Source organism: Phoxinus phoxinus (genome assembly GCF_949152265.1).
Source record: "Phoxinus phoxinus genome assembly, chromosome: 1".
Classification (NCBI taxonomy): domain Eukaryota; kingdom Metazoa; phylum Chordata; class Actinopteri; order Cypriniformes; family Leuciscidae; genus Phoxinus; species Phoxinus phoxinus.
The window spans coordinates 18975090-19263447 of record NC_136876.1 but is presented as its reverse complement, the minus strand read 5'-3'; the positions used below and the strand labels follow the sequence as shown (position 1 = coordinate 19263447).

Genomic DNA, 288358 nt, shown 5'->3' with positions numbered 1-288358 from the left:
TGAACTCTGGTCGTCAAAATTCAAAAAATGTTAAATGTCAGAGCTTAGACCACTAGGCTATAGGGGACAAATGGAAAACAACAGTTTGTTGAGTATTTGAACCTCACTGCTAAGAAACATGAGAGGGGGGGGAACGGAATCCGACGGCAAAAAAACAGCTGTCGGAATCCGTTCCCCCACCCTCATTATGAGAGGTTTTGATGAAGTGGCTTAAAAAAAGGCTGATTCAATTTTTGTGTGGATGGAGCTTAACTGCCATCAGTTTAAAGAATATTTTTTGCCTTTTAATCATGATAGGACCTTATGAAAAAAAACAAAAAAACAAAAAAAAAACGATGACCCGGGACTTGAACTCTGGTCGTCAAAATTCAAAAAATGTTAAAAGTCAAAGCTTAGACCACTAGGCTATAGGGTACAAGTGGAAAAAAGCCATTTGTTGAGTATTTGAACCTCACTGCTAAGAAACATGAGAGGGGGGGGGGAACGGAATCCAACGGCAAAAAAACAGCTGTCGGAATCCGTTCCCCCACCCTCATTATGAGAGGTTTTGATGAAGTGGCTTAAAAAAAGGCTGATTCAATTTTTGTGTGGATGGAGCTTAACTGCCATCAGTTTAAAGAATATTTTTTGCCTTTTAATCATGATAGGACAGTATGGAAGAAAAAAAAACAAAAAAAAAACAAAAAACGATGACCCGGGACTTGAACTCTGGTCGTCAAAATTAAAAAAATGTTAAATGTCAGAGCTTAGACCACTAGGCTACAGGGGACAAATGGAAAACAACAGTTTGTTGATTATTTGAACCTCACTGCTAAGAAACATGAGAGGGGGGGGAACGGAATCCGACGGCAAAAAAACAGCTGTCGGAATCCGTTCCCCCACCCTCATTATGAGAGGTTTTGATGAAGTGGCTTAAAAAAAGGCTGATTCAATTTTTGTGTGGATGGAGCTTAACTGCCATCAGTTTAAAGAATATTTTTTGCCTTTTAATCATGATAGGACAGTATGAAAAAAAAAAAAAAAAAAAAAAAACGATGACCCGGGACTTGAACTCTGGTCGTCAAAATTCAAAAAATGTTAAAAGTCAAAGCTTAGACAACTAGGCTATAGGGGACAAGTACTAAATAACAGTTTGTTGAGTATTTGAACCTCACTGCTAAGAAACATGAGAGGGGGGGGGGAACGGAATCCGACGGCAAAAAAACAGCTGTCGGAATCCGTTCCCCCACCCTCATTATGAGAGGTTTTGATGAAGTGGCTTAAAAAAAGGCTGATTCAATTTTTGTGTGGATGGAGCTTAACTGCCATCAGTTTAAAGAATATTTTTTGCCTTTTAATCATGATAGGACAGTATGAAAAAAAAAAAAAAAAAAAAAAAAAACGATGACCCGGGACTTGAACTCTGGTCGTCAAAATTCAAAAAAAATTAAAAGTCAAAGCTTAGACCACTAGGCTATAGGGGACAAGTACAAAACAACAGTTTGTTGAGTATTTGAACCTCACTGCTAAGAAACATGAGAGGGGGGGGAACGGAATCCGACGGCAAAAAACCAGCTGTCGGAATCCGTTCCCCCACCCTCATTATGAGAGGTTTTGATGAAGTGGCTTAAAAAAAGGCTGATTCAATTTTTGTGTGGATGGAGCTTAACTGCCATCAGTTTAAAGAATATTTTTTGCCTTTTAATCATGATAGGACAGTATGGAAGAAAAAAAAACAAAAAAAAAACAAAAAACGATGACCCGGGACTTGAACTCTGGTCGTCAAAATTAAAAAAATGTTAAATGTCAGAGCTTAGACCACTAGGCTACAGGGGACATATGGAAAACAACAGTTTGTTGATTATTTGAACCTCAATGCTAAGAAACATGAGAGGGGGGGGAACGGAATCCGACGGCAAAAAAACAGCTGTCGGAATCCGTTCCCCCACCCTCATTATGAGAGGTTTTGATGAAGTGGCTTAAAAAAAGGCTGATTCAATTTTTGTGTGGATGGAGCTTAAATGCCATCAGTTTAAAGAATATTTTTTGCCTTTTAATCATGATAGGACAGTATGAAAAAAAAAAAAAAAAAAAAAAAAAACGATGACCCGGGACTTGAACTCAGGTCGTCAAAATTCAAAAAATGTTCAAAGTCAAAGCTTAGACAACTAGGCTATAGGGGACAAGTACTAAATAACAGTTTGTTGAGTATTTGAACCTCACTGCTAAGAAACATGAGAGAGGGGGGAACGGAATCCGACGGCAAAAAACCAGCTGTCGGAATCCGTTCCCCCACCCTCATTATGAGAGGTTTTGATGAAGTGGCTTAAAAAAAGGCTGATTCAATTTTTGTGTGGATGGAGCTTAACTGCCATCAGTTTAAAGAATATTTTTTGCCTTTTAATCATGATAGGACAGTATGAAAAAAAAAAAAATAAAAAACGATGACCCGGGACTTGAACTCTGGTCGTCAAAATTCAAAAAATTTTAAAAGTCAAAGCTTAGACCAGTAGGCTATAGGGGACAAGTACAAAACAAAAGTTTGTTGAGTATTTGAACCTCACTGCTAAGAAACATGAGAGAGGGGGGAACGGAATCCGACGGCAAAAAAACAGCTGTCGGAATCCGTTCCCCCACCCTCATTATGAGAGGTTTTGATGAAGTGGCTTAAAAAAAGGCTGATTCAATTTTTGTGTGGATGGAGCTTAACTGCCATCAGTTTAAAGAATATTTTTTGCCTTTTAATCATGATAGGACAGTATGAAAAAAAGAAAAAAGAAAACGATGACCCGGGACTTGAACTCTGGTCGTCAAAATTCAAAAAATGTTAAAAGTCAAAGCATAGACCACTAGGCTATAGGGGACAAGTACGAAACAAAAGTTTGTTGAGTATTTGAACCTCACTGCTAAGAAACATGAGAGGGGGGGGGGAACGGAATCCGACGGCAAAAAAACAGCTGTCGGAATCCGTTCCCCCACCCTCATTATGAGAGGTTTTGATGAAATGGCTTAAAAAAAGGCTGATTCAATTTTTTGTGTGGATGGAGCTTAACTGCCATCAGTTTAAAGAATATTTTTTGCCTTTTAATCATGATAGGACAGTATGAAAAAAAAATGAAAAAAAACGATGACCCGGGACTTGAACTCTGGTCGTCAAAATTCAAAAAATGTTAAAAGTCAAAGCTCAGACCACTAGGCTATAGGGGACAAGTACAAAACATCAGTTTTTTGAGTATTTGAACCTCACTGCTAGGAAACATGAGAGGGGGGGAACGGAATCCGACGGCAAAAAACCAGCTGTCGGAATCCGTTCCCCCACCCTCATTATGAGAGGTTTTGATGAAGTGGCTTAAAAAAAGGCTGATTCAATTTTTGTGTGGATGGAGCTTAACTGCAATCAGTTTAAAGAATATTTTTTGCCTTTTAATCATGATAGGACAGTATGAAAAAAAAAAAAAAAAAAAAAAAAAACGATGACCCGGGACTTGAACTCAGGTCGTCAAAATTCAAAAAATGTTCAAAGTCAAAGCTTAGACAACTAGGCTATAGGGGACAAGTACTAAATAACAGTTTGTTGAGTATTTGAACCTCACTGCTAAGAAACATGAGAGAGGGGGGAACGGAATCCGACGGCAAAAAACCAGCTGTCGGAATCCGTTCCCCCACCCTCATTATGAGAGGTTTTGATGAAGTGGCTTAAAAAAAGGCTGATTCAATTTTTGTGTGGATGGAGCTTAACTGCCATCAGTTTAAAGAATATTTTTTGCCTTTTAATCATGATAGGACAGTATGAAAAAAAAAAAAAAAAAAAACGATGACCCGGGACTTGAACTCTGGTCGTCAAAATTCAAAAAATTTTAAAAGTCAAAGCTTAGACCAGTAGGCTATAGGGGACAAGTACAAAACAAAAGTTTGTTGAGTATTTGAACCTCACTGCTAAGAAACATGAGAGAGGGGGGAACGGAATCCGACGGCAAAAAAACAGCTGTCGGAATCCGTTCCCCCACCCTCATTATGAGAGGTTTTGATGAAGTGGCTTAAAAAAAGGCTGATTCAATTTTTGTGTGGATGGAGCTTAACTGCCATCAGTTTAAAGAATATTTTTTGCCTTTTAATCATGATAGGACAGTATGAAAAAAAGAAAAAAGAAAACGATGACCCGGGACTTGAACTCTGGTCGTCAAAATTCAAAAAATTTTAAAAGTCAAAGCTTAGACCAGTAGGCTATAGGGGACAAGTACAAAACAAAAGTTTGTTGAGTATTTGAACCTCACTGCTAAGAAACATGAGAGAGGGGGGAACGGAATCCGACGGCAAAAAAACAGCTGTCGGAATCCGTTCCCCCACCCTCATTATGAGAGGTTTTGATGAAGTGGCTTAAAAAAAGGCTGATTCAATTTTTGTGTGGATGGAGCTTAACTGCCATCAGTTTAAAGAATATTTTTTGCCTTTTAATCATGATAGGACAGTATGAAAAAAAGAAAAAAGAAAACGATGACCCGGGACTTGAACTCTGGTCGTCAAAATTCAAAAAATGTTAAAAGTCAAAGCATAGACCACTAGGCTATAGGGGACAAGTACGAAACAAAAGTTTGTTGAGTATTTGAACCTCACTGCTAAGAAACATGAGAGGGGGGGGGGAACGGAATCCGACGGCAAAAAAACAGCTGTCGGAATCCGTTCCCCCACCCTCATTATGAGAGGTTTTGATGAAATGGCTTAAAAAAAGGCTGATTCAATTTTTTGTGTGGATGGAGCTTAACTGCCATCAGTTTAAAGAATATTTTTTGCCTTTTAATCATGATAGGACAGTATGAAAAAAAAATGAAAAAAAACGATGACCCGGGACTTGAACTCTGGTCGTCAAAATTCAAAAAATGTTAAAAGTCAAAGCTCAGACCACTAGGCTATAGGGGACAAGTACAAAACATCAGTTTTTTGAGTATTTGAACCTCACTGCTAGGAAACATGAGAGGGGGGGAACGGAATCCGACGGCAAAAAACCAGCTGTCGGAATCCGTTCCCCCACCCTCATTATGAGAGGTTTTGATGAAGTGGCTTAAAAAAAGGCTGATTCAATTTTTGTGTGGATGGAGCTTAACTGCAATCAGTTTAAAGAATATTTTTTGCCTTTTAATCCTGATAGGACAGTATGGAAGAAAAAAAAACTAAAAAAAAAAAAAAAAACGATGACCCGGGACTTGAACTCTGGTCGTCAAAATTCAAAATATGTTAAAAGTCAAAGCTTAGACCACTAGGCTATAGGGGACAAGTAAAAAACAACAGTTTGTTGAGTATTTGAACCTCACTGCTAAGAAACATGAGAGGGGGGGGGGGGAACGGAATCCGACGGCAAAAAAACAGCTGTCGGAATCCGTTCCCCCACCCTCATTATAAGAGGTTTAAATGAAGTGGCTTAAAAAAAGGCTGATTCAATTTTTGTGTGGATGGAGCTTAACTGCCATCAGTTTAAAGAATATTTTTTGCCTTTTAATCATGATAGGACAGTATGAAAAAAAAACAAAAAAAAAACGATGACCCGGGACTTGAACTCTGGTCGTCAAAATTCAAAAAATGTTAAAAGTCAAAGCTTAGACCACTAGGCTATAGGGGACGAGTACAAAACAACAGTTTGTTGAGTATTTGAACCGCACTGCTAAGAAACATGAGAGGGGGGGGAACGGAATCCGACGGCAAAAAACCAGCTGTCGGAATCCGTTCCCCCACCCTCATTATGAGAGGTTTTGATAAAGTGGCTTAAAAAAAGGCTGATTCAATTTTTGTGTGGATGGAGCTTAACTGCCATCAGTTTAAAGAATATTTTTTGCCTTTTTTTTTTTTTATTATTATTTTTATTAGAACAAGGTACATTGAAAATCTTCAGTGACATAAACACTATTAAAGGCTTTGCTTTTTCAAAATTTTCACCCACAGATTCCCATCCCAACATAACAACCCCAGATGCTAGAGAAAAAATAAAATAAAAATAATAATAATATAAAAATAAAAATGTTAAATAAAAATAAAAAATAGAAAAAATATATATATATAAAATAAAATAAAACAAAGTAAATTATAATAAATAAATAGGGGGGGAGGGGGGAGGGGGGAGGGGGGGGGGGGTCCTCAAATTACTTTAAAGAGGGAGGAGTATATTCTTCTCAAAATAGTTTATTACAGGGTCCCATGTTTGGTAAAATGTTCTGGTTGATCCCCTGAGAAAATATTTAATTTTTTCAGTTTTTAGAAACATCATTAAATCACTAAGCCATGATGATATACTAGGTGGATTGTGTGATTTCCACTCTAGGAGAATTCTTCTTCTGGCTATTAATGTGGCAAAAGCCAGGGCATTCTCTTTATTTTTTGCTAATTGGATGCCGTCACCTCTGACTCCAAATAGAGCCATTATTGGGTTAGGGTGGATTCTTAATTTAAAAGCTGAGTTTAAAATCTCAAAGACTGAAAACCAAAATTGTCTCAGCTTAGGACATGACCAAAACATATGGGTTAGATCTCCCTTAGATGCATTACAGCGGTCACACGTTTCATCTATATTTGGGTACAGTTTAGCCAACTTTGTTTTACTGTAATGAATACGGTAGAGGACTTTCATCTGAATCAGATTGAGTCTTGCACAAGATGAAGTCCCATTTACTCGTTCAACAGCTCTATCCCAGGTGTCTTCAGATATGTCGATTCCTAGCTCTCCTATCCATTCTGTTTTGATCTTTTCTATTGATACATTTTGGAAGGACATGATCAGGTTGTATATTTTTGAAATAAATCCCTTAAGTTGTGAAGGGACCCTCAGAACTAAATCTAAACGTGACTCAGAGGGCAATTGTGGAAACATAGAGCAGTGGGCTTGGATAAAGTGACGAACCTGTAGAAATCGAAAAAAATCTGAGTTTTGAAGACTAAATTTTTTAACAAGATCATTGTAACTAGCAAAAATATTATCAATAAAAAAGTCGCTACATTTAACTAGGCCTAGGTGCTGCCATTGTTTGAAAGTAGAGTCTAGCTTGGCAGCCGGGAAAAGATGATTATTACATATGGGGTTTTCCAAGGAAAAATCTGTGAGTTGAAATGCTTGTCTAAACTGATTATATATTTTGAGAGTTGAAATTACAACTGGACTTGAGGAGAATTGCGATGGTGAGAATGGTGACTTCATTGTAATCAGCGCAGCCAGTGATGTAGACTTGCATGATTTAGCTTCCGCTGCACACCAGTCTGTGTGTGGAGACTGGAACCAGTAAACGACTTTTTGTAAATTTGCTGCCCAATAATAATTCAACAAATTCGGGAGAGCCAATCCTCCATCCTTTTTTGGTCTCTCAAGAAGCTCTCTACGTATTCTTGGTTTTTTGCCACCCCAAATAAAGGAAGACAGCAACCTATTAGTAGACTGAAAAAAGGACTTTGGCAAGAAAATTGGAAGACTCTGAAACAAATATAATAATCTGGGTAGCACATTCATTTTAACACAATTGATTTTACCAGCTAGAGACAAATATGTAACATTCCATCGTTGGAAGTCAGATTCAAGTTTTTTAAGTATAGGACTGTAATTTGCTTTAAACAGACCAGTGTATGAACGAGTAATATTAATTCCTAAGTATTTAAATCCTGATTTTGATATGCAAAAGGGCAAGTCTGTATCCATAATCTGATCTGCCATATGGTTTATAGGGAAGCATATACTTTTAGAAAAGTTTAGTTTATAACCTGAAAAGAACCCATAGTCTTTAAATATCTTCACAATCTGAGAGGCACATGACATCGGGTTAGTTATGTATAATAATAAATCGTCAGCATATAAAGAAACTTTATATTCAACATTGTTTCTTTTAATACCACTAATAGACTGTGAGGTTCTGAGTATTGATGATAGTGGCTCTATAGCCAAAATAAATAGCAAAGGGCTAAGGGGACAACCTTGCCGTGTACCTCTAGACAGAGAGAAATATTGTGAGCATATTTTATTTGTGACTACGGCTGCCTTTGGTTGATGATAAAGCAGGCGAATCCAGGAAATGAATTTTGAGCCGAATCCAAATTTGTCTAACACAGCAAATAGATAGTTCCATTCAACTCTATCAAATGCTTTCTCTGCGTCCAGAGAAATAATAACTTCAGGACTACTCTCTGACGCAGAGGAATGCACAACATTAAGAAGTTTTCGAATATTAATGAAGGAGTGACGCCCCTTAATGAAGCCCGTCTGGTCTTGTGAAATAACATCTGGAATTATATGCTCTATTCTAGAAGCCAATACTTTAGATAAAATTTTTACATCCACATTTAATAAGGAAATCGGTCTATAGGAACTACAATCCATGGGGTCTTTATCCGGTTTCAGGAGAACTGTGATATGGGCCTGTGTAAGACTTGATGGCAATGACGACTGTTCGAGAGAATTATTGAACATACTGAGAAGTAAGGGAGACAATTTTGTAGAGAATTTTTTATAGAACTCGACGGGAAATCCGTCTGGTCCCGGGGCTTTACCGCTCTGCATGGCTTTGATTGAATCTTCTATCTCTTGAAGTTGTAAAGGTTTATCCAGATTACTCTTTTGATCTTGTTTAACTGAGGGTAAGTTTACATTAGCCAAGAATGTTGACATAAGCGTGTCATCGTGTGGAAATTCAGAAGTATACAAATCTGAATAGAATTTTTGAAAAGTAGAATTAATTTCTTGAGGGTCCACTGTAATTTCTTGACATGTTTTCCTAATCTTGGGAATAAGCTGGGATGCTGATTTAATTTTTAACTGTTGGGCGAGAAGACGACCTGCCTTTTCTCCATGTTCATAAAACCTAGCACGGGAAAAAAACAGATCCCGCTCTGTTTTTTCTGTCGATAATAAATCATATCTTGTCTTAAGGCTCAGTTTTTCTCTATGTAGTTCTGGTGTTGGAGCCATAGCATATTGGTGATCAATTTTCTGTATAGATTCAATAAGTTTCTCCTGTGTTTGTTTCTTTACTTTATTACGTGAGGCAGAGTAAGATATTATTTCTCCCCTTATTACAACCTTGAATGTCTCCCATAATAATGATGGTGATATAGAATCTGTTTTATTCATTAGTAGAAAGTTGTCAATCGCGCTAGATATGAATTGGCAAAAGGATGCATCTGAAATTAAAGTTGTGTTCAGTCTCCACACAGGCTGCGATGGGTAGTTATAAGAAAAACAAATATCAAGAATGACGGGGGCATGGTCTGATTCAACAATAGCAGAGTATTCTACCTTTTTTATTGAAGGGATAAGCCTTTTATCAGTAAAGAAATAATCTATCCTTGAATAAGTCTGGTGGACATGTGAAAAGCAAGAGAATTCTTTTTTATCAGGAAATAAAAACCTCCATGGATCCACACAGCCAATTTGCGTCATATAACCAGCAAGAGTCTGAGACATTTTTAAAAGGGGTACCGGTTTAGGGTTGGAACGATCCATAGTTGTATCCATCACACAATTCATATCTCCACCAAATATAAGATGGTAGGTGTTTAAATCCGGTAACAAGGAAAATATTTTTTTAACAAAGTTAACATCATCCCAATTGGGTGCGTAAACACTGACCAAGACTACTGGAATATTGAAGAGATGACCTGATACAATAATGTACCGCCCTTGGGGATCTGAAATCGTTCCAGATGCAGTAAACTGTATTCTTTTGTGAATAATGATTGCTGCACCCCTAGCCCTATGGTTGAAACTGGAGTGGTAGACCTGACCGACCCAAGTTTTCCTCAGTCGATTATGATCTTCAGTACGTAGGTGCGTTTCCTGTAGAAAGGCTATTTCTGAATTTAATCTCTTCAAATGCGTAAATATGCGAGTTCTTTTCACTGGTCCGTTTAAACCTCTAACATTCCAACTAACAAAGCGCACAGCTGACCCTCCAGGACTTGTCACTTTAGTGTCTACCATTATTTATCAATAATTGTCTGTGAGCCCAAATATTGTATACCCCCATAAAGATGTATCTTCTGTCTGCGGGTGACCTCCCATGGAAAATGCAAAAGAAAAAGAAAGAAAGAAGAAGAAAAAACAGAAAAAAAAGAAAAAAGAAAAAAGAAAAAAACCCAGCAAATGGTACATTTTGACAAACCCAACCAAACTATAATACATTCTAGATTTGTCTGTTGAACAAAGACAAACCGCAGCTCACAACTATCTCTCAACTCCCGATGATCCAAGTCCATATCCTTTTCCGTTATTTCCCAGAGCTCCCGACATAATGTAACCAACCAAAAAAAAAACGCAAGCATAAAATGTAAAATCAAGCCTACCAATAAGTGTATAAGCGGACCACAGGCACAATTACCAGACACAGTGCCGCATTAACACACACAAATAAATGAATGTAAAAAAAATAAAAAAAAATAATAATAGTATATTATTATTTTCCTCTCTCTATATATACAATAAACAAAAACAACAATAATAATAAAACAAATATATATATATATATATATATATAAAATTATTTAAAAAAAAAAATATATATATATATATATATATATATATAAATAAACCACATTGAATCCGGGCCAAGCAACGGTAAAGTTGTTCATCATCACAACTACTACTGGGTAACCTGTTAATTAGCACAGCTAAATAAAGTGCATTATGTAATAGACCTAAAACAGACCTATCGTTTTAAACCTGATATCAAATGTAAGATCTATGACTTAGGCCTACTAAATGAATTGTGAAAACAGGGCATTGCAATTTTCAACGCAGAGGAGTACGTAAACCACCCTAAAACAAAAAGTGCACTTAGAAATATTGTGATGAGGTGTAAGTTTTCCAGTGTTTTAGGCCTACCTAGTCAATATGTCTCTTATGTAATTCGCAATATTGCTGCCATAATATCAAGGTTTATTCACGTCTGGCAATCCGCTGATCGTAGAACTGTTGAGCTTCATCAGGCGTATTGAAAAGCAGTGTTTCGTCCTCAAAACGAACTCGTAGTCGTGCTGGATGAAGCAACTGGAATCGTACATCCTTCTGATACAGCAGCTGTTTGACGTTTTTAAATGCGGCGCGTTTTCTGACGAGATCGGCGGAGATGTCAGGATAGATCCTCAAAGAAGAGTCCTTATACTTTGCCTCATGTTGTCTGGCCCATCTTAGCGCTTTTTCCTTCTCCTGGAATCTGTGGAAACACACAATCAGTGGGCGAGGATGCCGACCTTCCTGTGGTTTTGGCCCCAAAGATCGATGTGCTCGTTCCAATTCGGGAGGTTTTTCAAAAACTTCGGGACCCATGACTTCCATTAACATCTCGGACACGAACTTGATTGTTGATTGGCCTTTCTCGCTGTTCTCCGGGACGTTTAAGATCCTTAGATTTGCTCTCCGCGACCGATTTTCCAAGTCATCAACTCGATCCAGAAGTGTCGCGTTTTGCTCTTTCAGAGTTTTGATAGTTGTTTCGGCCGCAGCCAGCGCAGCGAAGTTATCGCCCGCGAGTGCCTCTGTGGCACACAAGCGAGACTGGAAACTTGCCAACGTCTCCGTTAAAGCATTCACCGATGCCTGAAGCGGCGCCATCGACTCTTGGATCAGAGCTGAGATGTCCTCTTTTATCGAAGCTCGCTGCTTTGTTAACTCCGTTACTAGCTGGCTCATGGAGACGCCGTCATTATCTGGAGGAGTTTCTTCAGACTTCCCTGCGCTAGCCATGGTGGCTAACTTGCTAGCTAAACTGGTCCTCGTTGTTGGTGGGGCATTTGCTGCCGCTTTGTTCTTATTCATCTTGCTGTATCAGTGCGATTGTTGTAAGCACCACTTCAACACTTATAAAAACGATTTAGACTGCTTAAATTGCGCTATTAAAATGCACTTTATTAGAAAACTGTCGGGAGCTCTGCCGACACGCGTCTGCAACTCACATTGCCAAACCGGAAGTCCATTTTTTGCCTTTTAATCATGATAGGACAGTATGGAAGAAAAAAAAACTAAAAAAAAAAAAAAAACGATGACCCGGGACTTGAACTCTGGTCGTCAAAATTCAAAAAATGTTAAAAGTCAGAGCTTAGACCACTAGGCTATAGGGGACAAATCGAAAACAACAGTTTGTTGATTATTTGAACCTCACTGCTAAGAAACATGAGAGGGGGGGGAACGGAATCCGACGGCAAAAAAACAGCTGTCGGAATCCGTTCCCCCACCCTCATTATGAGAGGTTTTGATGAAGTGGCTTAAAAAAAGGCTGATTCAATTTTTGTGTGGATGGAGCTTAACTGCCATCAGTTTAAAGAATATTTTTTGCCTTTTAATCATGATAGGACAGTATAAAAAAAAAAAAAAAAAAAAAACGATGACCCGGGACTTGAACTCTGGTCGTCAAAATTAAAAAAATGTTAAAAGTCAAAGCTTAGACCACTAGGCTATAGGGGACAAGTACAAAACAACAGTTTGTTGATATTTGAACCTCACTGCTAAGAAACATGAGAGGGGGGGGAATGGAATCCGACGGCAAAAAAACAGCTGTCGGAATCCGTTCCCCCAGCCTCATTATGAGATGTTTTGATGAAGTGGCTTAAAAAAAGGCTGATTCAATTTTTGTGTGGATGGAGCTTAACTGCAATCAGTTTAAAGAATATTTTTTGCCTTTTAATCATGATAGGACAGTATGAAAAAAAACAGAAAAAAAACGATGACCCGGGACTTGAACTCTGGTCGTCAAAATTCAAAAAATGTTAAAAGTCAAAGCTCAGACCACTAGGCTATAGGGGACAAGTACAAAAACAGTTTGTTGAGTATTTGAACCGCACTGCTAAGAAACATGAGAGGGGGGGGGGAACGGAATCCGACGGCAAAAAAACAGCTGTCGGAATCCGTTCCCCCACCCTCATTATGAGAGGTTTTGATGAAGTGGCTTAAAAAAAGGCTGATTCAATTTTTGTGTGGATGGAGCTTAACTGCCATCAGTTTAAAGAATATTTTTTGCCTTTTAATCATGATAGGACAGTATGAAAAAAAAAAAAAAAAAAAAAAAACGATGACCCGGGACTTGAACTCTGGTCGTCAAAATTCAAAAAATGTTAAAAGTCAAAGCTTAGACAACTAGGCTATAGGGGAGAAGTACAAAATAACAGTTTGTTGAGTATTTGAACCTCACTGCTAAGAAACATGAGAGGGGGGGGGGAACGGAATCCGACGGCAAAAAAACAGCTGTCGGAATCCGTTCCCCCACCCTCATTATGAGAGGTTTTGATGAAGTGGCTTAAAAAAAGGCTGATTCAATTTTTGTGTGGATGGAGGTTAACCGCCATCAGTTTAAAGAATATTTTTTGCCTTTTAATCATGATAGGACAGTATGAAAAAAAGAAAAAAAAAAAAAAACGATGACCCGGGACTTGAACTCTGGTCGTCAAAATTCAAAAAATGTTAAAAGTCAAAGCTTAGACCACTAGGCTATAGGGGACAAGTACAAAACAGAAGTTTGTTGAGTATTTTAACCTCACTGCTAAGAAACATGAGAGGGGGGGGAACGGGATCCGACGGCAAAAAAACAGCTGTCGGAATCCGTTCCCCCACCCTCATTATGAGAGGTTTTGATGAAGTGGCTTAAAAAAAGGCTGATTCAATTTTTGTGTGGATGGAGCTTAACTGCCATCAGTTTAAAGAATATTTTTTGCCTTTTAATCATGATAGGACAGTATGAAAAAAAAAAAAAAAAAAAAAAAAACGATGACCCGGGACTTGAACTCTGGTCGTCAAAATTCAAAAAATGTTAAAAGTCAAAGCTTAGACAACTAGGCTATAGGGGACAAGTACAAAATAACAGTTTGTTGAGTATTTGAACCTCACTGCTAAGAAACATGAGAGGGGGGGGGAACGGAATCCGACGGCAAAAAAACAGCTGTTGGAATCCGTTCCCCCACCCTCATTATGAGAGGTTTTGATGAAGTGGCTTAAAAAAAGGCTGATTCAATTTTTGTGTGGATGGAGGTTAACCGCCATCAGTTTAAAGAATATTTTTTGCCTTTTAATCATGATAGGACAGTATAAAAAAAAAAAAAAAAAAAACGATGACCCGGGACTTGAACTCTGGTCGTCAAAATTCAAAAAATGTTAAAAGTCAAAGCTTAGACAACTAGGCTATAGGGGACAAGTACAAAATAACAGTTTGTTGAGTATTTGAACCTCACTGCTAAGAAACATGAGAGGGGGGGGGAACGGAATCCGACGGCAAAAAAACAGCTGTCGGAATCCGTTCCCCCACCCTCATTATGAGAGGTTTTGATGAAGTGGCTTAAAAAAAGGCTGATTCAATTTTTGTGTGGATGGAGGTTAACCGCCATCAGTTTAAAGAATATTTTTTGCCTTTTAATCATGATAGGACAGTATGAAAAAAAAAAAAAAAAAAAAAAACGATGACCCGGGACTTGAACTCTGGTCGTCAAAATTCAAAAAATGTTAAAAGTCAAAGCTTAGACCACTAGGTTATAGGGGACAAGTACAAAACAGAAGTTTGTTGAGTATTTTAACCTCACTGCTAAGAAACATGAGAGGGGGGGGAACGGGATCCGACGGCAAAAAAACAGCTGTCGGAATCCGTTCCCCCACCCTCATTATGAGAGGTTTTGATGAAGTGGCTTAAAAAAAGGCTGATTCAATTTTTGTGTGGATGGAGCTTAACTGCCATCAGTTTAAAGAATATTTTTTGCCTTTTAATCATGATAGGACAGTATGAAAAAAAAAAAAAAAAAAAAAAAACGATGACCCGGGACTTGAACTCTGGTCGTCAAAATTCAAAAAATGTTAAAAGTCAAAGCTTAGACAACTAGGCTATAGGGGACAAGTACAAAATAACAGTTTGTTGAGTATTTGAACCTCACTGCTAAGAAACATGAGAGGGGGGGGGAACGGAATCCGACGGCAAAAAAACAGCTGTTGGAATCCGTTCCCCCACCCTCATTATGAGAGGTTTTGATGAAGTGGCTTAAAAAAAGGCTGATTCAATTTTTGTGTGGATGGAGGTTAACCGCCATCAGTTTAAAGAATATTTTTTGCCTTTTAATCATGATAGGACAGTATAAAAAAAAAAAAAAAAAAAAAAAAAAACGATGACCCGGGACTTGAACTCTGGTCGTCAAAATTCAAAAAATGTTAAAAGTCAAAGCTTAGACAACTAGGCTATAGGGGACAAGTACAAAATAACAGTTTGTTGAGTATTTGAACCTCACTGCTAAGAAACATGAGAGGGGGGGGGAACGGAATCCGACGGCAAAAAAACAGCTGTCGGAATCCGTTCCCCCACCCTCATTATGAGAGGTTTTGATGAAGTGGCTTAAAAAAAGGCTGATTCAATTTTTGTGTGGATGGAGGTTAACCGCCATCAGTTTAAAGAATATTTTTTGCCTTTTAATCATGATAGGACAGTATGAAAAAAAAAAAAAAAAAAAAAAACGATGACCCGGGACTTGAACTCTGGTCGTCAAAATTCAAAAAATGTTAAAAGTCAAAGCTTAGACCACTAGGCTATAGGGGACAAGTACAAAACAGAAGTTTGTTGAGTATTTTAACCTCACTGCTAAGAAACATGAGAGGGGGGGGAACGGGATCCGACGGCAAAAAAACAGCTGTCGGAATCCGTTCCCCCACCCTCATTATGAGAGGTTTTGATGAAGTGGCTTAAAAAAAGGCTGATTCAATTTTTGTGTGGATGGAGCTTAACTGCCATCAGTTTAAAGAATATTTTTTGCCTTTTAATCATGATAGGACAGTATGAAAAAAAAAAAAAAAAAAAAAAAAACGATGACCCGGGACTTGAACTCTGGTTGTCAAAATTCAAAAAATGTTAAAAGTCAAAGCTTAGACAACTAGGCTATAGGGGACAAGTACAAAATAACAGTTTGTTGAGTATTTGAACCTCACTGCTAAGAAACATGAGAGGGGGGGGGAACGGAATCCGACGGCAAAAAAACAGCTGTTGGAATCCGTTCCCCCACCCTCATTATGAGAGGTTTTGATGAAGTGGCTTAAAAAAAGGCTGATTCAATTTTTGTGTGGATGGAGCTTAACTGCCATCAGTTTAAAGAATATGTTTTGCCTTTTAATCATGATAGGACAGTATGAAAAAAAAAAAAAAAAAAAAAACGATGACCCGGGACTTGAACTCTGGTCGTCAAAATTCAAAAAATGTTAAAAGTCAAAGCTTAGACCACTAGGCTATAGGGGACAAATACAAAACAACAGTTTGTTGAGTATTTGAACCTCACTGCTAAGAAACATGAGAGGGGGGGGAACGGAATCCGACGGCAAAAAAACAGCTGTCGGAATCCGTTCCCCCACCCTCATTATGAGAGGTTTTGATGAAGTGGCTTAAAAAAAGGCTGATTCAATTTTTGTGTGGATGTAGCTTAACTGCCATCAGTTTAAAGAATATTTTTTGCCTTTTAATCATGATAGGACAGTATGAAAAAAAAAATGAAAAAAAAACGATGACCCGGGACTTGAACTCTGGTCGTCAAAATTCAAAAAATGTTAAAAGTCAAAGCTCAGACCACTAGGCTATAGGGGACAAGTACAAAAACAGTTTGTTGAGTATTTGAACCTCACTGCTAGGAAACTTGAGAGGGGGGGGGGGGGGGGGGGGGACTGAATCCGACGGCAAAAAACCAGCTGTCGGAATCCGTTCCCCCACCCTCATTATGAGAGGTTTTGATGAAGTGGCTTAAAAAAAGGCTGATTCAATTTTTGTGTGGATGGAGCTTAACTGCCATCAGTTTAAAGAATATTTTTTGCCTTTTAATCATGATAGGACAGTATGAAAAAAAAACAAAAAAAAAACGATGACCCGGGACTTGAACTCTGGTCGTCAAAATTCAAAAAATGTTAAAAGTCAAAGCTTAGACCACTAGGCTATAGGGGACGAGTACAAAACAACAGTTTGTTGAGTATTTGAACCGCACTGCTAAGAAACATGAGAGGGGGGGGAACGGAATCCGACGGCAAAAAAACAGCTGTCGGAATCCGTTCCCCCACCCTCATTATGAGAGGTTTTGATGAAGTGGCTTAAAAAAAGGCTGATTCAATTTTTGTGTGGATGGAGCTTAACTGCCATCAGTTTAAAGAATATTTTTTGCCTTTTAATCATGATAGGACAGTATAAAAAAATTAAAAAAAAAAAAACGATGACCCGGGACTTGAACTCTGGTCGTCAAAATTCAAAAAATGTTAAAAGTCAAAGCTCAGACCACTAGGCTATAGGGGACAAGTACAAAAACAGTTTGTTGAGTATTTGAACCTCACTGCTAAGAAACATGAGAGGGGGGGGGGGGGGGGGGGGGGGGGGGGGGGAACGGAATCCGACGGCAAAAAAACAGCTGTCGGAATCCGTTCCCCCACCCTCATTATGAGAGGTTTTGATGAAGTGGCTTAAAAAAAGGCTGATTCAATTTTTGTGTGGATGGAGGTTAACTGCCATCAGTTTAAAGATTTTTTTTGCCTTTTAATCATGATAGGACAGTATGAAAAAAAAAAAAAAAAAAAAACGATGACCCGGGACTTGAACTCTGGTCGTCAAAATTCAAAAAATGTTAAAAGTCAAAGCTTAGACCACTAGGCTATAGGGGACAAGTACAAAACAACAGTTTGTTGAGTATTTGAACCTCACTGCTAAGAAACATGAGAGGGGGGGGGAACGGAATCCGACGGCAAAAAAACAGCTGTCGGAATCCGTTCCCCCACCCTCATTATGAGAGGTTTTTATGAAGTGGCTTAAAAAAAGGCTGATTCAATTTTTGTGTGGATGGAGCTTAACTGTCATCAGTTTAAATAATATTTTTTGCCTTTTAATCATGATAGGACAGTATGAAAAAAAAGAAAAAAGAAAACGATGACCCGGGACTTGAACTCTGGTCGTCAAAATTCAAAAAATGTTAAAAGTCAAAGCTCAGACCACTAGGCTATAGGGGACAAGTACAAAAACAGTTTGTTGAGTATTTGAACCTCACTGCTAAGAAACATGAGAGGGGGGGGGGGGGGGGGGGAACGGAATCCGACGGCAAAAAAACAACTGTCGGAATCCGTTCCCCCACCCTCATTATGAGAGGTTTTGATGAAGTGGCTTAAAAAAAGGCTGATTCAATTTTTGTGTGGATGGAGGTTAACTGCCATCAGTTTAAAGATTTTTTTTGCCTTTTAATCATGATAGGACAGTATGAAAAAAAAAAAAAAAAAAAAAACGATGACCCGGGACTTGAACTCTGGTCGTCAAATTTCAAAAAATGTTAAAAGTCAAAGCTTAGACCACTAGGCTATAGGGGACAAGTACAAAACAACAGTTTGTTGAGTATTTGAACCTCACTGCTAAGAAACATGAGGGGGGGGGGGGGGGGGGAGAACGGAATCCGACGGCAAAAAAACAGCTGTCGGAATCCGTTCCCCCACCCTCATTATGAGAGGTTTTGATGAAGTGGCTTAAAAAAAGGCTGATTCAATTTTTGTGTGGATGGAGCTTAACTGCCATCAGTTTAAATAATATGTTTTGCCTTTTAATCATGATAGGACAGTATATATAAAAAAAAAAAAAAAAAACGATGACCCGGGACTTGAACTCTGGTCGTCAAAATTCAAAAAATGTTAAAAGTCAAAGCTTAGACCACTAGGCTATAGGGGACAAGTACAAAACAAAAGTTTGTTGAGTATTTGAACCTCACTGCTAAGAAACATGAGAGGGGGGGGAACGGAATCCGACGGCAAAAAAACAGCTGTCGGAATCCGTTCCCCCACCATCATTATGAGAGGTTTTGATGAAGTGGCTTAAAAAAAGGCTGATTCAATTTTTGTGTGGATGGAGCTTAACTGCCATCAGTTTAAAGAATATTTTTTGCCTTTTAATCATGATAGGACAGTATGGAAGAAAAAAAAAAAACAAAAAAAAAAAAACGATGACCCGGGACTTGAACTCTGGTCGTCAAAATTCAAAAAATGTTAAATGTCAGAGCTTAGACCACTAGGCTATAGGGGACAAATGGAAAACAACAGTTTGTTGATTATTTGAACCTCACTGCTAAGAAACATGAGAGGGGGGGGGAACGGAATCCGACGGCAAGAAACCAGCTGTCGGAATCCGTTCCCCCACCCTCATTATGAGAGGTTTTGATGAAGTGGCTTAAAGAAAGGCTGATTCAATTTTTGTGTGGATGGAGCTTAACTGCCATCAGTTTAAAGAATATTTTTTGCCTTTTAATCATGATAGGACAGTATGAAAAAAAAAAAAAAAAAAAAAAAAAACCATGACCCGGGACTTGAACTCTGGTCGTCAAAATTCAAAAAATGTTAAATGTCAGAGCTTAGACCACTAGGCTATAGGGGACAACTGGAAAACAACAGTTTGTCGATTATTTGAACCTCACTGCTAAGAAACATGAGAGGGGGGGGAACGGAATCCGACGGCAAAAAAACAGCTGTCGGATTCCGTTCCCCCACCCTCATTATGAGAGGTTTTGATGAAGTGGCTTAAAAAAAGGCTGATTCAATTTTTGTGTGGATGGAGCTTAACTGCCATCAGTTTAAAGAATATTGTTTTCCTTTTAAACATGATAGGACAGTATGAAAAAAAAAAAAAAAAAAAAAAACGATGACCCGGGACTTGAACTCTGGTCGTCAAAATTCAAAAAATGTTAAAAGTCAAAGCTTAGACCACTAGGCTATCGGGGACAAATACAAAACAACAGTTTGTTGAGTATTTGAACCTCACTGCTAAGAAACATGAGAGGGGGGGGAACGGAATCCGACGGCAAAAAACCAGCTGTCGGAATCCGTTCCCCCACCCTCATTATGAGAGGTTTTGATGAAGTGGCTTAAAAAAAGGCTGATTCAATTTTTGTGTGGATGGAGGTTAACCGCCATCAGTTTAAAGAATATTTTTTGCCTTTTAATCATGATAGGACAGTATGAAAAAAAAAAAAAAAAAAACGATGACCCGGGACTTGAACTCTGGTCGTCAAAATTCAAAAAATGTTAAAAGTCAAAGCTTAGACAACTAGGCTATAGGGGACAAGTACTAAATAACAGTTTGTTGAGTATTTGAACCTCACTGCTAAGAAACATGAGAGGGGGGGGGGAACGGAATCCGACGGCAAAAAAACAGCTGTCGGAATCCGTTCCCCCACCCTCATTATGAGAGGTTTTGATGAAGTGGCTTAAAAAAAGGCTGATTCAATTTTTGTGTGGATGGAGCTTAACTGCCATCAGTTTAAAGAATATTTTTTGCCTTTTAATCATGATAGGACAGTATGAAAAAAAAAAAAAAAAAAAAACGATGACCCGGGACTTGAACTCTGGTCGTCAAAATTCAAAAAATGTTAAAAGTCAAAGCTTAGACCACTAGGCTATAGGGGACAAGTACAGAACAACAGTTTGTTGAGTATTTGAACCTCACTGCTAAGAAACATGAGAGGGGGGGGAACGGAATCCGACGGCAAAAAACCAGCTGTCGGAATCCGTTCCCCCACCCTCATTATGAGAGGTTTTGATGAAGTGGCTTAAAAAAAGGCTGATTCAATTTTTGTGTGGATGGAGCTTAACTGTCATCAGTTTAAATAATATTTTTTGCCTTTTAATCATGATAGGACAGTATGAAAAAAAAACAAAAAAAAAAACGATGACCCGGGACTTGAACTCTGGTCGTCAAAATTCAAAAAATGTTAAAAGTCAAAGCTTAGACCACTAGGCTATAGGGGACAAGAACAAAACAAAAGTTTGTTGAGTATTTGAACCTCACTGCTAAGAAACATGAGAGGGGGGGGAACGGAATCCGACGGCAAAAAAACAGCTGTCGGAATCCGTTCCCCCACCATCATTATGAGAGGTTTTGATGAAGTGGCTTAAAAAAAGGCTGATTCAATTTTTGTGTGGATGGAGCTTAACTGCCATCAGTTTAAAGAATATTTTTTGCCTTTTAATCATGATAGGACAGTATGGAAGAAAAAAAAAAAAACAAAAAAAAAAACGATGACCCGGGACTTGAACTCTGGTCGTCAAAATTCAAAAAATGTTAAATGTCAGAGCTAAGACCACTAGGCTATAGGGGAGAAATCAAAACAACAGTTTGTTGATTATTTGAACCTCACTGCTAAGAAACATGAGAGGGGGGGGAACGGAATCCGACGGCAAGAAACCAGCTGTCGGAATCCGTTCCCCCTCCCTCATTATGAGAGGTTTTGATGAAGTGGCTTAAAGAAAGGCTGATTCAATTTTTGTGTGGATGGAGCTTAACTGCCATCAGTTTAAAGAATATTTTTTGCCTTTTAATCATGATAGGACAGTATGGAAGAAAAAAAAACTAAAAAAAAAAAAAAAACGATGACCCGGGACTTGAACTCTGGTCGTCAAAATTAAAAAAGTGTTAAATGTCAGAGCTTAGACCACTAGGCTACAGGGGACAAATGGAAAACAACAGTTTGTTGATTATTTGAACCTCACTGCTATGAAACATGAGAGGGGGGGGAACGGAATCCGACGGCAAAAAACCAGCTGTCGGAATCCGTTCCCCCACCCTCATTATGAGAGGTTTGGATGAAGTGGCTTAAAAAAAGGCTGATTCAATTTTTGTGTGGATGGAGCTTAACTGCCATCAGTTTAAAGAATATTTTTTGCCTTTTAATCATGATAGGACAGTATGAAAAAAAGAAAAAAGAAAACGATGACCCGGGACTTGAACTCTGGTCGTCAAAATTCAAAAAATGTTAAAAGTCAAAGCTTAGACCACTAGGCTATAGGGGACAAGTACAAAACAACAGTTTGTTGAGTATTTGAACCTCACTGCTAAGAAACATGAGAGGGGGGGGAACGGAATCCGACGGCAAAAAACCAGCTGTCGGAATCCGTTCCCCCACCCTCATTATGAGAGGTTTTGATGAAGTGGCTTAAAAAAAGGCTGATTCAATTTTTGTGTGGATGGAGCTTAACTGCCATCAGTTTAAAGAATATTTTTTGCCTTTTAATCATGATAGGACAGTATGAAAAAAAAACAAAAAAAAAACGATGACCCGGGACTTGAACTCTGGTCGTCAAAATTCAAAAAATGTTAAAAGTCAAAGCTTAGACTACTAGGCTATAGGGGACGAGTACAAAACAACAGTTTGTTGAGTATTTGAACCGCACTGCTAAGAAACATGAGAGGGGGGGGGGAACGGAATCCGACGGCAAAAAAACAGCTGTCGGAATCCGTTCCCCCACCCTCATTATGAGAGGTTTTGATGAAGTGGCTTAAAAAAAGGCTGATTCAATTTTTGTGTGGATGGAGGTTAACTGCCATCAGTTTAAAGATTTTTTTTGCCTTTTAATCATGATAGGACAGTATGAAAAAAAAAAAATGAAAAAAAAACGATGACCCGGGACTTGAACTCTGGTCGTCAAAATTCAAAAAATGTTAAAAGTCAAAGCTTAGACCACTAGGCTATAGGGGACAAGTACAAAACAACAGTTTGTTGAGTATTTGAACCGCACTGCTAAGAAACATGAGAGGGGGGGGGGAACGGAATCCGACGGCAAAAAAACAGCTGTCGGAATCCGTTCCCCCACCCTCATTATGAGAGGTTTTTATGAAGTGGCTTAAAAAAAGGCTGATTCAATTTTTGTGTGGATGGAGCTTAACTGTCATCAGTTTAAATAATATTTTTTGCCTTTTAATCATGATAGGACAGTATGAAAAAAAAACAAAAAAAAAACGATGACCCGGGACTTGAACTCTGGTCGTCAAAATTCAAAAAATGTTAAAAGTCAAAGCTTAGACCAGTAGGCTATAGGGGACAAGTACAAAACAAAAGTTTGTTGAGTATTTGAACCTCACTGCTAAGAAACATGAGAGGGGGGGAAACGGAATCCGACGGCAAAAAAACAGCTGTCGGAATCCGTTCCCCCACCCTCATTATGAGAGGTTTTGATGAAGTGGCTTAAAAAAAGGCTGATTCAATTTTTGTGTGGATGGAGGTTAACTGCCATCAGTTTAAAGAATATTTTTTGCCTTTTAATCATGATAGGACAGTATGAAAAAAAAAAAAAAAAAAAAAAAAAAACGATGACCCGGGACTTGAACTCTGGTCGTCAAAATTCAAAAAATTTTAAAAGTCAAAGCTTAGACCACTAGGCTATAGGGGACAAATGGAAAGCAACAGTTTGTTGATTATTTGAACCTCACTGCTAGGAAACATGAGAGGGGGGGGGAACGGAATCCGACGGCAAAAAAACAGCTGTCGGAATCCGTTCCCCCACCCTCATTATGAGAGGTTTTGATGAAGTGGCTTAAAAAAAGGCTGATTCAATTTTTGTGTGGATGGAGCTTAACTGCCATCAGTTTAAATAATATGTTTTGCCTTTTAATCATGATAGGACAGTATATATAAAAAAAAAAAAAAAAAACGATGACCCGGGACTTGAACTCTGGTCGTCAAAATTCAAAAAATGTTAAAAGTCAAAGCTTAGACCACTAGGCTATAGGGGACAAGTACAAAACAAAAGTTTGTTGAGTATTTGAACCTCACTGCTAAGAAACATGAGAGGGGGGGGAACGGAATCCGACGGCAAAAAACCAGCTGTCGGAATCCGTTCCCCCTCCCTCATTATGAGAGGTTTTGATGAAGTGGCTTAAAAAAAGGCTGATTCAATTTTTGTGTGGATGGAGCTTAACTGCCATCAGTTTAAAGAATATTTTTGCCTTTTAATCATGATAGGACAGTATGAAAAAAAAAAACAAAAAAAAACGATGACCCGGGACTTGAACTCTGGTCGTCAAAATTCAAAAAATTTTAAAAGTCAAAGCTTAGACCAGTTCAACTGCCATCAGTTTAAAGAATATTTTTTGCCTTTTAATCATGATAGGACAGTATGAAAAAAAAATGAAAAAAAACGATGACCCGGGACTTGAACTCTGGTCGTCAAAATTCAAAAAATGTTAAAAGTCAAAGCTTAGACCACTAGGCTATAGGGGACAAGTACAAAAACAGTTTGTTGAGTATTTGAACCTGACTGCTAGGAAACTTGAGAGGGAGGGGGGGGGGGGGGAAACGGAATCCGACGGTAAAAAACCAGCTGTCGGAATCCGTTCCCCCACCCTCATTATGAGAGGTTTTGATGAAGTGGCTTAAAAAAAGGCTGATTCAATTTTTGTGTGGATGGAGCTTAACTGCAATCAGTTTAAAGAATATTTTTTGCCTTTTAATCATGATAGGACAGTATGGAAGAAAAAAAAACTAAAAAAAAAAAAAAAAACGATGACCCGGGACTTGAACTCTGGTCGTCAAAATTCAAAATATGTTAAAAGTCAAAGCTTAGACCACTAGGCTATAGGGGACAAGTAAAAAACAACAGTTTGTTGAGTATTTGAACCTCACTGCTAAGAAACATGAGAGGGGGGGGGGGAACGGAATCCGACGGCAAAAAAACAGCTGTCGGAATCCGTTCCCCCACCCTCATTATGAGAGGTTTTTATGAAGTGGCTTAAAAAAAGGCTGATTCAATTTTTGTGTGGATGGAGCTTAACTGCCATCAGTTTAAAGAATATGTTTTGCCTTTTAATCATGATAGGACAGTATGAAAAAAAAACAAAAAAAAAACGATGACCCGGGACTTGAACTCTGGTCGTCAAAATTCAAAAAATGTTAAAAGTCAAAGCTTAGACCACTAGGCTATAGGGGACGAGTACAAAACAACAGTTTGTTGAGTATTTGAACCGCACTGCTAAGAAACATGAGAGGGGGGGGAACGGAATCCGACGGCAAAAAACCAGCTGTCGGAATCCGTTCCCCCACCCTCATTATGAGAGGTTTTGATGAAGTGGCTTAAAAAAAGGCTGATTCAATTTTTGTGTGGATGGAGCTTAACTGCCATCAGTTTAAAGAATATTTTTTGCCTTTTAATCATGATAGGACAGTATGGAAGAAAAAAAAACTAAAAAAAAAAAAAAAACGATGACCCGGGACTTGAACTCTGGTCGTCAAAATTAAAAAAGTGTTAAATGTCAGAGCTTAGACCACTAGGCTACAGGGGACAAATGGAAAACAACAGTTTGTTGATTATTTGAACCTCACTGCTAAGAAACATGAGAGGGGGGGGAACGGAATCCGACGGCAAAAAACCAGCTGTCGGAATCCGTTCCCCCACTGTCATTATGAGATGTTTGGATGAAGTGGCTTAAAAAAAGGCTGATTCAATTTTTGTGTGGATGGAGCTTAACTGCCATCAGTTTAAAGAATATTTTTTGCCTTTTAATCATGATAGGACAGTATATAAAAAAAAAAAAAAAAAAAACGATGACCCGGGACTTGAACTCTGGTCGTCAAAATTCAAAAAATGTTAAAAGTCAAAGCTTAGACCAGTAGGCTATAGGGGGCAAGTACAAAACAAAAGTTTGTTGAGTATTTGAACCTCACTGCTAAGAAACATGAGAGGGGGGGGGGAACGGAATCCGACGGCAAAAAACCAGCTGTCGGAATCCGTTCCCCCACCCTCATTATGAGAGGTTTTGATGAAGTGGCTTAAAAAAAGGCTGATTAAATTTTTGTGTGGATGGAGCTTAACTGCCATCAGTTTAAAGAATATTTTTTGCCTTTTAATCATGATAGGACAGTATGAAAAAAAGAAAAAAGAAAACGATGACCCGGGACTTGAACTCTGGTCGTCAAAATTCAAAAAATGTTAAAAGTCAAAGCTTAGACCACTAGGCTATAGGGGACAAGTACAAAACAAAAGTTTGTTGAGTATTTGAACCTCACTGCTAAGAAACATGAGAGGGGGGGGAACGGAATCCGACGGCAAAAAAACAGCTGTCGGAATCCGTTCCCCCACCCTCATTATGAGAGGTTTTGATGAAGTGGCTTAAAAAAAGGCTGATTCAATTTTTGTGTGGATGGAGGTTAACTGCCATCAGTTTAAAGAATATTTTTTGCCTTTTAATCATGATAGGACAGTATGAAAAAAAAAAAAAAAAAAACGATGACCCGGGACTTGAACTCTGGTCGTCAAAATTCAAAAAATGTTAAAAGTCAAAGCTCAGACCACTAGGATAGGGGACAAGTACAAAACAACAGTTTTTTGAGTATTTGAACCTCACTGCTAGGAAACTTGAGAGGGGGGGGGGGGGGGGGGTGGGGGACGGAATCCGACGGCAAAAAAACAGCTGTCGGAATCCGTTCCCCCACCCTCATTATGAGAGGTTTTGATGAAGTGGCTTAAAAAAAGGCTGATTCAATTTTTGTGTGGATGGAGCTTAACTGCAATCAGTTTAAAGAATATTTTTTGCCTTTTAATCATGATAGGACAGTATGGAAGAAAAAAAAACTAAAAAAAAAAAAAAAAACGATGACCCGGGACTTGAACTCTGGTCGTCAAAATTCAAAATATGTTAAAAGTCAAAGCTTAGACCACTAGGCTATAGGGGACAAGTAAAAAACAACAGTTTGTTGAGTATTTGAACCTCACTGCTAAGAAACATGAGAGGGGGGGGGGAACGGAATCCGACGGCAAAAAAACAGCTGTCGGAATCCGTTCCCCCACCCTCATTATGAGAGGTTTTTATGAAGTGGCTTAAAAAAAGGCTGATTCAATTTTTGTGTGGATGGAGCTTAACTGCCATCAGTTTAAAGAATATTTTTTGCCTTTTAATCATGATAGGACAGTATATAAAAAAAAAAAAAAAAAAAACGATGACCCGGGACTTGAACTCTGGTCGTCAAAATTCAAAAAATGTTAAAAGTCAAAGCTTAGACCACTAGGCTATAGGGGACAAGTACAAAACAAAAGTTTGTTGAGTATTTGAACCTCACTGCTAAGAAACATGAGAGGGGGGGGAACGGAATCCGACGGCAAAAAAACAGCTGTCGGAATCCGTTCCCCCACCCTCATTATGAGAGGTTTTGATGAAGTGGCTTAAAAAAAGGCTGATTCAATTTTTGTGTGGATGGAGGTTAACTGCCATCAGTTTAAAGAATATTTTTTGCCTTTTAATCATGATAGGACAGTATGAAAAAAAAAAAAAAAAAAACGATGACCCGGGACTTGAACTCTGGTCGTCAAAATTCAAAAAATGTTAAAAGTCAAAGCTCAGACCACTAGGCTATAGGGGACAAGTACAAAACAACAGTTTTTTGAGTATTTGAACCTCACTGCTAGGAAACTTGAGAGGGGGGGGGGGGGGGTGGGGGACGGAATCCGACGGCAAAAAACCAGCTGTCGGAATCCGTTCCCCCACCCTCATTATGAGAGGTTTTGATGAAGTGGCTTAAAAAAAGGCTGATTCAATTTTTGTGTGGATGGAGCTTAACTGCAATCAGTTTAAAGAATATTTTTTGCCTTTTAATCATGATAGGACAGTATGGAAGAAAAAAAAACTAAAAAAAAAAAAAAAAACGATGACCCGGGACTTGAACTCTGGTCGTCAAAATTCAAAATATGTTAAAAGTCAAAGCTTAGACCACTAGGCTATAGGGGACAAGTAAAAAACAACAGTTTGTTGAGTATTTGAACCTCACTGCTAAGAAACATGAGAGGGGGGGGGAACGGAATCCGACGGCAAAAAAACAGCTGTCGGAATCCGTTCCCCCACCCTCATTATGAGAGGTTTTTATGAAGTGGCTTAAAAAAAGGCTGATTCAATTTTTGTGTGGATGGAGCTTAACTGCCATCAGTTTAAAGAATATGTTTTGCCTTTTAATCATGATAGGACAGTATGAAAAAAAAACAAAAAAAAAACGATGACCCGGGACTTGAACTCTGGTCGTCAAAATTCAAAATATGTTAAAAGTCAAAGCTTAGACCACTAGGCTATAGGGGACGAGTACAAAACAACAGTTTGTTGAGTATTTGAACCGCACTGCTAAGAAACATGAGAGGGGGGGGAACGGAATCCGACGGCAAAAAACCAGCTGTCGGAATCCGTTCCCCCACCCTCATTATGAGAGGTTTTGATGAAGTGGCTTAAAAAAAGGCTGATTCAATTTTTGTGTGGATGGAGCTTAACTGCCATCAGTTTAAAGAATATTTTTTGCCTTTTAATCATGATAGGACAGTATGGAAGAAAAAAAAACTAAAAAAAAAAAAAAAACGATGACCCGGGACTTGAACTCTGGTCGTCAAAATTAAAAAAGTGTTAAATGTCAGAGCTTAGACCACTAGGCTACAGGGGACAAATGGAAAACAACAGTTTGTTGATTATTTGAACCTCACTGCTAAGAAACATGAGAGGGGGGGGAACGGAATCCGACGGCAAAAAACCAGCTGTCGGAATCCGTTCCCCCACTGTCATTATGAGATGTTTGGATGAAGTGGCTTAAAAAAAGGCTGATTCAATTTTTGTGTGGATGGAGCTTAACTGCCATCAGTTTAAAGAATATTTTTTGCCTTTTAATCATGATAGGACAGTATATAAAAAAAAAAAAAAAAAAAACGATGACCCGGGACTTGAACTCTGGTCGTCAAAATTCAAAAAATGTTAAAAGTCAAAGCTTAGACCAGTAGGCTATAGGGGGCAAGTACAAAACAAAAGTTTGTTGAGTATTTGAACCTCACTGCTAAGAAACATGAGAGGGGGGGGGGAACGGAATCCGACGGCAAAAAACCAGCTGTCGGAATCCGTTCCCCCACCCTCATTATGAGAGGTTTTGATGAAGTGGCTTAAAAAAAGGCTGATTAAATTTTTGTGTGGATGGAGCTTAACTGCCATCAGTTTAAAGAATATTTTTTGCCTTTTAATCATGATAGGACAGTATGAAAAAAAGAAAAAAGAAAACGATGACCCGGGACTTGAACTCTGGTCGTCAAAATTCAAAAAATGTTAAAAGTCAAAGCTTAGACCACTAGGCTATAGGGGACAAGTACAAAACAAAAGTTTGTTGAGTATTTGAACCTCACTGCTAAGAAACATGAGAGGGGGGGGAACGGAATCCGACGGCAAAAAAACAGCTGTCGGAATCCGTTCCCCCACCCTCATTATGAGAGGTTTTTATGAAGTGGCTTAAAAAAAGGCTGATTCAATTTTTGTGTGGATGGAGCTTAACTGCCATCAGTTTAAAGAATATTTTTTGCCTTTTAATCATGATAGGACAGTATGAAAAAAAAAAAAAAAAAAAAAAACGATGATCCGGGACTTGAACTCTGGTCGTCAAAATTCAAAAAATTTTATAAGTCAAAGCTTAGACCAGTAGGCTATAGGGGACAAGTACAAAATAAAATTTTGTTGAGTATTTGAACCTCACTGCTAAGAAACATGAGAGGGGGGGGAACGGAATCCGACGGCAAAAAACCAGCTGTCGGAATCCGTTCCCCCACCCTCATTATGAGAGGTTTTGATGAAGTGGCTTAAAAAAAGGCTGATTCAATTTTTGTGTGGATGGAGGTTAACTGCCATCAGTTTAAAGAATATTTTTTGCCTTTTAATCATGATAGGACAGTATGAAAAAAAAAAAAAAAAAAACGATGACCCGGGACTTGAACTCTGGTCGTCAAAATTCAAAAAATGTTAAAAGTCAAAGCTCAGACCACTAGGCTATAGGGGACAAGTACAAAACAACAGTTTTTTGAGTATTTGAACCTCACTGCTAGGAAACTTGAGAGGGGAGGGGGGGGGGGGGGGACGGAATCCGACGGCAAAAAACCAGCTGTCGGAATCCGTTCCCCCACTCTCATTATGAGAGGTTTTGATGAAGTGGCTTAAAAAAAGGCTGATTCAATTTTTGTGTGGATGGAGCTTAACTGCAATCAGTTTAAAGAATATTTTTTGCCTTTTAATCATGATAGGACAGTATGGAAGAAAAAAAAACTAAAAAAAAAAAAAAAAACGATGACCCGGGACTTGAACTCTGGTCGTCAAAATTCAAAATATGTTAAAAGTCAAAGCTTAGACCACTAGGCTATAGGGGACAAGTAAAAAACAACAGTTTGTTGAGTATTTGAACCTCACTGCTAAGAAACATGAGAGGGGGGGGAACGGAATCCGACGGCAAAAAAACAGCTGTCGGAATCCGTTCCCCCACCCTCATTATGAGAGGTTTAAATGAAGTGGCTTAAAAAAAGGCTGATTCAATTTTTGTGTGGATGGAGCTTAACTGCCATCAGTTTAAAGAATATTTTTTGCCTTTTAATCATGATAGGACAGTATGAAAAAAAAACAAAAAAAAAAACGATGACCCGGGACTTGAACTCTGGTCGTCAAAATTCAAAAAATGTTAAAAGTCAAAGCTTAGACCACTAGGCTATAGGGGACGAGTACAAAACAACAGTTTGTTGAGTATTTGAACCGCACTGCTAAGAAACATGAGAGGGGGGGGAACGGAATCCAACGGCAAAAAACCAGCTGTCGGAATCCGTTCCCCCACCCTCATTATGAGAGGTTTTGATGAAGTGGCTTAAAAAAAGGCTGATTCAATTTTTGTGTGGATGGAGCTTAACTGCCATCAGTTTAAAGAATATTTTTTGCCTTTTAATCATGATAGGACAGTATGGAAGAAAAAAAAACTAAAAAAAAAAAAAAAACGATGACCCGGGACTTGAACTCTGGTCGTCAAAATTCAAAAAATGTTAAAAGTCAGAGCTTAGACCACTAGGCTATAGGGGACAAATCGAAAACAACAGTTTGTTGATTATTTGAACCTCACTGCTAAGAAACATGAGAGGGGGGGGAACGGAATCCGACGGCAAAAAACCAGCTGTCGGAATCCGTTCCCCCACCCTCATTATGAGAGGTTTTGATGAAGTGGCTTAAAAAAAGGCTGATTCAATTTTTGTGTGGATGGAGCTTAACTGCCATCAGTTTAAAGAATATTTTTTGCCTTTTAATCATGATAGGACAGTATTAAAAAAAAAAAAAAAAAAAAACGATGACCCGGGACTTGAACTCTGGTCGTCAAAATTTAAAAAAATGTTAAAAGTCAAAGCTTAGACCACTAGGCAATAGGGGACAAGTACAAAACAACAGTTTGTTGAGTATTTTAACCTCACTGCTAAGAAACATGAGAGGGGGGGGGAACGGAATCCGACGGCAAAAAACCAGCTGTCGGAATCCGTTCCCCCACCCTCATTATGAGATGTTTTGATGAAGTGGCTTAAAAAAAGGCTGATTCAATTTTTGTGTGGATGGAGCTTAACTGCCATCAGTTTAAAGAATATTTTTTGCCTTTTAATCATGATAGGACAGTATGAAAAAAAAATGAAAAAAAACGATGACCCGGGACTTGAACTCTGGTCGTCAAAATTCAAAAAATGTTAAAAGTCAAAGCTCAGACCACTAGGCTATAGGGGACAAGTACAAAAACAGTTTGTTGAGTATTTGAACCTCACTGCTAAGAAACATGAGAGGGGGGGGGGGGGGAACGGAATCCGACGGCAAAAAAACAGCTGTCGGAATCCGTTCCCCCACCCTCATTATGAGAGGTTTTGATGAAGTGGCTTAAAAAAAGGCTGATTCAATTTTTGTGTGGATGGAGCTTAACTGTCATCAGTTTAAATAATATTTTTTGCCTTTTAATCATGATAGGACAGTATGAAAAAAAAGAAAAAAGAAAACGATGACCCGGGACTTGAACTCTGGTCGTCAAAATTCAAAAAATGTTAAAAGTCAAAGCTTAGACCACTAGGCTATAGGGGACAAGTACAAAACAAAAGTTTGTTGAGTATTTGAACCTCACTGCTAAGAAACATGAGAGGGGGGGGAACGGAATCCGACGGCAAAAAAACAGCTGTCGGAATCCGTTCCCCCACCCTCATTATGAGAGGTTTTGATGAAGTGGCTTAAAAAAAGGCTGATTAAATTTTTGTGTGGATGGAGCTTAACTGCCATCAGTTTAAAGAATATTTTTTGCCTTTTAATCATGATAGGACAGTATGAAAAAAACAAACAAAAAAAAACGATGACCCGGGACTTGAACTCTGGTCGTCAAAATTCAAAAAATTTTGAAAGTCAAAGCTTAGACCAGTTCAACTGCCATCAGTTTAAAGAATATTTTTTGCCTTTTAATCATGATAGGACAGTATGAAAAAAAAATGAAAAAAAACGATGACCCGGGACTTGAACTCTGGTCGTCAAAATTCAAAAAATGTTAAAAGTCAAAGCTCAGACCACTAGGCTATAGGGGACAAGTACAAAAACAGTTTGTTGAGTATTTGAACCTCACTGCTAGGAAACTTGAGAGGGGGGGGGACGGAATCCGACGGCAATAAACCAGCTGTCGGAATCCGTTCCCCCACCCTCATTATGAGAGGTTTTGATGAAGTGGCTTAAAAAAAGGCTGATTCAATTTTTGTGTGGATGGAGCTTAACTGCCATCAGTTTAAAGAATATTTTTTGCCTTTTAATCATGATAGGACAGTATAAAAAAAAAAAAAAAAAAAACGATGACCCGGGACTTGAACTCTGGTCGTCAAAATTCAAAAAATGTTAAAATTGAAAGCTTAGACCACTAGGCTATAGGGGACAAGTACAAAAACAGTTTGTTGAGTATTTGAACCTCACTGCTTAGAAACATGAGAGGGGGGGGGAACGGAATCCGACGGCAAAAAAACAGCTGTCGGAATCCGTTCCCCCACCCTCATTATGAGAGGTTTTGATGAAGTGGCTTAAAAAAAGGCTGATTCAATTTTTGTGTGGATGGAGCTTAACTGCCATCAGTTTAAAGAATATTTTTTGCCTTTTAATCATGATAGGACAGTATAAAAAAAAAAATTTAAAAAAACGATGACCCGGGACTTGAACTCTGGTCGTCAAAATTCAAAAAATGTTAAAATTGAAAGCTTAGACCACTAGGCTATAGGGGACAAGTACAAAAACAGTTTGTTGAGTATTTGAACCTCACTGCTAAGAAACATGAGAGGGGGGGGAACGGAATCCGACGGCAAAAAAACAGCTGTCGGAATCCGTTCCCCCCCCTCATTATGAGAGGTTTTGATGAAGTGGCTTAAAAAAAGGCTGATTCAATTTTTGTGTGGATGGAGCTTAACTGCCATCAGTTTAAAGAATATTTTTGCCTTTTAATCATGATAGGACAGTATGGAAGAAAAAAAAAACAAAAAAAAACGATGACCCGGGACTTGAACTCTGGTCGTCAAAATTCAAAAAATGTTAAATGTCAGAGCTTAGACCACTAGGCTATAGGGGACAAATGGAAAACAACAGTTTGTTGAGTATTTGAACCTCACTGCTAAGAAACATGAGAGGAGGGGGGAACGGAATCCGACGGCAAAAAACCAGCTGTCGGAATCCGTTCCCCCTCCCTCATTATGAGAGGTTTTGATGAAGTGGCTTAAAAAAAGGCTGATTAAATTTTTGTGTGGATGGAGCTTAACTGCCATCAGTTTAAAGAATATTTTTTGCCTTTTAATCATGATAGGACCTTATGAAAAAAAACAAAAAAACAAAAAAAAAACGATGACCCGGGACTTGAACTCTGGTCGTCAAAATTCAAAAAATGTTAAAAGTCAAAGCTTAGACCACTAGGCTATAGGGTACAAGTGGAAAAAAACCATTTGTTGAGTATTTGAACCTCACTGCTAAGAAACATGAGAGGGGGGGGGGACGGAATCCGACGGCAAAAAAACAGCTGTCGGAATCCGTTCCCCCACCCTCATTATGAGAGGTTTTGATGAAGTGGCTTAAAAAAAGGCTGATTCAATTTTTGTGTGGATGGAGCTTAACTGCCATCAGTTTAAAGAATATTTTTGCCTTTGAATCATGATAGGACAGTATAGGATTTAAAAAAAATAGATGAGCCGGGACTTGAACTCGGGTTGTCCAAATCCCAAAAAGGTTAAATGTCAGTGCTTAGACCACTAGGCTATAGGGGATAACTGTTCAGCTACATTTAGTTGAATATTTGAACCTCACTGCTAAGAAACATGGGGGTGGGGGTGACGGAATCCGACGGCAAAAGAACAGCTGTCGGAATCCGTTCCCCCACCCTCATTATGAGAGGTTTTGATGAAGTGGCTTAAAAAAGGCTGATTCCATTTTTTGTCTTGATGGAGCATAACTGCCATCAGTTTAAAGAATATTTTTTGCTTTTTAATCATGATAGGAAAGTTTGGGATTTAAAAAAATCAATGAGCCGGGACTTGAACTCGGGTCGTCCAAATCTTGGACTCCTTTTTCTTAGGTGCCGCTGTCAGTTTGGTCTTTGGGATTAGGTTAAGATGATATTGGTCTGGCCTTTGCTTTGATCTGCATGGGTGTGTTGGGTTTATGGGCTGTGGTGGGGATGGAGGTCTCATTGAAGGAATGATTATTTTCTTTAGAGCAGTTCTTAAAGATGACCGCCTCTAGCACAACTATGATAAATAATTAAACTAAAGTTCCAACTATATTTCCTTCCCAGCAGAGGTCCGGACAATACGGTTTTGGAATATTTATAATAAACAGTCAGAATAGTCATCAAAGATGAGTATATTGGACCCTCAGCGCATGGTTCTTTAGAAATGCCACTGAATTAAATAATTAATAATAATAATTATTACTATTATTATTATTATATTTAAGTCAGTGGCATTTCTAAAGAACCACTGCTCACCTGAAGTTTTAGGAAATAATTTAGGAATAATTAATGAACAAGATTCAGTTATTATTATTATTACTTTTAATATTATTGTTTCCATTATTAGTATATATAAATTTGATTATATAAATTAAGTTGAAATATAAATTAATATTGAATATTAAATAATAATAATAATAATAGTTTGTTTTTATGATTATTTTTGTTATTAAATTACATTTATAATATTATAAAAGTGCATATAATTCAATTATATATATAGGTGATTAGAAGTGGGCAGGGCTGAAGTCCCTGCCCACAGTTCAAGCTGCTATCAGCCTGCTAAAAAGGACACAGGATGTGCTCTCCAAGTCGAATCTGAGACTTCGCAAGATTGCAGCGAACAACAAAGAGGTCATGGACGCCTTTCCATCCAGTGACCACGTGAGTGACCTCAAAGACCTTGACCTCGACGCAGACGCGTTGCAGTGCAGCCTCAGGCTTGACTGGAATCTCAAGACAGACTGTTTCCTTTTTAATGTCTCCAGTAAGACCAAGCCCTACACCCGGCAGGGTGTCTTGACCACAATCAATAGCCTCTACGACCCACTTGGATTCGTTGCGCCCGTCACAGTCCAAGGCAAGGCAATCCTGCGAGAGCTCACAGCGGAAAACGGTGACTGGGACGTGCCCTTACTCCCAGCCATGGAAGATGCCTGGATGTCATGGAAAGCCTCTCTGTCCGAGCTCGCTGAGCTTTCCATCCCAAGGCGCTACACAGAAGCCTCACCGTCAGCAGCGGTAAGAAGAGAGCTGTGTGTGTTCTGTGATGCGTCAGTCAAAGCTATCGGTGCTGTGTGCCTGAAAGTGACAGACAGTAATAGCAACAACCAGATTAGATTTGTAATGGGCAAAGCCAAGCTGGCCTGATCACACAGTGCCAAGAGTTGAACTCTGCGCAGCAATGCTTGCGTAAGGGTTAATGCCCGACGAGGTGTCCATTGTCAGGTTTTAATGGACGACGCGAGGTGTGAACCGGCCGACGCGCAGCGGAGGACGGTTGCCTCCGCCGAAGTCCATTAAAACCTGACAATGGACACCTCGAAGGGCATTAACCCGCTTATACCATGGTCACTTGCCAAATAACACATTTTTAAAACATCAGTTTATATTTTAATTAGTTTTACAATCGAAATCTAAAGTTACAAGTTACAAACAATAACTTGGTTTCCTTGGTTACGCCTGACAGTTTATTTAGGTGTTATCTATCGCAAAAGATTTTGGGGAAAAATTCTCCCATCCTACATTTTTTCCACCACCATGTCCCTTTAGTGCAGGGGTGGGGAACGTTGGTCCTGGAGAGCCACAGCCCTGCAGAGTTTAGTTCCAACCCTAATCAAACACACCTGAACCAGCTAATCAATGTCTATAGGATCATTAAGGCTACAATCAGGTGAGTTTTTTTCAGGGTTGGAGCTAAACTCTGCAGGGCTCTCCAGACCGACGTTCCCCACCCCTGTGGGTCAGTAGACTCCAGTAGTTGTGTGGAGTCAATAGGTACTGTCAAATGAAGTAAAACTGAAGAAAGCAGATATAAAAAAGATTAATGCTAATAAAACACCAAGAGAAAAATTTAAAAATGTTGTAGTGTTTGATCAACATGGAGGGCCTGATTTACATCCGATACATCATACATGTGACTAAAGCATTAGTGAAAGAAATAGGCTAAATCAATCATGCTAGGTTAATTGGAAACGGTATTACTTATATTTGCAGCATCAGAGAAACAACGTGTACAAGTCTTAAACAAAGAAACACTAAATGGGATCAAGATAACGTCATACATACCAGGTACAACAGCAAAAGCAAGAGGAGTGATAACAGGAATACCAATATCGGTTTCTATTGAAGAGATTAAGGCCATGTCCACACGGACACGGGTATTTTTATAACCGGAGTTTTTCCTCCTGCGTTTTTGAAAAAATCTCCGTCTACATGAAAACGCAAAAACACGCTATCAAGCGCCGTCAAGAGCATTCCACACCAGCAGTCGGCGATATAACCCTAACCGTAAAGCCACGTTGGCCAATCAGAAGCCGTCAGCGACGCACAATCTGACGTCAAACACAGCGGATAACGGTGCGCACTTTGACGTCGCAAGGCAAAAACTCCGGTTTTACTGTCTACACGACAACACTGCAACTGGCGTTTCTGAAAATCCTCACCCTGGCAGGGGTTTTCAAAAATGTTCGGTTTCAGTGACCTGATACTGCGTTTCCGTGTGGACGAACGGGCCAACCGCGTAAAAAAAGTCACGGTTATAAAAATACCCGTGTTCGTGTGGACAAGGCCTAAGAGTAGTTTGAAAGGGGGGGGGGAGTTAATGAATGCAAAAAGACTGACTAAAGGAAAAGAGAAAGTTAAGAGTTTGTCAATCCTGCTATATTTTAAAACAGAAATGCCTTCTTAAGTTCAACTGGGATATGTGAGTTATCACAGATAACTCACAGATAAAATTGATTTTGGTTAATTCACACTGCCAGTGATTTTCTTGGATCTGTGAGTGCGTTCACAGATATCCCGGTAAGATCCCGTAAAGACACGTGACGTCGGGATGAGATGTGTAACGTACGCGTCGAAAACATGTACACTAACGCATCGCGTACCGTTCCACAAAGCTGCCGAACGATCTCAGCTTCAGTGCGGATAGTAAGGAGCTCCTGGTGTCTGCTTCGTTCCAGTTTGCAGACATTTTTTCATTCTTTCTTTGTTGATGACGAACACAAACTTTCTTCTAAGAGCAACAGAGTCACGCGATGGCACGTGCGTCATCACTACGACAAACCCCTTACGGCATTGATCCTGGCTTTTGTTCACAGGTCGCGTTCCGGGACTGATCCCGGCAATGTTACTAGGTCCCCAACCTGGGATCGATCCCGGCATCAATCGTTTGTTTGCGTTCACACAGAAGGCACTCTGGCAATTTCCCGGGATCAACGCACTGTGTGAAAGGGGCTAGAGAGGGTCGAAGAAAGCAGCAACGCTTAAGTAGCGTTGTATTCACTGTGTAGCCTGCTCCATCATTCGTCACGCTTATTCATTTGTGGATGTTAATTGTTCGGTAATATCGGTTTATTAAAAAAGAAACATTCTAACATTAGAGGGTTGTGGTGTAAAAGAAGCACTAGAAGGTTGTGGTTTAAAAAGAAACATTCTGACATAAACACTCTGTCAGCTAAACATTAAGTCAGCTACACTGTTTACTTCTGAATATTATATTTTATTCACTCACAAACTGTTTGCTCAAGCGTAGCGTTTTTGTTTTTTTCGGAGTTTCGGAGCCTGCTCCCTGAATCGTTCTGCTTATTCACTTGTGGATGTTATAACCTTGTCCGGATACGTGAGGGGGACAAATGGAAGTTGGCCTTTGTAACTCCTACTGGACACTACAAATACCTGGTTATGCCATATGGACTGGTAAATACCCCCTCTGTATTCCAGGACTTTATGCACGAGGTGCTCTGGGAATTCCTTCATCGTACCGTGATCGTCTATAAATGATATTCTGATCTATTCCCAGAGCCTGGCCGAACATCGCAATCACGTTGCGGAGGTCCTCCAATACCTCAGAAAATATCACCTCTTCCTCAAGGCCGAGAAATGCTCCTTCCATCAACCTACCGTCCAGTTTCTCGGCTATAATATCAGTGAACACGGCATCCAGATAGACGAGGGGAAGGTGAATGCGGTCCCGAACTGGCCCACACCTACCACCATCAAAGAGCTCCAACGTTTCCTTGGATTTTCAAATTTCTATCGCCGGTTCATCCATAACTACATCCAAACATCCTTTTCGAAACTATGGGATTCCTGAGGACATTGTGTCGGATCGAGGCCCCCAGTTCATCTCCCAGGTTTGGAGGGCCTTCTTTAGACTCCTAGGTGTGACCGTCAGTCTCTCCTTTGGACCATCCTCAGACAAATGGGCAAACGGAGAGGAAGATCCAGGAGATTGTGTGCTTTCTGAGAACCTTCTGCTCAGCCATCAGAACGGTTGGAACCAATTCCTAGCCTGGGCCGAGTACGCGCAGAACTCCCTCCGTCAGCCTGCCACTGGACTCACTCCTTTCCAGTGCGTGCTCGGCTACCAGCCTCTCCTTTTCCCGTGGTCTGGAGAACTCTCCGACGTCGACTTTTGGTTCCGAGAGAGTGACAGGGTCTGGGACAAGGCTCATCATCATCTTCAAAGCGCTGTGCACTGCACAGACAAAAGATCCAAGCAGACACTCGGAGAGCGGAACCACCTACCTTCCAGCCAGGGATCTGTCAGGGATCAGCCAGGCTCCACCACCACACAATCACAGAGATCATGGTCACCTGAGTTCTAATCACCCGCACCTGCACGTCATTTGATCATCAGTACAGTCAGCATAAAAGCACTCTCCTTACACAGTTGTCTGGTCTCGTTTGAGAAGGACTCACTCCCGGTTTCTCTTACCTAACCTTTGATGTCAGTATTATTCGTCTACCTTCCAGTGTCTCCTTCGTCTTCCTGGTTCCAGTCATCATCCTTCTACACTTACCTCTCTCCATTATACTGTGTTCCAGCGATCTCTCACTACAGCATCCACTACCTCCATCATCTACAAGAAAACAATAACCTGTCTGTATTTCCCATCGTCACCTAATAGAGACATGAAAAAAAAAAAAACGATGGTTTCATATTTCACTAATTTAAAAAAAAAAAAAAATCGCTGGCAGATCAGGCTGGGTTTACCCAGTCTAGCTCCGAGGCCCACCGGTTGAGAATCACTGCAGTAATCAGTTTCATTTTCGGAAGGTCTGATGATGGGAATATGCGAGTCATCAATGCATCTAACCCATAGATCCAACCAAATTGGAAATCCTAAAGGATCTAATAATGTAACTCCCTAAGAATTAGTGCAGCCTCATCGTCTACAGGATCCTGTATAAAAGGACATGCCATTTTTGTCACTTTGACGTTATCTACATGATGAAAATATGCGCAATGAATGAATGTGCCTGCACTGCAACAAAAAATTAATGCTTTTCTTGCTCAGTATTTTTTTTTGTCTTGTTGTTTCCAGTCAAAATTTTAAAAATTCTTACGTCAAGATGCATTTTCTACATAAGAAAAATGACAAGGTATTTAGTCTCGTTACACAATTTTATTAACATCATTCAAATTCATAGTTTTTACAGTCATGCAGTCATACAGTCATTTAAGCACTTTTTAAGTATCAGGTGCAGTCAGTTAATAGTGAAATAAATTATGAAAGATATTTACACACCAGGAACATGTTTCCCATTATGGGAAGACCACAAAGTAAGTACAATCTTGATGATGGCACAGTTGGTAAAGACAGTACCTCTGTACGGGAGGGAATGAGTTCGAATCCAGATGTTAATTGTGTATCCTACATTCACAAGGTAAGTGAATTGTTGGTATACTAGGGAATTTCTATGAATTGTCAGTATAAAGCAATCAATCATGGTGTGTTGACTATAAGGTGATTATAAGCACAACATAAATATGAATACATTTCCAATGCTCTCAAGGTCAAAGTCCAATGGATAAAGTGCATTTAAATGACACTTGGAGTTAAATCAAATTTCACCTTCAGCACATTCCAGTGATACCTAAAATACAGTAGAAGCCTGAGTTACAGGTACTTTGTCATTACACGTAATTTGAAGTATGTCTTCAGCATACTATTCCTATATATAGTGCAGCTCTATCCCACTCAAAGTGTTATTTCAATCGATTTTCATAGGCTTAAAATGTATTTTAATGTCACTATTAGTAAAAGAATAGTATGGCCTCATAGTTAATTATAAGTAACTTATAATGTAAATGTATAACAAGAAATACATTTTATAAAGTGTCATTTAATTGCAATTGTAATGGCACCAAAATACATTTGAAGTTAACATTGTATTCTGTATATTGCAAAAATTAGGTTAGATATTTAAGTTGTACTTAAGTATGCTTGGAATAAGCAGTAAGGGATAATTCAGCATTCAGTTTTCTCCACCTTAACATCTCAAAACTCCCATTATAATCAACAAATCTCTTATTTACATCATGTTTGCACTGTTAGTTATGATGAAAGTGTGTAGAAATCCAGTTGCAATGACGAGATCACTGCATTCATGCTCTCAACATGATCAGCTACAATGCTCATCACTGCAACCTTTCATGCCACAATCTAAATATAATGCTATAATCAACACTTTTCACGATTAGTTCACCGCTGTGGAAAATAATGTCCTCTTTGAGGACAAATTAATAAATAAATATCTATCTTATTAAAAGAATAATCCATAATAATCAAGTTTTTCACAATCTCCCTGAGAAGAAGGTCCTGTTTTGAGGTCCATCAAATGACAGTATTCAAGAAAGCCCTGCGTTTGAATATCACATAAGAGATGATTAACACCACTGCCACAGCCACAGCCACAGCCACAGCCACGACAGATAAAATAATAGCCCATAATGTGATTATGCCTGTGAGAGAAATGACATGAATGATTTTAGAAACAGAAAAATCCATCAACAGTTTCAGCAAGCATGACTTAAGAGGAGTCACCAAGTTCACTGTATTGAAACGGTTAGGCTACTAGTTTGAAGATAAACCACGATGCAATTTTCGACGTATTACTATTTAATATTTTAATCATCATTAAAATGTATTTGTTTGCCAGGATTTGAAATACTCATGGTAAAATACTGTCCGGTATTAAGCAACAGTCTCATGCAGCATGTAGCGTTGGTTTCTTTTTGTTTGAAACAAATGGTGGAAAGCAGCGAGGTTTTACAACCGAGTGCCGTGCTGCTTTGTTTACAGAAGTTACCGGGGAAACAGCTCTATTTCTGCTGCTCAATAGGCCCTATGCACCGCTGCACTACTTCCTGAACTTAAGCAGGCTCCTTTGTTTCCTGTCTGCCAGGATTGGCCAAACTGGTTAATCCAGGTGTGTCTGACCAACAACAATAATCAGACACACCTGGATTAATCAGTTTGGCCAGTCCTGGCAGACAGGAAACAAAGGAGCCTGCTTAAGTTCAGGAAGTAGTGCAGCTGTGCATAGGGCCTATAAGTCCCTCACCTACTAACAGAGAGTGGAATTTGTGGTAAGGGTTGGTACTACACCTTGTTGGTACTACACTACTGGGGATATTCAATTTAATTAATCAATGAATAATTCTATTAATACTGTGAAGCTGCTTTGATACAATCTGTATTGTGAAAAGCGCTATACAAATATTCTTGACTTGACTTGACTTGACACTTTACTTCCTGGAGGACCCCAGGTATCGAAGTGGCCTGAGGTCTGGTGCTGCCAGGGCAGTTTATAGGATTAAATCCTCACTAGCTTGTTTATACTGTACCAACAAATCTAGAAGTGTCCCTATGTGAAACAATAAAAATCATAGACAACCATTGATCAAACTCATGCTTACCAGTCCAGCTTAATCGTTCTTGGATCCTCTGTGTCTTTGCTGGTGCAGGCTATATCTAAGTTGCTCTTTATATTGCTTATAGAACTGTTATTATAAACTTAAGTATAATACAAAAAGAAAAACTAAACAGTATTTGTCTTTATAAAATAAAAGTTTATTTAAACAAAAGATAAAAATACTGGTTACACAATGATTAATAATTGTAGCAAAATAATCAAAAGGTTACAGGTTAAAATACTTCAGCTAACCCAACCTCAGCAGGGCAGTCCTGTGAGTGATGAATTACAAAGGCTATTTACCTTGTCAGCAGTTCAAGCATAGATGTAAGAAATAACTTGTTCTCATCCGAGTTGTCAAAGTTAAAATAATACAATAGAGCAATTCGAGCAAAAAGAGTTTCAGTTAGAAAACTGAACAGGTAGAGAAACAAATAATCTCCCGGGATGTACACGACAACAAGGTCAAAAATGCAAAACCACTTAGTACAAAAATGCAGTCATATTTATACAGAGCTGGGTCACATTGTTTCTATGCAATCTCTTGGTACTTTTCCAGAGGAAGTAAGGGCGCCTCTGCTGATGCCATTGTGCTCCATACTTGGTCATTCTTCCTTCCCTTCCGTCTTCTCCGCTTTGGGGGTCTCACTCTTAAAACTCATTCTTTCCGCAACTCGTATGAATGTGTGTGTGTGCGCGTGTGTTAGATATTAGTTTTATGTGTTAGAATAATCAATAAAGTCTTGTTTGTATTTTAAATATAAGTAATTATTATATAATTATTATATAATTTATAATTAATAAAGAGACAATCTAGATTGGTGATTTGAGTTCTGTGTGGGATTATGTTTGAACGAATCACCTGGAAGATTAATTTGTGTTTGGTTCGCCCTCAAATTCTACATCAGATAATTTCAATAATTAAGCAAAAGAGAATTTCAATAAAAAAATACATCAGTTATAGAGCCTTGTAATTTAAGCTTTTGCTTTTCTTAAAAAAAAGTAGTTGCTACCAAGTGGTAAAACGGGACTACAGACGTTGTCGCCGGGACATTAAAGAATTACACCAAACAACTTAAACTCCTCTACTCCCTATAGTCTGCTTGTAAAATGTTTTTATTTTATTTTACAAAGACCGAAAGATTTGTTGAAAGCTGGGTGATGGTGACGTTGAAGTCATGTGATCGTGGTGTAGTTTATTTATAGCCTACGTTTAGCTTTTTACTTCTGGTGATTGTTTTGAGGCTTCAAAATTCATAAAAAATTTGTTAATTTGTGAAGATTTTCATGATGAACAAAGCATGTAAGAATCATATTTTGTGGGTCACAGAGCTTTCTTTCGGTAAAGCCAATGGAAAAATCCAGTTATGTTTTTATTGAGGAAACCAGAGTGATGCTAACATCTGGGTAGGAAATCAGTAACGGTAACTTTAAATGAGTGTTTTAACTATTAGTGTTTATTCAGAACTGACCTGTAGATGTGAGGATGAACACTTTGCTGTCTCTTCCCTGAGAGTTTGTGGCGATGCACGTGTATTTTCCTGAACTGAGCGTGGAGGACAGAAGCACTGAGGAGCTGATCGTATCTTTCAGATGTTCTGAGTGCCATGAGTACATAGGAGCCGGGTTTGCCTTCACTGTACAGTTTAGTGTGAGCTCATCATTTATATTGATGGTCTCTGTTGAACTGGAGTGTTTTGGTTTATCTGAGGAGGACAGAGGAACATTTCTCAGCACAACAACACCATGATGAGCAGCTCTTATTAATAGATCAGTAAAATACTGATCAGTAAAATCTTTTTATCTATGTTAATTCACTTCATAATATGAATAATCCTTCACACTAGAAGGCTCTTCAGAAAATATAAACTGAATTAAACTAAATCAAATTACAATACTTAATACTTAAACCTACAGTAGACTTCAACTTTGAGTGTTTTTGATGGGGCAGTTGGAGGAGGTTGAGGTCCTTCTTCTCCCAGTTCCAGCTTTGCTTCACACCAGTACTGAGCTCCATCATCAGCTCTGTCTGGACGGATCAGGAGTTTAGATGTTTTATTCACTGGAGTCTTGATGGTTTCAGTGAAGATGGATTGATCCACCAGAGTCTGTCCTTTGTACCAGTTGACAGTGAGATTCTGAGCAGGAGCAACATTGAGAACGTCACACTGGAGCTCATACTGGTTTCCCTCCGTCAATGGTCCGTTGTGATTCACAGTGCTGATGGACACACTGTCTGGAGTCTCTGTGGAGGAAGATTTACACACTCTGATATCTGCAGTCATGAATGTACAGTAGAAATTTCTGAGAATGAAAATATAACAATATCAATAACAGGGAAACTCACTGTAAATAGTCACTGGGAGAGTCACTATACACTGTTCCTTATAGTTTATTAAGCAGGATGGCGTTATGTCCCATTCTGTCAGTTCTGACACTCTCCATGTGATCAGACTGTCTTTGGTCATGGCCACTGCTCCCTCACTGGCTTCCCATCCCATTCCTGTATGCTGGATAGAAGTGCTGCAGTCGGCTGAGACAGGACCGCCGTACTTCACAACAACTCTCTGTGGGTTGAGCTGAACTGGACATTCATCAGCAGCATGTGAACCTGTTAAACACATTGAATAATTCAGAGTAATGGGATACATAATGGCAGGTATTATTTACTTGACAGACTGAACATTGATAAGCAACTATCACATTGGCCCTCATTTATCAATCTTGCGTCGAAACGGGCGTATATGTTGGCGTAAGATTATGCTTACACTCCTCTCACCGCCTGATTTATGAAGCTGTGCGTACCTTTGAAATTCAGGTGTACACAATACCTGCCTCTTGATAAATGCCGCGGCGGCGGCTGAAAACGATCGTCATTAGATTAACACGCCCCTATATATTCACGTCTCCGCCTCCCCCACGCCCTCATTTTACGCCATGGACACACGGAAGACGGCAAAGAGGAGAAACTTCTCCAGTGGAAATCCAGTTTAAATCGCTGGTTGGTTGAGCAAATTACCTATCACAATGCATTATTTTACAGCACGTGTTTTGAAACTATTAGCGTTGAATTTCGCATGACGTCACATGTAATGGGGTGTACAATAGTGAGTGATGATGATGTGAATAATTGCATGACAATTTGTAATATTCTTCTTAATATTATGATTTTGATTATTAATGACGCTTATTGTTATTTAGAAGAAGAATGTCTTTGTTATTATTGTTATTTGTATTATTATTATTATTATTATTTAAAAGAAGAAGAATGTCATTTTAATTATTTTGTCAGTCTGAATTATTTGTTGGTCATTGAAAGCCTTTCATTACTGAACCCAGTCCGTGCGCACCTGCCGGGCATAACTCACAAAAATAAACACTGAAGTTTATTATTTCTATGTTGTTGTTTTTTTACAGTGGGTCATAATATATCATATCTTTAGTTTGTCAGTGCGTTTTGTGGTGTTAGGAATTGTTTTTCTGCGCATTTCAGCACTAACTAAAAACGTGCGTAGCCTACATGTAGGCCTACACCACCTCCTGAGCTGGCGTAGGATTTGAGCGTTCCGTACGCCAACGTCCATATTGATAAATCGCAAAGTCACCGTGGTTTTGGGTGTACGCTGGAAATGTGGTGTACGCACTTTTGATAAATGAGGCCATTGTGACTGGTTGATAAAATGACTGGTCTGGAGTCTTGGTCAGGATCTGGTATTTTATTGTGTTTATTGACCAACTATGTAGGAAAAGCTATTGTAGAAGACAATCAGTCTATAACTGTTTATGACTGTTTAAAAACAAAGAAGCAAATCAATTCTTATCATCTTGGCATTACAGGCACAGTATGGAAGTTTCGCCACTAGAGGTCGCTTATTCAAAACAATAACAAAGGTGTGGCTTGATGAGCCAAGTTTACGCGTGGAATCATGGGAGTGTCGTCTTCAACTCCACAGCCGATGGAAAGCAATCCAACGGGACTCAGGCAGAAATCGTGTTCATGAGTGAGCTAATGTTTAACGTTACTGTGGTATGAAGCAGGTTACCCACTTGACAAAATAGTGTTGTCTCAATGAGGCATGGTACAAATATGTTACTCGTGGTAAATCAAGAAAACAAGACATTCAAATAATAAGCTATATAAGCATATGTTGAGCTATATAACAATTTGTTTTCTGTCGTTAAAAGGCATCCAAACATGTGCTCATCTGTCTAATAAAGCACATAATTAAAGTGTATCGGAAATCGAGGACAACTCGACGCCATTGACAGGTGACGCAAAGACACGGGCCATTACCTATGGCCATTACACTCGTTAAAATTTCTGATTTCTCTGGATGTAAACATTGTTGGAAACATTTGGGATAATGTATACACAAGTCAACAAAATGTATAACACTGTGCTAGTGGTTTTGGGGTATTTAAATCTTACATATTGTGCTGCCTTTAAACTAAGAAACTTCTTAAACTAAAAATCTTTTTTGACCTGTACTCAGCCCTTATGTATCTAACTTTACCTTTCTCGTTCAGTATAAAGCATGCGTTGTTACAGGAAATATTTTATTTTAAAAGACAATTTTATTTGAAGCATCCAAATAAAATATTAAGAAAAGCCATAAGGACATCATCATTATCAGTTACAGTATCTGAACTCTTCAAGGACAAGTAGGCTATGTCTAATTATTTATCGCTTCATATTATATTTAATAAACCACTTACATTGTCGTGAACTGTGACCGAGAGAGCTCAAGCGCTGCAATGGAAGAAAGCCCATGCAAATAGAAAAAACACCAGCAAATTACGAAAAACATCTTCATCAGTTTGACAACACGTGTTGCTAATACTCACAACACAACCGAATACAGAAACGCGCTGCTAGTCTTTTGGGTAGGCCTATTATTAGCCCAAATAATCTGACGAGATACACAATCAACTGTGAAACGTTATGTAAACTGGCTAACTTTCACAACTGTAGGCTAACTAAACAATGTTCAAGGTTCACGAAAATAAATTCCGTAATGCTTATAAATGGTTAAAAAAAAAAATATGCTATTTGCAGCGCGTTTCTGTATTTGGTAGCATTGTGAGTATTTGCAGCACGTGTTGTCTTATGAAGATGTTAGTTTTCTTAATTTGCTGGTATTTTTTTCTATTTCTTGCAGCGCATTGCTCTTTTGCAGCATGTAAATCTGTCTCTCGGCCACCGTACATGGTTCATGACTATGACATTAAATATCACAGTCTGGTGGTATAATGCCCTTTTCCCAAGATGTAAAATAAGTATCTGATGTCCCTAAAGTGTATGTGAAGTTTAAGCTCAAAATACCCCACAGATATTTTTTTATATCATGTTAAAATGGTCACTTTTTGAGGGTGTCCCTTTAAATGCAAATGAGCTGCTGCTCCCGGCATAGAGGGCGGAGCTTCAAGAGCTCGTGTGTTAGCAGCTCCGATCAGTGGCGTAGGTTGGATTTTGAAATTGGTGGGAACGGGGACATCAATATATAAATATATTTTAAGTTTTGATCGAAATGATTGCTAGAGATATATCAGTGTCACTGGATATTGGTAGGGACACGTCCCTACTAAATTCTACGCCCCTGCCTCACACACATGCACTGAACATTTCAAAAAACGTTTAGCCCTTTATGTTCAAACCGGACAAAGATGGAGAGACTCAAGAAGAAGTGACAACATGCAGAATGCAACAGGACATTTCTGAATGGTTAGTTGATGAATTTATGTTCTAATGAGTTAATGATTAATGATCTTCGCATCTTCACTGTTACGCTAATTTCTATTATCACTGTAAAGCTGCTTTGAATGTAATCCATACTGTTAAAAGCGCTATATAAATGAAGGTGACTTGACTTGATTTATGTAGCTGATGTGGAATTAACTATCTTCTAGTCATTGATTAGCATATTCTGTCATGATAATCTATAAATCGGGTTTATGTACATTTTAGGGTTTGTGATGTTACTAACCCGAGTGGAAGCTCATGTAGTCCCTACCCGTGTTTGTTGTATAGTCCTTAAAATGTGATTTATGTAAAAAAAAAAAAAAACTCCCTTTGCTTTGAACTTTGAGTGTTGTAACTTCTGCAGATGTTGTTTAAGCTCAAACAGCAACATTACACACTAACTAAAGTTAAAAAAGTGACATCTTAATCAACCACCCCTTTAAAAGAGCATAGGACCTTATGTAGCCACGCCCCTTTTCAGCGCTGTGCTCGTTGTCTTTTGTCTTCCGGTTTGTATTTTCACTACGATCTTACCTAATGAATGAACGGCTCGTTTTAAAATCTTCTTTAACATTTGTTAAGACATCTGCTTTAGAAATATACAGAGCGACCGCAAAAACGGTCAAAGAAAAACAAAGACAATTTTCTAAAGATGGCTGCGCCCTCGTTTTCTCTGGTGCATGCATAAGGATACAAATCCAAATTTGCCAGCACTAAAAATACTGTGTACTCAAGCACAGGTCATATAGCCTATCACATTGCTCACTGGTACTGTACATAGCGAGAGTACAGTAATGAATTGGCTTTCAAATTCAAACATGTCAACAATTTGAACACAGAGAAAATATAGGTCGACGACGTTCGGAAACAAGTTAATTTGAAAGGACATAATAAGCGTTCGCTTCATGTATCGGTAGAATAAACAAGGGAGTCAATACAAACCTGTGAGGGTCTCTATCCTTTGGGGAATGGAAAGGCTCAATGGATGTTAAAGGTTCTACATGCAAACATTTCAGAACATTTAAAGAACCTTTATTTTTTAGGAGTGTATGGCGTATTTTTATAGGCCAAACGCGGAAACAAGTAGCATTTTAACACTTCTGGTTTCATTCACTTTTGGTTTCAAAGTCAATGGGTTTTTGAAATGGGTTGTTGGTTAAATGTCTGAAATAAGGTCTGTGTTTATCAAATTATTTCAATAATTAAAGGTGCTGTATGGGGTTTTTCTACTAAAATGAATCCATTTTTTATTACCTGTGTGTGAAGGGGTTGTAATCTCACAATAAAATGATCCACTTGGCGGGTTTTGCTATTACCTCTGATAGCAAGTATTCCTTTTTCTATGTGATGCTCCGGGTCGGATTTGCCGCGAAATCCAGTGACGTGACTGAGACCTGCATGCGCGCTCCCGAGCGTCTCGCCTCTCGCCTCGTCTACTGACTTTGCACTCAACAGCGACGACACTGCAACTTTATGACATGGAGTCTGCTAATACTAGGAAACGACTAGCACAACACAGACTCCAACACAAACTCCACATAATAATAAAACACAAAAGAAAGCATGCGCACGAGCACTCGCTTGTAAACGTATTGGTTGCAATCTGAAACATCACCGCTAGATGCCGCTGAAAACTCCATACAGCACCTTTAAGCAAAAGAGAATTTCAATTAAAAAAAATACATCAGTTATACCGCCTTGTAATTTTTTTAAGCTTTTGCTTTTCTTGAAAAAAAGTAGTTGCTAACAAGTGGTAAAACGGGACTACAGACGTTGTCGCCGGGACATTAAACAATTACACCAAACAACTTAAACTCATCTACTCCCTATAGTCTGCTTGTAAAATGTTTTTATTTTATTTTATAAAGACCGAAAGATTTGTTGAAAGCTGGGTGATGGTGACGTTGAAGTCATGTGATCGTGGTGTAGTTTATTTATAGCCTACGTTTAGCTTTTTACTTCTGATGATTGTTTTGAGGCTTCAAAATTCATAAAAATTGTGTAAATTTGTGAAGATTTTCATGATGAAGATTTTCATCATGTAATAATCATATTTTGTGGGTCACAGAGCTTGCTTTCGGTAAAGCCAATGGAAAAATCCGGTTATGTTTTTATTGAGGAAACCAGAGTGATGCTAACATCTGGGTAGGAAATCAGTAACGGTAACTTTAAATGAGTGTTTTAACTATTAGTGTTTATTCAGAACTGACCTGTAGATGTGAGGATGAACACTTTGCTGTCTCTTCCCTGAGAGTTTGTGGCGATGCACGTGTATTTTCCTGAACTGAGCGTGGAGGACAGAAGCACTGAGGAGCTGATCGTATCTCTCAGATGTTCTGAGTGCCATGAGTACATAGGAGCCGGGCTTGCCTTCACTGTACAGTTTAGTGTGAGCTCATCATTTATATTGATGGTCTCTGTTGAACTGGAGTGTTTTGGTTTATCTGAGGAGGACAGAGGAACATTTCTCAGCACAACAACACCATGATGAGCAGCTCTTATTAATAGATCAGTAAAATACTGATCAGTAAAATCTTTTTATCTATGTTAATTCACTTCATAATATGAATAATCCTTCACACTAGAAGGCCCTTCAGAAAATATAAACTGAATTAAACAATCAAATTACAAGCTTAGCAATACTTAAACCTACAGTAGACTTCAACTTTGAGTGTTTTTGATGGGGCAGTTGGAGGAGGTCGAGGTCCTTCTTCTCCCAGTTCCAGCTTTGCTTCACACCAGTACTGAGCTCCATCATCAGCTCTGTCTGGACGGATCAGGAGTTTAGATGTTTTATTCACTGGAGTCTTGATGGTGTCAGTGAAGATGGATTGATCCACCAGAGTCTGTCCTTTGTACCAGTTGACAGTGAGATTCTGAGCAGGAGCAACATTGAGAACGTCACACTGGAGCTCATACTGGTTTCCCTCTATCATTGGTCCGTTGTGATTCACAGTGCTGATGGACACACTGTCTGGAGTCTCTGTGGAGGAAGATTTACACTCTCTGATATCTGCAGTCATGAATGTACAGTAGATATTTCTGAGAATGAAAATATAACAATATCAATAACAGGGAAACTCACTGTAAATAGTCACTGGGAGAGTCACTATACACTGTTCCTTATAGTTTATTAAGCAGGATGGCGTTATGTCCCATTCTGTCAGTTCTGACACTCTCCATGTGATCAGACTGTCTTTGGTCATGGCCACTGCTCCCTCACTGGCTTCCCATCCCATTCCTGTATGCTGGATAGAAGTGCTGCAGTCGGCTGAGACAGGACCGCCGTACTTCACAACAACTCTCTGTGGGTTGAGCTGAACTGGACATTCATCAGCAGCATGTGAACCTGTTAAACACATTGAATAATTCAGAGTAATGGGATACATAATGGCAGGTATTGTTTACTTGACAGACTGAACATTGATAAGCAACTATCACATTGGCCCTCATTTATCAATCTTGCGTCGAAACGGGCGTATATGTTGGCGTAAGATTATGCTTACACTCCTCTCACCGCCTGATTTATGAAGCTGTGCGTACCTTTGAAATTCAGGTGTACACAATACCTGCCTCTTGATAAATGCCGCGGCGGCGGCTGAAAACGATCGTCATTAGATTAACACGCCCCTATATATTCACGTCTCCGCCTCCCCCACGCCCTCATTTTACGCCATGGACACACGGAAGACGGCAAAGAGGAGAAACTTCTCCAGTGGAAATCCAGTTTAAATCGCTGGTTGGTTGAGCAAATTACCTATCACAATGCATTATTTTACAGCACGTGTTTTGAAACTATTAGCGTTGAATTTCGCATGACGTCACATGTAATGGGGTGTACAATAGTGAGTGATGATGATGTGAATAATTGCATGACAATTTGTAATATTCTTCTTAATATTATGATTTTGATTATTAATGACGCTTATTGTTATTTAGAAGAAGAATGTCTTTGTTATTATTGTTATTTGTATTATTATTATTATTATTATTTAAAAGAAGAAGAATGTCATTTTAATTATTTTGTCAGTCTGAATTATTTGTTGGTCATTGAAAGCCTTTCATTACTGAACCCAGTCCGTGCGCACCTGCCGGGCATAACTCACAAAAATAAACACTGAAGTTTATTATTTCTATGTTGTTGTTTTTTTACAGTGGGTCATAATATATCATATCTTTAGTTTGTCAGTGCGTTTTGTGGTGTTAGGAATTGTTTTTCTGCGCATTTCAGCACTAACTAAAAACGTGCGTAGCCTACATGTAGGCCTACACCACCTCCTGAGCTGGCGTAGGATTTGAGCGTTCCGTACGCCAACGTCCATATTGATAAATCGCAAAGTCACCGTGGTTTTGGGTGTACGCTGGAAATGTGGTGTACGCACTTTTGATAAATGAGGCCATTGTGACTGGTTGATAAAATGACTGGTCTGGAGTCTTGGTCAGGATCTGGTATTTTATTGTGTTTATTGACCAACTATGTAGGAAAAGCTATTGTAGAAGACAATCAGTCTATAACTGTTTATGACTGTTTAAAAACAAAGAAGCAAATCAATTCTTATCATCTTGGCATTACAGGCACAGTATGGAAGTTTCGCCACTAGAGGTCGCTTATTCAAAACAATAACAAAGGTGTGGCTTGATGAGCCAAGTTTACGCGTGGAATCATGGGAGTGTCGTCTTCAACTCCACAGCCGATGGAAAGCAATCCAACGGGACTCAGGCAGAAATCGTGTTCATGAGTGAGCTAATGTTTAACGTTACTGTGGTATGAAGCAGGTTACCCACTTGACAAAATAGTGTTGTCTCAATGAGGCATGGTACAAATATGTTACTCGTGGTAAATCAAGAAAACAAGACATTCAAATAATAAGCTATATAAGCATATGTTGAGCTATATAACAATTTGTTTTCTGTCGTTAAAAGGCATCCAAACATGTGCTCATCTGTCTAATAAAGCACATAATTAAAGTGTATCGGAAATCGAGGACAACTCGACGCCATTGACAGGTGACGCAAAGACACGGGCCATTACCTATGGCCATTACACTCGTTAAAATTTCTGATTTCTCTGGATGTAAACATTGTTGGAAACATTTGGGATAATGTATACACAAGTCAACAAAATGTATAACACTGTGCTAGTGGTTTTGGGGTATTTAAATCTTACATATTGTGCTGCCTTTAAACTAAGAAACTTCTTAAACTAAAAATCTTTTTTGACCTGTACTCAGCCCTTATGTATCTAACTTTACCTTTCTCGTTCAGTATAAAGCATGCGTTGTTACAGGAAATATTTTATTTTAAAAGACAATTTTATTTGAAGCATCCAAATAAAATATTAAGAAAAGCCATAAGGACATCATCATTATCAGTTACAGTATCTGAACTCTTCAAGGACAAGTAGGCTATGTCTAATTATTTATCGCTTCATATTATATTTAATAAACCACTTACATTGTCGTGAACTGTGACCGAGAGAGCTCAAGCGCTGCAATGGAAGAAAGCCCATGCAAATAGAAAAAACACCAGCAAATTACGAAAAACATCTTCATCAGTTTGACAACACGTGTTGCTAATACTCACAACACAACCGAATACAGAAACGCGCTGCTAGTCTTTTGGGTAGGCCTATTATTAGCCCAAATAATCTGACGAGATACACAATCAACTGTGAAACGTTATGTAAACTGGCTAACTTTCACAACTGTAGGCTAACTAAACAATGTTCAAGGTTCACGAAAATAAATTCCGTAATGCTTATAAATGGTTAAAAAAAAAAAAAATGCTATTTGCAGCGCGTTTCTGTATTTGGTAGCATTGTGAGTATTTGCAGCACGTGTTGTCTTATGAAGATGTTAGTTTTCTTAATTTGCTGGTATTTTTTTCTATTTCTTGCAGCGCATTGCTCTTTTGCAGCATGTAAATCTGTCTCTCGGCCACCGTACATGGTTCATGACTATGACATTAAATATCACAGTCTGGTGGTATAATGCCCTTTTCCCAAGATGTAAAATAAGTATCTGATGTCCCTAAAGTGTATGTGAAGTTTAAGCTCAAAATACCCCACAGATATTTTTTTATATCATGTTAAAATGGTCACTTTTTGAGGGTGTCCCTTTAAATGCAAATGAGCTGCTGCTCCCAGCATAGAGGGCGGAGCTTCAAGAGCTCGTGTGTTAGCAGCTCCGATCAGTGGCGTAGGTTGGATTTTGAAATTGGTGGGAACGGGGACATCAATATATAAATATATTTTAAGTTTTGATCGAAATGATTGCTAGAGATATATCAGTGTCACTGGATATTGGTAGGGACACGTCCCTACTAAATTCTACGCCCCTGCCTCACACACATGCACTGAACATTTCAAAAAACGTTTAGCCCTTTATGTTCAAACCGGACAAAGATGGAGAGACTCAAGAAGAAGTGACAACATGCAGAATGCAACAGGACATTTCTGAATGGTTAGTTGATGAATTTATGTTCTAATGAGTTAATGATTAATGATCTTCGCATCTTCACTGTTACGCTAATTTCTATTATCACTGTAAAGCTGCTTTGAATGTAATCCATACTGTTAAAAGCGCTATATAAATGAAGGTGACTTGACTTGATTTATGTAGCTGATGTGGAATTAACTATCTTCTAGTCATTGATTAGCATATTCTGTCATGATAATCTATAAATCGGGTTTATGTACATTTTAGGGTTTGTGATGTTACTAACCCGAGTGGAAGCTCATGTAGTCCCTACCCGTGTTTGTTGTATAGTCCTTAAAATGTGATTTATGTAAAAAAAAAAAAAACTCCCTTTGCTTTGAACTTTGAGTGTTGTAACTTCTGCAGATGTTGTTTAAGCTCAAACAGCAACATTACACACTAACTAAAGTTAAAAAAGTGACATCTTAATCAACCACCCCTTTAAAAGAGCATAGGACCTTATGTAGCCACGCCCCTTTTCAGCGCTGTGCTTGTTGTCTTTTGTCTTCCGGTTTGTATTTTCACTACGATCTTACCTAATGAATGAACGGCTCGTTTTAAAATCTTCTTTAACATTTGTTAAGACATCTGCTTTAGAAATATACAGAGCGACCGCAAAAACGGTCAAAGAAAAACAAAGACAATTTTCTAAAGATGGCTGCGCCCTCGTTTTCTCTGGTGCATGCATAAGGATACAAATCCAAATTTGCCAGCACTAAAAATACTGTGTACTCAAGCACAGGTCATATAGCCTATCACATTGCTCACTGGTACTGTACATAGCGAGAGTACAGTAATGAATTGGCTTTCAAATTCAAACATGTCAACAATTTGAACACAGAGAAAATATAGGTCGACGATGTTCGGAAACAAGTTAATTTGAAAGGACATAATAAGCGTTCGCTTCATGTATCGGTAGAATAAACAAGGGAGTCAATATAAACCTGTGAGGGTCTCTATCCTTTGGGGAATGGAAAGGCTCAATGGATGTTAAAGGTTCTACATGCAAACATTTCAGAACATTTAAAGAACCTTTATTTTTTAGGAGTGTATGGCGTATTTTTATAGGCCAAACGCGGAAACAAGTAGCATTTTAACACTTCTGGTTTCATTCACTTTTGGTTTCAAAGTCAATGGGTTTTTGAAATGGGTTGTTGGTTAAATGTCTGAAATAAGGTCTGTGTTTATCAAATTATTTCAATAATTAAAGGTGCTGTATGGGGTTTTTCTACTAAAATGAATCCATTTTTTATTACCTGTGTGTGAAGGGGTTGTAATCTCACAATAAAATGATCCACTTGGCGGGTTTTGCTATTACCTCTGATAGCAAGTATTCCTTTTTCTATGTGATGCTCCGGGTCGGATTTGCCGCGAAATCCAGTGACATGACTGAGACCTGCATGCGCGCTCCCGAGCGTCTCGCCTCTCGCCTCGTCTACTGACTTTGCACTCAACAGCGACGACACTGCAACTTTATGACATGGAGTCTGCTAATACTAGGAAACGACTAGCACAACACAGACTCCAACACAAACTCCACATAATAATAAAACACAAAAGAAAGCATGCGCACGAGCACTCGCTTGTAAACGTATTGGTTGCAATCTGAAACATCACCGCTAGATGCCGCTGAAAACTCCATACAGCACCTTTAAGCAAAAGAGAATTTCAATTAAAAAAATACATCAGTTATACCGCCTTGTAATTTTTTTAAGCTTTTGCTTTTCTTGAAAAAAAGTAGTTGCTAACAAGTGGTAAAACGGGACTACAGACGTTGTCGCCGGGACATTAAACAATTACACCAAACAACTTAAACTCATCTACTCCCTATAGTCTGCTTGTAAAATGTTTTTATTTTATTTTATAAAGACCGAAAGATTTGTTGAAAGCTGGGTGATGGTGACGTTGAAGTCATGTGATCGTGGTGTAGTTTATTTATAGCCTACGTTTAGCTTTTTACTTCTGATGATTGTTTTGAGGCTTCAAAATTCATAAAAATTGTGTAAATTTGTGAAGATTTTCATGATGAAGATTTTCATCATGTAATAATCATATTTTGTGGGTCACAGAGCTTGCTTTCGGTTAAGCCAATGGAAAAATCCGGTTATGTTTTTATTGAGGAAACCAGAGTGATGCTAACATCTGGGTAGGAAATCAGTAACGGTAACTTTAAATGAGTGTTTTAACTATTAGTGTTTATTCAGAACTGACCTGTAGATGTGAGGATGAACACTTTGCTGTCTCTTCCCTGAGAGTTTGTGGCGATGCACGTGTATTTTCCTGAACTGAGCGTGGAGGACAGAAGCACTGGGGAGCTGATCGTATCTCTCAGATGTTCTGAGTGCCATGAGTACATAGGAGCCGGGCTTGCCTTCACTGTACAGTTTAGTGTGAGCTCATCATTTATATTGATGGTCTCTGTTGAACTGGAGTGTTTTGGTTTATCTGAGGAGGACAGAGGAACATTTCTCAGCACAACAACACCATGATGAGCAGCTCTTATTAATAGATCAGTAAAATACTGATCAGTAAAATCTTTTTATCTATGTTAATTCACTTCATAATATGAATAATCCTTCACACTAGAAGGCCCTTCAGAAAATATTAACTGAATTAAACAATCAAATTACAAGCTTAGCAATACTTAAACCTACAGTAGACTTCAACTTTGAGTGTTTTTGATGGGGCAGTTGGAGGAGGTCGAGGTCCTTCTTCTCCCAGTTCCAGCTTTGCTTCACACCAGTACTGAGCTCCATCATCAGCTCTGTCTGGACGGATCAGGAGTTTAGATGTTTTATTCACTGGAGTCTTGATGGTGTCAGTGAAGATGGATTGATCCACCAGAGTCTGTCCTTTGTACCAGTTGACAGTGAGATTCTGAGCAGGAGCAACATTGAGAACGTCACACTGGAGCTCATACTGGTTTCCCTCCGTCATTGGTCCGTTGTGATTCACAGTGCTGATGGACACACTGTCTGGAGTCTCTGTGGAGGAGGATTTACACACTCTGATATCTGCAGTCATGAATGTACAGTAGAAATTTCTGAGAATGAAAATATAACAATATCAATAACAGGGAAACTCACTGTAAATAGTCACTGGGAGAGTCACTATACACTGTTCCTTATAGTTTATGAAGCAGGATGGCTTTATGTCCCATTCTGTCAGTTCTGACACTCTCCATGTGATCAGACTGTCTTTGCTCATGGCCACTGCTCCCTCAATGGCTTCCCATCCCATTCCTGTATGCTGGATAGAAGTGTTGCAATCGGCTGAGACAGGACCGCCGTACTTCACAACAACTCTCTGTGGGTTGAGCTGAACTGGACATTCATCAGCAGCATGTGAACCTGTTAAACACATTGAAGAATTCAGAGTAATGGGATACACAATGGCAGGTATTATTTACTTGACAGACTGAACATTGATAAGCAACTATCAGATTGTGACTGGTTGATAAAATGACTGGTCTGGAGTCTTGGTCAGGACCTGGTATTTTATTGTGTTTATTGACCAACTATGTAGGAAAAGCTATTGTAGAAGACAATCAGTCTATAACTGTTTATGACTGTTTAAAAACAAAGAAGCAAATCAATTCTTATCATCTTGGCATTAAAGGCACAGTATGGAAGTTTCGCCACTAGAGGTCGCTTATTCAAAACAATAACAAAGTTGTGGCTTGATGAGCCAAGTTTACGCGTGAAATCATGGGAGTGTCGAGGACAACTCAGATATGACGCCATTGACAGGTGACGCAAAGACACGGGCCGTTACACTCGTTAAAATTTCTGATTTATCTGGATGTAAACATTTTTGGAAACATTTGGGATAATGTATATACACAAGTCAACAAAATGTATAACACTGTGCTAGGGTTTTTTGGGTATTTTAATATTGTGCCTTTAAACTAAGCAACTTCTTAAACTAAGAATCTTTTTTTACCTGTACTCAGCCCTTATGTATCTAACTTTACCTTTCTCGTTCAGTATAAAGCATGCGTTGTACAGGAAATATTTTATTTTATTTTAAAAGACAATTTTATTTGAAGCATCCTTATTAATATGAAAAAAAGTCATAAGGACATCATCATTATCAGTTACAGTATCTGAACTCTTCAAGGACAAGTAGACTATGTCTAATTATTTATCGCTTCATATTATATTTAATAAACCGCTTAGATTGTCGTGAACCTACTGTGACCGAGAGAGCTCAAGCGCTGCAATGGAAGGAAACCCATCCAAATAGAAAAAACACCAGCAAATTACGAAAACATCTTCATCAGTTTGACAACACGTGCTGCAAATACTCACAACGCAACCGAATACAGAAACGCGCTGCTAGTCTTTTGGGTATTATTAGCCCAAATAATCTGACGAGATACACAATCAACTGTGAAACGTTATGTAAACTGGCTAACGTTCACAACTGTAGGCTAACTAAACAACGTTCACGAAAATAAATTCTGTAATGCTTACTTTATAAATGGTAAAAAAAAAAAAAACAAGTAAAAAAAAATGCTATTTGCAGCGCGTTTCTGTATTTGGTATTGTGAGTATTTGCAGCACGTGTTGTCTTATGAAGATGTTGGTTTTCTTAATTTGCTGGTATTTTTTTCTATTTCTTCAGTTGCAGATTGAAGCGCATTGCTCTTTTGCAGCGTGTAAAGCTGTCTCTCGGCCACCGTACATGGTTCATGACTATAACATTAAATATCACAGTCCGGTGGTATAATGCCCCTTTCCCAAGATGTAAAATAAGTATCTGATGTCCCTAAAGTGTATGTGAAGTTTAAGCTCAAAATACCCCACAGATATTTTTTTATATCATGTTAAAATGGTCACTTTTTGAGGGTGTTCCTTTAAATGCAAACGAGCTGCTGCTCCCGGCATAGAGGGCGGAGCTTCAAGAGCTCGTGTGTTAGCAGCTCCGGCTCACACACATGCACTGAACATTAAAAAAAAAACGTTTAGCCCTTTATGTTCAAACCCGAGAAAGATGGAGAGACTACATGCATAATGCAACAGGACATTTCTGAATGGTTAGTTGATGAATTTATGTTCTAATGAGTTAATGATTAATGATCTTCGCATCTTCACTGTTACGCTAATTTCTATTATCACTGTAAAGCTGCTTTGAATGTAATCCATACTGTTAAAAGCGCTATATAAATGAAGGTGACTTGACTTGACTTATGTAGCTGATGTGGAATTAACTATCTTCATAGTCATTGATTAGCATATTCTGTCATGATAATCTATATCGTGTTCCCCGGGGCAGGGTTTATGTACATTTTAGGGTTTGTGATGTTACCAGTGTTTGTTGTATAGCCTAGTCCTTAAAATGTGATTTATGTAAAAAAAATATCTCCCTTTGCTTTGAACTTTGAGCGTCGTAACTTTGCAGATGTTGTTTAAGCTCAAACAGCAACATTACACACTAACTAAAGTTAAAAAAGTGACATCACAATCAACCACCCCTTTAAAGGGCATAAAATACTTTATGTGGCCACGCCCCTTTTCAGCGCTGTGCTCGTTGTCTTTTCACTACGATCTTACATAATGAATGAACGGCTCGTTTTAAAATCTTCTTTAACATTTGTTAAGACATCTGCTTTAGAAATATACAGAGCGACCGTAAAAACGGTCAAAGAAAAACAAAGACAATTTTCTAAAGATGGCTGCGCCCTCGTTTTCTCTGGCGCACGCATAAGGATACAAATCCAAATTTGCCAGCACTAAAAATACTGTGTGTACTCACAGGTCATATAGCCTATCACATTGCTCACTGGTACATAAATAGCGAGAGTATGAATTGGCTTTCAAATTCAAACATGTCAACAATTTGAACACAGAGAAAATATAGGTCGACGACGTCCGGAAACAAGTTAATTAAAAAATGACATAAGCTTTCGCTTCATGTATTGGTAAAATAAACAAGAGAGTCAATACAAACCCGTGAGGGTCACAAACAATAAAACTGCAAAGAGATAAACAAGTCCAAAGAAATATTGCAGCATATTTAAAGTGTTCAAGAGAGTGACTGTCCAGTGGTTCCTCAAGCAAAACTCCACAAAACCCCTCCCAGATCACAACTGGATGTTTTCCCACAGAAGACCACGTGGAATGATCCTCAGCTCAGAACAGTGGCTATCGCGAGAGAAGAATCTATTACGCGCTGTTCTCGTGTAGAATCAAGGGCAAATTCCAAACGGAAGTGAGCACCCTTATGCCCTACTCCCTTGGAAGGACAGAGCCCTTGAAAAGAGGACTTTGGAGGCATCCAGTTGTTCACTTTCATTTGAAACACCCCTAGATTACTTTCGCTTCTCAGACTCTTCTTCTTTGGTGTTTTATGGCAGTTGGCATCCATAATGTTGCGTTACTGCCACCTGCTGTTTCAATTAATTGTTTCCTCCTCATGGCATTCAGATTATAGTCCTGTCGGATGTTTTCCCACATGAAGAGTTTTAGCTTGCAAAGCTTCGGGAGATCCCAAAGTCAAGGAAAACCTTACTGTATGTGTGATTTACAGACCTGGAAAACCATGGAAATTAATATCAGCTTAAACAGTTGTGGAAGTTTCTGTCTTTAGCAGTAGGCTACACGACAGAACTGCAGCGCACGCTTAAAATAAACAGAACGGAAACGTCCACTGATGTGGATGCAAATATAGTTTATCTTTAGTTATATTTATAGTTATCGTTCTTGGTGTGGACGGGCCTTAATTGTAAACAACTGTTAAATGACACACAACTGTGACCTCGGGTGAAACATCTCAAGTGAGACCAGCTGCTTCATCTCAGACTCACAGCAGCAGTGTGGAGTCCGTCTGCTATTTCGTGTGTGTGTGTGTGTGTGTGTGTGTGTGTGTGCGCGCGCGCGCGCGCATTTAACAGCAAACAAGGCCAAGGGCCATTCTGAAATGCCACATTGTGAATTTATAAACTGCAAACGTCATCATCACACATTCATTGTGACCCTGGACCACAAAGCCAGTCACATGGGTACATTTTTTGGACACTATTTGGCCGAGGTACAACTATGTGAAGATCTGGAATCTGACTGAGGATGCAAAAAAAATCGAAACTTTAAAGTTGTCCATTTATGTTCGCGATAGTGCTGCATTCACTCACAAACATAAACGTTTTATATAGGCTACCGGTATTTACGGTAGGAAATTTACAAAATATCTTCATGGAACATGATCTTTACTTAATATCCTAATGATGGCATAAACGAAAAAACGATAATTTTGACCCTATAGGCTAATGTATTGTTGGCTATTGGCACAAATATACCCGTGCGACTTGTGACTAGTTTTGTGATCCAGGGTCATATATCTGTTAATATCTGTTTCACTTTCACAATCAGTGGATCCCTGTATCCATTCAGTTACTCGCATAGGAAAGCAATATTTCACTATACTGAATCTGATTAACCAGTAGCTATTTACCCTCTGCGGTCACGTTTACTGAGAGGGAAAAGTTACAGAGTAAGATAATGGAAAGATGACAAATTACAAAGGTCATATGGTGGTGTATATATATAATGGAAGACACTCAATGCACAGCAGAAACATGCATTATAAAATAGAATAAGTATAATATAAATATAATGAAGTGTATGTCAAGAAACAAGGCAAAAGGACTTCTAATCAAGGTGTCAAGATTTTAGCCTGCTGTTAATTGTTTATTTGTTTTGGCTCCAAAACCATTTGATTAATAGATTTTTTTTATTATTATTCATCTGGCACAACTCAAAATATTTATTTAGCACATTTTCTTGCTTCTTAAATGTTTTCACACGTTTCTCTTGTCTGATAGAAAGCAATGTTTATTATGTATCATGAATGTTATATTGTCTGTAACAGCGTCATATCAGATTATTAAGACCTGACAGAGCCTGATTTCAAGCTTATCTTTGTTTTCTTTTAAGTGCTCTCTTCCCTTTCCATAAAATCAGAGCAATAGAGAGAAAACAGGATATTACCAGCAAATGTGCAACCGATTCAAATATGAGTCAAGGTCATCCATGAAGCAGAAGCATAAAACATGCTATTAAACAAATAAAAACAACCCAGTAATTAATACAAGTGAAAATGTATATATAAATGACTTTTAAAACAAAGATGAAGTTTTTGAAGATACTGGTTTGGGCTTAATGAAATCTATATCTCCTGACTGGGATCAAATCCACAGGGAAAGGTTTAACCAGAAATTGATATGAAGGTAGGCTATAGCCTACACAAACATATTTTGTTTAATTATTAAAAAATATCTATGTAAACACATGCTACCATTTAATTAATAAATAACAAATATAACAGAATAAAACTGTATGTTACAGTTCTGTGGGCGATTCCCTTCAGTTGTTTTCATATTAGCATTGAAGCGATGCATTTCCATTCGTGACCAGTGGAGGGCGCAAAGGGTTGGTTTTGCGATTTCTCTGTACTTTATTCTTGAATGGCACACGAAACCCCCTTCCACAACACCCATTAGCAAACTTACTCTATGAAATTATGATATTAATACTATTAATGAAGTATGCTACTTTTAAATGTAACTTAAAGTCTGGGCAGATTTGTAAAAAATACAAAAGAAATACAAACTATTTTTTAATGCAACTGCTATGAATATATATGATTTGCTACTAGGCTACTTGCTAGTCCGACAAAAACGAACTTCATCGAGATTTAAGCACACACACACACACACACATATCCCCTTACACTGCCCCTATCCCTAAACCTACCCATCACAGGAGACATTCTGCATTTTTACATTTTCAAAAATATATAATTTAGTATGTTTATTAACCCATTCCCCTCATGGGGACCGCTGGCTGGTCCCCACAATGGAGGTGATCTCAGGTTTTACTATCCTTGTGGGGACATTCGGTTCCCACAATGTATAATAAACCAAGCCACACACACACACACACACACACACACACACACACACACACACACACACACACACACACACACACACACACACACACACACAGAGAGAGAGACTAAACGGCATTTTGTTGTAGCCTACAGTATGTGATCCTGGGTGGTTTCCGTCACGTGACTCGTTTAGAGAAATGAGGGCATTTAATCACTTGTGAATTAAACACTAAAAACATTTGACTTGCCACAACAGTTATTGTTCAGTTACATGATCAGAATAATATTCCAACTGAAAATCTAATATCAGTGACAGGTTTTTGTGTAAATGCTCTGAAGAGTGGGCAGGGCGAAGACTGCCTAAGTTCGAAAGTGTCTTGCTCATGGTTTCAAGTTTATTCTTGTTTTTAGATAGTAGCTAATCATTGCATCATTATTATACAGTCAATGTTAAGGTAGTATGCAAGGTCTTATTATTATAAACATGTGCAGTCATGAATGTGCAATGGCAGATGTTGAATGGTTTATGATTCATTGTGATTTTTGCTGAGTCACATTTATCTTCTGGGTTTTGTATTTTTGTTTATTTTGGAAATCTATAAAAATGGTGCGCTTGAATTCATCAAGCTCACTCCTATAGGCGTTTTAAACTGCTTAATCCCATGTTTACTTTTTCACAAAATGTCTTCCTGTGTGTTTCTGTTGAGGAAACTCATCAGTCCTGGCGAGCTGCTTAGAGCACTTCCCTGTAGAGCAGTTGCTATAGAAACACTGTGCTGCACGCATTTTTGGCAGTAAAGCCTTTCAGGTCTCTGTTAAACGGGCCTACACAATAGACACCCAAAAAGAGTTCATAAACTGAGTCATAGTTTCAGAGTATTCCCATGACGTGCAGCGCAAGAGCCACGAATAACATTTGAGCAATATACGGATGATGCCATTTTATTGGAAATTGAGGAAATTGTGCTTGTAGCTACAAAAATGACTAACACATAACTAAATCTTTTTCCAGAAAAGGAATTTTTATGAACAAGTTTTGTCTTATGGTCTACCAGCAGCAATCTATTAGCCTACTGTAGTAATTTCAGAAACTTAATCCCAGTTTTTACAAAAGATACACTGTTAAAAACAAAGGTTTTAACAGGGGGTTTTCGCAGAGAGGCCACAGAAGAAAAAGTGTTGGTTACCCAAAGATACCCTTCAGTGAACAGTCCATTTTTAAAAGAACCATTTTTTTTTCTTTATTGTGAAGAATATATCATAGAAACCACACAAAGACAGCTCCCTTTATAAAATAAAAAAGCTGTCATTCATCTCAGTTCATCGTGATCTCAAAAACTTCCGGTATAATCAATGAAGCTACACTGCACAATGAATCTCTTATTACGTTTTGTCATAAAAAGAGGATTCGTGAGCGTGCAGAACTCAGCACTGAACAAAGTTTTGACTATGTTTTGAGCGGTGAGTGGATTCTGACCAACTTAAAAATAAATGAACAATAATATCATTCACAATAATAAACACTTCTGATTGGCCATTGCGTTCAAGAAATCATGTTACAATGTTGCGAGCACAGCGATGTTGCCATAGCAGAAATGAAAGCTTTAGCATAAGTTCTGCCAGGAAGACTTAATTTTCTACGTCACTTATTACCTCACATCTATCCAATCATGTCCTTATACTCGCTGTACAAAAGATCAGTACTTACTTTTACGTGCCACAACGTAAATGTGTTTGCTGGGAAGGTAGTTTAGTGTGTGACGTCAGAAACACCAGTGATTTCAAACCGTGTTTTTGAGACTGTCTTTGGTTCACTGCAGTTTTATGGAGAAAATGCTCAGCAATGGTGTTGACTTTTGTATTTGCACATGGTTTGTCTAAAAGCATATTAAAAACACCAAACAAAGACATTTGATGCAACAAAATACAATAATTTCAACCAGTTTCTGTATTCATAAAAACAAAAAAAAGCACAAAAATAAAAATAACATGAAAAAGTAACGCTACATTCAGAAGAACCAACATAGACGTTTACAACAACATGTGTCCTACAACATTTTTAAACACATTTAGACATGATAAAGTACCGTAGTCAGGATGTTAAACACCCTATTAGTACCTGATAATAGTTAGTTCAGTTAACATCCTTTTCTGTTGCAATCTTTGTGATTGAAGTTGTTGACTACTGACATATTTTTTTTAGTTCATTGATCTTTGCTTCATTCCCAAAAAGTAGATTCATGTTAATGTTTCTATATTATTAGCCAGCAGTTAACTAAGTTCATAAAGTTAACTACCAGTTTTCAGTTAGTTAAGGTTAGGATTACAGTTAGGGTTAGTTGAAATAAATATAGCATATTTAAATAATTTATAACATGCTCTTGATCCCTTATGCACCACAAGATAAAAATGTGCTATCAATCCTTCTGCCGTTTTATAAAAAATACTTAGGAAAAAGGCACGCTGGTCATTTAATAGTAGCCTAACAAGACTATTGAGCCTGATGAAAAATGATGTGAGGCTGTATGAAAAACAAGTTCACTTTAACTATGAATAAAACTGTAAGTGATGTCTTACAATCAGGACTAAAGTCAAATACAGACTAATTAAACATTATTATTAATAGTATTGTTATTATTACATGTGTGGCATGTAATATGACATCCACTACTTCCGCTATAAATATTTGACAGTACCGTACATACTCAGCACCTAATTCACATAGACACTAAAAATGTGATCATAGCAAGGAAATTATGACAATAATTAAAATATGACAATATATGTAAAGACAAAAAGCATTCATATAGTGTTGTACAGTAATGGGGTTTCCACAAAAAGTGGTTATATTTAATAAGTGGTTAGGTCCCACTTTATATTAAGTGGCTTTAAGTACTATGTACTTACATCGAAAAATACGTACAATGTACTTATTGTGTTCATGTTTTATTGTAAAACACTTTTGCTGCTATTGCGCTGTGATACGGGTAAGGTTAGGGACAGGTGTGGTGGTATGGTTAAGTTTAAGGATAGGTTAAGGTATAAGGGAAGGGTCAACAGTGTAATTAAAAATGTAATTACATACATTAATTACAGCTGTAATAACATGCAGGTATTTTAAAAATATAAGTACAATGTAAAAACATGTATGTACACAATAAGTCCATTGTATCAAATTATGAATTTCAATGTAAGTACATAGTACTTAAAGCCACTTAATATAAAGTGGGACCAGTGGTTATATAAAATTATTAAGTCATAATTCTGTCCCATCAGGAACAGAATAATCAGTAAACACACATTTTGTCGACAACTTGTCGATAAAAGAAAAGAAAAAGTGCTGTATCGTAACATTTTACCGGTTTACCGCAACACCCCAAGCCATGCACAATCAAGTCAGTTATTTAAAGATTAATCCATAATAATCAAGTTTTTCACAATCTCCCTGAGGAGAAGGTCCCGTTTTGAGGTCATCTCTTGCAAGTCCATCAAATGACAGAATTCGGGGAAGCACAGCATTTGAATATCACATAAGCGCCGATTAACACCGCTGCCAACACCAAGCCGGTTCCAATGATAGCCCAGAATGTGGTTCTGCCTGTGAGAGAAATGACATGAATGATTTTAGAAACAGAAGGATCCATCAACAGTTTCAGCGTGACTCTGCTGGGATTACAACACACACACACACACACACACACACACACACACACACACACACACACACACACACACACACACACACACACACACACACACACACACACACACACACACACACGGGAGACCATAAGACACTGTTGCCCTATTCCTCATTTTGTGTAGTTTAGTTCCCTGATGAATGACTAAATGCAAACGTGAAGCTTATTCAAGACAGCAAAAAAAAAAAAAAAAAAGATAAAGGATGAACTTTGGGACAAATCAATACTGAGAGTTTAAGATAAACAACTTGCTAAAATGTCACAAACGCATTCTTGTTTCCTTCCTCACAGTAAGGGCCTTCATTTCAAATGTAAAAGATTTTTAATAATATTGTAGTCTATATAACCAATAGAAAGCTGTTTTGTTTTTGTTGACTTTTGTTTTCTAGTTGCTCCTAAATAAAATGCTTAGAAAATTATACTAGCAGAATTGTAACATTCACATAAACCTAGGCTACTCTATATCAGAAGATCACATTGTTATATATAGTGCTGCAGGTACACTCTTAAAGTGCCCGTATTATGCTTTTTCAGATAGTACATTTCATGTAGTGCCTAATATACAGAAGCTGTTTGTGAATGTAAAAGATCTGCAAAGTTTCAAAGGTCAAAGTGCACGACAAATGACGCTATTGTCTACTAAATGAAAGAACTGGGCTGCGTTCAGCCCCGACAAAACGCTGCACAACAGAAACAATGATGCGTTGAACACACTGCTCTGATGACGCAAGAGTTGCAACTATGGCAGCTGGGAAGGCCATTCTTTGTGTTCTTTGTGAAGAATTTTCAGAGCCTGATGAAGTCAGTATAAATATGTGTTTATACTACAAAATATGCCCGATGTTACAGTTACTGCACTTGCCGCACAGAACAAAAGAGAACATCCCAATCGAGTGAAGGGATTTGTGGAAACTGTGGTTCCTAATTGACCGTTCGCAAAAGCCACGCCCCTTAGTTATTGTTACTACGCCCGTCAAACAATTGAGAACCATAGCCATGGCTGGGTTGAGCTCCATACATTAAGTGATTGGTTTTGGAGTAATGCAGCAGACATATCCTCCAGGGCACGACAGAAAGTATAGACAGAATAGCGCACAGGAGCACATGCACAAAACAGTTTTGTAAAATTATATATCAATAATTTTTATTTGATCATATATCATTTTACAAAAAACTGTTTTGCGCATGTGCTCCCGCGCGCGCTATTTCAGTCACAACACTGCAATCAGAGGACGCGCTGAAACCATCAACTCTCGATGCTGTTCTCTTCATTCATAACTCGTAGCCTCCTGAGAAGGATATTTGTGTAAATAGTTGTGCAACTGCGCAAACTTTGTTTTGAAGTTTAATATTTGAGTTCCCGAGGAATTTGTGACTGTGTTCCTGTTCAACCACATCAAAGTTTCGTAATTAGTAAGTCCGTGCTTTTTCTCTTTTTTTTCCTCTTGTTTGCTGACTGATGAGGGGCCGCAGTGCCGTAGTGAAACGGTGTTTGTACATGTAGCCTATTTTTTAATTATAGTTACAAACAATCATAAAATAGGCTACAGCATATAAAAAAAAAGAAAAAAAAGTGAGAAACGGACCTCAGGTCGGGCTTAAAATATAACCGTAATGTTCGGGTCGGGTCAGGTTATTTCAGGTACGGGCCGGGTTCGGAGACCTCACTGCCATAGGTGCATCGTTTCACTATCTTGCTGAAATCGTTTGACGGAGGGCCTTCTCCTTAGTTACAGTTGCTGAGCTAGGATTGGACGAGAACCGTTGAGGGCGGGGTTTTGCGAACGGTCAATTATTGCGATACAACATTTGCCTCGCATTTTAGGATGAAAAGACAAACATGTCTTCTAATATCCTCAGTTGTTGCGTATACCGAGCTGCATCGAACACATTTGTAAATTACTTTCCTTGAACCCATTGTGCGAGTTCACTTTAATACCGAATGCTTTATATACACGTTGCTGCTGATTGGACTGCAGTTCTGACACACCCACCACACAAGAGAAGACGTATCTTAAACCCCGTTGCACATGACGTTCAACCGTAGCAAAACGTTGCGCACCATTTTGAACTTGAACGTGCCCCCTGATTGAGTCTGAAAAATTCGGTCTTCATTGGCTGCCCGCGAACAGCGTCTACTTTGACCCGCTCTCAAACACTGTAGTTGTAGCTGAAATCTGGAAGAGTTTGGTTCGTGTTGTTGACATGTCGAGAAGTCGCTGTTTTCTGCGCTGCCAAAGCAAACACACTTTTCTGCACTTCCAAAGGATGAGGACTCGAATTGATACGGTTAAAGCGACTCCATCGTTATCGTTCGTATCACTGTGTATCAAGTGCTGAGGAAGATACGCAGCTGAAATTCAGATATGCTATGCGGTCGACCAATTACAACAGACTGGGCCGTCTGACCAATCAGAGCCGAGGAAGCTCTCGGAAAGGAGGGGCTTAGAGAGACTGAATACTTTATTGAGTCACTTCAGACACTCTGAGTAAAGAGGTGATGTGTAATGTACATTATGAGAAAAATCAAGTTGTTTTTCAACCTCAAAACAAAAGTAGGAACATTTTTAAATAGCATAATAAAAATTTTCTTTTAGTGTGAAGAACATTTAAAAAATCTGAAGAACCTTTTGACACTATAAAGAATGGAATGGAATGGAAAGGTTCCATGGATGTTAAAGGTTCTTCATGCAAACATAAATAGCCTTTATTTTCAGTAGTATGACATATTTTTTATAGGCCAAACACGAAAAAGAGTTAAATTTTTTTGAACACTTCTGGTTTCATTGACATTGACCTCAAAATCAATGTTTTTTTTAAATGGGTTGTTGGTTAAATGCCTGAAAAAAGGTATGTGTTTATCACAAGCTCGAGATAATAATAATAATAAAAATTCTATATAAAATACATCAGTTATACCCCCTTGTGATTTAAAAACAAGAAAGATTTTTGCTTTTTATTTCTGGTCATTGTATTTTTAGACTTCAAAATTAAAAAAAATTATGTTCATTTGTGAAGATCATCATGATGAATAAAGCATGTAAGAATCTTTTGTTGGTCACAGAGCATTCTTTCTTTAAAGCCAATGGAAAAATCCGGTTACGTTTTTATTGAAGGAACGTGATGCTAACTTCCGAGTTGGCCTACAGAAATACATCATCACTGCAGCTCTTTATTGAACAGTAAGAATGCAGAAATCAGTAACTGTAACTTTAAAATGAGAGGCAGATTAGTGTTTATTCAGAACTGACCTGTAGATGTGAGTATGAACACTTTGCTGTCTCTTCCCTGAGAGTTTGTGGCGATGCACGTGTAGTTTCCAGAACTGAGCGTGGAGGACCGAAGCACTGAGGAGCTGATCGTATCTCTCAGATGTTCTGAGTGCCATGAGTACATAGGAGCCGGGTTTGCCTTCACTGTACAGTTTAGTGTGAGCTCATCATTTATATTGATGGTCTCTGTTGAACTGGAGTGTTTTGGTTTATCTGAGGAGGACAGAGGAACATTTCTCAGCACAACAACACCATGATGAGCAGCTCTTATTAATAGATCAGTAAAATCTTTTTATTTATGTTAATTCACTTCATAATACACTGTAAAATAAAACATAGATTTTATTTATATTTAATTAATAAAAATGAGGCAACAGATTACAAGCAATATTATTAATTAAATTTAACAAATTAGAATTGAGTAATAATTAATCAAATTAATTCATTAAATGTTAACCATTTAAAATGAGTAAAATTTACAAAATATATGTTATTGCCAACATTGAAGACACCTGATGTTAACAAGCAGAATCACTGAAGGAGAAAACCATAATTAAAGTCACCATTATGGAGATTAGTGTGTGTTTTGGTTGGGCTCTTCACCCTTAAATTATTAACTTTAAGTTTTTGTTTGGCTGCTGTACGTGAGTTATAACAGCCAGATGAACAAACAGTGATCTGATGGTGTTGGTTGTGTTTTAACATAATCATTATTTCACAATCATTTGACCTGAATCACTGAACTCAAATGGAGTCCAATTTGTGACTTAAGTTAACTTTATTAACTGTAGAAGTACTGGCCTTGAACACAATAATATTATTAACTTTTACAATGTAATCCAAATAATTTCTAAAAAGTTTCTCTTGTACAAAAACAAAACAAAACAGACATCATGAATCAGCCTGTGAATCTCAACAATGGTGACATTTATAAAGCATGTTGCAGTGCATTCTGGGTTGCACCAATCAAAACTCATTCATGGCTCCCATCATGTATTACTGCATGAATAAATAATGAGCTTATGATCAGAGGTTGTCACCATTGCTGAGATTCATACGCTAAATCTTGATGTCTGTGTGCGCCAAAAAAAAAAAAACATATATTTTTAATTATTATTGATTTGATCATCTGGATTTCATTGAAAAGGCTAATAATATTATGCAGCTAGAATTAATAAAATACATTTAACTCATAAATTGGACTCTACATGAGATCAGTGATTCAAGTCAAATAATTGTAAAATTATGAAACACAACCAACACCATCCAACGTTTCTATTTGTTCATCTGGCTGATATAACTCATGTACAGTAGCCAAACAAGACTTAAAGTTATTAATTTAAGGGTGAAGAGCCCAACTAAAACACACACCGATCTCCATAATGGTTTTAATTATGGTTTTCTCCTTCAGTGATTCTGCTTGTTAACATCAGGTGTCTTCAATGTTGGCAATAACATATATTTTGTCAATTTTAAATGGTTAACATTTAAGGAATTAATTTGATTAATTATTACTCAATTCTAATTTGTTACATTTAATTAATAATATTGCTTGTAATCTGTTGCCTCATTTTTATTAATTAAATATAAATAAAATCTATGTTTTATTTTTTACAGTGTATGAATAATCCTTCACACTAGAAGGCCCTTCAGAAAATATTAACTGAATTAAACAATCAAATTACAAGCTTAGCCATACTTAAACCTACAGTAGACTTCAACATTGAGTTTTTCTGATGGGGCAGTTGGAGGAGGTCGAGGTCCTTCTTCTCCCAGTTCCAGCTCTGCTTCACACCAGTACTGAGCTCCATCATCAGCTCTGTCTGGACGGATCAGGAGTTTAGATGTTTTATTCACTGGAGTCTTGATGGTGTCAGTGAAGATGGATTGATCCACCAGAGTCTGTCCTTTGTACCAGTTGACAGTGAGATTCTGGGCAGGAGCAACATTGAGAACGTCACACTGGAGCTCATACTGGTTTTCCTCCATCATTGGTCCGTTGTGATTCACAGTGCGGATGGACACACTGTCTGGAGTCTCTGTGGAGGAAGATTTACACTCTCTGATATCCGCAGTCATGAATGTAATATTTCTGAGAAGGAAAATCTAACAATATCAATAACAGGGAAACTCACTGTAAATAGTCACTGGGAGAGTCACTGTACACTGGTCCATATTATGGTTTATGAAGCAGTATGGGGTTATGTCCCATTCTGTCAGTTCTGACACTCTCCATGTGACCAGACTGTCTTTGCTCATGGGCACTGCTCCCTCACTGGCTTCCCATCCCATTCCTTTATGCTGGATAGAAGTGTTGCAATCGGCTGAGACAGGACCGCCGTACTTCACAACAACTCTCTGTGGGTTGAGCTGAACTGGACATTCATCAGCAGCATGTGAACCTGTTAAACACATTGAAGAATTCAGAATAATGGGATACCGGTATTATTTACTTGATATACTAACAATGACAGCAAATATCACGTTAAGAAAAAGGACTAAATTCTTGGTCAGGATCTGGTCTTGTAGAAGACCATAAGTCTAACAGTTTATGACTGTTTAAAACAAAGAGGCTCATCAATTCTCATCATACTGGCATCAAACTAATGAACATCACTGACATGCAACAGCAGGGTCATTCCACAAAAGCATGTTCCTCAGTAACATATTTGTAAGCCATTTACAATGACAAGCAGGCAGCCAGCCACCAGTTTTTACTGTGCTGTAAGACATTTGACTTAAAATAGTCAAAGAAAGCATTTTTTATTTGATCTGATTATTCTTTTGCCATTACAGTTTTTCTCAGTCGCTTTGGCACATTTCTCGAATCATGCTCGACATTTGCAAAACAGTAAGTGGATTTATCAAAACAAATCGTACAAATAGCAAAACTCCATGGATTACCTGCAAAAGCCAGTCTCTTGCTCAAACCCTTTAGTTCATCTCTCAAAAGTAAATATCTATCATGTCAGTGCCATCATAATCAAACAGTCAAATTACTTAGTCATGTTGTCAATATAACAGTGTACTCTGGAGGGATGTTCTGATGTAAACTATGGCTAAAGTTTTGATGACAATTATTGTAAATTGTAGGTTACACCTTAGTGTGTGTGGGAGTTTGATTGCAAGAGACTGGACAAGATTCACATTTACGCTTTCACTGTTTGTACTGTTATTTGTTGACAGACCATGCCATTGCGATACAGAAAGAAAAAGACAGCACTGCATAGCACAAAGAAAGAAAAAAAAAGAAAAAAAAAAAGAAATGTGAACATAGGGAAAGTCTCCTTAGGGAAAGTCTTCCTACACCTCCTGACGTTCCTGTCAGTTGGGCCACAAATTCTCATCCACATCGCAACGAATATCTTCTATATTATGACATAGTATCATGACAACTTGTTCAACCATTTTGCATGTGAAGACTTATGCTATGAACTAATGCCTAAATGTTGTGGGGGGTGAGACTATTCAACAGAGAGTCAGAGACCCATTATAATACATTTTGATCAACATGACATAAGCAACTGATAATGTAGGAAACAGCAGAGAATTGTGCATCATCCTTTGCATGGATGTACCAAAGCATTTGCAACTTGTTCAAAGAAATGAGAAACTGCTTTTTTGATGTGCACAAGTGACACAATGATGTGAAGATTGAACAGGTAGTTTTGAGAATGTCAATTCTGATCTAAGAAATGTACCAAAGCGACTGAGAAAAACTGTAATATGCATTTTAGAAGTTGCGCATCTGAGATTAATATTTTGTAAATAAATGGCTAAATCTTGTTTTTTTTGCCACAAACAAAGCACTCGTATCGCTTCATAAAACTGAGGTTAGAGCACTGGAGTCACATGGATTACTGTAATGATGTCTTTACTATCTTTCTGGAGCTTGAAAGTGGTAGTTGAGTAGGCTGTCAATGGAGGGACAGAAAGCTCTCAGATTTACTCAAAAATATTTTCATCTGTGTTGTGAAGATGGACAAAAGTCTTACAGGTTTGGAATGACATGATCGAGGGTGAGTAATTAATGACAGAATTAAAAATTTTGGGTGAACTATTCCTTTAAGTGTCAAACCCATTACCCTCACAACTCACCCTTATTAATATGATAGCCTATACAATTCCATAAATTAATAAAGATATTAAATTCATAATGATATCATTATCTGTTACAATATTTTAACTCTTCAAGGACAAGTGTTTACTTTTTTATCGCTTTTATGTTGCTGCTTGTCCGTACACAAAAAGTGGATTTTTTGTGGAAATATCAGCATTATAAAAAGCTTGCACTGTCATAACTCATGACTGTCTGTATACTTTTAAAGGTCATATCTATACAAATCCAAAGATTACCTGTATATGCTGAAGAGTTTGCCAGCACTAAAAATACTGTGTAGCCTACTCAAGCACAGTCATATCACATTACAAGCGTTCACTGGTAGCCTATAGCATACTGAAAGTGAATGTATAAGGTTCATAGTTGTGCAATAACCTGTAACGTTAGCCTACAAGTGAGCGCTTGTAGCCTATAGCGACTGTGTACAGTAATTAATTAGCTTTCAAACTCAAACATGTCAACCTTTAAACACAGATAAAACACAACGTAGGAAAACGACGCTCGGAAACAAAGTAAAATTCGAAATGATATTTAAACTCGAAGGCAGTTAATGAAAGTTTTCGCTTCATGTATCGGTAGAATGAAAAGGGAAGTCAATACAAACCTGTGAGAGTCACAAACAGTAAACCTGAAAAGAGATAAACAAGTCCAAAGAAATATTGCAGCACCAGCATATTAAAAGTGTTCAAGGAAAACGTCGACCGGATAAAAGCCGCGGTTAAAGGTGAATAGCCTATATAACGTTAACGTCGCCCGACACTGTATATGAGTGACTGTCCAGTGATTCCTCAAGCTAAACTCCACAAACCCCACCCAGATCACAACTGGATATGGTTTTCCACAGAAGTAGGCTACCTATAGAACTGAAACCATTCACGCAGATCACATGAACACACACAGCAATCGTGAGATAATCTCATGCTCGTGTAGATTACTTTCACTTCAAACAGCAGGCTCTCTTATTAAAGTGATACAAACCGTTCTACCGACAGAATACGACATTTTAGTGGTGAGCATTCACTGTTTGGTTGGCACATCACAACGTTATTTGGTCGTAATAAAACATCTCAATGTTGGAACTGTGTTGATTATCGACGCGTCTGGTCGAATTATGTTTGCTCTACATTGAAGTTTAGGAATAATAGGCCTAGCCTAAAGTAGCCTATTACACGTTGGTCACTGGCTACATTTAGTCAATGTATGAGGTAAAAAAAAATGAGGCACTGCATCTGCTCTATTGCCTATTTTACTGTTACAATAATAATACATTTTTTGATTGTTTTAATGTATTTTATATAATTTATATATTGTTATAACTTATACCAGCAAAAACTATAGCCTATGGTGATTGGTTTGTTTTCTTCATCTTACACAGTTCTTATATCTCATCAAATGTCATTTGTGCACAATGAAATAAATCTGTAAATAAAAAGGAGCAAATAATCAGGAACGGCCAAATAGACAGACATCTGAGGTAAAAATCATTATACACAACACCTCTGCATGTGTTACACTAACCCCTTGATAAAATGCACAGTTGTTCAATACAAAATAAGATAAATATGAGTAAAAAGCACAAATATTTTGATTTTAGATTTTTTTAAACAAATTATGTTTACTTAAAATGTTCTCAACCAATACATGTACAGATTCAAATCACATGTCATGTGTCTATAAGGACAGACGGTGTAAATTCCATTAATATAATTTAAACCCCACAAGAATACAGGTGAGATACATTCTACATTTAACACAGTTCAAACAATAATGAAAATTCTGTCATCATTTACTTCGCCCTCATATCATTCCAATGTTTTGTGGAACACAAAAGGTGAAACTTTAAAAGATCTTTACAGTTTTTGTCCATACAATCACAGTTAAAAGGCAGGCTGCAAAAATAAATTGTTCATAAATTTAAACTTTTGTGCCCTGAAAAAACCCAAAAAACATAAACATAACATACAACTTTAGACATGGGGGTGAGGTAATGACGACAGACTTGTCATTTTTTTAGTTAACTATGCTTTTAACATCCTTAAACTGCTTGAGCCATAAAACTGGCACACTTATTTTATGTCCAGCGTTGATGTTGTTGTTTTTTACAGACTATGAGGCCTGAGAGAATTTTCCCACAGGTTCAACATTAGAGAAGAGACCTCATACACAAACTTTCACTTCTTCAGTCAACCACCTCTAAACTGCGGATTTCTCCAGAATAACTGAAACTTGGTGTCAATGGTGTCTTTCTCAATATAGCATTTGACAAAAGATAATCGGATCAATGTGCCTGGGCCATATACAAAAGAAAAGTCTCATTACACAATCTAACAAAAGCTTAAAAGTGTGTTATTCCCTTAAACTTGTGTGGGTTGAACTTTCAAGTTCCCTTAAACTTGGTTAATATTAATTAACCAAGTAGTATCCCTTTGTAGTCGAAGAATATCGTAGAGAATCATTAAGATCCTGTAAAGGTCCAATGCAGCCATCAGGTCCTTTAACTTGAAATTCATTCATCATTTCATTGTCATCACCTCAACATTTGTTCTGTCAGATATTTTCGGCAGATTGCGGGAAACTAAAAAGTTTATTTCGTGATGCAATTAGCAGTTGAAAAACACTGGATATAAGAGAGAAGCGAATGCACTTCTCAATGCTCCATAAAATAAATATAATGAAGCCATGAAGAGCCCTATAGTGACTTCCAGTGTAAAAAACAAAAACCTTGCCCAATATGGACAGTGGGGCTTGGCAGATGCAAGAAACCCAGGGATTCATAACCTAAGCAAGGATATTGGACTGAGAGAGTTTCTTCATAGGTATACTATTGTCTTTGCCATTCTGTGCTATGTCTCCATTTTGTGGACTAAGCTTGGCATCCTTCAGGTTATAACGGCCCATCTTGGCTGTTTTGTAGTAGATAGAGTAGATGAAGATGAAGATGACAGAGATGAACGCCACTGTGATGGCAACGAGTCCTGCTATTAAGGGCAGGTAATCCACTGTTTCAAGAGAAATAAAGCACATCAAAACATCAGTCACAATCCAAGCAAACTAATAACACAGTTGCAAGTTATGTTGTCACAGTTGTCACTTATGAGCAGCCTTTTCATTTTGCTTGTTTGCTTCTGAAATTGAAAATAAAGGTCACAAAATGATGTATAACATTTAAACCATGTTTGTTTATCAACCCTCTAACAGTAAAACTACAAATGAAGCTGTATGAAAGATCTAAACTGAGTTTTTCATAGCAGCCTGTAAGTCTGCGTGGCTTAAAAAACTGTAAACAAACATCTGTGCTGTACTTCATTTATGTTGTATCTTTTTCTCTGCATTTTTACCCATTTCCTAATATTCATTTTATATCAGTATTCGTCTACTTTTTCATTACTTTTCATTATATATTACTGTTCAATTGTATGTTGTCTTCATGAGTTAGAGATAAGGGAATGCATCACATGTCAATGTTGTAAACAGTATATTTCCATTGCCTTTGCTTTGGTATAATAACATGTGTTGAATCAAATTATTTAAATGCATTCTGAGTCACATTATTTAAAATATGTTTAGTTTTTTACAATTTTGTTCACTATGATTTGCTACTATCATTGATTATTTGAACTATTGTGAGCTGAACATCATAAACGTTATTTTTTGTAAAGTGTTTGACCTGATCAAAATTCTAGTTCCCAATATTTCCATATTTAGAAGTAATAGTGCAAGAAAGCAGAAGCAGCTGTTGGAAATGTACAACAAAAAAAACATGCAAACATGCATAGTTACCTTTTAATACCACTTTTACATGTCTTGTGGTGCTGCCAACAGAATTGCTTGCAATGCAGTGCAGATCCTCAGGTGTTGAATATGTTATAGTAAGAGTTTTATTATTAACTATATCAGTTGTGCTGAGATTCCAGCTGATTGTTGGTGTTGGGTTTCCCTCGGCTTCACAAACAATCACCACTGGATAGCCTGGAAACACAGGCACTTTGGAAAGCAGTTTGGTCTCATTGATGATCGGTTTAACTGCAGGAAGGAGCAAAAAACAGGTTTTACATGTTAATAATTAACACCAATATAATACCTGCTAAATAAACTTGAATGTTTGAAAACATGAGAAGTGGACAACATATTATACTTACAATATACAGTAAAGTTCAGGGATTCTGATGTGACTTTAGGAGGAGGTCCTTCTTTTCCCAGTTCCAGTTCTGCTTCACACCAGTACGGAGCTCCATCATCAGCTCTGTCTGGACGGATCTGGAATTTAGATGTTTTTCTGTCTGAAGTATTGTTAGTGAATTTTGTTTCATTCACTAGATGCAGTCTTTTGTACAATCTCACAACAACACTCTTAGCCACAGTGCGAACGTTACACTGGAGCTCATACTCCTTGCCCATTATCATTGGTCCGGTGTGTTTCCCAGTGCCGAGGGAAATATCTGGAAGACACATTAAGCAATAATAATAGAGTAACTAAAATGCATCACAAAATTGCATCCCACATACTTAAAAAAATAAATAAAATTCAGTTATTGAAAAAACAAAAAATACCATTACAGAAATGTGTTTTTAAAAACGTGTCCCTGCTTAGGCTAAGTGCTGTTTATACAAAATGTAGCTACTTTGTATGTAGTTTGTATGTTGCAACTATTGCTCTTTGACCATCAATGACCATCAGCCATGCTTTAAAGCACAGTCACCAGCTTAAGATGTATTTTCCATCACACTGGCCTTTGCTTCCATTCTGTGAAATGGTTAACTTCCTTTTATGTATTGTGAGCAGTGTGGTATTTCCAGTGTGATGTTTCTGGACTTCACGGAGACGTTTCCCGGTGCTCCAGGATCCCTTAACCTTTTCTACCGTACCAAGACTTGTTAAATACTGAAAGACTAACTTAACTTTTATATGCAATTCCCAACGGACTACTTGTATGGTTGGCTGTGGTTACTTAACGTTACGATGATAACAAAACAAACATTGTATTTATCTTGTTTGACAACGTTCTATCGCTATGTAAACAGTGCTACACAAAAGTCTTTTCAGAAGCGACTATTTAATCACCCTTGACGTATTTAAGACAGCTTTATCAAGTTTAACACCGAAAACTGTTCTGATATTTATTTATTTTCCCCTTCAGGGTTGGATAGATACAAGATTCGTTATATAAATGTCCTACCATCCAACGCATACCACAGCGACAGCAGATCCAAAATTAGACACGTGAAGAGTATCCGATCGCTCCGCGCCGTCATTTTAGCAGTGTTTGCGCTGTATCGTCGACACTGTTTTTAACCAGCTAACAGTGTTTCATTGTTCAGGCGATAACACAACACACGGACTCGGACCCCTCATTTATCGCAGGAAACCACTGCCCAGTCTGCCCTCGCATAGCTGCCTGCTTTAGTTAATGTTAACCCTCCCCCACACATCTCTCTAAAGTGCACGTATGCCTATTATTGCAACTTTATTCGTTTGCTTTCGTCGCTTCAAATAGTTTATTTTTTATTTTTTAAAGAGAGCACATTAATCTAGTAGAAAAGGCAGTGTAATGTTTTGAACATTAAATACCACAGTTGAAAAGCCACAACTCTTTCCCTCACCCCATTTCCCTCGATTGTCAACATATCCTCCAGCTCAGAGGAGGGTGGGTATAAAAACAGTTTTGTATGCTGTTTGGTAGGCCTATCTTATGTGTCACAGTCTGAGTCATAATAAGTGATGGTAGGCATTGGTCATGATTCATGAAAGAGCCACAGCATGATGTGGACACATTCGCTGTCTGAATAAGCAAATTTAAATTAGTATGCAGAAAGGAGCATCTCTGAATACTTTACTCATGACATGCTGTGATAGATTCATACATGTGATGCTGAGAGTGTGCAACATTGCATCACAAGATAATCAGGCTGGTCCCATCTAACAAAAACATGTTCTAAGAGCATTTTGCTAAAGTTCATATTAAGTTATGAAAAATCTTGGTAATATGAACAATAAGGGAACATTCCATTTGATCATTTTACAAACATTGAAGGACAATTTAGAATGTTCTTTGAACATTCTGAAAAAACTAGAATGTCCAACTATAATGTTTCAGTAGAAACCCATGAACGATGTATGATGTTTATGTAACGTTTCGAGAACATTATTAAAGACCAGATAAAACAAATATTCTTTCACCGTTACTGTAAGAAGGTTTGTTCATAACTTTGAGATAACCTTGCCAGAATGTTCTGAGAACGTTGGCTGTTATCTGGTGCAGTGGTCACAAGCTTTGTGACTGAAGTGTGTCAGTTAACAGAAACAGATCTGTCGTAGCAGACAACACTCCACGGGTCGAGCCGAATAGGGTTATCAGTTGTGTTCTTGTTCACACATTGTGTGGTTTACAAATAATGAAGCTATAGAATCAAACAAGTGCACAAGGACACTTGCAGTTGTAAAGAGGGCATTTCTATGACAATGTCAACTAAAAACATGCATTTGCATTTGAACGGATGTCAGTACAAAGTCCAAGACCACCGCTTTATCAGCCATGCAAAACATAAATCAAAAATTTGTGCACTCTTGAGGCTTACAAACTGACTGCCAGTTTTGTGCTTTGACCAATGCTATACACATACACACTCGGGACACTCCTGAAAAATGATTCCGCTATTGTGGAATACATCAGCCTGTTTAGAGCCATATAGAAGAAGAGGCTCATCTATGTTCATCATCTTGGCAAGCAACACAAATGCTTCACTGGTGCAGTCCTAGTAAGTTAATAGCAAAGCGACAAGTGCCTTATTCCCCTGCGTTTCTCACTAGGAAGGACTATGGCCATTTTTGCTATAGAGCTACTGCGGTGACATGATGTTTAACACTTGGCATGGTTTTCATATAAAAAAATATTGGTCAGTGAAAACAGAAATAGTTTTATTTTTAAACTTTAAAAAAAAAAAATTTCTAAAACAATACATTATTTACATGATGTCATGTGTAAGTTGTGTTCAATAGGACTGATGATGTGAATTCCTTTGAAGAAAATTGTATTCTACACAAAGAAATAAGATTCTATTTAGAGGGAGGCTTGAGATAATTTACATCAATTGGTCACAAAGAAATCCTACAGGTTAAGCACAAGAGATCTCATCTTTAAGTCATCGGCATCTGTTATATCACAACATAACAACATCTAGAATAGAGTAACAACTTCAGTGTCTTGTATAAAAATGTAATAAATATTGAAATGTTCAATGTGCCTGAAACATACAGTGTAAGCATAGTTCCTTTAAAAAAGCAAACAAGAATCCAATAACAATCCAACCAGGATTCTCCTCAACTGTTTTTATTTGATCAAAATCTTTGGACAACAAGGTGAGGATGTGATTGTCAGTTCGATCTAAGGCTGAAGTGAGCAGATTCAGAACACCGATCCTTGTGACTGTCTGCTCCGACTGATCGGACAGCAGATTGAGTCGTGACCAAAGCAGAGATATTGCTCTGATAGAGTTCCTTCATGGGGACTGTGCTAGAGGCCAGTATGTGCTCAGAGCTTCCTCAAAATATAATGGCCCATCCTGGTTTTTTTGTAGTAGGTGAAGTAGATGTAGATGAAGATCATTGAGATGACCAGCACTACAGCGATAATAATGCCTACTATTATGTGCACGTAATTCTCTGTGTCAAAAGAAACAAATACATGAGTAAATCAACAATTTAGGGAAATAAATCCAAGCAAGCAAAACTGGGGATAGATCTCAAGCCTGCATAATGCCTCCAACATATCGAAAGTCAGCAGCTAATCTAAATAAAAATCCACCCAAGGCAACTATAGTGACACGATCCATAAGCCATGTCACCTAAATTGTGTTCTTATAACACATTCTGACTGCAAGCAGAGCATTACAAGAACAACAAACCAAACAGCTTCTTACAAAAGTGCAAATACTTTGTGAAAGGCCAAAGCATTAACCACAAAAGAAGCCATGCTAAAATCTGAAAGCTGTGCGTAAATTATTTTAAGAAGGATGAATGAAATTTGCATTAATCAAAGGCAAAAGACTAAAAGAATAAATCACATCCATCTGTGTGATTTTTACCAGAGGAACTTCAAATGACCTAGCATAAAATCTACCCAGACAACATCATTTAGACTACTAAATTGTGGGGGTTTTCTCTCAATAATTTGCATATTTAATACAACTAAAACAAATATTATGTTTAATATCAGAAATACAAAAAAAAAAAAAACATAATTTAAAAAAACAACCACAGTTCCTTTCCGTAGGGTATTACTAAAGCAAACTGAAATTGCCAATTAAACTAAGTCACTTAGAATTGAAAATAATACAAAAATACATAGTTACCTTGTCTGGACACTTTTACGTATCTGATGGTGGTGTTAACAGAATTGTTAGCAATGCAGTGCAGATCCTCAGGTGTTGAATCTGTTATAGTAAGAGTTTCACCAAAAACTATATCAGTTGTGCTGAGATTCCAGCTGATTGTTGGTGTTGGGTTTCCCTCTGCTTCACAAACAATCACCACTGGATATCCTCGAAACACAGGTACTATGGAGGGCAGTTTGGTCTCATTGATGATCGGTCCAACTGCAGAAAGGAGCAAAAAACTGTTTAAGAGCGGTGTTTCTCCCACATATACAGTACATGATAAGTGTCTTATGTTAAAGTCCCTGTGAACCGGAAGTCGCAACGGACTTTTCTCCAGTGTTGTGATGTATTTCCAAGTGAAACGGAATATTAAATAGAGGGTGGCGTTTTACTTTAGCGCTCCTCCTCTCCGTCCCTCGCTCATAGAAAGCTGATGGTTGGAGGAGAGTGGTTAAGCCAAAACGTCAAACTGACGTCATCAGAGAAGGAACGCCCTTCCAGAACGGAAGCAAATGTTCAGAATTTGAGTAAAGATTACCACGACAAACTTTTTTTTCTTCTGTGTATTAATTTGCATGGATTAATTGTTCACCACAAGACTGGTAATGTGCGCTGACAAAGGGGTACATTTTGATTTCATGACAACTTTAATCCATATTCATTTTAATCTTGTAGTTTTCAACAACAAAACTATACTCAAATCTAGAAATTTGACAAGAAAAAGTTACATACTGCATCCGATCCCTATCATCACACAACTTGACCGTGTGTCACATCTTAAGTGCTACAACCACTAAAAGCCTGCTTGATTTGGACTTTACAACAGATGTTCTTAAAAGATTAATAATAGAAACTGATGGATCTTACTTACAATATACAGTAATGTTGAGACGATCAGATGTGACTTTAGGAGGAGGTCGAGGTCCTTCTTCTCCCAGTTCCAGCTTTGCTTCACACCAGTACTGAGCTCCATCATCAGCTCTGTCTGGACGGATCAGGAGTTTAGATGTTTTACTGACTGGAGTCTTGATGGTGTCAGTGAAGATGGATTGATTCACCAGAGTCTGTCCTTTGTACCAGTTGACAGTGAGATTCTGAGCAGGAGCAACATTGAGAACGTCACACTGGAGCTCATACTGGTTTCCCTCCGTCATTGGTTCGCTGTGATTCACAGTGCTGATGGACACACTGTCTGGAGTCTCTGTGGAGGATTTACACTCTCTGATATCTGAAGTCATGAATGTATGCTAGATATTTCTGAGAAGGAAAATGTAACAATATCAATAACAGAGAAACTCACTGTAAATAGTCACTGGGAGAGTCACTGTACACTGGTACTCATAGTTTATGAAGCAGTATGGCTTTATGTCCCATTCTGTCAGGTTTGACACTCTCCATGTGACCACCAGACTGTCTTTGCTCAAGGGCACTGCTCCCGCACTGGCTTCCCATCCCATTCCTGTATGCTGGATAGAAGTGCTGCAGTCGACTGACACATTTCCGCCATACTTCACAACAACTCTCTGTGGGTTGACCTGAAGAGGACATTCACCATCAGCAGAATCTGCCCACAGAAAAAGCAAAAAGATTTTTTTTAACATTTCAACATATTTTTTAATTGACTAGACAAACTGCACAAAATAGCTTTTTTTTATCACCTAATAATTAGGTATTTATGCACTGTGCCTTTCGATTTCCTCTTTAATACACTTAACATAAAACTTAAACATAACATAATTTGCTTAGTTAACATAATTTGCTTAGTTAACATAATTTGCATGGTTTATTTTTATACATTTGACTTCAATTGAACCAAACTGATCTTAAAGGTTAATCAATATTTGTTATATATCTCTATTAATTTTTAGCTGGTTTAAATATTTGGTGTCTTTGCGAGTACAGGATAAACAATAAATTATTGTTACAATATTTTTGTTATTTAGTAACCACAGCTGTTTATCATATATTATAAATATTACAGTAGCCCACAGTTCAAAAGATCGGAAACATGATGTTTTTATGTTTTTTAAGAAAATACTCTTACGCTCACCAAGGCTGCATTTATTTGATAAAAAATACAGTAAAAACAGTAATGTTGTGAAATATTATTACAATTTAAAAGGACTGCTCTCTGTTTTAATATAATTTTAAAATGTAATTTATTCTGTTGATGATGGTATCGTTGAACTTTCTGCATCATTACTCCAGGCTTCAGTCAGAGTCACAGAAATCATTCTAATATGCTGATCAAATAAATACAGCCTTAGTGAGCATTACAATTTTTAAATTAAGTCTCAGTAAATTAATAAAATAAATTAAATTGGACTAACATAAAAAAATATTTATTAGGCTACTAATAAAGTTAAGTTAAACATATAGGCTACAGTAAATAAATTTGACCTAAACCAACTAAATTTTGTTGACCCAACTAAACTGATTTTGAATTAACTAAATTAAATTGTGTCTGTTAAAACGTTCTTCAATTAAAGTAAGGGTAATGAATTAAGTTTTTGAGTATTGATCATGCAAAACACAGCTGGCATCGTTCTGAAAGTGATTCCAACGATATCATATCTTTGTTATCGTTATAGCTGTGGTGTGAACTCTGCCATTCTTTAATATTGATAACGATATTTAGAACTAGCTATATCTTTTATCTTAGTTATTATCGTCCTTGGTGTGAACTGGCCTTTTACTCTGTAGGCTACGTTTGTGAAATTTCTTGTTAGCCTAATTCTTACAATATAATTCAGTGTTGATAACTTAGTCTAGTGACAAAAAAAGCCTGCATTTCTGGGGTCAACAGCAGCAACAACAACAACAACAAACAAACAAACAAACAAACAGCGCTCTAGAGAAAACTTTACTGCGCCCTCATCTGGCTTGCAGATGACGACGAGCCGGTACCAAACTCAGAAGAATCAAACTACTTTCCTCGGGGTGTAAAGACCGAATAAGTTGGTCAGTTTAAAAAAACGGCATACGATTAAAATGCAGATCGCCTACGATTTATGTTTTTACTTTTACAAGTCTTTACGGTCCCTATACACACCGGACGCGAATAGCGCGTCCAGTGCGAGTGATTTCAATCAATGCAAAGACGCGTTGCACGCGTTTTACCCGCGTAACGCGTCTTTGCATTGACTTAACATTGAAATCACTCGCGCCTGACGCGCTATTCGCGTCCGGTGTGAACGCACCATAAGACGCAGGCACCATGAAAATACAATGGCAGTCTCTGAGGCATTTGTCAATGAATATTGCAGTATAGCTACAGCACTTTCTTGGGTTGAACCGGTGACATACAACACATTCAAACTAAGTGGCACATTTATTCTCGAAAACAATTACACTTACCTGCAACTAGTGAAAAGTACAGAAAACTAAATCCGATTAGCCACATATAGACAATCCGAATAAATGTGGCGAGACAAAACGACCCTTTCTTCATTTTAAAACAATGTTAAAGTCTAGTCCTGGGCTTTAGAAATGAGATGTCCTCCCCCTGTGGTAGATCTGCGTTAGCCTATTTGACCAGTGGGAGTGACTGCCCACGTGTTTGGTCAGCGGAACAGAACTGCCCCTCCCCTGTGGGTAGAGATGTGAGGAAGATTACTGGAATGCCCCCTGTTAAGGGAATAGCTTTAGCTAAGTAACTAACTTATCTATCTCTCCTTCACTTCCACTTTGAACTACTGCACACACACACACACACACACACACACACACACACACACACACACACACACACACACACACTGACCCTTAGTGACATAATAATGGAATTTACCAAGAGTTCCCATGCAGTCTTTTTTTTGACGGTGGCTAGTCTAGTATAACAAGTTCAGAACTCTATTAAATTAGGATAATATTAGTTAATGTTATCCTGCAAATTAAAATTCCCAAATAAAATAGTTGTAAAAGCTCTCTGGTAAACAAGTGAACACAAAAACACACTGATATGCATTCAGCTTATCTTATGATGTGACAACATGTCCCCACCAAGACCTTAACGTGTGCATACAGAAAATGACTTTAAAGAAGAAGAAAAAAATCCCTGAAAAATAAGTATTGGAGTAAAAAAGCATGATAACTACCCATGGTCTCCCTGTTTATTAGGAATTCGAAAGGACACTGGGTAGAGAGATCAATTTAGTAATGACAATATTGAGCTGGCAATATTGTTCAAGTGTTAATAAATGTTGAGATTTACATAGTAATTTGGCGCATGCAATGTTCTTGAAATCAGTGTTGGCCAGACATACGGTTGCTGGCCACCGGTTTTGATTTCATAAAAAAAAATGAAAGCACACAAGAACTAACACACATGTTTCCATAAATTCTGATTCATTTCAATGGGTATATAAAAAGTAACAGGTGTGACCCACAAGCATCCGGAAAGGAAAGAAACTAGTTTGGATCCTGATAAGAAGTCAGGAAGCACTAAAGAATTTGAGATTGTGCGAGGGTTTGCGGTATCGAGTTCTCCCTGAAGAACAGAGATCCCTGTCTTCTCAGTGGACTGGGGCACTTCACATTTAGGTAAATGCACCGTATCTTTTATCTTTTTTCCATGAACATGTTTATGATAATAATGTCAATATGACATTTCTCTTTAGATTAAAATGTGTCGGTGAAAGAAAAACTCATACTAATGAGACCTCTGTTCTGAAGAACTTGAAGCACAACATTGTTTATTTCTTTGGAGTCAGGGATAGGAGGGCTTTATAGTCTGTGGGGGGGAGAGAATGGAATGTGTTGAAACCGCAGGATAGATAGCAGATATCAAGAGATAATTACCTCTCAGTTTCTAAGCAATAGCACACTATCGCGAGAGAGGTGTAATCCTGAATAAAGGCAACTGTATATTCAGTGGTGTGATTCATATTTAGATACAATATCAATGTAAATAGTTCCAAAACAGAATAAACGTTTCATCTCCTAGCAAAACGCTAGTCACATAAGCTGCTTCCCAATTCAGATGCTGCATCCTAAAGCCTGTATTCAAAGGCCGGTTGTGTCACATCGGTGCGATGAAGGCTGTCCCAATTCGAAGGTTCGTCCTTTGTTCCTCGAGCAATTAAGTATATCCTTCGCAGCCTTGCCTATCCAAAGATCCCTTGCACCGGTGACGACAGTTTTTTACGATAAATTGCTGGATTACTTTAAATGTAAGTATTGGGTTTCAACTTTGTTTTCAGACAGTGGAATATAACCGCGTCATTTGAAGCCTCTGAATTGAGACACAGACATAGTTCCCTAATGAATCAGTGTTTTGAATGAATCGGTTGAATGAATGATTCAATGAATTACTCATAAAGACTTTTGAATTATAATCAATAAACGTGACAAGAATCACTTGTTTATCCAAATATGTGTAACACATTGTTTAACGATGAAGAAAAAACAACTTTACTCATAAAGAACACCTATGTGTATTCTCTTGGAGAGTCACTGAAAAATCCCCGCCATACAGAGTGAAAAAAAACACAGACAAGCAGTGAAAACAGTGAGAATCCAGCACGGATGGATCAAATTTGAGGACTGGAACTAACTGTTGTAAATCGTTAATCTACAGAGCCAAAACGCTGAACTGAGGTAGGTAGGGAATAACTAATATAGACATAACGCCTATACACAACTTTTAAAATCGGAACAGGTTTTAAAACATCAAACGCTTGCTGATTTTTGTAAATTACAGAGAAAAACTGGGCATCACACACTACCAGACCTAAATGTAACTGGTCCCGACCCGCTGAGACAAACATGAAAACAACATGTGTTCTAAAATCGCCTTGAATGATCAAACATGTTTTATATCCTCTATCTGCGTGGAATCATATAATGAAGGTACAAAAATCAGAGACTGCTCAACACACACACGACTGCCCAAAATCTGCAGACTGACTCTGACTTATGCCAACTAGCATCGACTCCAGGCAAAAGAAAAAGTCCTGTAGTGTATTCTAGCCTTGACAAATATGTCCCTTTAAGCCAATTTGAAGGCCATTGGATGAGGCCACAGCAGTGATAAAGCGCACTACTTCTCATGCACAAACAGCCACCATCAGTGTCAGTAATTTAGTTTCCCACAGCCTTATATGCTTACTTGCTCTTGTTTGTTTTTAATTAGTTTATGTAACATTTTAAAGACCTGCATTCATACACTGTAACAAAACTTGACAATAATAAAACTTAACAATAAAATTGATTATCCTTTGTATTTAATGAAAATAACTATTACTTTTCTCTAAGCAATCAAACTCTTACAATTGTATATGGTAAATGGTAAAATGCGTTGGGGGGTGGGGGGTGGGGGTGGGGGGTGGCGGGGAAATCCCTCAGAGACTTACATCATTAAGCCAGTGCAATTTATTTCTTCCAGGGAAAGCCCTATTTCCACAAACTCACTACACATCCCGTGATTATCCCAGCTTGATATTCCTGCCTCCAGACATAATTTATGTAGGCTAGGGTGTAAACAGGAATGTCATGTTTGTAATATTCTATAAAAAGAGCAGCACTTAAAATAAATAATATTATACTGCACAAAGTCTAGTACAGCACATCTATACCTCTAAGATCACAAACTTTTATATTACATTAATGAAATTCATTGAGGAAACAAAGAAACATTCAGAACGGCTGCATGCCGGATTTAACAAAAGGTCTGAGGTGATAGGATGTTTCAATGTTTTTCCATGATGAAGGTCAAAAAGTCCTTGAATTTGAAAAGTAATATAAACAATGTCATCAGCTATCCTTTATTTTTTTAGGGCATGCCTTTGATTTACAGGCATTTGGACATTCTTTCCCATTTTTTTCTTCTTCTGGTAAGCGTTGAAGGGAAGCTTGGCCGAGCTAAGGGGGGGGTTTGCTGAGAGATCACATGATTTCTGGTATGAGCTCAAGCTCTGAAGCAATACTCAACCCCTTCCCCGCAACCTGCCAAAAATCCCCTTTTATAATTGTAAACTTCTCCTTATATGAGGACTCAAATAATTGTCATGATGTTTATTTTTTTCTATTTCACTCTATAAGCCCTTCCCCCAAAAGAAAGGAAAACATTTTCAGCCATCCAACAAAGAATTTACAGCCATGCAGGAATGCGACTTTGAAAGACTGTTTGGAGAGGATCTCATGTTAATTGATTATAGTTTTACAGTACTAACAGAACTGCAGTTCTTTATTTATTCTATGATATTTAGTGGAAACTGTGGTTAACAAATGCAATTTTTTGTATGGGAACGTTTTTATATAGCCTATATAAAAAAAGTTTCAGTTTCGTTTTCATGTTTTATGGTTAAAATCACTTTTTCTCTGTACATTCAAGAACTTTAATCCAGATTTAAAAAAAATATTTATTTAAAAGACAATTATTTTGTCTATAAGTCTTTGCATTATTTAAATCTAGGTTCTGTAGAAGCCAATTCTCTATTTTAAAGAACTCTATTTTAAAGAACAAAAAAAAGTTATAAGGACAGGCTTAAGTCTTAAACAATTGCACAATATAGAGATAAAGTATGTTTAAAAGTAGTTTAATTCATACAATTTAATAAAAAATTAATTAAAGCAAAACTAATGAACTTAAACTAAACCTATAAAATGATCACATGAGGGTATCCCATAAAGGTTCTTGAAGCGCCTGGCAGAAACCTTTAAGGTTCACTATAGGTCTAGAAAATGTTCTTAGAGTGACGCTGATCTAAAAAGTTCACCGTTCATAGTTCTGCTTTCAATATTATAGCCTAGTTGACTATGTCTAAAAGGGGGTTTTATTGTGTTCGGTTGCAACCCAAGCTGGAGCAAAAATGATTAAGACGTTTCAGTTTCACAAAACAGCTCGGCTTTAGAGCATTTCCCATAAGGCACAAGAATACAAGAATTGTTCATGAAAACCTGTGCTACTGGAGGTTCAGAAAAAGGGTGCCATCTAGTGGTTACAGTTATTTTAGTTTTTCTTTCTTACATCTGAAGGAAAATTTCAACACCTAAAAAAGTGCTAAAAAAAATCTTTGTATGTGGAACTAAACTTTTTTGCCATACCTCAGCGATGAGTTAGAGAGACACTATTCAAAAGCCTTTTCTGTCATCTTTAGTGATTCATCAACAAATGTTTTTAGGTTTTACGTGGAAATGCTTTTGATAATCATTCTATAAAACAGACTTATGACTAACTTATTACAGTATACTGAGATTAAGTTCTGAGGTTTTCGCTATGTCCAGTTACAAAGGTAGTATCCATGTAGGCCTACAAAGTTGTATCCATGGAAAGCGTTGTGGATGAGCTCAAAGCTTGCGTTTTTTAAATCCAGAACACATCAAGTGTCATGTAGTTTATCCGTGAAGTGGCTCTCTTTACTTTGGTGTGGTGTGCTAAAGTATTTTGCTTGGTCTTTGATAATAAACTTATGTTTTTCTGCACTATATTGCTGTTCTTATTAGTGATGTTCATGAAATTGAACGAAGAAAAAGATAAATGGTTCCATTGTATTTATTCCCTGCCATGCATCTATTCTCTGATATCACTGTTCATTTTGTTTTTGGAGTGGCAGTGTGAAGTTGTCAGTTGGTCAATGAAATGCTTCTTAAAAATGTAATTTTTTTTTTAATGTTTTTTATATCAGACATGACATCCTAAACATTGTGGCAATTTATTTTGGGATGTTACATTGTATGGTTGTGAGATTAATTATTATTGAATCTGTGAATTAAACTGTTTTCCATTTAAGGACTAAAATAAATGTCTAAAATTCAGTTAGTTGTTGTTTGCCTTTATTTTTTCACTCCTTAAGGAATAAAAAGGAACTTTTTTTGCCACCTAAAGGTACAAAATGGCTTTGTCACTGGGGTGGTACCTTAATGGGTCAAAATTGTACCTTTTTCCAGAGGTACTTTATTGTACCTTTGTCTAAGGTACATTATTGATCCTCAAAGGTACAGTATTGGCCCTTAGAAGGTACAAACATGTAAGGCACAAATTTGCTCCTCTGACTCAAGGTACAATAATGTACCTTTGAGGGTACCACCCCAGTGACAAGCTTTTGTTCCTTAAAGCGTTTTGTACTTTTTTTTCTGAGAGTGCAAAACAGCAATTAGATTCCTTATTATTGAGGAGGACTTTGTCACAGGATGCTAAACATTGAGAAAGCGAGAGAAAGAGAGTGTCTTTAACTTTTGTTTGTTTGTTTTGGGTGGGCTCCACAGTGTGTGTTGCAGATGGACACAGAGTTGCTCAATCCTGTTCCTGAACGGATGAGTTTTACTCACAGTTGCTATTCTGTATGGTCTTTGTACCCAGTTTTGTTTATTCTTAATTTGAGAAGGCCCACCTCAATTCGATTTTAAGACAAATGCTTATTGATATGCCTCCCTACAACTCCCTACAATTCATATATGAAGACTTCAGATGCAAACGCCTCGTGCCATCTGTAATATTCTTCTAAAATGAGCATTTTTATCAAGCTCGTATATTTAAATTCAGTAATTTCACCTTTGATGACAATTAATAGGTAATTTTCATTGCCATTAAAGTGACTGAACATACTGGACATACAAGCTTGATAAAAAAAAGTGCTAAAAAAAATCTTTGTATGTGGAACTAAACTTTTTTGCCATACCATCATCATTTAAGCTATTTTAATGCCTTTTATGTAGGCTAGTTTAGATGTTATTGTCTTACAAAGACTATACCAGTTTAACACAAGTTACTGTTCTTTTCAATCTGTAGTTTTTTTTAGATAAACCCTATGTAAAAATGGAGAAATAGTGTGTCTTATGTGTACTTAAACCAAAAATAAGTTATTTTGCTTTGGATGTGGTTGGCGGCCTATAACAAAACAGTAATAACTATTATGGTTTTTAAAAATATATATTTAATCACATTTCATTTAAAGATAATCCATATCGTTATTCAACAGGTTGTAAACTCGAATAATGACAATAAACGTCTACTTTGTGTTTGCAATTTAGCAAGCCATAGCCATGTAAAAAAGAAAGCTGAGGTTGTTACTATACAATTTTCACAACACAAGATGGCGCCGGTATAAAGCTAACTCCCAAAGCGTTCAGTCACTGATCCGTGGAGCAGATTTGGGTGACTTTTTTTCCACAGAAAAATAAATAAATACTTTCTGTGATTTGGTACATTGGTGGTTGCTAACAGGCGGCTTGCCCAATACTAAAGTGATCCAAACGTCCAACAGTTTCATGTTTCTCCAGGATTTAGGAAACATCAGCAATGACAACCACAAGAACCTCAGACAACCATACTGGTTGTGAAAGTGTGGTTAGGCTCACGAGGACATGATTAAGTATGTCAAACAGACTTGTCCAGGTCTGCACTGTGAGTTTTTCGTGTCTTTAATCTTTATTGGTCTACCTCAACGATGAGTTAGAGGGTTGGTTAGAGAGACACTATTCAAAAGCCTTTTCTGTCATCTCTAGTGATTCATCGACAAATGTTTTCGGGTTTTACGTGGAAATGCTTTATAGTAATTGATAATCATTCTATAAAACAGACTTATGACTAACTTATTACAGTATACTGAGATTAAGTTCTGAGGTTTTCGCTATATCCAGTTACAAAGGTAGTATCCATGTAGGCCTACAAAGTTGTATCCAAAACAGCAATTAGATTTCTTATTATTGAGGAGGACTTTGTCACAGGATGCTAAACATTGAGAAAGCGAGAGAAAGAGAGTGTCTTTAACTTTTGTTTGTTTGTTTTGGGTGGGCTCCACAGTGTGTGTTGCATATCTCACAGAGTTGCTCTATCCTGTTCCTGAACGGATGAGTTTTACTCACAGTTGCTATTCTGTATGGTCTTTGTACCCGGTTTTGTTTAATCTTAATTTGAGAAGGCCCACCTCAATTCGATTTTAAGACAAATGCTTATTGATATGCCTCCCTACAACTCCCTACAATTCAAAGTTATATATGAAGACTTCAGATGCAAACGCCTCGTGCCATCTATAATATTCTTCTAAAATGAGCACTTTTATCAAGCTCGTATATTTAAATTCAGTAATTTCACTTTAATGACAATTAATAGGTAATTTTCATTGCCATTAAAGGGAAATAACTGAACATACAAGCTTGATAAAAAAAGATAATTCTAGAAGAAAATTTCAGATGGCACTTAGAGGCTTTTGCAGCTGAAGTCTTCATATAAAGACTCAGTAATGAAAAGGGCTGGTTTTATCAGAAGGACTAACATGGTAGGCCAACCGACTAAAGGTTTTGCGTCTTTGGTTGTTCCCCAGTGGCCCTTCCAGCCCTGCGCTGAGGCAGAGATTAAAGCCATTGGGCTTGTTTTTCTCAGACTAAATCCCACCCTTTCTTCTTCCTGTGAGAACAGTCTGTCTCAGACAGATCTCGCGCTCTCTCCGAGGGAGAAAGTTAGGTCAAGCGAACCTGCACTTGAGAGCTGCTGTGGATTCTCCCTTGGGGAACATGCAGTACTTATTTCTGGTGATACAGCCCTCGGATTCAGAAGGACCATGGAAACGGGTCCAGGAGAAAAGCCAGAGCAGCATCACCAAAAGATCAACTTGGGGCCCTGCTACAAGAGCTTGCATAAAGTACTCGACTTTGGAATTGGAGGAATTTGAGGCAAATGGACACCATTTGAGCCCTGAAACATGAGAAGATGCTTTGCACAGCTCAGATACCCGTGCCTTGCCTCCCAGCCTCTCATCGCCCTCCCCGCTGCCTTAATAAAACAAACAGGTCACGTGGTCAGGTCACATTCCCATGAGTTTATCTGGCGATTAGAGATCTGGCCTGTTGAAAAGCTAAGCAATTAATAAGGAGTCCCATCCTTTTCACATCACATCTACACCTCTTTTAGTTCACTTTGTGGTGTAAATGGCATGGGAATCGGAATACAAGTTGAACCAGATTGAGAAAAGAATTTCGCTCTCGGTCCCTTTGACCTCCAGCTGTGCTGATCAGGGATCAGCAGCTTGTGATTGCGGTGGGAGACGAGTATGTAAAAAGGGAAAGGTTTTGGGTGTGGAGGGGGGGGGGTGTGGTTGAGAGACTACTGACTCAAACCTTTCCCTCTCAAAGGCCCCCAAGGCGTCGTTAGGACTCCCGCGAGAGGGGCACTTCTACTGTTGGGTACGGCCATTGAAGAGCGCATCTGGAAGGCATTAGTCTATTATTGCCCATGCAGGGCTGAGAGAAAAGCCTATCTCATGGGGAGAGTGTGACTCTCTCCCGTCATTATTCCACTGCAGTGAAATAGTGTGAGGTTAAACATGCATGCATGAGAGGCAGCTAGTGTACGAAACAGATGAAGAGATATGAAAGTCTGTGTATGACTCTTTGTTCAAAGGACTGGCCTTTTCATTTTGGTGCAGGAAGTGGAAAGCGGCATCCTTGGCAAAAGAGCTGTTCCATCTGGACCACAAGCTCGAACAAAATGGCATTGTGAGTGCGACTCACCCCCACCTAAAATGAGCCAGCCTCTGGTGTGGCGTACCAGGTGCTCGGCCTTCATCCTCGGCGACATCAGCCCAGCTGCGACGGGACGCCCCATACAAAAAAAGTCTGTAACTTGGCTTATTTCATTGAACATTGCACAGACAGTACATTCATACGAGGGATTTTTGGCCTTTATCTGGTTTGGATTTGTCAAAAGGCTTATTCTATCATCTCTTTTCCCTCCAAGCGTTCAGCACCATCTGCAACAAAAGCCCAGAGCCTAAGGGGAGACTGCAAAAAAACTTTATTTCAGCATATCCATCAGAAATATGGGTTCTCCCTCCTGTAAAGCATCCCTCAAGGACCCATCTGCGATAGCGGACGCTCACAACTTGATCTAACACTAATGTTTCTCAAGAATTCCCCCATGTGGCACCCCCATAAACGTGCCATAATCTGAAATCACACTGTGTTTGGGCTGAGTTCCCAGACCCTGGACGATACAGTCCTCCTCATCATCACCTCCAGACCCCCCCTGCCGTGCCCAGTTCCGTCACTCCTCCACCGCCCCCCCCTCGTTCATCTGCTTCCAAAGCTTCTCTGACTGCACCAGCCCCCGCTCTTCTCTGGCCTTGGCTGGGCTGTTATTGAGCGGGAGGCATTTCACAGACACTCCCTCAGAGACTAGTGACCTCATCAGCGGGCAGGAAGTCAAGGGGTTCAAGTTCTCCTTGTGAAAGTAATCCCACACTTCCCTGAATATTTCAGCTGGTGGTGGTGGGAGGGAGTAGAGCACTGGGAGATGGATTTGGGGGTGTTAGAAAGCCCCAACTCTGTTGTTTCTCACTTTTGCCACATCGTCAGTGTTGGATGCTAATTCCTTTTTTCTTCACCTCATAAAGAAAATGATTTCAACACTGGGCCCGTAGCATATGGAAACGTGGCAGCAGATGTGGTGAGAGTTAGAGAGGCCTGTAAAAGAGAAGAATGACAAAGGAAGGCCAGAAGACATGGTGTAGTGAAGTTGTATCCTCCACGGACGCGTTTCTGAACAAATCATACTGTGTATTCACGCTGCACTGATGGAGCACGTCTGGTCTAATAATATCCTGATGAGAGAAACAGAACGTCTAGAGCTTCATTCCCTCTTGCTGATGGTGATCAAGACTGTTTGTTTGTGTTTCGTTTGTTTCTGCCAGGGGTCCATGACTCAAAAATGTCATTGGGGGAGCATTACACTCGTTCAGACCTAGCGGCATCAGTTTAAGCTAAAATGCACCAAAGTCTAATGGGTATGAGACATGTCATTAATTTTTGTATGCCGTATAGAATCTCGTACAGCTGCAAATGCAAAAAGAAAATAATGGATAAAGAGAAAAACACACATGCAAACTATTTACCAAAACACATTTATATGCAATGCGTGCATGAATCCTTTTCTTGGCAGATTCATTGGAACTCAATTAGGAAATGATTGAAAACACCCCCAACTTAAACTTTCATTAAACACTCCCTTTAGCTGAATTTCACTTTTAAGCATCCACATTTTTAGTTAAAATCTTTATATTGAAAATTGCATTACAGTGATTAAATGCTGTTCAAAATCCAAGAAAACAGTTTGTAAAAAAAAAAAAAAAGAAGAGTGATGTGAAAATGCTGCATAAAGACATTGCAAATAGGAAAGAAACAAAGGAGTTTCACAAGTTCACACTTACAAATAATCAGACCAGAGTAAAGTAGTATGCATATTTGGCGTGCTGTCCGAGGAGAGGCCTCCGAGCTCGGAGAAACGTGATGATTGGATAGATAATTTGAACGTGTTCCTTCCAAACTTTGTTAATAAAACATTACTTATTGTTCTGAGATGAGTTTCCAGACACTTTAAGTAGAGTATTATAATACTTTCGAGACAAATCAATAAGGCAACTAGTATCCAAAGCCTCAGGTTACACCTCACATTCTGAAAGAAGCAGCTCAGATGAACTCACATCAGAAACTCTTTTCACAGACACCTGCCCTTCATTCGATAATGCACCACAGCCGCGTTAGCAATTACATGCAGGCAGGTTTCTATCAGCCTTTCTGCTGATGCTGCAGAAACCATAGACGCAGATATACACATTCACACTTCACACACCAGAAGGGAAAGTCTGGTGTAGGCCACTCCTACCATGCTTAAAACAAAACAACAAAAAAAACCTGCCAGAAAACACACCAATCTGAGCCTGTCAGGACTAGTCTGTGCTCAGACACATGAGGAAACAATGAAAAGACATAATCTCCCAGTTTTGTTGACATTAAAATATGACTTTATACCTCAAAACCTCAATATGTTTTAGATATTATCCATTGCTTATACACGGTTTGAACTGAACACACACACACCACACCACAACTCACACTCATTATGAGTAAAAAAAAAAAAAAGGAAAGAAAGAGTGGGCTGTTGACCAAAAATCAGTGAAAGCATTCAGATTGAGTGGCATGCATGATTGACAGAAATATTTTTTTTTAGGTGGAAAAAACTGCATAAAAGACTTTCCGTTTATAAGATATAGGGAAAAACCCTCTGTCTGCATAGCGGCGCATCTTATGTGGGGGCTTATTGCATTTTGCAGGACTTTCCATATTAGTTTCTTTTGTCCTGTGATTCAGTCTGTTGCGAAATGGGCCATTCAAATAAAAATCAGTGCAAAAACTGGCTGAACATTCTGAGATAACCCATAAACTCCACAATGAGATCATTCAGCTCGTATCATCCAACAGTGAACAATCTAGAATCATGATGGACTGTGCTGCCTTGTGCCCTGGGCGTCTGGAGAAGGAAATGGGTGAATTGTATTACACATTAGATTGCTGCTCAACTCATTACTCTGCAGCTGCTAAAGAAAGTCCCTATCACAAGGCCTCCTCCACAAACCCACGATCTTACTAGGAAAGTAACAGCAGCACTAGGCCAAGGACAAACACAATAGTGCACATTATGGAAGAGTGATAAAAACTGAAACTGGTTTTTTGTAACACGGGGGCGGGGAATGGAAAAAAGGGGCAGAGGGAGATGAAGGAGACGAGAAAGATGTGGGGGGTAGAAAAGAAAGAAAGTGAGATGGAAAAAGAGACGGCTGAATAAGGAGAAAGTAAGAAAACTGGAACTAGAGCGATGAATCATTAGAGAAGAAAGGAGAGGTGGAGGAAAGAATTGTGTTTGAATGACTGGAGATGGGAAGTCTGATAAGTTTAGGACGACTGACTGACTAAAAGAGATTGACGGCTCTGTGCAGGGACATCATGCACCTTTGTTTTATTCAGGTGGCTTGACTCGTGTGTTGCCATATGTTAGATAAGGTATGACCAAAGAAAAAACATGCAATTGCTTATGCTTAAACATTTGTAGTATGTAGGTAATAAATTGAACAAACATGATCAATTGAATTTAAAGTATTTGTAAAGTAATATAAATTATAATTTGATAGATAGATAGATAGATAGATAGATAGATAGATAGATAGATAGATAGATAGATAGATAGATAGATAGATAGATAGATAGATAGATAGATAGATAGATAGATAGATAGATTTTTCTTTGTCTAGTGGGAAAACCATAGAAGTTTAGAGGAACATGAGAGTAAGTAATGATGACAGTTTTTTTTGTGTGTTTTTTTTGCATTGAGTAAACTAACACTTTAAACTTAAAGCAAATGGCATGTGGAAGCTACAACTTGACTGGACTAATAAATGTAGACTAAAAATCTTTATGCAATACTTGCACAGCTTACAGCAATTATCAATGTACCAAGTTGTGCAAACAGACTTGCTCAGATCTGAGGGTGCATGCCCCCGAATGGCCATAATGCCTTTGTACATACTGTACATGCATTTTGTTTTTGAGGAGTCACAAGGTTGAGTGGCTTTAAAAGGTGGAACATCATGGTGCTCTGCTATGTGGGAAACGAGAGAGGGAATAGTTTCAGGTCTGTTTGGGATAATTGGACTGCATCCCTCAGCTGGAACCCGTGATGACTGTGTGTGCAAAAAGAGGGGAGTTTGCTGGGCCTTGGTGCTGGGGTAAGTCTGGTTCCCATTAGACCAGAGGCCCGGGGGTCGGTTTGTTTGCACAGGCAGAAAATCCCACAGGAGAGAGGGGGCAGGCCACAGCGGCTCCACAACACTGGGCTACGTAACAGAGAATATCAGCTGCAAAGTTTTTCTGTACCACAACCTATCCACCATTTCCCCTGTCCTGGAAAGAAAAGTCAAAATCCCATCAGAACTGTTTATGGGTGTCCACTGTTGTTGGTTATTTGTGTAAGTTCAGCCATGTGTTAGTTATTGAGTGCACATGTGTGACTGATGTGTCGTTCACTGTTGAATCTTGTCCATTACTAATCGCCTTCTCGAAGTTTAATCTGCATGTGAGGACAAGTTATGGTTCACGAGGGCTTGGCTTCTACAATGCGTCAGTTGAAGGTTCTTCTATTATCCCTGTGGAAACACATACACCTTACGTAGGCCTAAATCTGAATCACACAAACACCTTCCATTAAAATCAACCTCAGCCTTCCTGGACGTCCAGACGCAATCTAGTCATCTATCCCTCTTTCATCCTTTGTGTCTGGAGCTGCTGTCATCACCTTTTTTGTCCCATCAGTGAGGCATACCAGAGCTGGTAAAGGGGAGCAGGAGCTCTGCTGATTACAGGCAGTTAAGTGAACACGGCACCATGGCCATGGACCCGACACTAATGGCTAAAAGAATATGGTCTGTTTTTGAAGGGGTTTGACATTGACACCTCTGTGGCAGTATGGCCAGGGCTATAAAAAGCTTTAAAGACCGTAACACTGAAGATACTAGACACACTAGACTTTGAGGGGGCAATTTCAGACAGGGAGCGTGTAAAGGCGTCCAGTTCCCCTCTCAGAAGAGGGGTGGAGGGCTCTCTGCCTCACCCCCAGTTCCTCTGTCACAGGGGGGAGGCTGATTTATAGAGTCGAGAGCTCCACTTCAACTTTTCCTGGAATCTGGAGTCTTTTTGGAGGCGCGTAGGGACGCTCAGAGTATGAGCACACACTGGAGGAAGAGGGAGGCCATATTTCTTTTTGGCCGTTAAATCAATTGATTCCCACATGTGTGAGAGTTTATTGAGGCCTACTGACTGCACAACAGCCTCCTGCCCACTTTTTTCAGTTACATACCCACTGTTTCCTGATGGATCCATATTCCTCACCGACTTAAGCCTAGAAGAGTCAAAGGGATTGTTATTTGAGATTGGAGATCCTAAGTGTAATCTCTGACATGCCTAAGGCAGTGACCCATAGTAGTGCAGAAAGCCAGAAAGGGCGAGGTAAAGGTCTTTGCGGTGAAAGGTTTGCTTGTTTAAAGAGTGACCATTATATTCTCCTGAGATGGAGTCAATTGATTTAAGAACATAAGGAGTCAGCCACCCTTGAGACAGAAAAGCAGGATGAGTTGGATGGTTTTGAAGGACAAAGATACTTGTTTTTGGGATCACTTTGCAGTTGTGTGATAGTGACACTACACTTACAAAATAGTACACCTGGACATTCCTATTAGTTTTTGAACATGGTATCATGGTAATACCATCAAAGAAGCACCATGGTACTTTTTTGTAATGTTAAGACGAAGTACGAACAACTGCTTTGTGTTATGTTCCGTCCTTTGAGTTGCTCAGGCAAAAGAAGGAGAAAATATTATTGTCAGCATCCACGCCAATGCATGACGCAACAAAATAACAATCCCCCATTTTTAATCACCCACAGTCAGTAATCTAAGGCGTTCCTCTGTTTCAACATGGACTCTCAGCCCATTTGCAACAATCTGCTTTCAGTTAGCACCAGCACAGACAACCCTGTCAGGATTCCTATGCGAGATGATTAACAGCAGTCTTCTGCGGGGCTATCAAGTAATGGTGTTCCTCAATTTATGAACCATTCTTCTCAGCAGCTGCAACATGCCAAACTTAAACGTTTAGATAAACTTTGGAATTTACTCAGCATAACTCGTCAGTAGATGGTCACAAAGAAGCTTGTGTTATGACATAAACACAAGACACACTCAGACACATAAACACAGAGATTTAGCCAACAGACAAAGAACGTCAAGACTGAAAAAAAAAAAAAAAAAAACTTGAGAAGACTGGGCTGATAGGTGTTACCCCTTGTTTTTCAATTCACCCTTCCTAAAACCTGCCAGATGTGGTAACTCCCATTAGTCTACAGGGATTAGTGCTCTGCCTCTTTTCCCTGTTCACTTTGAGTCATCAACAATGATCATCATTTAACCCAGTCCTGGATTTGGTGCATAGAGATTCTGTCAAGGTCATTTATTTCACTTTATTGTGAAGCACATCTGTGCATTTTGACAGATTAAAATACTCAGAAGGATATTCTTAGATTTTCTTCAGAATAAAGAAGCTAGTTTATTAGAGTGATAACTATATGGTTGCAGTGTTTTTGCATAAATAGTATTGCATGTCAAGTCAAGTCTTCTTTATAGCACTTTCTACGATACAAATTGTTTCAAAGCAGCTTTACAGTGATACAATAGTGTCAGATAAACAATAGTGTCAATATTCAGCTGAAGTCAGTTCAGTGTTGATTCAGTTCAGTTCAATAACTGTGTAAAAGTATGAATCAATTAAGAAATACATTAAATTCAACTATAAGCAGCTGCACAGAGTGAGTTCATTAAGAGTGTAGATGTAGCAAAATTAGTCAATTATGAAACCAAGTCGAATCAGCTCTGAAGAAAAAAATTGGTGTCATCTTTCAGCTTCATTCAGTTCATATGTTTTGCTCTCATCCAATAGTGTCAGTGCAGTCAAATCAATAACATTATGAATATTAAGTGTCCCCCAACTAAGCAAACCAAAGGAGACAGTGGCATAAACTCTAGGCCTTGCTATGTGGTTGATAAAACGAACTGGGCAGTTTTAACTTGGTTTACCGTTTCAATTATGGTTTGCTATGACATTGATTGCATTGTGGTTGATGACATGTTTCTAGGTTATTGCTACAGTGTTATGAGTGGTTACTTACTTTCCCAGTTCTATGAATTTCCCCCAAAGCAATAGTAATCAAGATGGCCTTAGCAAGCACCACTAACTAAAGTTTGGCATGATTAGCATGCAAATAATCATGACATCTTGGTCATGGACTATAGCAATCAGGACAGATATCTCTAGTTGACACTATGGTCCTTTCAAATATTTAACTGTACAAACAAATGGCTGCACGTTTAACTCATCTGTCATAATCTCCTCAAACATGAGGAATGTTGCCACAATCTAAATGTTAGTGGGGAGAAGGGCTTTGGTGAAAGCTGATGTTGTCCACTCTTCCTTCATGTTGCTCCATATGACAAAACAGAGCAATTGCAAGTTAGCTTTTCAGTTTTATGTGGAACCTTCCAACCAAATGTTCAGATATTAAACTTTCCCCCAAACACTGGCAATAATTTTGACTTCAATAGCTGGTGTTATTGCTCTGTTGATTGAATCTGGCCAATGAGTTCTTTTAGTTTTGATTGGCTGTGGTCTGTGAAGTCATATTCTAGTTATGGTACAGCTGTAACAACATCAGCAAACTTTTCCAGAGCCGTGTCCACTCCCTGCTACACATAATTCAGCGTTCACTCAAAAAGTCTTTTTGAAACAAAGTGCAATCAAAAAACTTTTCACAATCTACAATCGACTATATTTTTAGATACTCTAAAACCCTAAAAGAAGAAGTATGATACCACTGACTGAATGCTGAATAGTAGATAATAAAGATGCCTTTAGGCCTTTTGCCTAATATGTATTTGATGCATTTGCAAAGATGCATTTACAAAGATGCATTTGCCCTTAGGAAATACTTCATGACATTTTTCCCCTTCACAATGACACTTATTGTGTGAAAACAAATACAAGCTGTACACAAACCCAGTATGGTGCAATATAGCTTTCTTCAAGTATCTGCACTAAAGCACCACAGGGAATTTAGTTGGCAGAATTAGTCACATCTCTGTCTGACTGTCTGGACCCTGGAGGTCTTCAGGGTGTAGACAGAGTTGTTGGGAGCTCTGTCAGGATAGTGTGAGATTTGGAGCCCAGACATCACGTTGTCTCCTTTCGGTGCCTTTGTTATTTTATGATACTTACATTAGTCTAAATATTGCAAGACTCAAAGAAGTTGTATTGGTATGCTAAACAGGGGGGTTACACTTGCAAAGTATTAAACATTTTATACACTAGCACATTATTAAAGGAAAAGTTTAACAATCACAATCATGTTCTCACTCTCATGATGTTTCAAACCAGCTTGACATTCTTTCCTCTTTGTAACACGAAAGGAGAAATTCCGAAGAATGTGCTGGTCACTCTTTCTGTAAAATTATAAGGAAGTGGGACTGAAGCTTTCCAGATTAAAAAAAGGACAGAAATAGTAACCCAAATGCTTTTTGGATATTTTGTTTAAGCTGGAAAGCTCCAGTTCCCTTTAGCTGTAGTGTTTCTATAAGTTATCTGATGAAAAGCCCTGTTAATATTTATGTATTTTATTTATTTTTTGCATAGTGTGCAGGTCATCTTCACATTGATCTCTTGTTTTAATATGACTTTTAACTTTACATCCGTTTCTAATGTCAAAACTTATCACACTTTAGATTGTGGTAGATTGTAAATTTGTGCGTTGTTTGAGGTGAAATGCTAAGCAGACAGTGTTGTATTTTTTTGCAACCCAGGCTTATTGAAAAGACGTAAGCCTACCCGTGGTGACATTTCTGTAAAATATTAGGGTACTTTTCCTCTTGGACGTGTTGGGACGCTTTCAGTGTGAAAAGTCCAGTGAGTGGCACTAAAAGCACAATTAGTTTAATTCTAAACAGATGAACGTGAATCTTTTTTTTTTTTTTACAATGGTTGTATGACGTAGCTAGCAGTGTATCCAACGCTATCTCACGACCAATTCGTACAAATTTGTACGAGTGATTAAAAGGTGGCTAATACGTACGAATTTGTACGACCTCACTCGTACGAATTTGTACGATTTGTCTAAACCCACGTGATGGGTAGGTTTAGGGGCGGGGTCAGGGGTAGGTCATTCGTATGAATTCATACGATTTTGGCAAATCGTAAAATATGTACGATTAATCAAAAAACGTACAAATTTGTACGAGTGAGGTCGTATGAATTGGTACGAATTAGCCACCTCGTAAAATTCGTATGAATTGACGTGAGATCGGGTTGGTGTATCGCGGCAGTTCTGAATTTAAATGAGTGATGATGAGTGGCGCTATGTTTATCTCTATCACATTTGAAATAACGTCACATACACTAAACCGTAATCTGCAGTGTTAACAAAAGCAAACATGACATAAAAACGCATTTGCTGAAGCAACCATGGCATTTCATCTTGCTTCTACAAGTCTTTGAGCTCTTTTGTCATGCCTCGCGTTTCACAGGTCTGGCAGCTACCCACAGGTCTGGAGCTACGTAAATAATACAAAAAAAATTATCAGAAAAGGAACACATAATGGATCTGGTTATGTGCGGCAAACGTCTAAATGTAGGCTATTTGTTGGCAAATCATGGTAAAAGTGTTGTGTGGTCATAACATAGTATTTTCATGAGCACGTGAAAATAAGTCTTTATTAATCGATAATCTGCCTGTTAAACGTATTGCACCCTTATATATTGTATTACGGTATTGACTACCTATAGTTTTTATTTGGAGGTATGCGGTTTGTACGTGATGACGCTACGTTTTACGTCATATTTTTTCTAAGTTGAAGATAGAGTGAACTGATGTTATGTTCATGTGAAGGTTGCTAAATAAACAGCACTAAGCAACGTTTCGTTTGTTTTTCCTACACGCGAGTGAAGGTAAATGGCGCACTCGGATGCTCAACAGGTTATGGGCCCAGTCATGGAAACAAACGAGCGTGAGTAAGACAGAGGCGGCGTATTACGCGTTCTATGAAGCTTAAACTGAAGAGACATATAAGAAGAAAAGTCGGCGATCCTACAAAATGGCGAACAGAGCGCTAGGAATCATGACACCTCAATCTTTGTTTGATGGATCCGAAGATAAATTATGATCTTTGGGAAACGAGATTCTTAAGCAATTTACACACTCTAAAGCTAAAAGAGACTATTTTGCATGAGCCCACTGGTGCTAACGAAGAACAGCTAGCCGAAGACAGACGCAAGAATGCTGATTGTTATGCTGAACTTGTAAGACAGATGATAAAAGCCTATCACTGATAAGACATGAAGCTGCTGACGATGGCAGAAAAGCCCTAAGAATACTGAAAGAGCATTAGGCTATTCAGGGAAAAGCAAGCCACGGATAATAAATATGTACACATCGTTAACTCAGCTTCGCATGGCAGACAACGAGAATGTTACACACTACTTGATAAGAGCAGAGAAGCCATAGCAATGATTCTCCACGGATTACCAGATTTTTTCAAGCCGCTAGCCGTCCACATAACACAGAATGAGGATGATGTTACGTTCACAGATTTTAAGAGAAGACTGCGGATTTATGAAGAGGTGGAAAAAATTAAAGGAACTGAATCCACAGATAATGTGATTAAGACACAGACAAGACAAGGAAAAGGTTCTCTCAGGTACCACACTAAAGAAAGAAAAGATGAAGACACAAATGTGACATGTTACAAATGTGTAACAAAGGGACACAAAGCGAGAAAATTTTACAAGAGAGTGTGGTGCAATCATTGTAAAAATAGTACACACGCAGAGTTCCTGTGCAAGAAAAAGGGCGACCAAGATGACGTCAGAAAGGTTAAAGATGAACACGATAATGACCAAGACCATCTCTTCAAAGCTGAACACTCAGAATATGAAAAACCGCAAAACAAAGTAAAGATGAAAGGCATCATGGTAGACGCTGGAGCGACATCTCATATTGTGATCGACATCAGAATGTTCAGAAGTTTCATGAGTTCCACTCATTCAGTGGAAATAGCCGACGGAACGAAGTGCAGCGGAATGGCACAAGAAAGAGGAACGGCAGATGACGCTGGACAACCGCACACTGCACAGCTATGGGACGCGCTATACATGCCTTCGTACCCATGACATTTTCTCGGTAGCAAGAGCAACAAATGGAAAAGCGACAATCATTTTCAAAAGAGGAGACAGCCACTTGATTACCAAAAACGGAAGCAGGTTTGATATTCATGAAAGTGGAAACTTGTACTACTTGCCAACACTAGAAGAGGGCGTTGACCAGTGCAAAGTGTGTCATGATTTACAAACCTGGCATGAAATTTTGGGACATTGTAACCATGAAGATGTACAGAAGCTACAAAGTGTAGTAAGAGGCATGGAGATAAGAGGAAACAAAGTGAGACCGGAACCGCTATGTGAAGTGTGTACAAAAGAAAAATTCACGCAGACCAGAAACCGGGAGCCAGACAGAAAGACAAAGAAACCCCTAGAACTAATTCACACGGATCTGGCCGGCCCCATGCCAACACAGAGCAAAGAAGGACACAGATATTCACAGTCGTTTACAGATGACTATTCAAGTACTATGTTCGTGTACTTCTTGAAAAATAAAGGTGACACACTACAAGCTAAAGAAAAGTTTTTAGCTGACACTGCACCTTTTGGAGAAATCAAGTGCATTCGTTCAGATAACGGCACTGAATTCATGAGTCGAGATTTTTCAAGCGCTGTTGACAAGGAATAAGATTAGGCATGAAACATCTGCACCTTATTCACCACATCAGAATGGCACAGAGGAGAGAGGATGGAGAACACTCTTTGATATGAGCAGATGCTTACTGATAGAGAGTGAGTTACCAGATGAGTTGTGGAACTATGCAATGCAAACATCAGCCTTCGTGAGAAATACGTGTTACAGTAGACGACGTACAAAGAAAACACCATATGAGTTATTCACAGGCAAAAAGCCAGATGTTTCCAAAATGCAGAAATTCGGATCAATATGTTTTGCTTACAAACAAGAGAAAAGCAAACTGGACTCAAGATGCGAACAAGGTGTTTTCATAGGCTACGACAAGAACAGCCCAGCTTATCTAGTATACTATCCTGACACCGAAAAAGTAAAAAAAACATAGGTTGGTGAAGTTCACAAGAAAAGAGAAGCAGTGAAAGAGAAACACAAACATCTGAGACACACACAAGATATGAAAACATGAATCCAAAGATCTTCAGCAGTGAAGTCAATGCTGATGAAAATGTGGTGTATGAACCAGATCATGGTTTTAGAAGTGATATTTCAGAGACTTTGCCCGAACAGGCTGATCCTGATCAGTCAGGTAGAGCTACAGAACCCGTGATAAGAAAGAACCCACCAAGAACCAGGAAGAAGCCAGCTTATCTACAGGATTTTGAAATCGAGGATGCAGAAGACAAACTGCAAACATGCATAGATTTTTGCTACAGAGCAGTATGTGATATACCTCAAACCTACCAGGATGCCATAACATCAACAAAATCCAAGCAATGGAAGGATGCTATGGACAAAGAAATGCGATCATTAGAGGAGAACAAGACCTTCACACTCACTAAATTACCACCAGGAAAACAACCAGTTGGAGGAAGATGGGTTTACGCACTTAAAAGAGACATTGACGGATCTGAAAAATACAAGGCAAGATTCGTGGCAAAAGGTTACAGTCAGAAACAAGGGACTGACTATGATGAAACATTCTCACCCACAGCTGACATGACAAGTGTGAGAGTGGTTATGCAGAAAGCACCACAAGAAAACCTGATCTTACACCAGATGGACGTTGAGACTGCTTACTTGCATGCACCAATAGATCACAAAATATATGGAACAACCAGGGGGTTATGAGCAAAAATCTGAAAAAGATGGAAAGTTAGTATGCAAGCTAAAGAAATCTCTCTATGGCCTTAAGCAATCTGGCAGAAACTGGAATGCTGTGTTACATGTATGTTTGACTGAGAACGGTTTTACACAGAACCCAGCTGACAACTGTGTGTACACAAAAGAAAAGCCAGATGAGAAAGTAATCCTGATAGTATGGGTTGAAAGCGTGAAAAGCGTGATGAAAAGTGTAAAAGGGATACTCACAGAAAGGTTCAAAATGAAAGACATGGGAAGGTTGAAACATTTCCTGGGAATAGATTTTGAACAAGCAGAGGGTCTAGTCAAAATGTCACAGGAAAGATATGTGAGAAGAATACTAGATCGTTTCGACATGCAAAACTGTAAATCTAGGGAAACTCCATGTGAACCAAAGCTTGATTATACAGAAAATGCTGAAAAAACTAAAGAACCAAAGAAGTTCAGGGAGGCAGTAGTACGTTTAATCTACTTGTCCACATGCACAATACCATATTTAAGTTTTGTCATCAGTAAACTATCTCAGTATTTTGCTGAACCAACAGAACAGCACTGGAACACAGTAAAACATGTGTTCAGGTACCTTAAACAGACAGACATAGTACTTCAGGATACTGTGTTAATCTAAGTGAAGAAAGCTCTTTGATCTCATGGAAATCCAGAAAACAACCAACAGTAGCATTATCTACTTGCGAAGCAGAATACATGTCCTTAGCATCAGCCATGCAGGAATGTATCTACTTAGAGCAGTTGCTTAAGGGTATGGACACATACAAATATGCACAGACAAAGGTGTACGAAGACAACCAAGGTACCATTGCACTAGCCAAAAACCCAATCTGTAGGCAAATGTGCAAACACATTGATATCAAATACCATTTCATAAGAGAAATTGTAAATGATGGCAAGGTTATCTTGGAATATTGTCCTACAGAGACAATGGTAGCTGACATAATGACAAAGCCAGCCACCAAGCAGATGTTAAAGAGGTTTACTCGTGACATGTTTGGAACATAAAAGTGTAGAAATTTATGAATACACAAATTTATGTAAAAAAATAAATAAAAAATGTATTTGGTGTTTAATTTTGTTGTTTTAGTAATACAATGGGCTAAGAGTGAGTGGGGGTGTTAAACGTATTGCACCCTTATACATTGTATTATGGTATTGACTACCTATAGTTTTTATTTGGAGGTATGCGGTTTGTACGTGATGACGCTACATTTATGTCATATTTTTTCTAAGTTGAAGATAGAGTGAACTGATGTTATGTTCATGTGAAGGTTGCTAAATAAACAGCACTAAGCAACGTTTCGTTTGTTTTTCCTACACGCGAGTGAAGGTAAATGGCGCACTCGGATGCTCAACACTGCCCCTGTAATCATATTTGTGTGAAAATAAATAAAAGTTTATTGCTTCCGGTGGTCATTTCAGCTGGAAACTGATGTATTTATTGGTATATTTTTTGAGTTTTGTAGGTAGAGGCATGTTTGTTCAATGAGCCTGTGTTGTTGTTTTTTTTTTGTCTGTTCTTAGTTACATTTTCACAATGTAGGTCCTCCAACAGAGATAATTGTGCTGACAAGTAAATAAAATCTTCTCACTTTAATGAGATTACATCAATTTCATTTGAACTTTTTTGTGAGTAATAATCCACTCTTGTGGATCTATTGTATAAAGCACTTTATTTATATAGTGCTTTATACAATACAGATTAATTCAAAGCATCTTTACAGCGATAACAGTAAAATTATGCATTTCGGCTGTTGTTCAGTCAGTTCAGTTTTTAAAATCTTTTTTATTACTAAATGCAATGCAAAGGAGGAGCAAGTAAGAAAAGATTGATATTATTGGTCTTGAGTGAAGCAACACACCATACTCACCATGTAGCCAGCCACAACCTAAGCATAATATCCTCTCATCAGCACAACGTTAACCACAAGCACAACAGAGACTCTTCCAAATCTTAATGTAACAGAGCATGAAACAATAACAAGTCTTTCCCTTTACTCAAAAACTTATAAAATAACACTTAAATTTAACATTTCCCCTCCTGTTTCAATCCAGGGAATTACAAGTCCATCCAGTTTCAGTTGAAGCAACAAGATATTGTGTTTAAAAAAAGAGAATAATTTTACAAATGCACACAGACTGATCAAATGAAATAAAATTCGGACAATGTACACGACCTGTGTTGCTGCAGTGAATTTCTATTTAGTATTAAGCATATATCGTGTTTTGAGTGCATATTCCACAAGATAGCTTGATCAGGCAGTCAGATATTCCAAAAATATACACTTAATTCAGGAACTGACCAATTTGCACAGTATGTCAAGTGTATATTTTCTGTACTGATTTGCCAATTGGGCTATAATTTCTTAACTACAGCCTTCGGTCAAAATGGTGCCATTTACCATCAAGCTTGTTTGACGTAATTGCAGGTGTGTGTGTGTGTGTGTGTGTGTGTGTGTGTGTGTGCGTGTAGAAGTTGGGGGTCGCAGAGTGAAGATGGCTAACATCAACAGACACAGAATAAAGCCTCTGTACTGGGCTGAGTCATATCCCCTGCTATCAGATGACCCCTGACATTGACCTCTGACTTTGAGCTCTGCCCTCAGGGCAGCTTGAGTGAAGGCCAGTGCAATTCAGCAAAAGGTACAATGTAAACTTCTGCTTTTGTAGACAGAATGTTGTATATTTCAAGAGTTGAATGATTAAAACGCATCTCTGTGATCTTCGTGTCTGGCAGTTCTGGATTCCGCTGGTATATGCATGACCTGCTCTATGAAAGCCTGTTTCACCCTCGACTGATCCACCTCACTGCATTTCCTCCTCTCCCGTCTCCTCCTGCACGCGCACAACTTTGTGTCCAGCTGTTCCTTCATTTCCTTTCCCAACCTTCTTTGATTCTTTCCTCCATTACTTCTTTTTCTTTCTCTGACCTTTCTGGAGTTCTGGATCAAATTGCATGGCTGCTTTACAGTTATGCTTCAGTTTGCATGCTGCCGTGCTTCATTAAAACAGCTAAACACAAACAGCTAAACACTGGATGCGTGCGTGGTGCATCTGGGTTCAGTTTGACCAAATTTGCCACTCAAAGAACCTTTAGATTCTCAGAATCGTCATTTTACCTTCTGAGGAAAATGTTTCCCACTGGGAGCATGTTGGATTACCTCTGTTGAGGCTGAAGTGATTCCTAATGGTAATCCATGTAGAGAGGCCACATGAGGCTCTCCATTATAGATCATTTGTTTGCAAGATCAAAGGGGTCAAGAGTGCTCCATATGTTAGGTACATGCTGTGAACATGATCTTGCTTGGAGTGCAATCGCCCTTGGGCACCTTTGCTTATGGATAGCGAGTGTAGTGCAAATCCATATGGACAGACAGTTTCGAGCAGCATCAGTGTTGTTGCTGGTCCCAGCTGGTTTCTGCTTTTTTGTTATGGTTGGTTGGTGACTATATTTAGCAATATCTTGTGTTCTTTCCGACAAACATAGTCCCAACTTTAACATCTTAAGGTTGTGTAAACATGAAGCTGGTTAGCATGTCAGAATGTTGACTAACCACATACCAACATTATATTCCACTCAGAATGGAATTGAGAATGTTTTTTGTAATTCAATTGAGATTGAGGAATTGAACTGAGGAAGTAATATGAACTGGAATTTAAAGAAATGCGTATAACTACAATAACTAGAAGGGAAAGGTTCCCAAGACAAACTTTGATGGCTTAATGTTCAATTCAACTCAAATTCATATATATATATTGCAAAAGATGCTTTAAATTGATAAAAAAAAATACTTGAAAAATGTTAATGATGCTGAAAATTCAGCTTTTCCATCAGAAGAATAAATTCCATTTTAAAATATATTTATTTATTTAAATTGCAATAATATTTCACATTACTGTATTTTTTAAATCTTTTTTTGATTAAATACATGCCTTGATGAGCATAAGAGACTTCTTTCAAAAGCTTTTGAATGGTAGCATATATATATTTTGAACAAAAGATGATGGAAATCAGACATGGCTATGCTTTTACAATATAATGAATAAAAGGTAAAAATCATTTAACTTAATTAAATAATACAGGTGGCTAAAGTAGCTTCATAACACATTTAAAATAAAAAGGCTGGTTTCAACTGCAAATCGTAATGTGGCGTGCTTCATCAGGTGCTTGCAGTGCATTATATTAATTATAATGGGAGCGATTAAGTACAGTAACCCTAACCATTAACTATCCCTATAGGAATGTTGTTCCAGGACCATCAAAGATGATGATCCAGGAACACGTCCTACTTTTAAAAATTACAGTCACTGAAAACTTGGCAGCATGGTGAAGTGAGTTGTTAAAGGAAGTTTTGCTTGATATTTTAGTTAAGAAGCCTGGTGGGGAAACCAGCACCCATGCTGGGGACCAGCATCCAAAACACAACATATGCTGGTGAGCATCTCTGCAGGTCTTTTCACAGGAACTGGACGCAAGTACCTTCTTCTGATCCAGCACAAGTCAGATAACCAATGTGATAGTGAATGTCTGTCAGTGTTAGGTTTCCAAGCCAAAGGGGCCACAGTACTGATGGCTGCCATATGTTACAGGTCAAAACAACAGATTTTGCCTTCAGAGTTTGGGAAGATAAAGTATCAGCAAAAAAGATGGTGTCCCTTTTCCCATCCCATATGTCTTTTGTTGCATTACTTATTCCTCAAACTGGTACAAACCGGCCTTGTTGTACTTTTCACACGTTTTAAATCCCAGATATGATCAACAGCAAGTCCTGACTGGCTGGGGCTTCAAAATCCTTGCTAAATCACATTATAGGACTCGTATTACCATACAAATGACCGGCCCTCTAGGGAAAACATGGTCTTCTCAGCAATGTAGTTAATAAAGAAAAGCGTAAAAATGGACTTGTGGATTAGTATTGTGTTGTGTTAAGGACACTTGAGCACCCCTCTGTAAATAAAGGCCTAATCTCCAGGAAGCCAGAAAACCCACCCCCTATTCCTCTTGACGCCCCCCTGACTGAGCACTTTTGGGCCTTACGGTTGTCTATGTATGCCCTGAGTTACAAACAAGTATGATCACATAATTAAACCCAATGTAAACATTATACAGGCGCACGCATACTCAAACAGCACACAGATTGGAGCATGGGAACCCACTTTTGTGCTCCGCTATAATAATATAGTAAAGTCAACTACATCCCTGTGAGGAAAGATTGAAGTAATGATTGTCATATACAATGGTTTAGATGCAGTCACTGGAATAAGAATGAAAACAGCATGGTGAACTGTTGATAAAGAAGAGGCATCACCTGCTAGAGTTTGTTCATTCTCCCATGGACAAACAATCTGGAAAACGTCATGAATGCAGCTGTGCAAAACCATTAAATGGTGTACGCACCGTTCCACAAAAAACAAAGCTGGCCTTATAAAAAGGAAAATGAGCAGGTGATAAAAGGTATGGGCGAAGGGGGGCGTGAGGGATTTCAACTCTGTTAGACATGTGGCGCGACTGACACTTAAGCCACTAATGGATGATTAGGAGGAAGAAGAGATCAGCCATCTTGACTCCAGGTGCCATTATTTACTTTTTCAGTAACGGCTGAAAGGGAAGAAGTGGAAGAATAGACACCTCGCCATGAGTGTTTCTGTGTAAAAAACAACAACTTAAAATTCAAAATGGTGTCTAGTCTGTTGGTAAGATAAAGCCATGATAGATTTGGTGGCCTTGCAAGGCAAGTGCTAGCTTAAGCATTTCCTTACAAGGATTCACTCCATTTCAGCTAAACAATATAGTAGGATATAATTTATTAGCCTTTTATGATTATTTTGGATAAAGGGATAGTTCACCCAAAAATTTTAATTCAGTCATTAATTACTCCACCTTCATGTCGTTCACCTTCAAACACAGATGGAAATCTTTTTGAGTAAATCTGAGAGCTTTCTGTCCCTCCATTGACAGCCTACTCAACTACCACTTTCAAGCCCCAGAAAGATAGTAAAGACATAAATACAGTAATCCATGTGACTCCAGTGCTCTTACCTCAGTTTTATGAAGCGACGCAAGTGCTTTTTTGTGTGAAAATAAAACATAATTTACCACTTTATTTACAAAATATTAATCTCAAGTGCGCGTTAGCGAGAACTTCACGACGCATGCATGTTGTGTTACCAAGAGAGCGGATGTTGTTACGTGAATGTGAGTCTGAGATTAATATTTTGGAATGAGGGTTTTTGAGGGTGAGTAATTAATGACAGAATTTTAGTTTTGGGGTAAACTATCCCTTTAAGGATGCTATTTATACTTATTTCATTTAAATACTTTTTTAATTGAATTATGCCAGTTTAATGTAAAGAGACAACTATAAGGTTGTAAGACTACATTGCAAATTCTTTTTAGAGTTTTGCACGCTAAATAGACCAAATGTCACCTCTTACACACTCTTACACACTGTGAATACTCTGTATAAAAAAAAAAAGTCTAAACATTGTGGCTTTTTCTGCACTTTTGACATTGCCACAGCAATGCTGACAGCAAAATTCTCTCAAACAAACAATGCTATGCCATGCTGCAAATTGAACAAATCAATAAGCGTGACAGTAGACTCATCATAAGACATCAGACTCACTGGATCACACGACTGCTGACCACATGACAGAGAGAGAATCTACTGATGTTCTAAAAATATAAATGGTCTGTGATGATGACGGAAAGAGGAAGGGTATACGCCAATGGGCAAATGCTGGAGGTGTTCCCGCTCTAATAAGGAGAGGAAATGAAATATGAGCACAGTTCTGTATTTCACGCCTACATTATTTTTCTTTCAAAGGTCTCTGACTAGTATACATACACAGACATACATACATATATACATATATACATACATACATGTGAAATACAGAACTGTTTACAGTGATAACCGTTACATACTGATACCAGATATAGGCCTATGTAAAGGCTAAAGTAAAATCAGCTGATCATTATAATCACACTGCATCAATGCTGATCACTCTGTCTGGGTTTATTTTACAAACATTAATGGCCGGCTGGCTGTACATTATCCACTTCTTACAACGACAATTCATAGTAACATAACTGGACTTGAAATATTGATTTGAGTTTGAATTATTTTATAATGTGGCAAGAGACCGCATATGAGATATAAGATAAGTTATATATAAGCTATTATACAAAAATATTTGACTTCAGATTGTTGCAATTGACCAGTCAGAATCAAGTATTGGGGGCAAATTTGTATATATTAGTATTTTTAACAATCTGCTGTTGTACAATGAAAATAATAAAGCGAATTATTTATTTTTGGAACCAAAAGGTTGTCTTATTACACTTGATATTTTGCTCAGTATAGACCCTTAATATTTTGAATAGATAGATAGATAGATAGATAGATAGATAGATAGATAGATAGATAGATAGATAGATAGATAGATAGATAGATAGATAGATAGATAGATAGATAGATAGATAGATAGATAGATAGATAGATAGATAGATCTAGTTTCAGACTAATATGTGAAAGGTTCCCTTGCAAGGGCATCATCATATTTAGATAGTAAATTCTTATTTCTGATTTGAAATTCTTTACAAAATAATAATATTCTACAATGTAATATTAAGATTCACTGCTTTTGCATCTATTAAATTACATATTAAAATATGAATATGATTAAATATCTGTCGATGCAGAATGACAGAAGATATGAGCTTTTCATATTCAAACTTCAAACAGGAAGCAATGATTTTGCCTACGTTAGAAACGATCTAAATTTAGCAGCATCCTCTCAGAGACCACATGCATCAAGCCCCTGTGAGAAAGACAGTGACACATATGTGGCATTTCACAAAAAATGTTTGATGTCCCTAAATAATGCCTGAAGCATTGAAGGGAAAATAGCAATGAAAATTATTCTGAATAACAAACTTGTTCTCCTTTAGCTAGAGGAACTTATGACCGTTAATGTCTGTCCAATGAAGGGTGAGGCACTTGCAAAAGACGCTGGCATAAACCACATCAAAACGGAACTTCTTGATGGTGGAAACCAGAGTGTGGCAGACCAAAATACAGAGCATGTGTGAGATACATAACGGCTTGGAAATGTAGTTCGCTTTTTGAAGGGAGTTCCTGAGGTGAGTACCAGGAACATTCATAGATCTTCCTGGTGGGGGTGGTCAAAACAGCTGCCAGATGTGGAGGAGTCCCAGGAGCCCTGTCACATTCTCACACACAATGCACGGCTTGTGAAGTCACCACAGGAAGTGAGGTCAGGGTTCCTGACCCCTCCTATGAGCTGACAGAAATGTTTGTCAAAGAATATGGCAGCGAAACCTCTGAATCCATTCAAACGGTTCTTATCATTTGAGTATTTACATCTCAAAACGGTGAAATCAGCTCGCACAATGCTGCTTAAAATGAGACAGGAACAAATTGGAGGTGGATGTGTCGTTATTCAGGATGACTCACTGATTTCCATACATGCTCGAGGAGGGGCTTATCTACTCAACAGGATGAAATTAAGCACATGGTCCTTATTAATGTATTTTATTACTGGGTTCTTGATGCCATCAGAAAGGTTGAATTTAAATGTGTAGTGTTCAATGAAGGAAATCTCTTATGATTCATACCTGCCTTCCTTGTGTGAACACGATACAACATAACCCCAATGACAAACAAGCCTAGACCAAACGGCACACACCTGAGGCGAAACGTGTTCATCAAGACAAAAAAAAAATTATACTGCCGGATATCAACGCATACATCACTGGTGATAGGAAAAGGAGAAGGAAAAAATAAACCGTTGAGCCGAACGCATTCTAGTGAATCAACAAAGGTGGTTAACACATGTATGAGCAGATGTCAAATGAGACGTATAATTTTCCCCTGACCACATGAAGTCTCCATTTTAGGGTGGTATATGTCACTGAAACAAGATGATGTTAATTTTGATTGTAAACTCATCAGCTGAAAGGCAATGAGGATAACAGTAAGAAACTGTGTTATTTCCTGCCCAAAACAGTCTCATGAGGTGCCAAGTGCAAATGCATCTGGTTTTTCAGGCCACATACATAAACATACGCATTCAGAAGTTTGGGAATCCCACAATGATCTACAATTATGGAAGTGAAAAATGACAAAGGACATTCCCTAAAAGATAGCAATCCAATCAATATCAATCCAAAGTTACTTGGTTCTTCACCACCAGATCTCACCATATAATTGAAGCATTCATATTCATTGTTGCCTTTGTTGTAGGCTATAAAACGTCTAATTAAGCCATATTGAAATATAGTGGCAAAATCAATAGGTCTCTGCCAATTAGATACACATGTCAATCTATGTGTGAAAAAGAGGCAAAACAAAGTCAACTCAAGAGTGGAGAGGAAGTGAGGAGGTGGAACCACAAAAAAAAGCCTAAAAAACAAAAAGAAAACATCTGGACCTCATTTCTACCCTGGGGAGAGAGAAACTAAAAATACTACCATAAATGTGACTTTTTTTATCCTGAACATTTTCATCGAGTGGAGATTTTTGCGACCGTCTACAACTATATATGTTTTTGTAATACATTTATTTTCGTTAACAGGTAAATTAGGGGTGTAAAAATCATTATCCGGGCGTCCTAAGCTCTGGCTCTTCCACGCGAAGTTGCTGAGCGCGTGCGTGCTTGTCTGTGTGTGTGTGTGTGTGTATTACGTCGCCGCGCACAGATCGCGAGGCTGTTGTTCTGCCTACAAGCTCGTGGAATTAACGATTTTTTTTTATTAAACGGAAAATACAGCAGTAACGGACACGTCCTAGAGACGTAAACGCAAACTCTGAGTATTTTTCTAGCTTTTTTGACGTTTATCTTAACCATGGCTGTATTAATGATTAGATTATCTGAAGAAATGACTCCGCAAAAGTTTTGACTTTTATTAAATCATCTGGATTGTTGGGGCTCTCCCAAACGGCTCATTGAAGACTCGATCAAGCGTTTAGGAATTACGGAACTTCATGTAAACTTTGTAAATGAAGATTAAAAACATCGGCACGCGCTTCTTCTCTCTGCCAGACATCGCACATGGGGTGAGTTTCACATCACAGCACTATAACTAACGATATCTCACTGTATACATAGGCTAGTCAAATGTTCCTTGCTGTTTCAATAGCTTTATGTCTTCATTCATTTTCGTACCAGTGTGATAGACCTGTATTTTAAGGCAGTTAATGACCACCACTCCTATGCAAATGTTTAAGACAGATGTGTGTGCCCTTCTCAAAATTCACTCTTTAACAGTAAATTGTGATGTGTTTAATTTATCAACACCGACACGTTTCTATCACCATCAGCTCAGTCATTGATCTTTCTCGCATGCACCGATCAGATAATGAAATGTGTGAGATAGTCTTATCAAAGCTTTCGACACATGCATATTCCACTAGTGTCCGTTTTTTGAAGTGTGACATGCACCAGTGTTTTGCATAATTTGCGAGAAAGTAAACCGTAAATGTTTAATCTCAGATGTAATGTGTAACATGCCTGCAGTTAAACATTGACCTGCATCCTCCAGACCTGCTGGACTTCATGTGTATTCCAGCAGCTCTTCATTTGTCAACAGGGACGGGCTCTTGCTGGGCTGAGGGCTCATTGCACGCGAGGAGCTTTTGCGATATTTGTAGCCGTTGCAAAACCCGCCGTGGGGATTCGTCCATCCGTCACCGTAAAGGATGGCATTGTTCTTAAAGGTCGTATTAATAAGACAAAAGACTCTATTATGGCATTATGCTGCTGGACTGAGTTCTCTGAGTCTAGTGTTTGTTTCTTAAAGGGATAGTCCACCCTAAAATGACAATTCTGTCATCATTTACTCTTTTGTCTTGAAACGCAAAAAAATAATTGTTTTAGAGGATTTTTACTCAAAACATAAGATATATTGTTGTCTGATATGATTTTAAAGTGATAGCTCACCCCAAAATGCAGATTTCATAATTCATAATTTACTTACTCATCCTCATGTTGTTGGATGATTTCCTTTCTTCTGTGAAACACAAAAGTGGCACTTTCATTGCATTTTTCCCATGTAATGAAACTGAATGGTAGCTGAGGTTGTCCATCTGCCTTACATTACCCGAAACCTGGTTCTTGAAAAGAGTTTTCATTTAATCTAATATCAGTTTAATTTAGTTAACATTTTAATTTAATAACAAGTTTTCAAGTTTGTTGAAAGTCTTTGTTTGATTTCAACATCATTCATGTTTGCACACATACAACAATAGTTGCAAGACATAGCCTACAAGAATCAGTTTTTTTTTTATGAAGCTTGATAGTAAAAATCAGTGCCTATAGTGTCCTCTTAGAAGATGTATGTGTTTGTTGTTCCATGGAATAACCAAAAAGCATTCAGATTTGGACCAACTTAACCAAATTTTCAATTTTGGGTAGGCTATCCCTTTATGTTTTTTTGTTTTGTTTCGTTTTTTTGGTGTTGACAGTGAACTAAACTAGACAATTGTACAGATGTAGGTCAGCTCTATTGTACAGATTTTTGTCTCCCCTGGAATCCAAGGCTACATTGAAAAGCCATTGCGCTGGTTTCTGAATTTAGGTCATAGTATGAAATGCACCCGTCCCTTAAGTCCAGAATAATCATTCACTAACAACACCTCTCTGAGATACTGACTCAGAATCACAACTGTACATTCTCTCCAGGACAAAAAAAAGGGGATGGGGTTGAGATGTTTTTGTAATCCGCTTTTGTGGTACACATTGCCTCCCTCTACAAGATAAGCTGATATGTGAGAGGAAACGCTGATTATCGCATTGAGAGTTGTCCATCTATCATCCTCAAGTGTGGGTGTGAAATGTGTGCTTGGTCACGTTACTCTTCTAAAAGCTTCAAATGGAATGATTGCATTATCTTGTCTGTTCTGGGACTGCATGCAGAGTGCTTGCAGATGCACATGGGGATTTCTGCATGCTTTTTAAACGGCTTATTAGATGGAAACAGCATTACTAAAGTGGGGAAATGACGAAGAGCTGGAATATCAGGTGTTGGATCTGTTTGGTTGTGGAGATTCTTGTCTAGGGTCTTGTGTTGAGGTGGCAGCTTTTCATCACGCTGCGATCCGATCTGTAGACAGAGCTGATATGGGCAGCATGAAGTCCGCGTTGGCATCATGTGATGCCACGCTTCATTAAACCAGAACAAAACCAGCCACGCTGTCTCAGCTGACCACCACCGGCGTTCTTCACTCACGTTCACACTCTCAGCCCGTGTCTACGTGAGAGAAACTGCAGCTGTGGTCTTAATATATAACCCACTGTGACTCTATCACCAGGTCCACATGGACACTCCAGACTTTTATTGTATTTTCTGTTCTTTTTTTTCCCTGGAACTCTGCGGAATGCATTTAAACCGCATGACAATTCTCTCATCATGTACTGATAGTTACACTGTTAGCTGGCAGCGTAAACTGTTGTCAGATTATTAGCCTATGTGAAGAGCTTTGTTAATGACAGACATTCCAATTCCAAGGAAGTCTCCTGATCTTTCCACAGAGTTCTGCGTGCCTGGATTTAGTGTAGGCATATGACTCACCATGCCACTCAGAATTTTCTCCAAGTATTCACTTTCAAAGTTTCATGATGAAGCAAAGGCTTTGCCTTCAGATATGAGTGGTACTATTCGTTATGATGGCGTCTCACAGGTTGACTGTCTGATTGTTACTTGCTGGCGCTTTCTCCTGAATTCCCCTGACCTTCATTTCAACTCTGTCCCATAAACACATGTTTCAGAATGAGGTTCGTTCCCCATGACTTGGCTCTGCATGCCCACAGGTCGCATATGTGCACGCAGACGTCAATGAGGAGGGATTGTGCATGAGAGGCGAAGTTAAATAAAAAAAAGTGAATAAATAAACGGAAATCTAAGCAAACGGAAAGATAAATAAATGTTGCAGGCGGTGGTGGGAACTGGAAGTGTGGGATTTTTGGGCTTGGTCACATGAGGGGTTACGGGTGGGGCCAGGTCACTGTGTGGGCGGAGCGATTCCTCAAGGACTTTAGCGTTTAGCATTTTGGCAAGAGGCGGAGAGTGCGTGCAGAACGTCCTGAGAAAACCTTCTCTGAGGAAGAATCCCTCAAGTCAGGGAGAGCATTTAAAACAAGTCCACCCAAAAATGAAATCACTCAACTGCTCATGTCGATCTCTCTTTTCCATATCAGGGCTGGATGTTAGTCTGGACTAACATTTAAGAGCAGTAGCACTGGTGCCACTATAGATGGTGGCAGCAGCTCCGGATTTGGTAGTGCTAGTGCTTTATGATTTTTAATCATAAAGGTAATTTAAAATCGTAAATTTCACTTGCTTGAATTTCACTCTCAAAAGGTAGTATGAACCGGACCCTAAAATAAATAATATAAAAACATTCGACATTCTGCCACAATACCATGGTTACAGTTAATGTTACAACATTTAATATATGGTGATATGTTGGTGATTTGTGGACTGAAAAGCCTTCTATAACTTGTTTGTTCATGGCACAATGTTTCTCCTTGTTTCCACGTCAGCAATAACAGAGAATTTTGCGGCTAAATGTAATGCTGTTCACTAGATCTCGCAGCGATGTTGTTAATACTGCGGCGAATTCAAACACTTTCTCACTGGATCTCCCAGTGCTATGTAGTAACCTGTTCTGACCTCGCGGTGCGCTGTCTAATATTGGTCCGAGCTGATAAACTGGTCTGTCCTCAACGAGAAACGCTGTTTCGCTCCGTTTTACTTTCCGTTTTAATTTCATTTGCTGTTTGATGTCTTTCATATGAAACTCTTATCGCAGTCTGGAGCCCTGCCATATAATGGAAGTAAATGAGGACTGGGGAAAAAGCAGCACTATAAAAGTAGTCCAAACGATTTTTGTGCTCTTTTAAGTCGGTGAACTTGAGAATTCGTAAATTCATAAATTAAACATTTGGGATTTGTGAACCGAATAATTGAAAACACTTCAAATAAACGATTAGTTCACAAAACGGTGCATGGTTCATATCAAGATTTTCAGTCAATAACTAGCATAACATTTTATGGCACTTTCTGTCATTTTGGAGCTTGACCGTTTTCATTCACTGAGTGGCTAGGATAATTACCTACAAATTAAACTTTAATGTTCTATGTTATAAACAAAATGCGGTTAAGAAAATCGTCACAATCAATTTTGGGTGTACTCCTTTAAGAACAAAAGACATTTTATACAGGAAGGTATTATGGAAGACGGTCATTTTTGACGAACCAATATGTTTTGTTGTTCAGGTCAGAATTGTTGGCGCTCAGGGATCAATGCATTGTCTGGTCAACCAGTTCAGCATTTTTTCCAATAATGCTAATCAATATCTTTGGTGATATTAATAGAGACTGGGGTTTCCAGTGCTTTAGGGCTTGCACTATTATAAGGCAACATGCCATCTTGCCTCAGCCCAAAAACACTTTTGCTGGGTGTGGCAGCTGGAACAAAATAAACGCCTTCTGTTTCGGAGGCTGCTGCTGAGCAAGTTACAACTCACAGCCGGCAATATTGAGCTTGCAGTATTTGTGCCAAGAACTGGGAGTGTCGCTGTAAAGACTTGCCTTTGCTTGGGCTGCTAACCTTCTCCAATACACACACACAATCACTTTCTTACACACAAAGACTTTCTTACTCTATGTACTGTACAAACAGTAGCATGCATATTTAGTGTTAAGACAATCACAAACACAATCCCATAAATTGATGTTGTATACACCACAGTTACTTAGCCCAATCTGTCTGTCTCACACAGACACATGCAGACAAGGCTCAGGGGAAGCTTTCTAAATATTTACTGAGCAGCGTTTTACTTTGTCCATTTTAGGACAGTTTTGGAGCCATGGAAGAACTTCTAAAGGTCTCGCTTTCTATTCATGTCTAGCATCTGTGCAAAATTACTATTTATGGGTTTATTTTGCAAAAACATCGCCTAACTGATATAAATCTGCCATACACAGAAGATCGGCAAATCTGGCTTAACATTGATGCAGGTGTACACAGATCTTAGCTTCAGAAAAGCAACACAAAGGTGTATATTGGGCAATATAGTCTATTATGTATTATGTATATATGTCTAATATGTTTCCATGGTTCTTAACTTAACTTAAAATGGTTACAGATTAGTTCCTGAAAGTGTTTGCTAATGCAAAAAAAAGAAAAAAAAGAAAAAAATGCAACTCGTTTTGTAATTGTGTGTAGTTAGAATAGCAAAATAAATAGTAATTTTTAGAGGATGAAAAAATCTATGATGTCAAAGGCTGTGTATCCAGTCAAACTTTACTGCATAAAAAAAAAAGATGACCTACGCTAGAATGAATACTGGTTAACTCGCAACGAGGACAAACATGTTTGTGTCAACCACGATGTGTTCTGTGTAGTGAATAACTGGCTGCTGAGAGCATGAGATAATTAAAATGGTTAATTTTGCATATTGATGAGCTTATGCATGTTAATATTAATACATTTTAATGTTTGATTTTAAAGAAATAGTACACCCAAAACATGTCATGATTTATACACCCTCATGGCGTTTCAAACCTGTATAACTTACTTTCTTCTAAGAAACAAAAGAAGATATTTTGAAGGAAAAAAAACAGCAAAAAAAAAAAAAAAAGTAGCAAAATATCTTTTGCGTTTCACACAAGAAACACAGTCGTACAGGTTTGGAAAGACATAAGGGTGAGTAAATGATGATAGAATAATTTTTTTTAGCTTTTTAGTACATTTTTGTATTGTGTAAATTGTAAATTTTGGTACTGTGTTGCTGAATGTAAAACCACCTTTTGTGGGCTAAATGATGTTGCAGCTTTTTAAAGTAAAGAAACCTTGCAACAGCATAATTTCCTCCTGTAAATCTGGCGCTCTCGTGTGCTACGATAATGTTAACCGTTTTTCTGGCCACGGAGAGGTTTGGAGATCGTTTTTGTGTTAGTGAGCCGTAAAACATTTCTGAACGATTTGTGGCTTGAAGTACTCCATAAAGCGCTGGATATGTAGTGATGTGGCCACAGTGCGGTTTTCAAGCGTCTACCGGGCATCAGTACGTCCAACTGCATTTAAGTTTCCAGCAGGTACTGAAAGAGATGATGCCAGACCCGCACATCCTCCCCCTCGTGATAGACAGCGCATTGTTACCCTGACTGCTTTTGTTTGTGCACCTGGAAGAAGCCCACCGAGGAAGCCCTGTTGGAATGAAGAGCCGGATTGCTCGCTAGAGCTCAGCAGATTAAACCGTGGAGGGGGGGCTTTTGTCCATCAAACCTGTTCTTTCAGTTGTGGCATCTGTGATAGGATCAGGCCCATCCTCATGCTAACGCAAAGTCATGAATGTCCATGAGTGGCAGAAAGACATGGATCCTGCCCACATGGGGGCTTTTAGCATGAGAATAGCCTGGCTCTGTGCTCTCTGGTGGGACGTTACTGCTGTTACTTGTTTTTTTGTTTTTTTTTTGCAATCATTTGTTGAAACGGATCTTGCACAACTTAATCTTGTCTTTTTACTGAAACTAAATGAAACCGTTGACATTCTTGCATAACTTGCGGTAAAAGTTTTGACTAAAAGATAGATGCTTTCAGACATTTTCTGCTGGGGAAAAATCTCACTTCTCTTAAAAAGCCAAATAATTCGTTATTGTGTAATCAGTTGGTCTGGTCTGGTCTGGTCTCCCTCGACGATGAGAAGTCTCTTCACGAATGTCTTCTGAAGTGACCCGTGGCGAACGCACGGGTCACTGATAAGACTTATGTGCGGTGATACAAAACAAAACACAAATGAGCAGACATGCCAAAGCCTGGCCCCTGAAACTCAATATGACAGAAAAAAACATGCGTCAGACAATGTTGTATATTAGATTTACGGCTTGCTGTGCCAGTAATACACTTAAAGGCCCACATGATATGATTTCTGACTTCCCCCTGTAACATATCCAGCACTGATTAGCCTGTTGAATTTGATCTGCTTTGGATCGATATCTAAACCACTCCCTATGGGAAATCAAATGACAAAGGGCATTATGCATCAGTTGTTTTTGAGGGCACTAGTGGCAGTCCAGACTCACTTATAGGCGCCCTAAGCAAGAAAAGACATAACTAAAGGTATGTAAAAAAAAAAGAAGCTAACAAATACTTTTTAACTAGTGCTTAATGTAAATGCAAAGTGTTGCAGAGCGTTTTTCGATGCCATGGAAAGACCAGCAAATATGATAATCCCTGCTGCTTAAAATATAAAGACAGCTGTATAATGTATAAAGGCCATTATACTCTGTAAAATAGTAAACATGATATTATAAAGACAACATGCTGTTTGCATGTTTGGTGTTTTTTAGCATGAAGGTTCAGTTTTTGTGGGGGGAATGGACATTGCATGGAAAAGAGGAGCTTTGACATTTTGTTCCACAAAAATGGTGGCAGAATTAAGCTGCAGAAGTTGTGACTGAATGAGTGACTTTTTAACCTATGATAATCGTGCAACTATTTTAGATCATATAATATATGTGTACATTTTATAGTATTATATTTAATATATCATAATTGATATTCATGTTATATAATTCAATAGAAAATCCTAGTTTTTTGAAGTTGCGTTCAAAATCTTGGTTCAAAATCAAAGACGGATATGCTCTTTCGGTTTGAATGATGCTTCTAAGAGCGGAGGATGCATGCCTTTGAGTCTTTGACTATAGTAGGAGGTTATAAGAGGCAGGAGGGGAAGTAAAACTTTCATTTTTACCATGCCAGACACTATGCATGTGTCTGTGAGGAAATCTAGTCTTTGTTGTCCCAAATGATCTAATATGTCAGGAGGGTCTGGTAAAAATGGAAGATCATTGTGCAGTTTTGAGACATAGCCAATTCTTGTGTTGATCGTCATTTAATACAACGAATATTTGAATCCTAACACACCCACAAACACGAATATGGAGTATTTCTTTTTTTTAGCTCTCCCCCATTCTGTTTCTTATCCCATCTGTCATTGTTGGATGAAAGGTACCAGACCATAATACAGCATCGTATCACAAAAGGCAATCAAGACTGGCTTTGTTCGTCCTTGTGGGTGCCTGTTTCCTTTGTGGAGTCTCCCCCTCTTTAATTCACACCAACAACCCCCAAACGCACCCACCCTTACACACATGCGCTATAGCATCACCCCCTCGACTGTCCCATGCACAACTGACACATATGAGGAACGCATGCGGGTCACATTTGCACAATGGTACAGTGTTGTCATGAAGATCTGGCAGTGTTTCGTCTGTCGCGAACATGAGCGCACACACACGGGACACACACATCCCATGATAAAGCAGAAGAATATGAGCATGGGTGGGGTTTGCATTATGGGGGAACAGGAGCAGGGCTCTAGAACAAAGCAAGCGCAATTTCTGTTCTAGGACCTTTCATTACAGGATACTTCCTATGTGGAGACAACAGCAGAAAAGTGTGAGAAAAGCCTTACGTGTGAAACGTGATCTTCTGCGCCGTGGTTTAGATTTAACTCGCAGATTGTCACGTTTATAACGGGGATGTGCTGCAGAGTTAAAAATATCAGTGCTCTTAGTTTGACAGTTCTGTTGTTATTCATTTTATGGTTGACATTTGAAAATTCAGCAAAACATTAGTTATTATTTAGTGGCCTTCCTGTGCCCTGCTGATGTGTGGACTTCTCATCCTTGACGTTGAAGGTCTAGATATGCCTAAACCAGCAGTAGGTTCTTCGGTAGATTAAATAATGAAGTGAGATTGCATTAGCCTAGCTCTTTATCTAATGAGCAGTAGAGACGGCGTGACCATGGCTGTGGTACTAAATTAATCCTTCCTGATGTTTTTAATCACCCTCTTGTGGGCCCTTCCTTTGATCTAAGTAGTAGACATTAAACCGTAGGGGGTTAAGGGGGTGGCAAAGAGTCAGTCAAGAATCTGAATCAGAAGTGAAGAGCCTGTGGCTGACATGAATTGATAAGAGTGAACTAGTAAGTAGCTCAGAGTACAAGGCTACCTCAACACACGTCAACATCCTCACCACACCACCAAAAACTGTATATAGCCTATACAGTTTTGGGTCAATAACACTTATTTTTTTAGAAAAAACTACATTTATTTAGCAAGAATCAAGAGACTGTAGATTGATCAAAAGTTACAGTAAAGACATTTAGCTATGATGTTACAAAATGTTTTAGCTATTTATGTTTAAAAAATGTAAATATTAAACAAGTAAGACATAAGAAATATTTCTTGAGCTGCAAATCATCATATTAGAATGACTTCTGAAGGATCATGTGACATTGAAGACTGGAGTAATGATGCTGAAAATTCAGCTTTGCATCAGCGGAATAAATTACAATTTTAAATATATTAAAATAGAAAACCGTTTTATTAATAATAAATTGTAATACTATTTCACAAAAAAATAAAAATATATACATAGTGCAGCAGCACTACCCCCAATGTCCAGAATGTGAGGCAGAGGGTTTCTCCACTCCGCTGTTTCTTTTTACACAGCTCTTCGTTTCCTGTCGCCTTTTTTCGCCCACATGCTAAGAAACGCATCGGCAAATAAACAGAGATGACAAATGTAGACCATGAGCCATGAGTTCTAATGGGCTTTTGTTTATGTATGCCTCGCAGGGGAGGAAAAGACACTGACAAGTGAAGAGTAGATTTCAGCCACACAATATTGACTAATGTTCTGAGAGGAAATAATGCGGCTAAATGTAAGCTGAGTGGAATAGCAGTTCTCTCTTCTCCCCTCCCCCGTGCAGCCGAGGGCAAACGTATACCCAACTTTCCAATTCCCCCTGCCTGAATTACTATAGCAGAACACAGTCCGTGTGACACCCCGCCACTGCCTGCTAGCCGTGAAAGGGTGCCTGGGCTTTACATAGTCATAACAAAGGCTTACCGTAATTATGGAATTAATTGAGAGTAGTAAAGATAAGTAGATTGATATCAGGTTGTTCTTCATTGAAATGAGGGACTGATTAATTATGTGTACCGTACTATTCATCCAAGTATCACTGTTTCTGTTGCTTTTACTTAGAAAGATTAGCGCACTTCAGTGTAACTATGAAAATGAATGATACCGTGTTAATTATGCAGGTTGTTGAGGAGAGGGGTGTTGAATAGCAGCTATCAGATGATTTTTTTTGCCTAGTGGATGATAAAATGGGCGAAAGAATAATAGACTTAAGCCCAAAGGATACTTTGGTTTTATGTGTATGGTAAATATGCGTAGTGCGCGTGATAAATTTCAACATCGGCATATGTGTTGTGTTTGCACACAGCCCTTTTTTTTTTTTTACTGTACAAACTCAGTAGCCCACACTCATCCCGCACATGCACTTTAAATTTGTTTTATACTAATTAGTTTGTCTAATTAACAAGGTGGCAGCACTGCCTCGGTAAGTTGTTTCTCAGTCGGAAAATAAACGTATGACGAACTACAACAACAGCGAACTATTAGAGACGGCAACAACAATAGATGCAACAATTGTTGGTGCAAAATAGCGGAGATAGGGATAAAACTGTCTTGTGCGCATGTGTTGAGCCCGTTGGTATTCATGTATACTATCAAATGGAGTATACTTGAAAAGGCAATGCAATTGGTTGTGCGCACACACTAAGCATTCACGTCAAAATTTAAGTAAATCGTAAGATATTTTCAATTGGCTTATATGAATGATTATGATTTTTATACAGGTTTTTAATTTTTTTTTACCTTTACAAGCTTAGATATGTTTAGGGGTTGGGTATTGGACTTTATAGTCAGGTTTAGATTCGGGGCATACAATTTCTTACGATTTCACCATCTAGTACGAATTATTATGACATAGAGATGAGATTTTTGACTTGGGGCCAGTTAACTTAAAAAAAAATCTCAGTCAGAACACTCTAGCAAACAAACTAGAAATGTACCTCAGCTACCGCATAGTAACTACCCACATCACCTCAGTATTGTGCATGCACAGAAATATTCACATTTTCTGCAGAATACCAAAAATGCACTTAAATTATCTTCTGTTAGAAAGTGGCCCTTGTCGGCCACGTTGACCATTAATGCTAATGCTAGACGTGACTTCAAGTCTGGCTTGTTTTATTACAATCCCTTTCTATAATCGTTTTCTGTCTTGTCTTTCATTATGCACATCTAAAAATGGTAAAAAAAAAAAAAAGGAGAAATTATTATTCCCTTAGGATGCTATTCCAGCTGTAGAGCTGCTGTGGATGGTGAAATCACAACAGCTCAGTACAATTGCATCAGAACTTGTACAAAAGTGTGCTGGGATTTTTTTTTTTTTTTTTGCATGCTTAAGCAACTTAAGTATGTTCTGTTTTTTTGTTTTTGTTTTTTTGCTATGCTTTTTCATCAAATGTCTGTTGAGTTCCTCTCAGGGTTTTTGTATAGTGAGTAATGTCAGACCATATCAAATCACCATTTCCTAATGACTTTTAAGTGTGTATTGCAGCTGAAGTTATCTGTGTAATCTCGGTGTTGTTTTCCCCCCTAGCATGACACTGTAGCTTCTGCTTCTCGACATAACTGGTAAATATTGATGAACACTGAACAGGGATGAAGTCTTGAGACATAGCCTAATAGCTTTGTGTACATCTATACTGAAGTGTTGTGTCTATATGTTTGCCTGTACAGTTGAGAAATAGATCATCATTTGTTGTGTTATTCTGCTTTGTTTCTGAGATGTTTGAGATCTGCCCTCTAGCTTCTGTATTATCTAAATGCCTGGTGCTCATCCACGTCCTGGAGATAAGAGTGGAAATCATTTCAAGGGAGGCTGTTATCTGCTGCTGAGGACAGATATTTTGTGCTTTAGTGTATTCAGATGAGTCAGAAGAGGAAAATCTCTCCAGATAGAGGATGGACTCCCTAAAACTTTCCCAAAACTTGCTCATGCACAAATCTTTTCATTTTTTGTATTATTCTACTAGGTGGTCAGGGATCTCACTAAATTTCAGGAGGTGGAAAAAAAGTGTCAAAAATATATTTATTTAAAAAAATTACATTGTTCAGTCTGTTTTCTAAAGGCTGGTCAGAAACCAGTTTATTAATTATGATGATTTTACCCTCTTGATGTCTTTTTTAACAGAAATTTGCCTGTTTTCATTTTCACCCTCCTAGAACTATAGATTCTTGCGTACAATGTATCATATCTCTGTAAAAAAAAAAAAAGGCTTTGGAAAGATATTGTGAAAAATGGTATACAATTTATTTTTGTCTCAAAATGCATGCTTTTAACAGTACTGTAAAAGTAATGATAAAATCCAGATACTTGGTTGTTCTAAAATATCTCTCAACTGTAGTAAATATTTTCAAAATAGTATTTGAATACTTTGGTAGTCACAATATAAAATCCAATAAATATATTATTATTATTTTGCAAACAACATAAAAGAAACATGATCACTTTACTTTATGAAAACTTTATGAAAATAATTTTTACTTTGGATGGAAATGTAGCTTATTGCTTATATAAGTTCCTTTAAAAGGGGATCATCATATGCGGAAGTGGTTCAACTGATCACAAAACTCACAGTTCGGATCATATTACAGTTTTTGAGTCATGGATCAGATCATTTTTCAGATCAGTTCAAACATTATTAAAGGCAAGTAAACAGTCAATGAAAAAATAACAAACACATTAATTAAAAGCATAGATGAAAGTAAATCAAAGGTCTAACTGTAGTGTATTCAGGTACAGAAATGTAATATAACACAGTGTTCACTATATACATTAAATATAGATTAATAATGTTGTATGATAATGTACCATTAATGACATAAATGTACCAATAATGTACCATTAATGACATAAACAACTACATGAATTTAAAGGCTGCTGTCACTTTAAGCTAATACATAAATCAAATATGATACACATCCGATGTATTACTCAACTGTTTATGTTCACTTCAACCGACTGCGTTTGAGAGAATACTTTTTGACATCAATTTGTGTGTACATGTATCCTTTCAAGCACAAGGAAATACAAAAGGGGAATCAACTCTGCACTATATATCCGAAGCGCTTCTCTCTGTGTGTGCGCCTGTGTGCACAGATAACAGCGGGGTGAGGACCAAATCCAGTTCTCTTTCGCCTCTTCTTACGCTGGAATGGGTTAAAACTACTTGAAGGCGTCAACTGGCAAGACAAAACATGATGTGCAAATGATATACTTTCACTCTGATGATTGAACTTGGCAAACAATCCGCGAATCACATGCGTGCCGAACCGTGGAGCCTGGATCACAGATCAGCTACGATCTGTTTAACCCCTAATATGTGGCATTAAAAACTTACCACTTCTCTACAAAGACTCTCATGCATTACGTCATTACTAAGATCTACGCTTTGTTTTTCAGGCCAATCTGTTATATCACAGTATGTCTGTCAGCATTGTAGGAGTACTGCCTCGGTTTCCAGAACTCTGACGCTAATAACTTTAAAAATACACTTCATTTCTAGGAATGTTGCCGTTTCCGCACGGCCGATCGATGCATGGCTATGATGGAGATACGCTCTGTGGAACAGTTAGAGGAGGCCCCAGGCTTTGTTACAGAGCGGCAGCATCGGTGCGCTAGGACGGTCGGCGTGCATTGGTGTTTAGGCTTGCTTCAGCTTGCCCACATGCATCTTGACTCGTGAGAATGAGGCTACATGGCAGCGTCTAATGCAGCTTTGCTAGTTGCGGTAGTATTATTGTAGGACAGCATGCGATCTAAAGACATTAAAAGTTTGTGGTTTTCTCTGATTGAAGTGTATATCACCCACAGCCTCCATTCTACCAGCAGACAATGCATTACAAACACATGCATTGCGTGGCTTATAAAGGAATGTTCTTGCACATCAGTAAATGCAAGTCAGGTTACCACATTACATAATTGTTTTACTTGTGCCACAGTTTGTAACACTCAAAAATGCATTGATAGCTGTGCAATTATGACATGCATTTCTGTGCACTACTACAGTTCAAACGTTTAGGGGTCAGTACGAATTTAAAGACATTAATAGTAAAAACAGTTTATAATGTCACAAAAGATGTCCATTTCAAATAAATGCTGCTCTTTTAAACTTTCTATTCATCAAGAATCCTGAAACAAGTGTATTACGGTTCCCACAAAAATATGAACCAGCTCAACCAACATAATTTCAATATTGATGATAATAAGAAATGTTTCTTGTGCAGCAAATCATCATATTAGAATAATTTCTAAAGGATCATGTGATACTGAAGACTGGAGTAATGATGCTGAAAATTCAGCTTTGATGACAGGAATGAATTACATTTAAAAAAATATTACAATAGAAAACTGTTATTTTAAATTATTTTCTCACAATTGTTTTTACTGTATTTTTACGTTTAAAAAAATCGTGCCAACTCCAAACTTTTGAACATTAGTATACCTGTTTTTTTTTTGGTTTTTTTACAGGCAAATAATTATTTTTGGTGGTAATCCGCAGCATGCCAAAGATACTGCCAATAGAGGTTGACTTGAATTTAACCTGTAACATTCCTTTCAGATGAAACTTCTTAAACACTGCACTTGTTTTGTTGTATACACAATTAAATATCCAGTATCGGTTAATATTCAAACATAACCAATATCGGTAATTTAAAAAAAACTTGAATTTCAGCAAATAACCAATATGGTACCAATTATATTGTGCATCGCTAGTTCTAAAAATATCACAGAAATGTTTAACATGCAACAAAAATAACGATTATATGGGAGCAGTGCAGTGATACGGTGAACATGCATGAGTACATTATGGATTATAGCACGCTAGGGATGTGAAGATATTTTTACACCGGTATATAAACTTGTGACAACTGGTATTACTGATATTTTTAATGCATGCTTGAATTTGTGCTCTCGCATGCTCTCTGTATAGCCTAGGCCTATAATTGGGGGGCATCAGGGAGCCGCTATCTATCAACTGGGTATTAAAATAGCTTTTGAATGTACGCTCGCTTTTCTAATTCACAATCACACCTACTCTGACTCTTTGCAATAATGTCAATAATGGTCATGATCTGCATACGCAATGCCGCTCTCAATTTATAATTGTGGCGTCTTGTCCAACTGAACTAAATGTTTTTTATTTCTATAAAAAAAGCAAAACGACAGTGGAGTTGGTGCCACGGTGGGCAAGTAATGTGATTGGTTTATGGCCGAACACCGCGTAACACCGGTTACACACCCTACCGCAGCAAGCCTGCAGCATGCTTGAAATTCTGTGTTAACCAATCAGAATCCTCGACCAGGACTATTTGTTTCATAAACTGGCCTATATACTTTTAAAATACATATTTTTCCAGTCGTGGAAGTATATGTCAGACCTGGGTCACTAGCATGGTTGAATGAGAGTGTGTTGAATAGAGCTTTGTGGTCTTGGGACTCTGTGTTGTATCACCTTCGCTGCATTGACTGGCTTTGAATCATAACTCTTTTGGCTTTGCAAAACAGATGGAATTTTCCTCCCCCATCCGTCTGTAAGTGCTCTGCTTCACCCTTTTACATCTGATTTTATGGAACCAGCTAGCAAATCAATACAATTATGTATGACGTAATTGTACAGCTCTCCAGGCCAAGGTATTATCAGTTTAATGATCATGTGATATGAACTGATTCCATTTTGATATTACTTAGACCTATATTACAGTCCCTCTACAATGCATTCAAACCTGAAAGAACATTTTTGAGTACAGTGTGCGTGATGTTCTGGTAAAGGTTTCCTCCAACTGCTCTTTAACACGTTTGTAGGATTTGCAGTTGAATGTGCTTTGTTTGCATCAACCTGATAACATTTAACATTGTAATAACATTTCCCAAGAATAAGCTCTAGGTAATGGTGCAGTTGTGGTGGAGCTGAAAAAAATGCGGTCATGTGGATGGTGATACTTATCACGATGGGGACAGGATGTAGAATCAGTAGCTTGCCTGAAGCTCTTCAAAAAGCACAACAACAACATAAGCGGAGAAGGAGAACTTTGCTCATCTATTTACTGCAGACCGCAGACAGGCTGACACTCAAGCTGGACTAAAATAGGTGGCATAAAGTAGGGTTGGGCATTAAAAAAAAATATTGTATTCAAATATTTGGACTCTTTGAATATTAATATATTCATATATTGAATATGAATTGAATATTCACATTTTAGTTCATTTAAATGACGTTTAACAAGAAGTTTTTTTCAGTAAGTTTACAAAGTTTCTAAGCTTACGATTAGGCATTATACACAACACGCTTACGTTATATCTTAAGGTATTCTTTTAGTTGAAAACATTAAACAGTGTGTGTGTAAACTAGAAATATAAAGAACAAAAGCATTTAAGCTCAAGCAGCACGAATGGGGAAAAAATGCTAATAAAGTGTTTATATTTTTTCACGTTCATGTTGAGAAAAACACTAATATCCACATGCTCGGGTGAGAACGCGCTGCGCTGACAGACATTGCAGGGACACAAGTAACGTGTGCTATGCGTAGTTTCTAACAGCGCACTTTGTGTTTTCTGTTCTTAAACTTTGTGTTTTCTGTTCTGTTCTTTCTGGTCTCCCTCAACGAACTTAAAGGAAGCGTATGTCTCGCGATCATTTTGCTCTCTGATAAGGTATCATCTCAGCTTATTCTGGTTATTTAACATGTACAAACATGAGAACCAGCCATAATAAGCTGAAGTGAAACATCTGCCTATTAGATGTTTTGTTTTTTCCTACTGTGTGTGGTTGCTGACGGTTTGTGAAAGCTGCAAAGGTGTAAGATCTCTCTGGAGAAAGAGGCAACTGGTGTCTAACTGATGCCTGGTAACAGGTGCGTTGTGGGAAACACGGTTGCATAGACGCGACTGACTAATTGGGGCTTATCAGGTATTGCTGGGAAGCACAAACAACACCTGGGGCCTTTGTAGACTTGTCACGGGGATGTGGGCGGGGTCCTGCCCGAGTCTGGGGTCATCAGTTCAGGTTTCACTGACTGTGTAACGAGAGATGGTAATCATATGGTTGCCTTGTTGTGAACTGTAACAGTGACCTTTATGATGACTCAGTTCTGATCAAATCAACAAAGGTTTCTCGAAGTTATGTCTGTCTGTCACACACATTTGACACAAAACAAGCGGCTTGTTGCGTGCCTCTGCTCATTTCCTGCCGCACGTATCACACCTGTAAGAATCCGAATAAACTTCCTCTGCTCTGTTTTTGCGTCTCTCGCTTCCACTGAACCTTTCCCACATTAACTGTCTAGCTCTCCACTAGTCAGCTATCAAGTCTGAACAGGATGTTAGTCTTCTGACACCACAAACACTTCCTCTGGCCTATAACAGTATAGTTGTGTACAGGAAGACTGCTCTTCTTAGCCAGCTGGACTGAGGAGTCCTGCTACTGGCGATGCATTCACAGTTTTGTCTGTGGGCCCTATATATGAACGTTTTGTTTATCTTTCAGTATGATGAATATGGTTTTCTGTAGAGGAAGAGACAAACGATTTATTTCAGACGGGACGATCTGGCGTCCCTTCCAGTCTGCAGTTGCAGGACAGGGCGGGGATACTTGTAAAGTGGGGCAGGCCGGAGACGACACTGCTGTGCCGACAAACCAGCCCATCGGGTTTCACAAGCTGTCGAATCCCATGATGAAAGTCGGCAAGGTCTCCAAAGTAACACCGAGGACCAGAGTGCATGTGAGCTGGAGCTTGCAGACGACACACTGAAATTACAAACATAAGTTGTCAGTAGCGAAACTACCTTCTTAATCTTGTTCTGAGAGTGAAATTTCAGTGGGTGGAAGTAGAGCTGTTTTGAAACGCGTCCTTTGGTTTCTGAGAAGGCAGCTTACACATTTTGATGGGTAATTTAAGTTTTGGTCGGATGCTGTAAGCTGTTGATTGTGTACTGAAAATAGTTTGAATTGTAGAGCTTGCATTTGGTAGTTGATGCATGGTGTAATTTTGGAGCACAGTGTGCCTTTGGAGAGTATCAAGTGAAACATAACCTGGACAAGGAGACCATTGTTCTTCGCTGCTGCTCAAGGAAATGGCCTTGCTGGATAATATTGGCATTTGGCAGCAGGTTTGTGGCACTGTCTGCGCAGCTGTACCTTATTGTGCGTTTGTAGGTGACTGAGACCCGTTTCCTGGTATGTTTACATAAGTCCGCATCTGTGAGTGAGGGGTTTTGAACTGTGTGCAGCGAACAGAGATGTTGAAGTGAGGTGTGTGCGTCACACAGATGTCTTAGATTCCTGCCTTTGTCTCCAGATGCCATTCCACATGGTTGCATAGTCTCTACAGTGACTCTGGCCTGACGGGGGATTTGCGTCTTTCAGTGTTGAGGCTTTGGCAGCTTTGCTCTGGCTGGGCTGATGATGTGTCTTGAGCAGTGAAGAACAGCTCTGTTTGAGTCCACTTGTGAGTGGTGTAGTCTTTTGTAACCACCTGCCTAGAGATATTCTAGCCAAATATCTTGATTCGTCTACTATATTTAATCACAAAAGTATGAAAGTGTACACCAAAGCACATCCCATTGTATTCAGACTTCACTCTAAGTACTATGGGATGTACTTATTGGGGTCTTTTGTCATTTGTGAGAGTAGGTGGCAGACAGGAAATTAGAGATTCTGGACATGATACAATACCGGGGTTCAACGTATTGAGCATGTGTGCCTAACCACTAGGCCACAGCTCAAAGACACCTTGCGGCTAAATACTTTATCTCCTGGAGATCTCTTGTTTGCGCTTTTGAATTGAAACAAAAGGCCTTTTGCATGTGATCCGACACTTCATTTCTCTCATGTTTTTAATGTAAATGTAATATTTAAATCTGTAGTTTAAAGTCGCAATGAAATAGAAGTTATTTCCCGTATTGTGACGCGCATCAGAGTGAAATGGATTATCAAAAAACAAAAACAATATAGGTCATGCACACAAAAAATCCATAGTTTGTTGATTGGATGGAGGCAGATCTGAATGCGAGCTTGCAATTAATAGCAAGAACGGGACCAGGTTTAAGTGAACAAAATGAGTGAAAATCACAGTCTGGCAGAGAGAAATCTGTTGTTTCACCAGAAGATAGAGTTGGGATGTTAAAAATTAAACCATGAAACATATGTTTAAAAGAATTGTTCACAGTAAGATCGTTAAGATAGTACATTTAGAAAATAGGCAAGTTTAAGTAAAAAAAAAAAAAATCAAATCCATCTAGTTGAACATCAATAGTGGTTGAATAAAGTGCAGGCGTGTAGAACCATTCTGAAAAGTGGGAAAACACATGGATATTATGTTGGATATTACATTTTCCACAACTTCTTGGCTATAAAGTAGTTCCAGTCTTGATCGCATCACAGTTGCACGTAACTTGACACATTATAAAAGGCACTGGACAAGCAAATTGTATGACAAACTATTTAAATTTCAAAATTACGTAATTCTAGCAGCTAGCCAAAAGCTGATTGGGGTTACTGTCCCGCCTAAAATAAATCTAAAATACTGTAATTATGTGTAATAATGTGACTGAATGTCTGAGGCCAGGCCAGACGCAGGTAATCACACTTGTTTGCTCACATTCTGTCTCTGACCTTGTTACTCAAATCTGTGCAATATTTTTTTATGCATTCAGCAGTCCGTCATCAATTACTAAACATTCTAGTATGTCAATCTCAGCATTTCCCCTATGTATATAGTCAGTCATCAGCAGTTGAAAGGGGGTTTTAGATTAGGGGAAAGTTTTATAGCCTTTGTGGCCTTGTGGAAATGACACACTAGTCAGTTGTGTTGGAGATCTAGGTGATTCTTGTAAAATGTGATAGACATTCAGATGACAAGGTGATGGTTTCTGTTATGTTGTTTTACGCATCTCGTGAGGTTACAACACGCAGTCTGAGAGTACTAAGACTAAGCATCCAGTCCTACATACAGTGCAGTTATGTGTAGGTGTAGAAGACTGTCTGTCACATGCACTTTTATCTTAGTTCATGGGGTAAGAACAGATTGTAGCTGAAGGACAGTTCTGGCATGGCGCCTTTACTCAGTAGGGAAATTCCAGAACACTACTTGAGCTATTTTTGGTTTTCAACATGTGTCTGATCAGTGCAGGACCACTGCTTGATCCTTAGATAAAGCCTAGCGCACACTGCGAGGATGAAGCTTGTTAGGGAGCGATTGTAGCTACAGTCCGGAGCAGAGTAACCTTGTGTCTGTAATTGTGTTTATGACAAAAAGGTTTCAACCTGGCATTAAGATGTGTCAAATACATGTGTAAATGGGTTCTTGAATGTTTTATGTATTCTGGGACGTGTTTGTGAGCACACCCAAACAAGCGATTCCAACTTCACTGTGTTGTACCAAACACAAAAATCATAGCTCCCCTCCTTATCTTTTTCATTCACTTCCTTTCCTGCTCACTCGTAGGATGTGTAACATGAGTTTGTGCATTTAGTTGTATATGTGTGCACTGTGCAGCACAGACTGATCCCATAAAAGTGACTTGTGATGAACTTAGAGGGGAGGGTCTTGGCGAAATCTGAACACAAGTTATCACAGGAGATTTGAAACGCATGATAATACCAGGTGGAAACGGTAATGCAGCTAGGACGACCTCTGAAACGGATCACTGAAAACACATCTTAATAACAGGGGGGAACAGGACCTAATGTGGACAGGCTGACCAGATTTCACCTTAAGGTTTAGGTCAGACAAGACTTTGCATAGCATTATGTGAAGCATATCATTAGAGCTGACATTAAAATGGGGTTGAAAGATTTTTACCTACAACAAAATTGCAACAAAAAACAACAACACTCCCCCATTTTCCATTGTTTGGACACACAAGTAATCCCACCACAATGTGTTAATGTTGCCCATAGGGATGCTCATATTGACCGTTTAACCGTTAACCGAAAGTAAAAATTTTGACCGGTTATTAATACTATCAGTTAAACGGTTTAAAAGTAAAAAAAATTATATATATATTTTTAGCTTTTTTTGTTGTTTGTTTGCTGCATGGTTAAAAAAAAATAGTATAGCGTATAATTGTTAACTCACGCCTCACGGGGTGCGTCGACAAGCGCAACCGCACTCGCCTAAAGACATATTTCGCTGAGCAAGCAAAATGAAGCGAGCGAAAAGAAGTAGCCTACTGTGTGGGACTATTTCGACAGAAAGGGCGACAAAGTTACTTGCAAAATATGCTATGCGATATTAAAATAAAGCAGTAGTGCAAGTACAATGCAATAGGCTATCACATCCACAAGCAAATGAAAGGCGCTTTCTGAAGTTGGCCACTCTAGCGATACGTTATCTCTGTATTCCCGGGACATCTGTGCCATCATCGGAGACCCAGACTAACCCCACCTCATGTAGACATGTTACTTAAAAAAAAATAAGAATGGGGGAAAACATTTTTTTTTTCAAAGCTTCAACCTGATTCAGTGTTTTCTTCTTGTCATCTTAATTTGTTAATTATTTAAGTTTAAAAAATATATTTAGTGTAGGCCTATTTTAGTCTTTTAATATATATTATTTCATTCTGTTTTCTCTGTTGTCACTGTCAGAAATGCTGCAGGTGTGTGATCATTTGATGTGAATCCAGGTTCTGTTGTTGATCTGTTCTGCATGCTGCTGTTTGCACGTTAAATAAACCCATGATAATTTTTTTGGTTGTATTTTTAACGGGTCACAGACACTCGTTCATTTTATTTTTATTTAATGCCAATTCAATATTATAATCTTATCAGTTAACGGTTAATAATCGGATAACGAGCGGCGGTTGTCGGTCGGGAAAATTAACCGAAATGAGCATCCCTAGACTCAAACAGATTGTTTGGTGCTTTTAGAGGTGCAGAAATTACAGCTTTTAATGATTTGGTCCGTTTTTTAACATTTGGCCTGTCAGTAATTGTTATTTTTTGTATTTGTTTCCAGGTGACACCTAAGAGCTTCCTGGGCCGCTGAGACGTGACTGCGGGCTGGGCGTCTCGTTTCCTGTGGCCCTGCTGGCCCAGACAAGCTCAGACAACCTGCCCTCTAAATGACTACTGGCCGTCCGGTTGCAGGGCTTTGCCAAGCTGTCACCATGAGCAAATACTCCCAGTACTTCAACAAGACCCTCATACGGGTCCACTATCAGTCTGCCAAGCAGATGAACGAAGCAGATTTTAAAGACCGCATGGAGAGTAAACAAAGCCTGGACACCCTGAAAATTTTATTTGTCATTATCTGCAGTATCATCATCTTGGAAAACCTCCTGGTGCTTATTGCCGTGTTTCGCAACAAGAAGTTCCACTCGGCCATGTTCTTCTTCATCGGAAACCTGGCCTTCTCTGACTTACTGGCTGGCTCTGCTTATATTGCCAACATCTTTCTGTCAGGCCCTAGGACATTTCATTTGGTGCCTGTCCAGTGGTTCATACGAGAGGGGACCGCTTTCATCGCCCTGTCCGCCTCTGTTTTCAGCCTGCTGGCTATCGCTATAGAGCGCTACATTGCCATCACCAAGGTCAAGGTTTATGGCTCCAACAAAACTTGCCGCATGTTCCTTCTGATCGGAGCGTGCTGGGTGATGTCCATCCTCTTGGGAGGTCTTCCCATTATCGGCTGGAACTGTATTAACAACCTGGAGGATTGCTCCGCTGTCCTACCCCTCAACACCCGATACTACGTCCTGTTTGTCGTCACCATCTTTACCATCATCTTGCTGTCCATTGTGATCCTTTACGTTCGCATCTACCTTATTGTGCGCACCAGCCAGCAAGAGGCCACCAATTCTCCAGCTTACGCTCTCCTGAAGACCGTCACGATCGTGCTGGGCGTCTTCATCATTTGTTGGCTGCCTGCCTTCACCATCCTTCTCTTGGACACTTCCTGTACGATCCAGCAATGCCCTATCCTCAATAAAGCTGACATCTTCTTCAGCATTGCCACACTGAATTCTGCGTTGAACCCGTTGATCTACACGTTGCGGAGTAAGGACATGAGGAAGGAGTTCCTCAGGGTTTTGTGCTGCTGGGGGCTGCTCTACTGCGGCAGACCTCCTCACCGCTGCATGGTGCCACTCAAGAGCTCAAGCTCAATGGAGCACTGCACCAACAAACACGAACATCAGTTAACCCCCATCATGCAGGACTGCACTACCTGTGTCTGATTTCGTCTCCACCGTTCCCAGGTGCTTAGAGATAAGGGGAGACTCCATCTTGGAGACAAGGCACAGAAGCGTTCAGAGACCTCATGGATGAAATGAGAATCACAATCAACGTCTTTGGACTCTTGCATTTAGAGCAGATATCACAGGTGTGGTACTGGACTCCCTTGTGTCCTTTGCTGCTTCTATCCTTGCAAAGGTTTCTGACCATCACAGAATAAGACCATCACATATTTGACATTTTCAGGCAAATTAAAGAAAGCCAAATTCAAATGGGAATATGTATTTTAGCTCTTTGACAGAACCCGAAAAAACCAAAATGTAAAACACTGCACTTTGTAGACTTCTAGGCAGTTAGGGATTGTATATTTCTCCTATGCTGACTAACCTACCAGAAGTCAAATACAAGATGTATCCTATCCACAAGTTTGACTGCCACTGTCATGGTTCAGAGATATGAGAGGACATACTGAAATGTAAGGATCGACAATGCACTCCACATGAGCCAATCCACCACGCATGCTTGCAGAACCTTCCCTATGTATTTATCGAATTACTTGATATGATATACATAACACCCTTTGATTACCGACAAGAAAAGTATTCCGCTTCATTGTATTGCATGAAAGTCTAACCTGTGTAAAAACGAATATGTATGGCAAACCTATGTACAATTGTCAATGTTACTTCTATTTGTCCATCTAAACTCACTGTCCCTTTCCGGTTTTTTTTTTTTCATTCCTAATTTTTCCTAAGAGGAAAGCACAATCGGTATATGATTACTGAATTCCTGAAATGAGTTTCTCACAGCAGCCGATGTAAATTCTGGATCTGTTGGCATGACAATGTTGTAGCATCGCTGCGGCAGCGTGTGCTTCGTTTTGTGCCCTCTTGACGAATGGAACTGAATCGAAGAATGAAGTGTTACAAGCGAACGTTTTCGCTGATCGACAGTATTACTGAACTTTATTGTTCACCTGTTGATTATTGAGCTTGCAGCAACAAGAAGGCTCACACACTGTGAAGTATTAACGACATTTAAAGTTAATTGAAATTGATAGGCCGTTGATGGGACAAATTGAGTATGACTTTCTCTATTTTGAAGGCATGTTCATTCTGACATATGGGGAATGTTAGGTGTTACCCTGTCTTTTAAGGGATCACAAGTCTTCTGAAGAAAATTTAAACTTCCTGCAACCATAGGAAGTCCGGTGTTTCCTATGCTTCCTCCTGTTGTTATGAATTGGCCTTAATGTTGTCATACGTTAATGTCATCACACTTTCCCTTACACTCTCATACCCAATCACCGATTGATCCCAACATGTTTTAGTTTCCTCTGTTGATCGGTTTAGTTCAGCAGAGAAAGCACTTTGGCAGCTTTTCCAATGCCGGTCTAATGTATTTTGGTTTTTCTTTCTTTTTTTTAATGCATGAAGAGTTTAAACCTGTGTGAGCATCACTATCACTCCGTTCAATGTAAAATATCGCCTACCCTGTGGAACAATGCTAGTTTTTTTATGATAAATATATTAATGTATGTATGTATGTATGTATCTATGTACAGAATGTATGTAATGTGTATACGTGTAGAATGTCTTGTGTGCAATAGCCTTTTGTTTAGTAGCAAGCTACCTGTGCTAAATCGGTACAATCCAAAACACTAATGTAGGTACATACACATTAGTTCATTCCTTTTTTTTTTTAAATAAAAAAATAAAAATAAAAGTCATTGCTTGATTGTCATTCTCTAATTTATATTTTTGAAGGGTGTTGTTGAAAATTATTATTGCTTCTTGATTGATGTTGGTAACCAGACGGTTGATGATAGCCATTGACTTTCATAGTAGAAAAAAAAATACTATGGAAGTCAATGGCTATCGTCAACTGTCTGGTTACCAACATACTTTAAAACATATTTTGTGTTCAACAGAAGAAAGAAACTTATAGTTAGTTTAGTTTATTTCGGTCAACTTCAAAAGTAAGAAAATAAAAGAAAAACAATTTACAAGCAAACATAGAAATGAAAATTCAATTATGGTGTAAACAATATTTTTAAAAGAAAAAAAGTTGCTTGACCGAAAAGGTCTCGGCTGAAGCTTATGCTTATTGCGCCGATCCTTTTTACATTTCATTTATTTTACACACAACACCAAAGTCATCTTGCATACACAGAGAATGACTAAAAGAAAAAGCTAAATTCATTCAGCTTTGTATAATGTAATCTTCATTTTTTTTCTTAAAGCTAAATATGGATTTACATGTTTTCAGTTCATCATCGAGACCATTCCACAGTTTAACCCCCTGAACAGACAGACATCTCTGACGCTGGTTCTGGTCTGTGGTTTACTGAACATGAGAGTTCCTCTGAGCTCATAAGCAGTAGATTTCATCTGAAACAGATTTTGGACAGTCGGGAAAAAATATTTTGGCTATTTTAAATTCTACGAAGTCATTAAATTAAGGTTATATTTAATACATTTAATAAAATAGGTTAGAGTTTATGAATAGCATGTTTGTTGGGTGATGATCTGTTTTATTTATAATTCGTACTGCGCGTTTTTTGCAGAATTACAATTGGTTTTTATTGTTGTTTTGTATGTATTTCCCCAGATCTCTACGCAATATGCCATGTATGGCATTATTCGAGACTGGTGCTGTATGTTTAGGGCCTTTGAATCAAGAAATTGTTTTATTTTGGACAGGATAGCCAGAGTTTTTGACATTTTTGTTATGTGGGTTATGTGGGATTTCCTACTGAGCTTGTGGTCAATAATGACACCTAAGAATTTAGTTTCACTTACCATTTCTAGTTCAGACATTTCAGTTCTGATCTGGACATTTATATGTATTTTTTTATTACTGAATAAAATAAATTTAGTTTTATTTATATTTATTTAATGACAATATATACAGGTTTGGAACAACATGAGGGTGAGTAAATGATGACACAAGTTTCATTTTTGGCTGAACTGTCCCTTTAAGTGTAACTTCTGAGGCGGTTGTTGCGTGCTTGACAGAAATGATTAATGCCACTACGCAATTTGCTTTGAATTTCAGTCCTACGCAGTATTGGGTTAACAATCTGTACTCAAGAGCTTATCCCACATATTACAGAAATCGAAAGAGACAATAAAAAAAGGGAAACTAAATGTTAGCATGCACGAACATGGTTAAGAGCAGACTCGCTATGACATGAATCTATTTACTAACAACATTGCCCAACTGCTGGCCTTGATTTCTGACAGCCCAATAAGTGCCAGTTCCAAGGTTTTGTGGGAGTGCAGATGTTTAGCCAAAGGGTTTTATAGGAAAAGGGGAGTATGACTAGATCAATGGGAATGGCATTATGGGAAAGGGGTTGCTGGGACGGCATGACCATAAGCTGGGGTACTCTTAGCTAAAAAAAAAATAGAGATTGTGAACCCTGACTGAGTGGGCTTAAAGATGGTCTGGCCTGGTTGTTGTCAAACATCCAGAATTCCTGAGTGGGAACAGCAACCCACCCAGGGAGACAACACAGCTGGGAATATGGCCAAGAGTTAACAGGAAGTGACGTCAGTCATGGTTAAACAGCTGCAAACATATAGAGTTGTTCTCAGTAAATTCTGTGTGTGATTCATGTTCATTCTCTACTCCCACTCCACGCCGCATGCATCCAGATCCAAAGCAAAGCAGTGACTACAACAGTGTCACCTAGTGGTCAGACAGCCAAAGAAACGAGTCTAACTCATATGACATTATACTGGCCTATTGCGCCATCTGTAGGATAAACGAATATTGCATGATTATGTGGGCTGATCAAACTATGAATGATTGTCAGATTGTTGTGGTTGGCAGTGTGGTGACAGGAGTAGGTTACTACTCTCAGACTAATCTAAAATAAAATAATCAAAAACAAAAATACTTTTCAAATAACTAACGTTTCAATTTGTATTTCTTTATTACATATATGTTATGATTATACATATGTTATGAACATGAAAAATATGAATTAGTGAAACTCAGTGCATCTGTGTGATTATTTTTTCTTTTGAATAGTTCAATATGAACATGAATAATACAATAGATTTAAATAAACCTGAACACTGAAAATGCAAATGCAACATGCAGGAAATGCTGCTGCTGTTGAATTTCTTTAACATTAGTTTCATGTTGAGTTTAGGGTGTTTTTATTTCACAGGACTCAGCATGTATTTATGTTTATTTATACGTTTATCTGTTTGTTTGAAGATCCTTTGTTTTCTTTATTAAATATTTTAACATTGTGACAAATGAATGCTACATATATAAACTTGATTGAAATAGATCAATCGAATTGGTCGGCTCGGTTTCAGATTTCTATTCGTCAATGGCAGTTAAATATTTACACTGGAAGAGTTGAGGCGAATTTGCACCCCTGAGCGAGGCAAAACGTGGTACATCCTATATCGGTTGTGTCTTCTGAAGCCGCACAAGGGGTGCACATAAAAATAATCATTGAAGACAACGTACGATTTGATATTCCTTCACTCTTAAAGTATATATTTCATAATACTACAATACTTTTTATATACTCACAAGAACGTACCTGAATCATTTAAAACCAAAATAGAAACGCACAACTTATTTGACACCGTTGACTCCCGTGCTTTGAATTAGAGTGGTAGCGTCCAACTCGCGTTTCCGCGCGAAAAAGCGGCCCGCGCGTATTTCCCAGCTGCTAGCATCAATTCATAAAGCCCGTTGAGCCCCTTTAGCGCGCGCTGCTGTTGACACTGTCAGTTTTAATAACCGCTTTTATCCATCGGTGTTGTTTTAAATCGTGTTTTTAAATAGTATTTTCTTTGATCAAACTCGAACTTGAAATGCCTACCAGGACCTCACTGTCTCTGCCAGAGGATGTCAAGGAACGGTACGGTGCTGTGTTTGTTTAAAGCAACGACTAGGTTTGATAGCTTGCTAGTTCGCGGGCTTTGCTCGCGACTCGTTACACATTGATCACGTCACAAATCGGCCGCTGTATTAATGGCTGTTTGAAGTTTGTAAAACGTGACGGTTTTATTTTTTTACTCTAGTTAGCATTTAGCCGTGTTACTAATGCTGAACATGCCATTAGCTCGCGTTTAGTTTGGTAAAACAGTCGGCGGCTGGTTGTTTTGATGCGATTTGACTTGCAGGTGTCAGTCTGACTGCATTTGGCGCCAAATAAACATGTGTCCGTCCGAGTGAAGCCCTACCCGCCTCCCGTCTTCATCTACTCCATCACTGCTTAAGTCATTAGACCCACCCCTACTGAATTTGGCTGCATTTCGTGTAGTTTACTCAAGGAAGATCATCTGAAGTGTTAGTAAGCAAATAAATGCACGCCGCCTCTGCGTACGCGCGTGATTTGTTTACTTGAGCAATCGCATGCTAGCGTTTGTTGAGAAGAACACATTAGCTGCTAATATTACCATAGAGTTAAGACTAAATATTAAAATCTGATTTATAGTGTTAAATGTATTTCTCGTCATTTTGATCACTCAAAGTGGTTGCAGAGATCAGTGGGGCAATGTTAACGAGATGTTGTTTACCTTCATGTTCCCAGGCTTCAGGTGCTGGATGAAGGTGGTGACAGTTTGTCAGATGAGGTGAGGGGTTTTCATTGCATCCTTCGGAAATGTATTCAATTAAAATGGTTAGATTATTCCTGCTTATCACATGGGGATATATATATGTATATATATATATATATATATAATATGAGAGAGAGAGAGAGAGAATATGATCAAAGAAATTATCTTTTAACTAATGCTGTAAAGTAAACTATGTGGCACCCACTCTTCAACAGTGTAATTATGTACTGATTACGCTCTTAATAAAATATTGGTACTCATTACTTTCTAAATCCCATATCAATCTCAACCAGTTGGACAATACAAGGATAGACATGAAACTGCTCTTTTTAACTATTTCAAATAAATTGAAAAACTGCATACATTATTTGAGCTGACAACTATATTTAAAAGGAGGTTACTTAAAAGAAGTTTGTTAAATTTATTTTTTATCCCAGTCCTACTTAAGTTAATAAAACTTAGCAAAGTCTGCTGAATATTTATGTTGCCTGACTGCACTCTTTCTTTCTTCATTGTCCAGGAGTGTGTAAAGGAAAAGCTCAGGTTACTGCAGGAGTTCCTGCTCGCTGATACTCAGGACCAGCTCAAAATCCTTGAGGACAAGTTAAAGAGCTCTGAGCTTTCCACTGTGAGTTTGCTCTGCCCTTTCAGTTCTCTCATCTAGAGTAGTTAGTTGTGAGCACTTGAGCTCTAACTCGTGTCTTTCTGTATAGGAAGTTTACACATCGGAGGTGAAGGCCATACTGAAGAAAGCTTTGGGAGTTGTCAGGGTGGATGATGGAGTGGAGCAGAATGGACATTCAAACGGCTTCTCTGAAAATGGATCTCACAAAGACGATGGAGAGCAGGAAGGAGCCATGGATACTCGGGAGGAAGGAGATGCTATAAAGTCTCCCAGCGCCCCAAAGGGAAAGGGTGGCCGTCGCAGTAAAGCAGACTCTGAGACCAAGAGTGAGTTGCATGGCTTTACAGTTTTTACAACATTTGTATCTTTGCTGGATGTTTGAATGTTTAGTGTTATTGACACTCTTTCCCCCCAGAATCTCCAGCCAGTAGCAGGGTTACACGCAACTCCGGGAAACAGCCAACTATCCTGTCAATGTTCTCTAGAGTGTACGTTGAAAATTTAATATCTGATTGGTGTCCTTTTGTGCAAGTCTGATTTTAATTTGTGGCTTGTGAAATGCGTTGTGCTTGAACAGTTGATATAAGATAAAAATGTGTTCAGTCACTTCCGTTTATAAATGAAAGGTGTTGTACCCTCATATAGCCCAAAACGCAAGTCTGATGAGTTGAATGGTGAAGCAGCAAATGGTGATGCAGAAGTTAAGACTGAGGAAGACATTACAGAGGAGGTAAAATTGTTTTGCAAGTTAATGCCATTTTATTAAGTCCATGAAAGTAATATTTTAACAGCAGCTTTTCCCTTCGTCAAGGTCCATGAAGAGAAACGCCTTAAAACGGAAGCTGAGAAGTAAGTTCCCTCTTAATGTAAATTTAATAAAACGGTTGTTCTCTATCGGTAATGCACCACATGCCACATGCATTTAATTCTTGTCCCCTCTCTCAGGCCTGACACTGAGAACGCCACTAATGGCAACATCAAGCCTGTGTCCACAGCCAAGGTGACTCATTTCATTCCCCATTTGTGCTGCTACTTGATTTAATGCACCAAATTAATCCCATTAATTTGCATTTTAGACTCCTCCACCGAAATGTCCCGACTGCAGGCAGTTTCTGGATGATTCAGACCTCAAGTTCTTCCAGGGAGATCCTGATAATGCTGTGAGCTTTTTTTTTTTTTTTTTTACATTTAACTTGGAGCTGTTTAATTGCCATGGCAACTGCTGGATCTTATTTTATTGGATGTAAAAAAAAGTAATGTTTCACATCTATATATCAAATTAAAAGTTGATCATTAAATGCAATACTTTAAAATGTGTATTGTAGTTGGATGAACCAGAGATGTTGACCGATGAGCGTCTTTCCCTCTTTGATGCAAATGAGGATGGTTTTGAAAGCTATGAAGATCTGCCTCAGCACAAGATAACTAACTTCAGGTGATAAAGAGGGATGCATCAAGCTGAACATTATTCTTATTTATTTCCCCAATGATTTGACTGATGTGGTAATCCTCATTCACAGTGTGTATGACAAGCATGGGCACCTGTGTCCGTTTGACTCTGGCCTCATTGAGAAAAATGTGGAACTGTACTTCAGTTGTGCTGTTAAGCCGATCTATGATGACAACCCATGCATGGATGGTATGTCCCAAGTTTGTTTACTAGTGCTGTCCCCTAATAGTCGACTAATTGTTTGTCAATGAGAAAAGGCTTAGTCCACCCAAGATTTTAGTCTCAGATAAAAATCCAGTGTCGGAATCACTCAATCCGTGAGGGACAGATTGTTAATGTCGGGTCTTTGTGATAATAGGTGTCGCTCAGGAAATCCAAACATTCACATATCCATCGACCTCAAATAGCTTATTTGAAACATGCGAGTAACTTGGCCGTTCACTCTAACGTTAACCAAGTTAAATGTGCGCTATTAGGCACTTATCCAAGTGTTCATGTGGAAGCTGAAATATTAGCACTTTTTTTTTTTTTTTTTTACAAACAGCAGAAACCACTTAAAATACTGTAATTTTTTGGTCATGCATATAATAGTAATGCATCATTCAAAACTGTAGTTTATTTGTGTAAACTCTCAATCAAGAGAATATTTGCTTTTGTAAAATATAAAACAAACAGGATGTGCTTTCTGTCGTCTGTCTCGGTGAACTGGAGCGAATCGCAAAACTGAAACTCTGTGTATACTTTCCTCAGGGTCGGCCTACTGTGCGCACCATGCGAATTTCATCATCAAAAGAGTATGTGCAATGTGCATTTTTTTGTTGCAGTAATTGGTTAATCCACTGCAGTAAAACTGCATAAACAGAACAGACCGCAAGTTACAGCGACAATGGAGGCCTACATGGATGAGGTTGTGCAAAGAGGTTAAAAGTACCCTCATTTGTGCAACTTTAGCATGAACGAATACCAAGATATTGACATGGGTTGAATCTCGGCAAAATAGTGCTCAACTGCATGCGTCGAACGCCGATGTACGTGTATGAGTCAAAAGAAGCATACTTTGCAAGGCTCTGCATTCGACTGAAAAACGATGTTGTGTTACTGCTGTAAGTGTGTGCTTGAGCGTGGAATAGGCTAGATATCACACATATATATATATATATATATAACAAATTAAAGACTGGTTTAGTATTCCCCCAGTATATATTTAGGTAATATAAATATGTGATTTAGTTAATGACTAGTCTAGAAAATAAAGTTGTGGGCAGCCCTATTCTTTACAATAAGGACATTTAAATCCTTAAGTTAGCTAAATAAAATTGACTTGTGTAGCTTGAGAAATTGATTCCAATTGTTCTCTTCAGGTGGGGTTCCTGCCAAGAAGCTTGGTCCCGTCAATGCTTGGTGGATCACTGGTTTTGATGGTGGAGAGAAGGCTTTAATTGGCTTCACAACAGGTAAATGTTTCATAAAGTAACTGTCAAATTTCACAATGCACGTTTAGATCCAACTGTGCATTTTATTTATTTTTTCCTCCGCAGCCTTTGCTGACTACATCCTAATGGACCCCAGTGAGGAGTACTCGCTCATTTTTGCTCTGATGCAGGAGAAGATCTACATGAGCAAAATTGTGGTTGAATTTCTCCAGAAGAACCAGGACGCCACATATGAGGATCTGCTTAACAAAATTGAGGTAAGCTGATTGAAATGTTGAAGCACAGTATAGGTCTCTTGTCCCACAGAAGCAGTGCTGATGTGTTCATCCATGTCTTTTTAGACTACTGTTCCACCTGCTGGGCTCAACTTTAACCGTTTCACTGAGGACACACTGCTGCGCCATGCCCAGTTTGTGGTGGAGCAGGTGGAGAGCTATGATGAGGCTGGAGACTCAGACGAGCAGCCCATCATCGTCACTCCCTGTATGCGAGACTTGATCAAGCTGGCTGGTGTTACTTTAGGAAAGAGGTGAGTTTATAGAGTGAAGGTCTTTTGAATGTTTCAGTGTGAACATTGAGTAATGTTTGACTGATATAATAGCCAAATGCTTCAGAGAGCAATGTGGCAAGGTTTACACTATTTAAACCTATTAAATTAGCCTGAAACTCAATGCTCTTAGGCTACGTTTACACGTGGCCGGCTATTTTCATAAACGGACATTTCACCCCTCTCCCTTTTCAAAAATAACATCGTGCACACCTGTCAGTTTACACAAACCTGTGTATATGCCTTCAAGAGTATGCCAAACCTGAAGGTGACAGTGTAACAAGAAGCTCAAGCCAACGTTGGCCAATCAGAATCCTGAAAATAGTCGCATACTGTGACGTCGGCTGCCTAAAACTCAGTTTTTCTCAGCTTACGTGCAAATGAAGTTTTCCAAAATCTCCACTCTGGCCTGAGTTGAGAGAATGTAAATGCATGTAAACGAAGGGAAATGTCAGTTTTTCAAAATAAGTGTACGTGTAAACGGGGCCTTAGATCATTATCTAATTTTACATCCTGAAAGAGGTGGATATCTGCATATTAAGTGAAAATGCCCATCATTCACAAAGTTGCAAAGTGCCTGCCTATTGTATTGTCTCCATATACATGTACACAATATTTTAGCAAATTTGTCCAAGCACTGGATCATGTTTAAGTTACTCTAATAGGTGCTGGGGGGTTCAAAGGATTCTTGATTGGGAGGCAGAGATTGGCTTTAGATGCACAAATTATGAAGTACTTCTAGTGTCTGACCCTTTGCTCCTAATGGAGTCAATTAAACTATATTTGCGTCGCTTGCTTTCAGTGACTAAATGCTTAAGTTTTAATTTAATGTTTTGGGTTAACTTTGAAGCTATGGTAGGCTCTGAACATTCGGTGTTGCGATTCACTCGTTATTGTTCCATGATCTCCTGTTTCTAATGATCCTCTAACCTTCCCTAACGCAGCAGGCAGCTGTACTGGTATGTAAAACAATGTTTCTGCAGAGTGTGTGGCTTGGTTTTTATCAATTTTCCCATACGCTCAACTTCAATAGTCTGTTGGTGGCAACCTACTTCCCTAGCTAAAAGGGGTGGGTGACGAGAACAAGAGTATTTTCCATAGCTTTTCCACCCCAACTAGCATGGCTCTGCATAACAGATGTTAATTTGCACTCCCATTGTTTGTTTACAAGTTTCCCATTTGGAGAAACAAAGCCTCTGAAGGAACTGAATGTCCTTGTTCTGTATATATAAAAAAAAGAGCTGTTCTCCACAAGTCATCTTTAAAGTAGGCTTTGAAGTGATGAATGTATCACCGAGTCTTGACAAACTGTCAATCCATTCAGTGTATTGTGACCTCCATACATATTACATGCATGGCTCTTTTTGCTTGGCTGTTAAGTGGCTTCTGTAAAGTTTAATGTGTTTCTTATTGCATTTTGTTTTCCCCCCTCAGGAGAGCAGCCAGAAGACAAGCCGTTCGTCATCCCACCAAGATTGAGAAGGACAACAAGGGCCCGACTAAAGCCACCACCACGAAACTGGTCTACCTAATCTTTGATACCTTTTTCTCTGATGAGATTGACCAGAACAATAAGGATGGGGGAGTGAAGAGACAACGGTGTGGTGTCTGTGAGGTAGGTTCTCCAGAAGTTGTCTTTTATTGCAACCAAATTAAGCCTGCAAATGTCCATGTGACAAGACTGGTATAATTCTGTTTTTTATCTTTCAGGTGTGTCAAGCACCAGATTGTGGCAAGTGTTCAGCCTGCAAAGATATGATCAAGTTTGGCGGCAGTGGCAGAAGTAAACAGGCCTGCCAGAAGAGGAGGTATACTTGTGTAATTCTGCTTGGCAGAAATGCAATATTGTTTCAATGTGATGTGAAATGTCAGAGCTAGTTTTGAATTCTGTCTTTAACATGACTACTGCTTATGATCTTGCCTTGGTCTCTCCTCCTTTCTTTGAGCCATTGCTAATCTTTCTAGATGTGAAAATCGGTTCATTGTGTCTGTTTTGTTCCAGATCTGTTCAGTGCTGATCTAACTCAGTGCTGACTGACTAAAGCATGAGTCTGCTCTTTGTTAGCATGTCGTACAGAGTATGAATAGGATAACCTTTTTAGAAAGCTCTTTATTTTCTGGCAGATTTTCCAGCTCTTGCCTTGGTTTTGTTTACCAGTTTAAAGCTAAATGGGTGTCGTCTTTTTTCCAGATGTCCCAACCTGGCAGTGAAAGAAGCGGAGGATGATGAGAATATAGAAGAGGAGGATGTGTTGCCGATTCTTAAAGAGAAAAAGAAAATGTCTCAGGCCAAGAAAAAGAAACAGACCAAGAATAAGATCAGCTGGGTGGGAGAGCCCATCAAGGTATATGGTTTCACCTTGTATTGAGAACCTGGATGTCCACTTCTAGGTCTCAAAAGTATTGATCTTGTCCTTTCAGACTGAGGGAAAGCGGGAATACTACATGAAAGTGCGTGTTGAGAATGAGGTGGTTGAGGTTGGAGATTGTGTGTCTGTCAGCCCTGATGACCCATCACACCCCATCTACTTGGCAAGGTAACCTTTTATCAATGCAAACTTGTTTTTGCAAGGAGGTTAAACCAAACAGACCTTTATTGGCAACATTTGTATTGCCTCAAAGCGATAAGCCATTGGTTTATTTTTGTTTGTAGGATTGCAGCATTGTGGGAGGACGGTGAGAAGATGTTTCATGCCCACTGGTTCTGCCGTGGCACCGATACTGTGCTTGGAGAGTCATCAGACCCTCTTGAGCTCTTTCTGGTGGATGACTGTGAAGACATGCAGCTGAGTTTTGTCCATGGCAAGGTCAACGTCCTCTACAAGGCTCCATCTGAAAACTGGTTCATGGAGGTACAGATGCCGAAGTCTGAGCTACATTTGTGTTTGGTAACGAACTGGGCAGAAGTTTTAATATTTGCATGCTTTTAGGGTGGCATGGATGATGAAATCAAAGTCATCGAGGATGATGGCGAAAGCTTCTTTTATCAGCTCTGGTATGAAGGGGAATGTGCTCGCTTTGAGACGCCTCCCAATGTCACACCATCGGAGGACTGCAAGTATAAGTACGTACTGTCTTTGAGACCCTTTTCTTTCCTTTGTTTCTTTACCTGCACTTTAATGCATGTTTTATGGCAGGTTCTGTGCCAGCTGCACCAGGATTAAGGAACGAATGGCTCAGGATGCGCCTCATGCCTATGAGCCCCTGGAGGATGAGGAGAGGGACACTAAAGCCTTCTATGGGTTGGCTAGCCTGAAGGGAGAGCAGTACCGAGTAGGAGACAGCGTCTATCTACCCCCTGATGCTTTTAATTTTGTGTACGTTCTTTTTTTTTTTAAATCCTTAACTCCTTTTTACCTCAAAACATCTTATTAAAGGTGTCTTTTCTCTCTTAGGGTTAAGGTTGCAAGCCCAGTGAAGCGTTCTCACAGAAAGGAGGATGTTGATGAGGATCTTTACCCAGAATACTACAGGAAGTCCTCTGATTACATAAAGGGCTCAAACCTGGATGCTCCAGAGCCCTTCCGTGTTGGCCGTATCAAAGAAATCTTTTGCAGCAAGCGCAGCAATGGAAAGCCCGACACATCCGAGATCAAACTGCGCCTCTATAAATTCTACAGGTGACACATTTTCATCGTCTTGCATATTAACCACTGGATCTGCTTTTAAATGTTGTACTTCAGGAAACCGATTTCCTTCCAGTTTCTATTTAAGGTTGTACATTAAACTGAACTGATTTTTATTTTCCTTCCCTTTCCATGATGACTGTTGCTTTCAGGCCTGAAAACACTCATAAAGGACCAAAGGGTGCCTACCACTCGGACATAAACCAGCTGTACTGGAGTGATGAAGAGGTGACCGTGAACATGGCGGATGTGCTGGGCCGCTGCCGTGTGGAGTATGCAGAGGATCTTGTGGAAAGTGTGCAGGACTATTCAAGTAGAGGACCTGATCGCTTTTATTTCCTAGAGGTAAGAATGAGCTTTAAAGGGCAAATTAGCAGTTCTGTGGTGGAGTCATTCTGCTCATGAGTGAGTTTGCAAAATGTTTTAATTCAGCTGCACTGCTTTTTCAGTAAAGCAGATTTGAGAGAAATGGTTAGCCACTTGGTTTTTCTGTTGTTTGAAGGTTTTTGTTTTCTTTAGGCTTATAATGCCAGGAGTAAGAGCTTTGAGGATCCTCCCAATCATGCCCGATCAGCCGTGCAAAAGGGCAAAGGGAAAGGAAAGGGGAAAGGTAAGTGTAAATTCCCATTCACACCAAGGACAAGTAAAACAATAGTTATATCTGTTTTTGTTCTTACAATGAGGTAATTTTTGCTTTTTTTACACGGCACAATTTCAACTTGTGAAATTTCTTGATTTCAACCTTGAATGGAATTCACCAAATAAACAAGAACAAATAAACAAATTACAGGCAGAAGCATAAATGCAATAAAATACAAATGAGATTTGTTTAAGGTTTTCAGGTTGGTCTAACAGTATTCAGGTACAGAATACTATGAAAATTGGATCATTTAAATGCAGATTGATTCTTCTCGCTGGCTTTTGTTCTTTGATCAGCATTCATGACAGACAGCAGCAGGAATATTAGGCTACTGTCACTTTAAGAGCTAATGCATGGATCCAATATACTGATACGCATTTCTCAACTGTTTATCTTCACTTAAGACATCACCGACTGAATTTGAAACATCTTGTCGAGTATTCATATACAGGTCCTTAAAAAATGAGCATATTGTGATAGTTCATTGTCCATAATGTAATGATAAAAATTAAACTTCCATATATTTTAGATTCATTGCACACCAACTGAAATATTTCAGGTCTTTTATTGTTTTAATACTGATGATTTTGGCATACAGCTCATGAAAACCCAAAATTAGCATATTTCATCCGACCAATAAAAGAAAAGGGTTTTTCATAGAAAGTCAACCTTCAAAAAAGTGAAAGTCTTGTATTGCAGCTTGCTTGTACAGACGGTACAATCTGTGATCTGGTAATCTGTGGATTAATTTGCTTATTCAGCCAACAAGCTAATGTTATAAATGTTTGTGGGAATTTCCCTCCTTATAAACGCATAACCTGTGGGAAGGAGTTAAATTCTGTGCTGAAATCCAAGCAGGGTTTTCTTTTTTTTCTCTTTCTCGCTAGCTAATGAATGATTAAAACAGAAAGCCAATCTCAATCCATCCTGCTTTAAATAAATTGAGCATTAAGTGACAGGACATAACTGCAGCATGAGCTTATAATAAACAACGTTGTGTTGACGTGGACACTAATATGGTTTTACAGCTGTCATTCTTGGTGAGAACGGGCCTTAAATTTGGGATGACAATTCATGGAATTCTTGGCCAATATCTAGCCAATGAAACGGGATAACTAGAACAAATTCCATGATGCAATTCTTTAAAAATCCTCCATAAGTTAATGACTGCCTGGATAAATTACAGCCAAATAATTTGTGCATTGTGATTGTTTGCAGGGAAAGGGAAAGGTAAAGCAGCCTCACAGGAATCACCAGATCAGGAGCCGCAAGAGCCGACAGTCCCCAAACTGCGCACACTGGATGTGTTCTCTGGCTGTGGTGGTCTGTCTGAGGGGTTCCATCAAGCAGGTCGGGCTTCTATTCAAAACCCCTTTATGGAGCCATTGTATTATATGTATCTTATATTCAGGGCTTGACATTCATGCTTATTGGGGACAAGTGGATGTTTTTTAGTTTTTTTTGGAAGGGGCAAGTGAAAGCTTTACTTGCTTGGCCAGACAAGTAGCCTGATTAATAAAAATACCAGAAGGCAAGTAGCGATTGATAGTGGATAATATATAATGTATAATTTACTGGCTTAACAAGGTTGCACTGTCTCAGCAACACTCAGCCGTGTTTTCATCACTCAACTGATTTTTCAAAATGCTGAATCTTTCAAAGATTTAATGACCCATTCATAGACAACTGCCTCATATTTTAATAAATCTGATTAAGATGGTCAATTGCCGCCACCTACTGGCAGTTTAGTTTCATGTTAAGTTTCTTTAAAAAAAAACATCTAATAACATTATGCATTTGTAATTAAGTGTAAATTATTTAATTTGATTGGTAACAGCCCTAATAGTGTCTAATTATTCCAGTTGAATTGATCAAATTTAAAATAAAAGCTGAAGCATATATCAAGTGGGGGGGAAGAACTTTTATAAAAGTAAAAACAATGCCTTTGGGGTAAATGGCACGTATGCAGATTTAAATGTCATGCCCTGCTTATGCATTTCTTTTCCCAAACACCAGGAATCTCAGAAACCAATTGGGCCATAGAGATGTGGGATCCTGCCGCTCAGGCCTTCAGGTTGAACAATCCTGGCACCACAGTTTTCACAGAGGACTGTAATGTCCTTTTGAAGCTGGTGATGTCTGGAGAGAAGACCAACTCTCTTGGACAGAAGCTGCCTCAGAAGGGTGACGTGGAGATGCTCTGTGGTGGGCCGCCCTGCCAAGGGTTCAGTGGCATGAACCGCTTCAACTCGCGCACATACTCAAAATTCAAGAACTCTCTGGTTGTCTCTTATCTGAGGTTCGCACAATGAGTCTTACAGTAAAATGAGGCTTTGCATATTTGGAAATGCTTGATATTCACCATTTGTGTGTCCATTCTTTCCTTTCAGTTACTGTGACTATTACAGACCAAAGTTCTTCCTGCTGGAGAATGTGAGGAACTTTGTGTCGTTCAAGCGCTCCATGGTCCTGAAACTCACGCTGCGCTGTCTGGTTCGCATGGGATACCAGTGCACCTTTGGTGTGCTACAGGCAAGTTGTATTTAAATTAGCACTTTTATAATAAATTAACATCTATTTTTAATTCTTCATTATTCTCTTTTCTTCTGCAGGCTGGGCAGTATGGGGTGGCCCAGACCCGGCGCAGGGCGATCATCCTGGCTGCGGCACCGGGTGAAAAGCTGCCCCGTTACCCTGAACCCCTGCATGTGTTTGCCCCACGAGCGTGTTCTCTTAGTGTGGCGGTAGATGAAAAGAAATATTTCAGCAATGTGACTCGGTATGCATTTGTGAACGGTAATGCTGGAGTCACTTTATTAAATTCTGCAGTTTTCTATACTAATTTTACACTTAATTCTTCTCCAGTGGAAATGGGGGCGTTTATCGCACCATCACAGTGCGGGACACCATGTCTGACCTCCCTGAGATCCGCAACGGAGCCGCAGCTCTGGAGATCTCCTACAATGGCGAGCCGCAGTCCTGGTTCCAGAGACACATTCGTGGCTCTCAGTACCAGCCCATCCTCCGGGACCACATCTGTAAGGTCAGTGCCTTTTCAGTGCCGTCGGCATTGACTGAGTCTTTTGACACTTGGAAAATAGTTAAATGACTATCAGTGGCTTTGAATTAAATGTATTGCATGAGTGAAAAGAAAAAATAAGTAACTTGGATCAACTGCAGCTGTAAAGAAATTTCCTGTCTGACATAAAGGAAGTTAAGGATTAGATACCAGAAGAGCTCACTAAGTCTTCTCAATATGTGCTAAATTAGGTTTTGCAAGAGAAGGCACTAGTTCGAACAAGCTGAGCAGGTTAGTAATTCGATTTTGTGCTGTTGTAGGACATGAGCGCCCTGGTCGCGGCCCGCATGCGCCACATTCCTTTAGCTCCTGGTTCTGACTGGAGGGATCTGCCTAATATTGAGGTGCGGCTGCGGGACGGCACCACCACAAAAAAGCTTCGCTACAGCCACCCCGACAAAAAGAATGGCCGCAGTGGCACTGGTGCTTTAAGAGGAGTGTGTTCTTGTGCTGAGGGTCTGTATTTCCATCGGTTGGAGCTTCTTTGTTTCTTCCAATGAATCAAAATCCTGACTTACCAGTTACCGTCTCATTGCACTAGGAAAACCATGTGACCCAGCAGACAGGCAGTTCAACACATTGGTTCCCTGGTGTCTGCCTCACACGGGTAACCGCCACAATCACTGGGCTGGTCTGTACGGCCGTCTGGAATGGGACGGGTTCTTCAGCACTACGGTGACCAATCCTGAGCCTATGGGAAAGCAGGTATTACCTTCATAGGCCATATACTAACCTGTCCTGACATGAAGCATAAAGAGACTGATCTTTCTGACCCTACACTTTTGAACGGTGGTGTGCTTTTTTTAAAATATATTAATAATTTTTATTCAGCAAGGATGCATGCAAATGATCAAAGGTGACGCTAATGTTGGAAAGAATTCGATTTAAAAATATTTGTCTGAATTTTCTATTCAAAGAGTCCCAAAAAACTGCACAACCATTTTCAACATTGATGTTTCTTATCAAATCATATTTGAATGATTTCTGAAGGATCATATGACTAACTGTCTGGAGTAATGATGCAGAAAATTCAGCTTTGCATCAAGAATAAATTCCATTTGAAAATAGAAAACCACTAGTGGAAATATTTCACAATATTACCATTTCGTGGTTGAGTTCACAAGCTGACTTTCTGTTAAATACCAAGTTGTGCCCTGTTGCAGTGGCACTGATGTTAATGAAGGTGTCATTTCCCCAGGGACGCGTCCTGCACCCTGAGCAGCACCGTGTGGTGAGTGTCAGGGAATGTGCACGCTCCCAGGGCTTCCCGGACACCTATCGCTTCTTCGGCAATGTCCTAGACAAACACAGACAGGTATGATGCTTCAGCCTTTCACTTCTCATCTTGTGAAGAGTAAATTAAAAAGTAACACTTCTGTCCTTGTATTTCTCAGGTTGGTAATGCTGTGCCTCCACCCCTCTCCAAAGCCATTGGCCTGGAGATCAAGAGATGTGTGCAGGAGAGAATAAAGGAGAATGCTACAGGTGATATATATATATATATTTTTTTTTTTTCAAGTACTTCTCACTAGAACACATTTTAATCTCTTGTTCAACATTTCTCTCAGAGCCTGTAAAAAAGGAGAAGATGGAGGTTTGAAACTAAAGGCATCTTATCATAAAACAGCAGGCCATTTGCATTGTGTTTGGGAGTGTGTGATGCATCAGCCCATTAAACTCATTCCATTTATTCATAAGCTAGTCTGGAGCCCGGCCACTTCAGTGGCATTTCTATGGACAGTCTGTGCAGTCAGTGCCATTATGTGATGTTTTATCAATTTCTAAATGTGCTTTTAACCGTGTATTTGCAATTATCCACTGAGACAGTGGCATAAATTCTATGTAGTTTTTTTATATGTTGTAATATTTCAAATAAAGCTCTTATTCAATGTCTCATTGTTGTCAAATGGTTTTGTTCTTTCTGGAATCTAATAAATGGGTTATGTCTGATGTTGTAGTTAAGATTTTTTTTTTGGAATTGAAACTGAAGACATTTCCTAGTTCAATGGTCAAAATACCATTGAAACTCACTTATCTATACATTTTAAAACTGGAGTAATACATTTTTGTAACAATTGTATATTCTATTTTTTATGATGCCTGCATTCATATATAAACCAGCTAAAATGCTCAACTTGACAAGATCTCTTAACAAATTTGACAAGTTACAGGGTTACTGACAAACCCACATGTGTATCTTACATGCTGACACATTTGGAGATGCTAAAATACTTATTTGATAAGAACAAAACTCCTACGCCTAGACATAATCAGTAACTATCCAACAGACAAGCAGGTACCATGGTATTACTATTAAAATATACCATATAAAAACTGGAAGTGCCATTGCTGTTTAATATAAATGTTTACATTAATTACATTCAGCTTCAAATGTTTTGTGTGGAGGGGTGGATTTACATTCCTTGTATTATAGTTTTTTACGATCGCTATGACCGTGTTTTCAATACATTTAACAATTTTCCTAAACTCTTAACACACCTAAAACACACAATTGGCAAAACGGTTAATTTCATGCCCAAAATCACACATTGTAAACTAAACTCAAACTATTTTTCAAAATACAATAATACACTAACACAATACACTGTCTAACAAAACATTGCAAACATGTTTCAAAATCAAATAATTATTCAAAACACTAACACATGTTCGCTTCCAACAGGAACATTTAGTCAATCATAACACAGACAAAAAAAAAACATTATGTTATTATGTTGCATTATGTTATGTGTCAGGTCTGCTAATAGACAGTATATTGTATTGATCATAGATTGTGTTTTGCACTGTAGTTTCTTTTGAAGCCTCTCTACATTTTTGTTTTGTTGGGATTAGTAAATGCATGCATTTTGTTTCCTTTGCTGTAGAAATTCAATACAAAAAAATAATGACCATCTCAGAGTAGCTTAATGTACAGTTTATAAATTAAAAAAAAAAAAGACAGAGACAGAATTGCTGCAGTAAATACTTTATTTGCAAAAGGACATTACAGCAAGATATACCTCTCCCTTGTCCTGGTACTCATCTTCCTCTCCCCCCGTGCAGGCATTTCTTTCTTTCTTTCTTTCTTTCTTTCTTTCTCTCTCTCTTTGTGTTGCTCTATATTGTTCCTCTTCCACACAAGATCAGCCCAAAGAGTCCTCTTTTACATTATAACATTTGGTCATGCGATTGAAAGAAACTCAACACCCGAGTGTGCTTCCTAGATGGGAATCAGCTGTAATTTATATATTTGCATAACTTCAATAAGCTGTTTCTCAGTAGCAATGGACTAAAATACAGGGAATATATTTGTGTTTCAATTCACAATATGAACAGCTGTTCACCTTGACTTTAGCCTATAAGTTATGTTTAGAACATGATGTTATCTGTTCTGACATACAGTGTGAAAGCATTTGTAAATTTGGCAGTAAAATTACATTGGTTTGGTATTGGTTGAGCTTGTGTGTAAAAGAAGTTCAAGCATTTTAAATTTGTGTTAACTGTATGCATTTTGTCAAAGCAACAAGAAATGTGTTAATTGTATAGCCTACAAAGACGGATGTTGTGCTAACTGTGTTAAGAGTTTAGGAAACGTGTTAAATGTATTGAAAAAACTGTCATAGCGATTGTAAAAAAACTGTAATTGAAAATGAGTTTCCTTAAAACGGTATATATTCTGGTATTTATGTTAGAGGCCATATCTGTATTTGCTATCTGTTAGTTTCTGCATTCCTTGGTCAGACCCTCAGTTTACTCAATTAGCCCAGCTTCCAGAAAATTAAAATGTACTTTTGTAATTTGCTCATACAAGTACATTAACCACAAGTCATATGTAGTGAGAAAATTGTCAGTATTCATTTTTTTTCTGCTGGTTTTATGATAGCTGTATCTAAGGTCACCAAATATTACATGTATCCACTAACACATATGCGTACTTAGCAGGTGTAATTTTTTTAAAGATTTATAACACTATTGGCCACTTTGTGAAACCATTGCCGTGAATCACTCTGTGTGGATGAAGTTTTCATGTTCTTCTATTCCAGTGAAATCCTGACAAAACAGCCTTGAATGGAAAATATATGGCCTATGTTTTATCCAATAACATGCAATACGCATTCTGCAGGATATATAGTAAATGCATTATCAAATCATGCATTGCAAATTTAAAGTATACATGAAATATGATTAATGCTTGTCAAAACATTAATTATACAATGTACTCAACCTTAGATTTTTTTTTTTTTAATGAACACTGAGTATTTTTGGTACTATCTGCTTGCTAAACTGTGGCCTATGTAGCGTGACATCTTTTTTTGTCTATGCCCTGCTGAAACCCCCCTTTTTTTGGTCTTATCTGGTGTTCAGCTTGTCTTTTAGCTTGTCTCCCAGCTTAGACCAGCAAAAAAAAAAAAGTGTCCAAAACCCCTTTAAAATCAGCCTACGCTGTTTTTTTAAGAAGGTGCGGTTACATTAATATTTCTTGTCTTATCAGTTATGAATTACTTAAAGGTACTTAGAATGTCAAAAAGTAACTGGATATTGCTGTCTGTCTTTTAACATTTATATCGTAAAACATGAATTAAATGTTAAAAACAAATATTAAGCTACTTGCATCTTATCTTCCCTCATACTCCTTTACCGTTAAAACTGACGCGTCGCGCTGGAATGTTCTGGATCTGTGAACGGAAGCCTACCTTCTTTGATTTGATAATTATGGACTGCTGAGGAAGACCACCTCAAAAATCACTTAAAACTTTGTCCTCCTAACGAGAGGGGCAGCATCAAGATACCCAATATGTCTATGGTGGTTTCAGCCTTGTCTTTAGTGATGCCCCCTATAGGATTGAACATTAACAACATTAAACAAAGGCAGATCTGCATTTCCCTCAGATTTCTTCATTAGTTCTCTATTATTTGTAAGAGAATCATTGCAAGAACTCCGAAAACAAGCCGATCAAAGACAAATTAAGGAACATAGCCACAACACATCAGACAACTGGATGTTTTATCATTTGGATTTATTTGAATCATTGCCTAATACAATTGGGAGAACAGCTCTAGACCTCCTGGAATATTTATGGAACTCTCTCAGTTGTTGGAGGGTCTGGAAAGACAAAGCAAAACATGATCAGATCAGAGAAAACATACCTGCTGCTCCATTTAGACTCTAAAGGCCCTGATATGTCGGTAACAAGACAATTGACGGTAGCCACTGACTTCAATAGTCGAAAAATATATATATATACTATGGATGTCAACTGGTTACCGACATTCTTCAAAATGATACTTTTGTGTTCAACAGAAGAAAGAAACACATATAGCTTTGGAACAGCATGAGGGTGAGTAAATGATGACAATTGATCCCTCCCTATCCCTTTAAATGAAGAGTTTCTGGAGGACTCACTTGGCCCATTCCACATTGAGAATGAGATGATCGTATCCAAAGCCCGACACGCCAGCGATGGCTCTGGCTGCGTCCTCGCGGCGGTGGAAGCTGATGAAGGCAAAGCCCTGGAGTGATGGGGAAAGAAGTCTTGAATTTCTCCAGAAGAATAAATCACATGGTGCTTCATGCGTTTCTAACAGTGTGACAGTCATTTTATAAAAACAAGTCGGTTTATTTTTAGGTGAACTATTAAGCTCATGTTCCTGTTTTTTGTTCATTAGTAAATGAATCAACTTGGATCTTTTACTACTCGTCGTGTTTCACATCTCTCACCTTAGACTGGCCCGTGTTCTTGTCCTTGGCCAGATAGATCCTAGAGATGGAGCCGAAAGGCCTGAAAAGCTCCTGCAGATCCGTCTCCCTGGTGTCCTCGGAAAGGTTGGTCACGCGGATCGTAGCATTATCGTCCGCTGCAGAGAAAACACCAACACATTAGCATTAGCCTTCACGACTGAGAACATCACAGCGTTGGAGATCTGAATCTCAAACACACACCTCTGCGGTTAGGCTGCATGGACTCTCCTCTGCGAGTACCACCGTCCCGCAGGCTGGGGGGAACATACTTCCCAGTCTTGCTTTGGACTGGTTGGGCAGGCTCAGGCTCTAGATATCAAAACAAAATTATTTGTATATAAAAAAAAAAAAAAAAAAATGAATAATCGACTCCAAAAATATGCTTAACATACCGGTACCCGCTGCCTTCTCCTTATCTCCCGTGGACAGGCCCAACTGCTCAGCCAGTTCCTTCTGCATTGGACCGAGTGTGTCCTTGTACGGACAGCGAGTGGTCCAGTGATCCCCCTTACAGATACGGCAGGACACGATCTTCTGACCTTTCAGCTTGTTCATTGGGTCCTCATCTTGGTCTTGAGCATTCAAGTCCTGTGAAACAGCGGGGAGAATCACTTCAAGTTGGCATCGGTAAAACAGGGAAGTGAAACACGTCAAAGGACTGAAATATATCAGCTTGCACCAAATCAGAAGTGACTAACAAAACACTTTTCGGTTTCTTAGTATGGATCAGAGTAAAAACTGGGAGTTCATCACGATCATACCTCTTTACTGGAGATGAAGGTCATGAAGACGTCATCACTCACTGTAGTGGTGGCAACATTCGGCCCTGGTTGATCAAATTCAGAGTTGCCAAATTTCTTCCAGTTCTGTTGGGAAAAGACAATCAATCCCTCAAAAAATCTATAACAATATGTTTAATGGAGATATAAATAGGCCTGTCATGATTATTGATTAATTGTCTAAATGTGCAGTTTAAATTTGAATGACATTTTGCCAAAGTATAAAATGAACTGTTGGAAAGTACACAAAAGAAACTATTAGTCTTAGATAAATATGAATTTCATAGCATTTAAGTAAAACATATGAGCCCAGTTTATCATTTTAAAAGGCAAAAAAGTATATATATTCAGCTTATACTAAATTGTAATCACAACTATTTGTTTGCCAATTAATCATCAGCACAAAATGTATGATAATGACAGGCCTAGATATTAATGTGTTAAAGACAAATGAAGACTTACCTTCCTCCTGGCTACTGCTTTGGAGGCTTTCCGTGTCTCAATTTTAAACGTCCTGATAATCTGACCAGAAGAGCAACGTATAAATAATGAAACCTAAATTTTCTGAAACCCATTCACAAGTACTATATAATATAAAACTCTACTGACCTTACACTTCTGGCCATCTTCATCTATCTTGTATTCTGTGTTAGTCTTGATGTTACCTTTGACAGTCTCTTTCGGCGAAGGAAGTGAACCTGTTGAGAAATAGTTTATGTAAACTGATCCCTTAAAGAAGCATTATTATGGTTAGTTCACAAGGCAGGAACAGCATGCATGCACATATATGTCATCTAATACTATTTTTTAATTATAATTCTTGTAGAATTATTTTTACAGTTTTATGACCTCAATTAAATTGACTGCATGGGACATTAGTATGTTTAGTGTTGTCACATATCTAAGTGAACCGTACAAAGCACCAGCTGACTTCTTCAGTGCGCACTTCCTGTGCTTTTCACAATAATCAGAGTGTTTATATATCTGTAAAGCATGTTCTCATATGGCTTCATGTAATGAGTATATTTATTTTAATGAAAAAGTGTGTGTTAAACACGTGTGTGTGATGATAAGCGCAGGCTTCGCTGCGGCCTCGTACCTTCATCTCCCTCCTCCTCCACCTGATCAGCCCAGCTCGGCTTTGAGCTGACGAAAAACACAAGTCATTAGATGCCTAATAAACAGCACTAAGAGTCAGTAAAAACGATATGAAAAACTTACTCGTCGAATTCGAGCGACGGCATCTTTACGGGTAGAGTTGAGCCTCGAGAGGAAGCGTTACCCGGGAAAGTCAGCGGTCGACGAGAGTACGCGCTGCGCTACAGCGACCCCTGTGCGCGCGGAGGACGAGTGCAGGCGTGAGGGGGGGAAGTGAAGAGCGATTGAAGAAAAGAGAAAGTGTGCTAAAATGTGCTGTTTTTTCCCCTTCTCTCTAGGTAAAGATGAGATAAACGAGGTATCCTAATTATATTTAATCTATCTACGTAGAGACATAAGAAAATGCCTTTGCAAAAATATTACCTCAAAAATGTAATAGCAACCACAACTTTTCAGCAACACTTTATATTAGTTAACTCATTAGTTAGCATTAACTAATAATGAACTGCACGCATGCATTTATTAATCTTTTTTTAATGTTAATCTCAGCATTTAATAATACTTTAATAAAATCTTGTTAACATTAGAACATGCACCGTGACGTGAACTAATATTAACTATTAATGAACAGCTTTGTTTTTATTAACTAACATTAACAAATACAGTAACAAAAGCATTGCTCATGGTTAGTTCATGTTAGTTAATACATTACCTAATGTTAACTAATGAACCTCATTGTAAAGTGTTACCAACTTTTCCTCAGAGTTTCAAATGTCTTGCTGAACAGCAGAAGGGAATATTTTCTCTAAAGCTGCTTTAAATCGATATGTAGTGGGAAATTGGCAATACAAAACTTGACTTAAGCCTTCAAAGGCCTGACAATATGCAATAATAATCAGAAAATGTTAATTATTTGAAATGAAACAGTATATTGATCAGACAAACTATTAAAAAAGGGTTTGCGTATGTTATTTTGTTGAGCATCATATTTCATCCATTAGCATACCAATACTAATCTTAGATGATATTTAAATGCCTATTTTTAGGATCAAAGCTTTGTAGCTTTGACAAACATAATGCAATGCAATATGGTTAAGCGATGAACAAATACTTGCTCTTCAAAAGCCTGATGTATCATCTTTAATACCCTCATTTTTAAACAGATAATCAAGTAAACATAATTTGCTTCATTCCAGTAAGTTCATCTTGAAATATTACTAACAATATAACAGTTATTCCTATGTTAACATTATAAAAATCATTGTATACATGTATCACAATCTGAAGGGGGACGTTTTTAGATTTATACTAAAACTATCAGACGATGCAGTAGATTATGTGCAACAGGTTTTTCAGCAAAGTAAATTTGCATATTAAATATGCAGCAGGCTTTTAAGGTTCACTTGAGTTATGTATTAAACAATAAGTTGTGAAGTCCAATAAAAGTAATATTTTAAATTGCAATGTACTGGAATATTATTGGAGCTCAATATACCCCAAATCCAAAAAGAAAAAAGAAAAAAAAGAAGTGCTTTTCTGGGTAATTTAGGGCTAATATTTATGATACTTAAATATATATATATATATATATATATATATATATATATTGACAAATCACCAACATTTTGGATCTAAATACATTTGCTTTAGCACAATTTTTGCTTCATCTGATCCCCATCATTTATGCACACAAATTCTTCAATTCAGTCTTCTCTTAAATATCTTTAATTTGTATTTTTTTCAGCTTCAAACACATATCAAGCATTTTAATTGTCAGTTACAGTCAGAAATGTTCTTATTTGCATACAAAAATAACACAAGGAAAATGTTTCTCATTTGTCTATGTGGTTTGACATTCAAGAACAGAGTAGGCTACAAGCTTTAGCAGAAAATCGTCATCCAGGATGTCACTGCGTGAGGTTTTGGCAAAAGATATACTGAATGTATGACGGTTAGTCATCCGAGCTCCTTCCACAGCAAGCTGTCCGTATGCTGTCAAACACAGCCATGTACAAAAGCGGATGTAAGCACATGTTCAGGGTGGTCAGGCCTTTTGACACTTGATATGAATTATACGCCCAGTGGTTGGCACGTTTCACTGACTTCAGATACTCGTAGTACATCTGCAGAACGTGATAGGGCACAAATGACGTGGCGTAAAGGATGCAGACCAGAGCAACCAACAGAGCTACTTTCCTCTTCTCTAGAGTGGTTATGTTTTTATTTTTCAGAATGGTCCAAATCACACCCAAATAAGACCCAAAGGTAACTACCAAAGGAATCATGCAGCCTACAACCATAAGAAATAGCTTGTACTTAAAGTGAGAATTTTGCAGGTTTTCATCATGGCATGAGACACAAAGAGTGTAGTTTTTTTTCAATTCGATTCCAGCAAATTTGAAGACCGGCGATGAAGCGATGATCACGATGGACCACGTAAGCACGCTTGCGATCTTTGCATGTTTAGGGCTCACGTAGCTCCGGGTGAAGAATGGGTAAACTATGGCGACATATCTGTTGACGCTGATGCACATGATGAAGAAAATGCTGACGTAGAGGTTGCAGTTGAAAAGGAAGCGCTCGATTTTGCATGCAGCATCTCCAAAGGTCCAGTTCTTATTTTTGGCATAGTAAACGATGAGCATAGGCAAGGTCAGGACGTAAAGAACGTCACAGATGGCCAGGTTACAGGAGAACACTACTCCAGTGTGCCAGTTCCTCCTCTCTTTGGTCGCCAGGAGCCACAGGGCAAAAACATTCCCCACCAGAGCCACACACATCTCAATGCCATACATGGGGGGGAGGAGGAGGATTTGAAACTTATATATGTCTGAACTGTTGCTCATTGTCTCTGGTGTTCTCCGACCCCTAAAAAATACAAACAGAGATGGTAGTTAGTGTCACTTAACTCATTTTTAACATCGGAAATGAGTAAATCAAAAACGTACTTAAAGGCACACTATGTAATTTTTCGCCACTAGAGATCATTTATTCAAAAACAAAGGCGTAGCTTGATGACGCCTTGATTTGCGGGTAATGCGCAAATGATGTCATTGATGGGCGACGCACGGACACGGTCCGTGTCCTGGTTAAAACTGCTTATTTCTCTGGATTTAATATATAACACTGTTTTAATGTTTTTTGGATATTTTGTATCCAAAAATCTCACATAGTGTGGCTTTAAGCTGGACAATGACTTTCTTCTAGAGTTGCTGTACAGCCAAAACAATCTTTGTTGCATTAACCTTTGTTGCATATACATAGGTCCATAGAGGACAAAAATGTCCGTGTCAAAAACAAAAACCGTTGAGGTTTAGGTTTATGAAAATGAATATCCAATTGGCTCTATAATACACAGAAGCAGAAAACAGGAATAAAGTGAGTATTTGCTTTAAAGGCCAAACCTGAAAAAAAGGCACAATCTTGTAAAAAAAATTGTTTACTATTTTAAACTAGTTTAAAATCTGCCAAATGAATGAAAGCCTATTAACAAAGATAGGGCATCCTTAAGATCCTGAGTGGAACTATTTTAGTGCAAAATAGATTTATTAAAGGAAATAGGGGTGAAATAGTCAAATTCCAATAAAAATGCACACCTGTGCCAAAACACAGACAAAATGATCCACAAACAAAATCTGAAAAAGACAAGGTCGCAGAAAGGGTTAATTTCCTATTATCACTGTAAAGCTGATTTGAAAGTATCGGTATTGTAAAAAGAGCTATATAAAGGTGACAACCAGTTATTTGGTTGTTTGACAAAACTTGTGAATCCGAGCAGTATGTCTACACTGTAAAAAATTATATGATCAATAAGTTAACTGATTTTGAGTTAAAGCAATGTAAAAACCTAAAACAGCAATTTAAAGCTTTTAAGTTATACAAGATTTAACTACGAGGTTCTAAAATGAACTAACAATTAAAATGAACTAACAATAATACTTTTACAGTATTTAACTTGGTGAATGTTTATTTCTACATATACACTTTTTAAGATGTCAAGTTGTATAAATGAACATGAATTGTTTACCATTGTTAGTTGACACCTAATGCATGAACTACTGTTCGTTAATTCATCGCTACCTTGTTTATGATTCAACTCTGATTCTAGTTTTTTGTACCATGCATTTTTATACAAAATACTTTTACATAATCAACATTTTACAATTTGAAATTTTAACGTAGTTTATAAAAGATGTAATGATTAAAAAAAAAAAAGACAAATGACCGCTTAGACTTGTAATTCAGATACATGTGTCACATCTGCACTGTGGTTAGCAAAGTAAAACAAAAAACAGCTCGACCTATTCCCTCCAAAACACGTCTTTTCAGCACTTGCAAAAATTCACATCCAAATGCTGTTTAAGACATGGAGAATGTATCTGCATTGCTTTGTTTCTAATGTTATAATATACAAGTTAATGAATTATATAAGAGCTAAGAACTCTTAAGGGGTTTAAATGAGAATTTCACCAAATAAGATTCAAGCACAAATACCTCAATGTACTCAAACCAATAAATCCACATCAAGTACAGTTATATATCAATTACCCTTTATTCAACTGACACGTGTAATAACATGTTAATACAATGTAACAGGCTACTTTTACTGAGCACATATACACGAGGAACAGAAACAAGCCTTGCTTTTATATTATCCTCTGCAGTTTTTTTTAAATGGTATGGAATAGTGTATAAACATTAAAAAAAATCTAAAAAATTTATTAAAAAAACAAACAAGCTGATAAAACTCACCAAGTATCTCTGCTTTGCTAAATACTCCGACAATCTCTCTTGAATGGGTGTCAAACTTCCTGTCTCATGCAAAGGGTGCACTTTTTTTTAGAGAACAATGTGTGAAATCACTCAGACAAGCACAGGCAAGCACACTAGAGCGCTTGAGTGACACTATAAAGAATATGAACGACCCCCAACAAAAGCTGCATGGCGGTTTAAACATTTATTGGCAATTGCATCCAACTCTATGAACATTTATACAAGGCACAAGTCTGACATTGCACAGAATTATTGCTGATGTTTACGTGGAAATGATGCATCAGACTTGACGCATCAGTGAAGCAAGAGTCCCACCTTGTGGTTCATTTTCGTTTCCTTTAGCTTTTTCCTTTTTTGTGCCTGAAGTCCTTTTTTCCTCCAGCGCCTTTCTGCCGCTCTTTAAATGTTTTCTGTCCGCCGTACTTCTTCCCAGTTTCTCCTTTATTCTGCCCTGCAAATCTATTGCCCTTTCCCCCTTTTGTACCAAACCTCTTGCCTCCTTCACTCTTCCTGAACCGGTTTCTCCCCTCTACCGCTTTTCTATCCCCAAACCGCTGCCCGCCAGCTTTTCTATCCCCAAACCGCTGCCCGCCAGCTTTTCTATCCCCAAACCTCTGCCCGCCAGCTTTTCTATCCCCAAACCTCTGCCCGCCAGCTTTTCTATCCCCAAACCTCTGCCCGCCAGCTTTCTTTCCCCTATCAGGCGACTTAAAACTCTTCTTGTCTTGGGGAGGGCCGTTCCCCGGTGACAGCTTCCTCTTTTTGAAGGGTTTCGGTGACTTTCCGGGGCCGCGCTTCCTTTTTGCAGCAGGAAACATGTCTGAGATGGAGTCAAAGAACAAAATTACCACCACTGCAAATGATAAGAGTAAAACTTAGCAAATAATAGAGTATGAAATGATACCTTCATCTGGTTCCTCCCCTACAGCCTGTCTGTAATACTCTGCTTCGTCATCAGACTCCTCGGCTGGAGGCTTGTCCTCCTGGTTCCCAGGATCCTCCACTTCATCGTCAGACACCTCCCCTTCCTGCTTCCCCTTTCTCTTGATTCCCTCCAAGCTCCTTTTCCTTTAAGAAATTAAATAATTTTAGGTTAAAATACTACATCATTAAAGACGCCATGTTTACCATAGATATAATACTGTTTACAGCTGTTCATGAAGTTTCAGGAGCTGAAACCCAATTACAGTAAGGGGCGTTACGTTTCTGACACGTGCTCCATGTGGTTGACCAATCACAATTTATTTCCCAGGTCAATTTGACCCATTTCGATTTTTGAGTTGTCGGAAATACCCGTTAACCGATGTTTTTTTGACTGTTGTGACTGTGCATGCATATTCATGACACTAAATGAGAAAGTTTCAACACGCATACCAAATTTTTAAAGGATCTTGATGTGCGTGGGTCAATTTGACTCATATAAGCAACTGTTCAAAAGCAAAAGAGGAGCGGTCTTAAAAACAGTGGTTAAAAACCTTTTTATTAATCAAATTCTGATATTTATTCTTTGTAATGTGTGAAGGATTGATATTAAAAGTTAATTGCTTGCACCTGATTCCATGTTAGTTTGTTTTTTCATAGTGTGATGCTTGGGGGAATTGTATTGAATCCAATTGGGGGCAATTTGACCTACTCCAACAAGAAAGACATAACCGTTTACACCTGGTGTTATAATCAATAATAATGATAAACTCTCACGGTTAACTGATAATAGGAACTCACGGTTGTATACACGCAGCCGCCGGGTTAACAACGCTGCCCTTTTACCACAACAACTAGCGTTTCATCACCACCAGAGCAGCAGATGGATGGTCTACTTACTTGTTCTGATCGCGTTTTTCTTTTTTTAGAGCAACGTTCTGTTCTTGTTTTCTCTTCCGCTCTGCTTTCTCTTTCAGACGGGCCTCTTTCCTGTTCAGCATCTCCTGAAGCTCTTCCTCTGTTTTTGAGACTGCAGACAGAGCACAATTTGGACTAGTTCAGGGTTACGCTCAGTAATGACTGTTTTGGTTCTAGATTGTTTCTTACACAAAGCTATACTTACTTGTGGAATGATAAAGTATGTTTCCTTCTCCCATGCCTTCTAATATCTTCACCAGCTGAAGAGTCATTCTGGGGCCAATCTGTAGCAGAACAGACACCCATCATGTTCCAAACCCAAGTGAACGGCCAAATCAGGCAGCGTGGTAAAGGGTTAGTTCACCCAAAAATTTAAATTATCCCATAATTTACTCACCCCAAGCCATCCTAGGTGTATATGACTCTTCATTCAAGCCCAACACAATCAGTTATATTAAATAATATTCGGGCTCTTCCAAGCTTTATAATGGGAGTGAATGGTACCGGAGATTTTTTTTTTTTTTGTTAACAATTGTTTTTATTGAGCAGTATAAGACATAAGAAAAAAATATACAACATATTAAAGTGTAACCCATTCAACCCACCTACCGACCGGGTAGATTTATACAGTGCTATGGAATTGAAAGACATTGCAGTATAAAAGGTAAAAAATAAAATACCTAATCAATAGTTAAATAGAAAATAAACAAAATAAAGTTGTCAAAAGTTGTAATGGTACCTGAGATTCTTAAGCCCCAAAAAAGCACAGCCATCCTTCATAAAAGTAATCCACACGGCTCCAGGGGGTTAATAAAGACCTTCTGAAGCAAACCGATGTGTTTTTGTTAGAAACATATCCATATTTATAACTTTATAAACTATAATAACTGGTTTCCGGTAACGGCAGTATGCAAGTCGAGTGACCTCTGACCTGACCAATGACGTATGATATGTAGGAGTAAGATAAGCTTAGGTTCATTTTGCTCTACCCTCTGTGCTTCCACTTTTGTCAACACGTCATGCATCGGGTCCGCTGGAACTAGACTCATAAAGACATAAATATGGATATTTTTCTTACAAAAACGCATCGCTTCAGAAGCCCTTTATTGACCCCCAGGAGTCATTTGGATTACTTTATGATGGACGGATACACTTTTTCAGGCTTCAGAATCTCATGTACCATTCACTCCCATTATAAAGCTCGGAAGAGCCAGGATATTATCTATCTATAAATTACAGGAACGTCTGTCTGTCTGTCTGTTAATTTGCATATCTATCAAACCGTTACTCCGATGGATTTCAAACTTGTCAGGTGACTTGCACGAGTAAGTGCAGTGCCAAGTTCGACGTTGTTTGGATTAGAAATGCAAAAGATAGCGTTAAATATATCGGTAAAAGAAGCACACATTGAAGAGGTTTAGACGGTTGTGGTTTAAAAATAAACATTCTGACAAACACTGTCAGCTAAACATTAAAGGGGGTCGCACACCGGACGAGAAGCGCAGCGCGCCGCGTTTTAAAAATTTGAACACATTATTCTCTATGAGTGAACACACCGGCGGCTCCATTCGGCGTCTGTCCGTGGTGCACAGCAACGGCTCAGGACCTTGTTCAAAATCCTGCCGCGCCACGGAGCCCCATTTACATAGTTTTATATTAAATTTACATGCATTTGTCTCAAATCGTCAATAATGTATTTACTGACTTAACTCAGTAAATTTCTATACATTTAGTTTTACATTAATTTACAGAAATCAGCTGCTTGAATGAAAATTGCTGATACCTATGATCAGGCGCGTGAACTCGACAATCGACTAATGTGGACTTCGACTGAAAACAGGAAGTAAATACAGGTATGTGCGCTTGTTGAATTAACATCATTTTTATTCATATCTTTCACATCTAATGCAGTCAGATTCACCGTGTTCACTCTGAAGGAATCACTCAACATGGCTGGGCACTTGTAATGACACATCAAGGATGTTAAGAGGATAAAAGCAGGTTTAAAACTTGCCCCATTCAAGTCAATAGGGTGCAAATTTTAAACAGGATATCACGGTGTAGGCAACACCGATTTTTGTCGTTGTTCTCTGTATTGACAGCACTCCAAATTGACTAAAAATTGAGCTCAATGTTAAAATTGACCAGAGTTCTCCTTTAACGGACGCTCTGAGGTAGTGTTCAGACTGCAGACTTAGCAACGATTGTATTTAATTGTACAGTACAGTCATAACATAGTACAGACATTATCTTAATTCCATAATGTCCTTAAACATAATATAGCTGGCCATAAACTGAGAAAGTGCGCGTCCGGTGTGCGATACCTCGAGTTGTCCTAGGCGCGACGCTTCTCGTCCGGTGTGCGACCCCCTTTAGTCAGCTATACTGTTTACTTCTGAATATTATATTTTATTCACGGCCATCATTTGTAGTAGCCTATTCACAAACTGTTAGCTCAAGTGTAGCGGTTTTTTTCCCTGAGTTCACAGCGTAGCCAATTCCCTGAATCGTCATGCTTATTCATTTGTGGATGTTAACTGAATCTGTAATACCCCTTTTCCACCAGCAAGAACCAGGTGCTGGTTCAGAGCTAGAGCCGGTTCAGAGTTGGTTCTACTGACGGGTCTTCTAAGAACCGGTTTGCCTTTCCACAGGCTAGAGCGCCACAACAGAGCCAGATCTTATGTCACTGTGTATACATCTCATGTTGCCCAGCAACGCTAGCGCGGCAGCGCCAAACAGAAACACACCAGGCTTGTTCGAGATGGTTCAGCTTCTCGCAGACCGATCGCCGCGTGACATCAAAGCACTGCAAAAGCGATCCAAAAGCACAAGGAGTCGTATGCTCTCCAAACACTCCCGGAGCTCTGATCGATAGCCCATTCACAAACTGTTTGCTCAAGCCTGTGTAGCCGGTTCCCTAAATCGTGTAGTTCAATTTTCCATATTTATTGTATGTCATTATCAGTATTTGCTTTCTATCATGTACAAATAAAAATGTCACTGAACATTTGCTGTGTAATTGTAACAATGAGCTCTCAAACACACCAAACCAACAATAGTATTGTTTTGACTAAAAACACACAAAAACGGATTTTGCACGGGCACTTTGCACTAGCTTAATATAACTCCCGATTGTGTTCGGCTGAAAGAAGAAAGTCCTATACACCTAGGATGGCTTGAGAGGGAGTAAATTATTTTCGGGTGAACTAACCCCTTAAGGTATCACAAGCGACTTGACTAGTGGCTTGCAAGGAGTTTCCTCACCTCAGTTAACCGAACTGCGCTCTGCTGAGAAGCCATGTTCCCACGACCCGAGTACACCTGAGGAAGCTCCGTGATGTTGTGATCCCCGTCCTGCTCGGCCTCGCTCTCAGAAAGATTGACGCCTCTGAAAAGTGCAATGGACAATGAAAGTGTGACTTATAAAATGACTTCCTTAAATTACAAATGTAAGCATGAAGCTGGTGCATCAGAACGTTTACTTTGAAACATCACTGTTCCATCAATTAGAATACATTTCATCATATGCATCAAATTATGCCAATGATCTCCAGCTCATGGAAGACTAACTTCATGAGGAGCTCACTGATGTCGTCCAGCTTGCTCATGTTGGGGAACTTCTCCTGCATGAGCTTCTTCACCCCTCGACTCATGCCCACGGGCACCACCTTCAAGCTACTGCGGAAGGACATGGAAAGGGTTAGGAGACATCGTAACAAACCTCACAAGACAGCATTCGTTTTAAGGTGCATCAGTGCGTTTACTTTGAAAACAATCACAGGAAAGTCAAGTTTCAAATTTTCATCATGTGCACATTTACTTTGTTACAAAAAACAAACAAATCCAGGCTACTTACTAATGACGAAACTCCACCTCCTGAGACACCGGATCGTAATTTAACAGCACACATCTTTTTATGCAGTTGAGGTTGAGCTGAGAGATAAGAGGTTAATGATTAAAACAAGTTCGAAACCTTTATATTATGTCACCACTAAGACGACAAAAAAAATCAGCTGGTTGTACACTTCACAGGTCTCAGAAGACTGAGTTAAGAAACGTTTTACAGCTGTGAGCGAGCGAGTTACCTTGTGTACGTTGATCGAGGGGAACATGTTCTGGAACATGGTGGCCATCAGCTTGACATGCATGCCCTCTATGCCAAAATTATTCAGCACTAGCAAAGGATGATGGGTAAACTGCTGGTCATGCATCCTGTGCCTCTTTAAAGATGAAACTACATCTTTGATGAGTGTGTACTGGTACAGAGAGACAATTTGCTTTTAGAACAAATTAATTTAGAAGAGCATTCATAATGCGTTCAAAGTGAGACTAGACACATCAGTACGTTTACTTTGAAGAGACATCACTCAACAGTCAAAATACTAAAATGTCATCATCTGTGCCCTCGAATATGAGAAATCAAACCAAAGAAAGCGCATTTATATACCTTTGCAACACGGAAATATAACGTTGGACCTTTGGGAAGCCGAGCAAGCCTCTGTGAAGAAAGAGAGAGCCATTTTAGTTTGTTAATATACTTGATCTAAAAAAGACTGAGAAGATGATCCATCCATGAACTTTAAAACAGCAAAAAAGACATGTACCTTATTTAGGTAGCCATACTATATACTTAAAGGGCACCTATTATGGAATTTTGAAATTTACCTTTCATGTAGTGTGTAACATAGATCTAAGTGAACAAAAACATCCTGCAAAGTTTGAAATATGAAAGTGCACCGTATATAAAGTTATTGTCTTTCAAAAGTAAGAGTCGACTCGGAGTCATTTTTATGAATCGTTAGAAGACCGAAGCTTTTTCTCTGACTAGATGACGTCAACTTGTCAAGTTATTTGAATACGATACGCCCACTTATTGCGCTCCAAGGCCAGGGAAAACTTCATGGCGACGAGACGCTGTGTTCTGAAGTGCGACTCAAACTCAACTTTTTTCATCTGCCCAAGGAGGAGCATTTGAAGACTAAGTGGCTACAATTAATATATACAGCTATACCACAGAAGTATAGTCCGAGCCTTGTGCTTTGTTCGCGCCATTTTGAAGACGATTGCTTTTTAAATGCAATCAAACTTGGATTCGCGAGCCGGCTGACATTGAAGGAAGGTTCAGTTCCAAGTGTATTTGCATCAGCTTCCTCCTCCGTATCACAACCTGTAAGTGTTATTAATAATTGTTGCTTTTATGTTTTATGTAGCATGCTTAATTATTATTTTGTTTGTTGTGTAAGCACCGTTTAGCTTCTAGGTCTTCAATGACAATTGTATTGAGATACGTGAAGTGTTTGTCGTTGTTTTCGGAGTTGTCTAAAGAATAGAGTAATACCTCGTAGTAACGTAACTGCATTTTTTTTTTTTTTTGTAAAAACGTTATGTTTATGCATCGGGCTAATGCAAACAAAGACTGATTGTGCTTTTACAATATGAACTCTGGGCTATGCTTGCTAACATAACATTAAATTCTTTATCTTATTTTTAGTTTTTTACTACAAACTACAAAGCAGTGGACTATAATCATTATTATAACACGATTTAATTGATAAAAGCATCATTGTACTCCGTGTTAAACAATAAGTATTATCTCTGTAAACACTGCTGAGTCATCTGACCAATCGCAGATTAGCGTCGCGCAAAGGAGGGGTTTGGAATAATGAGTTGTTGAATGAATCATTTGGGAGTCGATGAGCAAATCAGGTAAAAATAAATGCATATTATACAGAAAACAAAAGTGTTTTTTGACATTGCATGCACGTAAAACTGTTGTTGGGGACTCCCTAAACAACATTAGGAACATTTTAAATGTCATAATAGGTGCCCTTTAATATTACAAAGTCATAGCCTCCAGTACCTCATTGCTTTTATTATAATTTAAAAAAAAAAACATTCCAGCAGCTCAAAAATTAGAGCATGGCATTTGCAACGCCAAGGTCATCGGTTTGATTCCAGGAAAAGCAAGAACGGATAAAAAAAAGAAAAGAATTCAATGTAATTTGCTTAGGATAAAACCATCTGCTGAATGCATAAATGTAAATTAATTTTAGTCACAATATAACAGAAGTAGCAACATATCCTTTCTTCTGTTTTGTCACATACATTTGAGTGAAAAAATTATCAGAAAAAAACTTTAGGGCAGGGTTCTGTGTGTTGGTTGTTGATTGCATGGTGGAATATCTTAAAGGGATAGTTCACCCAAAAATTTAAATTCTGTCATAATCTACTCACCTGTTCCAAACCTGTATGAAGTTCTCTCGTCTGTAGAACACAAAAGACAATATATTGAAGAATGTCGCAACCAAACAGTTGATGGACCCCACTGGTTTCCATAGTATTTTCTTTCTCTCCATACTATGGACATCAATGGGGACCATCAACTGTTTGGTTACCCATAATCTTAAAAATAATTTTGTGTGTGTTCATACAGGTTTGGACCAACATGAGGGTGAGTCAATGATGACAGAAGAAGTTTCATTTTTGGGTGAACTATCCCTTTAATGCAAGCTTGTAGTCAAGTGTAAGATAGGGGCGGGGTTTAAGCGGACTAAATGATTGGAGAAGACTGACAAACGTCATCAGAGAGAATTTTGTCATTTCACTGGAAGACTTGAGTTGACATTTTTGTAAAAAAAAAAAAAAAAGAACAAAAATGAAAAATATAAACAAGTATTGTTAACAACAAGAGTGAAAACATGAATTTAGAAAATATGGCGAATTTTGGCCTCATAATGCAAATATACTCACCATGTTTACACAATGATCTGTTTTGGTAAATATTGAGAAGTGCGTGATTCCCAACGGCCCGGCTACAGCCACGAAATCTTTCAAGATGTTTTTCTTCCGCACCTGCAAAACATGTCACCGGTTTCAGTGTATGATCATGAGACTTTGAATGAGCGCTGAGTTTAGCAGCAGTAATCGCGAGGTTCACCTTCAAAGATCTGGCAGTGAAAGGCTCCATGACTCGTCTCATGTCCAACACGAGCTGACCGACATTCTTGCCGATCTGACCCCGTTGAAACACGAAGGTGTGCGGCACAGTGGAGTAAGACTCCTCCGCCAGAACGCTGGCAGCCTCGCGGGCTTTCTTCTGATTCTTAGTCTATGAGATAAAAACAGAAGTGTAACAATTAACTCTTCTCTTTATTTTACCGTCAATTTGCATCGTCACAATTACGAAATGTAGAGACACTGCACAGATAAAGACAGGACTAGCCATGTCTCATAGTCTACCGTCACCTCTGGAAGAAAGTTAAACACATACCTTTGTTTTCCCCATTTTTGTATAGAACAGTACAACTTTTCCAAAATTAAAGTGGAAACCTCAACCTGACTTTAACGCGAAAATCTTAGCTAAAATATCTCACATGTCTTGTTAACTAGAGTCCATCTTGAAATTGAAAATCCTGAAACTCTGCTGTTAACCATGTGGCGTGGTTGCGCATGCGCAGAAGCAGTGTATTGCACGCTGTGCGCACGATGCTTGTTTGATTTACATGCGCCGTCTCTTGGATGGGATGAATTACTACACACACCAGCATTTTCATTTTTGGGAGAACTATCCATGCTTGATTATTAAGGAAATATCCACTGCTAATCCCAATTAATCACTCTATGATCTGATTCAAAATCGAATGTGAATTACAACCGATCTAAAAAGTTGCAGTATCGACATCTTTCTCTCTTTTTTTCTTGTTAGTGTTTCTTTTTTATTTTCTTATAGTTTTCATCTCTCACTTTTTCTTGTAAACATAATACTTAATAAGGTTTAGAAGTCAGGTTAAAGGGTAGCACACATCGTCAGCCCAGACATAAAATACTTTAATTTCAATTAATGTCAATCATGTAAATAATCATATGAATTTTAGCAATTTCTTGCACATATGCTGTAAAACTGCTGCCTTGTTATGGGGAAAAAAACGTACAAATAAATAAATTTTATTGGCCCCTAAGCTGCATTTCGACACAATGCCCAGCCATGGTCAGTCTGAGCGATGGACGGGGTCACAGGAGTGAAGGAGAGGGTGGTGTGTGTGGGACAGGACCAGAGAGGAGGGGGGCTGGTCTCATTAGGACGGTTTGTAATTACACTCTTCTTTGTTTAGAGATCCTCTGACAGGAGCTGATTATCCTGCTTTAAAAGTTTACTGTCAGTCTGGGTGTCTCCCACTGCCTTTGAAGATCTCCACTGAAGACGAGTCAGAGCACCGCAGACATCCACTGCTTCAGTCCTCTTGTTCAATTATTAACGGCAAAGGCCATGTTTAAACTGTGTTTCTCATTATGATAGGGATTTTTCCTTAATATTATAATATTTTAGTTTTGTAATGCACAGATCAGCAGATTTTGTTTGCATCAGTCGAGAGGACGAGGTAAATCAGTTAAACAAAACCAAAAATAAAAGAGAAGATCATCTGGTGATATAACTGAGGAGGTAAGAGAAATATTTAATATTTTTTCCAGGTTTTTTAAATATACATAAACGATGTGTGCTTCTGTTGGAATTCCTCTTCAGTATTACTTTGGTATTTGGTATCACACACAAACTTTTATATTAGATGTGATTAATCACAATTCATATATATATATGTGGCACCAAATACCAAATTTATATATATATATACAGTATATATATATATATAAATGTCGTATTTGGTGCCACATATATATGTGTGGTACCAAATACCAAATTTGGTTAAATTACCAATATACCATATATATATATATAGTACATACAGTATATGTACTGATAAATTGATTAATTGTGATTAATCGCATCTAATATAAAAGTTTGTGTGAGTATAATTGTTTATATATATAATATATTGAGTGTGTGTGTGTGTGCGTGTATATGTATGTATGTCTAAATATGTGTGTGATACACACATATAATGTAAACAAAGACTTTTATGTTAGATGTGATTCATCACAATTAGCACTAATTATATATATATATAAAGTTGCTGCCTTAAATTTTTAAGTACAATCAACTTGGATGTTTAAGTCATTTAGACTTAAATCACATTAAACTGACTTAAAAATTTGTTGAATCTTGTTTAACATAAGAAAGTTGAACATTTCTTAACTTATTTTGATGAGTTAAAGCAATGTAAAAACATAATTATGTTGTCAACTTATTGATCATAAATTTTTTTACAGTGTTTGTTCTGAACAATATATATATATATATTACGATCATTTACATTACATTCACATTTCAACATACTTTAGTTTTGGTAATTTTTTTATTGAGAATAATAATTCCTTTTGAGTTCTTTTGTTTAGTTGTTTTAAAGTAGTTGTCTCTCAGTCAGTGTTTAGACCGTTAATTGCTTATGACGTTTATGATGTGTGCCAAAGCTGTCATTTTCATCAGTATATTGACATTAGCAATTGATATTGGCGATCAGATGAAACGATGGCTTGACCCCGGCTCGGTTTCTGTTGACATGCTAATTAACCCAAGAAAAGGCAAAACTGTGCTTTACCCCCCATCGTAAAAACAGAAACATCTGGCATGCATCAAAAACTGCAGGCCTCTTCAGTTCCGTTCATGACTGACCGACTCTTGGATGCTACAATGTTAAAACGGTTACATTGTCTATCTGGTTTAAGCTCAGTTGAAAATTAAACGCATCTGACTTACAGTAACTGTTTATTACAATTTTGCAAGTCAGATTCAGTCTAAACGTTGAGTTACTAAAGAAAAGATGCTAGAAATAGCTACAATATAGTGCATTTAAAATTAAGTTAAACTATTAACAGAGTTCATTTGAGATTTATGCTATTGTGTAAATTGCTAAGACTTTGTATTATTTGTTTGTTAGGATTTTATTGGGCAGTTCGTTGGAACAGTAGCGCACTCATGGAGATTCCAGTGACTCGTGCCTTGGTTCTCCTGCTGTTTTTTGCTGGGGCGTGCTTTGTAAAGGCCCTCAAGGAAGCCTCTAATGCAGACACCTCCAAGGGTGATGCCAGTCACAAAAGGCCGTCTCGAGCATCAGAGAATAAGCCGAGCCGCTGTTCCTACACCTTCATTGTACCTCAGCAGAAGTTAACAGGGGCACTTTGCGTGAGCACCGAGACTGCCCGTGTCAACCGCTCTGAGATGGCATCCCTGCGCACGCTGCTGGACCGGCAGCAGGAACAGCTGGATACAATGCGTGGGCAACTGGAGAAGGAGGGCGCACTGGCCAATGAGATGAGAGTCCTGCGCCGGGAGAGTGTCAGCATGAACGCCCGCATCACCCAACTCTACGCCCAACTGCTGAACGAGATCATCCAGAAGAAGGATCATGCTTTGGAGCAACGGCGGCTCGAGAGTTTGGTGCTTAACGCAACATCCCAGGTAGATTTTCCTACTGTAAAGAAACATCACTATTGTCTCAGTTGCTTCACCCAGACAGCAGTGAGATTAAACGGAGTCTCCATGTATCTCATATTTTCCCTGAAAAAAAAGTTTCAGAAGAGATCATCTCAAAGACATTAAACTGTGCGCAGATTTGCTACAATACCAAAAATATGTGCAATGGAAAGTCATAGATTTTAATTTAAACCAAAATAAAAAAAATCCTTGTGAAAAAAGAATGCTTTTAAAAAGAGTAATTGCATGTAAATTGCAGTTACATTAAAATGTAATTTGATTTAAATGTAGCCTCCCCAATTTTTTTTGTTAAAAATGAACAAATCAATACATCATCAATATAATAGCCTTCTTCTTCTAAAACATGTTACCTGTCTCATGGTCGTTTTCGCGGGAAATTCCGTATACGTCACACGCCCGTGCTTGTGTGTGTATCGTCATATTTGACGCATGTCGCTGCTGCGTTCTAGACAGCTCGGAATTTGTTTTTTTTTTCCAACTCGTTCTTGGAAATATTGTCTGGAACGGCACTCAAATCGGACATTATAGGCTACCCCTGAGTCTGATCTCGTCGGTACATCGATCAACTCCTAAGTTACCTCAGCGAGACGCGTCATTTGACGTCTTCCATAATATCGGCAAGTCCTTCTGCTTCCAATGAGCATATAACGTAAAACAAACTTTAACATTAGACATTAAGTTTATGAAATAATACCTACGTTTTTGCTTTTCGTCAGCTGTTTTAAAAGCGATTTTATGTTGTTTTTAGTTTGTTTTTTCCATAATTGACTCAAAAACACGATAACGTTATGCTCTCCTTGTGTAACATTAGCGACATCATGTGGTCAAAATGTGAACGTGATGTCTGATCGCAAAAAGAGAACTCAACATAGCTTGTAATAAAACAAGAATGAACAATGGTCTGGCTTTTCGGAGATGGCGAGAACTGAGGGATTTTAAATATTGTTAAAGCGACGCAGAGAGGGTGTTTTTATTACTCAACACAACAGGTGATAAGGTAACGTTAGCCTATTTTATTGAACAACAGATAAATTGCCATATGCTAACAGTTCATTGAAAAGCATTAGCAGCTATGGGAAGGGTCATTTCATTGTGGTTGTTGTAGCACTGTACTAGAATTACATTTCAAAGAAGTTTATTTTGCAAAATGCATGCAGCAGTTACATATACCTTTAAATTAATATTAAAGGGATAGTTCCCTCAAAAAGGAAAATTCTCTCATCATTTACTCACCCTCAAGTTGTTCCAAACCTGTGTAAGTTTCTTTGTTCTGCAGAACACAAAAGAAGATATTTTGAAGAATGTTGGTAACCAAACAGTTGATGGGCCCCATTGACTTCCATAGTCTATGGAGGGAAAAAAGTGAGAACAGAATTTTCAATTTTGGGTGAACTATCATTTTAAGATTTGAAGTACACTATAAGTGCACATTCAATACAATTTAATGCATTTCTTTTTCTCAAGGGATGTACTGAAAATGTTATTTTTATTGAACGGTATTTTATATTTGAACCACTTATGAAGTTTCATACTTTTGTAATATTTTGATCACTCTTTGCAACTCGTTTGATGGCAAATCCTGACAGGTGCTTCAGGTGTCCAGCAGTTACAGAGACCTGGAAAAGAAGTATGACACACTCACTACTCTAGTGAGCAACCAGAGCCAGCTAATCACACATCTGGAGAAACAGTGCCAGCTCAAGAATCCCGCTAAAACACTGCAGGTAAGAGCCATCTGAGTTTTCAGTTTTCTCTTTCGCAATGCATGCAGGTGCAAAAATAACTGAAAGTTAAATTTCTTATGAATCTCTTTACAGGAAGCCACACCACTTCCGGTTCAACAGACAAGTAGTTTGTTGAGTGAGAACACAGAGACTAAAGAAGTTCCCAGCAATGTCCAAAGAGACCAAAGTGTCCATTTGCACCAGGAACAGAGTCAACAGAGTCCTCAAGAACTGCTGGAGACGTTTGATGACCCTCCCAGTCCACCAACTGACACACCTTTCATCAGTTACCCTGTGACTAAATCTCCAGGTAGCATAAAAATCCCTGAAGGCTTCACTCTTAAAAATAAAGGTTCCAAAAGGTGGTTTTACAGAAATACCATAGAAGAACAGTTTTTGGTTCTCCAAGGAACCTTTCAATGTTTCAGTTTTTTCTTAGTGTGAAGAGCTTTTTAATAATCTAAAGTACCCTTTTTCCAGCAGAAAGAAACTTTTGTTCAATGGAAAGATTCCATAGATGTTAAAAGTTCAAATTAGCGTTCAGAGCGCATTCCAAAAAAGCGCAGATGGGAGTGGAAAGTTCTGCGTGAGATCTACTGACGACGTTCAAATTAAAGAACACAGACCGATCATTTAAATAATGACCAATTTAATGAGCCGCTTTAAGACAAACTTTTTTGGGGCGGTAAATAATGGTGAAAACAACAGTAAAATGACTAGCGCAAACCTTATTAAATCACCTAGCATGATTAGTTTAAATACTCTACTCCCATAAATTTTGAGTTTGAAAGCGAAACTCCTTCAAATGCATATTCAATGAGGTCAGCCACAAAAATAACGCCGTCCACACTTTAGTAAATCCTGACAGTAGTTTTTTAACGGCAAAATAGGGTTTGTGCTGGAGCAAGCTGTTAGTAAATCTGGCCCTTACTGTGTTGCTATGCTGTTTATAGGGCGTTCAGGGTGGTTGCCAGGACTTACTGTCTTAAGTCAAAAGAGCCCACCCAATGTGGTCCCTCCTTCGATTTATTTTTTTTTGCCCGTTTTATCAAGATTATCAAGTGAAAATCTTGGGAAATGCTTAGAAAATCAATAGCACTTCTCGCCTCAACAAGCCACCACATTTGAGGTATCATTCATGTCTGCTGCACAAACTGTGCTGGATTAGTTACACACCAGTTTAATATTTAGGGTTAGGTGTTTGTTCTAAATTATAACATAAAGTATAAGCAATTAGTGACAACTGCCTCAGCAGAAGAGTGAGAATCTCATATATATGGGTTATATGAAACTATCTGTGCTTCATGTAGGAGTTCAATAGCCTTGAGTTTTAGTGACCTGTAGTCAGGAAGCTTTATCTCAGAGAATTCCAAACAGTGTCTTATCAGAGGTGGTGACCCTCATTAGTCTTCACTCGACGTACAGACTGTGAGAGCTGCGCTCAGGCTGAAAGCTGTGTATTAGCACAAGGACACACACACATGCACAAAACACATGCATGTTAATCACCACCTTTATAAAAGCTTTGTGACACAACCCTTGAATTACAATGCAATGCTTTTGCCTTCACCAACTCGGGTGTGAGATTACAGGACACATGTCGTCTCCATTTAACAGACCCAAATTACAGCCGGCGATTACAGCTGACTCATATATTACAGGCCACTCATATACGACTACTAGAATAGCTTTTCGTACTCAAATGGAAAAAAAAAAACTCCACACATATTTAACATTAACCGCGTTTCCACCGCAGGAACTTTCCACAGGAAACCAGGGTCTAAATGAAGGTCCAGATAAATATTTCCCCATCCGAACCATTCTGATTAGTTGAGTTAATGCTGCATTCTGATTAGTTGAGTTAATGCTGCATTCTGATTAGTTGAGTTAATGCTGCATTCTGATTGGTTGAGTTAATGCCGCATTTTGATTGGTTGAAATGTTGACTCCACAGCATTTTATTTCAACCACCATTTTTTTTAATCTGTTGCGGTGTGTGCCGTAACAGTTGTTTTTGCTATTAGAATCAACAATGGAGTTTAAAAAATACGACGGATGGACTGACGACGAGGTTCAGGTTTTATTACGTTTAAATTCAGAGGATGAAATCCAGCGGGAACTGTAAAGTAGAGCACAGTCCTACATCACCAGTCTAATTTGCCTAATCTTCACGGTACTTTAGAATACGGTGGAAACGCAGACAGCAACAGGTTTGGGGATGTTGCCCCCCTCTTTTAGATTTCAGTCTGTATCAGAAGATGGCAGTGATGTGCTGTATAGGTGAAATTCTTTGGCTTGTGGGAGTGGAATTCCTCTATGGTGAGCTGATAAATGAAGTCTGAGAGACGCCTGTATACACTATACAGATCATGACCTTTCTGCTTTCTGAACCAACAGAGCAGCCCTTCCTTACCCTCCGTCCAGCTCCTCCATACTGTCTGTTCTGCCACACATCCCATGTGCTCAAAACAAATGCTGAATCTCTAATTTTCTAAACATAGAAACCACCCATATCCTAACCTCTCTAAAAGTTCTCTAGTACTTTAAAAGTTCAAACAAAAAGAGTATGAGGGGTGTAGAGCTAAAGTTGCTCAGTGTGTGATTGAGAGCCTACTTGACGTTCATGTTAAGACTTTACAATAAAAAACACGCTAACATGAACTAACAATGAGCAATATATATTTAAAGCATTTTAGTCTTTCTTAACATTAACAAATGTTAACAAATACAACTTTGGATTTAAAAATGTTTATTAGTAAATGTTGAAATGACCATAGACTAAGATTAATAAATGCAGTAGAAGTAATTGTTAGTTCATGTTAAGTAATATAGGCAGCTAATGTTGACAACTGAAACCTTATTGTAAAGTGTTACAATTTGAATCATGCCGATCAATTACTGTGATTTTAAGAATTGGGACAATAATAACACAGATCGTCACAGAATTCATCAAATCCATTGCTAATACATGGTGATATTTGTTGTTGTTTTCCCACCAAATGATGCCACTTCATGGAAGGATAATGCCATTTATTTGTTGTTATAGTTTATACAAAAGACAAAGAAGATAGAAAACAATATTCCCATGAAAACATGTTTTGTTTTAAACATTTTGATTCACAAATAAAATCAATGAAGAAACACCAGGAATATTTCTTAGAAATGAACAGCAAATTAACATGATCCTATATAAATTATTCTAATACGCATTTCTTATCGTAATCAATGTTGAAAACTGCTGTGCTGCTTCCTATTTTTGTGGAAATCATGATACATAGATACCATTCAAAAGTTTGAGGTAAGTAAGATTTAGAGATATAATTAATTAATTTATTCTGAAAGGATTGATTAAATCATCCAAAATTGTTAATAACTATTATTAATAATTGATTACCAATAATAACCTAGCAGCAAATCGTCAGATTAGTATGATGTCTGAGGGATCATGTGAGACTGCAGTAATGATGGTCAGGAATAAATTAGATTGCAAAATAATTAGGGCTGTCAAAAGATTAATCGTGATTAATCACATCCAAAATAAAAGTTTGTGTTTGCATAATATATGTGTGTGTACTGTGTATAATTACATGATATAATTATATTATATAATTATAATTGTATAATTTTGACATACAACACAGAAGCGCTGCGCTGTTACACTATGCGAACTCACTCAGATGCCCAAACAGAAGAAAATGAATAGTTGAATAAAGGTGTTTGTTTTTTTTGCGCACAAAAAGTATTCTCTTCGCTTGATAAACTTAAGGTTGAGCCACTGTAGTCACTTGGACTATTTGAACGATGTCTTTACTAACTTTTCTGGGATGGCAGATATCGATTACCTAGCAGCCTAGCAGAACGAAAGTCTTACGGGGTTGAAACAACATGAAGGTGTTATTAGTCCAAACTTTTGCCTAATGTATAGATGATTGTGATGTGAAAATGTACTAAGTATGAATGAGCAGCACACTGTTTCCTTTAAAGGGCCGTGGCATGACTGTCATCATGTGCTGGAGTCAGGAGAGAAGAGCAGCGGCATCTACCTGCTGCGACCACGCAACACTAACCGTCTGCTGCAGGCCTGGTGTGACCAGAGCAGAGCTCAAGGTGGCTGGACCGTCATCCAGAGGAGACAAGATGGCTCAGTCAACTTCTTCAGAACCTGGGATCAGTACAAGGTGCATGAAACAAAACACTTGCTATTATAGAAGTTGTCTTGCTTCACTGCCATTCACAAATCCTCTCTTGTGTCCTCATGGGATAGTAAATCAGATGCACACTTCAGAATCTCGCTGGAAGTAGTAGGTCAATCCGGGTACTTTTTGCCTACTTTTTTATGAATACTGTAAATTTGGACATTACTCTTTTCACATACTATTTTTTGTGTGTGTGTGATATATAGTAGGAAAGAATGCATATTCAGATGCAGCCACAGTATTAGTGTTGTGTTTATGAATGAAGTGTGTTTGAACAAATCTTTTTAGTGAATAATACAATGACTTGCGTATTAAGACTATCAATTGTTTAGTTCCTGAATTAATCAGTGTGTTTAAATGAATGAATGAATTGCTCACTCATAAAAACAGCTATTTGTCGCCATCTACTTGATGCTAGTTGTCAAAAGTCAGAGCCTGTCTTGAGATTTTTGGGGCAGTCGGAGTTGACAGATATCATTTTTTAATTTACATAGTACGTACTGTGATTCCATCCATTTGGAGGAGATCAGTCATGTTTGATGTTTTGAGTCGATTTTAGAACGCATATTGTTTTCATTTGTCATGTGTCTCCTAGCAACAAGCCACATGTTTCTGCATGAGTTTGTTGTGCTCAGAACAAAGACTATAGAATAACACGGACGCGTCACCCGTGTTGTTTTGTTTTGAATGGGGAAAAGTGCAAAGCTCAATATGGCAAAATAAGTCCCGCCTTCTAAATAAGAGCCAATCGCCAATTGGTAGAGTCATTGCGTCACTGCAGCTACCATTAGAAGCTCCGGTTCCTATTCACCTTTTTCACATAGACAGTGCTTTTTCACAGAACGCGAAAATACCCATTATGCTTTGCGCGTGCGCGTAGGCAGGATGCTCGAAACTTCCGGATCACGGCTTGACCGTTATTGGACAGATCTCAAACGAAAGTTGTTATCTGTTTTACATAATTTTAATGTTCATAATGGCAAAAAGCAATGTCAACATTAGTTCGCGGTGGCAGCACGGGCTAGACTACTTAACAAAGACCGTAAACAACGAAACTGTGTCTGTCCCTCATCCTAAGAAGCTGACAAGTGCCACATCCTGGATTGATGATATGAAACAATAGCCAGCAGTCACATATGTTGACATATTCAATTGACCCTGATAACAGTGTTCCTGTCTAATGTGATAGTACTGTGCAATAAGTGAAAAAGTTCATATTTTGTGATTTTTGAAAGGTGCAGAATGCAGTGGTCAGTGGTATGACAGGGATATCTTGCACTGATGAGCAGCGTTGATGGAATGCAGGGACCAGAAGAAATCATGAACCGAAACGAATCAGCCAGATAACATTTAAACATCACAGAGCTGAGGAAGTATATGGTGCGTCATCAGCAAGGGAGGGAGAAAGGCTAGCATCTACACCATGCTATGACCAGTGTTGTGGGTAATTGCACAGTACTATCACAGTGTGATAAACACACTAATGGTATCAGGTCCTTCAAGACTACAGCCATGGTGTCAATCCAAAAAGAAATGATCCTGCTCACTTGACTCACTGATATACAAAATCGAATGGCTAGGTCTTCTCAATCACTGATAGGTAATATTTTGTCAAACATCGCTATTTAAGCTGTGATCAGATTTAAGATCTTATTGCAGTAGCTGCTCTGTGACTAAAAACATCATACCTAAACTGCGCTGTATTGACTATTAATAATTGTGTGGGAGTCTGAATGGTTCATTTAAAGAGCCGATGCTAAAGAGTCATTTGTTAAATGAACACACTTATGCTAAAAGTTAACATACTGAAGTGCTGAAGGAAACGTGATTTCAAAAATGAAATTTAATTGTAAGCTTTGTAATTATTGTAAGCTTTGTAAAAACTGTAATTAACAGCTTTGGGGATTTCCACATTCAAAGAGATAGGAGCTGCACTTGCATGATCGAGAGGCGTTTCAAAGATGGCCGCCGAGTGAAATTACTTGTCTTAAAGGGACTTTGGTTCAGAATGACTTTCAGTTTGGTAGTGTGTGATTCTCAGTCGTCAAGTGTATGATGTCCAGCCATTTTTTCCCTATTTTTTTAACTATTTACAAAGCCGGCAAGTGTATGTTGTCAATTTTTTTTCTCTGTAACTGTTTATAAAGGCAGCAAGTGTATGATGTTTTAAAATCTGTTCACATTTTAAGTTACAAGTTGTGTAGTGTATTTCATCTTTGATCTCAAACCTATTAGCCATGGGTAACAACAATGGTCTAAAAAATGACTAAAAACACTGTAGTATTCATGCCAGGCCAGTAGTTGGCGATGTCACTTTGTAAAGAAACACTACGCAGCTATAGACTGAACATGTAATATGCATGCACATGACATCATCATTTTCACAAATCCACATTTTGTGTAGTTTACACGGAGATGATAACGGTATAGTTTTCAAAAAAACGTGCACTTTGAAACCCATTTTCTAAAGTTTGAGTGTTCAGGCCCCCAAAATGCTGTTTTCGGGTAAATGAATAGCTAAAACGTATAAAACATTTTCCATTTTTAGTTGAAAACGGTTTCATGTAAACGGCCCCTTAGTCAATGGCCCTTCACAATTGATGGTCTCAACCCTTGCGTTCCACACTTTGGTGCCATAATGTGACATAAGCGGCAAAACATGGGCAAATTTGCAAAAATAAATCTGCATTTGTAATGCACACAATGTTCTTTTTAATGCAAAATTAAATACATGACTATTTCCTATACACAGCAAGGCTTTGGGAATCTGGATGGAGAATACTGGCTGGGTTTGGAGCACCTGTACTGGCTCACCTCTCAGGCCAAGTACAAGCTGCGAGTAGCTATGGAAGACTGGCAAGGACGACAGGTGTTTGCGGAGTACGACAGCTTTCAAGTGGAAGCGGAGAGCGACTGGTATCGTCTACGATTAGGCAGTTACCAAGGCAGTGCAGGAGACTCCCTCTCATGGCACAACAATAAAGCGTTCACTACTCTGGACCGCGATAAGGATGCCTACTCAGGTGATCAGTTTTTATTTTTTTCTTGCGTCTTTTCTGTCCTTAAAACTATTTTAAAAGCCACATTCTCTGTCCTCCATAGGTAACTGCGCTCATTACCAGAAGGGCGGTTGGTGGTACCACATGTGTGCCCACTCAAACCTGAACGGTGTGTGGTACAGAGGCGGCCATTACAGAAGTCGATACCAGGATGGCGTTTACTGGACGGAGTTCCACGGAGGCTCGTACGCCCTAAAGAAAGTGGCCATGATGATCAAACCCGCCTAAGCTGAACTGAAACAACTCAGCAGACAGAAAGAGTGCTACTTTTCACAAAGATGTGACAATGAGCACTAAATGAGCTTCAGGTTATTTCATTGCTGATGTAGTCTTGAAGTTTTCTTAATGTTGTGAGAACAAAGACATGTTTTGAATTTTGTCTGATGCAGTTTTGTATTCTGGTATATATGCATTAGACTGAATTGTGTTCAAACTGTCAAATATAAAATGTCTTATTTTTGTAAACCGGTAATTGCATATAAAATGTACATATTTTTAGTCACTACCAGAGTATCTTCCAAACTTCTATTTTTTCTTTATTCCTTGAAATAAAAGTAGGACAATATTACAGTATTCATTTTTAAAACGTTTATACATTTTTTAATTTCTTTTAGCGTCAAATTATATATATATATATAAAACATTGCCTCAGAGGCAAAAAAAAACAGAGGGTTTCCTCTGAGTCTGAGCAGGATTTCCTGTTCAATTGCCAGCTTCTTAGATGCTTCACACACCATGCCTTTGACAGTTAGAAGAAAATAAATCCTTTTCAACAGCAACCATCCATCTATCATCCATCTCTGGCATTACCGCTTCATCACTGCCAATCATTCGTTTGTGCCGACAATGCTTCTGCTTCAACGGTTGATGGGTCTCTTGCTGATCAACTTTGTTCATGGCGGTAAGTTCTCACCATGTTGTCTTGCTGTGGTTTCAGTCATGTCTTTAAGCATTGTCATGGCTAAAGGGCCAAAAAGTCAGGGATCGAGTTCATAATGTTTGTAACCATGTTTCTTTCATGTCTTTGTAGCCTTATTTCTACTAAAGCCAAATCTGTTTTTCTTGAGATGGTCTCAGATGATGTTGTTAGATCTGAATGTTCTTTTACACGTATAAATATGTTTTAAAGCTACGGCACTTTGCAAAGTTTTCCATCTGATTTTATCTGACAGATGATATTAATTTCTAAAGCCAGACACAAGTACCTTTTTTCTTTATTTCTTCTTTGTAACTTTTGAACGATTTTGAAGGGTGTGCCAGTTGTTAAGTCTCTGAACAGAAACTAAAGCACATGCTGACAGTTCTTCAAGTAGGTTTCACACTTCTAACGCCCAACAGTTTAACACATTTTGACCTTTGTTTTTCTTCTGTACTCAGGGTGGGAACATATGCATGAGATAATTTCATGAACTTTTATAGAAGCAGAATATTGATTTAATTACTAAGTTTTAGTAGTTTTTTTAGATTGATAGTTACTATGGTCTTTTGAATTATTTTCATGGCATCGTTTAAAGGCGTTCAACAGTTTGGTAGGTGGTTGTTTCCCAGCGTATTAGAAAAAAATAGCACACCTCTACTCAACAAGCCACATGATTTGTCAATAATATTTGCTGGATAATAATATCTGAACTGCAGGGTCAGTTACGTACCAAAGAGTACGATTTAGAGTAGTGGGTGGTTTGTTCCCTATGAGCAAAAGAAAAACTAATGCTTGCCTTAACAACCACTATAAACACACCAAAACAACGCAGTCAAAATGACTCATCTCATCATAGACGAAATAAAGTCTGAATAATGACATGAGGTGATACTGTTACTGTATATGCTATTCTTCTCTTTGGATAAATACAAGCCACACAATTCATGAAATGTGTAAATGCTAAATTCTGGATGTTTATCAGATTTTGTCACATCAAGCATAAAAAAGTCTGTAGCAAAGGCAAGGCGTTCAGTTTACGCAAAGGCAAGTAAGTAGGCGTTCAGTTTACGTGATGTTTGTTTACAGTTTTACTAAATCTTTAATGAACTCTAATACTACTTTTCACATAAAACTGTCTTCGTTCTCTTTTGACAGACTGCCCCATTTCCTTCAACCCTCCTGAGGTGGTGGTTCAATATGAAGCTTCATTCTCAGTAAACTGCTCCACTAACATGACGGATGATTTTGACTTGAGTTGGGGGGCATTTAATGACACACTGGGCAACATTGGAAAAATCTTCAAAAGTGGTGATGTGACAAACTGGGAGATGCAGCTAACTTGTCACATTCGCTCTAATGAAACACAGTGTTCACAGAATCTCTCATTTATTGTGTACAGTGAGTTTTTATTTTATTTTAAATCATGCAAAACTAATTATTTTCTGGAATTCACTCCGGACTGTGGAAATCAATAGCTCTGAAATCTGTTCCACAGAGACTCCAGACAGTGTGTCCATCAGCACTGTGAATCACAACGGACCAATGACGGAGGGAAACCAGTATGAGCTCCAGTGTGACGTTCTCAATGTTGCTCCTGCTCAGAATCTCACTGTCAACTGGTACAAAGGACAGACTCTGGTGAATCAATCCATCTTCACTGACACCATCAAGACTCCAGTCAGTAAAACATCTAAACTCCTGATCCGTCCAGACAGAGCTGATGATGGAGCTCAGTACTGGTGTGAAGCAGAGCTGGGACTGGGAGAAGAAGGACCTCGGCCTCCCCCTAAAGTCACATCTGATCGTCTCAACATTACTGTACATTGTAAGTAAGATCCATCAGTTTATTAATCTTTTAAGAACATCTGTTGTCCAAATCAGACTTTTGGTTGTAGCACTTACCATGTGACACAGTGGCTGTATCCGAAATCGCATACTTCCCCTCAATACAGTATATGACCCAAGAAGTATATATGTCTGAATTCACAGTACTCACAAAAGAGTAGACAAAAAGTGTGCATACGATAGACACCTTAGTATCCCACGAGGCCACAGGAGAGGATTTGTGAATGGCAGTGAAGCGATGAAACTGACTCTGGTCACATGATAATGACAGCATGGCGAATGTAGTTCATCCAGATTACATTCATACACTTAAGCACTGTATTAATTGATAATAATATGAAAATGTATTTCTAATATTTGTATTATTTTATGTAGGAATACATGTGCATGTGAATATTGTCTAGTAAAATGGAATACAAAATACTCAAAAATACATGTTTTAATTTAAAAAAGTATTATTGAAACAAATTGTAGTACATCCGTTTAATTAAAAAACTAAATTTTGTCGATTTTGACCGCTGAGGATCATAAGTGTTACCACATAGTTAAAAGACATGTTTTTTTTTCATTCCACTGCCCTGCATCTCGTGTTTTTAAATGCATTCAATGTAATTTTCTCCTAAAGCATTACTGTTTTATTGCTCACACTTTGCTAAGGAAAGGTGTTTCATCAGATAGATGATTGAGTGCCCAAACTGATTTTTAAATGATGCTGTTATTCTGTGATAGAGATTCATTTGTTTTCAATCACATCCAATTCTGTAGACAGTGAATGTCCAGTTCAGGTCAACCCACAGAGAGTTGTTGTGAAGTACGGCGGAAATGTGTCAGCCGACTGCAGGACTTCTATCCAGCATAAAGGAATGGGATGGGAAGCCAGTGAGGGAGCAGTGGCCATGAGCAAAGACAGTCTCGTCACATGGAGAGTTTCAGAACTGACAGAATGGGACATAAAGCCATACTGCTTCATAAACCATAAGGAACAGTGTAACGCGACTCTCCCAGTGACTATTTACAGTGAGTATTTACTATAAACAGTTTCCCTGTTATTGATATTGTTGTATTATCATTCTCAGAAATATCTACTGTACATTCATGACTGCAGATATCAGAGAGTGTAAATCTTCCTCCACAGAGACTCCAGACAGTGTGTCCATCAGCACTGTGAATCACAACGGACCAATGATGGAGGGAAACCAGTATGAGCTCCAGTGTGACGTTCTCAATGTTGCTCCTGCCCAGAATCTCACTGTCAACTGGTACAAAGGACAGACTCTGGTGGATCGATCCATCTTCACTGACACCATCAAGACTCCAGTGAATAAAACATCTAAACTCCTGATCCGTCCAGACAGAGCTGATGATGGAGCTCAGTACTGGTGTGAAGCAAAGCTGGAACTGGGAGAAGGACCTCGACCTCCTCCTAAAGTCACATCAGATCCTTTCAACATTACTGTATATTGTAAGTAAACAAAATATTGTATTATCTCCATTCTCCACACATGTAAAGAAGCTAGAAATGCTCTTAAAATATATACTGATAAGTTTTTATGTTCTTCTTTTTCAGATGAGCCAAACATTATAGATTGTCAGGACTGGTCTCCAACGACAGGGACCTCCTTGGATTCATATCCAAAATCATATTCTCTTGTGGGTAACCCTTCACCAGACATCTCTTGGAGACGTGAATCATTACCTGGCCAACTCAATGCTTCTATACTTCTTAACACGTATGATTCTGACGAATATGAAATCACTGCCAGTAATGAACATGGCAAGTCCACGTGTATCATAAACATCACAGTGGAGTGTAAGTGTGAGAATTCTTTTGCGTTAAAACCTGATGTTTTGTGTCTCTGATTGTCTTTCTGTTATCAAATTTTTTTTTTTTTTTTTTTTTAAATAGACCCTCCAAAGCTGAACTGCAGTGAGAGCTACGAAGTAAAAGAGGAAACACCCTTCCAACGTCCTTGTGTAGCTAATGGATTACCAGAGCCTGATGTCTCCTTCTACAAAAATGGAAAACTTATCAAGCTTCCCTATTATCCCAAATGGAATGATGGTGGCTTGTATCAATTAAATGCAACTAACAAACATGGATCTGTGAATTTTACATTCACTCTAACGATCCTGCGTACGAAATTTTTTTTTCTTCAATACTTTATATATTTCTTTAACAACCTTTGACACTGAAATAAAAAATACAACGTTCTACTTCCAACACAGATGCCCCAGTGTTTCATCCCAGCCAAGACAAGTTTGATGTGGTTGAAGACAGCAATATAACCCTAGAGTGCTATTCGACTGGTAAACCAGAGCCTAATATGACGTGGAGCTTTGAAAATAAGATCATCTCCACTGGGTGGCGCAACATCACTTTTAACATCGAGAGAGCCACGTCTACCAGAGCTGGAGTTTATACATGCAGTGCCACGAATCAATTTGGACATCAGGAAAAGACCTTCAAAGTGGAGATAAGAGGTTAGGGCTACGACTGTGATAATAATCTGATATTGATTCCCCATGCCATGAGATATTAACAGATTTTGGTTATGTGATATTTTACTGTTGAGTAATTTAACCACAAAATGAATGTTATGCTATATATTTTGAGTTTTATATTAGATCTTTATTAACTGAACCTACATTTTGCTTTTTCCTTTAGGCAACTCTCCAAACTACATTCCAGTTGTTATAGCGGTTGTTGCACTGATTGTTATAATCATCGCAGTACTTATCTATCTGTGGATAAAGAAACGATCAACTGGAAGTTATCAAATAGCAGCCAATAAAGCAGTAGAAATGCATCCGTTAAACAATGGTGGCACATGCTAACATTGAACAAAGATGATATTGCCTGTTGAACATCATTCAGATTACATACGTTCAATAAAAACGGGTGGGCTATCTATCCCCCAGTTTCACAGACAAGGTTAGCTAGACAAGCTTGTCCCATGACTAAAATGCATGTTTGAGTCTAGCCTAAGTCAGTGGCAGTGCCATTGTTTTTGTCTCAAGATTAATACCAGTAATGTTTTTTCTTCCGTCTGATGCACGTTTATAAAAGCTACTTAAATGCCCTAATTAAACTAAGGCCTAATCCTGGCTTATATCTAAACCCTGTCTGTGAAACCCGGGCCTTCAATGTGTAAAAGCTCAAAGCAGCATGCGCTGTCACGTGTGTGACTATGTGTCAGTGTCAAAGAAGAATGTCTTGGATGTTAAAAAAAGAAACGTATCAAGTTATCTAATCACATGACAACAAAATGTTTTCCTGTATGTCGGTTAGCCTATGCCTAATACTGATTTTTATTTGCTGTAAAAAAGTGTTACCAACTATGTTGTGAGATTGTGGGTTTAAAGTTGGGTTAATGGCTTGTGTGAAAAGAAAAAAAGATGTTGTGTGTTGCATAACTTATTACAGTTGTTAGAAGTATTTATGCACAAATCTGTAGTTGAATTCTGCATGGTCAGATATAGTAATATGCCTATTTTGTTATTTAATACTGATGCAATAAAGGATAAAACACTGTACAAAACGTTTTGAAATAGAATAATGTTTTAAAACAAAATTAATTTGTAGATTAAAAAAAAATAATAATAATGAAAGATCATACTACTTACATACGACATACTACTTTTAACTTAGAGCACAAAATGTGTAAAGTTACTCTTAATTCAGACAGTCAAAACATATTAATTAGAGGAATATTCGTTAAATCATTTTTTTTTAATTACTTCTGCATGGCTTAATAGATTCAAACTAGTTGTCTAACTGACAATTGTATGATATCAGCTACCTTCATGGGCATTCATTGGATGAACATAAATCACTAATTTTAGATCAATTAAAATATTATAGATTTATAAGCAGATATATATATATAATTTTTTTTTTAAGAAATGTAAATTACCTAGGTTGTACATGTAATGAGGGTGAATTTACTTGGATTAATGACTGAAATTTATATATAAAACAGCTGAATGTTTTTTTTTTTACTGATGGATAAAATTTATGGAAAATGGTTTCAGGTTGTATTTATTGATTGTTGACCTGTGGTGTGTAAATAATATAATAAAAATCTTCCCGAAGTTCATGCAATCTGAAAGATGGAAACTGGATCCTGCGGCTCCTTTAAGAATTAGGGATCTGGGAGTGACGCGGCAATGAAATCCAGTTGATCCTTCTCTTGCTTTGCAACGAAAAGTATTTGTGCCGCCACAAAGTAGCTCGCGCTGGATAACCATACCGATTTGTTCAGTGTTGCGCGTGAATGTGGGAAAGATATGAGTCGGTTTCTTTGATCCTATTTTGAACATATGTTACTCTCGTAAGTTGGGATAACTTTTCAGGCTAATAGAGGAGGGAAAGGAGAGCTGAACATGGACTGGGGGACTGAGCTTTGGGTAAGTTCGGAGGATAAACTCTGTTTTCTGTTTCAGAAAATCCGAGTCCGATTCAATAGCACCAATGAACTTCTCGATTAAATACATGGGCGTAAACGTGATTTATGACAATAGTTTTTTTGCAAACTGGAAGAAGATAAATGCACGAAAAGACTATCTGGCAGATTGTGAAACAGATTTATGATCTAATTTTTCGAACTTCACGGTTGTCATCATTTAATTCGATTAATTGCCACGTTTAATGTGAACATCCGCTCTACGACAAAGTTGAGCAGAATCATAGCAGCAGCAGGAACAACAACAACAGTATCGCCGTTAACTTCATATACTCTGAGGCTAATATAGATGTATGTAGGCTATGTATGGATGCATACATACATACATGCATGCATAAATACATACATGCATACATACACAGTACCGGTCAAAAGTTTTGAAACATTACTATTTGTTATGTTTTTGAAAGAAGTCTCTTATGCTCATCAATCCTGCATTTATTTGATTAAAAATACAGAACAAAACATTAATATTGTGATATATTATTAAAATGTAAAATAATGTTTTGCTATTTTAATATACTTTAAAATATAATTTATTAGTGTGATGCAAAACTGAATTTTCATCAGCCATTTCTCCAGTTGTTAACTGTCATATGATCCTTCAGAAATCATTATAATATGCTGATTTAATTCTCAGTTATTATCAATGTTGGAAACAGCTGTGCTGCTTAATATTTTTTGGAACCTGTGATTTACTTTTTTCAGGATTCGTTGATAAATAAAAAGTTCAAAAGAACAGCATTTTTTCAACATTGAAATCTTTTCTAACAAAATTAATCTTTACTATACACATTTTTATCAATTTAACACATCCTTGCTGAATAAAAGTATTAATTTCTTTAAAAAAAATAAAATAATAATACTGACCCCAAACTTAACCCCAAACGGTAGTTATTATTGTTAAAAAGATGTATATTTTAAATAAATGCTGTTTTAACTTTTTATTCATCAACGAATCCTGAAAAAAGTATTCCAGATTATGAAAAATATTAAGCAGTACAACTGTTTCCAACATTGATAATACATCACTGAAGACTAGAGTAACAGCTGATGAAAATTCAGCTTCGCATCACAGAAATAAATTATATTTTAAAGTAGCCTACGTTAAAATAGAAAACCATTATTTTAAATTGTCATTATATTTCACAATATTACTGTTTTTACTGTATTTCTGACCAAATAAATGCAGGCTTGATGAGCATAAGAGACTTCTTTCAAAAACATAAAAAATATTAATGTTTCCAAACTTTTGTCTGGTACTGCATGCATGTATACATGCATTCATACATAAATACATGTATGCATGTATCTATCATCCATTTTTTTTATTTTGGGAGATATTAGTTTGTTCAATATGACATGAGTGAACTATAACCAACAACTTTAACCATAAATGTCACTATTTTGTGTTTAGTGGCCTACTCCGTTTTCTTTACTTAGTCTCAGGCTGTTTTGTAAAGAAGTTTGGCTTCGTTTATCTGCTCAGACAGGCTTAACGGTGTCCTGCTAATGGGAATTGCTAGCTAATAATTCATCATTTCTGTTGCTTGATTTGAATGTTTTCTGTAGTTTTGGAGATTAGTTTAATAAGCAGTCCCTGTCTATCAGTATCATCTGACAACGAGGAGCTCATGAATTGATGGTCATAATTTAGTTCCACCAATTGCGTTTGTTTTTGTTCACAATGATCAGTCTTGTCACCCGAAGCACTTTCACAAAGGTAGAATTAGTTTCGAGAAATAGTCAGTGCTTGTTTCTGATTGCATCATCCTCATCAGCTGTGTTTCATCCTGCCTGTTTTAGTTCTCGCATTGCCATCCCATAATGCCCCATCTGCACAGAGGTTCCCACCTCTTTCGACAAGAGACAGATTTTACACAGACCCTTCCACATGCCTGCAGTGTGCAAATGGAGCGTTGCTCTGAAGTGGGTGGAGATTGTTTGACCTCATTGCTGTTGTTGCTCCCCTTAGGCCTCTGTCCCGCTGTCCCCTTTCCATCTTCTACTGCACCAGCACCAGCCTATTAGTTTTGCCCTAATTTCATAAAAACGCACCACTTCACGTTGCTGTTTATTTTGTGGTCTGCTTCACTAGAAAGTTTCCCTTTTGCGTGCTTTTTGTGGGATGCTACTTGGAACCAGGGAAATTACAGTAGTTTCATCTCTGTAGTAGACAGAAGTGAAAGTTGGTGTTCGTGTGGACTTGTTTCTCAGAGAGAAGCTTGAGGCGGTCCAGGTGGGAAGGGCATGCGTTGGTTCTCATAAGTCTGGCTTTGGTTTACCGTCACTCTTAGCAATGTCTAACCTAATTGGTTTTGGTTGGGTTAGTCATCAAGTGCCATTCCCATGGCTACACTGCATGTGGCATCTGTCCACTCTTCTCGCTGTTAAGCCACTTGCTATTTTTGGCAGCTCAAGATTTCAGATGTGTACCGATGGGAGTGTGGCTGATTTCTGTTGGTTTTTAGCGTTTGTTTGAATTCTTTCTGCATGTCTTGAGAAATGCCGCACAACAGGCTCCTTATTAAGTCAGGAAGGATAGCGGTGTTTCGCCGTGTACTCTCGTCTCGTGGAGGCTGTTGACTGCTACTCTCTGCTCAGGCTGGGAGAATAGCTTTAGTTTGCACTATGGGGAGGAGGAGTTAATGATAGCAGTGAAGTACAAGAGGAGGGGTCAAGAGTGGGCCGAATACAGTGCTACAGATAAGAGGAACCCTGCTGTAAATTGTGCTCTGGACTGTTTTTATAGATTGACTGGATGTTTGCAGAGGGAATCTCTGTTGGTTTAAAGATTGTGATGATAGCAGTTGGTGTGAAGTTTGATTGAAGCCACCGCTGATTCAAATCCAGGGGAGTATTGTATTGTCAATGGCTTAAATTTAGTTTTTCGCAAAGTTTGCTGCTTCAGTTGATTAAATTGTTTCTAAATTGATCAGAGTTATCAGATGCTCTTTAAATAATTGCAAAAAACTACTTAAAAAAAACAACTTTTAGTTTTATCACAAAAAAACCCAAATTTCACTGTTTTTTGGCCCTGGCACAATGACCAGATTATCATCAGCACATGGGAAAGTGTGAACGAGCAATAGTCAGGTGAACTCACTCTATCATTCTGTTTGGATTATAAGAGCAGACTGATGGTTATAAAGGGAAGGAATAAAATGCTTCCAATCAGAGTGTTCTTATGTTAGGAAACAATGGTTTCTTTCAAAGAATGATGTGTACCCATGATCCCATCATCGCTTTGCATGAAAATGGCCTCACATGAAAGAAAATTGCTGCAAAGAATATTGCACTTGAAATAGGGCTGCGCGATTAATCGCAATAAAACCGCACGCGATTTGGCAAAGGCTGCGATTATTTTATGTGCAGCTTTTCAGTGCAGTGCGGCTGACCGGTAGTAAATACTTCTCCATTTGATCGCCAGAGGGCGCTCTCACGCAGACACGATAAATATGCCCCGCCGCAGAAACGATAAATATGCCCCGCCGCAGAAGTACAATAACGCGCATCATTCCAGGAAATCCCTATCGCTGTAGCTGAATAAACAGAAGATTGAAATGCTTTGATTGATTAAACATGACTTATAAATACACGACTGCCTTATTCTGTGTAAGAAGCCACATCATCTCACAAATTATGCTCATCTGTCGTTATGAAGTGAGTTTGGAGAAAATGCATGTTATTAAATGTTGTCTTTTGTTGGACAGGAGGTTCATAAATGCTTCTCATGTTCGGAAAGATGTTTGACACGTGTTGCTTTTTCAAATGCACGTTATAAGAGACTCAAATTCACAGTGGTTTCTGATGGAGCAGCGTTTACAGAGCCGCACATCAATGACGAGCTGCGCATAAAAGATAATCGCAGCCTTTGCGATTTCAAAACTGCGATAAGCCATCTCAATTTAAGTGCGATTATATGGAAATTGCGATTAATCGTGCAACTTGAAAGAACCATTGGCTGAATCTTTAACTCTTTCCATGGCAGTGTTTTAAAAAAAAAAAATTGGCAGCCACCGTCAGCGTTTTTGATAATTTTCACAACAATTTCATGGCCCACAGAATATTTTGTTGTATGAATATCTGAATATGCCTGTAACCCAGTTCAGATGGTATGTGAAGGAGGCAGGAACCAGCGAACATTTCAAGACTTTAATAATAATTAAATAAACAAATACAAAAACGAAAGTAAAGACGGCAGTCCCTCACGGTCGACTGCCGCCACGCATAATAAAACAAAACATTAAATAAAATAGTCCAGGCCTGGTCCTCTCTCGATCTTCACGATCGTCGCTCCACCTTTTATGCCTCCGCTCCTCTGTGAGAGATACGAGACTGGTGCGCCGCGCAGGTGTCGCTCTCGTCAGCAATCACGCCACCGGCCTCGTGCCATTCTCTCGCGGCCCTCGGCCTCGTCCTGCTCGCCACAATGAGCCTCTGCTTTTAAACTAAATGTTCATTTTAGCTTCATGCATTCTTTTTTTATCAACACTTAAGTTTCATAAAAAAAAGCTAAAGTTTTAGCAAAAAGTTGATAAAATCATTTTTTTGTCAAAGACTACATCCAGATCTGATTCAAAACGATGATCAAAACAAAGATGGAATATATCGAGTCCATCAACACCCGCAAAGCTGCACACACTGTGCACAGTCCTATAGCTCGTCCTGGGTCAATATTTCATTTCAGTAACATTAGGCAGTTTTGATTCATATGCTGTTTAATGTTGATGATCATGTTATGCATATGATATCTCTTGTTTCTGCATCGTCCTCGCGTGTGTTTTGATCGGGAGATTCAGTAATCTCTCAGAAGATGCGCTATAGTGCTCCCTACCGATTAACAGTGAAAACATGGAAAGCAGGAAAATTCCATCAATGGCAGAGGAAAAAGTTCAAAACTTCAAGGAGAGATGTTCAACTGCAGTGTAAACGGCTTTAGGACGTCCCAGAGTGTCCAGCAAGCACCGGGACGTCTCCTCCTGAGGATTTCGGGTATGGAATCCTGTCACCACCGGTGCAGAGCAGCAGGTGGGCATGAGTGAGTGCATCTGCACACGCAGTGAGGCCAAGACTTTAGACATCGGCCTGCCGGGCCTGGTGTCAAGAAGAGCAGCAAAGAAGCCACTTCTCACCAAGAAAAACATCAATGACAGACTGAAATTCTGCAGGAAGTACAAGGACTGGACAGCAGGGTTATTTTCTCTGATGAACTTTCTTCCAACTGTTTGGGACATCTGAAAATCAACCAACTGTGCACAGAAGGTGAACGCTACCATGAGTCGTGTGTCGTGCCAACAGTGAAGAATGCTGAGACCTTGTGTGGGGCTGCTTTTTATCCAAGGGAGTGGGATCTTTCAAAATTTTGCCCAAAAACACTGCCAGGAATATAGAAGGGTATCAAAACATCCTGCAAGAGCTACTGCTACGACACAGGTGCAATTTGGTGTGATTAAGCACCATAATTAAAGTGTTAAGCACCGTGTCACAGGGCAAGAGGTATAATGAAGTGGATCAGAGATCATTACATTGAAATTTTAACCTGTGGCCAGTCCTCAAAAGGCGAGTGGACAAGCAGAAGCCCACAAATTGTGATTAACTCCGCGCACTAATAAGGCCAGGATGGACCGCCATCAGTCAGGATTTGGCCCAGAAACTGATTCCCAGCGAGTCGCAGAGGTTATGAAGAAGAACACTGTAAATATTGACTCTTTGCATATGTTGAATGTTTTTGCCAATATTTAAAACTTATGAAGTGCTTATCGTTGTTTTTCTGTATATATAGTAACGTTAAAAAAAATCAATTACAAATACTGAAGCAGCAAACTTTGCGAAACACAACATTTATATCACTGCCAATACTTCTGGCCACGGCTGTACATTTAAAGGTTTAGTAGACCTATCTTCGAAACAAAATTCATTGTTTCTGTCCATGGATCCAAAAATCTTTGTACTTTTTGAAGTAATTTTTTTATTTTTATTACTGTATACTTAGATGTTCAATAGGCAGACAAAAGTAAATATTAAAATATATTTGTTTACCGAATGTCTTATGGATCTGGAAATGACATGAGGGCGAGTAAATGATGATATTCTTTTTTTTTTTTATATTTCAAATATTTGCTGTTGTCTTAAGACGCAAACTTAACAGAAGCTTATCTTGTTGGGACATAAACAACTGCCTCACGAGGCTTTGTTTTGAAGTTGAAAAGCGCTCTATTTTTGCGAGCGAGTGGGTTGTGAGGGGGTAGGGAATTCTTCTCTTGTTCTATATTAATGGACTCCATTTTGAGGAGAGAGGAGGAGGAGGTGGAGTCAGGACATGGCCTGGCTTGTTAGGAATGTCATCCCAAAGGCACCTCCCTCCTTCCCACTTCAAAAACGCATATCTACATCCAGGCTGATGGAGGTAGAGGGGGTGGGGGACGTTTCAAGATATCATCGCTCTCAAGTGGTCAGGCCCGTACTTGAAATGTAACAGAGCGCCCCACCAAATAAGGAACTGAGGAAAAAAGGGAAAAATACAGCCAAACCAAGCAGTTTCAGATGTTTTTTTTCTTGGGAAAATGCTGACAAGTGTTTGACAAATTAGTCCCTAGGTCTGTTTTTGTTTTGCTTCAGGCATGCTGTAGGAAATCGAATGTTATATTCACATTTTTGTTGAGCACAGCTGTGATGCAGCAGGAAGTGGGGAAGACTTCCACTTCCTGTGTTCTGTCTGCTCAGTCAGGATGCGTTTAAAGCCCCGAGGAACCCTCTGCCTCGCACAGATAACGTTAGGGGTCAAGGGTTGCGAACAGGCAGGGAATCTCTGGGATGTCCTCTTTGTGGGCAGGCACATTTATAGTTTGGTTATAGCCTACGTTTAGCCTTGGACTTCTGCCGATTGTAATTTACACTTCAAAATTCATAGTTGTGTTAATTTGCGAAGATTGTCACGATGAACAAAACATGTAAGAATCATACGTTTTTGTTAGTCGCAGACCTTATTTTCTGCAATAAGTCAAAAGCCAATTGGGATTTTGTCGAGGGAACCAGAGTGATCAGAGTGAACCTACAAAAATAGCTCTAGAGATTGTGCAATTTTTGGGCATTAGGTTTCTGCAGAAATGAGGCTGCAAACTGTCTGGTCTTCCTCTTTTCACTTGCATTTTTACTTGCTCTCGCATTAGTTTGATCGACGCAGGCTTTCAGCTGATGTTTGGAATTATAAAACTTATGAAGTGCCTTTCCATCTTCATGATTGCATTCATTTGGACAGGTTCGCCTAAAGCTGCAGCGTATATTTTAATAATTTTACAATTATTTTTAAGGATGCAGCTCATATTAGATGAGATGAGAGACTATGCATGTAATAATAATTTGTACTTTTAAAAATTAATTTCTGCAGGATTTATAATAACTAAGGGAAAACCTTACAAATGATGAGAAACTTCCCCTTATAAATGCATAAAAAGTTCAACCTAAAATCATTGTTGTTTTAAAAAAAAAGGTTCAGTGAGACGTTATGAACCCAAAAGATGTCATTTTTGATTCATCCTTAAAGGGTTGGTTGTTCACCCAAAATTTTTTATTAATAATTTACTCACCCTCAAGCCAAGTGTATAACATTTTCTTCTTTCAGCCGAACACAATCGGAGTTATATTAAAAAAATATCCTGGCTCATCCAAGCTTTATAATGAGAGTGAATGGTAACTGAGATTTTGAAGCACATAAAAGCACATCCATCCATCAAGTAATCCATTTGACTCCAGGGCGCTAATAAAGGCCTTCTGAAGTGAAGCTAAACGCTTTTGTAAGAAAAATATCCATATTCGTAACTTCCAGTAAAGGCCCTCCTCGAAGGCCTTTATTAACCCCCTGGAGCCATATGGATTACTTTTATGATGGATTGATTTTTTGGGCTTCAGAATCTAAGGAACCATTCACTCCCATTATAAAGCTTGGAAGAGCCAGGATATTATTTAATATAACTCCGATTGGGTTTGGCTGAAAGAAGAAAGTCATACACACCTTGGATCGCTTGAGGGTGAGTAAATTCATTTACATTTTTTGGTGAACTAAACCTTAAATATTTCAACATCTCAGGAGTGTTTTTTTTTTTTTTTGGCAGTCAGATTTGAAATAGCCAGGACACGCTAAACAACATCTTCTGAGATGTTTACAGATATGCTTGCTTTGCTTATATCATATAAGATGATGATTGCGTCAGTTAATTTTAGGGAGAAAAAGGTTAATTGTGGATTTTTTTTTTTTACTCAATTTTTATCTTTCACACACTTAAAAGAAAAGGTTTTATTAGAACCTTAAAAGTTGGCTTCATATATAGAACCTTTTATGGGAAACCGTCATGTACAGTAATCATGTGACTGATTTTTACATTTTTAAAATGTATTTTTATAAATTTTTTGAATGAAACCGCTCGCAAACATACTTTTTCACTAGAAAAAAATGAAATAACCCATTAAACATTAAATTATTATGCAATCATATAAGACATTTTTCCTTACATGGAAACCCTTTGGCTTAAAATGAAGTCAAGAAGACCACTATTGAAACAGTGCAGCTTTTAAATCTACATAATGCTAATGTCACAGGATGCTGCGTAGTGTAATGCTAAAGTTCGCCAATGAAACATTGTGTCTCAAAATTATTAATAAAAAAACATGTGTCCTGTTTACCAGTTGACAGGTCATGAACCCAGAGACTCCTCATCCACAGATTCCTGTTTTATTGATTACATACTAAGTGGTACATTTCTTATGTTTGTACATGGTTCTATTGAAAATGGTTCCTCTAATGCACGTTTCTTACAAATATAGTGAACAATACTTATATTTTCAGTTTTAGATTAAAGTATGGCATAGAACTGCATGATTCTGGATGCATTAAGAATCACGATGTTTTGTTGTTTCAAATAACGATCCCATGAACTATATCAAAATAACATCCTTTTTTTTTATTTAACGTTATTTAACAGAGGTTCTGACAAAATATGAATTGCTGCTGTCTATTTAAAATGTTAAATTAAATGAATTTAAATTAATTATTTTTTCAAAATCACTTTGAATGAATGATTCAATGACTCGCTTATAAATACTTGGTTCATCACTGGATGAATCAGTGTTTTTGAACAAATCTTTTGAATCAATACAGTGACAAACCTTTTATAAACAGTCACTTGTCGCCACCTACTGGTGTAACGATGTTAACGATTCAATCGTTATCCGAAGAGCCATGTTCAGCTCTATTCTGATTGCTACCATAGACATCAGTGTTTATATCTGAACTATAAACTTTTGTTTTATCCCATTACTTCTGTGATCATTTGAATATTTTGTGGTTGAAAAGCTGTTTCATACCTATATACATGATCTGATAAACATTGGCGAATCGTTGTCATTTTGGAATGAAATTGTGTGAGTGTTTGAATCGAGGTTGCGATATTTTAACGATTAATCCTGCATCTCTAGTATGATTACTGAGTGATAATAATCAGTATGAAGAAAGTGTTATCCCTTTAATAATATCATAAATTGTAACCATCGTGGGAGATGCAACAGCTACTTGATAAGGAATGATATCAGGCCACCACAATCAAATGATCAGGATCAGTGTCTGACAAATCAAAGTAAGTAAAACATTTTAGAAATTTTTATTTAAGAGCCTGGTCTCGATTTTGTATTACAGGACCAATATGACATCCTTGATAAGCACACACAATCTGGCTTGGACTTGGTGGAGAAATACGTGAAGTTTGTGAAGGAGCGAACAGAGATCGAACAAAATTATGCCAAGCAACTACGGTAAGAGATCTTAATATCTAGGCTATCCTGTTGGGCTGTTTGAGTGTGTACATGTGTATGCATGCTTGTGAATGTTTATCCAGATCTGGGGCTGATTGTGAAATATTCGGGCCCCGTGACTGAACAGGGCAGAACTGAACTTGTTGGCACCGCTGAGCTGTAGCGTTGGCCTCGGCCCAGAGGATAAGCATATCCGCGCCTGCTCCCCTTCTCATTCATGACTATGCCTTGACACTTACTTGATCTCTGCCAGACTGTTCAGAGTTCCACACGCTTACCTCTTTCCTCCCTCCCTCCCTCCCTCCCGCTCTGAGAGAAGAGGGGAAGTGGGAGCAGACGGGCATATGACTGAGGGGATGTGGAGGGATAGAGTGAAAGTGTGGAAAGCTGCTCAGCATTGGCTTCTGTCTCGGCTTCTCGAATGCAAAGGAAGGAAACGAATGCACCCTGGTTTGAATACGATGGCCTTCCTTATTTGACACATTTCATTGCTTTCAGTTTGTAGACCAGCTCTTTGGGATTACACAATTGTGCTTGTTCAATCGAAACTGAAACACGCCACAGTGTTTGATGTACGTCTGAGCTTTTGTCCTTACTGACCGTGACAAATGGCAGGACCAAGGGGCCAATGACTTTAAAGAAAATTAAAAATCCTTTAAAGATTTATATATTTTTTTAATGATTTCAAAAAACATTTTAAAATAAAAGTTAACATTTAAGGACTGTAATGTGGTGTGACCTTAAAGTAAAAGTACATATATCCTAAGTAACAACATTAATTAATAAATAAATCATTGTTTTTGGTGAGTCGCACCACATGACAGTTTACAACCAGAAATAACTTTCCTACATCGTACATCACTTTACTTTGTCTTTTGTACCACATTATTTATTTATTTTTATTTTAAACAATTTGTTTTATTTTTTTCTAAAAAACAGTAATCCAAAAGGTTATGCCTAATTAGTTCATAAGCTTTTCTCTTTAGTGAGGCTTTTTTTAACCCCCCGTGCCCCCCCAAATAAATGTAAAAAAATTAAGTCAGATTTATTTTTGTAGCACTTTTCAAAATATATATTGTTTTAAAGCAGCTTTACAGAAAATGTATGTGTCTACATTACAATTTAGAGTGATCCGTTATATATATTATGTAAGTTATATATTTCAAAAATGTACATATACGAATCACACAGTTAGCTAACATCATGTATACATTTTAGGCAGAAAGAATGAGCAATTATTACAAGTAATGTGTTATTGCATAATTATATAATGATTACAATATATAGAAAACTTAGCATTGGTGCATATTGATTCAGAGTTTAATAAATAAATACCATAGAAGAGGTGTAGTCAAGACATTGTATGTATAAATGCTGTTTTCAGTGCATTTTTGAATAAATTAATAGAGGCAGACAAAAAATTGTGTCATTATGTTTCTGCAAACGTTTTAGCCGTTGTCCCGTCCGCAGTGAAATTTCATTGGTCCAAAATCCTGCTCCAGCAGAAAGGCATTCACACCAAAGATGATAGTTATAATGCTAACGGTAAAGATGTATTTCTTTTTAAAATCATTCTAAATTTAAAAGAATAGCAGACCACACCACAACTATAACAATAATTTTACATAATTTTTTTTCTAGCTGATGAATGTTAAAAACATTGACAAAAACATGGAGCCAATCAAAATCCATCCTGCTGTAAAGAGCATGAGCATTTAAAGCGGCTGACAACTAAAGTGCAGAACATGCTTCTAATAAACAGAACAATATTGTCCACTGTTGTGTGGACGCTAACATAGTTATAGTTAACTGCAATGTTCCCTCTCATTTATTTTTCTTGCTGAGCAAAACTTTTTTCTATCGCCGCGGGACATTTTGGCCACCTAAACAAAAATATTCTTTATACCAGACCTGTACAGCGACCTGTACAGCCAAGGGAACTTTATCACGATCCACGAAACAACTGGCCTTTAGAAATACAAATCTGCCTGCCTCTATGGGAATTTAACACAGTGCATCCTGTATTTTAAGGAAGAACATTTATTTATTTACCATACATTATTCATTCACAAAGAAAATTGGTGTCATTAAAGGTTGGAGTTTCCCTAATTTTTTTAAATTAAGGCATTAAGATCAATTTCCAAAAGATTATTTTTTTATTCCTCTTTTTAGTCAACTTTAGCATGGGTGTGTTCACTTATTCAAGACACTGTACTTATGGAAATTCCCTTTCTGCCTGATTAGTGTTATGGTAAGAAAAATGAGTAAAGAAAATGTCCCTATGACATACCCTCAAATACTCTGATGTCTGTGTCTTGGAAAGGACAACTGTTTTGCACACAATGTCCCATGCAAATGCTTAGCGGCCACCTGCTCCGGCAGGACCTCTGCAGTTTTCGATCTCCAGCGTGGCATGTTATGCAACCTTTTGCTATTTGAAACTTGAGCTCTTGCAAATGACATTATTATGATGTTGTTGATCCAGTGGATTTTTTTTTTTCTGGTTGCCAGGAATTTAACCAAGAAATACAGCCCTAAACGAGGCAGCAAAGAAGAGCAGGAATGCAGGTAATTTTGCACGTTTCAAAAGCGTATTTTCCTCACAATTGTGATGACAATTGAACTATCCAACCTGAACAATGTGCAATCAGAGAATAAAGCTCCCCAGTCACTATAATCAGTTCACTGCGGTACGCTGAGCTATGTCTGATGTTGCTACGGTGACTGAACAGCAGGACCTGTGGGGCCGTTGCCGACTCCAAACAAAAGCACATGAGTTCAACAAACAAGCGCATACACGTGTAAATGACTTAACGTATGATCCCTCTGGAAGGCTAAACTAATGAAGTCACTCATGGAAATCAGGCAGTATTTGAATCCGCCACAGGTGATGAAACAACATTCGCAACACATTGAACCGGCAAACATCAGGGTTTGATTGGATTGTGAAAGTGGGCTATTAAATTATTGTTTGTTTTTTTTAATACAGATTTTGTATACTATGCATAGAGTAAAACTAGCTTGCAACCCCTAATGAGGTTTGATTTTTGAGGTTTTCCCCCCAAAATGAGTCTTTTCCCAAATTAGTGAATCGGTGAATGAATGAACATGAGTTATCACAAATGACTAAAAGAAGGCCATGGAGATCTCTTGCATTTGTATCTCATTCGTATCACTTTTCGTTAGGTTCTCCAATCACCAGGCCTTTCTGGACGTCCTGAATGAGATGAATGACTATGCGGGCCAGAGGGAGCTGATCGCTGAGAACATGATGATCAATATCTGCATCGAGCTCACAAAGTACCTCCAGGATCTCAAACAGGAGCGCAAGATGGTGAGAAAGCGAGAGAGGCAGTCGGAGAAACTGGGCCATGCTTAAAATAAAGCATGCTGTGGGACAGAGGGCTGGGAAGGACACAGAGAGGGGGATTGTGGGTAAAAAGGAGAGGCAGTGGAGAACTTGTGAAGAAACATTATAGTCTTTTGGGGAGGAAGGCTCTTTTTGATTTGTGCCACACTGTTGATGATCTTCATAAACAACAGTTGATGCTCCCCATAACCTCAGCTGTCTCCTCTTGTTTGTCACTTGGAATTTATGGGACACTGTTTTATTGTTTGTGCTTCCTAAGGCACAAATCACTATTACCATTGCTCATATTTAGAGTCAGACGTTTAAACAAATGACTAAACATGAGTATTAAACTCAACCCAACATGTTGTTGTTGTTATTGACAAGAATGATACCTCAGATTTGTGAGGTAAATATTCTTTACTTGAGAGTGGTCTGCTATTTCCTTTCTAAGAGCAGGATCACACAGAACGCGTTTTTGCTGTTAAAAAACGCTTTTTTTAAAGGTTGAACATTTTAACTTGAGCGCTTCATTTTTAGAATGCCGTGTCATGCGTGAGACGCTGCAAAAGATGCTAGCGAAGCGGTTAAAGACGCCCGTCTAGCGCGATTACATTGAAAAACAATGGAAAAGTAGCGCAATAGAATGGAAAAACCGTCCCCTAAGCGATCATATTTTTGCCTTGCAGATGATATATCGGGCGGAAAAAATCACATAGACGCACGCTTGTAGAAGGAGGGTTCATCAGCTGTTGATTGGATGGAGTCTGATTTGAATAGTAAGAAAGGGGTGGGGTTTAAGCGGACTGAATGATTAGAGAACTCCGGCATACATCACCAGAGTTCAGCTTGACTCGAGAGAAGATGGAGTTATGTTTTAAAGTCCCCCTGGCCTGAAGTCAATCATTTTATCCCTTAAAACTCGTCTTTGATTGCCAAAAGGACATATTTAAAAGTTTTTTTTCCCTAGAAAAAAAGCTCTTCATGCCTTAAAAATAACTTGGATGTAACTCCCTTGCCTCATTTAGTATACACGATTTTATTATGTGAAATGAGCCCCGCCTCCACTCACTCACACCAGCTCAGAGATCCACTCATTGATGATCTCATGTTGATGTGATGTAGTTTGTGACGTCAGAAACACCAGTGATTTCAAACCATATTTTTGAGACTGTCTTTGGTTCACTGCAGTTTTAAGGAGAAAATACTCAACAATGGTGTTGTTGACTTATGAATTTGCTCATGGTTTGTCTTAAAGCATATTACAAACACCACATAGACATAACAACATTTAAAAGCTTGATTTTCACCACAGGGGGCTTTAATTAAAAAGTCTGAATTCAAGAAAAGAAATGGAGGCATGTTATAGATTCATTTAGAATATAGATAAGATGAATTTTAATTTCATGCAGACTTTAATCTTATAAATCATGGTTTTCAGTTTTGTACAAGCATACACTCGCATGTTTTTTTGTTTTTTCAAAATTTGATGTTATGTCAGAAAGCCCAAAGCACAATGACCATGTTTTTTTTTTTCTCTCTCTCTCTCTCTCTCTCTCTCTCTCTCTCTCTCTCTCTCTCTCTCTCTCTCTCTCTCTCTCTCTCTCTCTCTCTCTCTCTCTCTCTCTCTCTCTCTCTCTCTCTTTCTCTTTCTCTTTCTCTTTCTCTTTCTCTTTCTCTTTCTCTTTCTCTCTCTCTCTTTCTGTCTAAAATGAACAGCATCTGTTAGATGCCAAGAAAGCACAACAGTCTCTGGAGGGCACCTACAAGCAGCTCGACAATGTAAGTTTCTCTCTGTGACAGGTTGTCATTGAGCAGCCAGATCTGACTGGCTCTTGTACCCTGTCAGAGGCTTGCGTCACGTCTCTTTGTGGCGTAAGCGCTGACTGTGGGGAGAGAGCTCTTTTGTAGGGGGACTGAAAGTGATTGTTTACCGTTTGTTTCCGTGGCCAGTGTTTGTTCAGGTAAGGGTAAGGAATGTAAACAGAAACACATTGAAGTATTTCGATATGCGGTGTAATTTAGCTATTTGAGTTAGCTAACAATCGGCAGCTATTTCAGACTTCATTAATAATAACATAAATTCACAATTGACTATTAATGAATAAATGTCCATAGTTACATAGTATTCTTCCTTGCACATTATTTTAAAGAAACAAAGTTGTTTTAGATGTTTTTAAAAAATGTTGATCTCTCTAAAACTATTATTGTTTTTCAATGTTGTAATCATTTACACAGGGGTGGTCGGAAAAAACAGTGTTAAGGCCCCAATATACGAAATCCAAGAACGAACAGGGGTGCGTTTCCAAAAAGCATCGCAAGTTGATCATACAACAATTGCCACAAATGGTCTCTACTGTCAACTTCGGCTTATAATGCTTTTGGGAAACGCAGCCCTGTTCGTTCTTGGATTTCGTATATTGGGGCCTTAACACTGTTTTTCCCGACCACCCCTGTGTAAATGATTAACACAAAATCAGGCCAAAACTAAGTTCGTTTGGAGTTCGTTTTGGGAGTTCGAAACGACTTGCCAAAGCGAACTTTCCAGAAAAGTTCACTCCAGCTGGTAAACACCTTTGTGCTACCATTGGTTCATGGTGATTACATACTAGGTGGGTGTGGCACTGAGGCTCCGCCTTCTTTCACGTAGAAATCATGTTGTTCCAAACCAGTATGACTTCCTTTCCTCTTTGGAAAAGAAAAGGAGATGTTCGATAGAATATTAATGCTGATATTATCCATGAAATAAAAGTGAGTGGGGATAGATGCTGTCAAGCTAAAAAAATACCAAAAATTACTTCAATAAAAGGTTATCAAGAAGAGAGGGTGCTCAAACTATGGCAAAATTCACATTTAGAAGATGTATGCATTCAAAATGAAAAAATTCACTTCAGAAACTTAACATACTGTCTGTCCAATCAAATGCTCTCTAGAATCTGAAGCTTCCCACCTCCTACATGATAAAAGGATGGTACAACGGTGCCTGAAATCAATCACTTCACTTACACACTTACTCTCACTATGTGAACAGCACATAGTGCACTATATAGGAAATAAATATCTATTCTGGCAGTGTGAATATGCTTACCATAAGCATATTTCGCTAAAACCGCACTCAAGCCCCTTTAAAGGCACTTTTAAATGTATATTCAAATATGCCGCATGAATACTCATAGCAGGTTTGCATTTGGTGATGCTAAATGCCTTGTTTTATTTGTGTGTAATAGCCAGTAGTAATATGTCAGAGGAACAAAGAAAGTGATATAGGTTTGGTGATGACACAATGTTAACTTTTGGGTAAATTATCCCTTTAATGGCTAAAAATAAGAGCATTGTGTATGTAGTAACCAACAGGGATAGCTTTGATATATTTTTTTTCTTCTTTTTTTGGTAGAGTAAAAAACGATTTGAAAGGGAGTGGAGAGAAGCAGAAAAGGCTACTCAAAATGCAGATAAAACAGATCAAGACCTCAATGCTACCAAAGCGGACGTGGAGAAGGTATTTGTTTCCCCAAAAGGTTTCACAGGTGTTGCCGCACCTTTGTATGCACATCATCTCATTTCCATTATATCCAAATGCATTATTGTTGTTTCCTTGTTCCTCTTTATGTACAGGTGTCTGATTTCACTTTTTTTTATCTAACCATAGGCCAAACAGCAGGCACATATGCGAACACACATAGCAGAAGAGTGTAAAAACGACTATGCTGCACAACTTCAAAAGTACAACAAAGAACAGAATCAGTTCTACTTCACGGACATGCCCCTTATTTTCAATGTAAGAAGCACCCGCCTCAGTCCTAACATGTCGAGATGCATCTGTTCCTGTCAGCTTACTATGGGAATGATCCCAAGCAGTCTTGCAGAGTTTATACGGATATCTATATGCATGTTTTTTCTCTGCAGAATCTGCAGGACATGGATGAGCGGCGAATCAAAAAGATGGCGCAGGGCTACATCCAGTTTTCAGACACGGAGCGTCAAGTCATGCCCATCATTGGGAAGTGTCTGGAGGGCATTACCAGAGCTGGCACGAATGTAAACGAGAGGAACGTAAGTCGAGTGGCATTTCTAAGAAAAACGGTTTCATTTTCTGCTCTTATTATGCCGAGGGAGTCCAATCCTGCTCCGGGAGGGCCACAATCCTGCAGAGTTTAGCTCCAGTTCTAATAAACCATACCTGAACTAGCTAATCCTAGCACTAGGATTACTTGTGTGATTGGGCAGGTTGGAGCTAAACTCAGTAGGACATTAGCCCTTCAGGAGAGGGATCGGCATTAAGCCGAACAATTTGAGAGAGCAGTCAACCCTCTGCAAACCGACACATAGGGTAGCTAACTCTTCTTTGTGTTATTCAGGACTCTGTGGTTCTTATAGAGCAACATAAGTCTGGCTTCGAGAGACCAGGAGATCTGGAGTTTGAGGACTACAGTCAGGGCATCAACCGGGCCTCCTCGGACAGCAGCCTTGGCACTCCTAAAGGTCCCCTAGAGCTGTTGGGCAAGAACAAGAATAAAACCTTCCGGTTGTTTAATAAGAAGAGCAAGGTAGGCTTCACCACTCCATGAAACCAGAGTTGCTTCTGATGAAATTCCTGTGTTCTTTGTGGAGATGGAAAGTTCCCTGTTGGAAAAACCTAGTCATACCAGCCAATAATGTCCAAAGCTTAGTTAACCATCTCAACCAGATCCCACCAGCTTGTCCATACTGGTCTAACAGCTCTAACTGCTGATAGTCCACCTGATCAACCATCTAAATCAGGGGTGTCCAATCCTGCTCCCGGAGGGCCATAATCAATGCAGAGTTTTGCTGCCTGGAAGTTCCTTGTGTTACTGAAGAGCTTGATTTGCTAGTTCAGATGTGTTTAATTTAGGTTGGAGCTAAACTCTACCAGAAGGTGGCCCTCCAGGAGCAGAATTGGACACTCCTGATCTAAATGAAGCTTGACCAAATTTGACCAGCTAGAGGCAACTTTGAACCCAGCCACCAGAACCATAGATCTGTTTTTTGCTGGGTTTTCCAGCAGGTTTCTACAGTACCAATTCATAAAGAGATGTCCAATCCCACTCCTGTAGGACCACCAGCATAAGTTAAGCTCCACACTTGTCTGGAAATGTTTAGTTATCCTGAAGACCTTGAATAATTGGTTCAAGTTTTATTAAGGTTAGAGCTAAAAATCTACTGGAAGGTGGCCTTCCAGGAGAAAAATTGGACACTCCTGCCCTACAATATGATAGAGGAGAGTCACAGTCTGAAAGGTAACAAAGGGTTGGCTTGAGATGATTTGTGGGAAAAACATTGTTTCAGGTCTTTGAAAAGTTCAGACTAGAAAAGGTATCAGAGCCAAAGCTGTGGTCTCTTGCACCCTTCGTCTCCCTGCCACAGCTGAAAGATGCATGATGTTTAAATCATCCGTCACCCTTCCTTACCCCAGCTCTCAATCTCTCTGATGCACCCAACACAGAAGGTTTTCCAGTATAAACCCTTTGCATGGCTGTCTGGCTGTAAATGGGGATTGAAAAGCCCCCAGCTCTGTTGTTTAGCTCAGCGTGTGACCTAGTGCTCATTCTGCTGTGTCTGTGCTTTTCTTTGGGACACTGCTGCCTCTGCTATGGGCCTTAACACACACACACACTACTGCTATTATATGCTGCATAAAATATCCTTCAGTCCCATCACAATGACACCTTTGTGCACTGTTTGCCATCAGGAAAGATGCTCGGTTGCATCTGGTTAAGTTGTTAAGGAGAAAAATCCTCTTAAAATGAGGGTTAGAGGCGAAGCATTAAAAACATTCCCTTTTCAGTCATGTGATGATTCAGAGCTCTGAATAGGATTCAATGGATATTTCTTTGTCCCTGTGGGCTATATAGGTCTGAAGTGTTTTCTAGGAACACCATCATATTAATAATCTAATTTCCTGCTTGTTCAATGCTTGGCGTTCTTCACATGACCCTCAGCGCTTCCTCTGCCAGCCTTCTTGAGCTTGCCATCTTAACTGTCCAGTCTTGTCTTGTTTAATTTCAGTCCTAATCATTGTGCAGATCCATTCTTTTCCTTGTGAGTAAGCAAATATCATGGAGTTTTTGTCATGTTTTAGAAAAGTTGCACCTCAAATCTACTTCCCTCTTCCTTTACCCTTATTCGTGTAGATCAAACATCTTCCTTGATGCTTTACTTTTTGCTCGCCGTGCATGTTTGCTTTCCGGCTGGCTGAGACAGTCGCAATGTCGAGAAGCTAAAACCAATTTAAGGGGAAATACTTATTTTTAGCACCAAGCTGTCATTCGTTTAGCCATATAACTTGTAGAGGATTGTTTGATGCAATTGTAGTGTTTAAAAAAAAAAAAAAAAAGAAGTTTTTTCAGGGTGAAGCTCTTTTTGTCTGTTCCACTTTGTGAACTGCCCCCCTAGAAAATTAGAAAAGGGTCAGAAGAGGCCCTCCTAATGTGAAAATTATTTCAAAATTATGCTGCAATATAAAATGGCTTACTAGTATCACATTTATCCTACAACAATAATCCCAGATTGCAATGTATATATATTTTAAAAGTATATGAGCATTAATGGAGTTTTCTTGTGTGCTTCAATACTCTTTGTGCTTATTTGAGTAACTAGTATCTTAGCTATTGTCAGCTTCTTTTGGAATCAACTCTGAGCTGTAGATTTAACTGTGAGGTTGTCTTTGTAGACAGCTCACTTTTTGAAAATAGCAAGTGTGCACAGCTTATTCACTGACTTATCAGGGCTCCTTTAATTTTTAGGCCATTTTGTTGCTATGCAATCCAACATAAACCTCTGAATGTTGATTGGGCAAAAAGTGGCTCCACTCATTACATCCATAGTGGGGTGTAAAACAGTAATAGTTTTGTAGATTGTTTACATTGACTATTCTTATGCTGCTTACAGTGCCAATTATTCTGGAAAGCTTATGCATTTGGCTGTCATGATTTCAATGTGATGTGCTCTCAGGAGATTTTGGTTGGAATGAAATGCACAATTAGGCGTAATTTCTGCATTTTTCTTCTGACAAAGACCAGAACCTTTTTAGCAAATGAAAAAACAAAAAGCAGTGGGTTCGCTGTAGGCGTGTAAATTATGCCTTGGTTTTTTTGGTCTGTTTTTGTGCTGCCACATAAAACAAAATTGGGCTTGTAATGATGTTTGGGTAATGATGGGTAGTCCTGTCACCTTGATTTTTTTTAGAAAGCTTCATAACTGTTTTTCATCAACATTAAGCAAAGTTTGTATAGACCATAGTTGTGCCATTTATGTATGTCCTTACAATCATTCCTGCATCTCTTGAAGGCCACATTATCCATTGAACAAGCCAAGACTTTTATTGTTTTCTGATGGAGCCATTGTTTGCTTCTTCATCTGGCTTATTGCTTTGCTGGGGCTTGTGGAATTGGGGCTGTTGTGGGTTTGGGTTTTCTTTGTCTTGCTTCTCCTGGCTCTTGCTAAGGTTGGTCCAGTGTTGTCCTCGTTGCTGTTTTGATGTTGCTTTGAGGTGTTTGATGGTGTCTCTTTATTTTCCCTTGTCATATGTGTTTTTTGTTTGTTTTCACCCTTCCCCCATCCCTCTCCTGCCGTCCTGTCCCCATGTTCCTCTGGGTTTGTGCCTGGTGTCTGTCCCAGCTTCCCTCGTCCTCGCTCAGTCCTTTCTCCACACCCCCCACCCCCTCGCCCGCTAACGGACCCCCTTCCCCAAAGTTTGGCCGGGATCCCCTGTCGTACTGTTTGAAGGAAATCAATAAGACAGTCAAACCCCGAATCTCTTCCTTCCGGACCCTCAAGAGAACGGTGAGTGTGACCGGCCAGGGATCAAGCAACTTTGCTACACCTGTGTGCTGCTGTTTTTGGCACGTTTAAGGCGTTCAGCAGCACTAGATTGATCTGGGTCTGAGTAGTGGTCACATGCACATGAAATAAAGTAGAAATCACAGCTCTTTCACCACTCATCTTCAACCAACACCAACTTTTCACCTATTCCTACCACAGTACACTTTTAACACCTACTGAGTTGTAGCTAAGGCTGACATCACAACTAGCCAACTCGAAAGAACTGATAACAGTAGGAGATGTCACCCACCGATTGCTGTGACTGAAATCTCAACGTCTTCTGGCAGTGAGTCTTTCACACTCTTCGATTAAGAATGAAAGTTTAGTGGCAAGTTATACGACTGGCTCGGATATTTCTTTCTCATTCCCATGCAACGTCCCATATTGGCATCAAATCAACATGAAGCTTGATGAAATAACAACAGGAGCAAAGACTGAATTAGAATGCACTTCACGTAGTAACTTTGTCCTTTGAGTGAGTGTGATTGTGTGTTTGTCCCTCTGGAGCTTGTAGTATGTTCATGTTTTCCAGCATAACTTGTCAGCTTATGTGAAAACATGACTTAATTTAAATAAAAGTAGACTGTTCTGCCTTTGCTTCCTTATTTTGTTGCCCATGTAAGTTCAGGGCGAATGCCAAAAATGCATGTTTACACAATCACGGTCGACAATGGTCCGCAGTTTTATGCGTTTTGGATGAGATTTGAGCAGTGAAGAAGCATGTCAGTTGCTGAATCAGAGCTTATTGGTTATGCACATCTACTAAGGCTGTGCTAATACAATCATGTTTCATGATATTGCATGATACTTCAGGGTTCCTACAAGGAGCAGGTCACGCAAAATCTTAAGATCTGAAATCAGCGTTTCTCACTGCGTTCAGAGCTGCTTTTTGTAAGATGCAGAACTAGACAAAAGTGAAGTGACCAGCATGAGAGACTAATAAAATCAGAAGGAAAAAAATGACTAGTGTGATGCCAGCTTATAAAGCACTGTATGTTTATTTCTCTCTTTCTTAGTTTGTTCCAGAGAAGCTTAAAATGGTATGGGCCGTACTTGCCGTATACATGCATATTTCACTTCCTCTGTCTTTATTGGATTTTTTTCTGCTTCTGAGGATTTTCACATATTTTCAATCATTCATTATTGTGGAGGTGGCCATTCTCAGTAAAAGGCACAGAAGCCTTTGGGCTTATTAACAGTTCTCTCTATCACTGCTCTTAAACCGTGACAAGCCATTCCAGGGTGAGACACTGCAACACAAAGGCATATAAACACATAATCTATGCATTGATGCTTAAGCCAGGCTGTTATGGTGTACTATATTGGACATGTTTTAAAGTTGCATTGATAAATCTATGCACGTGGTTTAAATGCATTGAGAGTTGCTCAAAGAAATATTCCTGGTTAAATTAAATCTATACCCTATTGACATCATCTCTCCCTCGGGTTTGTTAAAACAATTGAAAACAGCAATACACTTTTGGAGGAGGTCTATGGGCCAAGTCTGTGAATAAAAGCTAAAAATATGAAACTGTCACTCTTTTTTGATAGTGTAGCCATTACATTTCATCATTCAACTAACATTAGGCTAGTGCTGCTATTAAACCTGTCTGCTCTAAGTAATATCCAACTTTAAAATATAAGTCTAGTACAGGTGCTCGACACATGTACAGAAAGTTTCATCCTTGTCCAGTGTCTGCGCTATTTGACTGTAACTTTTATCTCCAAAAGTTATGACTGTCTTTTGTACTTTTTGCTGTTGTTATATTCGGCCTCATCTGTTTGTTTTTTTTACCGTGAAACAGCAAGCCTAATTAATCCCCAAAAAACTCAAGATGCACGTTTGTCTAGCTTTGCACATACGTGTGTGTGTGTGAGTGTGTGTGTGTGTGTACGCACGCATATAGTGTATGCGTCAAAAGCCCAAACTTTCAAGTGCACACGTGTCGAGCATCAAAGGAAGTAATCAATATGAAGTATATTACTAAATATTAGGGCTGTCAATTTAACATGTTCATTTAATTAATTAGTTCTGGTAAAAAAATAACGCGTTCAAATTAACACATCCGCCCCGTCCTAGACCTATTTCATCCAGTTGATGGTGGCAAACATGACGCAGGGCATCATGGTGCACGTTTTTAGTGAATAAATCGAGTGAACCAATGATTCAATGGCCCATTCATAAAGAAAGCCACTTGCTTAATTCCTGAATGAATCAGCCGTTTGAATTAATCGAGTGAATCAATGACTTATTCATTTAGACATATTTACTGGCAGTTTTAGTTTCTTATTTAGAGTATCATTTCATAAAAAAAATATTTCAGTTACCTTTTAATAAAAAGCCCATCAAAGGTATAGTTCACCCGCAAATTCAAATTCTGTCATCATTTACTTACCCTCGTCGCCGTTGAAGCCTAAACGTTTGTCTAATAAATTCATATTTAATCAAATTAAATATTTTTTCTAAAGTTACTTTTTGTAATGTCTATTTGATATTGTGTTATTTAACACAATTATGACTTTAAATTATCTTATGGGGGTAATTTCTTAGCCAAATGTGACGTACGATTAATTAGCGATTCATTCGAATAAATAATCGCCACATCGTGTGATTCATTCGTTTAAAAAATATTTTACTATATATTTCATGTACCGGTAACTGTGTTAACATAAATATTAGCTTCACAACTCTGCCTTTAAACCCCTCCGGTCACTATTCTTTTACAGAATAGTCGACAGCATGTCACAAATTCTGTTCAAAAAGCTAGTTTTATTTAACCCAGAACATTCTTTTGAGTAAAACTGTGTATCACCCATTTAAGCATGCCTTACTTGTCATAAATGAAAAATGTGTTGTCAAAATCTTGTTAAAGCATACAGCCTGTAGTGTTTAAGGGGAACAATTGTGACAGGCGGTGTAATTACCCCGGTGACGAATTGCTACATTACATCTTTTGCTACTGCAAACCTGAACTCTTACTATTGGGTCTCTGGTTCACGTCTTTCACGGCTTATCTTGTGGTGTTGGTGGGGTTGTGTGTTGGTGCGAATCTCTGTGAGTGACACTATCTCCCCCGATCCATCTCTCCTCAGCCTGTGGACACGGAGGGCTTCACCCATCTTCCTCCCGAGCAGCGCAGGAAACGCTTGCAGCAGAAGATCGATGACATCAGCAAGGAGCTGCAGAAGGAAATGGATCAGAGGTGAGTCGCCTCTCCGACAACCATCTCCATGGCAACCGGCCACAGCTGAATCCTCAGGGTTACCGGGGGGTCTGGGCTTTGTTTACTAAGCACTTCAGGTCTCTAAGGAATCAGTGGTGTTGAGTGCCACGAGTAACCGTATCTGTTTGTTCTTTGTCTTTTTACGATCAATCTCTTTCTATCTTAAATAAATATATTTATATCTCTCTGCAGTGAGGCTCTGGGTAAGATGAAAGATGTATATGAAAAAAACCCTCAGATGGGAGATCCCGCCAGTTTGGCACCTCAGATCGCTCAGACGGCACAAAACATGGAAAGACTGCGAGGAGATCTCAACAAATATGAGGTTTCAGTTTTAACGCTGTCTGTACATCTTTATCCGCTTCATAAAGACTTTCTCAGCACACTCACGTCTTGGTTTGTTGTAGTCCTGGCTTGCAGAAGCAGGGGGCCGGGGAGACTCGATACGATACTCCACTCACTCCCTGAACAATAACGGTGCTCACAACCCTAGCAGGTCAGTTTTATTTCAACAAGTTTTATTTCTGATTATGGTGTGTATTCGGATTAAAGGGGTCATCGGATGCAAAATTCACTTTTATATGGTGTTTGCATATGTGTCTTTGCAGTGTGTGGACACAACCAACATACAATGAAAAGAATCCATTCACTCCTCTTTTTTTTTATCCTCAAAAAGCCTAACGCTCTTAATAATCAAGCTGTTTGGATTTTCTGAGCAATATGATGTCATACTGCTCATGCTCCGCCCACGACCACTGACGGACTGTCCCGTATTTGCATATTTCCGCCCTCAGCCATTTGTATACGGCCCGCCAAGGCCGGACTTTACGTGTCTTGTGTCGACACCCCCCACGGAAGAGAGGGGTGGGGTGAGCAGTTGCTCATTATCATTTAAAGAGACACGCACCGAAACGGGTCGCTGTGAACAGAGCTGTTTTTGAGGAGGTAAAAAGGATGTTGTTTTACACAACCATTGAGGAATTTAACCAAAGTATGTTACAAACTTTACATGAAGACCCTAAAGAATCATACACCCTTATGAAAAATAGGCATCCGATGACCACTTTAAAGTGGTACTTCACCCAAAAATGAAAACTATCATCACTTATTCACCGTCAAGTTGTTCCAAACCTATATGGGTTTGTTTCTTCTGTTGAACACAAAAGAAGATATTTTGAAGGATGTTGGTAATCAAACAGTTGATGGACCCCATCGACCTCCATAGTATGTTTTTTTTCCTACTATGGAAGTCATTCTTCAAAATATCTTCTTTTGTGTTCAACAGAAGAAAGAAACTCATACAGGTTTGGAACAATTTGATGGAGAATAAGTGAATTTTTGGGTGAATTATCACTTTAATCCTTCTGAAAAAAAAAATCTTCTGCTTCATCTATTGGAATATTAAACAGGTGTACAACCAAAATGCTCTTGAAATGAATGTAGTCAAACTTCACTAATTCTGGGTCACTGAGAACGAAAACAATGCTTAAAATTGTTGATTGGCTCTAGTTTTCCAGATATGCTATTGGATTAGTATACGACCTTGACCTGGAAATGGCGGAGGATAAATGAGTAATAAAGGGAAGGGATCTCAGTTTAAACGAAATGACTAAAATACATCTTTGACTGGATCTATGAATATGACTGGGTTCGGAAAGTACTTGCTTTCAAGGGAAAACAATGAATGATGCCATCTGAAGCTGGTGTTGCATCACATGATATGAATTGCATCAGGTTGGATGTGCCTGAAATCGCCCCCTAAACCCTCATTCACTATTCCCTACATTAGTCCTCTCATGTTTACTTTGAGTGAATGAAAATGAGTGAGTGAATTCGGACACTGTGGAATAGCCGAAAGGGCTTTCGCTTTTGAATTTAGCAAACTTAGCAAACTGACAGCTCCAGTTGTATAATGAAACATTAAACTCTGTCATGGAAACTATGTATAAACCATAATTAAACAATTTAGTAATCAATAAAAAATTTATTTACACCTGTGTGATATTACGTGGTAGCCACAATGGACCAGCGTTTTAGAAAATGAATGGTTGGATGATTTATCTGCAGGCGCCATCTTCTGGTCAGACGTAGGAATTAATTCGGCACTCGACTCTCACAGTGCATTATGGGTATTCTCTAGCCGTTGAGCGTACGGTACATCGGTTGTAAATCGGCACTCGATAACATCCACTATGGTTTTGGACCCATTTAAGGGAATAGGGGGTGATCTCAGACGCAACCGCTTATTCCTAGAACTCATGGATGATGCAATCATAACAAAGCTTACGTCACTCTGCCGAACAATCTGCCCTATGTCAGCTCTAGGAATCATACAGCAGGGGTGCAAAGCTCAACTCCTGGAGGGCCACAGTCCTACAGAGTTTAGTTCCAATACGCAATCCTGTCGTTTTCAAATGGGCCTGAAGGACTAGATGAGCTGGATCAGGTGTTTTATTAGGATTGAAACTAAACTGCACGGCTGTAGCCCTCCAGGAACTAAGTTTTGCACCCCTGTCATACAGTGCTGTGCTCTCTTATTTGTCAGTGTTTGATTTTGCAAAGGGGCACATTTTCAAATGGAGCCCATCAATACTTGCAGATTATTGCTGGACAGTGACAAAGAGATGCTCCATTTAATGAATACAAGAGTCGAGCCAAGAAGCGCATAGTAGACACTGATTAGGACTAAACTATGTACATAATTTGTTTACCTTTGTTTCATAATAAATGTGATTTTATATAACCCCTGTGCTGATTTTTAAAGGGTTACATAAACAGGTGACGGGTACTATCTACACAATACACATAATGTAAAATGTGAATACTTAAATATCTTTGAAACAGCCAGTTGTTTTAATTGTCATATTTGAATTCAGCACGTCACAATAAATAATAATAAGCACATTTTTATCTCTGAAGCAGACGATTTGTAAATATGTAGACCTGTGTTATCAGCATGTTTCCAATAAACTGAAGAATTGCATGTTGTTTTCCTTCTACTCTCTCGTGTAAATATCATTATATTTTATTCATTATTAGGAATTCTACAATTAATTGAATCTACTCCTTATCATTTTGTGTCCTTGACAACAGCACACAAGAGTGCAATGAATGGCAAAATGTAGGATGTGATTTCACTGTTAATAAAAATAAAGGAAAATTCCCTAAATAATAAAGATACACAATAGGAACAGACACACTTTAGAAGCTAGAAGTTATTACATTAACATTTTTTTTTAAATCACAATTAAATTGAAAGTCTGAAATGTTAGAATTTTTTTGCCTTAGTTTCTTTCTATCTCTCTCTTGTTGTTGTTTGTTATTATTATTATTACTGTGTGAAGTTGAAGTCATAACTTTGCTTTAGTACAGAATGAGTCGTTTTTACACCCCAGTCATCTGGGCACTGGGAAGGAAATTATGAGTTTTGACAGTAATAGTGTGTTCTCATAGTAGAGGAAGCTCTTCTCAAATGATTTTATTCCTCATCATTTGTTTGTAATGAGTCATTGAGTTCTTCATCGTAGCTTCACTTCTCTCGTTTTACTCAAATTACTTAATGTGGATACACCGAGATATAAATAAACACAGAATTCAAATAAACAGGAATATGTCAGGAGGCTTATTCACATTTTTTTAGGAACCATAACATTATTTGAATCTGGGCAAGGCGATTAGATTGCGTCAACATAATCAGAATGGTCCTGTGCTCTATTTTTTTTTAGTCCTGGAGCTCTCTCAGATGACACGGACCCCTCACATGACATCTACACCGAGTTTGATGACGACTTTGAGGTAGAGGAACTCGCCGCACCTATTGGTCAATGCACAGCGCTCTACAATTTCCCAGGTACGATTAAACGGCTTCGCACAAGCATTGGCGAATATCATATCCACCGCTTGTCCTCTGACACTCGCCTCCATCTGTCAACAGGCTCCAGCGAGGGAACCATATCCATGCAGGAAGGAGAGGTGCTGTCTGTAGTGGAGGAGGATAAAGGCGATGGGTGGACGCGGGTGCGCCGGAACAACGGGGACGAGGGCTACATCCCAACTTCTTACGCTACCATCACGCTTAACAAATGACCTCGTCCCCTTTCCACCCGCTGCAGCAGAGATGCACTATAACAAACACTATGAGTAGCTTCAGATTAACACTCATTATGTCCCAACACGGCTTGCTGCTCCAGGGGGGGGGGATCACCGCACAATGGGCTAATACACTCCTCCTCTAAGGATGAATGAGTATCTCAGGGTGTGTATTGTGTGAGTGAATGAGGTAGAGAAGGTTGGAATCTCCTTGTTTTTTCTCCTTGTTTTGCATGGAAAACAATGCAGGAGGGTGCCATGTGCTCGCAGCTATTGCTCAACAGACGCATCAGTTCCTGTGGTGACTCTGTCTGATGGTGACTTTTAAAAGCAGAGCTGAGATATTTTGCCTGGCCATGATCCACTCAACTTGTCCTCCACGAAGATCTTCCATCCGCACCTTGATGATGTGATTTGGCACCTGGAGCGAAAAGCGTAACTATCTCTGCAGGCAGAAGTCCAGCTCAAGTGCAACGTTTTTAAAGTTCTTGAAGTATTTGCTTTAAAGATCTGAGTGGCCAAAAATGATATTTTACAGCAGTGAGTGTTGCAAATGCTTCAGTAAGTGTGCAGTCACATGAATGCCACATCTACGAGTCGATAATACCTAACATTTCTGTGTATAGAAAATACTGAGCTCCCTAGTAATATTAAGTAGCTCCTTTTTTTTCTCTCTCTCCATAAGACTGTTACACAAACAGTTGATGTACTCAGAGGCAGTGCAAAATTATGACAATCAAAGTCTCATAATCTGCAGAGAAAAGCCACCGTTCTCAAATCTACAGATATGTAGTACAATAAATAGTTTGTTGCAATAAAAGAATATAATTTATTGAGTACATAAATAAGTGTTTGTATATTAAATAAACAGTAAATCACATTTATATACGAGGTAACTGCACACATTTGCTATTTCAGATAGATCAACAATGCACAGTGTACTAGCAACTAAGAAAAACTATTCTAGGCAGCAATAGCAAATTTAGGATTTTCATATATATTTATACGTATATGAAATAATATATTTTAGGCATCACAACACCACTTTTGTCTTATTAGTTTTTTTTTTATTCTTGATGAATAAAGATTGTATTGTTAAGAATAGAGTTCTAAATTCAAGGGTTTAAGTCTCATTTCAATATTTGTTTTGTTTGTCTTTGATTGAATCCGAGGCAGAACTGTTAGTGTTTGTCTAAGTCAAGGTGCCTTCAACTTTGTGTGTGTACCATACTCAAAATACACTTATTTTATTGTCTTTATAAATGTCAAGCACATTTCCAAATTGACTGTGTTTTGTTTTTGGGTGAAAATCTCAATTGAAAGGGATTTTTAAGCAAGCCATATAGCTTTTGAGATGAGTTATTTATTTTAGCTGCAATTAGTAAAAAATTATTTCACATATTGAGGTCACATGATCATAATACCATTGTTTTGCATAGCTTACAAGTGCCACCTGCTGGTAATAGGAGGTTGCAGCTCAAACAGAAAATGTTGTCATCATTTAGGTTTACTCAAACTCGTACAGGTTTGGAACAACTTGAGTGTATTTCTTCTGCTGAACATAAAAAAAAAAGTTTTTTATTCAAGAATTTTGAAGAACATGGGTACAGTTGGGTAAACCCCATTGACTCCCATATTATGAAAAAAAACTACTATGGAAGTCAATGGGGTCCATCAACTATTTGGTTATTGACATTCTTCAAAATATCTTCTTTTGTGTTCAACAGAAGAAAGAAACCCATACAGGTTTGAAACATCATGAGGGTGAGTGAATGATGACCGTGGCAACTCTTTGAGCTGGCGTGGGTAATTTCGGAAATTAAATTAGATAATCTGAGTTAATAATCCAAAATGAATGGGATAAGAGAGCCTAAAGTAAATCATACAAAAACGCATACTTATCTAAATCTCTAAAAAAAAACGTTAGACAAGTTTTACATTTTCTATTGAAAACAGCTAGGCTACAACTGCTCAGTTGTTAGTCGTAAAACATGATGGAGGAGGAAATAATCTCCGAGCCATGAGGTCTTTTTGGACTTTTTTAAAATTATTTTAATAAAATGTCTCCTCAATATAATTTATTTTAGCCTACTAATAAATGAAGTCGTAAAACGGGTGAAATAGACTAGGCCTACTCACAATTGGGGCAGCCGTAAAGTTAGGTGTATGATCACTACAATTAATAAATGTATGTTCATTGGCCTTTAGTATTAAACGTTATTATTTAAAAAGGCTAGGCTATTATTTCACGTCGTGCAAAAGAATAAATCTTGAACAGTGGTAAAATAATCACGACCTCTCGTGTTTTTTTTGTTGTTTTTTTTGTTTTTTTAAAGGTTTCCAACAGGTGGCAGTGTTGCACAACAAATCTAAACTGGACCGTAGTTTTTCTCTCATATACATTTGCAACAGATTTGAAATAATGTTGTCCATGTACAGACCAAAAAAAAACAAAAAAAAAAACAGACACCTCTCTAACTAAAATTAGTCAAGGTAGTTGGAAATGACTGACAAACGCCAAGAGTGATCTTTTAATAGACGTGCAAATCTGAATAGCTGCCAAATATTCTCAAACCACAGATCGTAATGTGGACAGATCAAAATATCTAGGCTATAGGCTATTTGACAACTCGCTGTACATTGAGACCGTTAAAGCTTTCAGTGTCTGTTAGTATTCAAGGACTCATCTTATTATTATAAGCTGTGACTAGGACTCATGCACTTGCTTTCTCCAGCGCATTTTCGCAAACTGTATTGAAAAAAATACGAGACCGACAATCATTGCAATAGGCTACTTCTAATTAAATTGCTAAAAATCTTAAACGTTTTAGGAATAGAATCACAACACATTAACAAAAATATACGTGCATTAAAGAACAAAAACAATGCAAATGCTCAAGATGCCTTTGATGAAGCAGCATAAAAGGCCTGGATGTGTTCGCAATAGGCTTCATGTATTGACTGAATTGAGAGGGACTTGCGTTTCATAAAATGATTTCCGACTGTGGAATCATTAATCCCTGCTTCTTCTTCCACTTGTTCAGTATCAGTGCTGGTCTAGAGGGCGCCAAATCTCAACAAATGTTCAACGAGCTATTGTAGCTCAAAATTCCCCAAAATGCTGTGATCTTAACCTCAGTTATTTAAATATACGTTGAATTTGAATTTGTGGAATATAAATATGTGTGTTTTTTGCATATCATGGATATCCAGGATGAATCTGTGTTATATTGTTAAAAATAGCCATCTCTGATGTGAAAATGAACCATGGTTTTACTACAAATACCAAATAGGCATTTTATTTGTTTAAAATAGGGTGTATGTAATTTACTGTGTAGCCTAAAACGTTAGGCTATGTGGCGTTCTGGGGCCAGTTACATAACCATAGCCATTAAGACAGTGTCTTAAAGTGATAGTTCACCCAAAAATATATTTTTTAACAAAATTGTTACCATACAGTTGACTGTAACCGTTGACTTCCATCATATTTTTTTTCTTACTATGGAAGTCAAAGGGGTCCATCAACTGTCTGGTTACCAACAATTTCTCAAAATATCTTCTTTTGTGTTCAACAGAAGAAAGAAACTCATACAGGTTTGGATCAACTTGAGGGTGAGTAAATGATGACAGAATTTTTGGGTGCTACGTTTTTACGTAGTTGACCAAAAAAAAAAAAAAATGTTTAACTGCCTAAAAAACCCAAAAAAACACTGATGACTAACTTGTCTTAGCGGTTTATGTAACCGGCCCCTGTGCACTATTCCAAGAAGCAACAAATTCTGACTTCAACTAGAAAAAGTGCCCCAGTATTTCTGGATAACTTTCAATGTTTTACTCTGTTTATGTTAGCATATAAGCTAACTACTTGAATTAAATTAATTATTACTTGTTTTAGGTTGAAACATTTTGTGTGGCAGCCTTTGCTTTGCAGTGACAGTCCTCATCACCTTACCAACACTTCTGTTGCACAGGGGATTGTGGGTAATACCTAAAAAAAAAGCATACCTGGATACAGACTTCAAAAATCCACCTGAAATAGTATCCGAGCATCTTTGGAATACTATTTTGAACACAGTCTGCTGTTTGAGACAGAAACATTCTGTTCTTGCGTGCTATTTGGGACAGATACACAAATCAGGGAACATACCTGTTGCTCCATTTCTTTATTCCCTCATGTCCACAGCCCTGAGGATTTTTTTTTTAGAAATCACATCTCATTGCCTGTCCAAAACATGACATTTGATCGACCTTTATAAATGCTTTTTATAAGTGTACCTATCTTGCTTACTTCCAGTTTTTAGAAGACATTGTTGTAGATCCATTAAAGCTACTCTCAGCAGTGAGTCAGCTGTACTCCAATACAACAGTGGTTACTTCAATTACAGCTAATTGCATGCTTTTTACAATTAACCCAATTATCCGGGCCGTTCCTCTTGCGTCCCTTACGTCAGAACACATACTTGTGGAATTTTTCTCCACTTTGTAGTATTGAACAGGAAGATAATGGCTGGCCTATTCAATAAAGACGCTTTTGTTACTTTTCTGACATGAAAACTCCTGTTAGGTAAAACTTAATAGGTTGGCAAACTACCATATTTTTTTATTTAATTGCTATAAACAGACAAAGGCTTATTGTACTACTTTACAAATGTGCTTTGCATGCATGGATTTCAAAATGAAGCATTAAACTGATCTGTAATTATGCAATAGTATTTTTATTGACATTTCACACATGTATTAATTAAATCGAATGCTGCTGATGGGGGACAGTTACTGATCCAAAGAAATGCTTCTTTTCAGTTGCAAAAAGACTAAGCAAACTATTCAGCAGAATCAGATCTCTTATTAAAGACATATGTAATGAATTGCAGATTATATACATTTTGTAAATTTTTATACAAAATAGCAACGGATTCCGGTCCTTGATGCTGATTGGTCAATTCTGTTTCAATAAATAGATCTCATCCTAGCCACAAAAAGAATAATTATACAATCAAAACTGTTTAATAAATTATGCATGTCAGCAAAATCAGCTGTTTATTATTTATTTAATGAAGTGTTTGCTGGCAGTACTTGTGTGTCATTAAAGGCCCACTGACGTGCCTTGAAACGCACAGCATTATTCAATAGGTGTGTTGGACATCGGCTGTGGCTGGATGTAACCGATCGGCGAAAAAACTGAGATGTGAAGTCGGACACTTTCTGCTTCCTGTAACGCTCGCGCTGTGTTTGCATACTTCAAGTTATGCCATTGCAACACACACACACACACACACACACACACACACACACACACACACACACACACACACACACACACACACACACACACACACACGCACACACGCACACGCACACACACACGCACTGAACATTTCAATGTTTATGTTCAGACAAAGATGGAGAGACTCGAGAAGAAGTGACAACATGTGGACAACATTTCTGAATGGTTAGTTGGTGAATTTATGAAGCTAATGTGTAGTTATTTTCTAGTCATTGATTAGCATATTTTGTCATGATAATCTACTATCGCGTTCAGGGGGCGGGCTTTATGTAAATTTTAGGGTTGGTGATGTCACTAACCCATGAAGAAGCTCATTGTAGTTCCTACCAGCCGTTTGTTGTAGTCCTTAAAAAGCGATTTCTTTAAAAGCAAATATCTCCCTTTGCTTTGAACTTTGAACGTTGTAACTTTGCAGATGTTGTTTATGCTCAAACAGCAACATTACACACTAACTAAAGTTAGAAAAGTGAAATCATACTCAACCACACCTTTAAGGTTCTCCTTCTAATCTCCTCTATATCTCTTTAAAATATAGCATTCTGTGTAGAATTTGATTGATCCGCTCTGTGCTATTGTGGTTCGCGTGACACTGTTGTGACACCAGTCTTCATTCGCCCCAATGGAAAGCATACACTGTTTGAATCGTTCCCTATATAGTGCACTATGTGCCATTCATGTAGAAAATAGTAAATGTGTGAACAAGTGACCGATTTTATATGCAGCTTCAGTGTCTTATTTGGGGGCGGGATTTAAGATTCTAGAGAGCATTTGATTGGACAGAAAATCTGATGAGAAGCTGAAGTGCCGAGAATGATCAAAATCATTGATCCATTCTATCATACTTGGTTCAATGAAGGGATTATACTCGTAGGACAATTGATTAATTCAAATGGATATTTGTTATCATATACTGAATTTCTACAAAAATTTAAATTACCAGTTAAACCAAGAGAATTTGCCATTGTTCTTGACGCGATCCCAAAGAGTGTGATGTTACTCTTAAAAAATGCTGAGTCAGTGGAAATCAACATGGATAATCTTTGTAGTAAGATTTTCATCGATAATGTTAATGTTAATGTTGGTCTTCTTTATTTGGATATATCTCTTGGGGTAAAGCATGGAAATTGCCAAGTAAGTTTTCTGTCAATAACAAAATTAAAGAAGTGTCTTACAAAATACTTCACAGAATTTATCCTGCTAAGCATGTTTTGGAAAGATTTAAACTAAATATTTCATATACTTGTGAATTTTGTGCAATAGAAAAAGAAACAATTTTGCATCTGTTTTTTCACTGTATTTACTCAAGATTATTTTGGAAAGATTTAGAAACCTTTATTAATAAAAAACTGAAGTGTATGATGGAAATTAATGTTTTTGATGTGCTTTTTTATACTCAGAATGACAATTTGGAATGTAAAGAACAACATATTATACAGTTATTTGTTTTATTAGGAAAATACCATATACATAAAAAGAAGTGGGCTCAAGATAAACCAAATTTTCCACATTTTATAAATGACTTTACCCTATATGTACATCTGTTGGAACAAACTAAAAACAAAAAAGCAATGAAAACATGTAATGCTTTGAAAGCACTGGATTTTATGTAAATTATATTACTTTTTTTATATTACTTATATTATTTTTTTTTCTCTCTTCCTGGCAGCTAATGTTAATGTGATATTGTGAATATGTAATACCTCTTGTTCTTGTGGCATTGAATAAAAAAAAAAAAAAAAAAAAAAAAAACGTTTTTAACGATTCATAAAAAAAAATAAAAAATAAAATCATTGATCCATAGTGGCAGAAGTGAGTTTTGAATGCTTATATCTTCTAAATGTGAATTGTACCATTGTTTTGGAGCACACTAGCTTATAGATAACAGTAAGAGTCATATTAAAAGCCAAAAAAACTTTGATTTCATGGGGACTTTAATTTTGAGGCCACACACTTTCCCTGTCAATGAAAGTAGGCTACTGTCATGTTGGATACTTTGATGTGTGTGCGTCCCTGTGGAAGCCCGAAGTTGCCGACGTGCGCAGAGGGAATATTATTTAAAGGTTTTCTGTTTCAGGTATGGTTCTACAATATGTTCATCGAGTTATACTGTTTAATGGCGCTTCTTATTATGCGAATTTGCGCGCAAACATATTTAAAATAAAGACGGAAAACAAACTGAGAGATAAGCGTGAGGAAATATCATACATTTGTCCGGTTTCACAGACAAGGCTTAAGACTCCCAGACTAAAGTGCACGTTTGAGCTGTTTTAATTGAAAGCAACTTGCACTGACTGATATTTTAAAATATTTCAGTGCCAAAATGCACCTACTAAGGCCTACTCTGAGCCCTGTCTGTGAAACCAGGCCATTGTCTTACAAAAATAAATGATACCGCGCATGTTTTTTGCTCCATCAGTTGAGACATTACATCAAGGAACATTATTTTTATTGAGTTTACTGTCAGTGCAAAGGCCTAGTTTTCTGGCGGAAGGATGGAATATACCGGTAATGATATTACTTTAAAAAAAAGTAACATAGTAACAGTGCTGGTAGATTCCACAAATTAGTACTTGTAATACGATTATATTTCATTTTAAAATAGCCTACTTGTATCAGACTATTACTTTTCTATTGATTTCATGATTACATGTTATTCCCACAATGGCAATACATTATTAATAATTTGTTGATTCTACTTGTTTGTTATATTTTAAAATTTCCTTTATAAAAAAGCCTACTGCTTATGTTTAGATCAGAAGGTCTTCCAGGTTTGTGGAAGTGCACACTAGTCATGTGACTATCACTGAGACCCAGTTTTATATCTAATCAGCTCCTGACTAACACATTCATTACTATTTGAATTATCACCCAGTGAGTCATTTAACCATGTAGGCCTATTACTATATCTCTTGAAGTCTTTTGTCTTTCATCATACACATTCAATTGTACAAATTCATATAATTTCATATTTACATGCAATGCAGGGATTCCCATTTTTTTTCGTCAGATGAACCTCTTTGACTTAATATATTTACTTTAAGTAAATTTTCCTCCTGAGATTTTCAGTTAATAAGTTAGGGCAATAATACAATTAGTCAATAAAAATAAAATTAAGTTTACAGTTCTCTGATGTCAGTTAATTACATGCAGGTAAACAAATAGTGTGTATGTGTATGTATATATATATATATATATATATATATATATATATATATATATATATATATATATATATATCTTTTAGTATATATAAATCTTTTTTTAGTAAATGTTTTGTTTTTATTTTAAAATGATTTATTGACATTTTTGTGATTTAGTTACTTAATAGCTTTTCATTAAACTCACGAACCCCTGCTGCTCCATCATGAACCCCAGTCTGGGAAACCCTGACATAATGTAATATTTAATGCACTGTTGCTAATAACAAAGAATGGAATATATTTACTTTGTCTTTGTATTTTTAAAGCAATATGGCACAAGATTGTCCTTTTCAAATCAATGTGTTAAATGAGTTAGGTCAAAAGTAATTTAAAAAGTAGTCAGAATACTTTACCTAAAATAAGTACTCTCTAGATTACATTACTAACTACAATTTTGTCATGTAATTTGGAATCAGTTATTGACTATAGTTTTGTAATCTACCCAGCACTAAATATGAATACACGTATTTTCGGCTTTAATATTTGTATTGTGTGGTAACTGTTTAAGAAAAACAATAAGGTACTCGAGGCGTGTCATGGCTGAAGGGGTTGCCTTTCAGCCTTGACTGTATAACACAATTGCCTACAGCATGGCCTTTCATACCTTACTGCTTGCATAATAACACATATTCTGATTTCACTGGCTCTTAAAGCACTCACATTAGGGAGTTATTTTATTGGCCGCCACTGGCTGCTGCTGGTGTCAAACATGTAACTGGCCACTGTTTTGCGATGATGTACTGGATTTAATCTGATATGGTGTCGTGTAAATGCCACCTGAGTCAAACAAACGTGCACAAAACGACATTGGATCAACCAATGGCGTGAGTTTGAGGCGGGGCTTGGAGAGTTTGAGAAGCTTGTCTTTTTTGCAATTCTGCTGCACTTTCAAGAAGCTTTGTGATTTCATATATGCAGTTAGCCTGGCAAGCCAGACTTGCATCAAGATGTTTAGTCTGGCAACTCTCCATAGAGAGTTTTCCACGGTTTTCTCTCAAAATCCCTCTGCACGCAATAGGATAGCGCTACAACCAACCAGAGCAACGAAGAAGGTGACGTAGTCAGAGCGGCAAAGACCCGGTCCAGCAAAACTCCGAACACTTCTTCCTTTTTTAAGAATGTTTAAGTACCGTTCTTTGCTCTTTTCTTAAAGAAAAACTTAACTCCAAGTCCTCCAGAGTCGCGGCCAAAGCCGATTCGAAAGACCGCTGTTCTCCATCCGCAGCCGCCATTCTTTGTTTTCAAGTGGCAGCCGTCGCAACTCTGTCGTCATTTGTTAAGCCCGCCCCCGCCTACTCTATACACGACGTGATTGGCCTGACCCAATTTAGGTTTTTGCAGCTAGAAGGTCTATGGAGAGTTGCTAGACTGCCCTGGCTGCAAAATACATTTTGCTGCCGCTAGGGTGCGTCTAGATTTCTAGGCTAATATGCAGTGGTTTTTAATTGCAATTCTCTTAAAGGAATACTCCTCTTTTTTGTGAAATAGGCTCATTTTCCAACTCCCCAGAGTTAAACCGTTGAGTTTTATCGTTTTCGAATCCATTCAGCCGATCTCCGGGTCTGACGGTAGCACTTTTAGCATAGATAATTGAATCTGATTAGACTGTTAGCATCTCTCTCAAAAAAAATGACCAAAGAGTTTCTATATTTTTCCTATTAAAAACTTGACTCTTCTGTAGTTACATCGTGTACTAAGATCGACAGGAAATAAAAAAGTTGCGATTTTCTAGGCCAATATGACTAGAAACTATACTCTCATTCCTGCGTAATAATCAAGGAACTGTGCTGCTGTACCAGCAGGAGCAATGATATTACAAACTTAGTGTCGGTCACGCTGGAAGTTACCGAGCTGGGGACTATTTTCAGGCGATGCGTAATATCATTGCGCCTGCTGCACACGGCAGCACAGTTCCTTGATTATTACGCAGGAATGAGAGTATAGTTTCTAGTCATATTGGCCTAGAAAATCGCAACTTTTTTATTTCCTGTCGATCTTAGTACACGATGTAACTACAGAAGAGTCAAGTTTTTAATAGGAAAAATATAGAAACTCTTTGGTCATTTTTTTAAAAAGAGAGATGCTAACGGTCTAATCAGATTCAATGATCTATGCTAAGCTATGCTAAAAGTGCTACCGCCAGACCCGGAGATCGGCTGAATGGATTCGAAAACGGTAAAACTCAACCGTTGTGCTGTGCTTTTATTGTGTCTCTTTTGTTTGCTCCTCAGGCGGTGTACTACCTCATTTGTATGCTTTGAGATTGCTCTCGAAAACACATTAAAGGTCAGTTTTACCATAACACTGTGCTAACCTGGCTGAAACTGATAGGTCCCTGGTACAGAAGGGCTTTCTGGGGCACAAGCTCTTCACAAAGATAAGCCGCCCCACCGCTGGAACCATCACTCTTTCACTAGTGAGAGCAAGACCAGCACTTTATAAAAGGAAATGCATAAAACATCAACTCCACTATTCTAGATTATTCTGTACTCAGCAAATATACATACAACAACTGATTTCATTTTCTTATCATTCGTCAAGGCACTTCACACACACTGCAAAAAATTATTTTCTTAATCAGTACTTTTATCTTGTTTTAAGCACACATCCAGAAACATTAAGTAAGACTTGCGCTTGAAACAAGAAAAAAATAATATCAGGAGTGAATATAAACAAAACAAAGTTCCTTATTAAGAAAATAATTAGTTAGTCAGGAAGAGTAAAATGCCAGAGTGTGATGATATTTGTAAGTTTATTTGTACGGCACAACGTTACTTGTGCCGTAAACTATATATAGCCTCAAGGTTTGTGTTTATTGAATGTCTCATACAGCAGGAATTACTTGCGCTTAGATTGAATAACAGCCAAATCTGTTTGGAAGCAATACATGCATTCTGTTAATGGAATGATTAATGATGTTTTTTGCTGTATAATTTTGATACGTCTAGTCTGGAGGTTTCATGTATTACTCTGGTGTATAATCTATAAACGACTAATGATTTTAACTTCAATAAAACATGGCACATGAGCTCTCAAAATATTGATTTAACATGACATATACTAAAGAGCAGAAATATGAGCATGACGGAGGCCGTTCCCAAGGGAGAATGATGAATTGTTTTGGCACTTTCAATTTTTTGTCCATATCCTTGTCAGCATTTGTGACTCACTGAGTGAGCTCCTGGTGGCGTTGATGTGTGTAAGTGTTTGTGTGTGTGTGTGTCCATGTATGCTCTTTATGTGTAAATGTTTGATGTTATTCGATGTCACGCTCGTGGCTGCACTTCTGCTTGTATTGCCATACGGTGACTGTATGTGCGAGTGATTTGTTTACAGCTTATCAAAGGACCAATTTCCGCTTTGTGTTCATATCGCAGTGTCTGGATATTTTCAGGGCTGGATTTGCCCATATGAACATCTGAGAGAGGACTTGAATATTCTTCTCAAGGCACTTATGAAAAGCACTATACAAACATAATTCTTCAGTACTGCAGTCTATCTATCTATCTATCTATCTATCTATCTATCTATCTATCTATCTATCTATCTATCTATCTATCTATCTATCTATCTATCTATCTATCTATCTATCTATCTATCTATCTATCTATCTATCTATCTATCTATCTATCTATCTATCTATCTATCTATCTATCTGTCTATCTATCTATCTATCTATCTATCTATTTGTCTGTCTATTTGTCTGTCTGTCCTATTTAAATCAGAAAAATTGTGAGTTATAGCTTGCATGCATTTGGTTGTTTTGAAAGTATCAACGAGGCTTTTTATGCATCACATGCTTGCATGTTAAATATAATGAATGGATTAGTTCAAATCACAGTTTATGTGTTTAGGTTAATGTCTGACCTTTCACAATGTTCTTAATGCGTCTGTCTCTTCAGTGCCAGTGTTTTCATGTTTGTGGCATATCACTCCCCTTTTCATTACCGACTGTTGCGACAAAACAAGCAATTAATTTGCTGCCTAACAATGCCGATTAAAGATTAAAAACTAGTTTCATCATGAAGTCCCCGTTTAAAGGGAGCAGAGATAAAAGACGACTCTGCGAGTCGTGCCACGCACACACAGGGCAGCACAAATCAGCCTTTGAGCGCATCAGTCACTGTACGTCCCATTTGAGAGTCATGACAGCCAGTAAATGATGAACCACCCACATACTGTGTTTGACCCCAGAAGTGTTTTAATGTAAGCCGAACCCCTCTCAATCAAGACATTCTCAATCAAATCTCAATCTAAAGAGACCTCTCAATCAAAACCAGTGCTTTTTGACAAAACATCAGTTCCAAAAGATCAAGTGCACGTTGCCTGCTAAAAATCAGCTCTACAAGACATAAAAGTGAATAACTGCAATTCTCCAGTTATTCAAAGAAAAATAGTTCTGCTTGCTGGATGGTTGCTAGGGTGTTCTGGATGGTTGCTAGGTGGCCAAAAGAGCCCATACACGTTTTTTTTATTTTTTGTCCTCTGAATATCAGTTCCCTCCTTCAAAGTCTATAGGGTTCTTAACCCCGTTTTATCATCCACCAGGCAAAAATAATACTCTATGTTTGAGCACTAATATCACAACTGTCCTCAAGACGCACCATTTTATGTATTGTTCGCGTCTGTAGCACAAATGGTTAGTAAATGGATAGTGATTTAGATAAGTTGTTAAAGATTAATACAGTTACTCCATTGAGCCGTGGAAATCTCACACTGCTGTTTTTGTGTCACTCTGGTCATGCAGACCTGATTTAGTTCACTGAATGGAGGCATGAGAGAGAGAGGGGCAGAGATGAAAGAGAGGGAAATAGGAAGAAGGGGAAGGGGGGGCGCTTTGCCGTTTATCTCTCGTTCATGTCTGTGCGCCTGCCGTGGGGGATGAATGGGCATCTTTAAATAGCTCTGATTAATTAAAGTTTTTAATTGCTAGCGGTGCTGGCCTCTTGCTGTCAGTCAAAGTGTGTATACAGGTGTCATCCGACAGTGACAACTGTATACTTTTCTGTATACTTTTACTGTTGACACTTGAGGACACATTGTCGTGCCAGCATTATGAATACACACACATACACACACTCTGAGACCTTTTGTCACCATGGCAGGCAGCTTAGAGCAGCTCTGTGATAATGGGTTTGCGTCGTCATTAACCTTGCGATGCCGTTCCTTCATTAAACTGCCATGCGCTAGTTTTGAGTTAAGCCACATGCAAATTGTGCTCTCTGCTTCCTCGGCAACATCTTTCAGGCCGATTGCATCAGAGATTGCTTCTGGTTGCCTCTTGGAGCTACTGATAGTTCCTGTAATGCTTCAGAAACAGTAACGTGTGAAAGAGAGGTCTGCAAAAATATGTCTCTTTATCAGAACGTCTTATCTTGTTTTACAGTCAGTTTAAATATCTAAACATACTTAAAACATGATAAATTCACCGGTCAAGCAAAACAGGGGAAAAAAGTAGGCTGATTAAATTCTGGCCGATACTAGCTGATAATTATGTTATGCCAGATATATTACAGATACTAAAGAAATTAGGAATATAACACTAAAAATTAACATAAGCCATTTTAAGTATGCTACAAGTGAAATTAGGCAGTATGAAATATGGATATTCATTTTGATATGTGCTAAAGATTATATTTAACAGTGTTGTACAAATACAAATTATTACTGTTTTTAAAGATTAACTTTAAGTGAGCATTAGATTGCAGCAAAGGTAATTTAACTAAAAAAGAAATGAGCATTCACAACAATTCAATATCCAATAACCAATATGATACTGATATACTGTTCATTTTTAAAAAAAATTAATCTTTATCTATCTTCTTTTTAAACTATAAATCAAACTATATTTAATGAGGTTAAGTTTTTCTTTGCTATTGTGATGTATATCCTATTAAATCTGCTTGTCAAACAATATTTTTTTTTCTTGTTGGGCTTGTTGTCCATGAGGAATTGATTGGATGGTTGTAATTTGCTATTGCAGTGATGTCATGTGAGTGACAGGTTGCCCCGCCCCCGCGCCAGTAGACGCATCATCAGAGAAGAGAAGAGATGTCGCTGCAAGAGGGAGGGGACGTTATTTTGATTTAAGAACAAGAGGGCACATGAATTAAAAAAAATGATGATGTGCACGGATAAATAATTAATATTACATACTGCAATATTCCATAAAAACAAGAATTGTCCATTTGGATTTCATGGGGACTTTAATAACTGGTGCAGTGCAGAAATAAATACTAACAGATTTTGTCCTGGTCATTTTCCAATTCCATCTGTTCTGCCATACAATAAATCCAGTAAATATATACGAATATTTCCTAGACTCCTGTTAGCGTAAAACCGTAAAGCAGCCTTAGGTCGTTGGTTTCATTGAGCTTATCTCAAGGCATTTGGCAGGTTTGGAAGCGTGTGACATTGGCTGGCCTTGCTGGGCCTCTCCAGGTTGCTTGCGTATGCAGGGGAGCCAGCGCTGATGGATGAGTCAGCTGGGGGAGTGCAAATCTATCCCCAGGCTGCAGCCGTGGCCCAGTGATGGATGGCCCCTCTGAGCTGTACGCTGGCCTGATGGGTCATGGGCCACTCTAAACCCAGAAGGGCCTGTGTATTTCAGAGTAGAGAAGGAAACAGCCTCCTTATTCATGCTCCATGATGCAAAATCTGTGCTGTGTTGATGTGCGCAGCTGTTTGGTATTTGTGGATGTTGCCATTAGTGTAGTAAAACAGAAGAAAATGCATTCTGACCCTGTCCCGGTTGAGATGCTTTAATAAGCACAACAGTGTATGACTCCCCTTGTTAGATTAGTCACTCTTGTCCGAGGGTGTGTTTGTAACGCCCCAGATTGTGTCTCTTTAGAGTGCAAGACTGCAGTATGTAGCTGATGTTAAGCAGGGAGGCAAACCGCTGCAAGACATTTACATTTTCACCTTTATGAATTATTCAAATGCCATTTATCAATGAATCTGCTTGCCTAGAAACCATCAGTAACCGTTTGCTTGAGTAATGTAATATAATCTGTAACACTTTTTTTTAGTGTCTTTGTTACATAGTCTTACCACTCTACAGATAAAGCATTGTCGGGATAATTTCGGTTTCGCGTATCTACCCTGTAGTGATAAAATTCAGTCTAAATATGTATAAAGCCTAAACAATCTGTTACATTAAATGATCCGTTTATCACTGTAAAGCTGCTTTGAAACAATCTACATTGTTAAAAGCGCTATATAAATGAAGATGACTTGACTTGACATATGTTACTATGGAAGCTGGTTTCTGCTACAGAATAAAAAAATAATAATAATAATTGCGACTTTTTATCTCACAATTCTGACGTTTTATCTCAGAAAGAATTGGAGGATATAAAGTCGCAATTGCGAGTTATAAAGTCAGAATTGTGAGATGTAAACTCGCAATTGACCCTTCGCAGGGAGTTTGATTGACAGGCGATCTGACCAATCATAATCTGCCATTTTTGTCCGACCAAGCAGTCAAGAGAGTTAGAGGATTTGAACTTGAAAAACGGAGTGTACTGACGCCTTTCTGCGGTTAAAACAATATTCCTTATGTTCATTCATGTTTATTTGATGCTATAAATGAACTAGAAGGAAGAGATGATCGATTCACGAGCAGCTTTAACTGATGCTCTACAGCGATCTGTCAGACACATTAAAGAGCCACAAAACGCTATGTATTGTTTAAATTTCGTAAAGGAATTACCAAATTTGAAAGTAATAACAGTAAATGATGCATAAACATGCAACTAACCCTAAATGACTTAGTACTTAAATGCAGTTACACTGACAAGGACACCTTAAAGTCTAACAATATAATAATATGATATGATATAATATAATAAAATACTTTAATATTTTCTGTGACTGCACTGTACAAATATTTTTACGTTGAAACTAAAAGAAAGATTATTAGAGTACATTTGAAACTGATTTCATTGAGTGCATTTCTCAGTGAAAATTGTTGTGTGGGTTGCTTGTGTTAATGGTTCCAGACTAATTGCTTTCTTTGTCCTATAAGAATGTCTGTTAATTCTGACCCTGTACTGTCTTGTTTTCTCTGCGCTTGACAGCTTTATTGTATTTGTCTCATGAAGAAATAGATTACATTTAATTGCTGTGATTCTTCTGAGAGATAATGTGTATGCCCTTTTACTGTAGGAGGGATATTCTACAGGGAAATGCCTTATATTGGGAAAAAAACAAGGTGGGTGGAAAATCTTACTGGAGAAGAATTCATTATGTGGACTGTAGTTACTTTTTCATTGTAGTTATTTGTCATCAGTTCCAATGACATACTATAGTGTGACTAATTTGTCATATGGTATGACATGCACAATACTGTTTAACCATGTGCCTTGATATGACTGTTAATCGGATCAATCTGTGGCAGGCTGTGACTTGAAATAAGCTCATTATTGTGGCCGCTTCTACCCACTGCAGCATGGCAATGTTACCGAAGCCATGGAGTTTTTTCTGAATAGTGTCACAACAACTGATAAAACGCTGAAATTGACATTTTATCATGATACAAAGCAAAAATCCCCTTTGATGTGTTTCAGAGATGTTTACTGAGTGAAGACACCAGCACAAATATGTCCAAATCGATTAGCATAATCATCAATTACAGCAGTTTCATACTAATCTTACTAATTTCTTGGACAAAATCAGCCATGTTTTCAGATATTACAGTATCGTAAAACCATGCACATGGACACCATTTCTTCAGAGTAAAGATATAAAAAGATAATTAGGACTTGATCTCTTATAATTTCAACTTTATTTCTTTTAGCTGCACAATTATTTCTTAATTACAAATGTTCTTCTTAATTGGGACTTTATATCTCACTTTGTGATTTATCACAATACTTGCATAATTGCAACTTTATTTCTCACAATTAGGACTATTGTGTGACTTTATAACTTCTGTCACGCAGTGGCTGTATACAAAGCGCACAACGAAGAAGAATCCAAAGAAACACTTTATTATAAAAGAAAACAAACGTGTAGTAGTTCATGGAGAAACACAACCCCTCTTCCATTAATGATACAGGACAAATAACTAAGGAGATCTCAAGGCTTATACTGAATACAAACAGGGTAATCATAGTAACAGAACAACAACCATAGAAACAAACGAGTGGCGGGAAATGAGAAACAGAAGGAAAACAAGGAAACAGGAACTAAAATACCAAAACAGAACGTACACGTGACAATTTCACAGTTGCACATGTATTTCTTATAATTATACTGCATATTTTTATTATTCCACTTTATATCACACAGTTTAGACTTTTTTATTTTAAATTAAAAAAGATTGTTTCTTTATTTTTTAATCTGAAGAGGAAGCGAGCTTCCATTTGTAAATTTTTTGAATTTTATTATTTTGTAACTATTATTATTGAAAAACCTATCCAAATCTTAACATTATTTCATAACAAATTCCCATCATATATTTTTCCATTTTTCAACATTTGTTTTCATCATTTTTCTTGTTGTGTGTTTGTCTGGCGGGAGGTTCATGCAGACTGGTTACAGTTTTACATTCCATTCATATGTTTTTTTCTTCTGTTTGTGTCTCTCTTTTAGCCTAGTCAAGGCAGTGTGATTCATTCCCCATTTGTACTGTTTGTTTGTGTTTTCAGTGCCTGTCAGACCAACACATCTAAATCAATGTTTCTTTCTGTGAAGATGGTTGACAGTTCTATTCTGGTCAGATCTTCCTCAACTTATCTCAGCAGAGAAAGAGAATCTAGCTGAAAACTGTTAATACGAATGCATCTTTTAAAGTTCGCAGAAGCTTTTTTGACTATACCGTGAAAGTACCAAAAACCAATCTCTAATGTGCAAAGACTTTACCAAGGCTGACAGAAAATTAATATAATCCCTCTTTTTATGATGTCTAGAGGTGGAATAACTGCTCACAGGCTTTGAGATGAGCTTTATGAAAACATAAGGCCTGACAGCGCTGGATCTCCACTCCTGAGCCCATTCTAACCCTGCAGCCTCGTTAGTCCTCGCTGCTTCTTTCATAAAAATAATAGATAGAGCCGCACTGACCTACTGCACTATTTATAAGGCTCAAATGGTCTGTTCTGATGCCCTCATGCACAGCGGTGGATATGCTAATGATATTTTTGCAGAAGTCCATGTGGCTTTGCCAAAAGCAGGCAATTGAGAGATGCCTAACCTTGCTGTTGGGTACACTGTTATGACTTCCCTCTTTGTTTCAAACTTGGAATATGAATGGATCTGATATGAATAGCTTAAATGTACAAAAAAGGGGCTTTATTGTTACCAGTATAACAAAAAGTGTTTATATAAAAAAAATGCCTACTTTACCTTTAAGTTATGAAAATTAAAGTTCTCTGAAAGTTTTTAAAAAATATATTTTTTCATGGTTATGCAAATGTTAAAGTCCCCCTAGTCAATAATTGTATCCCTTAAAACTCATCTTTGATCACCAAAATGACATATTCAAACGTTAAAAAAATTATTCATGCTTTAAAGCTTGAATGTAGCCTAACTCTACAACCTTGCTTCGTTTTGTATACGCAGTTCTATGAATATGTAAATGAGCCCCGCCTCCACTCACTCACACCAGCTCAGAGATCCACTCGTTGACGATCACATGTTTATCTGATTGGTTACAAGATAGTTTTTGATGTCAGAAACACCAGCGATTTCCATCTGCGTTTTTGGGACTGTCTTTGGTTCACTGCAGTTTTAAGGAGAAAATACTCAGCAGTGGTGTTGACTTATGAATTTGTACATGGTTTGTCTTAAAGCATATTAAAAACACCACATGGATTATAAACAACATTTAAAAGCTTGATTTTCACCACAGGGGGCTTTTAAGGGAGCATTTCCATTGAATGTTGAACATTCTGAAACTAGAAGTAACATTTAATAAAAAATGTTAGATGAACATCCAACGTTTCAGAAAAGAAAAAAAACGTCCCATGAACAACAAGGTTTTATGTTAACATTTTGAGAACATTATAAAAGACCAGATAACTTTAAACTAATATTATTTTAATGTTACTGGAAGAACGTTTGTTCATAAATTCTAGAGAACCTTGCCCCAACATTCCCCAAAATTCTGAGAACGTTTCCTGATAGCTGTTTGTTCATAGTTTAAATCTGCACTATTTAGCCTCTTTTATTTTCTTTAAGTTTATTTTCGGACATCGACACTTCGACACTGCTCTTCAATGAGGATAAATCTGATGGTTTAAAGTAAACACATGGTATATCAGAGCAGATTTGACTACTGATAATAATAAGAAAGGCTGAGGAAGTAATATATCTGACGCCATAGTAGCCAGACTTGTATTTCCCATTGTTTATGGACATGACATAAATATAAACATTTCCCTGGTTGCTCAAAATATTAATCATTATTGCAGGCTTACAAGTGTACTGGGGTAAAACAAAAAACGCTTGACAGCTGATTTTTATGTATTTACTTAAAGGAACACGACACCGTTTTTTTGAAATGGGGGTTATTCACCATCTCCTGCTAGCTTAGCTTATACCATAATGAAGGGCATCCTTTGTTGCCGGATAGGGGTGGTTGATTATGATTTCACTTTTCTAACCTTAGTTAGTGTGTAATGTTGCTGTTTGAGCATAAACAACATCTGCAAAGTTACAACGCTCAAAAGTTCAAGGCTGGGAGCAGCAGCTCAAAGGGAGATATTTTCTTTTAAAGAAATTGCTTTTTAATGACTACAACAAACGGCTGGTAGGGACTACAATGGATGACATCACCAACCATAAAATATACATAAACCCCGCCCCCGGGACACTATTTATAGATTATCATGACAGTATATGCTAATCAATGACTAGAAGATAACTACACATAAGCGACATAAATCCATCGACTAACCATTCAGAAATCACCTGTTGCATTCTTCATGTTGTCACTTGTTCTTGAGTCTCTCCATCATTGTCTGAATCCGGTTTGAACATAAAATGCTAAAAGTTTTTTAAATTGAGGTAAAAGGACACAAGCTGTTGAAGCTCCGCCCCCTGGGCTGGGAGCAGCAGCTCATTTGCATTTTTGCTTACCCTCAAAAAGTGACCATTTTAACATGCTATATAAACATATCTGTGGGGTATTTTGAGCTAAAACTTCACATACACACTCTGGGGACATTAAAGACTTATTTTACATCTTGTGAGAAGGGCATTATACCACCCCTTTTATAGTAATGGAATTGTTGCTTTTTCACCAAAAACATCTTCCATGCTCAGCTTCAGTCAAGATCCCTTTTGAAGTAGTTAGCTACACTACAAGCTACTTGAGAAACTTTCTTGTACTAAAGAAAAAGTGGCTAACTACAATAGGGGGAACTATCTTATTAGATATAATTATAAGATAAAAATGAAATGTTTACATTTAGATTAACTGCAACTAATAAAACAAACAAACATAAAGCCCTAATTTATATGCATCAAACAGCGATGACCTGCGGTATTTAATTGGACTTTTCTATACAAAAAGAAGATGGAAATGCTGCACTGGGACTCCAATGAATTGGTGATTCTTTCTTTGAACCAGTTTGAAACTTGTCCAATCGAACTGATTCGCTAAAATAAATCAGCCTTCTCCAATTCTACTTCAAAGAGAGAGTATCCGTTAGGAGAGTGTGATTGATTGTCGCCTTGCTCGCTCATTGTAAAGCTATGAGCGCAGTACAATGTGACACAAACAGTCATTTAGTATTTCTGTTATTCATTGGAAAACTTAGTTAGTTATGGGGAAATACACTGTTTTGAGCTACTGTCATTCCACTGAAAAATGTTCAACTATTTTAGTCAGTTAGCCACCATACAGTATAGTGAGGCACACACATTTTGGGTCAAGACCTGTTTTCATACTCGCTCAATCTAGAAAGTAAATTCGTGTTGTGGAAAGCGTAGACTAATTCATTCAGATGAAATGTCAGCACCTGGTGGAGAGGCACTTGACTGAAGCCAAGCATGGAATCATCAGCTCTGATATCGTGATCGCAGACAGGAGGGGCTGGAGCGACTTGTTATTTCTCATATGCTCATCCTGGTTTCAGATAATGTCAATCTTTTTCCTCCATTGCACACAAAAACTCTTCTTTTGGCTTGTCGGCTGTTACCCATCAGCCCTTGCTGCAGCAGCTGGCTCTCCATTTCCAGCTCGCCTCAAACATATGTTAGAGCCTCTCCAGCCCAGTGCTAATTCTGCCAGTTGTTAACAGATTTCTGTTGTTTTGCTAATGAGAATTTGTTGGAGTAGATCCTTGTAGCACAAGGAGTTCCAGGAAAAATCAAAAGTAGATTCATAACATGCGCACTCACAAACTAATGCGCTCGTAATTGGATGACTAGAATAGAACGACTTGTGTATTTTATTATGAATGGCTTTGGTTACAAAAGGTGTCTACTTAGAGTGTAAATGTAAGTGACTAAATGCATCTAGCCTCATGTGTCGTCTCAGGGAAGCTGTACTCTGTGTATCAGTGTGGTGTCAGGGATAAACCCAGGAGTTACATCATTTATCACCTTTACCCATCTTCTCTTTCTTGCCGTTTACTTGTTTTCTTACTCTCTCAGCCCCTCTTTAGAGCCCTGGGGCTCCCTGCATTGCACCAATGACATTTAGGCTGCACACAAGAATATTTCATCTTTTAGGCACCAGAGCCTTCCTTATTCTCTGGCAACAAGTGCAAAATGAAGGCAGTGCAGCAGCCGCCGGGTTGTGTGTGAGAATGTGTTAGGCAGTGCGCTTTCTCAATTCAATTTAAATGAGAAAAAAAAATTAAATAGATATTATAAAATATTTGAATCGAATAACATATAAACACTTATTTTTAGAAACAATTTAACAGTGACAACAGAAGATAAAAACAACATTATTATTATTATCATAACGTAAAATGTTCACCTTTTATGTGTTAATAATAATAATAATAATACAATTCTAATAACAACTGCCTAGTATTGTTAATATTTTATAAAATATTAATGATAATAGCAGCAGGCATACAGTTTTATGTTAATTTTGTAAAGGTTATAGACTTTGCGCCAGCGCCGCAAACCCACTTTTGGCGTTAAAAATCTACTGTCAGGATTTACTAAAGACACGTATAGTGAAAAATGAGCGCTGAAAAGGCGTTGACACAGTTATTTTAGCGGCTGACCTTATTGAATATGTATTTGTAGGAGTTTCCCTTTCAGGTGCAAATTTATGGGAGGAGAGTATTTAAAGTACAAGTTCGGTATTTTACACTTAAAGCCCTGTTTTCAGATAGTTTCTGATGAAATAGAACGGTTAAGATTAAAATTTGGACACATGCTGCTGGCCCTTTCTTTTGCTTTCCACTCCACCTCCACAATGGCTGCATAGGTGCACTCATCGCTACAAGGTGCACACTACAAAAAAATCATAGTTTTTGTCCAACTCCATTGACTTGTACCTCACAGCACATCCAATACAATGGAGTTGGACAAAAACTCCGATAAAACCTGTTGGAAAGCATCTTTTGCAGCGATTTTTGTGTGAGCATATCAGTGAACACCCCTGACCACTCGGTGAGTTTCACGTCTTTGTAAACGAAAGTTTAATGTGTTTTAGGACAGAATAATTCCAGTGCACCTATGCAGCCATTGTGGAGGTGGGGGGGGGGGGGGGGAAGCGAAAGAAAACGAAAATTCTCGGGACAGCAGCATGTGTCCAAATTTTAATCTTAACCGTTCTTTTTAATCAGAAACAATCTGAAACCAGGGCTTTAAGTGTAAAATACCGAACTTGTCCTTTAAATGAATTTACTAGGGTTTGCGCTAGTCAATTTACTGGTATTTGCGCCATTACTTACCACCCAAAAAAAGCTTGTCTTTAACCAGGCGCTACCTGGTAGATTGTGTTGGTCATTATGGAAATTATCTGATGGCGTCTTGTACTTTCATTTGCACGTCGTCTGTAGATCAAGCGCAGAACTTTCCACTCCCATCAGCGCTGTTCTGGAATTGCGCTCTCACGCTAATTTGTCCTGTTTAGTAAATCTACCACTTGATGTGATGCGGTTGGGAACTAGGGATGCACCATTGTATCGGTGTTGCAACGAGAAAAGCAATTATTTTAACTATTGGATATCGCTTATATCCTGTCAATCAAAAGAGGGTGGAAAAACATGTTAGACTACAACTCATACTGTGCATGAGGAAAATGTCTCGGTAACACTTTATTTCAAGGCGACTTAGGTACATGTTATTACATGTACTTGCTATAGTAATAGTAAATTATGCATAATTACAAGTAACTAACCGCAAACCAAACCCTTTCCGTAGTTAATTAATATTAATTATTTTAATGTAAATACGTCACCTTAAAATAAAGTGTAACAAATGTCTCTTGTGTACAATTTAGGGCTGTCTCTAAGTTAACACGACAATAATGCATTAACAGTAAAAAAAAAAAAAGAAGCATTGTTAAAGCAGGCTCTATTTGACCTTATTATGAATTACCTGTAGTTCAAGCCAGGGTTGCCAAGTTCATGTTTTTTCACTGGACATTATTTGTAGTGCCTGCCATCCAATAATCGCAAACAGTTTTGTGCTTTGTTACTTCTGATAAGAAATGATGTCTAAGCTTTCAAATTCTATCCAGTTTATAACAAAATTCAAACAATAAATTATATTTTGATGCTCTAACATGTGACGTGACAGATTGCTGTAGTGCCCCAGTTGTAGCGGCAGCGCAGAGCTTGATTCTTTGTTTCCCACCACTTTATTACTAGTTACAGCTCAAAATAAACATGAACATCAAAAGGTTTGTTGAAAGATACAGTGCAACTTACCGAAATGTATCATATCTCATGTAATTGCTTAACCAGTGTTTCAACTACGGAGAGAAGTCAATAAAAGATGTCAATAAAAATTCAAAGCTTGTGAACATTATGTCACTTAACGTTCCATTAGTTTGAAAAACACTACAGAGGAGCTTATTTACTGTTAATTATATGTATATTTGAATAATATTGCCATGAAGACAAGTGTTTATGAAAACTGTCTTATGTGCAACTGAGTTGTATGCAAACGTTTCAGTTTTATTTGAGTGTATTATATTTGAATATAAATTGCTGTTAAATATAATAGTTTGTGCTCTATTGTTAATTTTAACCTGCTATTAGACAACATTATTGCCCAGCCTTCACAGCAGATATACACGGCATCAGAGAAGTCGTAGCGGGAAGGAGGGAATGTTACTGCTTTAAGTTTATGAAGCACATTTTTTATTATTTAAAAAATAATTCCATTGAAATTGCATAGTTAATTTTGATTTCATGATTTTAAAAGACTGTTTACAAATTTTACACCAAAACAAATGTCCGACATGAAAAGTTGGTTAAATTTTCACATGCGGTTTGAGTCCGACAGTAGGTGGCGCTTAGCAAAATAGTTTATTCATGAGCACCACCAAGTTTTACATTAAAGCAGTGACTCTGGGCATGTGACTAAAAGCACAAATCTTATTGGTTGGGCAGTCGTTGTTGTTTCGCAATGAGTAGAAAAAGAAGTTAAAACGCCTTTCAATGCTTGCAAATGTATGAGTCGGTCTGAACAAAATTAACAGCCGTTCATTCAAATTAACCAAATTTGTTCACAGAATATTCGTCTTGGTGTGAAAAGGAGTCCACCACTAGCTGCTAGAATGTGGGTACTGGTAAATCCCACGAAATCTGTCAAGAACATGTTTGATTTTGAGTGAAATGATTTGGGAATTAATTTATTTTAGGTTCACCTGTGCATGTGTGTGCGAAGAGTTTTTTTTTTTTAAACTCATATGCCTGCAGGCGTATGACTCTTACAGTGTCGGTCAATCAAACGAAAACTCTCTAGTGAAGAAATCAAATATCAGACGTCATTCTGAGGACCTCATCCAGTCTGGGCATTTATGACCGCAGGCTATAGTCCGTCTCAAGAGAAATTCTCTCTCAGCAGCAGAGATTTGATGTTCACAGCTCTTTAATTGGCCCACTGTAGATCATGTGACCTTGGCTTGACCTGCTGTTTGAGTGCTGTTTTTTTTTAAATCGTGCATTTCTGACCATTATAAACAATATTTTTTGTCGCAAAAAAAGGCTTAATTAGAATATTTAGAAAAGAATGCCATGCCTATCTGGGTCCACATTTTTCGCCTGGAAAATGAATGCGTGTGTGTCAAGTGTCCACGCACAGCTTGCTCATCTTGAACGATCACGTGCCGTTCCTCTTGTTTCAGCAGTAAACATATCCCTCTCTGCCAAGGAAAGCAACAAGAGCAGGCGCAGCCAAAATAAGAGCAAGGGATGGCATCAATCTTTTAGATTATACAGTCCCCAAACAATTTCGCAACTTTCCAAAACATGTTTTTATTATCACCAGACAAGTCTTTTTTTTCCAGACAAGCTTTATGAAGGTTGCAGCAGTGATAAAATTGCCATGTGCAGATGTAGCATGCCGGCTGTGGGGACAAAAAAAAAAAGGACATGCACCAGGCTTCATATAGTCTCAGAGGCCATCACTCATCCGGATAAGGCAATCTCACACTCGTCTGGGAACGCCTGTGTGCCCTGTAGCGATTCTAAGTAGGGACGTTAGTGGATGGACTTCTGCTTGGGAGCTGTGCGTGTATTAAGATGGAAAACTGCCCAGCTCTTATCTACTTTACTGAGCAGAACTATAGATTAAAGGTGCTGTAAGCTATTTTTATTTAATGGAATGGGATTTGTTCAAATTCATTGGGCCTGGGACAAAACATTTATGGATTTTATAGCTTTTAAAAATATATTGAATTGATTTTAGACGCTTAAAGTATTATCATATTGCATATTCAGTTATGTCAATTATGTATTTTCTCACAGCACTTGATATAATTAAACTTATCAATTTGATGGCAGATCCAGAAAGGTTCAAACGACAATCACCAGTGACAACTGGAGATTCACCCATTGTAAAATGCGAAAGACTTTGGACTTTGGAGTAACTACAGAAAAAAAGAGACTGCAACCGGGCCATGCGAAAACAAGGATAAGGATCGGAAGGGCATTAAATGTAGTCACGGAATGCTGATGTTGTTAACATTACAATTTGAGAACAAATTATAATTTGCACGGTTTGACGTGATATGATAAGCGATCGTTAGATTTAAACAGCGTGATTTACTGAAATGCTTCCCGTAGTTGGTCAGAACAAAGGTGGATGTTACTTACTTATTCAGATGAAATTTTCCATTGAAAATTCTTATGTTGGTCATTCTTCCAAAAAGTAGAATCTGTGATTCCGAATGACAGGATCCACACCGGCGTGGTGATTGACAGCCGCACATTCCCCTCAAAACATTGGATTCTTCCGCGCTGTGCCATGTCGAGGCACAACCCACGTAAAGTTGATAGTTCTGCGAATAACTGCAATTGCAGATTTCTAACAGAGATGGCGACAAAGAGGAAAAACTGCGGACTGCAGCTTTAAGTAAGTTCAGCGATGGTTAATGTCTGTTGTAAAAAAGTTATTCAGTTAGTTCATTTATCTACAGTTGCTCTGCAAAAAACAATGATGTCATCGTCCCACTCAGTTCAGTTCTCATATAATTGTGTCAGTGCAGGCAATACAATACAATACAATACAATCAATAGTTTTGTTGAATATTAAGTGTCCCCAACTAAGCAAGCCAAAAGTCAAAGGTGACAAAGATGAAAGTGGCAAGGAACCAAAACTCCATCAGGTGACAGAATGGAGAAACATTTCTTGGGAGAAACCAGGCTCAGTCAGGGGGCCAGTTCTTCTCTGGCCAACGAACAAACAGTGTATGATATATGATTTAGGCTGCATCACAGGCCAGAAGTCAGATTGGATCAGAACATTCTGAACATTTATCATCACGCCGGTATGGAAACGGGTAAAAAAATAAAAGAACATAGACTGACCAGCGTGGCTCCTCTTCATCCTCACAGAACACCGTAATGTGCTGGAGTATTTGGGCTGGATCACCCCCCCCCCCCCCCCCCCTCTCACAGCCTACGAGCCCAAGGCACTCACCGTGCTCGTCCCAGAACTAGAGCCGGCTACCATCAAAGCCCGTAGTCTACGCGCACTGTTCAGTCCATCTCAAAGCCAGGAGCGGACCTCTGCCTCATTGATCTGTGGTCCTCGGATCCAGTTCCCTCCCTAGTCCCCACTCTCTGTCTGGCTATCTGGATGGTCTGTGACCTCTCTGCTCCGCAGGATACTCCACGCTCCCCGGTTCCGCCCCGGCCCTTCTGCCAAAGGTCCACCCTGGCTCTCCCACCGTCGGCTCCACCATGGTGTCTGTCTCCACAGTAATCTCCACCAACTCCCACTTTCCTACCCATCACCAGCTACGCACCCTCATCCTTCTTGAGCCCCTGCCCTTTAGTAGTGAACAAGGAATGCAATTTCTAGCGGGGGATTTCTATCCATCCACCCCACCCCACCCGTGAACAATATTTCACCCCTGCCCCCGCAGAGGTCTGTGCACGCCACTGCTCAGGTATATTCGTTATGGTGCAAGGACATGCCTTTCCGGAAGGGGGAGCTACTTTAACGGTTTCATTCTGTTTTGGTTTTGTTTGCTCTGTTTCCGTTTGCCTTTGTTCCATATCATTATTTAATCTGTCTCAGTTTCATGTGATCTGCGCTAGTGTGTGTGTGTGTGTATGTGTGTGTGTGTGTGTGTGCGTAATGTTGCAGCAGTTTAGTGGGGCGATTAACTTACTTGTGCAATAAGCTGTGTAAAACGTGTATTCACTTGATCAATTTTGAGCATCCAGATGGTATCTTGTGGAGCTTTCTCTGAGTATGCATTTATTTGTCATTTTAATTGAAACGGAGCATAAAAGTGGACTTTAAACATTTATTATTATCCTGTTACACCCTCTATAGGCCATGAATGATCAGCGACAAGTGGACGTCAAGCCAGATCATTAAAAGTGGACAAGTCAAAGTTGAAATTATTATCTATTTCAACCAAAATGGTACTTGTTCTAGTGCCAGAGCAGGGCTGGTGTACGGCTGGGAACTGGGAACCTCAGACCGCTGACCCATGTTTTACTGATATCTGATATTTACAAGCCATCAGGCATTTCCATCATGCCGAAGGACCGTTGTGACGTGTTTAGCTGAATGACATCTCATCCCTGTTTATTGCGTTGCATAAAATAAAATGATTTACAGCACAGTAATGACTTTATAGATCAAATAAAACATACACAAACCTTTATTTTACTGCACATAAATTAATCTGCTTTCTGTAACTAATCAGCTGGGTTGTAGTAACGCCGCTGCTATGACACAAAAACCACTTTAAAATAGCCCCAATAATGACCCTACATTTCATTAGAAAAATATTTACGAAGTAAGCATATTCAGATGGGGAGTTCAGTAGCTAAGGCCAAATAATCGGCTTGGTAGTTCATGCTAAATTTTGTTACAAATGTGTTGCACATTGGGAGCGGAGAGGGAATATTCAGTTCACGTTTAGAGAGCGTTTCAAAAACGTGTCTCTCACAAACAAAAGAAATTAGCCAGCTTGGTTCCTGAATTAGCTAAGGTTGAGTACCACTGCAGCTGAACTAAAAGATGAAGCTCACACAGGCCTGGATGACATTTATTCTTTGACTATTTTTACAGATCTCAGCAAGTATCCCACCCATTACTCATAGTCCATTTCTGAACTGAAACAGGAGGTCTGAGTCAGCTCTGCCCTATCTTATTAAACAGCCGGTGCGAAATGGCTCTATTATTATGTCAGTGTCGGGCTCCCCTCTCAGCTCCCAAATTTCGCAATTAACAGCAGGATTATGTATCTTTGTGTGTGCTGTGGTGCTCAGGAGGAAGCCGATATCATTTTGCCCCGTTCTACAGAAGCTTTTCTTATTGGGAAATGGCCTCCTTGTACCCCAGAAAAAAAAAGGAAGTAATTTTTGTTATTTATTCAGGAACGCTGTGTTTCTCCCTCTAGGACTGTTCCTGAAAAGCTCTATTGACTCAAGTTTAAACAAATACACGACTCCCATGACTCTCTGACAGCAGACTGAACTGTGTTTTTTGAAAACGCCGTCGTTTTTTGACGTATGTTTTGGCCCTCAGCTTCAGGAGGCTGAGGGAAGCGCACGACTACGGTGTTCCCCTACATGCTCTGTTACATCTAAATATGTATAAATATTCATCATCCTAGCATTTGCATCAACAGCCTAAACACTTTCATCTCGGCTCGGAGTTTCAGAAAATAGTTGGTGGGGGTATTTTTTTTTTATCTTTTCCCCCTTTTTACTGCTGTTGTTGTTTGGAGACGAGCGAGGATCAGGCGCTCCGCTCGGCTGCCTGAAACACGATTAGCAGCGGAAGCCGGATCAGTGCGAGCACATCATTAGCTACACTTCGTAGGTGATGTTTTTAGCCTCATTACAGACCTGGGATCAGCGATGACCCCTTCCGACACGTATGCTGGATGTGGAACACACAAAGCTCAGGCTCATCTCCATGGCCTAATGGTTTTATCTCTGTTCCACAAAATAATCGCTCCCGGCTTCTTCTTTTTTTTTTTTGCTGCTCTTTTTGGTGGTGGGGGAAGGTCACCTCTGACACAATTCAGTGATTACGCCTCCCTTATGTCCTTGTTTTCCCATGCTCAGTCGGCTAATGCTGTTTTTGTCCTCTCCTGTCTCGGTTTCTTTCGCTAGCGAGCTTCAGAGAGCGTTTGTCACACTACGAGACGGAAACGCAGGTGTATGGTGTTTGTATGCGCGTCGGTATTATAACATTATAGTGCGTGTGATGAAAAGCTCTCTCGCTCCGCAGTCCTCCTGGAGAGTTCAATTTTCTGTTATTGCAGGGAAATTAAACATGGCTGTCAGCTTGCCTTTCCAATGAGGTCCATCACTTATTGAGCGGAGGGGGGGGGAGTCGAGATGGAAAGGCGTGCACGTTCTAAAACACACAAACCAACACACACAGACAAACAATCATCCAAATTATTGCTATTAATCAAGGTCTTTCACACATATGAGGACTGGCGTTTCTTCCCATTCTTTAACTTAGGATTCTCCAGACACTTTATACCTGAAAACATTTTTCCAAAGGGTACGAAAAATACTGTACGCCTAATTTTGTTAGTATTTTGCTTTTTCCCCCTGCAGTTGTTGACGTGTTTCAAAAAAGCCATTCATATGAGCAGAAAAAGCTTCTGGAGATACATTCGTTTTGATCTCATCAAAGCTTTTTTGGCTTCCCGTCACATGTCTGTTGGAGATGCATAATGCAGACTGTGTGTTTAGGCTCATTCGAGAATCAATGCCTGTTGGATATTTAATGTTTGTGGATGATTGTGTGGCACATGTTCCTTCTATTTCGTCATGCTGCGTATTTATTCTCGCGATGTCTAACATTTGTAGAGTTTGAGCACTACAGCGCAGGGAGTATTGATGGTGCTTCAGAAGATCGAAATGTTGCTGAGTAAGGAAATTACTTTTTTCTTATTGAAACTATCTATTGATGTGTTCTCTGAATGTGTCAAGATGATATATTCATGCTGTCTGTTCAGTGACACCAAAGAAGAGGTGTTTTGTGTATTAGTGCGTGTTTGTTCTTGTAACCGTATTTAGGGAACAATCAATTCTGTCATCATTTACTCGCTTTCCTGTCATCCCCCCCAATTTTTTTATTTATTTTTACTTTTATTTCCATGGAACACAAATAAGAAAGTCTGAAGAATCTGTGGTCGTTCTTTTCCATGCAATTACAATAAATTAGGATTGGAGGTTTTAAAATTCAAAGAGCCGAGGATACCTGAGGAACAGTAGCTATTTAAATGGACAGGTCACCCAAAATTTGTATTAACTCACTATACATTTACTTACTATAAATTAAAATATTTACTCACCTTCATGTCGTTCAAAACCAAGACTTGCGTTCATTTTTGAAACACAAGTGATGATGTTTTTAATAACATCTTACAATTTTTAAAAGAAAATTTCCTTTAACTTAGATTCTGCTAAAAGTTAATAATTACATTGTAAAAGTAATTCATATGGATTGATGGGTTCATTCCAAGTCTTCTGAACACTGTAAAACAATTCTAACCTCCCCAACTCAAAATTTTCTAGTGACTGGTCACATCTACATTTTTCAAATGGCCCAAGTGAAATTCTGCAAATTTAGTTTGATCAATTTAGATAAATAAAACATTTAGATGTGACCAGTCACTAGAAAATTTTGAGAATTTTTTACAGTGAAGAGACATGATCGCTTTATATGATGAACAGATTTTATTTTATTCACATATGGACATTTTATCAACACACATGCATAGAGCAAACCAAATATGGTAAACGGATGCTCAAACATGCTTGCTTGTGGCATGTCATTTGTGTTTCAAAGATGAACGAATGTCTTATGGGTTTCGAACGACATGACGGTGAGTAAATGTGCGAACTCTCTGAAGTCACTATTCACTGAAAAGAAAAATAAGTAACAATGTCCAATTTGATTCACTCTGTTGTTGATCTGGTTGGTCCAGTTCACAAAACTGCTCTGAATGATACGTTAACGAATCCGATGAATTGGATTCTCTCACGGAGTGTGATTACATGCCCAGGCTTACTGATTATGCTTTATAATCTGACAATGTGCAAGGTCATGTTAACAACTGTAATAGCTTAGGAAAAAACTGATCAACACACAGATGACCTCTATTTCGCTCTGTAGAGAGCACCTTTACTGCTGTTATTCTAGCTTATTCAGTGTTTTTATGTCTGAACAGGAAAATTTCACAAAATAATTATTCATTTTTGATCTCACTACCAGAGAAAAACCATGTAAACACAATTTCTCCCCATACAGATCAATACAGATTGTTTTTTGATATTGGTGCATTGCTGTGCACATAAAGGCATTCAATCATCTGTTTTTTTAATTAACTGCTCACTGTATATAGGGAAAAACTCAAAGGAAATATCTCAAAGTTTGGTCTGTTTCTCACTCAGTGCTATTGTATGACTTCTGAAGACTTCATGAAACTTTTATGGACCTTTTTTTATTTATTATTTGAAACCTTCAACAATCTATTCTGAAAAATGTCTTTCCTCAAAATGGTCTTTGTCAAACGAAGATCATAGCTGAGGTTAGAGTTGTGGAAATCTGCTGTAAAAAATCACTGCATTGATAAATGCATAAAACAGTTCTTTACATTTTCTTTTGCGAATTAAATACTGTGGTTGAATTTACCCATATCATCAATCTGTCAGCTCTGGCATCTATATTAAAATCTTATTTCATCAATTTCCTTAATTCATTATCAAAAGTCTGTATTGCCAGGACAGCATGTTTCCCCAAGGACCCTGTTCTGCACTTCCACTATCTCCTTACCCATCTCATTCATTGCCCACACACACACACACACACACACACACACACACACACACACACACACACACACACACACACACACACACACACACACACACACACACACACACACACACACACACACACACACACACACACACACACACACACACACACACACACACACACTGATTGAAATCTGCTGTTCAATCTCTTCTCATACCCTTGGGACTGAGAGAGGAAAGAATAGTGCAGAGAGGTCAGGAAATTACAAACTATTTTATGAAAATGTCTGTTCATTCTATACTCTCTTCTATATTACATTTCTGCCCACTGAATGGAAGAATAAAGCTGGTTTTGCAGGTGTGAAAGGAGCTCTTCAAAGTAGCTGAATTTGCGCTCACATTAGTTTATGATAGTATATTGGTCTTTTTTCCAGTAAAAATATCTGAACATACTTTTCTTTTTCTTTTTTTTTCTTTTTTTTAAGATACATTTACTTGACAAGCAAAACTGTGTAAGATATAAAAAAAATCTGAAAATGTATACTGGTAAAAGTGTAATTTTCACACTTTTTGCCATTCTGGGGTGCGTTTTCCAAAAGCATCGTTAGCCAACTATGGTCGCAAGTTCCATCATCACCAGCATAGTTCAATGATTCGGTGTTTCCGGAAACCATAGCTCCAACGAGCAGTCGCAAACAGTTTGCAAATTTGTGTGGTTGGAACTACAGCTCTCGACCTGTGGTTAGAAGCTTTTCTTGTTAGTATGGTCTTAGGTAGATCATGCTCAGTTAGGTAACAGTGGCCCACAGCTGGATAGCAGAAGTATTTCAGTAAGACCGTAATAACGTGAATTAGCCGGAAACTTGCACAATATAAAACACAAAACTACGTATTTTGAACACTCAGTAGAAATTTTTTACATCAATAATTATTCATACTTACAGGTTGTGATTCTGAGGAGCAAGCTGGTCCAAATAAACTGGGTACTGACCCATCTTTCAAGAGCAAGCGTTTTGTGAATTCCGCGTTGAACTGGGAGATTTGAGAAGCAGTCGTCAGTAAAATGACGTTTGAGGGCGGGTCAAGTTGTTTGCGGGTGGACAATGTACAAAATAGGTGGGCATTATGCAAATGTATTTTCTTGTAACAGAACCATCACGCAGCGGGATTGGAATTACAGACGACTCATATAGTGGGTTCAGATTCGATTCTTTCTTTTGGGAGACAATAACTTTATTTATTGTGCACTTTCAACTTTACAACTTTGCAGAACATTTACATTCACAAACAGCTATATTACATACCACATGAAAGGGAATATATAAAAAAACTAAACATAATAGGAACAGTTTAATGAAGTTGACTGGATCATGTCAAGTCAAGAACTAACATGGAGCTGAAAATTACACTCTTGGCTTCTGTAGAGCTGCTTTACAGCTGAAAACCAATTAATTTCATAATTGATTAATTTAGCTAAATGAATATGGTGGTTAAAAAACGGTGGTTTGTTAATGTGAAGCTACATTGAAAAAAATCTGCATTGTATAAAGCACTATATATAAAGAAATGTGACTTTATTTGACTAGCATAGTTCCTGACCAGCAGATACAATTATATCACCACCACACAAAAGAAAATCACCATATCAGAAACACACAAACAATGCAGACCGAATCCAGACTTTTGGAGGCGTGAGATTGTTTGTGCCCTTTACAACAATGAGCAGTAATTTCTGTAGTGCTCTTGATTTTTTCCACATGTCCGCAAGCATCCTTGCTCTCTTACCCACCCTGAAAAAAACATTCTCTAGTCCTCGATTAGACACCATGTTCCTGTAGTTCACCTGCTTAGAAGGTGCTGTGTTACTAGCCGTGGACAGGTCTGACCTGAGCAGAAAAGCCTATAAATGAAGATGTAACAACGGGTGGAAATACTGTACCTCTCAGCAGGCAAGAGTAGAGCGCACGTCTGCTGCGATGTGAATTATAACCCTGTTCTCCACAGCAGGCTTTTAGTGTGTGCAAACTTTCGGCAAATATTGTCTCTGCAGACAAACTACTCCAGACTGCAGAAAGAAATGAGTTTTATATTAAGGTTTTGTCACATAAAATCCCTTTTAAATTATAGTAATGTCTCTGTATCTCTGTGTGCCAGTCGGCTTACACAAGACTGCCCAAATTTTCCCATTTATAATGTAGCATCCGTGGCTTGACTGATGAAATAGTGCCTGCTGAGAAGATGGATCATTTCATTGTTGTTCTTATTCTATAACATTGATTGTCTTTTATATTTTCTCATTTAATTTAGTTTCTATAATGCATTGGAGCAGGGGTTTTGGGGGGGTTACAATGTATTAAGTTTTCTGCAGAAAATTGAGTAAACTGTAAATTCATAAAAACATCAACGAATTTGATATAACCACTGTTTAATTTTTGAAACACTGTTTTTTCTTCTCCAAAAAAGTACATCTGGATATACTTTTGTGGGGGGAAAAAAATCTATATTTGTAAGTGTTCCTCTGTCCATTCTTTGAATGCACATCTACATTTATACATGAATGGTTTGTGCTTTTGTTGTATCTTTCTATAGAGGTTTTCCTCACCCACTGTCGCCGTTATCTTGCTCACTGAGGATTGTAAGGCAATATTGTAAGCAGCTTTTGTAAGCAGCTCTGTAAAAACCTGCTTTAGAACAGTATATATTGTTAAAAGTGCTATTGAGCTGAACTGAAAATGATTCTATTCAGATTTCTATGTCCAGCAGTACTTTAAAAAAAGATTTGCACTCATCTTAATACTGAAAATATATTTTCTAGATTTTTAGTAATATTTTTTAATAATCTATAGATAATGTTTTAATAATTTGCTTTAAATTTAGAACAATGCCAATTTATAAGACTAAAGCATAAACATAATTTTCTAACTAGCTAATTAAACAATAATAATTGTATTAATTGCAATAACAACAAATAAAGAACTCACTATTTGTAAATAGCCTAATGATATATTAACAATGTAAAGAATACAATATATAAACTATGATAACTATAACCAGTTTGCAAATTATTTACGTTATTACTGTATAATTATTATAAGGTGTTATCTATTATTTTTCACAGTATACATTTAATCTTTGTACATGAAATAGTTCTGTCATGAAAATCTAGAAAGCGCAGGCTCATAAGTCCTTAACACAATCTGATTGCAATTACATCTATAGGGCACAGCTGGTTCCAGATGTATTACCCTCCACCTTCCCCAGCTCCACCTGTATAGACCTTATGTAGCCCCGCCCCTTTTCAGCACTGTCTTTTGTCTTCCAGTCTGTATTTTCACAGCGATCTTACATTATGAATGAACGGCTCGTTTTAAAATCTTTCGGTCTACTGACATTTGTTAAGACATCTGCTTTAAACACTACAATCCTCATGATAACTTTTGTTAACTTCACATTAAGTAAATCCACTTAACCAGCTAATTACTCCTCGACAGCGATGCCATAGAAATATACAGAGCGACCGCAAAAAACGGATGTTCAAAGACAATATTCTAAAGATGGCTGCGCCCTTGTTTCTCTGGCGCATAAGGTCTAAAGATCTGCTATGGGTAAGTCATGTATGCTTGTACAGCAGCAGCACGTCTTGCTCATACTGTAGCAGCATGTCGTGTGTATTGGCAGTGACACTTGCACTGAGCAGCAGCAAAAAGCTAACATCAACAGCAGCAACAATAACAGCAGCAGTGTAGCAGATCTAATCCGCCAAAACCAAATACATACTCATACTCATTACCATAGCAAACTCTCCGAGAGGATGAAGGGCCCTAATACCAGGATGATCATATTTGCAGGTCCATCGCATCTAAAAGATTGAAACCCACCGCCTTAAAGTCTAACATCATGTCTACACCGGACGCGACCGTTGAATATATACAGCTAGAAGCTGTCCACACCAGACACGACCATTTGTCCTTCGAATGAGAAGTAGCATGAATGCTTGAAGCATGTCATGAATAGAATGGGGCATCAGCTTACCGTCGGGAATCTGTGGTGTCGTGCAGCACTGGGCCGCATCCAGTGTAGACAGCATCACTTGATAATGGGTTCTTTTTGATTTTGTCGCGTCTGGTGTAGACATGTGTAAGCAGTGGTGTGAGATAGTGTTTTTAAATTAGGCAAAGTCCTCACATTTTTATACATATAAAATGTAAATTGATTTCCCTCTTAGACTTAATTTACCTGGTTAAATAAACATTGCATAAAAAGGAGAGACCAAATACAATTCTACTTTGTATTTTTACTCTAGCTTTTTACGCATTTTTACATTTATTCCAAAATAATAACTGAAGGCAGTAACAATTTAAACAATATATATTATTTGTGAACTAATTGTAATCGTCAACATATTTTCATCAGTTATCAAGCTTGTACACACTGGTCACAGACATGAAAATGTACCTTTAATTTCCCCAAGCTGATCTTCCCATTAACGTCATTATTATCTTCAGTCAGGCCGATTCGAGAACGTGCGCAAAAACAAGAGGCGGGATTTATCGCACAAACCAATTATAACCGAACATATCCAGTCATAGTGCGAAGGAGCCATTGCCTCCTCTCACGTGACTTTCCCCATTCATTCTCAATTACCCACCCCACAACCACCGCACGCATTAGGGGGTCTGTTAAAAGTCAATGGGATCAGGGTAGGCAAGCCTCCAACTGTTAATGTACCTAAGGGTGTCATTGTTGGACAGTCACTTTATAAAAACGAGTGACTTTTACACTTTTTAATGTCACATTTTGTAATATTTGCGTTGTTTATTTATTTATTTATATTTATTATTATTATATATATTTTTTTTTTTCACCCTTGCCTTCTCCGAGAAAACACCCCTAGGTTCAAGATACTAATATGCAACTTTTAGGGGTAGATATATGTACCTTTGAGAGTACTGCCACTATCAAGCCACTGTACCACTAAAGATTTGTGCACATTTTAATTTGAGTGTATTTAGGACCGCTTGATATTGGAATCAAAAAAATTTAAAACCCCTTTGTTAACAACATATACTAGCTGTTATATTAAAAATCAGAGCTGTCAGAAAACCCTCTACAAACAAATTACAGCAGCAAAATGTTGTATAATGTTTGATATGAATATAACGGGTTTATTTGCTTACAGAAAACCACATCGGTCTGTTCCCGTTACACGTGCTTTACAAACCTGTTGTTCTACCTCCTGTTGTTGTTGTTGTTGTCATTGCTACACTCCAAATCCCATCATAGCCCATCTGCTCTATTACCCTCCATTTGGACGTCCATCTTGATCCTCCATAAAGAAACTCCATTTTCTGGCAAATTGGGTTTGTTGCCTATGCCGTTGCTGGACTGAGTAATTATACTTAGAGCGCACGGCTCGCTGGCCGCATATCACATGCGATTGGGGACCTCTTAGCTGCGGAGACTGTGATGGAAAGGTTTTGTAAGTAACGCAAGGGCACAAACTGAAAGCAAACATTGCGGGGCGCCTGAGCTGCTGCCAACATGAGCAAGAACTTAATTTGGGCTGTAAAAGCTACTTGTCGGTAAGCTCCTTTCTCGCCTCTCGACTCAGGCTACGCGGCTTGCTTTGTACACTTTTTAAGATTGACCAAGAATCTTTGAAAAGCTCAAATAGCAGTTCAATTAGAAGTGGAGTGGCAGGTACTCCTGCTGTGTAATTGGGCACCATCTCTTTACGCGAGTCAGCAATTTATGGTGGTCTCACAACTAACGATTTACTGCTATCCCTCACAGCGTGAGCAGGCGCGCGCCGAGTGAGAAAGAGAGAGCGAGGGAGTCTGCGACCGGCGGATAAGCACTACCTTAAATTTGGCTGCTGATACAGTGGAAGTGAGAAGCCTTAATTCAATCTTATTTTGCTTGTGTATTGCTGTTTAATGGTGTGGTGTAAAAATAAATGAATCAATACTCCTGCCTGCATGTCTCTGTTCCCACCAGAGTAAAGAGTTAGGGAATAATTGAATGAGTGCCTCTCAGACTGAGACAAATGACTCTCATCTGTGACTGATTGTACCCACCAGCCCCTGCTCCCCCGTCCCTCTCTTTCTCGCTCGCTGCCCCGTTCCCTCTCTGCCCGTGTCCTCTGACTAATGTTAAAATTCAAATCAGCGTTATTGGCAGCAGAACAAATGATTTGGTGCCAAATGTTTTGGATTCGCTCTCTTCCGAGACGAGAAACCGAAATGAAGCATTGTTCGTTCGGTTGCAGAGAGCATCATTATTGCTACTCGTTTTTATTAATTTGGCCCCTGAGAAGTTTTTGAATGTATTTAATGTGTAACTAAATTAGTTTGACTTCTCCCCCAGTGTTTGTGTTAATCAACATTAATCCATGTATAGCCCGGGTCAATCCCTGTGCAGTTGGCTTTAAGAAGGCTGTGAAAAATGGACAGAATGAGGAAGCTCCTGTTGTTGTTTTTCTGTTCCTGTGGGATCAGGCTCTGGCATACGGCAAACCTCCTTTAGGCTACATAGTTTAACGGCACCGACCGAAAACAAATTGCCATTGGGGTGAGAGAAACAAACCTAAAAATAGACTGAAAACAAGTCTTACACAATTTTGCTTTGCCATTAAATCCATCTTTATCTTCTTGTGCCCAACTGGCAGACAACAATATTCATGCTGATTGACAACAGCAACGTTCATAGCCTATTTTTTAAACATCCAGAAAGCTAAAGAGATAATGAGATTCTATTTTGTGTGGATTATTTCATTGTTCAAAAAATAATGTGGTGCAACCCCTCAAAAACTTTAGGTAACACTTTATTTCGGTGGTCCACATTAGATTCTAGTAACTCTAAGTAACTTTGTAACTACACATGTTTAATGGCGTGAGGGCGGGGCAACCTGTCACTCACATGACATCACTGCCATAGCAAACCACAACCATCCAATCAATTCCCCAATGACAAAATCGATCGACAAGAATTCTTGTTCAAGAAGCCATTTCACTCAGATATACATCACAATAAGGAAGAAAAGAATATCGCAAATTCTCTTTCATGCCAATTTTAAGATGTGTCCACCCGCTTTAAGATTATTCCATCAGCGTCATTGTCATTCAGCAATAATCTGTAATTCATGATGTCATTGCTTTTGAGTGGGACCTGCTTCATGGTTTGTGATGGGGACCCACTGGTTTGCGATATGCCACTGGCTTTTGGGGCTGCGACAATACTGGTAAGTGTGCGATTGCATCTCAATTCAGACTCAGTAGTTCTCTCCCCACCGTTTCAGGCTTATTTGTGAGGCAATTTATTTAAAAAGAAACCTTTCCCATTCCTTGCTACATTTCAGTGCTAATTTCTGTCTTTTAGACAGAATGATATTTGATCTTTAATCACAAATGGCCCATGATAACTAGTTCCACCCCAACTACTGTCCTAAAATGATTGAAGGATAACAGGTAAATGTCAGTTGGAGGGAAGTGTGGCAGATCTTAATGTAAATGTGACGGCAGCCGCTGCAGGCGTTCATGAAAACTCAGCGCTGTCTACTGGCGTTAACTGCTTTGAGTGCATGATGGTTCAGGAAGAAGCTTTAAAAGGCTAATTCCAGCTTTACACGGCCTCTACTCCTGCTGATTTCCGCTCGTAAAAGCCCCCTGTTTTCTTATTGATGACTTTTCCCTCTTCTCATTCACTTTAATCGCATTACCATATGAAACAGAAGGAGCATAACTATAAGGCGAACATCCATATTTTATAACGGCATTTAATTAGGCTAACCTGTGTGCAGGCGAAGCAAGCCTACTGCAGAAGACCTAGTTTTTCACAAATAGAAATGGGGCTCATCAATAACATCTTGTGAGGATGAAAAAGGTCTGGGATACAGATGGAAAATGTAAAAACGTTAGGGCTTCCGGTGTTCTATGTTCAATTTATCTTATTAGTATGCAAGTGAGCGCCGTGCCATTTACATAGCAAACTTTATATTAGAACGGGAGGCATAATGTGCACACCTTGGTTTCTTACCTTGGAAGCTGGCATGCATATAAATTAATGCATGCATATTGAACTGCGTGTTGAGTATTTGTCGCTATCTACTCTACAATCTACTGTTTTCTTAGCAGTCACGGAAATGTGCATAGTAATTAAGGAGCATATGTCTGCTCTGTGTGTGTGTGTGTGTGTTGGGAGAGGTAGAAGGCCAGCTGGGAGGTTAATTAAATATGCTGGTTCCTTGGAGGCAGAGTGGAACGTAGCACACCTGCCTGCGCGCACCAGCTCTCTCTGCGCGTGGCATGTAATGAGAGGCGCGAGTGTGTGTGAGAGTGGAAGCAAATCTTCTCAGTGAATGGCTGCATTTCTCTGAGGTTAGGCTATGTTTCATTTACTGCTGAAAACCAATGTAATTAAAGAAAGTGATTTATTTATGTGGGAGTCAAAATATTGACAGTCAGAGTGTGGTATTTGCACGGTATGCGCAAGAACGATAATGACCCTAAGCAGGCAGAAGGAATGAAATGCTTATCCCGTCACATACATGTGTTCGAGTGCGCAACAATGAACTATGACACGAGGCTTCCACTTACAGTAAAGGTGAACGGGGCATGCATTATAGAGAGAATGAGGCATTGTACAATCTGAAGGCTACAGGCAGAAAAGTGCTTCATGGAATATGCTGATGGAATAAGGTTGCTCTGAGATATTGTGGAGAAGATGCGCAGAATTTTTCGTGATGTGGATTCCTCTTTCTTAATCCTTTTTTTAAAAACCATGCTGAATAAATAAACATACCGGCCAGCATGGACCAATTGTCTTTCACTAAGTTTGTTTTGAATCAGGGATGTCCCATGCCGATCTCAAGGATTTTTTTTGTTTTGTTTTTTAATGATCGGCTATCCTAAGCCCGATCCTTTATTTTACATCAGCTGTCATGCAGATGTTGTGCAGTATGGAAAATGGTCCTTCAAGTGGGTTTGCCAACCGCCATTAAAAGAAAATGGAAAGAAAGAAAATAAGAAGCTCAAACGTCCAAGAACCAATGAGGTCTGTTCGAGCTTCTGTGTTTACAGTACATATAATGCACAATTTTATAACGAATCACTTAAATGTTGTTAAAGCTACACGGTGTAGGAATTACTCCCATCTAGCGGTGAAATTGTATATCACTACCAACTGAATATTACTTTCTAGCTCCTCCCATTCCGAGGGCGTTTTAACTCCTACGGTGGCCGTATTATTTAAAATCTGCCGGCAGTCGCGAGTAATCTCCCCCTCGCATTCGTCACAGTGCCACTGAGTGTAAAACAACGCGAAAGGTGAAGCTTGAATTTCCAGGTATGTCCCTCTTTGGCTAATGTATTTTCAAGATGGAGGCGCAACATTGCTTCCGCCATTCGAGCAGCTCACCCGTATGTATTATAAATGGCAGATTATACGCTTACGAGAATACTTGATTAGCTGGTAGAAGTAATTATACATTAATGAGCACATATCATTTTGAAAGAACAAAGTGGTTTTTGCTAAGAATCAACTTAAAAAATTACACAGTGTAGCTTTAACTGTTTATTTTTTCTGCTCTCAGACAGTCTGAGGCATTGTTGCCATAATGCGTCGCTATGAGATATCTATCTATAAAAAAAATATATGATAACACTTTACTTGAAGGGGTGTGCATAAGACTGACATGACACCTTCATAATCATGACATGACACATAATCATGACATGACACTGTTGGAAAATGCGTGCTAGTGTCTGTCATAGAGGCTGTTTCAAAGATTGTTGATATATGTGACGTCATGCCGTAAAGCAAGTCGTGATTCTCGCAAGATTTGTCAGGGCGCCACCTCTCAAACTTGCATTGCTGGATCTTGACCAAAAATGTATGCACCTCTTGATGGAAATAACAATTCAACATTTATTTTCATCAAGAGGTTCTACATGCTCCCTCCCAACCATTCTTTCACAAATTGAGCCTGATGCATCTGATTCATGGCTCTTTTTGATAATTTTGATAATTTTTTAAATTTTTTTAAGTGCTTCTTATTTATCACTCCATTGTTGTGAACAAGGCTGACACGTTGAACTGAATAAACAACATGAAAATCACACGTATTCATTACGGTTTAAATCACCAACTCATTCAGTAAAGGTCCTTGTTCTCAAGTGAGCTTGTCCAATATATATGCTCACATCTGGCTATTTCCAAGGCTATTTGCTCAATCTCGGTTTTGCTATATTCAGTCTTTAAGGACAGAGTATTACATTCGAAGGACTTAGGAGTCCATGGGAGAACAATTCGTTCATGACCGGAACATCACTAGCACACAGCCTAACAGCCTTCTCATAAATAGCTTAGATGGAACTGACGATCATTCATATCTGTTATTCACCACACCAATATGGTGATAAAATCTGTGAATATGAAATTTTAATTAACCTATAAAGAAGCAGCACAGAGCAGTGTCATTCAATTTCTGAGAAATACATTAGCTGCCATAGGCCATAAAAATGGCAAGCCCCACAGAAATCTAAGGGCAAGCCACACCATGTTCATGATGAAGATCTTGATAATGAAGTAACGTACGGTGAGATCGGTACTGACGGCTTTTGAAGAACATTTCATTCGTTTGTCAAAACCACAAGCATGAGTGCCTCTACAGAATCCCTCCAGGATGAACTGCCTTGAGGGGTGAATTTCGATGTATAACATGAAACGAAATTGCACGTAAGTCTGCGCTGGAGTTGTCTGTGATTGTTCAGTCACTCGCAGGCTGTCTGTGCTCGAGTCTGACAGGAACACTGGGCTTCTGAGCTGCTCAGGTCCCTGTGCTCGGCTCCTCAGCCTGCAGCTGGAGATAGCGATCAGACATTTGACACTGCGCGAAACGGCTGGGTTTGCAGACTCTGATTTGGAGCCTCAATACTTAATGAGGATCTGGAGGAGGACGACCTCAATCTTTCACTCATCTGTGGCTAACAGATGCCTCCCATTTTTATTTCTGCCTCTCTAGCTTCTTTCAAGCCTTTGTAGCTCACAACAATACGCCTCGAAGCAAACAATTGCCAATAAACCATTTGCGCTGGCGTTATTTGTTGCCGTGAAGCCTTTTCAGTGTGTCGGAGCTGCAAAAAGCTTTGTATGTTTGGAAGCTTTCAGATGTACTCTTCAGGGAGAATGTGCTCTACTGTTAAGACCTCAAGGTGCCATCTTTCACATATGTACTGTATACACACACGGCGTCTGCTTTTGCTGTTTCTTTTTGTGTTTGGGTCATAGGTAGGGTTGGGTATCAAGAACCGGTTTCTTAAAGGACAAGTTCGGCATTTTACACTTAAAGCCCTGTTTTCAGATCGTTTCTGATGAAGTAGAACGGTTAAGATTGAAATTTGGACAGATGCTGCTGGCCCGAGAATTTTCGGTTTATGTGGTTGCACCCACAATGGCTGCATAGGTGCACTGGAACAATCCTTCCTAAAACGCATTAAACTTTTGTTTACAAAGATGTGAAACTCACCGAGTGGTCAGAGGTGTTCACTGATATGCTCACACAAAAATTGCTGTAAAAGATGCTTTCCAACAGGTTTTATCGTAGTTTTTGTAATACCGTACCTCACAGCACATCCAATGGATGGAGTTGGACAAAAACTCTGATAAAACCTTGTTGGAAAGCATCTTTTGCAGTGATTTTTGTGTGAGCATATCAGTGAACACCCCTGACCACTCGGTGAGTTTCACATCTTTGTAAATTATAGTTTATTGCGTTTTAGGAAAGATTGTTCCAGTGCACCTATGCAGCCATTGTGGAGGTGGGAGGGGTGCTACCACAGAAACCGAAAATTCTCGGTTCACAGCATGTGTCCAAATTTCAATCTTAACTGTTCTACTTCATCAGAAACGATCTGAAAACAGGGCTTTAAGTGTAAAATACCGAACTTGTCCTTTAATTTCCAAGAATCTGGGATTCGACAAGACATACGCATTTCGATTCCGCTCAACGATTCCGGTGTTCACATTTTAATTTGATTTAAAACCATTCAAGCACAAGAAGACGCAAAAGAAAACTCAGTTTTCTGTGCTGCACATACGTCCAAAGCTCGCAAAGAGAGCCTCATATAGTAAGCGAATACTGAATTGAGTTCTCTTTCGTGTCTTCTTGCACTTGAATGGACAAATATACACAAAATGATGTAAACATTTCCATATAAACACAGTTGGTTTTGTTTTAAGTGAATGTGAATAGTTGAGAAAGAAAACCCATGTGTATCAGTTTATTGAATTTGTGCAATGGCTCTTAAAGTGACAGCAGCCTAATAAACCCACTGCTGTCTGTCATTAATGTTGATAAAAAAATAAACGAAAATCACTCACTGATCTTGACTGAACAACTTTTCTAACTTTAATAAAGTTTAATCTTTTTTTTGTTTATAAAAAGAAAACTATGCAGTGTTATTTTACATTTGATTTCAATTCCTGTACCTGAACATTTTTCAGTTTCATGTTTACTCGTCTTTTACAATGTTTGAAATTTATATTAGTTAGTCTAGTTTCTGCTGTGGTATTTTTGTTAAAACCATAGGCAAAAGGTCCTTAAGAAAGACAGAATAAATATGTTTGATATCTAAATGTTTGACGTCAATCGCTAACAACCTTTTTTTTTTAAATCAGCATTAAAAAATAATTTTAATTAACTTTTTATGACAAGGCAAGGCCCAGTTGTGCTTTCAGAAATCCATTCAAATTATTTTAAACTGACACAGACTGGCTCTTTCCAACCTCTCTAAACAAATCTTGCGCACTCATATCGATCAAAGAGCCTTCTCTAGGGTGTAGGCGCCCTTATTCAGTTCATGCAGCACACACTGCGTCTCGATCCACGATTGAAACATTCTTGAAGAATTCAGAAGAAAAATGTTCTGACTTTATGTTTGAATTTGGATAAGACACATCTGGTATATACCCACAATGTTCCTATTATTTTTATTAGTCATATTTTTTATGAACAGAAACCTTTACCTATTCATTTTATCTCAGTTTTTTCTTGTATAGAAGACAACATATGTCAAAATTGCCTAATATTACCCCACACTCCCCTAGGCAAGCTTCTCTCCTCCTTAAACCATAATTTTAAATGTCCAGATGGACTTGCCCTCTCAATGTTCAAATGAAGCTATGCCGCTGGTTTGGTTGTCTGTTTGACTGAACAACAGAGGTTAAGCATTGAAGCTCTGACCCTCGCCAGGATCACTGACAAGAACAGAACCCTAGCAGGAGAAAAAAAGGAAGGAGAGATGGGGATAAATGAAAAAGCTCATGGCTTGAGTTGCATTGCTATCTGACTAATGAATCCCTGGTGTCTGATTGACATCAGTGAAGCTTGTTTTTTTCTCTCCATGCCTTCGTCCTCCTCCTCTCTCTCTCTTTATTTTCTCATTCTCTGTCTGCCACCCATTGCCCCTCCCTTCTATCCACAATTTCCAGTCTTTTTCCTTAAAGCAGACAAGCTATACAAGACATCATACATGATAAACACCATTCATACGCAGTCAACAGAGCTGTGCACTCTCGCTGATTTTCTATCACACCCTGCCGCGCATTCACAAAGTCATTGACTTCGGTGAGCGTGCACACAGACCAGGCTGATGAGAGATATAATAAATGATGACCTTTGACGGCTCTGTCTGAGCCCGCCATGGTAGCTGAATGATCAAGTTTTAAATCTCCATAGAAACTGCAGGCCGCCTTTTTCCTCCCACTCTTCTGCTGGGTTTTTTTTTCCGGTGGCGTCTCTTTATTTTTGCCAGGCTAATGTGGCTCAGAAAGGCTAGGACTGAGGTTTTGAAGTGCGAGGGTGTGCGTTTTTTTTTTTTTCTGCAATAATGAACACTGCACAATAGGTAATCAGATCCGGATTCTTGCTTCGAGAGTGTTTCTGTACTGTTTGCGTGCGCAAGTGTGTTTGGTGATGGAGGCAGTATAGGTGGTGAATAGCAGGAAATGAGGGGAATGATGATTACAGAGAATGCTTCTGCCACAGACTCGTGTTTTTAGCATCCATCTCCTTCTCGTATTTTCTCTATCCTGCAATCATTTCATCAGGCGCTCTTCTCTTCTGGGCCCCTCATCACTTCCTCTTCATCCTCCATGCCATCCCTCGCCCTGCATTTGGCGCCAAAATGGAGGAATGTCTTCCTCTCACTCTCTCCCATTTTGCTCTGTTTTCATTGGCACAAATGGCTTTTTTCTCCTCTCTGCCAAAAAGCTTGTCAAGTAAGTCTACTGCAACAGCTTAGTTTTCAATCTTCGTCAACAATAAAATGAGAAATCAGCATTAACACAACAGCACATTTCTTTAGTGCAACTATAAAAATGACCGAGCAGATTACACGGTGGAGTGGTTTGCGATTCATTAGAGACAAATCCAATGCTAGTGATCTTTGTGATTTCGGCTGACATCACCTAAGCTGCAAAGTCTATTAATTAATGTTAACCATTTACAATCCAATTGCATTTGGCAGACTCTTTTATCCAAAGCAACTTATAGTGCATTTGGGATAAATTGAACAATTTACATTTGGGATATAAGTAACAAACTTGTCATTACTAGCACCAATTGATTTACTGCAGTGCTTCCCAAAATGTGGGCCATGGCCCCATGGCGGGCTGCAGAGATCACATTACAATTGAAATTGGTCTTTGCTCTGATTTTTTTCATGTAATATCAGTTTTAAATGTATCAAAACTGTATTTTTTATTATAGCAAGGTGAGGTATTGCTTATTTTTTAACTGTATTCAGTTAATCCATCCATCCATCCATCCATCCATCCATCCATCCATCCATCCATCCATCCATCCATCCATCCATCCATCCATCCATCCATCCATCCATCCATCCATCCATCCATCCATCCATCCATCCATCCATCCATCCATCCATCCATCCATCCATCCATCCATCCATCCATCCATCCATCCATCCATCCATCCATCCATCCATCCATCCATCCATCCATCCATCCATCCATGCATGCATGCATGCATGCATGCATGCATGCATACATGCATACATACAAACATACATACATACATATGGAAAACACAACTTTTAAGATTGACCGTATTTTCGTTTTCGGTCAAAATGCCTTTTGAATGGGAGTGCTAGGGGCACTACAATGATAGCATCAAAATCGCTATTTTTAAAACACTAAGAAGGCTCGACACAACATAAAACTGTAAGTATCATCAGGGGCTCTACACATGAACTTGATCATTGACTACATTGTTTGTGTACACAAAGTTTACTAAAAAGAAAGGTTTTGTACTTTATCAAAGGAGTCACTTTATCAGTTAGTGTTTCCGGTGGCTGGAATTTTGTTAGTCAAAAGTAGTCAATCTCCGAATGCACCATAATGAACTGACTCCATATGAGGATCTGTCATGAACTTGTAATTCCAATGAAAAGGATGATAACTTAGACACTTAGCTCATGGCAATTTAAATGGAAACAAGCTTTAGGAGCTTTCCATCTTTACTCTCCTCATGTTACGTAGCATTCGGAGATCGACTACTTTTGACTAACAAAATTCCAGCCGCCGGAAACTGATAAAGTGAGTCGTACAAAACCTTTCTTTTAGTAAATTTTGTGTACACAAACAATGTAGTCAATGCTTAAGTTCATATGTAGAGCCCCTGGTGATACTTCAAACACAGTTTAATGTTGTGTCGAGCCTTCTTAGTGTTTTAAAAATAGCGAGTTTGATGCTATCATTGTAGTGCACCTAGCACTCCCATTCAAAAGGTATTTTGAGCTAAAACAAAAATACGGTCAATATTAAAAGTGCCGTTTCCATTCTAATTATGCTTTTACACGAAAGTTTGACTCGGGTAGATTAACAAAAAGAGCCTAGGTTAAATTTTTGAAGCGAGAATTACCCTTTAAAGGAACCAAAAAAAAAAAAAAAAAACCACAATCCATAATTTTGCTGCTGTTGCATTGATATTTTCATTTTCACGACCAGCGATGAGCTTTAGCAATCATGTCACACTGCATCACACATGCCTTATTTTGTCCCCAGATCCTTTTTTTCTGAGTTCAGTTCCATTGAAGTTTGGAATTTTGTTATCTTTGTGGGGGCGAAGAGGAACTTGAGGGGGAGGGAAACAGCAGGGTGCGGTTTTAACATAAGCATATGCCCGCATTAAAAATTGAACCGGGAGCTGTTAAAATAACAAGGGAATGCCAGGATGTTTGATGGTAAGTAGGACAGAACGCTAAATCTTTTATTTTGTACCAAGCTGATGTATGGCCACTAAGGGTCTCTGCCCTCCAGTACAAGTCTTCGTTCCACTAAGTCCCCTTCCTTCCCTCAGTCAGCTCACTCTCTCTTTCCCTATCCCTCCATCCACTCAACCAATCAGGAGTCAGAACGAAGCTTCCCCACTGCAGGTGTCCACAGTAACTCTAGTTGAGTTGCAAATGAAAGCTAATGAATAATGAAAATGGCATCCGCGATGTTGATCGTAATGCTTTTTTTGGGTTGTTTCTCTCAGTTTATGTGCTCAGCTGGAGCGCTGCTGTCTCATTGGAAAAGGCATTCTGCCGCTTTACTCCTTTCTTGAGGAGATACAGATACAGTGGTACAATCAATTGTTTCAATCGCTGAAACTGGAAATGAAGATTTTCCAGTCTATTGCCAATCCCCACCGTCGCCCCCGCCCATCCTCATTGTTCTCCTTCATTGCAGAACAGGAAAGGTCAGGTTGGAGAGATGGATTTAAAACCTGTGATTGCTGCAGAGAATCTTGTGCCCTTTCAGAGATGAGATTGAGGGGTTGTACATCTCCCTCTGTCACCAGTGAGTGTGCTGACCTCCTCCACCTCTGCCTTTTCAAGCCTTAGTGAGAACAACCCTTGGTCCATCCATGCCAGCATCAATGCTGACAGACAGGAGAGAGCATGAAAACAAGGAGCTTATCTGACTGAAATCCATCCGGAATGAAGCTTCACACAATATGAAATAAAAGGAGTGGTACCAGAATGTAAAAACATCACAACATGCTCATGTTTCAAACAATTATCACACATGTGCTTGCAGTGAAAGTAAAACTCAACTTTACTGGTATAGCAATGTTTTGAATATTTTAGCTGTAGTTTTATATTTCACTGTAATATGTAATAATATTACTTTATTCCACCATTGTTGAGCTGTATAGGCCCAACAGTAAAGTACCAGCCATGTTTATTATTGCTATACTGTACCTGCTCGTATCATGTTGTTTAGTGCGGTCTGCACTTGTTGTGTGATTTTGAAGTGTGACATCGGGAAAAAAAGGATTTTAGGAAAAAAAAGGTAGGCTATTGAACTTTACTGTGTTTTCCCTAATTTTTTTTTTTTTTTAAATCTGGGTTGAGTTAGTAAGAGACTGATGTTTTTTTTTTAATAAAATATTTTAAGTAAGTACAGTATATTTGATTAACAAAATAAATACATGTTCAAAATCCAACCTGTTTTCTATATGTGTCCGGACACATTTCCTTTGTTTAGTTGTCCGTTCTCCGTAGTTTTTAAGTGGTGGTTGTGTTTCTATTGTTCTGAGTATTTTGAGTTCTGTTAATAAAAACTAGACTGCTGTGTTAGTATGCCATCTCATCTTTATTTTGTGATGTCAAAGCTGCATTTTCAGCATACTCCAGTCTTCAGTGTCACATGATCCTTCAGAAATCATTCTGATATGATGATTTGCTGCTCAAGATTTTTGTTTTTATTATTAACCATATGTATCAAACAGTTGTGCTGCTTAATTCTTTGTTGAAAATATGATTTTTTTTAGGATTCTTTTAGTTCAAAAGAACAGCATGTATTGGAAATAGAAATTCATTTGCAACATTATAAATGTCTTTACTGTAACTTTTGATAAATTTAAAGCATTCTTGCTAAATAAAAGTATAAAAATACATTTAAAAAAAATAATTGTATTGACCCCAAGGAAGTGTATATGAGCTTAACAAGCAGTGTCGCCTTCAGTGCCGTTTGCTCTCTCTCTTTCTCCCATTGAAATAATGAGATCATTGGGCTACCACGTACCGTGTAAACCGGCTTAATCCGTTTGCTCAGTGTGACTGAATATTGAGTATTGGATTTCCTTGTTTTCCCTCTAACATCAGATCCACTCCACTGGATTTTCCCAAAATGTTCTGCCCACAAGCAAAATGTTTCCCTTTATTCACCAGCCCTCACCATTCTCTTCCTGTGTCTTATCACCTCTGTTCTTTCATTGCCCTTTTGCTGGATTTCATCTCCTCTCTTCCATTCTTTCTCTAAGCAATACCTCGTTCCCGTTGGCCTCTAGCATAGGAGAGTAAACACTGAGTGTGTAATTGCTCCCTGTTGCCTTCTGTTTTTGTAGTAATTGCACTAACGATTGCAAACTGTGCTTCAGATGTCCCAGACCAGCAGCTTCTGTCCAAGGTCACCTGAAGGGAAACACAGGAAGAAGAGTAACAGGCATGTCACACATACCCAACACAAAAATCTCATAATGCAACTGTGCTGTCACAGTTCAATGGCCACTTGCAATGTCCATACAGTAATCGAGGCAGGCATGTTAACATGCAACCAGTGAAGAACAATGCTGAACAGTCCAGTTTAAATCCAAGCTGAATTATGCTGGTTAGTGCTGGATTGACCTCAAAAACAGTTCAATAATCAAAAGAAGCAACTTACAATATGGTCTTTTCAAAGAAATGAATCATTTTCTTACCCATTTTCTCTCCCCTAAGAATATATTGTGGAAAAGGTCTCTTTTTTTGTCCATACAATGAAAGTCAGTATACTCTCACAAAAAAAGGGGTTATCCTTTAAAAAGATACACCTTTATACCTTATTTACCCCTAAAGGGTGCCGCCAGTGACAGCTTTTGTACCTTAGAGGACCCTTAGACCCTATTGATTCTTATTTTATGAACAAAAACAGATGAATTTTGATGCCGACTCAGACTCTACAATTGTCACAGTGTGAAGAAAACTTGATCTCTCCTATTAGTCAATAAAGCTATAATAACACGTTTCCCATTTCACTCAATGCGTTTTAATGAACACTGTTACTTGAAAATAAACAATCCACTCATTTATACCTAACTTAAATATTTCTTAATTTTTTTAACATTAAGCGTGTGTTATGTTAAAGTTCATAAACATAAAACACAAAAATGTCCCGGCATAATAAGCATATTTTTTTCCCCAAGCAACTCGCCTAATGAGGTGATGTCGCTGTAATGCTGATGACAAGACTTTGCTATCCAGCTCAATACTTTAAACCAGAGAAGTGGCTTAATACATAATAAACACTGAACTCTACAGCTACGGGTCACCTTGACAGCCTGTTCCCCTGACAATCATTATTTTGAGAAAATTTGTTTCCAGAATACTCTAACCAAGGTGTTGGTTTATTTTATGTACACTTTATTTTACAGTGTCTTTGGCTACGTTCACACTGCGAGCCTTAGTGCTCAATTTCGAAGTATTGCTCAGATACGATTTTTGGGGATATTTCTGATATATCCGAAATCTCCGATAGCTGTTCAGATTATTTTTAAATGTGGCCAATATCAGATTCCAGTGCGAACAGATCATGGTCCTGGACTGACACGCAAGCGCAAAATAACAATAAAAAGACATCACGCAGCACGCTGTCATACGGAAGTAAACACAGAGGATATTAAAGTTAGCAATTACAGGTTTATTTATAGTGTGATCTGCCGAGTAAGCCGGCAAATTTATGCACAGGCAATATAAAACAAAGAGCACAGTTTTTAAACATTTATGATACGAGCCCTCATGTTTTGCTTGTATAGAGCTGTCACTGTAATACTTATAAGTTCTGACACATCAATATCCTTCCAGTGACTACCTTTCGCAACTGTCTTGTATTTATCTTTGAGGTGACTCCCATGAGTGCAGAATTGTGACTCTTGAATGTTGCTCTAGTCTAGAATGACTTAAAAAATGCATCAATTCCAATATGGCTGTTCAGAGGTTGCATTGCAAAACATCTGACCTGTATCTAATTTTGGACCACATATGGAAGTGGAACAAATCGGAATTGAGAAGATCAGATTCAATGTGGTTTGTGCTGTTGTTCACACTGTCATGAGAAAACAGATCTGAGTCACATGACCAAACAAATCGGATTTGGGCCACATTTACCTGCAGTCTAATCGTAGCCTTTGTTAGACATGCTACATGTCTAAAGTAATTACAGGAAATAATGCATAATTAATTACATGCAACTAACCCTAAACCTAACCCCAGTCCTAACTATTTCCTACAAGTACACATTGTCCATTAATATTAATAATATCAATTCATAAATATATATTTTTACTGTCCTGAAGGATTCTGCAAGCTACAATAGGCTTTGATCTTTGTCCATTAAAATGCATATTTATTTTACAGACATAACTCAAAATATAAATCTACATTTCTACTTTTTAAGGGAGTGTGTTTATCTAGGTTTTTCAAAAGATTTGACGCCAATAACCTGGCAAACCTTGGCATGATTTTTTCTTTCTCGACAGCCTTCCTCACTGTAGCAACCTTTTACATCAGTTTCCAGGTGGAAAGCCTGTGTGCTCCAACTTCTGAAAATGGCAAATGAGCCAATCATATTGAAGCCTGCCGTATAAAGAAAGTGCTCACAATTTTTGTGTGCAATATGCATCAGGCAGCGAGTGACAGACTGGGCGATCTGTGGGTGTGCCATCTGAGACTTCGGGCTTCCATGACCCAACATATGCTGCTAACCAGCCCTGCAGGAATTCAGCAGGGAAATTAATTACAAAGTACGCCAGAGTCCAGCGTCCAGTTCCACTACCAGACCTGTTGCTCTAAATGGTATTTGATCTTCCTCAACACGCTTCTGACACCCTTTTATCACCCTATTGGTGGTAAGGAGCTTTGGAAATGGGCTCTCAGAGACAGAACTGCATGCTGCATCCCTCCTCAGTGAAGTCAGGAAAATAACGAACTGCCTGAGAGTGTGTGAGACTGATACGTGAGAGGAATCTTTAGCTGACTCGGAGAGATGGGGAACAGGACCCGCGGGGGGTCTTGCGTGGCCCGTCGTCGATGACGAAGGACATGTGAGCGCTGCAGTGATGACTGCAGTGTGTGTGTGTGTGTGTTGGGATGTGGTGACAGGCTGGAGACCGCAGTGCCGTTCTCCCGGTTCTCCCGTTGACACTGGCTAGCTGTGATGAATGCAAAATTGATAGGGCTCATTGAAATTCACAGACAAGAGGAATCTCCATTGACTAGTTCAGCAGAGGGGGCCGCTTGTTTGGAGGAAATTAATTTAATAACAAGATCAGTAAGGCGTCGTGATTGTGGCCTTGCCCCAATTTCCATATTAATGAATTTGTGTGCGTGAGGCATTTCTGGGCGAGGAGTCGTCACCTATTACCTTTCCTCCCCCTTCAGCTGTGTTTTGTTTGTTCAGCTTGGGAAAATGACACATTGGAGAAATAATGGTGGGAAACACACTCTTCACTCTAGGATTCAAGTGTCAGATATTTGCCATGTAAGCATAATCTTGTAGCGTCTCGGTAATATAGACGTTATATGCTTACAAATTCCAGCAGAGCTTATAAACTTGCAGGCACTTGTCTTTTAATGTATATTTTGATGTATTATGTATGGGATGTGTGGTGAATTGACGCTTTGAGTCCATAGACATAATAAAGATTTATGTGACGGCTTGGGGGACAGCTGTATTCGCTACGCCTGCATTATACAGCAGAAATGCGAAAGGAATACGGTATGAATTCAGTGTTTGCGCTCGTCTGATGAGATGCCCCAGAGATTGGCCTCTATGAATTTGTATTTCTCTGCAAAGGCAAATTAGTTGTTGTGTTGTTTTTAGACATTATCTTATTCTCTGTCTCTTCGAATTCTTCTTTCCTTATCTCTGCCTGTGGCTGCACTAAAGTCCAGACTGTCTTTTTTCTCTTTTTCTAATTTGCTCTCCAACAGGTCTCTCATTTATCTCAGGGCTTGTGTGAGAGGAAAGACTCTCTTTCTGCTGAACTGTGACTGCTTCAAATCCTCAGGCAGAGAGAACAACTCAATCACACTGAAACACTGAGAGCTCTCACAAAGGCCGGTCATTTGTTTCGGAGCTCCAGGCTTTTCCTGCAGATACTAAAACTGATGGGATACAACTTCATTTTAAGTAATGTTACATGTCTCAAAGTATGGGAAACTTTATGCTTTCTCAATTTCAGCACATCAAGCAGTATATTAACCAGAATTTAACATGATTAATACAAGTTTTTGGTTTATAAATTAATTTGATTTGATTAATTTGGTTAATAAAAGGAGGTGTTCAATCCATGAAAGTACTGAGTAATGTAAGGATTTTTGAAACCATCAGGATTTTTGCCTCTAAGGCTTTAAAAAGTCATGCTTTTAAAAGTCAAGTCATGGCACATGCAAGTGTAGTGTATTCATAGAAATTGGCAGCAATATGCAGGTCCACATGGAATCTGCACCTGCAGAAAAAGAAATCTACATTTTTAGAGAATTTGAAAACCTTTCAGTCAAAAAAAAAACCTACCTATATTGTGTTTGTTTTACATATTTTAAATAAATAAAAAATCTGGGACCCACCAGGCGGTCAGGAGGAAGACTCGAGCTGGGGCGGACTAACTCGTCACGGAGATTTACGATAAAACGACGTCTTTTCAGTTTCGAATCAACTAGTAGCCTATGGGCCCTATCCTGCACCCAGCGCAATTGACTTTGAACACCGACGCATGTATCATTCCTATTCTGCACCCGCGCACAGCGGACTTTTCCCTCCACAGACGCACGTCGGTAAATTAGGAAATGAACTTGCGCTCGCGGGGGCGGTTCAGCGCAAAGAGGAGGCGTGTTCCGGCGCAAAACTTCAATGGTGCTATTTTCCAGTTTTAGAAAGCAATTGCGCAACTGACCAGGGAAAAAACAGTCTAAAGACAGTGGCGCGTTGCGCGTTAGTGATGTAGTATTTTAAGGGCGCGTGCTTGCCATAATGTTAACCCGCATCCACTTTGATTCTCTAATATAAACAGATGCAGCAGTTTTCATTTTTGCAAATCATACATTATTACAAGGAAAAATATTAACACACGAGGGAAATCATTGTTGTGTCCGTGAAGATGTGAAAAAGATCTATCTAGATAAAAAAATAAAAAAATCTAGATTAGGCTACACATTTACTACCCAAATTATACGCCTGTTTAACCTAATTTGGGTGGGTTTCTCCCATCATCCCCAATGTCACTTCTCTGTGTTTTACGGCCCTGACGAGAACGTCGGTTTCCTCGGCTGTGAATCGCTCCTGCGTGCGCTGGCAAATCCGCCGTTATAATAGCAATCCGCCATGGAACAAGCGCGCCGTCTCTTAAAGGGAATGTGAGAGGACGCTCTGATTGGTTTATTTCACGTTACGCTCAAACCACACCTATGAATAATGAAGCTACTTCAGACCAACCCCTTTTAGATTTGCGTCGGGCGCAAGAGTCGTTTATCCGCCGGGAAAATAGCAACAGCGCCGGGATCCACCCACAAAGTTACTTGCGCTTTGCACTTTGACACTTGCGTTTCAGATCGTTAAAATAGGGCCCTATATGTATCAATTCTTTCGATACTGGCCTCGTAGGGCAGCAAAACAAGAGCATTCTGGGAGTTGTCTTTCATCCACATGAGCCAAAAATACATTTTCTGGCTTTTCTCAGACTAGAAGGCACCAACTTCTAAAATAATTTCACATTTCTACTACATGCATGACCCAATTTAAATACACATGCATCTTTCCACGGTGTGATGTAATTTTACTCATGTTTTGTACACATTTCTGCGTGAAACATGGTGCTTGGTGATGTCAGATCAAGCAGGCCGAGCAAATTTGTGTGTGAGTTAAAGCCTAAATTAAATCTGTTCATCATATAAAGGGATTGTGTCTCTTCAGAAAATTTGGACTAAACCGCTCAATTCATATGGATTAGTTATACAATCTCTTTTTGAACTCTTTGAAGCATCAAAATGGTAGTTGCTTCGACTGTCAATGGAGGGACAGAAATCTCTCAGATTTCATTTAAAATATCTTAATTTGTGTTTCGAAGATGAACAAAAATCGTACGAGTTTGGAACGACATGAGGGTAAATTATGACAAAAAAATTTTTTTCCAGGTGAACTAACCCTTTTAAATCTTACTATGAAATATTATGATGACTAATATACATTTCTTTCAGATAACTTGTGTGGATGTAAATTGGGTGGATTTTGATTTCATGTTGAAAAAATCAGCTTTAAAAACAAGTCTTCAGATTGTGTGCGGTCCTGGCTCAGAGAGACTGTTTTCCCTTGCGAAAATGTTGGTTAATGATTTGAAAACATGTGCTTTGCCCTGTTGTTGGTGTAGGTTAGTTTGTGCCCGTCTATCCAGCCCCCGTACACCTACGCACACTCCCACAACAACACGAGCACAGATGGCACACTCAAGGGGTTCTGGGAGAAAACAGGCAGTCCGTCAGAAAACAGATTTCCCACAGAGAGAGGTGTATTAGAGAGGAGGGTATGGGAAACTTGATAGTTGACAGTATGGAGTCTGCTCGCAAATTTAATGCAGCTGTTGGTCTGACCGGAATTTGAGTTTGTAAGGGAACGAAGTAGAGGTAATACTGTCTGAGACGGACACTGGCGGATTATGAATGTTCTATTTGTGATGCTCCGGTCCTGCGACTGGTTTAATCATACTTACTGCACGGCTTGGCTGAGCAGCTGGATTCCTATTACGGCTGCTTGGCCTGTTACCCTATTCTTACCCGATAACTATCAGCAGCCGTACCGGCAAATATTTTTTTTTCTCGCAGCAGGGCTCAGGGCATTTTTATTCCACCTGATCTCTCTATGAACTTGTCTTCATCTTGTCCTCTTTCTATTGGAACCATTCCGAGATCACACAGTCACATAACCACCTCTCTGACCTAGACACCTGCAGCATCTCCTCGATGACGTCAAACCGGATTTCACGGCAACCTTTATATTATTAAACCAGCCATAATGGTTTTATTGCCTTAGTGGAGGGGGGCATGTTCGAGCAGAAGGGTTATAAAGACAAATGACCTGTGGTTGCGCTGCAAAATATTTCTGCTTTATTGTCTTTCACAAATCAGCATGTAATGAAATTAGAGCCAGGAGTTCCAATCAATGTGTGTAGAAAAAAATGCAATTACGAGGGCAATTATGAAGTGGTGTCTCGTGGGAGATAAGGAGGAGAATGAAAACCTATTACAACCTGCTTTCCTTGTGTCTGTCCTCTTTACACCTCTATCTCAAGGGGGGAAAACAGCTGCCCAAACTTTCGAAAGCACCAGAATTAATTTCAACCTGAGGTGCCTCTTGCGCTGTTGACAGGAGACAGAAAGATTGAAGGGCAAATTCATTATAAACAGTGGTGCTACTTGCCAACCTGCAAACCCAAACACTATCCAGCGGTGAAGCGATGCTGTGTATCAATGAATCTCAACTGATTTGGACATGGGACCCATATTTTCCCATGGTCATTAAGCCGCCACCCAAATTTTTAGGAATTTGAACCAAGCTAATATATTTCTCAAAAATGGTTGCCACACCCAGTTGGCCAACCGTCCCACTTTACTTAAGAATATTACTAACACAAGTTAAACAATTTATATCCAATTTGTATCCCATTCACACTATAGTTTTTCATAATACAATAAAGTTAGCTGGTTGGTATGAGCCACCACAGTCAAAAATATCCCTGGAAAATATCAAAAGTACAATAAAGTATTATTTTGGGTTAAGTTTATGGAATGGTAAATACACAATATTAGCATGAACTGTAAATAAAACATATAGACACTGATCCTGATGAATAGTATGAACATCTTACTTGCATGCAAATCCTTCCAAACTAACACACAATGTACCAGTTGCATAATTCATTGGTACTTTTTGGCAGTTTCATGACTTAGTTATTGACAAATATAACTACGATGTTGCATTCTCTTAATTTAATTTGCTCTTTATATATGATGAAGTCATACACAGCGCACACCGACGCATTTGTTTCATGTTTTTATTTTTACATTTTACTTTCTTGTACAGCTCTTTGGTTGAAAGATAAAATTAGATTTGATCGCTCGATTGAAAAATGTGTGCCGCAAGCACAGTATGACGTCTGACTGACAGGACAGGAAAGATCGACTTTCGTAAGTTAGAATAATGTTAGAATAATGACACTGACACGTTTTGCTTAAACTGCATCTGACAGAAGAGTCAACGTGTGGAATCCACGTGTACCAGATGTGGGCCCGAGCTCAGCCGGCACTATGTTGCTGTCTGGGTTACCTTAGAAGACAGTTGTCTATGTAGTCAAGCGCTCAAGGTTTCCTCAAGGGACAAAGCCCTTTTATTATATTTTTTTTTACTCAAATTGCTAGGTGAGTGTTAATGTTGGATGCTGCATGTTCAGTTGTCCTAGGATGTGCTTCATGTGAAGAAGAAAGGGTGTGCCAATTTTACAATAACAGATAGTGTACACTGCAGTAGAAGGGAAGGGCCTGCGGCTCTTTTAATTGGCTGCATATGAAACAGCTGTCATGCCCGCCATTTGGGCTGTAGGTCTTAATTAAACAGCAGTGCATGCTGGGCCGGCTGCAGCCTCACTGAGAAACGGAAGGTGTTCTGTGAAACACACCGATGTCTCACTCACACAAACACGCGCGAAGACGCGTGCATTCACAAGGGTGAGTCCGTCTCTCTCCATCACATCACCTCCATCACTTAAACAGACATGCAGCAGGATGCTAACAGACAGCTTTGCTTGTCTCATTGAAAGTTTACTGTAGTCCCAATGCACTAGTCTTAAGAGAAAGGACGCAGTGTAGATGCAGTGGAGGCTGTTAAATGCTCATCTTTTATTCAGGAGGGATGCTTGCTGATTTGAAGCACTCAAATAAGAGATGTGGCTGTGCTAATGTTGTTCCACCCACAATCAAGATTCATGAGGCCTAGGTGCATGTTTGTGCCTGAAAGAGAAAGGAGAAGAAAGGGAGCGTGTACAAGCTTTCTTTGGATTTCTTTCGCTCGGCTTCAAAGCATTGCAGCATTCTCAGCATGATTTCTATTTTTAGCGGCCTCGCTTGCATCAAAGCCTTAATTCCCTGTACGTATACAAATGAAACAATTATTCAGAAGTCTTCACCAGTCTTAGATGCCGCAGTGTGACACGCATCAGATGATTTTCCTGTTATTTACCTTGTAAATTGTAGAACGTCTGTTTTACACCGTGCAAAAAACTATTTCATCTGCCATATTAACAGGTCGCAGCATTCGCACTGCAAGATTAAGCAGCACTCCAAGTGGAGTTCATTTGTGCCATGTGTAGCGCGGTGATCTCAGAAGAAAATATGTTGAAAATGAACCATAGTTTTTTTTCAGCACGATTCTAAGCAATATAGGATTTTACGAAGTAATAACAAAGTGGGTGTCTTTGAGGGAACTTTATTCTTATTGTTAGTAGTAGGTTCAATTTAATCGAAATAACACAGTGACCTACTCATGGTTTGAAAAAGACCCATTTATGTTAAGAAGAAAGGCCCTCTTAACATGCATTTTTGGTGATCAGTTCACGATCGAATGGCACTCAGAATTAAAAGCCGAGTATACCGTAAAAGCACCAGAAATTACATTTGCAAAGGGTTTGAGGCAGATTTTAATCACGCTTAATGAAGATATAAATGCAAACGAGTTTTCGTTATGCATATTCAACTTCATATTATGTGAGGTAGCGCTACAATTAAAGCATTACGAGTCACAACAAAAGCGCTGTGTTGTTGGTATTTGGTTTTTTCTTTTTATTCTGGACTTGTTTTGCAAAAGAAGATAACAGCTAACCCTTCTTTTGTGATACTCACCTGACTTAATGATCAATACCACATGAATTACAGGTGAAACTCGGAATTCATTTATTTAAATAATTCAACTTAAAACGTGAAACTAATATATTATATAGACTGCAAAGTGAGATATTTCAAGCCTTTTGATGATTATGGCTTACAGCTATGAAAACCTTTTCACAATATTCTCATTTTGAATTTGGGGTTTTCATAAGCTGTAAGCCATAATCATCAAAATGATAACAAATAAAGGCTTGAAATATCTCACTTTGCATGTAATGAGTCAATATATTAGTTTCACCTTTTAAGTTGAATTACTGAAATAAATTAACTTTTGCACGAT

At 38.4% G+C, this 288358-nt stretch overlaps 9 protein-coding genes across 15 annotated transcripts; 5 read left to right on the top strand and 4 right to left on the bottom strand.

The window, feature by feature from the left end:
• Positions 1–43264: 43264 nt before the first annotated feature.
• LOC307009983 (hemicentin-1-like) lies at positions 43265–74924 on the bottom strand. Its single transcript, XM_079634267.1, has 15 exons — positions 74761–74924; positions 72172–72438; positions 71746–72075; positions 70016–70249; positions 68668–68745; positions 60124–60258; positions 57258–57521; positions 56826–57155; positions 56383–56616; positions 50781–51044; positions 50349–50678; positions 49906–50139; positions 44303–44566; positions 43871–44200; positions 43265–43661 (listed from the first exon to the last, which is right to left on the bottom strand). Exons 1-15 carry the CDS (start codon positions 74828–74830, stop codon positions 43417–43419), a joined length of 3609 nt encoding a protein of 1202 aa, XP_079490393.1. The 5' UTR covers positions 74831–74924; the 3' UTR covers positions 43265–43416.
• A 463-nt stretch (positions 74925–75387) lies between these two features.
• Positions 75388–86223, bottom strand: icam3 (intercellular adhesion molecule 3). Its single transcript, XM_079623923.1, has 7 exons — positions 85887–86223; positions 83830–84093; positions 83401–83730; positions 82506–82748; positions 78296–78595; positions 77937–78179; positions 75388–77155 (listed from the first exon to the last, which is right to left on the bottom strand). The coding sequence occupies exons 1-7, from the start codon at positions 85978–85980 to the stop codon at positions 76935–76937; spliced, it is 1695 nt and encodes a 564-aa protein (XP_079480049.1). The 5' UTR covers positions 85981–86223; the 3' UTR covers positions 75388–76934.
• Positions 86224–117265: 31042 nt separating this feature from the next.
• Positions 117266–142761, top strand: s1pr2 (sphingosine-1-phosphate receptor 2). Its single transcript, XM_079623075.1, has 2 exons — positions 117266–117917; positions 139813–142761. Exon 2 carries the CDS (start codon positions 139919–139921, stop codon positions 141029–141031), a length of 1113 nt encoding a protein of 370 aa, XP_079479201.1. The 5' UTR covers positions 117266–117917; positions 139813–139918; the 3' UTR covers positions 141032–142761.
• A 2912-nt stretch (positions 142762–145673) lies between these two features.
• dnmt1 (DNA (cytosine-5-)-methyltransferase 1) lies at positions 145674–159972 on the top strand. Its single transcript, XM_079623031.1, has 34 exons — positions 145674–145920; positions 146596–146638; positions 147144–147251; positions 147337–147574; positions 147664–147736; positions 147894–147978; positions 148060–148097; positions 148194–148248; positions 148325–148408; positions 148574–148683; positions 148769–148887; positions 150060–150152; positions 150237–150388; positions 150473–150660; positions 152113–152293; positions 152389–152486; positions 152870–153023; positions 153100–153215; positions 153332–153530; positions 153609–153742; positions 153816–153995; positions 154074–154298; positions 154457–154649; positions 154824–154914; positions 156163–156294; positions 156961–157243; positions 157335–157476; positions 157557–157723; positions 157810–157987; positions 158284–158479; positions 158565–158728; positions 159222–159338; positions 159418–159508; positions 159592–159972. Exons 1-34 carry the CDS (start codon positions 145874–145876, stop codon positions 159621–159623), a joined length of 4506 nt encoding a protein of 1501 aa, XP_079479157.1. The 5' UTR covers positions 145674–145873; the 3' UTR covers positions 159624–159972.
• A 3052-nt stretch (positions 159973–163024) lies between these two features.
• eif3g (eukaryotic translation initiation factor 3, subunit G) lies at positions 163025–165980 on the bottom strand (the record flags this gene model as incomplete). Of its 2 annotated transcripts, XM_079624525.1 has the most annotated exons (10): positions 165764–165980; positions 165642–165688; positions 165152–165240; positions 165005–165064; positions 164525–164629; positions 164156–164351; positions 163965–164072; positions 163743–163879; positions 163428–163534; positions 163025–163127 (listed from the first exon to the last, which is right to left on the bottom strand). In XM_079624525.1, exons 1-10 carry the CDS (start codon positions 165784–165786, stop codon positions 163112–163114), a joined length of 888 nt encoding a protein of 295 aa, XP_079480651.1. In that variant the 5' UTR covers positions 165787–165980. The 2 variants fall into 2 exon arrangements, with proteins under 2 accessions (XP_079480651.1, XP_079480652.1); XM_079624526.1 differs by lacking the exon at positions 163025–163127 and having other exon boundaries at positions 163424–163534; positions 165764–165885.
• A 1370-nt stretch (positions 165981–167350) lies between these two features.
• LOC306991205 (suppressor of SWI4 1 homolog) lies at positions 167351–179806 on the bottom strand. Of its 2 annotated transcripts, XM_079598851.1 has the most exons (13): positions 179526–179806; positions 179193–179363; positions 179006–179107; positions 176703–176753; positions 176341–176511; positions 176112–176188; positions 175826–175933; positions 175520–175643; positions 172458–172536; positions 172235–172364; positions 171318–171481; positions 170393–171233; positions 167352–168508 (listed from the first exon to the last, which is right to left on the bottom strand). In XM_079598851.1, the coding sequence occupies exons 1-12, from the start codon at positions 179538–179540 to the stop codon at positions 170752–170754; spliced, it is 1674 nt and encodes a 557-aa protein (XP_079454977.1). In that variant the 5' UTR covers positions 179541–179806; the 3' UTR covers positions 167352–168508; positions 170393–170751. The 2 variants fall into 2 exon arrangements, with proteins under 2 accessions (XP_079454978.1, XP_079454977.1); XM_079598852.1 differs by lacking the exons at positions 171318–171481; positions 172235–172364; positions 172458–172536; ... (6 more) ...; positions 179193–179363; positions 179526–179806 and having other exon boundaries at positions 167351–168508; positions 170393–170527.
• On the top strand, positions 179709–192195 carry angptl6 (angiopoietin-like 6). Of its 2 annotated transcripts, XM_079599050.1 has the most exons (8): positions 179709–179897; positions 180367–180695; positions 182089–182609; positions 184232–184369; positions 184463–184679; positions 188354–188547; positions 191318–191588; positions 191668–192195. In XM_079599050.1, exons 3-8 carry the CDS (start codon positions 182127–182129, stop codon positions 191850–191852), a joined length of 1488 nt encoding a protein of 495 aa, XP_079455176.1. In that variant the 5' UTR covers positions 179709–179897; positions 180367–180695; positions 182089–182126; the 3' UTR covers positions 191853–192195. The 2 variants fall into 2 exon arrangements, with proteins under 2 accessions (XP_079455176.1, XP_079455175.1); XM_079599049.1 differs by lacking the exons at positions 179709–179897; positions 180367–180695 and having other exon boundaries at positions 182021–182609; positions 191668–192002.
• A 109-nt stretch (positions 192196–192304) lies between these two features.
• Positions 192305–198415, top strand: LOC306991151 (vascular cell adhesion protein 1). Its single transcript, XM_079598712.1, has 9 exons — positions 192305–192525; positions 193699–193941; positions 194039–194368; positions 195154–195405; positions 195524–195850; positions 195956–196198; positions 196295–196522; positions 196615–196869; positions 197054–198415. The coding sequence occupies exons 1-9, from the start codon at positions 192471–192473 to the stop codon at positions 197221–197223; spliced, it is 2103 nt and encodes a 700-aa protein (XP_079454838.1). The 5' UTR covers positions 192305–192470; the 3' UTR covers positions 197224–198415.
• A 72-nt stretch (positions 198416–198487) lies between these two features.
• trip10a (thyroid hormone receptor interactor 10a) lies at positions 198488–229438 on the top strand. Of its 4 annotated transcripts, XM_079628105.1 has the most exons (16): positions 198533–198795; positions 208543–208658; positions 211170–211226; positions 211845–211992; positions 213727–213789; positions 215402–215506; positions 215657–215785; positions 215914–216060; positions 216366–216554; positions 219646–219810; positions 220866–220889; positions 222943–223052; positions 223266–223398; positions 223481–223569; positions 226799–226923; positions 227008–229438. In XM_079628105.1, the coding sequence occupies exons 1-16, from the start codon at positions 198772–198774 to the stop codon at positions 227157–227159; spliced, it is 1776 nt and encodes a 591-aa protein (XP_079484231.1). In that variant the 5' UTR covers positions 198533–198771; the 3' UTR covers positions 227160–229438. The 4 variants fall into 4 exon arrangements, with proteins under 4 accessions (XP_079484233.1, XP_079484234.1, XP_079484231.1 ...); XM_079628107.1 differs by lacking the exon at positions 219646–219810 and having other exon boundaries at positions 198488–198795; XM_079628106.1 differs by lacking the exon at positions 220866–220889.
• The last annotated feature ends 58920 nt before the right edge of the window (positions 229439–288358 follow it).

Bases quoted from the DNA above. Each gene is read 5' to 3' on its own strand.
- LOC306991205 (XM_079598851.1), bottom strand. The intron at 179,108-179,192 runs GTGAACCTCGCG...CATGTTTTGCAG, and splicing joins TCACTGCCAGATCTTTGAAG to GTGCGGAAGAAAAACATCTT. The intron at 176,512-176,702 runs GTATATAAATGC...TCTCTGTACCAG, and splicing joins TATATTTCCGTGTTGCAAAG to TACACACTCATCAAAGATGT.
- LOC306991151 (XM_079598712.1), top strand. From the start codon at position 192,471: ATGCTTCTGCTTCAACGGTTGATGGGTCTCTTGCTGATCAACTTTGTT. The intron at 193,942-194,038 runs GTGAGTTTTTAT...TCTGTTCCACAG, and splicing joins TCTCTCATTTATTGTGTACA to AGACTCCAGACAGTGTGTCC. The intron at 196,199-196,294 runs GTAAGTGTGAGA...TTTTTTAAATAG, and splicing joins CATAAACATCACAGTGGAGT to ACCCTCCAAAGCTGAACTGC.
- icam3 (XM_079623923.1), bottom strand. From the start codon at position 85,980: ATGAAGAAAGGGTCGTTTTGTCTCGCCACATTTATTCGGATTGTCTAT. The intron at 83,731-83,829 runs GTGAGTTTCTCT...AATCCTCCACAG, and splicing joins TCTCCCAGTGACTATTTACA to AGACTCCAGACAGTGTGTCC. The intron at 82,749-83,400 runs GTAAGTAAGATC...TCCTTTCTGCAG, and splicing joins TCTCAACATTACTGTATATT to TTGGACCGATCATCAATGAG.
- trip10a (XM_079628105.1), top strand. From the start codon at position 198,772: ATGGACTGGGGGACTGAGCTTTGG. The intron at 216,555-219,645 runs GTAGGCTTCACC...TGTCTGTCCCAG, and splicing joins TGTTTAATAAGAAGAGCAAG to CTTCCCTCGTCCTCGCTCAG. The intron at 226,924-227,007 runs GTACGATTAAAC...ATCTGTCAACAG, and splicing joins AGCGCTCTACAATTTCCCAG to GCTCCAGCGAGGGAACCATA.
- dnmt1 (XM_079623031.1), top strand. From the start codon at position 145,874: ATGCCTACCAGGACCTCACTGTCTCTGCCAGAGGATGTCAAGGAACG. The intron at 150,389-150,472 runs GTAAGCTGATTG...ATGTCTTTTTAG, and splicing joins ATCTGCTTAACAAAATTGAG to ACTACTGTTCCACCTGCTGG. The intron at 152,294-152,388 runs GTAGGTTCTCCA...TTTATCTTTCAG, and splicing joins AACGGTGTGGTGTCTGTGAG to GTGTGTCAAGCACCAGATTG.
- angptl6 (XM_079599049.1), top strand. From the start codon at position 182,043: ATGCTATTGTGTAAATTGCTAAGACTTTGTATTATTTGTTTGTTAGGA. The intron at 188,548-191,317 runs GTGCATGAAACA...TCCTATACACAG, and splicing joins GAACCTGGGATCAGTACAAG to CAAGGCTTTGGGAATCTGGA. The intron at 191,589-191,667 runs GTGATCAGTTTT...TGTCCTCCATAG, and splicing joins CGATAAGGATGCCTACTCAG to GTAACTGCGCTCATTACCAG.
- LOC307009983 (XM_079634267.1), bottom strand. From the start codon at position 74,830: ATGCTGGTGCTGCAATATTTCTTTGGACTTGTTTATCTCTTTTCAGGT. The intron at 56,617-56,825 runs GTAGGTTTAAGT...TGTCCTCCTCAG, and splicing joins ACTCAAAGTTGAAGTCTACT to ATAAACCAAAACACTCCAGT. The intron at 50,679-50,780 runs GTGAGTTTCCCT...CTTCCTCCACAG, and splicing joins TCTCCCAGTGACTATTTACA to AGACTCCAGACAGTGTGTCC.
- s1pr2 (XM_079623075.1), top strand. From the start codon at position 139,919: ATGACTACTGGCCGTCCGGTTGCAGGGCTTTGCCAAGCTGTCACCATG.